Raw genomic sequence first — 267,265 nt, 5'->3', positions numbered from 1 at the left:
AAAGCCATCTTACTGTTCCTTTTCCACCCTGATTGCTCATCATGTCAAAATTTGTGCTGACTGGCCTCCTTTACTTGGTTAAAATGCTGCTTGCGTTGGGGAAGTTGGCTTTTGCAAGACTTGTGGATTATGTAGAAGAAATCTGACGTAGGCAAGTTTTGTTAATTATTTAGTCCATTCATAGTAGCACTAAATTCTTAATTGGTTAAAGATAAGAAAGGATTCAAGCAAATCTAAGAGTAAAGAAAATCAATATTGATCTAGTGCACGGCAATGAGATATCATGGGCTTGACTGACAGAAATCATTAATAGCAAAACTACAGGATCAACAGAACTACACTTGGGTGTTATTTGGGTAAAGCAAGTAATCAAACAAGGATATAATATCTGTACTCGAAAGTATCTAGCACATCTAAACCATTGTTGCAGTTCATCAGTAGTTAGAAAGCTAACATGATAAAGGTGCTCAGATATTTATAGCTCCAGCTTGCTGTTTTTAGTAATGTCACAGAGAATCTTGAACTACCATAAGATGTACAGTAAAAATACAGAGAGACACTCCTTTCCCTCACAGTCTAGGTAGATGAAGACTGGAAGAAAACATGGGCAGAGGGAGCAGAAGTGGTAAAGTCTGGTGAGAAAGCTGGAAATAGAGACCTAGAGCAGAGCTATATATTAGCCACACTGTAGAGCAGCTGCTAGGAAGGTAAGCTTTGGGAGCCTGGTAAAAAGAAAGGAGGCTCCCATGTCCTCTCTAAGAAAGCACATCTGGAGAGACAACAGTCATGACTGCCCCATGTTCTTACACCTTTAGGACAAGGCCTGGGACTGCAGACTAAGAAGCAGCACCAAGCTAAGCTGGGGCAGCAACCCAAGTTCCCCAGTGCAAGATTCTCCCATGCTCAGCCCACGCTCCTGGAACAGGACTCCCTCAAGTACTGTTTGCATTGCTATTTGCAAGTCAGGGATGGGCACTCCATCCTTCTGCTTCCCTTCTGAGGGCCTCAGCACCCTGAGGAGGTTAACAGGATTAAAGTCTGTTTTATCTGTCCCAACTCGGCACTCCAGAGGTCAGCTCCCTCCCTAGACATGAATGTTGACAAACATAGTATTACATAGACATTTCCCCTCCTTCCTCAGGAGCAAAGTCCAGGCTGTTCCACCAGCCATTCCTAAAAACTGTTTAACTTTTATCTACTCCCAAGGCCTGAGCTACTGCCCTTAGTATTTGTTGTGGCATCCCCAAAGAGATTCAGACTTTTTTTGCAGTAGATGCTGTACGCTCAGAGTCCCTTCCCCAAAGCGACACCGCACAACAGCAGAACGTGAGATAGTGTGACAGTAAACAGCTTGTATTCTGGAGCAGGAGACACAAGAAACTAGCTGTCTCACCCATAACTTCCTCCTTTCTTTGTGCCTTCCTAGATGCTTAACAGTGCTGTTTTGGAGATTTTTTGGTTTTTGGATTGATGGAGAAGTACCATGCCACATCCTTCCAACACAGGCCAACATCGTGTTGGGTGAAAGAAAAAGGCAAAGTGCTAAGACTCAGAAATCTCAGCTGTCCCCTACTCTGATGCAGACTGCAGGAAAATCATGTTTACCAGTAGGGAAACTGAGGCAGAAAGGCAGGGAATCACCAGGTAGCAAGTGTTATTGAAGAGACCCAAAGCAGCAGGCCAGACTAGATGCTTGGATATTGGTCTTGAAGATGAAGGCGGTAACACAGATGAAGGGGAGAACAGAAAGCAGGAAGCGCTTGGTGGCACAGCTCACCCAGTAATGCCACAGGAAAAAGCCCAATGCCCCTAAGCTACGTATGCCAGAGTTCTTTGTACTCACCTTCCAGCTGGCCCAACTGGTTATGTTTGACTAGGTCCCAGGTGCACCTCAATATTCAGCTATTTCTTTCAGCAGAGCCACTGCCTGGTGTTTGTCTTGGGCAGGGTGTCTCAGGGTTTTTCTGACAGTGCTGCTCTTCTCCTTTTCTGATGGAATTTTTCTTTCCTAGTTTGGAAACTGCTGTGTAAGTGGAGATGACTAGCACATGCAAAAGGGGCAGAGGGAGCCCAGAACTACACAGGAACCACCGAAGGGTGGCTAGGTGTCCTAGGGCAGGAGGCAGTTGGCAGAAATTCAGGAGAGGCAGAGGGAGTAGAGAATCGTAATAGAAAAGCTAAGATAGGTCTGAATGGAGAGTAAAGAGTCTGGGTTGTGTGTGTGTGTGCATCCATGTATATGGAGTTTTTCTGTGTCTGAGCTGGCCACTTGTTGTTATTTCTGATGCTTTTTGCAGAAAAGGACCCCGCAGGTGGCCACAGCCGACAGAAGTGATCACTTGGCATGGCTTCTCAGGCAGCACAAGCACAGCCAGCTTCAAGCTCCTGCCTTGCATGTTGCTCTGATGGGCTGTTTCTCAGGCTGCTGTGCCTTCTGGCACTGGAAGTGAGCAAGCCAGCAGAGAAATGACTGGTGTCTTCTGGGGACAGCACCGGTCAGGATACAGCATCAACTAGAGCTGGTTTGGAATATCCTGTGCCGTAGACGCCTGTCACCGCCAGGCACATGGGCTCTCTTGGGAGCTTGCCTGCGTGACCTCAGGATGGAGGCCCGTCACCTGAACACGCACATACCCACGGTGTTTTGTCAGCTGAGCGATTGCATTCCTCCTTTAGCACTCCTTGGCCAGGGTTGGGCCTTACCTCACCACACCCTGTGGGCCAGCACCCCTTCTGCCACCCACTTGGGCACCTGGCATGCATACAGCATGGCTGGCCGGCCATGAGCTGCACCCGGCATTTGCCACCTCTGAAACTGGGCCATGAGCAGGGCTTCTTACCTTAAGCGTCAAATTCTGCCACCTCTCTCCAAAACCTGACATGTTCATTTTGACATCACTTGGCCTCTGAGTTCAGGAGGCGGGCTGGAGACCTGGAACCCACTAAAATTCATCCCACTTCCAACACCCTCCTAGCACCAGGCTCCTTGCTTTCAGGTTTGGAGGCCATGAATTAGGGCTTTTGTGACCAGCAAACGGATGGCACGGCACTTCATCTGAGTTTGTAATCAGCTGCCTCATCAGATGGTGCTTGCTTCTCTGTTCCCTTTTCCCCTAGTTACTGATAAACTCTATGAATACCGACAGTTGTCCCCTGATGTTGCTCTTTTCTTTACAAGTGACTTCTGCTAGGATGTGTTTGTAAAAGAGGCAGGGGCAGGGCAGTCTCCAGCTACAACGTCCTGTGCTAAAGGCTGTCCAGGTAGCAGCAGCTGTAGCATAATAGTAGCACTTATTAAGGACTTCTCACAAGACTGCAAAAGATGAGCAAAAGCTTGTTTACAGGTCGGAGGGAGAACTGTAACCTGCCAGAGGTGGACAAAGTCTGCAACAGATACTCAAGTGGGAGGATCTAGTATCATGAAATGTGTTTTGGAAACCCTGGATTTTGCTTCTTTTTGCCACTGACAAACTAATTTTCCTGTGTCTCAGTTCCTCTCAGTAAAACAAATGGGAGATTTGCTACCGACCTCCTCTGAGAACTGAACAGAGGTTCTGCAGGCACGACGGGTTGTGAGTGGTGCTGACTGACATCTGCTGGTAAACTCAGCGTGGTTAAGGTAACTCCAGAGGCTTGGCTGTATTGGGGGTGGGGGGCGTGTCTGTCTGGGGATTTAAACACGAAAAATTAGGTTTGCTTATTGTTGAGACAAACGCATCGTATTCTTGAAGAGACACAGAGAAGTGCCACTGCCAGGAGCTTCCCATGCTCACAGCCATGGCAGGCTGGGGCTGCCCCCGGCCACATGCCTGAGCCTGCCTTCGGGCATCTCTGCGTGCCCCTCCCTGCGCACCGCAGCGAGTCTGTCCGTGCCTTACCTGTGCTTTGGCACCACGGTTGGGACACTGCTGCCTTCCGCCTTGGTGGGATCGGAGAGCACGTTAAGGCAGCCCCTGCTCTGGAGCGCACGCAGCGCCTACCAGAATGGGGCTCAGGCGCCAGCCACTGTGACTGCCAACTCAAATAACCGTGGTGGCGGTATCTCTTCAGAGCACCTCATACTTTTTCAGACCTCCTCCCGAAGATTTTAACCACCTCAAGGCTCTGCTGTGACACTGCACTTTAGAAGCCCCACCCCCCACCCCCCCGCAAATTGGAACAAAACAGAGTCGTGCACCTACTATTGAGGAAAAAGTACTTTACTTTCCCCATCAGACAACTATCACCTAAATAATACCAGCTCCTGATGTGAGGCCTGACAACGCACATCTGAAAAGACAAGCTGTATGAACTTAGCATTCGGTGTATTTATGTTATTTCTCAACCAGATTGAAGACACAATTGACAATTATACGCAACTGACAATTATACACAAGCGATTCCTGGGGGCAAGTCATTTCCTTGCCCTATTCTAGGACACATACATGATAATGTATTGACAAGGAACAGAGAAGACACAGCTGCACAGAGATGAACAAGTAAGAGAAGACATTAATGCCGGCACAGGCATATACTGGTGACAGAACTTGTTTTACACTGGGCAGCACTGGCACCTCCAAAATCACAGCACAGGGTGAAGGGAGTGGTGCTTCTGCCAGGAAGGGGGAAAGGAGTTTGCCGACCTGGCTGTTGATGCCCGATCCCAGCCAGAGCTGGTTCAGAGCTCCTCCACAGCGCCGGCTGTCTGCTGCCCTGCCAGCCCAAAGGGGAGGAGGCTGCCAGGCTGCTCCTCTCAGCGGGGAGCGGGGAGCCCTGGCAAGCTGGGCTTGCGGGTCCTGCAGTCGCCACAGGCAGGCAGAGTGAGGGGCAAACACTCCTCCCAGCAATGGCCCTGTGGAGGCCTCCACGCTCTCCCTCCGCAGGGGAAAGCTGCCTTCCCAGGTTTCAGGCATGAACAAAACCTGCAGCACAAACATGACCATTTTGCTCCTCCGGCTGCCCTAAAGAGCAGACCACAGTGCCTGTGATCTGGTTGCTGGAGGCTGGTGGGCACGGTCCCGTGAATCCAAGCCCAGCTGCCACACTGTTGTGCTCTTGCCTCACCTGTCTTCCCTGACGCTTATGGGGGTCCCTGTGCAGAAAGGAGCCGGGTGGTGGAGGTTGCACCCTGGTGTGCAGTGACGGCAGAGCTCTTGCACTGAGCTGCAGTGGCTGCAGCATCCCTGCCTCACTAGTGAGTTATCTGTGGGGCTGGCTTTGTGGGTGTTTGGCACAGCTCAGGAGGAGAACAGCAACACTGGGCATTGCAAAGAGGGAGGTCTTCTGCCTGCGAACAAACAAGCAACGCTCCCTATGTGGAATCTGAGGCTGTATAAAGCCAGGCCTTACAGATAATCACTTCTACCTTCATTTTCTTGGCAGGACCTGATTTCAGGATCCTGTTGTCCTCACAGTAGTTGTTGCTATGTTAAGGAGCTGAGGCTCAGCCAGCAACTTATCTTCCACTGACTCTATCAGCACAGAATCACCCCTCTGAAGCAGGCAGTTGCTACTTGGAGCTCTCCCATGGTGCCAGACTTTGTTCTTCACAGATCAGTATCCCACGTACTTGATAACTATGTGTAACACAGACTCTGGACCTCACCCAGTATTCTGAGTCTATGGCAAAGGCAGGCGCTCCTTCAGGGATTTCAAAAGAGCAGCCTATATTTCTGATTTTGCAATTAGGCCTCAGTAACCATAGTCTGCTATTGAGAAAAGATCTGAAACAAAGTCTTAAAATGAATTTGAGAACCTTCCTCTATGCCTTTCAACACAGAGAGCATGCAATTCATTAACTGCAGAGGTCTGTGTGCACTTTTCAAGCCCACTAAAGACCATGTCACTCCTGTCTTGAATTACAGTTTAGCATATGGATTTTCTGTTTACTTAAAATTTGGAGGAAAAAAATAAAAAGGCATATTTCAGGATGCTCTCCTGACATAGGCTGTTTCTTCTGAATAAGACAATAGCTTCAATGCTGAGAACAGGAGGTAAGCAATGTCATTGTTCTGAGTTCAGCTGGAAAAGCTGCAGGCAAGAAGCTCTTGCTCAATTCTGAATTCATTGGAACTGGGAGTCAAAAACCATGGCAATGTCTCACAGGTAAGTCTTGTGCACAACAGCAGGACCAGCTGATGGGAAGTGAGCTGGGAGACCCTGCAGTTCCTGCATCCACAGCTCCTGGCTGAAATCTAAGCTCCTTGTGGGATGGGTGATAAGGTCTCTCAGCACCTACTAGGTTCTGACAGCTGAGCGACCATCTGCTTCAGTTTATCAATGGTATCTTGTAGCTGTGATAGCCCCTGAGCCTGGGTCATCTGAGGACAGGGCTGTTCCAGAGGTCCTTCAGACATTCCCAGGGGGGCTTTCCCCCAGAACACAGCGACACATCCATCTTAAAAAGGTGGCAATACATAATGCCAATACACAAAGTCCCCACTAAGCTATCACTGCACTGCACAGCACACTGAAGTGTAGCACTAGTGAGAGTTGTTAGCAGTGGTTTGGTGCAACTCACGTTTCTATTTGCTTTAAGCCTACAAAGCCTATTTGAGGTTAACTATTGTGGAATACCAGTGACTAAGATACTTGAAATACATTTACGGTGGCCCCATAACAGCAGTGATAGTCTGTAACAACTACAAGGAAAGAGAAGTCAGCAAAGTAAAAAACGGCTGGAAAAGAAGTATTTTACATGTGGTGGAAAAATTCACATTCATCTGATTTTCACAATATTTTTCAACTCAAATGGTGTCAGCACCCACAACTGCAAACCAAATTGTTTCCTTGACAAAAAAGTGAAGCATCGCAACTTTGTAAATATGGTGCTAGCATTGTGAAGTACCTTGAAATGCAATTTAAAGAGCGTGAAAATAGACAACGTAAAGAGATTTCTTAATGTCAACAGCAGTGTTAGAAACCATATAACCAGAAGTCTGTTCCCTAATGCGCAGGCCTAGGACTCTGCCAGTCACAACTTCTCCATTTATGATATTTCAGATCTCCTCCCAATTACATTGGGAGTCAACTCTTATTTCAGTATCTTAACTCTTAACATTAGAATCTAAGGTACAGAGTGGGTTACCAAAGCATTCTGGAAACAAGCTACAACAGAACAAATCTGTTGGTAACCACATAGACAAAAAAACCTAAATTTGTCCTTTCCATTTCACGCTAATGATTATATTCTGCTTTGTTTACATGAAAACCACATCTTTGTCCTGAAGGCAATTGTTTGTGCTGGGAACGAGTCACAATGTGCCGCTCTGGACACAAGTGTTCACAGTGTTCCAGGGTCTCTACTTTTTGGGAAAGGATAGATAAAAGACTTTGCCTGTCCAGAGGCAGAAACCCAATACATCACCTGGTTCCAAATTTCCACCTACTCCAGAGATACATGGGCAGAAGTTCTAGCTCTGTGACATTATACGTCATTACACTGGAAAATAGCATCCCTGATTTTTCACATCACCAGTTCCTGGCAACAGTGGTGCCTGTGTCAAGCTGTCCGGATTATTCTAACAGTAGGGAAAATACTGACTGTGACTTAGTACTGTAGGAGTGAAACGGGGAACACTGGGCTGTTTGCTAGAAGCGCACATCAGACTGTTGCTGGGTATTCTTGGGGATCTGAGGCCCCGGCACACTTGACCTGGGCAGTATGGAATAGACCCTGCTTCGGGAAGAGTTGCCACTCAGGTTGTTCCCCTGTATGTGTTCCATCCCACAACCTTCTGCTGCTTCTTTTCCCAGCTGGTCTAGGCTCTGGGGGAGCAGCTCTTCCTGACTGGGTTCTTCCTGCTGTGAACCAGAAGAAAGAATGACCTGCAAGCCAACAAGAAGTCTAGCAACACTCCAGAAGAGAGATAAGATGTGCATGATACTTAATTATCTTCCCATATTCTTCCAGAAATTAGTACAAGCCTGCCCATCTATTAAAGGTCCAATATACTGTTTGCTGCAACACTGATGAATGCACATTCAAGCATCAGACAAATGAGGAGAAATCCATCCTTTTTCACCCTCTATGAGAATGTTCACAAAAATGCTGTGGCAAAGCAAATCTGCAAACACATACTTGAATAAGCTTTCAGGCATGTTCACATGAGAACTAGGACCCCTCAAAACACTATTTCAGATGGGAAGCGATCACAAGACTACCCTGCAAAAGACAGGCTTCTTTCTGACTCAGCTAGGTCACTTAGTGCTGTTTGGCTGTTCTCATTATCAAAGCCATAAAAACATGAAGTAATGCCATGGCTCCCATATGCCTTGATGTCTTTGACTTTAAAGCTGAAAACCCAACATATGCTGGTTGACTGGGTAAAGGAAGTCTTTGGCAAAGGTCACAATTGTTCAATGAGATGCTATGGGAACACTGCTAATAATCTTCCACCTCACGAGTGATAAATAATCCACAGGCAAGATGTTAAGATCCCAGTCCACAGCACTGTCATTAGCTACTCTTGCTGGGAAGGACAATATGATTTTTAATATTTTTTATATATTTGAGGATAAGTGGGTACAAAGCAACTGCCTCCACTGCCATGGGAATGAGCTTGGCCTCAAAGGAGCTGGAAGGTGTGTTTAAAGGAACCATGGTTAACTGAGGGGACATGAAAGCAAGAGGCTTTGTGTCATTTTGCTTGAACAGAACAGGCTTGATCACACAAAATGCTGACCCTGCCCAACCCTTTCTTATGTCAATGGGTACTGGAAAAGCCAAGATGACACCCTTTCACACAGCAGGGCTGGTCACCTGCCCTGAAGCTGGTTCAAATACATGGTGGAGGATTACCAACCTTGCTAATGTTATCCACTGGCTTGCCCAACAGTTCCTTCCTTTTCAGCTTGTTTCTTTCCAGCATGTCTAGCTTGCTCACCACTGCATCAATCTTGGAGCCAATGCTGTTTATGGACTGTTCCAGCTGCAGCACACGTTGCAGGAGTCTGGGGGAAACATGGAGAGCATTTGCAAGCTTTTTCTTGTAATAAACGGCAGGATTTGAAGCAAATATCTCATGGACAATGGGCCAGACCTCAAACAGGAGTGAATGTTCCACATCAGGTAACTAATTCATACCCACTAAAGACATAACTCCCTGCTACATTGCGTTTTCATCTATAATTAGTGGTTCTGCTTATGATGGGTCCCAACCAGTTTGGATCACAGTCCAGCCACAATATAATCCCATTATTAAATATTGCACCTGCCTCTCCTTTGATATGGCCCTATGTGGATTGCTTAGTGTTTCCCAGTAGCAGAATCAGGATCTCCTGATTCTCTGTGCTGTATTTATCCCATGCTCCTCCTGTGAAAGAAACAGCCGAGTGTTATTCTCAGACCTGGAGAATGAAGGCCAGCTAGGCTATAAATCAAGAACGTTTATTCCCACAGGACCTTCTGTAAAGGTATCAACCTCCCCTGGCCCAGTTATCTGAGCTACCTTCTGAACTGAAACATGACAGCATATTGCCAGTGGCCAGCTAACAGCTGCAGAAGTTATTCAAGAGGCAGAAAACAAAATTTCTTACCTCAACCTTTTACAGGAACAAGCAAATTACATTACAAGAACTGTCCCAGTTCTCTCTTGACCTGCTCATTTACACATGTGCAAGATAAAAAGGGGCAAGATCTTACTGAAACTGCTTAACACCAGTGTAAACAGTTAGATAAGGAAGCAGCAGGAAATCAGACCCCTCATTTGCAGAGGGATTAAACTACTGCCAGCACAAACATACACTTGGAACTCTTCTTTGGAAACCCAGTTGGCTTTATTTGCATGGTTATTTGTTGCTTCCATGTAGGTCAGATTCTCATCCAGGTTGTTGTCACCACAGGATTTACCCAAATTTTCGATCTCTGTATTCAGGGCAACCTAGAAGATAAAGAAACTGCTGCAAAGTCAAATATTAACACTGTGTCAGCTTCACTGTGAATCACACTGAGCTTCACAGGCAAAGATACAGTCAGCTGCTACCCAGGCAGGGATGGAGCTGTATTTGAGTTGCCTGCTTAGTTTATACCACAAGCCCAAAGACTGCTTAGACCACTTTGGAGTGATCTCTGCCAGACAAAGGGTTTCTTTCCTTGCCCTTTTTTTACCCTTTTTGCTTCCAGGTCATGCTTCAACTGCTGTTGCTCCTCTTCATCAAGAATGCGGTTGCCATCTTTGTCGAACCTGGAGAAGGCTGCTGTGATCTCATGGTCTGGATGGCCCAGTCTGAAAAAGAATAGAAAGAGAAAACTCAAAGCGCTGAAGTTCTGACAATGCGGGAGTACCCTTTTTGAAATCAGTGTTTTGTTTCCTCCTGCCAGTGACAAACCTAAAACATGCCAAATGGGAAAAGAGACAGTAACACAAACCTATTTAGAACAGGCGATTAAACATGTGAAGAAAGATGAGAACTCTTTGGGGATTTTTGTTTGGCTGGTTTGAGTTTTGCAATGCCCAGATCTGAACTAACTGCTCTTCTGATCCTGAAAACCTGAGAATTTAGATTACCTGTATTACCAAGAGAAAGGGCTAAGCAGGTATCCCTCAAGCTGACTCACTTACTCCTTCAAGCTGTTCTTGAAGTCTTCAAAGTCTAGCTCTTTTGTTCCATTCTGCAGTGCTTTCTGCACATCGGAAATCCGCTCCTTCTTCAGCTTCAGCCTCATGAGTGTCCGGTTGTAGCTCTGTTACCAAAGGTAAACACGGACACAGAATCATGCAGGAAGAACAGTGAAAAATAGGGCAAAATGAACAACACAATATGGGTCAGCAGTTACTAAGTAATATAGGGAGATTTTAAGCTAAGCAGAAGTACAATACTGCTGAATGAGCCCCACTTCTAAACCAGGATTGCACCTTTAAAGCAACACCAACATGGTAGCCAAGTGTAGAGGAATTATAGAGGAATGAAGGCAGGTTAATTAACATTAATAATACAGAGCTGTGGGTTTGTTTCAGGGGCAGTACGTTGTCTGACGTGGATAATGTACAGCTGTGACTAAGTGGTTAAATAGCTCTAAGGGGTATGGAAGAGGAGCACCTGTAGAGGAACGAAGCTGGGATAATTAACATTGATAACATACAGCTGTGGGCTGGCTTCAGGGGCAGTGGGTTGGCTGGTGTAGACAAGGTGCAGCTGTGGCTGGTTCTGTTAAGAGGTTGGGCACCCAAGGAAGAGAGAGGAGGAAGCAGCAGAGAGAAGGGAGAGCAAGTGAGCGCGTGTGTGCCAGGATGAGGAGAACCTAGGAGAAAGCAGCAGAGGGACTGGCATGAAGAGTATCTTGGTATGAGACAGTAAAAGACCTTGTTGCAGCTTGATAGTTTGGAGAGTGCTGCAACAAGCACCAGATGAAGAGAGACCTGGAAGAAGCAAGGGGAGGAGAGAGAGTGCACCCCAGATGTAGGAGAGACAAGGAGGCCCCACGAGAAGAAGGGGGCCTGGATGAGGAGAGGCTGGCTGGAAGAGGGCCCAGAGAAGGAAGAATCCAGATGCAGCAGAGGCAAGAAGCAGGGTGGACTGTCTTGAAGAGGATGAAGAAACAGCACGGACAGTAAATGAACTGTTGAAACCTTGTGGGGATTGGCGGCCATGCTGGGGCAAGGCGCAGGGAACTACCTATTGAAGTTAACCTGGGATGGGTTGGTAAAAGCCTTATTGCAGCCGGCTAGTTTTGGGAGTGCTGCAACAGCCAAGATCTCAGTGAAGTTTGCACTCTGGTTTTCTCCTCCTGACTCTCCCTTTATCTGATCTCCCAGTCATCAGCTGTTTAAGATACTGTCTCAAATACTATTCTATGCAGAATATTAGGCCCATAGTACAAAGAGTTGTGACCTTCCAGGACCTTTTCTGGGATATGCCCATGGGAATCCAAATGTAACCCACTAGATCTGCACCACTGTAACAAATTGCTAAGCTGTGCACCACTCCACAGCTTAAAAAAATACAGCATGCTGTTTTATTGACCAAAGTATGCTCTCTCAAGGACTGAAAGAGCTTTTGTCCAGAGACTATCCTGGGAAGAAGTCTCTCAGAAACACGATGAGCATGCTCAGGGAACAAGATTCCCCCAACCCTTGTTTTCTCCTCTTCCCATTTACAAAGGCTCTGCGAGCTTGATTTATCCCAGAAAGGAACTGTAATGTCTGTGTGCACCAAGAATGCAGATCTGAAGTGGGCAGCCATTGTTTCTCTCTAGTAAATTTCACATAGGTCAGGGACCTCCAGAAAATGCTTCAGGATTTAGCTAGGAAGTGGCACAGCTTTCACTATCCATCACCTGCTTCAAGATGTCTGAGAGCTGCAGCTCATCCTTCTGGCTTGAGAGCTCCTCCTTGACTTCTGAGTAGGTGTCATTGATGATGGCCAGAAACATGTTCTAGAAAAAGGGAAAAAGAGATCAATAAGCACAAGGCATCTTGCCTGTTCCAGCAGCTGAAGCAGCAAGAGACAGATACAGATGTGCAGGGCTTAGTTAAACAAAGAGCTGTTTCTACACGGGGTATCCCGTGGGTGGTGTGGAGACCCACTTTAGCCACACAGTGCTTTCTCACTGGGGAGGAGGTCCCTGCAGTTAAAGCAGTGGCTGAAGGTACATTTGTTCCCAGCTCAAATACCATCTTTGGTAGCCTCTCCTGCAAGATCTTAGGTTAAATTTGGATTCCTGGCACTGGGTGTTCAACCTGGTCATTAAGAGCATCCCCCTGCATCCATTGCCTAGGAAAGACAGACACTGTACCCCACACTTTGTTCACTGCTTGCTACAGAGCAGCTTAACTGATCTCATTGAATTCAGCTACCACATCAGTAGTATTACCAGTCAGTTTTAGTCTTTACCTTAAAGGATGTGAATATGGCCCTTAATAGCTCTGATCATCAAATCCCCCATTTCAATGACATCCTCTTTGTCTACCTTGGCCTATTTACACTGCAAAGCTATTGTAACAGAATCTTCCTTTCTCTCTAAGCTTTGCGCTGCATCTAACTTGGGGATTATCAGAAGTGGTCTCCCAAACACTGCTGTCAACACAGGGTCAAGGAGGGTGTTCTTGCTTACCAAGAGCACAAAGAAAACAAAGAACACATAGGTGACAAAGTAAATAGGCCCAAGGACTCTGTTGGCATTGTCAATGGAGTTGTAGTCAAAATCACCGAGAATGATCCGAAACTGGGTGAAGCTGGAGGAAAAAACACAAGGTCACACAAAAGCACATACATTTATCCTACATCCTCAGACAGTCCTGAGATGAACCCTGAACCTGTCTGCAGCCCAGATGGTCACAGGCACAAGCCAGAGCAGGGTCTAAGTTACTCAGTCCTACTGGTGAGTTAAATGTACCCATAGTATTTCAAGGGTGAAGTGAGCTGATCTGGTTAAAGCAAGAGCTGACTGGAAAGTAAAACATAGTTTCCACATAAATTTCTGGTTGTCCAAAGGGTGTTTTGGTCCAAACAGGAATTAAAAACAACAAAAAATTTCCCTTATAAACACATTTGACTCACTGAAGCCTTCTCTGGCACAAGAGTTCATGAGACTGTGAAGGTGATGTTAGCGCTCTTCAACCTTTTGTAATTCATAGCCTCTATAAAAAAGCAATTTTAAGTCTATTGATCAGAAATTTGCTTATATTTGTTATCCCTTGTAGACCCCTTAAAGGCAGGACCTGGATGCCAGAGGTCTGTAGAACACAGGCTGAAAACCATTGCTGTAGCAGATACTTCCCTTAACATCACGCGTTGCCTGAGTAGTTCCATGGACTGAAAGACTGTCTGAGATCGGGTATCTTAACTCACTTCCCCAACACCCCCTTCTGTGCATGCTCATTCACCCTAGTCATCCCCCATCTCAGGTATATTGATACGTTGCTTGTGGGACTTCTCTGGAAGCTGATCAGTGAAATGACCATTGTAAAAAATACCCTAAAATTAAAAACCAAACCAAAACCAACCCCCCCCCCCAAAAAAAAAAAAACCAAAAACCCAGACAGAAAGACACAGACTGTGAAGTCACATACAGTGAAAAGGACCTTGAGAGCCCAGAGCCTGAAAACCCTCTGAGAAATGCGAAGCTCCATTTCAGATTCCTTGCATTTGGACTGTTTAGGGGGTTGGGAATGTTTTCCAGGTCTAAGGAAGGGAATATTGCATTGCTTCCTCTTCTTTGGTTTAAATTGTCCCAATTCAGTGATGCTGATTCCAGTAAGAAATTATTTTTCTGTCTTCTGCTTTGAAAATGTCTACTTAATCATTTTTAGACTATTACATAGTGTATTTTAGAAAAGTTAATGCTGAATTTGTATTAACATTAGCATATTATATGATTACCAACTTCCAGAAATTAAGTGGAGCTGCTATCTTGTCAAAATCAGATATATTTATAAATAATATAAAAACGAATTTTCTGACTTTTTCAGTGATTAGAGCTGTCACCTTGACAAGATTCATTACTTCTGTGAAAACCCTGTAGCAATTATTAATTTATTATTCATATTAGTATTAATTCATACAAAGATTTGGAAAGAAAGTGCACTATCTGATGAAAACCAGAAATTTTTTCATGCAGCTGTTGTGCAGACACTGAAACAACGTGATCAGCAAGTGTGCTTGGAAGCCAGAGAATTTCAGAGCTTCTACCTGGGCTTCTTTCTCACTGAAAAAAACAACCACCCCTCACTCTGAGCCTACCTCAAAACACTTGTTTTGAGCTATTCAGTTCTTACTACCAGAATTACAGAGAACTTTAACCTAACTAGGCCTAAAGCCATCTGCTGGTGTATAAACTCACACATTTGCCAAGGTCTTAGTGACAGGCAGTGCCATTCTACTGCCTTTACAGACCCATGGCAGGTGAGAAGGTGACAGAAGGTCCTGCAGAACAGAAACTAAATTATCAGCTGAGCTATGATGCTTTTCTGCAGAGATGTTAAATCACTGCATATTGGGTACCCTTGGTGTACCTAACAACTCCACATCAAGGGAAAGCTGTCTAGGCTTCAGGAAACTGAAACTTTTCATTAGATGCTCCTGTGGAAAGGCTGGGATTTCCATTGAATTGTAGGGCTGCAAGGAGTCTCCAAGTCTGGTAGAATCAGCTACTCACATCACCCCTACTGATAAAACACCAGACAACCAGAACTCTGTCTGTAACCCTCAATTTTCTCACCAGGTCCCTTTGTCTGTGAAGACGTCACAGCTGGAGGACTGTGAGCAACTTATTAACCATTGTGGCTTTATTGCAATGAAATACAAGAGGTGTCTGACTGATGTCCAGATTTGCAACTGGAGGGAGGTTGGAAAGCAGTTAAAATTCTTTTGATGAAGTGATGGAAACATGGTTCTGCACTTACATGCATTTAACAAACGTACTGAAGTTTTCCACTTGTGTCCCAAATAGAAGGTAACCCAGCTGGGCATAGGCAAAGAAGACAATGAAGAACATAATGGCAAAGCCCAGGATGTCCTTGGCACACCGTGCCAGTGTGGAGGAGAGCTGTGTCATTGTTTTGTTAAAGCTAATATACTTGAATATCTGCAAGAAGAAAGAACAAGGACAAATTTCGGCCAAACCACCAGCTAGGTCAGTCTCTGTCATATATGTGCACGCTTACTAAGAAAAAAAGTTCACTATAGTACCAAAGCACTGAGAAGACACTGAGGCTAGAGGAATGGTGGCTAAGTGTGCAGGCTATTTGTCCCAGGTGTGCCACCACCTTCCCGTGGGATCAGAAACATACAACTTTGTTCCCTGTGTCAAAGGAAAACATAAAGAGGGACTGCTATAAGGACAAATGTCTTGTGGCTAATCAGGAGCCCCACGTACAGTGTGGCTTTCCAAAGTGTCAGGATGCTTTGGTTGAAATGCAAAGTCCATGCCAACAAACAAGTCATTTCCAGTTGTTGGGTGGCCATCATGAAAGGAAAACATAGTTTTCCATTTATCATCCAAAGTACTAAAATTTGGATGAACAAAGTTACATTTTTGTGGTGGTTTGACCCTGGCTGAATACCAGGTGCCCACCAAAGCCACTCTAACGCTTCCCTCCTCAACCACACAGGGGAAAGAAAATATAACAAAAGGCTTGTGGGTTGAGATAAGGACAGGGAGATCACTCAGTAATTACCGTCATGGGCAAAACAGACCGGACTTGGGGAAGATTAATTTATTATCATTCAAACCAGAAAAAACTTCCCCCCACCCCTCCCTTCTTCCTGGGCTTAACTTCACCCCCAAATTCTCTGCCTCCTGCCCCCAAGCAGCACAGGGGAACAGGGAATGGAGGTTACAGTCAGTTCATCACATGCTTCTGCCGCTCCTTCCTCCTCACACTGCCCCTGCTCCAGTGTGGGGTCCCTCCCATGGGAGACAGTCCCTCCATGAACTCCTCCAGCGTGAGTCCTTCCCACGGGCTGCAGGTTCTTCACACACTGCTCCAATGTGGGTCCCCCACAGGGGCACAAGCCCTGCCAGCAAACTGGCCCCAGCCTGGGCTCCTCTTCCCACGGGGGCACAGGTCCTGCCAGGAGCCTGCTCCAGGGTGGGCTGCCCCACACTGTGGGCTGTGAAGGGTCACAGCCTCCTTCAGGCATCCCCCTGCTCCGGCGTGGGGTCCTCCACCAGCTGCAGGCATATGTATCTCTGCTCCACCGTTAACCTCCACGGGCTGAGGGGACAGCCTGCCTCACCATGGTCTTCCCCATGAGCTGCAGGGGAATCTCTGCTCCGACACCTGGAGCACCTCCTGTCTTCCTGTCCCTCCTTCTGAACTGATCTGGGTGTCTGCAGGGCTGTTGCTCTCACACGTTCTCACTCCTCTCCTCCACTGCCATTTGTTTGCATAGATTTTTTTCCCCCCCTTCTTAAACATGCTATCCCAGAGGTGCTACCACCACTGCTGATTAGCTCGGATTTGACAGCTGGCATTGGCTCTGTTGGACTTGGGGGCAGCTTCTGGTATCTTCCCACAGAAGCCACCCCTGTAGCCCCCCTGCTACCAAAACCTTGCCACACAAACCCATTACAATTGCACACAGCATCCTGTAAAAGCACTTTTACACCTCAGCATCTGAGCTCATCACCCTGTCCATTATCTCTAAATAAAGTGGCCTCAAAATGCAGGGTGTAAAGTTGACGGAATTAATTGCAAGACAGAGCATATGACTTGGAGGAAAATCACCTGTGATACAGCTGTTACCCTCATTCACTCAGAGGGATGGAAAAGTCAACCCCCAAGCTGTCTATAGGAAGAGGTCTGAGACTGGAGGCCTAGCACCTCTTAGGCCCCCTAACAATACCTTAATCCAGGCAAAGAATAAGTTGACTGCATTCATATTGTTGTACTGTGTCTGCCAGAATGCCAGGAACTCAAAGTCCGCGTAGATGTCCGGGTGTTCCAGTAACTCTCCCAACAATCTGTTCACCTCAATGGTGCGGAAGATGTGAAACCCAATAGCAATGATGGAGAGCTGCAAAAAGGAAGAGAAAGAGTCTGCAGCGACTGCTGTACCGATGCTTTCCACAGAAATTGAAGTGTCCACTCACAGCTGCAGTCTACTGGTGGGGGATGGAAATGAGGTCTTAATGCACTGAATAATGCCCTGATTTCACAGCCTCTCAGGCATCTCAAAGGAGAGAATTTTCTCCTAACAGCTCATAGAAGAGCGTGTATCCATTTACTCTGCTAGTTCATTTTGCTATTAGAGTAAAACATGTGCCAGCTCTTGTCTTATCTAGACCAGTTTCCCCATTCCTTCATTTATTTTGGCTCTTATACCTCTCCGCTATTACTCCCCCTCCAAAAAAAAAAGTCTGCAGGGATCCTCACCAGAATGACCACCACATCCAGGATGTTCCAGATGCTGGTGAAGTACTGAAGCTTGTGGATACGCAGCTCCAAAATCTCCTCCACCACGTAGTAGAAGATGAAGACACAGAAGACAATTTCACAGGCAACAATGAAGAAGTCCCATGTGCTGACATATCGTATAAGCTTGACTGTCCGGATTTGCCAGGAGGGAATGGCACCACCAGTGGCTGGAAACTCAACCACTAACCTTGAAGGGGACAAGAAAACTCTGATAACTACAGCCAGGGGAATGAAGGCTCTTAGGTAATTTTAAGAGGCATCAAATATGAGCATGAGCTATCCACCAAACCATGAGTGGAAGAGTTGTGTATGTGTTTCTGCAACCTTCTCTGCTGCTTCACATCCATGATAGGAAAGGGTGAAAGGTGAAGAGAAGCGTAACTGGTTGTATCAGGAAGACCAAGCCTTCTTACTAATCCATACAATATCTACTGACACCACTCAGTCCTACCCCCCCATGGACCATATTAAAATATTTGCATTTTTAGAAACTGCAGCATTGAGGAAGAAGCAAGAGGCAGAATTTTCAGTGGAACTTGGCTTACCTCAGAACGCAGAACAGATTGATATTTGCATTATACACAGAGAAATCAATGAAGACAACTCGTGTACCCCGATCCAGCCACAACTTCTCCTTCAAGACTTCCAGGGCTTCAGCACTCTCTTCTCTGGTCAGCTTGAGGTCTATGTAGTATCCTCCCCCACTGTAACTAGTTAGTCTTCCCCAATGAGATGAGCCACCCAGCTCCTCCTCAGAATGATACCTCCACCTGCAACAGACAACCCATAAGCAAAGGCATCACCAGCCCACAGACTTGAATATGACCTTGTAGCCAGAGGAAATTAAGACCATATCTTCAAAGGACAGAGCAGTTTTTATTCCAGACCTGAGCCTACATCACTTCATCATCATCATTAGATTTCTGACCTAGTGCTTCCCAGCAGTGACACAACATGACTTGTGATACTATGGAGAGAAAATTCTGCAGGTTTGTTGGCTATGCCACAGTCTTGTTTGCATGAAGGTTACTCCCAGAATCTGTTTTATGACCTTCTACCACATTGTGCACAAGCCTCTACTTAGAAAACACTTGCACTCATATTTCCTTATGAGCAACAGCTTCTTGTTCACAGACCAAGACTCATGCAGCAAGCAAAGAGTTATTAAATGCAGCTACCTCACATCACTATAGAGAAATAAGTTTTCAAGATGAGAGATGCACTCCCCTCTCCCTGGGTCCTGAAATCCAGGAGGGAAGCAGATAGCAACATCCATTTGATAGAGCTGGTCCCAAAGGTCTCTATCCTCACCCTCTTAAAAAACAGGCAACAATTTCTACCTAAATCTCCACCGGATTTTTGATGTCTTTCCCAACAGGTCCCACTCTGCCACTCATTACGCTTTTCATTAAACAGACACTTGGCCTTACCGACAGACAAAAAGGACTTGCTGCCTCTGACTGCAAGGAGAATTCCAGTCTTATGTGAGAAACTCACCCCTGGCAGCCTGCAGCTCACCAAATCTTATTTTAACTAGAAGAGACCTATTTGGATTTTCTAATTCTGAACAGCAGAACATGTACTTACGCTGTTCCGTTGATGAGCCCAAAGGAGACCCTTTCTTCCTTGTCATCTGAGTATACGTCATAGCAGCCTGAGATTTCCTCCTTGAAATCATCATGGACCACGCAGGAATTATTCTTCACCTTCAGCTGTCGCATGCGCGGGACACCCAGCAGCAAGTTCTCATAATAGATGTATGACTGGGTGCTGTGTGCTGCTAGGGACTCGTTGTTGTACCACTTTGTCCAGTAAAGATTATCCAGAAGAGGCCCTTGTGCATACTGCAAGAGAGGGAGAGAACAAATTCATCATAGCCCACATATCAGAGGAATTTTCTTAGCTTGACATAGGAAGACCTGACCCACCCCTCTCTACTCCCCAAGACAAAGCAGTAGAAGCTTGTGTTGGATGTATGCAAAGGAGGGGAAAGACCTGGTGGTAGAAGAGGGGTGCTGGGCAGCAGGGTTGTTGTTGGCTCCTCACAGGCCTGTAACACAGTTGCTGCACCTTGCTGGGCTATGAAGGTACAAGAGCCCTACAAGTTTCTTTGTCCCTTCCTCTTCAGTGAACACAAGTCTCAAGGAATTGTTTTGGCACAAGGTGCGACTTATGAAAATGGAGTGTGCCAGTGCCCTGGAAACAGTGGGGGAAAAACAATAGTGCTATAGATTGCTGTGGGTTTTTTAATATGACAGAAAAAAGACAAAGCTGAAAATTTCTGGCTGACTGTCAGAGATAAGTGGTTGCAATATCTCAACAGCATTCTCTGTGGCTCATATTATTCCTTCACGAGTTCTTTGACAGAAATGTGTTAGAACCCAGACATCTTTTTACCTCTTTATTCTCTTTGATAAAAGTCAGTGCAAATTTTAATCCAGCTTCTTCATAAAGAATCTATAGATCAGACTAGCCCAGGCATTAATTACAGGCAGGTTAAGTATGCTGTTCCCACAATTGCCCCTGAAAATGGGCATAGGCCTATTACTAAGACATCAGCATTAAGACATTGGACTGCAGGATTCAAACTCATTTCTACCACAAGGAAACCTGCAGTAAATCGCTTGGCCTCTCCGAGCCAGTACTCCCTATCTGTGTAATGAGCATCATGCCACAGCAATTTCTTTTTGTTATGTCCTGCCTGCTTAGTTGGTACGTTACTGGGGAAGGAGCTCTTCTGGGCACACATAACACTTAGGCTAGCCAGTATTCTGGCTGCAGTGCTCAGAGGGATAAATTGTATTTTAAATCAGTGGAATTTTTGCATGCAAATGATATTGTAGCTAGTGCTAGTAGCTGGCAAAATGTTGTGGCAGCAAAATGCCTTACTGAAATCACTAGGTAGCGCATTCAGAGGGAACTGAATAAGCCAGTCAAACTGAGATTTCCAGGGCTCCCCATGCAAGGCCAGGTTTGTACTTACTGCCCAGAAGTCAGCCATGCTGCCGATGGACTGGAAGGAAACACGGCCATCTGAAGAGGTCTGCAGGAAGAGCTCAGACATCACTTTGGTGTAGTAATAGGCATTGGAACTTGTCATTCCATATGTCACTACGAAAAGACAAGAGGAAGGTCCTCCCTTATACCTGAATATTGGAGCTTGATATAAATACATTCAAATATTCACTTTCTGTGTAGCTTATATTATCACAGGTAAGATAAGTAAGATGAAGATAAGTAAGATAAGAGATGAAATCTTGGGAACTCTATAATCATATTACTTTCTGCTTTCTTAGGGATTTACAAACTTATCTGTTGCATGTTTCAGAATTTAAATTGTCAGACTGACAGACTGTAAGAGTTTAGAAGCCCGAGAAGACCACTGGATGATGCAACTGAGCATCCTGGGTATTAATTTTTGTCCTTGGACAATATTTCTGAGGGAAATTTTCTTTTTCAGAACAAAGTCCACAATCTGTATTTTGAAGTTCTGATGTGAAGCCATGAAGGTACAGAGACTGCCTCATTTTCCCAAGTGGAAAGCTCCATGTAAGTTCTCATTTGCCAAGAAATCTCTAACAGGATTAGGCTCCAACTTCCACAAACACGTTTCAACTCTGAATCAGAAAAACATCCATCATGGTGATGATTAAGAACATGTCCTACTCTTGAAAGGGCACCATGAAAATAAAGCAGCTGACATTCAAGACCTGCCCCCTGACAGGTCTGGATGAGTCAGTGCGCGACCACACATATCTGTGTGCGTGTCTTGGTTCTTTAGGAAGAGTGACTGAACCTCTGTCTCCCTGGGCCAGCATGATAATAACTCCAGTTGGTATTGTCTGTCTATCTCTCCTGCCACAGGGTCCATGAAATGTAATCTTCTCCACTGCCCCATGCCACAGGTGCTCATTTGTGATAATGAATTAGCCTTCCCAAAAAACAAACAGCCATTGTTCTACCCACACAAAATCAATTAGCATTCAGTACAGGGACACATTAAATTCATCCAAGAACAACAGCATGAGCTACCATCTGCTTTATTACCTCAGTCACCCCTCCAGTCTCAGAGAGGAAAATATTTCTGAACCCTGTGTCTTTGATCCCAGGAAGTTTCTAGAGATGCTCTCTGGGTCTTGAATATTTGCTGCAAAACTAAGAAAAGACCCTGAGTAGATTCTCCCAGGACTGTGGGATCAATGGCCAGTACCGATAATTTGGATCAGAAAATACTGCTTAAACCTAACCAGTATCAATTAGGTCTACAGCAATGGTCAGTTATTTTACTTCTGTGTGCAGCAGCTATTCTGTAGATTAACGACATACCTGCTTGCTGCAGTGAGTGCATGTAAAATAAACTTAATGCCTACAGCAGAGTAAGGAAGTATAATAAACACATTATTCCCCTCAAGCTGCGCACAAAAAAGCCACCTATAAGATATGACAGCTACTTACATAGACAGATGTCCACCAAAAACATAATATAGACTAGGAGCTCTCGCAGTGTGGTCTTCACGTAAAGCTCTCTGTTTTCAGCTGTGTTTTCAGTCAGTGTAGTGCCCCACAGACCTGTTGGGTGTAAAGTAGAAATTGAAGAGTTTGGATGGCCCTTCTTCAAAGGCCATGTGAGAATCTGAAGTCCCATTCACAAAGAACACTGCTGGGAGTTGGATTTTTGTAATTTTGTCAATAGGCAAAACCACTTTTCATTTAAAAACTTGACTAAAAGCTTTTAAAATATGTTAAATAACCCCTAAAAAGAACGATTCCAGCACAAACAAAAGATTTGGGGCTGACTAAAACTGAAATTTATTTGCTTTCTTACTTTACTAAATCACTCTCCAGTTTTCTGTTCATTATGGACTCTTTTATCTTTTCCTGCTTGTTTTTCAGCTTACTCTTTGCAGAAATTCAGTCTTTGTCACAAGGACTCTTGAAATCATAAAACTGAATCTCAGTCATCCAGATGCCAACAGCTGAGCTTCTGATTGGACTTTCCATAGCAGAACTGTATCTGATGTTAGCTTTACAACTGTTAGTCCTTTTAGTGTGTATTGAACCATCAGACCCCAAGTATTTGTCCCTTGCTTACCTAAAAACTCCTGCAGATTTCTTGTAGGTCATAAGACTCAATCAAATAACCCAACTCAATATTCTCAGCATAAAATTTAAAGCCAAATAATCTTCAGGATATCTATCAACGGAGCTCTGCTGAATTCAGCACAGTTGTGTCAATTGCACCAGCTGGTGATCCAATTTTTTCACTCAGTGAAAGCAACACATTAAGCAGCATCAGGGTTGATCAAAAAGAGAGAAAGGCTTCCTTTAAAAGAAGCCTTGATATTTTGGGTTTGATGAACTGCCCAATACCATTAGTGCATTTGTTTGTTCTTTTTGTAATGGTTTTCTGTTGCAATTTCTGAAATGCTCCTGAAGCTGAAAGGCATAAGAACTTCCACTTCAAAGCCCAATGATGGAAGCCATGTCAATAACACCCTTACCCTTGCTGCTTTCTGCAGCTCCTAGAGAGCTCAGCCCTGATGCCCATCTCCAGTAGTATGCAACAATTGTCTTCCTGCAAGCCAGGATCAAACCTGATCAAAGGCCATATGTTTGAAGTCATCTCCGGCAGAGGACAAAGTGTTTTTTTCTTTGAAGAAAATAAAAACGATATAGTGGTCTGTGTGCATTTACTCCTGTCCTTTTGACAGCTCTTTTGCATCTCAACAGATTAGAGAGCTTTTTACACCATCAGCTACCACAGTGACTGTTGCAGCATCCACCCTCACCCCAGATAGACAAACCAGTCGCTTGTTCTGGACGTGCCAGACCAGTAACAGAAATAAGAGCCTGGAAAAGATCTGGATTCACTCATGTGCAGGCAAGAGCATCATGTGGTCTACAGGAATCTCCACAATGGAGAAAAACAAGGGGAAATAACCCACCCATCAGGTGGGTTCAGGTAATTTTTAAATGACCCCCTTCAATTCTAGGTATGACTACATCACAATCTTTTAATAGGTTTGCTTGTTTTGCCTTGAGGCAGGGAACTCCTACTATCCACATATTGGGAATAGAGGCATAGACCTTCTTTGCTTTGGGAATAGAAGTGTACTCAGGAACACCTAAATTCAGGGACATTCAAATATCTTTGAAAACTTGGTTCAGAGATTTGCCCAAAATTATACCTGGAGGGCATGAGGCTGGCCCCGTACCCTTTCAGATCGCATCCAGTAATTGTAAAACTGTATCAGCTGAGTTTCAGCTCTTCAGGAAACATGCCATGGAAATATACCACCTCATACATGAAGTATGTCCCCACCTGTGTCTCCTTCAGCACCACCTAACCCCTTTGGGATGCAACTGTTTTGGACATGACATTTCGAATAGAAGGATACTCGAGACTAGAAGACATCCAGGCTTCCTTACGGCATCTTGCATGACCATCCAGCACTTACAAGGCAGAGCAAAGAAAAAAACTCAGAATCCAGAAAAAAAGGCAATCAATGCAATTTGCTTGTAATTCTTGCCTTCCTGTTAGTAGTAAGTTACTGGTAACAATTAACATTAACATCTACATTATTTTCAGAGGCTGCTTTTAAACCAGACTTGTGACCCAGGTGAGTGATTAGATTATGGTCTCGGGTGCAACCGGAGATCCTCTTCCAAAGGCAGTGGAAAACTAGGTGTCCCTCATTGGCCCTCATGCCACCCAGATACTCAGCAAAGTCTGTCTGTAGGCTGGCCGTGAAACAGTTGAGATGGCAGGAGGCAGACAGGAACCAGAGGACACAGAGTTGCTTGGACATAGTTTAGAGCAGTAGCACTAGGAGCAGCAGCTACTCATTGGTAGTCCAGCCCAGTAGCTGGTGAGGACAAGAACTCAGTAAGCCAACTATGACCAGTAGCCCCAAAGAGCCATGGACCTGTAACCCCAAGGAACGGTTTTGAAGCAAAATACCCACAAACTGTCCTTGGCTAAGTGACTTATCTTTACCACTTCCATTTTCCATGTGAGACACTAGGGCGATTAAATGGAATGGAAGAGGGAGAACCAGAAATATTTGGAAAGGCAATGAAAAATAACAAGGACCTAGTAAAGATGTGAAGGAAGGATGCAAATTCTTCATGGAAGAAGTCCCCACCTCTGCGAGGCTGATAGAGGCCTTTCTTCTGGCTACACTGGCTTTTGGATCTCATCTTTCCAGTTCTGGTCTGTCCTACAACCCTATTTACCACCCTTGCTGGCAGGACACTGCTGCAACAGTCACAGAAGAGAGAAACACTGTAGGTCCCGACAGGTATTTTTATTTGCATACTCCAGTTTCAACCTTGGCATCTCACAAATGGAACTTTGATGTTAAAGTATGGATTTGTTTTTCCTTTTTAAGTGTCAAACTGCCTAGAAGAAAAGGATATCAGAACAAAACAGTTAAGTGATACACTGCCTCTAAGCAATCTGTAATTACCCATCAAGCCCACCCAGCACTGTTCCTTGGCCAGGAGAAACCTCTCAAGCCTCAGCACTGGCTTAGAGTCTAACACTGTTATTTCGCATGGAACTGCAATGACAAGTAAGAAAGAATTGATTATAGAGTGGCTGTGTAATTCAGGACCAGGCTATATTGTTATCTACTCACATGTACTCTTAGAGAGTGCAGCTCTGAGAAATACTCTTGCCTTCCAAGTCAGGAAGGAAAGACACACTGGCAAGAAAATAATAATTTCCACAAGAAATACAGTTTCTTGCTTTGTCTTCCCTGTTTTTACAGAATTAGGACTTTATACCTTCTATAAGAAACTGTTCAGCAAATGCTCTTGCCCAGGGCTGTATCCTTACTGGACACCTAACTTTTTACCAGGTTTTTGATTGCCTCTGAATAAGCCTAGATAATATCTAATTGCCCTTTGTCTTTTAAACTGGAAACTGACACCCCTTTCCTTCAGCAGTCTTCAAGCAAAGTCTTGCCTGATACGTTCCTGTTACCCTTTGCATTTCAATCCTGACAGCGCTAGATTTTCTCTGGTGGATATTTACATCAGTTTTTAAGTTACTGTAACACAGGGGCCAGTACCACTTCATCTAGAAAATGCATACAAAGACAGAATAGTCTCATCACCAGAGTGATGGCTCCTGTGGATTCAGGACACCTAAACTCTGTCCAAAGCTCTGCCAAAAGTTTCACTGCTTGAACCTGAACACACCACTAAGTCTGTCTGCACCTCCTGCTCGGTAGTAAAGATAACAGGACAGACCCCACAGCCATGGCAAGACACACGGAATGAGTATGCTCCTTCCAGGTCAGCCAAAGATGATCTCTGGAGTAATGCTAGTCTATACGGCACAGGTTCCTGGGCTACACAGACACTATGAGGTTTTTACCTTCTGCATTGCAGTCACACACCCCACACACCCCCATACCATTGATTTTCCCCAAGGGCTAGTAAATCCTTTCTAGTGAGATGTCAGAGTTTTACCTCGGATGCCTCTGAAGATGTAGAAGCAGCACTTGAGGAAAGGACTTGTCTTCCCATTGACAGCTTTGCTCTGCTCTTCCTGGTAGGGCAGTGGATCCCCCACCTCTTCAAAGTTCTCATAGGGATTCTCCAGGATGGACTTGGGGTTGTAGATGGTTTGAATCTTCAAGGAGGTAGAGGGAGAACCACTGTAAATGGGATTGTCCCAAGCTTTCTTCCCCACTGCTTCCAGTTCATGCTCCTCTGAGGCTCTAAAGTGGCTGTCAGCTCTGTTGTTTAGATGAGATGAGCTCATAGCTAGTTGCTGCCAGCAGTACTTTTTAACAGGGATTGAGAAGATTGCCTGCCCAGGCTGGAGCTGTAAGGTAGCAAAGAGAGAATCAGTCAATGCCAGATAACTTGCCTGCCTCAGCAACCAGGGGAGGGCACATCGACAGTTTCCCACAGCTAGCACACATCCTCTGTCTCTTATAGCAGCTCAGCTAGTGACACCTGTCACAGGGGTGGCACTACCCATTGTTAGGAACCACCATCAGCCCTATTATCCCAGGGGTCCTGGGAACACTGGCACTTCCAGAAGGCTTTCTCTGCTTCCCAACAAAGATAACAGACCTAACTGCCATTGTGAGAAGAGGAGGCTGCTAGGAGACAGCCCACAAGTTACCCTGGCGGTGGAAGCGGCTGGGATTTAATTGGACCCCTCAGGCAGCCCGCGGGCCCACATCGGCTCCAGCTCTGGCAGGGCGCAGCGAGGGCTGGTGGCCGCAGTGGGAGACTGTGCAAGTGTCGTTGGGGAGCCCTTGCTCCGAGGGTCGGGAAAGCCCCAAGTTTCCTGGGAAGCCCCGAGAGCAGAAGCACTCTGCGCAAGCGGCAGCGCGAAGCTGGGCAGGCGGTGGCGCCAGCAGCCCGCGCTCGACTCCGGCAAACGTGATCCCGGTCAGCAGTTTCCACAGCATCCTCTTTGCTATCTCACTGTTAAAAGCAGGAGCAAAGAACAGGAGTAAACTCCTAGTGTTCGTTTCGGAAACCAGGGACTCGATTCTTCTGCTTTTGCAGAATTTCCGTAAGTCCGTCCTGCAGTGCCTGCTGGCCCCGAGGCAAGCCTGTGAAAAAAAAACAGGATTATAGGCAAAACTGGAAATAACAGCAGCTAGGGGCTGCCAGCATTCACCCACTGGCTAGCAGCAAGTAGTCCCAGGTCCCAGAGGTGCTGGAGGCCTGGGACTGTACCCCTGCAGGAAACGGTCAGGTGATGGCTTAACCCTGGGACAACAGGATTCTGTCTTGCTGATGAAACGATAAACGAATGTTTAGCCAGAGCCTGGTCCTTCCTCAGGTCTGAATATACCATTTGGAAGAGATGCCTCTCTGCGGGCACTGACGGTAATTTTTTCTGATGTTACCCAGGGAAGCAACACAACTCTTGCACCTGCAGGACCACAGGGCTCAAAGGTACAAGCAAGGGTGTTTTCCCTGGACTATAGTTTGTATAGGTGATGTTGCCAGGCCACTTGGGATGTGCAGCGATGTTCCCTAGATGTCACCTACCTGATGATGGCACTGAGCAATTGCTTGAACAACAATCAGGCAAGACCTAATTTGTCACAGGATGCTAAGAGGGCAGCAGCTAGTTGGAAGACCAGGCCAAGGATCCAACCCAGACTGCCTGTGAATTTAGTATTATTAGGGCCTGTTGTGGCTTACTGCTTCCTATCAAAATGAGAGCAGTGGAATGGAGTCAGTGGGATGAATGGATGGAAAGCATTTGCAGAGCTCTCCAGCAGATGGGACACTAAGGAATGAGACCACAGTGAAAGGCCGCATGTGAGGGCCAGGCACCCCATCGCGCCCTGGGGAGCATACAGCAGATATCCCTGCCCACGCACAAGAAACGTGGCTTACGGTGCACAGCTGCTGCTTTGGGGGAGCATGCAGGTTTTTTCACAGTGCATCTCTTGCTGCCTGTGGCACAGCACCGCTTCACATCAGATCACATCCCTCAGGGCCCAGCTACAATACAGGTCTGCCTTCTCACTGGCTAGGGCACAGAGCAGGTGGTGAAAGGGAGGACCTTGATCTGTGTTGAAAGACTGAGTCACCCACCCAGCTCGGAAGACAGGTCACGTCTATGTCACACGATTTTGAACAGCCTAACACAAGGCAGAACAAAAAGAACTCTATAATTAAGGAAACACATGCAGTGCTTTGCAGGCAAGCTCCGGTGACTCATGTGTTTATACAGGTCTGTAAAGGTCCTTTTCAGCCAGTAAACTTGAACTGTACTCTTAGTGCATGCTTCAGTCTTGGAGGGGAATCTAGGTGGGACTTGAGTCGTATAACTTTGAGCCTTGCAAAATGGTACAAGTACTTCCTCACTAGGAGGCAGGATATGCATTTGCATAGGAACCCGCATTGTTTTACACTAGATAGCACAGGGAGATGTCAGCTCATGGAGAACATGACCCAGACTTTAAGACCTCGTAAGTCACCATGCTATGCATTGTCCTCTGTGGTGTTTGATGTAAAACCCTGTGGAGCATGGACCAGCTGGCTAAGGATCAACATGTCTGGTAACACCTGTCAGCATTTACCTCATCTTTATTCCTTCCAGTGCCTTGGGACTTACTCACCATCGTTTCATTCTTGTGAAAACCAGCCAACAGAACTTCTCTTCTCCATTATTTTATTTTCTTTTTTTTCTGAGGTCCAATTTTCAGCAGAAATCTTTCAAAAGTACACAGGGAGGGCTGTTTCTAAAACCAGAAACCACCATCACAGTGGGATTCAGTATATTAGGATAAGAAAAAGGAGCACAGACCCAGAAGTCTTCCTGTCAATAAATTCCTTAGAATACAATGAGGGTCAGAGCAGTTCCTGGACTGACAACGCATTTACTGCACGCAGAGGTTCCCCAAGCAGAAGAACTGTCAGAAAAACTGCTCACACCCAACTACAAGCGAACAAACACACAAAAAAATCATTATGTATTCACTGCATTTATGGTAGAGGAACTCCAGGTTTGCTGCTCCTTTTTTCACGGGCTTGTTTCTAAGAGTCAATTCTGATACTGAGGGGAGCCTGGAAATCTGTCCTGGGGCAGAAGCAAGGACCAGGAAACAACACAGTAAGTGTTCTGTGGTATAAAAAGCCACTGTGAAGAGATAATTTGGTTTTTGCAGCTGCAGAGATGGAGGTTTAATTTAGACAGCAAGGGGAGCCATTGCAAAGGTGAGAGGAAGAAAGCCATGGAAGACTCCACCTCAAGAGGGGATACATTCTCTGCTGTGGGAGAATGTTGTTACGCATAGGTTAGGTGAGGGTCTCTTAGAGATGATAAAGAGAGAGAGAGAAGAGAGGTGGGCTAGATGATCTCTAACAGCCCTTTCCATAATGGAATTAGGTGATGCCAGGATTAGGCCTCCAATCCCTGTCAACTGGCCAGCAGCTTCATTAACTTGTGAGCTATTCATCCTGAGCATCTTGAGCTCTGCAATAGGCTACAGCAGCATGCTGCTGGAACAGCATCCTGTCGGCTGGCTTGCATTCACCCGTGAATGAAACAGTACTTCCATGCTGGAGGGAATAATGACTTTTTAAAATTAATTAAAAGATTTCATCTATTGGAAATCATGTGAGAAGAAGAGTTACATTTAAAAAAATCCAACAAATAAATTTAATCATGGTATATTGTTTGCATAATGTTGTCAGTGCTCTGATTTCATTCAAATTGCTGATTCAAATGGCTAATTGAAACAAAATGCTTTACATAAAAAAAGTTATCTTGAGGTACACACAAACACCCCCACTGCAATTTTCTGTTGCGAACCCCAGCAACCGAAGGCCTTAGAGCCACCTCTGCAGCACTAAATAGAACAAAACATAAAGATACTGTCTACTAAGTAACACTGCTATCACAAAAAAGTCAGTCTGTAAGAACAAGGAGTATCTTTCATTATACTGACATAGTCAGGAAACAATGGACTTGCTTCTGCGTGCATAAGCCCTCCTTCAGGTTCCTGCAATTCCTCTCACTAACACAAAATAAAAGGCTTCCATTTCTAGAAATATGTTTTCCCAATGATATCTTCTGGCCTAATAAAATACATTGCCTTCCCCATGCTCCTTGTCTTGTTTATAGCAGTAACTTAGCTCGCGAACAGCTCTAACAACTCTACTGCTGCAACAAAGTTAAATGCTACAGCTCAGCATCAGCTGGGCAGGCATTGCAACTGTGTGGAAGCTTTACAACCTTTAGAAACTGTTCTCAAATAATCCTGTGCAAAGATGTCCAGAAACAGGACAGAATGTGACAGTGGGAAAGGAACACACGTGCCAGCTATACGCCCAATGCTCATTACTGTTTAGCAATTGCACGCTTAGTATTCACAAATTTCATACATTACTGTGAGCCTGTAATCAGCCTGTAATCTCAAGAAAAGAGACCTGCCCTTTCTCGCCGGCTTGTCACAGGGTTGTGAGCTAATCTCACTGGAGTAACAGAATTTTTCTCTCAGTGGCATCATAGTTTGGCTTACTTGCGTTTGTAATTACAGGGATATCCTCTCAAAGGTTCTCAGGAAAACTGACATTACAGCACTTAAAGGGTGGGCATGCAGGAGCTTTTGCAGTTTTTGTGCAGTGGTGTTTGGTTTTTTATGTTTGTTTTTAACTGTTCCTCTATATGGCTAATCTATGATGCTTATACAGTACAAATAAATCTACCGTGCATCTCTGCAGGAGATGACAATTTGCTTTACAACAAGTGATTCAACCTGCTATAAAAAAGTTCAACCACCTTCTGTATAGCAAAGGATAAAAGGAAGTATGGATTTTTGTCACATCTAAAAAATCCAAATAACAATTAAAAAAATACATTAGCAGTAGGTTCCTTCAAACATTCACTGTGAAATTAGTGCCTGTGATAATCATTATATTGTTACATATGTAACTGTTCTACAGGGGAAATAGAAGGCACAGATAATTTTGCCATCAACTTGTAGTGTGATGATTACATGATACACAAGTGCGGTGAACACAGGACTGCCTATGCAGAGCCAAAATAAAATTCCTTTTCAAAAAATCCAAATTTAAAAAAACTTACAAATAACATAAAGCAGAGAAAAAGAGGAGTGAACATGTATAACGACACAATTAGAAGCTTCTTCAGTTTCATGATATGCTGTTTTCCTAAACAAACAACAAACCAAAAAAAAAAACAAAAAAAAATCCAAAGGAGTAGATAACCTAGATAGCAAACAAGTTATGCAGCAAGTACAGTTCCTGTTACTTGTCAACATGAGATTCATCCATTGTAGCGCTGGATGTCAGGCCTTAGGATACACAGTACATTGGGAGGGAATCAATCACAGTAAAACACTCAAAGATAGTGAGATGGCAGATGTAATTCTCATTAAAAAGTACATGATTGTTGCCTCTCTTCAAGTTTGTCCTAACTATACTGGAATATCTCTATTAATTCTAATTACAATAATGTCATAAGAATTAAGTGGGGACGGAGGGCAAAGCTTTGTTTTGACAAAGTGCAGTACAGCCTAAAACGTAATTTGGGAAACAGACCAAGTGGCACATTTAACCCAACCTGCCCGGAGAGAGGAAGAATTCACTGTCCCTGTATTAGACACTATCACTCAAGACCAGATTTCCCCACCTTGATATACTTTCTCTGGAAAGTGCAGATGTTCAAGCTTGCCATGTGCTGCTCCAGTGGGATCTCATAACACTGCAGGCATGGACAGCACTCCCTAACCCAGCCAGGCAGCAGGAAATTGTCTATATCTGCCATCTAGCTGGATATTGAGTTTTAGGGTCACCTGTAAAAGCCCACTTCTCATAGCTGTCCATACCAATCCAACTGCACCACACAGGCAAAGTCAACTTCACCCTCTACCCTACACCTAACTTGTACCTGTTCAAATCCACATGTTCTGCAACAGTACTCCAACATCATTAAATGCCTACATAAAGATTTCCACTGTAACACTCCAACATCAAGAAGCTCTAGCATGAAAAATGTCACTTTCTCCTTAAGATTCCATGCTACACTAGCTACTGATGAACACACTGTCCTCGCCAAAGCCAAACACTACACCGACCAGTGCCAAGTTCAAATCACACATGCAGTGCAATACTATAGGTGTCAGTTAATGCAGAGGTGGGCTTGGAAGCTGCAGAGTGTGCACCCTATGGTTTAAAACAGCATTTTATTTGGGAATCTGTGTTCTACCTGGGAGAAGCATATAAGCAGAGGCTGTTTAAAGGCAAGCCAGGAATGGCCCTCCATGCCTCTGAAGCTGAGAGTAATAAAAGGTACCTGTGTTGTGGCACAGGATCTCGTTCACTCGCTTTTCTATTCAGTCAGGCGCTGCAAGAGAGAAATATTTAGGTCAAGATTAGCAACCTCAACATCCCTGTCCTCAAGCCTGCAGGTTTCCTAGGAGGCTTGAGCAGAGTTCTGCCTTCTCCCACACTTTACTGGGATGTGCTACTGCAGAATTTTCTGTCCTAAACACAGTCTTGACCCGAGACGCTTCAAGGCTCCTGCCCCTGCGTCCCTTCTCTGAGGTACTTCAGCATTTCCTTCTAAAACGACGCCTCAGCGCCATCCCCTCCCTGAGGTTCCTCAGCACCTCCCACTGAGGCCGAACTTCCACCGATTGTGTCCCTGCCCTCAGGTTCTTCAGCCCTTCCCGCCGAGGCCCCTCCGGCACTGCCCCCTCCCCGAGGCGCCGAGGCCCTTCCCGCCGAGGCCCCCCCACTGCCGCGGCCCCTGCCCCTCGCGCGCTCCAAGGACCCGGCCCGGCGCCGTTCCCTCGCACTCACTGCGCTGCTTCCACCCCGGCGTCATCACGGGCCTCACCCGCAGCCGCGCCGCCCGAGCCCTGCCCAGCGGCCGCCTGGGGCCACCTTTCCCTAAAGCCGCTCCCGCGTTTCCCGCCTCGCCCCGTGCCGCGGCGGCTGGCGGAGCACCGCGGCAGCTTCCCGCGCCCGGGCTGCCCTTCGCGCCGCACGCGGCAGCAGGCGCGCGCGGGCCCGAGCGCGCCGGCCAATCCCGTCCGGGCCCGGGCCCGGGCCCCGCCTCCCCCCGCGGGCGGGCGCAGTCGGGAGGCTGCGCCACCGGCAGGCCTGCGGCTGGCGCGGCGGGGTTTGGGCCGCGTCCTTCCAGCTGCTTTAGCCCAAACCGCGACAAAAATCCCCGTTGCTGGCCGCTGTGCCAAGCAAACGCACCTCCGGACAGCGCTCCGCTCTTAAGTCCTTAGTGTAATGCGCAGAGAGCACTGAAGACTTCGTAAATTCCCCAGACCAGCAGTACTGAACACGGGATGGGAACTACCAAGCTTTTGGGTTTCATAGTCAGGCAAACATTCAAACAGTTTGCAGAGAGCAGGCGCTTGCTGGGACACCGAAGGTAAACGTGCTTGCCAGGCACCTCTCACGGTGGTCCGGGATGATCAGAGCTCATCAGCCACTGCCGAAACACCCCTGCGGGGAGCTTTGTCCCTTGGTTAGACATGATGCTGGGACACCCGTGACAGGCCAGCTCTGTGCTGAGCAAGGACTGGGAGCTCAGCTCTTCCTCAACCTGCCCCCTTGCTGGAGGACCAGGACTGAAGCTCTATATAGAGAGCTGCTATCTGGGTCCTGAACAGTCCTTTTAATTTTCTTCCAGGAGACAGTCATCACAGAGGTTTAAGGTTTCCCATATGTCTCATTCCTGAGAAACTTTGTGCAACAAAGTTATAGCACTACACAGCATACTATAGTCACTCTTTGCTGCAGCTAAAACAGGGATACAGCCATGGACAAATAATTCTACACCTAAGTTCCCATTTCCTTATTCATGGCACTGTGTTCATTCTCTTGGCAATAAACCATTTCCAGCAGCTTCCCATGCAACGCAAGCATTTAGTTCCCACTTCCAAGCAACATCAGCTGAACTAGAGCTGGTGGTTATCCCTGGGGATTGCATCAGGATGAGAGGATGGGAAAGTGGTGGTGGCAGTACTAGGCAGCTGTTAAACATCAGAAGTAAAAACAAGACTTCCAAGCAGAGTACCTTGGTGCTGAGTAAACTGTTTATGCTGCATTTTGAAAACTTTCCCAACACAGTGTACAAACATAGATGTGTTTTCATCACTTTTCATTTAAACCAAGCCTTCTCTGGCTACTTTGCATCAAATGAGTGGATTTTCTCTGCATTTGAATTACTTGATACCATTCTTATTCGGAGAATGTGCAGAGGCTAAGGTATCCAACCATCTCACGAGAAACTTGCTGAGGAGCCAACATGAAAGGTGAAAGCTGCTATCTGCAGATGTAGGAACTGCATCAGTAAACACTCCTACGTGTCTCAAATCCGTCAAGATAAAACTATCTGAGGAGGAGGAAGAAAAGGTGAAGAGGGAGAGGAGTGCATCTTAGCCAAGCACAGATTGAAACTGAGTTATGGAAACTTGTTAGTGTTGTACAACTTAGCAATAAGTTTTCATAAACAGTTGTATAAATATATATTTATTGACATTTATATATTTCAGAACACACTGGAGAGCTTTCTTGCATTCATGTAACTGTGCAGTGGCCCTCAGTGGGGATTTTACTGGTTGGTTGCAAGCTCACTGGGAACGGCATGTGAAAATCTAGCTGAGTAGAAAGAAGCAGGTGTAGGAGAATGTTACAAGGTCCTTTACAAGACAATGGTCATTTTTCCTCATTTCAGAACATAGTAAATAAATAGTCTTGATCTGTTAGTATGATTTTGATGATGAATAACCTTTACTGTTGCTGAGCCCCAGGGTATTGTTTTCTTAAACCTCCACTGCAACACATGCAGATGTGTATACGTGTGTGTGCATGTTACCACACACACCTACTACAGAATTTTATGTTGAGTTCCACATCAGCTAAAAACTTTAAAGCCTGCACTTCCACTCACCATGCCCTCTCTAAAATTGAGGCCTTGCAGGCACCTTCCCCCCGGTTTTACCCAGGATGTTCAGCTTGGCAGCCTCAGTTTGCTAAAGTGAATGGGGTCTGGGATGGGACCCTCCATGCCCCATGGCTCCCACTGGCTGTTCAGGGCCTTGAGCACTCCTGCACCAGTAACTCTCCAGCAGCCACCCAGCTCCAGTAGCCCCAATTCCAGTGGGGCTGGTCCAGCCTTAGTGAACCCTGATGTGACATGATGGCAATGAAAGAACAACCAGAAGGTGGCTAACCACTCTGATGCTACATCTCTGCAGCAAGCATGCTCTGTGCTCCTAGGAACTGTCTGGGCCAACCTTGTACTGGCATTACTGAGAGGAAACTCTGTCTCTGAAACGCTGTGGGCAGGGATGAACACCCAGGTGGGCACCACACCTAAAGAAGCACAAGAGGCCTGGCTTGAAAGCAGAAGGTACTTCATCCTGTGCAATGTAACTAACTGGCTCTGGGGTGGCAACCAACCAGCAGTTCACTCCCAGAGGTGACCCATGCTTAGAAAGTGAAGCGGCTTTCTTCAGGGTGCTCAAAGAGCTGCTGCCCACAGGCTGGGCTGCTGTCAGCGCCAGTGGCTGTTTAGTTACAGGCTGCTCCTCTGGCTGAAGTTCAACACAGCCAGCAAGAAGAGGGACACATGCAGCCTGTGTCCCATAGCATATCACAAGCAAACACCTTCCAGTGTCCCTGGAAAGGCAAAGCAAGACTCAGATCAAGAATTTTTCCCCCAACTCAGCTATCTGCCAGATGCAGGTGAATCCTGGCATAATACCCCTAAGAACAGAGCAAGATGCGAGCTTGTGCTGAACAAGTATGATGAGAGAAGGGGTTGCTGATCACTCTTCCTTGGTTTGCTCCTGGAAGGGCACTGGTTGGTTTTTAAACACCTGTTTGGAAGGCCTGTTCCTCTGAACTCTTCACCCTAGCCACTGGCTATTCAGTCAGACAGCTTGCTGCTTTCCCTCAGCATCCCTGTGCACAAAGTGAAGAACCAGCCCATAAGCGGCGTGTTAATACAACTAGAGGGAGTTGTTATACCATAAAGGCCTTTCCAGCAATCAGGAATCCTTAGGCCTTGCATAGCCCATTCCTTTAGAGGACTTACAGGTTACTTGAATAGGAAAGAAAATAAAAGCAGGGGTGAAGAAACTGGCTGGATCTTCAATGGCAGACAAAGACAGTAGAGAAAGGAAGACCTCTAGACTCCCTTCCCACCAGGTTCCTCGCAGATGCAGCCTGCCTTTCTATAGACCAGTCTCAGAAGGAAGAGGTCTATGTCCAAAAATGTAATCCCTTGTCTGTTTTGTCCCAAAGCGGCTTCCCCTAATAGCACTCAGTGTGCTTCTATAAGGTAGTGTAAGGAACAGTGTAAGTCTACAGAAGTAGGAAGAGCTAGCTGAAGAGAAGAAGCTTACAAGATGGTACAAGCCTAAACCGGTGAACATTGTGCTAATATATAGGCTAACACACAGGAAAAAATAACAGGAGGCATCAATAACAGGAGGCACCAGAAGCAAAAAGTGAGACGGGAGTTCCCATCGGCTATGTTAACAGAGGCGAGCATGGTGGAAAATGGCACCACTACACCCAGCTTCCTCATGGAATGCCATTATTCGTATCATGGGAGACTAGTAAAAGGAGGTCTCTGTTGTGACATTGTTCCTGCTGAGCTCGTGTTCCTGCTGGTGTTCCCACCTTTAGATGCACCAGCCCTTTTAAAAGCATTTAGTCTCTGAAGTATAGGTAAGGCCAATGCTCTTTTCAGTTTATTCACAGTAAATCTTGCACTGAAATATTGTACTATTACTTGTACTTCAGAGCTTTTCACCTACTCACCAATTACACGCTTGTTAGTTTAGTGAAGCTCTTAAACTCACTGTTGTGACTACCTAGGTTTGCTGGGCAGCTCCCAGGGATGTTGCAGCGTGTGGCTCCTGGCCACAAAACTGGCACAGGGCTGCCCTGTTTGGGAAAGCTCACTGGGAGCATCATGGAGTTTTTCTGACTTTCTAGACGCATCCCGTGGGGACGGCGTTCAAATCCCTTAGCAGTCCGGGCCCGGCTTGCCTCAGACACTCGTGCCCTCTGGCCGGGGTGCAGTTCAGCAGCTGAGGTCCGTGGGATGCTGCAAGGGCTGTGATCCTATCCTTCCGGTTTTGCTGCGCTTCGGCGACCCTGCGGGAGTCAACGGACCAGATCCGTTGCTCGGTTTCTCCCCTTTCGCCCGTAAACCGCCACCACGTGGAGCTACCGAGGGACGCGCGGGCCGCGGGCGCGTGGCCGCACAGGACCGCACCCCACACCGGGCGCCGCTCCCCTGCCTGTGGCTGCCCGAGGAGCCGGCGGCCCCGCTCCGACGGCCGGTGGGTCCCCCCGGCCCCGGCCACCGGGTGGCAGCAGCGCTCCGCGCTCCCGCCGCGCACGGCACCGGCGGCTGGCGAGCGGAGTTGGCGTGTGCCGCCCGCTCGCGGGCCGGGGGGCTGCCGCGGTGCTGGGCCGAGAGGGAGACGGTACCCCGGGGGGACAGCAGGCCTCCTCGCCCGCCGAGCTCCCCAGCTGCCTGCCCGCGTCAGCCCGGCTGGGGGGCGCCGGCCGGACCACACCCCGGCCGGCTGAGCGCGACTTGCCAGCCGGGGCTCCGATCGAAATCTCACCGCAACGTAACGAGCTGCCCCTCGGCCAGCGCAGGGAGGAAGCAGGTCATCGCCCCCCGTCAGTCTCGGCCTTGCCTCCCCTCACTTCTCCTGAGCCCGCCACCAACCGGCTCCTTCAGGCTGAGCACACCCCCTCCTGTTTTCCTCACTCTCCTCTGAACTGACCCCAGATTCGCTCCCTCTTCGAGGGCATCGTGCCCACAGCTGAGCATATTTCTTCAGCTGGTGCCTTCCCGGTGTCAGGATGGCTTCACATAGGTCTGACCTCTGCTGCTCCTGCTGCCACAGCCCAAGCTTTGTTAGCTTATTTAGCAACTCTCTGGCACAGCTGACTTGGGTTCAGCTGCAGCTCCACAAAGCCTCCTGGGTACTTGCTGCCTTGTCCCCTTTGTGCAGTTCGCCATTCCTGCCTGCGTGCCCCCCTCCTCGGTTGGCTCCAACTGCCTGGGATCACATCCCCCAGCAGCCACAAGCACTGGGAATCCCAGTCCCATCAGCACTCATCTTCCACACCAGATTGGTGGTGTCCTCTGCCAAACTCAGTCAGCTACTGCCTGCTCTGTCACTGAAGTAAAGAAAGACAAGATGGGCAGAGCCAGCAACAGCCCCAACAAGACCCTTTCTGTTACAGCCAGGACAGAGCAGCAGAGACACTTGCCAGCTAGGTAAGAAGCAGCCAGCATTCCTCAAGAGCTCAGCAGAGCACTCGGCTATCAGTCCTGCTTGCAAGTGCAGGTGTTTGGGATGAAGGCAGTGCAATTAATTCCACCTGGGAAAGCCTTTTCTGCCAGGTTGCTGCACCCAGCACATCATCCACAGACTGCAGCATGAGTAGCAGACGCGTGCCATGGAGGATATACCACAGACCCCACCAGCAACCACCACCCACCTGCTGAAAGTTGCTGGGTTCTTAGCAGTTTAATCATTGCATGTTGAGAGGGGCTGGTCAAGAGACTTTGGGAACACTTCCACCTCTCAGGGCCTTCTGGTAGGGGCTGACAATGCAGATATCCCATGCAGATAATTTAGGGAAAGTCCAAGGGATGGAGCTGAGGGGATAAAACTGGATTAGTCGTTCAAACTTACATCCTAAGCACTGGTTAAGTGTCATGTAACTCATTCCTGGCCAGGGGAGCTCACCCTGCCTGTTCCTGTCGTGCCTGGAGGAAACTTTATCAATGAGACAGGCTGAGATCAGGGACCTCCAGAGCAAAACCCTGAGCATCTCTGATGGTTGCTGCAGGAGTATCCCTCTCCCTCTGGGGTCAACTGCTGATATTTTGGTGCTGGTTTTCCCCTGGTCTGTGACTGAGACTCACATTAGTACCCACATGCTGAAGAGGAGAGACCTTGTCTCCAAGGGACAAAAGAAGTGTCTGTGACCGATCCAGCAGCACCAAGGGAAGAGCTGGGTCCCTGCACTTCAGGGCCTGGTACCTCCTGAGTTCCAGCTGTGAGCCCCCAGGGAGGAAATGCAGAACAAGGAGTTCTGACATCTTTGGTAACCAAGGCAGGGACCCTCTGGGCACCAAAGAGCAGCCCTGGTCCTACCCAAGCATGTCCCAAACTCACTCCACTGATTTTTGGGGGGATGGTGCTGGCAAAGTCCTGGCTAGAGTGCAGAGAGCCAGATTTCTCAGGAGCTGCAAATGACTCACCAACTTTCTACCTTTGCCCACCAGTTTTATCCAACCAAACCATTGTTTAGATGAGGATCATTTGTCCGCACTACAATTACATCAACTCAAACTGCACAGTCCTATGCTGCACAGTACTTGTTTTCCTCTATTATTCCTTACTGTGTCATTTCAAATAATCCATGAAGGCCCAGTTTTATAGGTAGGAAAACAAGATAAGAAAGGCTCAGGTGGTCATTTGAAAAGCCAGGGGCTGGCATCAGTTTTGGGATTAGATGCTACCTGTGCTTGATATTCAGGGATGAGCCAATCACCTGGCTGAGCCAGCTCTTTAAGAATAAACTTGACTGATTGAGAAAGAGGAGGTGAAGGAGAAGTCAGGGCCCTAACAACCACTGGCAACATTGTGTGTTTGCACACCAGCTAGCTGTTATGTGTGTTCCAGCATTTTCCAGACTCATTCTACCCCAGCATTCAGGCATGTTAACTGGGATCCTGAGGCCTCTGTGGGGTGCTTTCAGCATATTACAGAAGCTGTGATCTGGTGGGGACATCCTTGGGAGACGATATTGCAGTCTGTTGTTAGTGGTTTGAGAGGTGCCGTCCTGACAGGTATCTATTTCCCCAGAGCCGTACAGCCCAGTGCCACGTGTGCAACTGAAGCTTTGCTGGTGCAGGACAGGGTAAATTTGCCTAGATGCTCCCTGCATGATATTTTTTCTGTTTGGGGAGGCTCTTTAAATTTTAGGGTTGCTAATCTTTAAACGTAATCCCTTTTGCAGAGCAGTTATTCCCAAGGCACAACACAGAGCCAGCAGACTATTTAAAAAGCAGAATGGCACAATGGACAAACAAGCAAAACCTCATAGTTAAGGTGTCCCCAGTGTCAAGCAGAACCAGACGGTTACTCCATGTGTCTTTCCTATGCTACTATTTCTACATCTACAGTTTGCTCTGCTTTCCACTGTTGCCTCCAGACCCTTATCTGCAGAACTGCTATCTCACCAACTTATTCTCCCAGTGTAGGTTTGGACAGCTGACTTTTCCCCTCAAGCTAGAACTTTGTACTTGTCTAGTGAATTGCATCCTATTTGTTCCAGTCCGAGTATCCCATTTGCCAAGATCTTATTGGAAATCTAAGCAGGGTGACCTCCAACACGTTTTCCATTCTTCCTAATGTAGTACAGTCTGCAGAAATAGAAAGCTTGATCTGTCTTCCGTCACATACATCAGCAGGAAAATTCAGAGATGTGCTGCAGGCATGGATCCCAGAGCCATTCCAGCAACTCTCAGGCTGAAAGTAGGTAATCTTAGCCCAGTTTCCCAAAACCTCCACAACCATCATCACCTAGGCAAAATTAAGAGGATAAGCACAGTTGTGATGATGTCATGTAACTCTACACCAAAAGCCATACAATTCTGATACTTCGCCCTTACCTTACTTCCTTTCCTCAAAGTCTCAGGCAGTCTGGCATTATTGACTAAAGAAGGCTGAAGTAATTTCTGTGCCAGTGTGGTTGTTCTTGAAGTTTATACCTACACTCTCTGCACACATGACCCGCTCAAACACAGCTCAGATGAACCAAAATGCATACCTTCTAAAGCACACCAAATGCCTGTTGTGTGACTGCACGTGGTGGTGGATCACTCACCCACAGCAGTTCTCCAGTGCCATGGGGACCAGACTTTGTAAAAGGCCTCTGTAACTGAGTTTTGGAATGAGATTCTATGTTAGCACTGTCACAAATCTAACATGAACCCAGAGGTCTGCAGCACTTTTCTTTAAGTGAGGAAGTAGATGTGGAAAGGGAAGAGTGTGTTTCCAGCTCCATTCTTGAAAGGAGACAGGGTAGACAGGTTCTCTAAAGACCTGGAAAGGCAGCAAAACCAGGCAGGCAGGTAAGGGCTTCATTCCCTGCAAGGAGACCTAAAAATGTTTCTGGCCAGAAATGTAACAGCCTGTAGCACCTCTCTCCTCCATAACTAAGAAAGTCCTTTCTTTGGCCAGCCACACACACTGCTGCAGTCTGTCACACACCATGGTGGAGAGGCACTCTGCACAGGTGGGAATCCTGAAGGATTTTCAGTTGTAAATGGACTTGGAGAAAGGACACAAATACCACCCCTGTTTTGCAGACACAAAAAAATGCTGCTCACAAGATAAAACTCTTCACTGGGATAAGCAAAGAAGGAAAGGAGGAAAGCAAGGCTGGCTTCTGGAAGAATACAAACACAGCTCTGCTCTAGTCCCATTGCCCAAGAGGAAAGAAAGCATTCACTTTAAAGGAGGCTGAGGTATGGATGCAGGCAAAGTTGGGGGTGGCAGACAGGGAGAGGCACACCCCATCTTTGAGGTTTTCCTTTGTGTGCCACTGCTAAGCCTAGAGTAAGGAAAGATGGGACAAGGGTCCAGCAAGTTTCTCCTTTGTCCTCCCTGCTTCTCATACCAGCAGCATGTAAGTGTTCTCTGGGCAGCCCCACCAGTTTCTCCCTGCCAGGTTATGCCTGCTTCCCCTAACAGGAGTCTATCAGAAACGTCTCCAGAAGGAGAAGAAATATCTGGGATTCAACTGGAAGCTCAGGAGGGAGACGTCTCCCTGGTGTCTAGATCCCAGGTTATTTTTAACTTTGGGAAACTGTTTTTGTTCTCTTAAGTGTTGGGCAGCCCCCGAATGCCTAGGCTGCTATTGCAGCAAGGAAAGAGGGCCAAAAGCAATAATGCAGAGCGCACACGCGCAAAGATGATGCACAGTGGCATGGGACACTGCACTCTGCCCAACAGGACTGGCAGCAAACTGACCTTGGATGTGCCCCCAACCTTTCCCAGTGCTGCAATTTGCTCCTGCCTGTGCTGACTATGTGGCAATACATCCCCAGGGCTCATGCTTACAGCCCCGCAGCATCGTCTCTCTCCCCACACACAGACGGAGATCCACCCTTAGATGCAGCTGGCATCTTGGACGTGTTAGCTGTATCCAAACCTGGGTGACACCATGGAGCAGGGGACAGCGTGGCACTGCCCACGCCACCCAGGCTGGGTCAGGAGATCTGCCGCTAGGAGGTGGCATTTCCCCAGGTCCCTGCCTGGCGCCTCCACCGTGCCGGCAGCAGGGGATGCTTGAGAGGATGGCCTCAGCCTGAAGAGAGGGGGCAGGAGGTGTGGGAAGGCAGGCACAGGAGGCCTGGAGTAGGAGAAGGGACAGCTGAGGTGACCGGAGCAAACTGCAGCCCAAAGAAGGGAGGCTGCATAACCGCAGAGGCTGTTGCTGCCCAGTGAGCGCAGGCTGGGGCGGGTGGGGAAGGGCGCTCAGCATGCCGGCTCCTTGGCACCTGGCCTGCCGTATCTGATGTGGGTAGAAAGACACCAGAGAGCACCAGCACTGAAGAGAGGGTGGCAACACAAAGACTGCTGTGTTCCTCTGCTCCCCATCCCTTTCTCCCCCTCCTCTCCCAATTTATTTACCCGAGTTCAGAAGACAGCCTCACAGTCCCGAGGGGCTGGCTGAAGTGGCCAAGGGGTGGGCTGTGAGGTCATCTTTAATGAGGGCAAAAATCCAGTGTCAACAATGCTGCCCATTGTATGGCCCTGTTTAGACAATACCGGCTGGGTTCTTGCTTCTGGCAGCCTGAGGACTGGGAGCAAAGCCTGTTTGGGGTAACAAGAGGGGAGGAGGATGGGCAGGGGGTCTGGCATTCAGTCAGGCAGCAAGGGATGGGGCAAAGTGCAGAGATAAGCACCCCGTCCCAGTCATCAGTGTGTTATCAACCTAATTCTCAGGTGCTGATAAGATTACTGCATCAATGGCAGGGGATTTAGCCATCCTGGTCACAGCCTGGAGGCATGGCCCATCAGCCCAGTTACATCTGCTTTCCCTTCTGACCCTGGCAATGAGACATCAGTGATTACTGCCGCCTTACCACTTCCCTCCAACCCCACATTTCCCACACAGGAGCCAAAGTGATCACCAGCTTCTTTTTTCACCCCTGGCCCTTCCCCAGGCAGTTGTGGGAAGGCAGCTGGGGGTCTGGCCACAGCCACTCTCTTGGGAGCTCCCAACAGCAGCTGTTAGCTAAAGAGCCCAGGTCACCCATGTTGAATTTAGCCATGCCTTAAGGGTGAGGATGGAGCAGGGGATCTTCAGGAGTTTGTGGATCCTTTGAACTTATGGAGCAAGAGATGACGCTTTAAAGAGGCAGGGAAACATGCTAGAAAGCAAGCAAGTGATCAGCAAGATGATGCCAGTTCTCGTAAACATAAATCTCACTTTTGTTAAATGCCATGATATCAGACTCCTCGAGCCTCCGTTTCTAGAGCCAGGTGACTACACAAGAGTCTTAGCTTTCCACTTCAAAAAGAAAAGCCGTTTGCTGCCTCTCCTGGACAAGGAACAGTGTGTGAAAATATAACACAGGGTCACTAGATTCCAAAAGAAAGCACAGGGGAGAAAGCAACATTAAACAAGGGCAGCAACCCCGTGAGCTGGCATCTGAGGTCCTGTGACTGACAATCTTGAAAGACCTGCAGCTGCCATCACCTTTCAAGCAGGCATTAGCTCTGAACTCTGGTGGTCTGAGCCAGGTCTTGTCCCAGCTCATTCTGTAGCCACAGACCCCCATCTCAATTCTCTGCAACATACAACTGTGCCTGGAAGCCAACCTGTCAAAACCAGGGGGACCATTAACTTCTGAAAATGCTGGCAGAAGTGGTGGACCATGTTGGTGTTCATCTGCTCTGCAGAGAGAGCTCAACGCCTTTGAAGAGCAGGTTCTCTGCAAGGGGATGAGGAGAAAGAAAAGAGGACTGGTGAAATGACAGAAAATGACCCCTGCACTTCTTGGATGAAAGGCTCATTGGCATGGTTATCCTACCCCCAGAAAAAGGTCTAAAGCTGGAATTGCTTCATACCTCTTCAGGAAAACAATGCAAGAAATGCAGACAATAATCCTAGGATAATTTTTGCAAACCTTTATTTTTGGCAGAGGGTAAGGGATAGGGGGTCAGCTCTTTCCCCAGTTTTTAGCTTATTCCCTCTTTATTTGAGTCTCCTCCTTTTTTCAACTTCCAGTTGTGAAATAGAAGAAAAAGAAAAAGGAGAAGACAGGGAATGCTGTTAAAGAAGATAAGCAAACAACATGAAATAAACTGCAAAGCCTTTGCAGCAACCTTTTTTTTAGTGTTTGGCTTCTTCAACATTTTTGGAGGGAGTAACTGACGAGATTCACTACAATTTCCAAGAAGCTGAGACCAGATGAAATCTGCTTGCAAGACTTACTGTTAAATGGAGAACCAATAGTTTTTTCTTTTTCTTTTTCTTTCTTTTTGTTTTTTCTTTCTCTTTCTCTTTTTCTTTTTCTTTTTCTTTTACTTTCTTTTTGTTTTTTCTTTCTCTTTCTCTTTTTCTTTTTCTTTCTTTTTCTTTTTTTTCCTTTTTTCTTTTTTCTCTTTTTTTCTTTTTTTTTTTTCTCCTGAGGGGAGAGTAGGAAGGAAAATGTTTTGGTGAAACATCCTTAGCTTTGACGCTTTTCTTCTCCATCTTGGCATGGTGGTAGCAAACCCAGGCTGATTAGTACACCCCAGGAGAGGAATGCAACCCTTCTTTCTCATGTGGGCTCTGCTCACAGAGAGTGCCTTGTGATAAAGCCCACTGCTGGTTTGTGCCTCTCTTTTCCCCAACCTTGATAAAAAACCTGTGAGAGCCTCTGAAAAGAAGTACTCTGCAAGAGCTTTTCACTACCACATTGCCTCAGTTTGGTCATGAATCTGTGGGGAGGGCTTCTCAGCAAGGCGGAAACAGCCTTGCATGAGACCATGCATTTCTAAAGAAACCCTGTGCTGAAGTTCATGGCCTGTACTGCCCATGGCGTGGCTCTGCTCATCACTGCCACGGCCCTGGCATTGCATCAGCTCATTTATGAAAGACCATGACCTTAGGCAGCAGTCACCAGGTTCGGAAGAATTGATTTAGTTTCCTGAGGATGATGGCTGAAGCCGAATCTTTGCTAAACAGCATTGGTGAACTCCACCACGTATGTATTTCTGCTGAAGCCTCAGCTGGGCAGCTCTCCCTGGAAGGAGGAAAAAGTCTGCCTGGAGAGATAGAAGCTAGAGCAGGAAAAGCCCAGTTTAAGCTGTATTGCTGTGTCTGTACCAGACATTTCTGGTTTCCCACCTGGGCTGCCCAAGGACTCCCCCTTTTGTCTCCAGCCTTAGGCAGCAGAGCTTGAGCCAGGAGTCTGCAGCAGAGATGGAGATGGACGGGGTGCTGGGTGGGGGGGCCAGGGGTGCACAGGGTGCTGGCTATCACCCTGGCCAGCAGCCCTCCGCAGGAGGGAGCCTGGCTGGCACCCCGCAGCCAAGCCTCCAACCCACAAAGGGCCATAAAACCTTTTAACAGCCAAGGCTGGAGCTGCTGCAATCTAAAGACTGGGAAAGAAAACTCCCCTGCGCACCTTGTCAGGATGTCAGTGCCTGAACCTCGTGGCCGTGTTTGGGAGCGTTAACCTGTTTCAAAAGTGATCACACTGCCAGCTGGAGAAACGGGTCATGCTGTGAAGGGCCTTCCTCAGGGCTGTCCCAAGCACGTGAGACTTGAAACCTGGCAGGTGAACACAGCCCAGATGATGGTCAAGATCCATCTCTTCCTCTGTGCAAGAAAAGTGTGATGGTCACCTCCCATGATAACCTAGCAGGAGAATATTCATAAAACTAATTCCTATTGTGTGGGAGCAGCCAGACACGGTGTTAATGCTAGAGGATGACAAAGTCTAGCTGTCCTGTACGTTTCCTCTTACCTGCACACCGCATCAGAGGAAAGAAACTGGTGGGAAAGGGCAGGGCTCTGGTGGGTCTGACTAGCTGCAAAACTGCAGACACTGAATCCCCAAAAACCTCACTGTCACCCACTGGTATCATTGCCAGTTCTCCCCCTGGTTCATGGCATTTTGATTATTTTTCCCTATGTGGCATGAACTGCAGATTATTTTTTTAAACCCAAAAGTATCAGCACCTGCTTTATTTTATTATTATTGATAATAATTTAATAATAATATTAATATTATTAATAATATTTTCCTGTCTGTTTTTCTTTTGGAAATAGCAAGAGTAGGATTTCCTTAGGGTAGTTTATAGCACAGTTTATAGTTCTTCCAACACTCACATAGAAAGTAGGTAGATTTTTTATTTAAAACATCCTTTCTCCCCAGTGTTTGGTAACCCTATGTTGTTAACCAAACGTTTAATGGAGAGTCTTAAAAGGGACGGTTAGAAGTTTCTCTCTGACTCATAACAGCTTTCACCATCTAGGAACATCTTCTGACACGGGCTCCCTGTTTCAGTGCTGTGTCTCCAAAAGTAGGCAAGACACAAGTTCCTGATGTAAAACTTAAACACCGACTCCTCTCAGACCTCTTCATCCATCACAGTGCAATGAAAAAGGAGAGGCATATTCTTCCCCCTTTCTGAATACCTCTAAATCCAGAGAACAACTGGGCTACTGTTATTTTTCATTGTCGCTTTTCCCTCCCAGAGATTACAATGCAGCTCACTTTTGACAGCTGCCACTGAATCAGCCCTGCTACGTCCAAGCAGGATCAGCCCAGGGACAGACTCTGCAAGGTCTTGGTTGCCCACCTGCACCTCGCAGATCAGCTCCACAGCTGCAGGGTAGCCTCCCAGGCAGGACTCATGTGAGGGGATACAGGCACACTTTGAAATGGCTTTTGACATCCTTGTTACACTCCCAGAATGACTCATGTGTCGGCGGGGGACAGAGATTGAACACGGGACACAGCATGAGTGGGGGAAGCAGCTGAAACAGGTCCTGGCCAGGGTGGTGGCACTAGGGCACCCCAAGCCTTGGTGCCAAGGGGCTGAGGGTGCCTGGCACAGCGACCACATGGTGGGGTTAGGGGAGCCGTCTCCAGGCTCTGCCACGGGCAAGGTTGTACTTGTAATAGCCCTCTTGTTCACTTGTAATGGTGAAGGTCTCCTTGGGATAGAGCTTGGCTTTTCCTGTTGCTGGCATTACTGGCTAGTGAGCAGGTTTGTTACAGAAAACAGCCGACAGCAAACTGAGCGGCTCCTTTTTCCTTCCACCCTCTGCCAAAAGGGACTGTTTTCTGGGGGGAAACGGCCAGGATTCTACGTAAAACGTTACAGCCAACATTTTCCAGACTGTTGCTGCGTATCGAGATAAACACCTGAACAGACGTACGTGCTGACCCGGACACACAGCTGTGGGTGTGCTTTCCCTGGCAGAGATGGACCATTTTTACTTACTGCATGTGTGTGTAACACGCTTCTCACGCAGACCCCCTACACGGCGCGGAAGTTTTGCGCTGAAGCCCCTTCCCTCCCCGCCGCAGCAGCTGGCGAAGGGGCGCCCCGACACCCCCAACCGCCGCGCGGGGCCGGGGCCGCGCGGGGCGCGCGCCGCGGGGAGCGAACAGCAGATTGCGGACGGCCAATGGCGAGCGCGGGCCGAGGTGGCACCAAATTTCCCGCAGCCAATCGGCTCGCGAGGAGGAGGGGGAAAAAAAAGAGGAAAGAAAAAAAAAAAAAAGCGAGAAAAAAAAGCAGCCAGGCATCATGAGAGAGCCTGGCCCTCGCCATCCTACTCTTCCTCGGCATCCTTCCTCCCGCCCCCCGGCGCGCCCCGCCCCCCCTCCCCTCCCGGGCACGCCGAGAGTCGCGACTCGCCGCCCGCCGCGCTGACCCCTCGCATCCCCACCGTGGGCAGGGGGTCACCGGAAGGCCGGGGCGCGGAGAACCCAACCCCACCATCCCCCAGGCGAGCAGCCCCGCTTAAATACCCCCGCGCCCACCTTCCGGCCGCACAGCTCGCCGGGCGAGGGGCCGCCGCCAGCCTTCTGCCGCCGCCGGGGACCTGCGCGCCCGCCCGCCTTCCGCCGCCGAGGACCAGAGACGAGGCCGGCCATGCCTGCGCACTTGCTGCAGGAGGAGGTGAGTGGGGGGCTGCCGGCGGGCCGGGGGCTGCCGGGGCTTTGTCTTCCCCTCACCCCTTCCTCCCCGCGGCGCCGGCGGCGCTGCCCGGCGGCTGTCTTGTGGGAAAGGGGTCTGGGCATCCACGCGTGTCCGCGCTCGCGCACGCGTGTCCGCGCCGGTGCCCTCCCGGTGCCGCTTCTCGGTGGCGCGGCGATGCCGCTCGGTGCTGGCCTGGGCCATTGCCCGAGCCTCGCGGCGCAGCGTGCGCGGGGCCGGTACCGGCCTCGGGGTCCCTGCCCGCGGCGCGCGCCCCGGGCACGCCGGGCGTCAAATGCAGGTTTGTCTTGGAAACTGCCGTCGCGGCATGGTGGTAGAGGCTGTCCGGGAAAGGCTTTTGTGCCAGGAGGTTGTGGCGGTTTTGGTAACGCTCAGGCTGTGATTATTTTATTTTTTTTACTATTATTGTCTTAATTTTTTTAATCATTATTTTTTACCAAGAAGAGGCTTTCACTTGCAGTGTTTCTAAGTCAAATGTGGCAGCAGGGAGCGTCTCTAGGACAGACGCAAGGTGAAAGCAGCCCAGATGAAATGAATGACTGTTGTCTGCATTGCCTGAGCTGAGCAAACATGCAGTGGGGAGACTGCCCATTTTTGGCATAAGAAGGTCTGAGTAACAGCCCGGCACCAGGAAGATACACAGAGCTGCTGCATCTTTAGAGATTTTCATTTTATTTTTGCCCTTCCTGGCAGCCACCCTTTGCCTAAGGGGAGGCAGGGGCTGGATTTTGGTATTCCTGCTCCAGCCTTCTCATCCTTCCCCCTTCTGCTTGTGCTGAGGAGTGGAAGTAAATCACAGCCCTGCTGTCTTGCCTGTCACCAGCACACAGGGTCTCGCCCTGTCCTTTTGTGCACGTGCTGTGACCTTCCAGGGATGCTGTGATGTAAAGAACTTTACTCCTCTGCCCACCCAAAACGCATGCGAAAGGCAGTGAGCTCAGACCATGTTTCATGGCCTTGGCATGCATTTTAGGGCATATCCTGGAGGCTGGAAAGAATCCTGTCCCTGGGTCACGTTGGGCATATTCAAATATACTGGACCTGAGATTCAGTGCCCTGGGGCCCCAAGGCTGAACCCAGCGTGGGAGCCTTTGAGCTGCAGTTGGCTGGGTGCCAGGATCACCTATGGTGTGTTCAGCACTGGTAGGGTGAGGGGGGCAGGGGGGGAGATGGGGAACACATCTGTTCTGCAGATGAGAGCTGCAAAGTCATTCAGAAATGAGGGAGAGCTCAGGAAAATGGTTTAGCTGACCTCATCCCCCTCTCAGATGCAGACTCCGGATCAATCATATTCCCATTTTCCTTGGTGGAAGCCACAAGAGCTGCTATGGCCATAAGGGGGTAAAAATCCTCTTTCTTCTTCATTTCCCTGGTCTCTAGCTAAACGGTTGCCCACTTTCCCTCCCACTTCCCCCCCATGCTTCCCCCACCAAGTCTGTAATGATGGAGCTGTGTTTCACAGCTGCTTTTATAGCCCTTCTGATGTAAGGGTAGTTTACATGTGAGAAATGACCAGTTCAATTATATCAGTGTAATTCCAGCAGCATAGGTATGCTGGTAAAATTCCTCATGTTGTGGCTACTACAATTCTGGAAGAAGAGTTTGTTTTTTTTCCTCTGCTGTTTTCTTTGCACTCTCCTTCGTCCTCCTCTGCCCCATGTAACTTTGACAGTGACATAAGCTGTTGCAGAGGAGAAAAATGCAACACCAACCCCACATTCTTACTCTGGAAGCAGCATGTCCATATGGGGAGTTACCCATCTAATTATACCACCAGATCTCTCTTGGGATTTTTTCCTGCATAGACAAGTCTTAGGTCTTTTTGGTAGATTGTCTGCCAGCCAAGGAAGAAAATTGTGCCTTCCTGCCAAAATGCCAGATGAGAATATCTGACACTTTGGAATGGGCAGGACTTTTTCTTACCTAATCTCTGGATTAGAAGAAGTTTCTCACGGCCCTTTTGGTGGGGGGATTGCCTCGGAATTTGCCGGCAGCTCGGAGTATCATACCCTCAAAGCACTGACTAGGAAAGCTGGCAGAGATGGCCGGCAGTCAGGATGCAGAGGAGCTGGTCCCAAGCTCAGCAGCTGCCTGGGTTCAGTGACAGCAGCAGGATACTTTGTGTCCAGTTTTTTTCCCTTCTAACCTTTGATTCCAGAAGGAAAAACTTACGGGGCTCCTTCTGTAGGGATAGTTTTACTTCCCAAAGGTGGGGAATCTGTCAGCTTTGCCAGCTCCTCCTTGTAGGAAGGTGTGTCTGTAACCCTCTCGTTTCAGCCCTTGGGAAAGGGAGGAGTTGGGGTGGCCACGTAAGCTGCCTGGCCTGATTTTAATGCCTCCCTGAAGAAACCAGGCCACGGCAGGATGGTGGTCTTTTACAAATGCCGGGTGCCTGGGTGGAAATCTGCTGTTGATTCAGGAGAGACTTCTATTGGGAAAGGAGCTTTCCCAGTTTGGCCGTGCTCCCTGGAGCCACGGTCCCGGCTCCCACTGGCCTTTAGTGCCCCTTTGCATGTGGAAGTCGTGGTGCGGGTGTGGGGGGACCTGTCCCTGGGGCAGGTTCCCAGGAGGCCGGGGGTCACATGCGGTGTTCCCTCCCACCACTTGTGTCCGTGCACTTGGCACCCCATGGGTCAAGCCCCGCCAGGGCCGGAGCTCCGGCCTGACAAAGGGCTGCGAGCACCAGCAAGCACGCGGCTGTCATGATGGAGATGGAAATCAGTGATTCAGGGTTCAGTGACCTGTCTCATTAGGGCCAGTCCTGCCCGCTCCTTTCGTCACGCATGCCTGGTCGGGCAGGCTGTCACTCAGCCAGGGCAAACAAGCCTGTGCAGAGGGAATGTTGTGTCACGGTTACAGGAGGGAGCCAGGAGCCAGGCTGAGCCAACTTGCAGCTTAAAACTTCCTGTCAGCGTGCTCGTGGCCTCGGCTCAGAGGACAGCCTTCCCTGCCTCGCTTTGTCCAGCGTGGAAAGTGGGAGTGGGATAAGGGGCTTAGAAGCAGGCATGGGGTGGGAGTCATAGGTCTAGCTGGAAGCACATCACTCGGCTGCTTCTGCCCACTGATCTCCGAGCACATCAGCCTCACCATGTCCCAGCCTGGAAGGTGAGGCAGGGGGAGAGGAGGAGTCACCCCAGAGGAATCCCCCTATGGATGTTCCTGACGTTCCCCCAGTGATCCCTGGTGGGGTGACACAAAGAGGCAGGATATCAGGAGCGGCCCCATGATTTACAATAAAACTGTGTTTCAGACAGGTTTTATTTATCTCCCTCCTCTTTGTTCATTCACAAGATTTCCTTTATTGTTGTCTGCTTCTACACACGTCCAGACCACAAGCCCACCTAAAAACGCCCACTAATAAAACCGAAGGAAAATGAAAAACCTTGCAGCCTGCAAATGATCCCGCCAAAGCTACTGTGGAAAAAGGACTGGCTTTCAGGTCTTTTTCTGTGCCTTCTGCACCCTGTCTGCCATATACCTCCTCTCCCTATAACGATCAGGCCCCTTCCCTCTCGGGCCATGACTCCATGGGGCCAGAGCATGCTCTTCTCTGTGCCAAGGGCTCAGCTGAAAGAATGGAGCCTGCCAGGGAGATGGCAGGCTGTGAGTCTAGGTACTGCCAGCCTAGCTGCTCGTGTTTCTACTCCCTGCATTGGTAACCACCAACTTCTTGTTTTGTTTTCCTTTTTTCCTTTCTTTAAAATGTCCATTGCCACCTCTGCAAGGAGTTCTCCTCCGCTTCCAGCACCACCACTGTCAGCACCCTTACCTCCCGGGTGACCAGGAATGGGGATGCCATCGTGGGAAAGGACTTAATCAATCATGAGGACTTGGCAGGAGACCGGGGCATGATAGACGATCTCTTTGATGAGACCTACCAGGAGAAAGAGGGCCCCAAGCCCCCTGTGCGATACGTCTGGAGGAATATCATCCTTATGAGCCTGCTGCATCTAGGGGCCATATTCGGGTTGATGCTGATACCTTCTGCAAAGATCCAGACACTGGCATGGGGTAAGCATGTTCCTCTGTTTGTTTCTTGGCATCTGCAAACCCAAAATCTGTTGGGTGGTATTTTTTTTTCCTACAGGCCCACAGACTCAGGGAGAAGAAGGAAGTAAGTGGAGAGCTCCTGTTAGAAGAAGCTGCTTGGGCAGCTTCACAGCAAGTTGTGGGAGGGCTTGCTAGTGTCTCTTGGAAGGTCACGTGTGAGGGGGAAGGATCTGACAGGGGACTGCTTGGCTGCCAGAGGAAGAAACTGAATTCACAGGCATTAGGCTTGGAAGTAGCCCACACCTGAATGTGCAGCCACTTGTGGGGCGAAGCACAGAGAGTGTTTCATGGAGCACTGTGACAGTCCCAGAAAGCTGGGAAGAAAGATGCTAGCAAGAGCACCTTAAGGGCTGCCTGGGGAGGCAAGATATAGGGTGTGATTTGGCATGAGGCTGCTGCCCAAGGACAAGACCCATTCCTGTCCTTGCCAGGGGAGGGTAAATCCCCTCAGAGTCTCCACATGAGTCTGCGGGGAAAGAGACAAAATACAGTTGTGCTGAAGGTAAACGTCAAGAGTTAAGTCTGAATCTCAGGTCTCTCTATCTTAAAAAAGCATGGATTAGACCCCATCATCCCAGAACTAAGCCTGACAACTTTCATAAAATAAATAAGCGGCTCTCCAGGCAGCAAATTCCAGCGGAAAGGACAACCCAGCAGAAGGTAGCTAGGAAAAGCTCCCCTTTCTCAGAGACCTTGCCCTGGGTAGGAACCAGACTTCTCCTTTGACTACTTGAAAGGCAGCTGGGCCCAGGGCCCAAGCTGTGGGGGAGCCTTGCTTTCCATGAGCCTTTGTGTGGACCCCTGGAGGAGTCAAGAAGTCAAACGGCTGCCAGTGGGGAGGTCAAGAGCCTGCATCCAGCCCCTGCCTTCCTGTGAAACAGAGCATCCTGAATCAAAAAGCAACAGTCTCTAGTTTGAGACTTGCTGGCATAGCTTTCAGTGTCAGTGGTGCTCCCACAAAGTCACACCCTCAGGGTCACTTGGTCGGTCAATGGCTGTGAGCAACAAGCATCAGCATCGTGGCTGGACTGGCTGGCCACTGCCTCTTTTCCTCCTGGACCATCTCAGCCTCCTGCAGGCAGAGGCCTGGGGGACGAGCATCACTGGGAGCCACAGGACTTGCTCAGAGGCTGGCTGTAGCATCTGCCGAAGCAGAGACACCGGCATGTTCCCTGTGCAGCCCATGGGGCCTTTCAGGGGGTCATTGAGAGAAGACTTTGCTGGGCCTTTCCCTTGTGGAAACCTGACAGGCTGCCCTCCTCCGTGGGGTGGCAAGGCTGGACAGAACACGCAGCCTCAGTATGACCTTGGAGGAGTGTTTCAGGGCCCTTGGTCTTGCTCTACATGTTCTGTCCCCAGGCTCAGAGCTGACAGCCCAGGTCCTCCAACCCCACCCAGGTATCTTCAGGGCTTTGCGGGGAGGAGGAGGAGGGAAAAGGTGAGTTGGGTTTATTAGTTTCATTTCAAGCTGCTGAGGTGCACCGTGATTTCCAAATCCATCCAACCCTTCTCCCTTGAGCTCCCCTGAGATGCTTGAGTGTGCTCGAGCATCTTGATCCAGAAGGTTAATGCTGCTTTGCATTCTGCTAATCCCCAGTTTACCTCAAAATGGTCTCTGAGGCAGTGTCTTTGCCACCACGAGCCTGTTTGAGATGTCTGTATGGCGTCCCATGGTATTTCGTGGGCATCTGCCTTGCTTTTTACTTGATGCCAGTCTCTCCTGCTCTCCTTCCTCAGTAAACTCTGATGTGAAGTGCCAGTTGCTCTCCTGCCACTGTGAGGCACTGTGAGATTCCTTGGTGGCTTCTGGAGTGACAGATGTTCTGGAAATGGGAGAAGGACATGGAGTTTGGGGGAGCCGCACTGTTCTGGGCTGGCTGGAGGTCCATCCTGCTTTATTAAAGCTGGAGTAGCTTCACAGAGCTCCCTGTCCTGCATCCTTGGCACTTGTTCTGGGAAAGGGCCACCCTTCCCTGCACCCTGCCACCAAGTTGGAGCTTTCCCCTATAGTCCATCCTCTCGCAGTGCTGACCAGAGCTGGGATACTCTGATCCTCCACAGGTCTGACTTCTCAGCAAGGCTCCTTGCTCCTTTTTGCCTTGCCCTTTTCTTGGTTCATACCTTCCTTTAGCACATGCAAGGCACCTGTGGCTGTCATCTTGGTGACTTGCTGTTTTTTTCCCAGTGCCACCTGGTAGCGAGGAGAGGACTACAGTTCCCATTTTACACGTAGGGATAGAGCAGCAGAGAGTTATGTTGCTCCCAGTGATACACCATGAGCTCATGGCGGAGAACTCTCCTAGTGGTAGTTCCGGAGCTGCTGGGGGTTTTGCTTGTTTGTTTTTTTTTTTCAGATCATTCCTTCCTTAGGCTGTGTACATATGATATAAAATTAACATGGCCCCAGATGTTCTCTGCTGTGATGTTACAGGCAGCTGTGGTGCCTGGTAGCTGATCTACCTTCTATATTCTATTCTAAGGAGCAATCCCTTGCTTACACTCTCTTCATCCAGGCCACTGTCTCCTTGATGTTCCTGTCCCTCTGAAACCAGTTATATTGGTGACTGTGTCCTCTTTTGTTTTCATTTCTCTGTGTGCTAATTCCTCTTTGTCTCTCAAGCTCTCCAGCCCTGCCTTCATCATTGTTTGCTGTTCTGCGTTGCTGTGTGCATTGTATCCCCTGATCTCTTTTCTGGTACAGAGCTTCCCAGAATGAGCTGGGGTTGATCAGGTGAGAGCTCACCATAATGAGAGCTGTCCGAGCCCTGCCAGCGCTCGCTTTCTAGCCAGCTCCCCTTTTATTTACTGTCCTCTGTGCTGCACTTGACAAAGTCTTGTAGTCTTCTCAGGGCTCATGGGAAGATTTCCGTCATTTGCCAAAAGGCACAGAGACCAAGGCTGGAAGGGCAGGATGCAAAGGTGATTGGCAGTTTCTCCTCTAACTGCTCTGAGCCTCCTTGGAAAGGTGATTTGCAGGTTGTCTTCCTGGCCCTCAGGTGCAGCAGACTGACGATAATTTGTGTTAACCCCCTATTGGCCTGGCCAACAATGTCTGTAAAACAGTGATGGTTCCTCTTGACATGGTGCTCTGACACCTCAGTTTCCTGCAGTGCCAGAAACGTGGGGTGATACCGTTTGCTGTTGCTGCTGCGTCGTCTTTGCACCAAGGGGAGTCTTGCTGGGTAATTTAGTCAACGCTGACAGCCTGAAAATCTCAGCTAGTGCTACTCCCGGGGATGTTTACAGAAGTTAGTTGTTACTTTCCCATCAAGACTACCTCTGGCAGCACCTCCCCACTCTGGTGTCCTCTCCAGGCTTAACTAGCAGGTGGTGTGCTTCGCCTCCGAGTGTGGAGGGGAGGTTCTGTTTTTGTCAGATTTTACAGTCGAAAGATGTAGTTTTCCCTTGCACTGAGCAGAAGCCCAAGGACACCTGCTGGAGCAGGGACACCTCTTTGTGTAAACATCCTTGGTGTTGACTGCAGGTGACAATGCCTTTAGCACATTCCTGACTTCCCATCATAACTTGAGGTCTGAATCTGGGCCCTAAAGAGGTAAAGGCTGGTGAATCATATAGACATGACTGAATCTGGAATGTTTTGGGTTTAGTTTTTGGAGCACTGGGTGTATATTACTGCCAGAGGGCATAATTCTTTGTATTTCAGTCGAGTGGGTCATTGGGAGCATCACCTGTGAGCTGACAGTCTCTTGGATACTTCAAAGCCTGGTGTGGAAGATGACTGAAACCTCAGCTGATGGAGTCCTAAGTCCTTCAGTCTGGGGCAGCATCACAGGGCAGCTGTGAAAATCTGTGCTACTTTGTTTCACCTCTACTCTTTCCAGTTTCATTCCTAGTGGATGATCTTGGAGGAGCTTTTCTTCTTCCGTGTGAGATGCTGATTCCCTGGCTGTGCAGTGATCATTATTGTACTTGTTTGTGGGGATGAACCCTCTTGAGTCATTAGGGTGCTGGATTCTTCTGTTTTCCACCAGGCTTTTCAATCTTGCTGTCTATGTCCTGTCACTCACAACTCCTAGGTATGGCTGCTGAAGCTAATGGTCCCCAGGTAGGGCTTGGGTTTCCGTGGGGCTGGGTGCCTGGGACTGGGGATACGCCATGTATGTGTAGACTGAGAATCAGTTCCTTTCCCACAAAAAGTGTCTGCTCAGTAGATAAACTACAGCTGCTGTATATGAGCAAGAGGAAAGGCAGCACAGGATTATAATTAGAGAGGCCATCACATTGACCTGGGACGCAGCTCCAAGAGAAGTCAACGTGAGCTGTGGAGGTTCATGGGCTTTGGATGAAGGCTGTGGCTGTTCTGTGCTGGGGCACCTGAAAGCAGTGGATATTCCTCCAAATTTCTAACAAAAGCTTTCAGGCAAGGCTCCTTGAAAGCAAGTACTAGGTTGTCTGGTTTCTGGGTCTGATGGTATCCCCCACTACACATCTCTTGTGATTCCATGTGCTTGCTGATATTTCTTCATTGCTGGTGTCATCTTTTCCTGATGTTGATATCCACAGGCAAATTCTGAGAATTGCCTCTATAAAAGAGACACAGATGAGCTTCCTTCTTGCAAAGCTGACATACCACAGTCCTCCGCCAGGGTTGTCTTCCTGGAGGCCTCTGTTACCAAAAAAGTCCCAGTCAGCATGTGAGGATACACCAGAGAGGGAAGCCTGAACTCAGGACTATAAATAGGGCCTGTACTCACGTAACCTGGCATTTACTTTCTAGCACTATTGAAGATCATGAATGATTGCATAGTTAATTTCTGTCCCCAGTGCACCATTAACTCAAGCCTATTTGCCCCACAGTGGAGAGCTGGGCTCTTTCCCTAGCAAGTTGTCCCCCACATCCAGTGGAAGCTGCCGTTGTTTATCATGGACTCCCTGTCTGGTGTTTTTCATACTGTGTAGGCTGGAAGTTAAATCCAGCCTCCTGGATGCTGCTCTCAGCTCTGCCATAAACTTCTTATCACTGTTGGAAATCTACCTCAGCTACTGGGGTGTGCACTGTAGGCATGAAGTTGCCCAGAGGTTTTATGAAATGTGGTTTGCAGGGTACAGCTGCTTATGTTCGAGGGAGAATGGTGGTGAGTCACCCTTCTGCCGCAAGTAGGAAGTGTCTGAAACATCCAGGAGTGGGTTTCATTGTTATTGCAGTGTCTGAGGCCAGAGAGGCTCTGCAAATCGGAGTCGTATGTTAGGTACTTTTTCAAGGTTTGCTCTTCTGTATGAAGCTGTGGGGATAGTAACTGATTTAAAATGGGTCTCAAAATCTAAAACCAACAGGGAACTGGTCATGAGTCAGCATCGTGGGGCTGTGTGAGACCTTCAGGGTGTCCAGCCTAAGTGCTGTCCTGCCAGTAAGGCCAAAGGGAGACCTGAACTAAACGCCCTGCTCCAGCATCCCTCCCTTCTCCCTGTGTAGGCTTGGCCAGCTCTGTGAGCTTTGCTCAGCTCCATTGTCTCTTGCAGAGGCTGGATCCTGCTGTATTTGCATGCATTTTCATCCCTTCTTGCACCCTGTAAATCTGCTATGATCAGTGAGTGTTTGGCTCCTCCAAAGGACTGCAGGGGTGTGCTAGTCTGCGGCTTGCACCGTGTTCGGTAGTAGGTGGGGAAGCTGAGGGAGAGGATGAAGATGGGACGTCAGTCAGATCAGCAGACAGGGAACATCACTGTTACACAGCAGGATGGGAGTGAGGAGCACTTTGTGCAAGTTTAAGGGGCCAGAAGAGGATGTTAAATCAGACAAGACAGACTTTTAGCAGATAAGAGATTAGGTTTGGAATGTAGAAAAACAAAAAGGAGGTGACAGAAGGAAGACGGAACAGGAGATGATAGGAAATACAGCCTGGGTTATTTTGAATGAAAGAGCAGGGCTAGTGCCTTGTCCATGTCTCAGGGCTCTGATTCCAGACAAGTTTCTGGCAGAGTACCTATTTCCTAGGTGTGAGATAAGCTTGATTAGAGGCATTTGGCTGGACTGCATGGTATTGTCAAGCATACTAGCGATTCCTATCCATGGTTTTGTGAGTAAGAATAAGGTGCTGTTTTCATGACTGATCCAACTGGCTGAAATCTGCAAATTTATACCAAGGAAGGTGTTTCCCCAGGGGGACTGGTAAGAAGGCATCCCTTCCCCCAGGGGACTGAATGTGGATCAGTTGACCTGTGCACAGATGTGCACCCTTCCCTTTCCATGTCTGAGCTTGCAGGGCAAGCTGTTGAATGTCCTCCATCTTTCTGCCGAACTGCCTGACACTTCCTTCCTAGAGAAAGAGTTAATCTTCAGATCAAACTTTCTTCTTATCCCCAGCTTCCTAGTGTAATGCTGCTATGACTCTGTTTGGGTCTTTTCTCCATTTCAGTTCTAGGACCAGGTGCTGGAAACCAGGTGAAATTACAGAGGTTGCATGAACATACAGACCAGGGTGGACATAAACACATGATCCAGAGGGAGAGGGATGTGGGGTTTTTTCCTGGCTGCCAGAGGGGCAAGGATTTCCCTCTGACCTGTGTGGAGAGGGAATGCATGAAGCACATGGGCATGGCTTGCAGTGAGTGGTTGGCCTTGAAGTTTCCTTCCTTAAATGGTGCAGGAGCTGGGCAGAGGTGGGGATCAAAAAGACCCTGGGAACAGGAGCCTCTGGGAAAATTTTAAGTCAGTGGTGGAGCTGAAGGTGAAGCCCAGACTTCAGTGGGATGGTAGGTTAGATCTTTCTGGAGCCAGCTTCTGCTCAGAAAGGGAGCAGAAGAGAAGCCTGACCCTGGGCTTGAGCTGTCCCCCTGAAGAGCTGTAAGATGATCTACTACCTCCAGGTGAAAAGAATGCAAAAGAGGTTAGTGAGGAGTGGTGAAACAGGAAAGCAGGACTCTTGATTATTTGAGGTGGGAGGAAAGGGAGAAGTTGTTTCCTGGTGAACCACAGAGCAGTTACCAAAGGGCTACATGGAAGTGGTGGCTTTGTACAATTTTGGTGGTCCTGCATCATGACAGACGGCACTGTACTGAAGCACCAGCCCTTGAGATAAGTCTTGTAAAGGGGAGCTTCCTCCCTTGTCAGAGATGAAGAGCTGAAGTGATTTGCCCCACGTTGCTCGGGAAGCCTGTGGTAGGGTAGCTTGGGCACTCTCACTCTGATTTTTATTGCCTCAGTCTGTGCTCTCCATGGGTGCCTCTCTTGCTTATACAGCTTTGGGGGACGGCCTGCCTTTGAGTTGTTCTGCCTGAAATTTTGCTGCAGGCTGACTTGCTCTAACTGCTCCAACACTTACTTTTCCTCTTCAGCTGTTTTGTGCTTCCTGGTGAGCGCTCTGGGGATAACAGCTGGATCTCACCGCCTCTGGAGCCATCGGTCCTACAAAGCCACGCTGCCCCTGCGGATCTTCTTGACTATTGCAAACTCTATGGCCTTCCAGGTAAGCATCTCCTCACCTGTGCCGCTGGTCCTCAGAAGGAAGTGCCCCCCTGAACCCTTGTCTTAGATATGGGGCACAAGCTGATGGAGAGGTTACTCTCTCCTGCTGACTCTTGTTAGGAAACAACCTGCCGTTTCCATCTAACACTGCGATGCTGGAGTCCATCTTGTCTTCACATTTTCTAGTACAGAGGGTGACTCTGAGACGAACTGGGAGGGGAGAGACCTGTCAGCCAAGACCAGGGGTAGGATAGCTCTCCAAAGCAGGGATGTACCCTTCCCTCAAGGTGTAGGCTCCCTGTGCTTGGTGCAGGTCCTGTGAAAGAGGTGTGGAAGTGCTAAGTGCTTTCCTGGTGTTGCCTCACCCTCTTGCTGCACAGCTGATAAAGGGGGAGAATCTGCAGGGCCTGGGGAGCCAGGCTGTGGAATTTGCTGCTGCAGAAGGATCAAGAACTTGCTGAGATCATACCGTTAGGGGGATGCTTCTTTGGCTCAGAAGAGTGGTATTTAGGAATAACACTGTTATTCCGAAACAGTCACAGCAGTGGCTTTCATAGAGTCATCCCAGGTCAGTGGTGTTTCAAGGAGAGAAGGGCTGGGCCCACTGAGAGTGGCACAAGTGACTGCAGGCAGCTGATAAGCACCTCAGGATATTGCCTAATGCTAGGAGAGCACTTCACAGTCCCTAACAAAAACAAACCAGGAAGTCCTTAGGGACTGTAGAATGTAGCAGAAATGGCCCTTTAGAAGAAGCCAGAGTGAAAACCCGGATTGGCATGGCACAGAAAAATCCTGCTGGTCTGTCTGGTTTGCTGCTGTGAGGCAGCTCTAGTGGCACTCCATCCTCCAGCTGTACCTCAATGGGCTTCTCACAGGCTTGCTCACGCGCAGGAGTGTGCGCAGAGACACCCCACCCCCCATACATGTAATCAAAATAGGGTGGGAACGGTTTCTTTTAGCCTTGAAAAACTTTCTAAAACATCATTGACTTCCCTATCCTTCATTAGCACCAAACCACAGTCTTTCATGAGGAAGAGGAAGGACCAAGCTGCTAATTCCAGCTACTGGTCCAGCACTCAGAAAGGGAATGGGATGGGTTGCTGTGTATTGGCTAGTCCTGTACAAAGACCATCTTTCACAGGGTTATAGGGCAGAGGGGGAAAGAATTTGCTGAGCTATTGCTGTAGGGGATAGCAGCAGACAAAGATGAGAGACAGACAGATATTTCAGCTTCAATAGGAACTAATCCAAAGTTTTACTGAAAATTCAGTACCATTCCCCATGGATTTTTTGTTTTTTATAACAGTTACTTTCAATGACTTCAAGAGAAGGTTTATTTTCAATTTACCTCACTCCTGCTGGCAGTAGCAACTCTTAAGACAAGACTGGTAACTCTTAAGGCCAGAGAAGACTATAGTTCATCTTACCTGAGGTCCCGCAGAAAATGACTGTTGGCTACTCGGAGACCTGTGGCTTGTGTTCTCAGAGAATTTGGGAACTCTGCCCCTAGTCAGCTCCTCCACCTGTGCAAGACCAGGCAGCGGCAGCACAGAAGCTCTCCTGGTTATATAGCCTGTAGCTGGAAGCTCCCAGGGAAGAAGGCATTCTCCCAGGCTTTGCTTAATGGCCTCAGAAAGCCATGATATTCAGACAAGGTTGTAGTTAGAGATGGTCGCAAAATAAGATCTGTAGAAAAGATAACATGCTGAAGTTTGGGTCAAGATAGTGACTTTTCAGCTTTGACACCCCTGGTTGTGTTTGTAGACAGGGTGTGGAAGATGAGGTGGTACCACGCTCCAGCTGCGGTGCATGGTCTCTTTCCAAATCTGTGTGTCTTGCCATCAGCAGAAGGATTTCCAGAGACAGAGAAAGCCTCCCAAGATGTGCAAGCCCAAGCTGTCTGTCAGCTTTCAGGCTGCGCTTTCTGTGTATTGTCTGGAATGTGAGAGGCTTTGGGTCACAGGTGAAACATTCTAGCAGGAGTAATGGCCCTGTTTCTCTGCTTACATCATGGTTTAACCTCAGCCAGCAACTAAGCACTACACAGCTGCTTCCTCACTGCCTTCCACGCCCCCAGCGGGATGGGGAGGAGAATCAGGGAAAAGGTAAAACTTGTGGGTTGAAATAAGAACAATTTAAGAATAGAAATAACATAAAATACAGTAATAATAAGAATAACAACTGTAATGAAAAGGGGGGAGAGAGAGAGGAATCAAGCCCAAAAGGGAAAAAAACCCTAAAGCATCAAACCAAAACCCACCAAGTGATGCACAGTACAACTGCTCACCACCTGCTTACCAGTGCCCAGCCAGTCCCCCAGCAGTGATCAGCAGGCCTGGGCCAATCCTGCCCCCCCCCTCCAGTTTTTGTACAGAGCATGACATTCCATGGTATGGAATACCCCTCTGGCTAGTTCACTAGACTAGTTGGCTAGACAGGTCACCTGTCCTGGCTGTGTCCTGTCCCAGTTTCTTGTGCCCCTCCAGCCCTCTCGCTGGCATGGCCTGAGAAACGGGAAAGTCCTTGACTTGGTATCAACATAAACCATCAACAACTAAAAACATCAGTGCGTTATCAACACTGTTCTCACACCAAATCCAAAACACAGCACTGTGGCAGGTACTGAGAAGGAATTTCACTCTGTCCCAGCCGGACAGTGTACTAGTGGGGAATGCTGAGTGACCGAGCCCTGGCTAACATCAGTAAGGGCTGGTGACACTTGGAGGTGCTCAGGATTTGGCTGGAAGGAAGGCAGCAGTTCCCAGTGTTTGGAAATAAGTGAGACTTGAATCCTGGCCCGTGTCCATCCTTGCTGTATTGCGTGGCCTGCAGGTAAATCATTTTATCTCAGTTGAAGGAGGAGGGGTGGTTACAGCACTTGACAGGGATTTGAGCTGCATCTCTGCTACAGGTTCTCTGCCAGGCAAGAAATAGGGATGATTATGCAGCTTCCCTACCTTCAAAGTGTTTTCAGGAAAAGTCCTGTGTACTTAGGAGATTAAGGAGCAGCCAACAGATGTGTGCTTGGATCTGTGGTTCATGTTTTGTAGGATGGTGTAAGACATGGCTTTAAGCACATTGAAATCCTGTTATAAAGGAATGAGCACAGGCTCATTAAAATCTATTCTCAAAACTGGCCAAAATAATCATTTCGTAATACAAATGATGAAAGCTTTGACATTTTCCAAATTGTATTGATTTTGCAGCTTAGTGGAATGGATGTGGGGCTGAAGGGGGCATTTTTGATGACTCGTCAAAATGATATGTTTATTCTGTTTCTGAAGAGGGGCCTTAATTTTAAGACTATTCAATTTCCAATAGGGAAAAAAAAAAAACCCACCAAAAAGCTCACCCCCAAGTTAAACAGATCTGATTTGGCAATCCTGAGAAAAGCAAGGCAGGCTGACCATGGAAGATGTCAGGAGGAATGCAAGGGGCAGGTCGATCAGTCCCAGCTGGCCCGCGCAGGCATGGGGACAGGTGACCAACAGGAGCCAAACGTGTGAGGGAGGAGGCACTGACCAGCCAATGGGGGCTCGTGGTTGCAGGGGTTGGGGAACAGGCTGACCAGTCGGAGCCCGTGATGCTGCAGAGGGTGTGCAAAGCAGAGCCTGAGGTTAGCCTGTTGCACCGAGAGAGAAAACGCAGCTCACCAGAGCAGGGGGTTTCAAAGACAATTGAGCTGATGCAGCAAAGAAGACCCAACCTCTTGTTTTAAAAGCCAAAACCCCCAGACCCTAATGAAAGATAAAGTGACTGAGACAAGTTCAGGTCAACGGAGCTTAGGTGTCTGAATGTTTCAGGCCCTTTTGTTAATTTGAAGGGAACATCTCCAGCCCTGGCCCTAAGTCTCCACTCCTGTTGCCTTGCAGAATGACATCTACGAGTGGGTCCGGGACCATCGTGTCCATCACAAGTTCTCCGAGACAGATGCAGACCCACACAATGCCATGCGGGGCTTCTTCTTCTCCCACATTGGCTGGCTGTTGGTGCGCAAGCACCCGGATGTCATAGAGAAGGGCCAGAAGCTGGACCTGAGTGACATAAAGGCCGACAAGGTGGTGATGTTCCAGCGGAGGTGAGTGGTGGGGTCGGCCCCAGCGCAGAGCCATGAGGGATGGAGTGGGAACCCTGCGAATGGGCTGGGGACCCCAAGCACCTTTCATGGAGCATGAGGGGATTGAGGGCATCATGTGAGAAATGTGCAATTAGGTCTGCCCAAGGCTGTGCTGTGGGATAAACTGAGAAATGAGCTGTGCCTCTCCTATAGAAAGTATTTAGGAGCAGGTGCTACCTCCTGCCCTCACACACCCCTTTCTTGCCCGCCTACCCTTTAGCATCTTGCCAGCAGTGAGCTGAACTTCCCACTACAAAGCACCTCCATAGCCCAGCTGTTGCTTTGGCTGGACCAGAGCCTACCTGCAGTGCCTCTGGGCCATCCTTGAAGATGCTGTGGTTCACCTTCCGGGCCATGCCTCTGCCCCGCTCCCATCAGTCTTCTGGAAATAGTGTGGTGAAAGAGGACTTGAAAATGGAGACATGAGAGAGGTGGTAGCTGGGAAGGACAGTCTTGGTTCACAGGTGCCTCTTGGATGGGGTATCTCTCAGCTGTCTGGGGCTCTGCTGGGACTGATCCCCAGAGGAGGCAAGCCTGTTACCATGGCTGTGGGGATGAGGGACTGAACCCATGTAGTAAATACCCTCATTTGAGAGGTCCCTAGTCCAGTCCCAAACAAAACAAGCAAGATTTATGGCTTTCCTCCTTATTGTGCCTGGGATTTTTCTTGTGGGTCATCAGAGAGGCTCAGCTTCCTCTACTCCCATCTCTCTAGTGTGAGGGACCCTACATGTTCGTCTGTTTGGTGGCACAAGTGTTCGTTGCTTGCACTTGTTCTGGGTTATATTGGTAGGCAGGGCCAAGTCTGCAAGGAGGAGTTGCAGCACTGGGCTGCAGCGGGAGAAAGGACCTCTGCAAGCAAGGGGCTGCCTCTGTGGGGACCAGCATAGTTGAGAAGCAAATGGCAGATGAGGCCAAAAGCAGCAGCTGGTGTCTGGACTTACGGTGATTGGGACATTGCCTTGTGCACATGTGAGATTGAGACGGGGAGAACAGGACTTTAGTTTGAGCCTCCTGCCTGATGACAAGACTTGGGAGTCTCTAGGCATGGCTTCTGTGCATCCAGGACAGAAGATGCGGGCTCGGGGGTGAGGTATTTCTGCACTTGATTTTCCCTGTACAGCTGAGCACAAATCCTCCAAAGGGAGGACTGAAGCAATCCCTCCTGTCCTGCCTGTGCCACTGAGCGCTTTCCTCCTGGTCCCTTCCTTTCCAGATACTACAAGCCTTCGGTGGTGTTGCTGTGCTTCACGCTGCCCACTGTAGTGCCCTGGTACTTCTGGGATGAATCCATCATCATCAGCTTCTTCATTCCAACCATCCTGCGCTACACCATAGGGCTCAATGCCACTTGGCTAGTGAACAGTGCTGCCCACATGTTTGGCAACCGGCCGTATGATCAGCACATCAACCCCCGGGAGAACCCCCTGGTCAGCCTGGGGGCCCTAGGTATGTTGAACATTTATGTCTTTTGCTGCAAGTAGACTATAGAGCAGAGACTGCCCTTGGGGGCTGCAGCTGCTTCTAGGAATTTCTGTGAATCCAGGTGTCCCCATTTCCTCCTGCACCCTTCCCCTCCAGCCTTTGCATCTGGGGGTGTTTTCCAGGCTGGCCAGTGAGTGCATAAGGGCAGTGGGGTTATCAGTTCCCACCAGCCTCTCTCCAGGCTGGAAGGGACTCTGCTACACTTAGCACCTCCTTATCTCAACAGCAATATTTTATTTACCCTGCTCAAAGGTCTCTCTGCCCCATTCACGAGACTGAAAAACATGCTGCAGTCTCTACTTCTCTGTCTTAGATTTCATAGAATCATTTAGGTTGGAAAAGACCTTTGAGATCAACTTGAAATCCAGCAGATGCACATTTGGATGTGTTCTCAGGGAAGCTGGTTATTTTGGGGGTACTTGGGGATGAGACAAGCGAGATCATCTCATGTTTTTTCCCAAAATTTTGGGGACATAGGAATGTACATCCCACAGTCAGCGTTTGGCCTGAGTTGTTCTCCCAGTCCCAAACCCTCAACTGGCTTGCATCACTGTACATCACTGGGGCTGCACTGGTTTCCACCATCAAAGGACCTGCTTGTGGATTTTCAGTAGTGTGGGACTTGAACTGCAGAAACTCAGGGGGGTTAGGAGCAGAAGTCCAGGTGATGTCCCTGAAGGGGTGAGCATTGAAGCCAGCATTGACAGTGTCTGGAACAGAGGGTGGCTGACTGGGGTAGATAGACTTCTACAAAATTATCTGCATTAATCCCACCTGGAAATGCCCTTTGGATTTGGCATTAGGACTGCCAGCATTGTAGGAATATTGATTGGCTTGGCTTGTTGGGGACTTGCTGCAGGTCAGGCTGGTAGCTCAACCAATACCAGAAGGTGTCTCATGGTGGCAGAGGAAAAGCTCTTAAGATTTCCTTGGTGGTTTAGTGCAGCTGGTGAGCCTGAGCCTTTCTCAGTTCCTCACCACATGCTTGTTTTCCTCTAAGGCACCATAGGTCCTCTGTGACTGTCATTGCCTCCTTTGGGTCAGCCTGGGCATGCTGGACCATTCCCAAATGCTATGTGGTAGATTGTAGAGAGGTGAGATTGGGCTGAGAGGAGAAAGGAGCCTGGCCTCAATCCAGAGCCTGTTTTTGGAATGTGGTTCTTTGGGCCAAGATAAAGGGGCCATCACCTCGAGCTTCGCGACATCCTCTCCCTGGTCATGTTTTGCAGGAGAAGGCTTCCACAACTACCACCATACCTTCCCCTATGACTACTCCACCAGTGAGTTTGGATGGCGCTTCAACGTAACCACAGCCTTCATTGACCTCATGTGCTTCCTGGGGCTGGCCAGCGATCGCAAGAAGGTCTCCAAGGAAGTCATCCTGGCTCGGAAAATGCGGACTGGAGATGGGAGTCACAAGAGTGGCTGAGTTCCTGATCCCCTTCACACACACATCCACACCTCTTTCCTCCCTTTTTTCTCCCTTTCTCCCTTCCTGACTCCTCTGAACACGCTGGACAAAGGTTTAATGTTCTGTTTACTAACTACTGAATAATGCTACCAGTTTGCTTAAGATAATGATAATGAGTTTTAACCCCCCTCCCACACTGTATTTTACGTGATGTATTGAAGATCTAGGACTCTGCCTTTATAATGCAAGGCCACCCCTTCCCTCCTGTGATCTCCTTTTCCTTTTCCTTTCCATTCTTTCTCTCCAGCCCTGCTACCCTGTCTCCCACTTCACATTGCCCCGGTCTCTCCTGACAGAGGAGCTGGTAGGAAGCAGCCGTCGCAGCCAGCTACATACCATGGAGTTATGAAAGCCTGTACCAGCCAGTTGAAGAGTTGAGCCAAAGTCAGTGACCCTCTCCCCACCATTTTGCCCCCAGAATTCCTTCCTCTGTCCCTTCCGCTTTCTCAGGGGCAGCTGACAGATGTGGCATGGCTAAATTGCTCTCCCTGGGAAAAGCAGCCCTGTCTGCCCTTCCCTTGCCATCAGAAAAGAGAGTTGTCTCTTTCTGAGATGCCTCTTGGGAAGCATTCTCCCGCACTACATGGCCTCTCTGGCTGGGCAGAGGAGAGCCTCCAGACTTCTGGAGCTCCAGCCAGGTCCACCGTTGGCTCAGGGGAGTCTGGTGGCAGCAGCGGGCACTGAAGGGTGGTCTTGGTGACCTTATTACCTCCTCCCTCTGGCACTACAGCCTCTCTCCCTGCACTGCCCACTGTGTGCTGTGCCAGGAGGGACTGAAGGCAGAGCCTGGCCCTGGGCTCCATGGCCCCTTTAGAGAGCCACAGCGAGGAGGGGGACAGATGGAGGGGTGTACCACTGGCTTCTGTGGGGCAGCACCAGCCTGGGGTGCTTCTTTTCACCACCACCACTGAGATTTTTGCCAGCAAATGGGAGTTTGCCAAAACAGAGAGGGAGAGAAGGATGTAAACCAAAGCTCTACAGCTGAGTTAAGCTGCTTTATGAGCTAGAAGAACAGGGTCTCTGGTGGGTGGCAGGTGGATGTCCTGGTGTCCGTACCTGCCCTGCTGATCCGCATCCCGTGCTGAGCACAGGGCCAGGGAGTGCCTGCAGGCATAGGGAGGGGTGAGGGTGTCCGCACGAGCAGGTGGCTCCATCCTCTAGGACTCTGCTGGGTCAATTAACAAGTGCCTGAGAAACAGCGATGCAGAGCCAGGCGGTACAGGGTCTCCGGAGAGTCAAGACCTCCAAGGTGGGGCACTGCTGCTGGTGTGGGCCACCTCCAGGCTTCCCTACCCAGGGTCCACCGAGGTGGTTTGACATTCCCCCTTGCTCCTCTGAGGGAGTGGGAAGGGGAGGTGAAAGCAGCTCCTTGTTAGTCCCTTAGTTTGCCTCCCAGTCCCCTTGGCGAGCTATTTTGCCACCTCGCTCCTTTGCCGGTGAGGAAGGCAGCGAGGGTGGCTGAGCCTGCAAAAAGGTCAGTTATATCACCGAGCCAATGTGGGTACGCAGCTGGAGGGCATGCTGGGGAAAGAAGTCCTTGTGGGAGCTGTTTCCTGCAAGTTGCAGAGACTGCAGCTTGAGTTCAGGCTTGGGGTTAGGGTCTGTCTGGGTCTCATGGTGCCAAGTCCCTCACTGGGCTGAACGTGCTTTTTCCCCCCCCCAACTGTCCCCATTATTACTAATTTTTATTCTTATTAGTTGTACCAATAGTATTGTTTTTGCTTAAATGCATCAAATGGAGCTGGAGGAAAGCACAAGAGGTGGCCAGAATGAGGTGACACTGAAGTGGGGTTTGCAGCGTCTCCCTTACTGGGGCAGGCTAGGGAGGGCAGAAACGAGCAGAGATGGATGCCAGCATCTTCTCTGCAGCTTTGCTTTCTGCTGCTGTGCAACGAGTGAGGAGCCAGGACAGCTCTGTGATGTTCTCCTTAACAAAAGCACATTTGTTACTCAGAAAAGGCAGCCTTCTCCTCCCCTTTTCTCTCCCTGCCACCACCATGGCCTTGTTATTGCTCAGCAACGGGACCTTTCAAACTTTTGAGCCGTCAGGAGCAATGTGGTCTCCAGCCAAGAGGTACAACAGGAAGGAATGGAGCAGGGAGCCCTTTAGCAGCTGGTGTCAGGAGACACTGAGCATCATGACTGCCTGAAGGCTGGCTGGAGCTAAAGGGAGTTGTGCCTAGCATTGTATCCTACCACTTAATTAAAAAAACAACAAAAAAAAATAGAAAACCAAACCTCAAAAAGAAGATAAACTGTTAGCTCTGTAATTGCTGGGTGACTTCGGTCTACTCTAAACCCATATGAATTCATAGCGATATCCAGAGAGGATGAATTTGCTCCAGCTAGTCAATTTGAAAGGGGTGTGGGGAGGGGAGAAGGTGGGCAGAATGATTTACTTGCTGCTGGTGCCCCTAAGGTGTTGTGTGACATACCCTACAGTAGAGAAGCATGCTGTGACATGCTGCAATATTTCACATCCTGTCAGCAGAGAAGCAGGGTTTGACATCAAGGGTTCCTTTCAAATCTGAAGTGCTTCTTGGGGTCCAGAATCTGGAATTAGGGTGGAAGCTGAGGAGCAGCAACCAAACAGTCCTGGTGTTTGCCCAGTCACTTTAACAGTAGATTGGCAAATATCTCTGGGTGCCTTAAATCTTTCTTTAATATACATCGAAGTATTGACAGCTATTTGCCGTAACTTTTTTTTTCTTTCTGAATTACGAACATTTAAGGGGTTTCTTAATTATTTAATTGCCTACATTGAATTGTGGGTGCAGGTGATTTTGAATGTATTTGAGTTAGAATTTTTGTTAGATTAAGAAACAGATACAACACTTTAAGTAGAACTTTGTTTGAGATATATATATATATATCACATCTATAAATATATATATATTATTTTTTTTTTGGTGGCATGTTTGTATCCTGGACGCATTGTCTGTATGTTTAGCTTAAGTGAGTCTGTGAGAGGTGGAAGCGGAGAAGGCAGCAGCGGGACCTTGTGGCTAGAACAGCTGTCTGTCCTCCTGGGACCCGTGCCCAGCCTGGCTGCTTGCTCACTGCACGACATGAGACTAAGTCACTTAAAAGTGCTCCGTGCCTCAGTTTCCCTGCCTGTAACAGGGTTGTGCCAGCCTCCCGGCGTGTGGCGAGGCTGGGAGCCGCCTGGCCGAGTGCGGCAGAGGGGGATGTACGCACTGGCCCGTTTGTTTTCCAAAACTGTTCCCAGCCCCGCTGGTATTTTGAAGAGCAGATGTCCAAGTGTTGGGGTGTTCAGGGATGGATTGGAAAGTTGAATCTGCACATTGTCTGAGCTCTGTCACTGTTGAAATGTGAGTAGGATATGATTTTTCACAGCTTAGGGATTTCTGCATAGTAGTATCTCTGTTTTGTGTACTGGAAAAAAAACCACCCAACCTTTTTGAAATAATTTCTACTAATATGGAAACAGACATCTGGTTGTGCTGATCTGAAATTTTATTTGTTCATAATAAAAACGTTACTTTAAAACGTGTTGGACTGAGGGCATGGCGGGCCGGGCTCCGTAAAGCAGGCGACGCCCCAGGGGGACGGAGAACGCAGCGTTCCAGCTTCCGAACTCTCCTCGCTGCCAGAACCCGGGAAAAACACCCCTGGCTCTTTAAGCGCGGTGAATGAGCGGATTATCCCGGCCTCCCTACGGCCGGGCAGGCGGCCCGGCCCGGGCTGCCCCTGCGCCGCGGGGTTACTGCCGGTTACCCCGGCCGCGCTGGGCCAGCGCCCCGCGGCCGCACATGCGGCACGACACGTAACGCCGCCGCCGCCGGGCCGGGCCGGGCCGGGCTGGGCGCCACCGCCGGGCGGGTTCCTCAGCCCCGGCGAGCGGGAGCGCCCCTCCCGCCCGAGCGCTCCCCACCCCCCTGCGGCGGGGGGAAGGGGAAGGAGAAGGGGGAATCCCCGCAGCAGACCTCACTGGAGCTGCTGCCGGCTTCCCCGCTCCCCACCCAGCCGCCTCGGGCACAGCTCGCGGCAGCAGCAGGGAACAGGCCACCTCGGCGCGGCACCGGCTCGCCCCACGCAGCAGCCGGCGGAAGGCAGGGCCTTTGCAGCAGCCCCGCCGCCCCCTGCGCCCGGGGACCCCCGCCCCGGCCGTGCTCGCTGCGCTGCGGCACGCCGAGCTCTCCGCCGAGGCTGCCCACGCGTGCGGGGCACCGCCGGGGCCGCAGGGCGGCAGGCGGAGCGTTACTGGGGAGGAGGGCCCGGGCTCTTCCACCGGCCACCTTCTCCCACCTGGAGGTGGATGATCGGCCCAGGCAAGGTGATGTGCGGCTGCCCCGAGCTGTGGAAAAAAACCAACGAAACGTTCTGGCTCATCTGCTGGCCACAGAAGTAGGTCCCTGGAAGTGTCGGAGGGGAGCTGCGTCTGATAAGCCGATGCACACTCGATCCCAGTTACACCAGCACAGCCCCTCCTAAAACAAGGGAAACGGCAAAGGCAGACCTTCAAACCTGATTATTCAGCCAAGCCTAAAAATAAAGTTAATGATCCCTTCTGCTTGGATTTCATGAGAGTGGAACTCGGATCTCGGCCTCTCCCTCTTTGTGAAAGGCTGTTATTAAATCCCCTGCCTAAAATATATTTTCCTATATTACCAAGCCATCCAGCGCCAGCTCAGTGTTTTGAGCTCACTGCCTGGAAGTGTTCCACACATGGTTATTACTCCTGCTTTCCTATGTAATCCATGGATTTGAGCTGCAATTCCAATGCACCCTGACTGCTTCTCTGAAGATCCCCCACCCACCACGGACGGGGAGGGAAGGGAAGGGTTAACGGGCCAGCCTGCTCCGCTGGGTAGGAGAGGACAGGCAAACAAGTGCCTGCCTGTTCATGCCCAGGCAGAGAGCACAGGGAGGGCTGCGGGCTGGCCCAGAAGGCTGTCAGCAGCCAGGTGGAGAGTTAGCTGCATCTTGCTCTGGACTCAACATGCAGGAGATGCCAGCATGGTCTTTGCGGGGGGGAACCAGGTTCCAGCTGCTGCCCCTCCCCAGAGCCGGGATGCAATGACCACAGCTGTGAGAAGCCCTCTGTACTCAGCCCAGGTCCCCGGGAGCAGAACCAGGGAGGGCACGGGGTCCTGCCAGGAACCACCCAGCAGCCGGGGCTGGGTGCCAGCTGTGCAGCAAGCCATGGGTTCCCACCTCCGTGGGAAACCAGCAGCTGCCCTCCAGGAGGGGCCAGGACCCCAGGAAGGCTGTGCAGACCTCCTGGGGAGCAGGGGAGAGAGCAAACAAACTGCCAGGAGCGCATGTGGAGGAGAAGGCACTGCAGCAGCCCCACCTGCCAGACAGATGGAGCGGGTGGCATTTGCTTAATAACCCCCCGACCCCCCCTTTCAGACACACGGGTGTTAGTTGTGTCCCAATCCAGTCATTCTGTGACTGTACTCAGAGCTGGTATTGCATTAAAACAATCAAACCCTTGCTTGCTTGGAATTCTTAACTGAAAGAACAACCTGTAAAACTATTTCTTTTTAAACTGCGTGGAAAGATACAGTGCTTTGCAGAAGAAAGTAGTATTTCATAATGGAGGCCATAGTGATAACAGCTGTTACATGCCGGTTTGGTGTTGTAACAAACACAGCTGCTTGTTTGGCCTTTTTTCTTTTTTTTTTTTTTCCCTTTCAGTTCTCCTAAAATAGCTTTCTACAAGACCTTGGTTCTTCAGCACTCAAACAGAAGAAATGCCTATCCCCATTGAAAATGCCTGTGACCTTCAGTCACTTTATAACCTGACCAAATGAAATTGTCATTTTAACAAAATGACTATAAATATCCCTTCAACTACAGAAAGATTTCACATTCTGTCACATTTACACAGATACATAACATTAATGGCTTCTAAGTTAATCATCAGTTCTGGTGGCACATGACATGTGAATTTTAACATTCAGAAACAGGGAGAGACTTACATGACCATAACATTGCTCTTCTTCCTTGCCTTTTTGAGCTGCCTAATTAAATACTGGTGATCCAAATATCATGCATTTGACTGCCATTTTCTCACCTAAAATAAATTCGGCCTAACCCTGAATCCCAAAGAAACTATGCTTAAATATGTTGTTCCTGGGTGACCACTGGGAAGTCCATCATTAGAAAACCAAGATAATTAATTTAAAAGCCCTGAAAGACTACAGCTGTGGCTGAGGTCAGGATGTTTTCCAACCTGAAGCAGGTGATGGAGCATCAGGCTACCCTGCAGTCACCTGCCCACTATCCACCTTCAGCCAAAATTCTTCCAGGATGACTTAGAGTTCAGGTGTTTCTTTTCACAGAGCAAAGATAATGGGGGCAGGTTTCAACAGACTTCAGCAGTTTTAAAAGTAGGTATGAAATCCACTCTCGTTAAATAAGCATCCTCTAGAGTCAAGACAGACAGGGAGGCGGTTCCCACAGTGACTCACAGCGGCCATCTGAGATACCTGTTTAGAAAAGGGTGAATCATCTGCTGGTGCGGCATCTGTAACTTCTATATACGGATACCTGAATTGCTGGGTGCCTGTCTTTTAGATGATGAGTTTGGCGCAATGAGTTTCACATCTGGATTTTAATGAGGACAACACTCAACTCTCCAGCAGCAACCCACGAAAGCACGAGCTCTGAGGGCTCAGAGTGCAAAACGTCCTCTGAGGTACCCTGTGGCTTTGGTCTGTGAGTCGGCTTCCTTGTTTGGAGCTTCAGAATGTCCCAAGAATTACTGGAAACTTGTAACTGGGAAATTTTAGATGTACTTGACAGATAAGAGTACTTTTGGTTTTTAACAAAGGAGTTGATAAACTTCTGGAAATAGTTGCCACAGGATGTCATGACAGCAGACAGCATCAACAGGTTTACAAAGGGTTTAGAAAGACTCACAGTAAATGAGGTCCATAACCAGATGGTAAAAGCAGGGATGTGCCCTCTTACATACACAAACGCAAAAGGCTTGTGGACACAAGTCTGAGGGGAGCAGACCTCAAACAGTCCCCAGGCTTACAGCCCCCCCCTAAAACAGCCGCTCCAGTTGCCACTGAGGGAGAACACGACATGGTGCAGGATGGATCATTGGCATGAAGGCTTCACACCATTGTCAGGCAGGTACAGTGGGATGAGGAATAGTTGCCAGTAGTTACCCTGCTTTAAATTCTGCTCTCATGATGGCCCCTGTCACAGCATGGGGACACAGAGGGCTGGAATCACAGCCCCAGGATCCCACCTGACTTCGGAGGCAACACTCCTATTTCTCTATGTATTCCTTCCAGATCTTCCAGTTTGCTTCCCCCAGGCTTTGTTTTTAATACTTGGAGCTTCTGAGAAGTTCAGACATCAAGGTGGCTGATGGCACACAATAAATACAGAATCTTTGGGAATGAAGCTCGTAACTTAGTTTGCCACTCCTGACTAACGAACACATCTCAAACTCATAAATTAATATGTTCTTCGGACTAATGACCACATAACATGCTGGGATTGATGTTGTGGAAGATGTTGCAGACACATGGGAGTTTTCAGGAAATATCAAGGCTCTTTAGAACCGCTACTAACAATGCACTAGCTTTGTTTTAATATCCACGTGGGATTTATTTTCTGTGTTTACGAGATTTTTCTTTGTCTCTAGTCTCTCCAATTTCAATTAAGCTGAGTCATGTACAAGCAGAGCATAAGGGATTGTATTAGAGGAGCATAAAACCTGGAAAATTTTGTTTCACAGGAATCGTCTATATCACTGCTAGCTTTCATTTGGATTCAGAAAGGCGAAAAATTGAAAACTTCCCAGTCTTTTTGGGTTTATCTGAGGGCAGACAAAAAGCTGGGATCTCCTGGCTGTCTTGTCTGGTTGATTGCTCATGAGGCGGTTCTCTTTTTCAGCCTTAAAACAGTGTCTTCCTTCCTTCCTTTCTGGTTTGACTCCTTCGATTACAATACACATAATCAGCACCTTTGCACACAAATGCAGCTGAAAAGTCTTTTCCAAGCAAAAGCTAGAAGCGTTTATTTTTGAAAATACCCAAAGCACAACATTTTGAAACGGCCAGAACATTTTTTCTGCTGTAAGATACTTCTGGTTTCAGGCAGTGCTTCAGTTATGATGACCACATTTTCTGCTGGCGAGAATTCCCCTCAGTGGAATTTAGCTGGTCAGAAGAATGATGCAGTTTTATACTCCTTGGGCTTGGCCAGCCTGGAGTCTGACACATTGCTAATACATTTGTTTGGTTCTCACTCTGCTGTTGGCTTCTGACGTGATACTGCGCAGGTCTCCAAATCCTCCAGGAATTGGTGTGGATGCTGCTTTCCTCCTTTCCAGATTTTCTGCTGTGCCTTCTGGAGGAGAGGCTTCACATTCCACATCTAGCACAGGGAAGCCAGTGTGTGGTTAGGGATGTTATAACCCAAAAGGCTGTGGTAGAAACCTTCTGTCTTATCTGCTCTGTTTAGAGTTCTGCCGTTGCTGTTTCTGTAAGGTTCACAAGGCAGGTCCTTGGGCCATCCCTCGGCCTTTGGGGAAAACCAGAGCAGGATAGTATCCTGTCCTTTGTTACTGCAGAAACCCTTGCCAGGACCAAACTCCTGTGCGATGAGAGATGCTGGAACACTGAAGCTAAAGCACCCTCTCCCAGGAGGAGCACACGCAGGTTTTTCTCTCAAGAGACTCAAATCAGTTCTAACTGCACATTTAAATACTTGATGCTTTTGAATGATTGATGGGTCAAGGTATAGCTCTCCTAATACCTGGTTTGTTTTGTGCCTACATCCTCACCTGGGTGTCCTGAGCTAACAGAACAGCACAGACTGGTAATAAATGCTTCTGCTATGGGAACCAGACACATTTCATTCCTTAGCAGCACATTTACTGTCAGCTGCTTCTGCCTGAGCAGGTATAGGACATACTGCAAGGATCACTAATTGCCCGACACATCTTTGTCAGTAACGAGCTCAGCTGAATTTTCTCTGCCCTGCTGAGTTACTTTCATTCATCCCCAGTATCACGTTGTGCTCTAACAGATTCCATTTGGATGTAGAAATCCTTCTCTGCCTCCTGCCCAGCCATGCTCGGCTGCCCAGCAGCGCAGTCACTGAGCTGGGGCACAGGTGGGCTCTGAGCTCAAGGAATGCTAAGGACAGTCTCTTTGCCCTTTAGTTGCATAACAAAGATATACCTTCCTTGCATATGGCCAGCACATACAGATATTTCTAACCCAAATGTTTTCCTGGTGTAGTGTATGGTGTCAGTGCCAATGGGCTATGACCTCCTCTGGGGCCTATGACCTTCTCTGGTCTCCAAGAGGCAGGGCAGATAGCTTTCCTGGCCTCATGACATCGGCTCTAGCACAAAGGGTAGTACCACACACATACTTGTAAATGTGCTCGCTGTTCACTGCTATACATAAATGCATAGGACTGCTCAAGGCATATCAAATAGTAAATATTTATAAGGTCAGGCTGGGATCAGACATTGCATCTTTCATGCAAACCCCACTTTCAGAGCACATTAGCCTGTTAAATGCACTGGCTTCCCTTCTGTAAAAGGCTACTGCGGAGGAAAGAATCCATTTCTGGTCATGAGGGGGGCCCAGTGCCAGCAGCAAGACAGCAGTGACTTAGCTTAAAGAAAATAAACCCACTTAAAGATAATTCCCGCAGTCTTCTGTGAAAGGTACCAAGACACTCTCGATTGGCTGGCACAGATGAAGCACCTCCCAGTACAAGCTCAGATTTGTATCTACTGAAAAAGCGCCTCTTTCCTCCTGTACTTGGAAGTAGTTTTTCCATGGCTGAGAGGAAAGGATTAGGCATCTCTTCCTGTTGGGGGAGACAGGGACATTGACACAAAAATGTTCTTACTGCAAGATAGCGATTAGGAGGGTACCATCTCTGAGAAACACGCAGCAGAGGCTGGGAAACAACCTGGCTGCTGAAGAGCTGTTTGACGGAGCAAGCTGGGAAATGGGAGCGAATTCCAGTTAAAGGCATGACAGATAACAAATGGTGCAGTTGCCATGGCTGGCAGGGTGTCTCTCAGAGTGACATGAACAAATAAAAAAAGAGAGAAGGCACTTGGCACTACAAACCCTCAGCAAAGCCCGTGCAGAGCATGGTCTGTCAATAAGGGCTGCACGTGCCTCTGATTTCCCAAATGACAGCTCTGTACTAAGATGGGTAAGAAACTTGGCTTTGTGCAACAACCTGTAGCACTTAGCACCTAGGTTCACAGCCAGTGACTCTTCTTTACTGACATGTCGACATGGCCTTTTCATGCTTTCCTGCTGGTTTATGCTTTTTATCATACGAAGCACAACCAGCCAATTGTTTTACATTTATAGTTCTGCATGGGACTCTGCTGGCGTTTTCTGTTAGGTTTCAAAAGCATTCAATGTAAAGACATGCAACATATGGTAACCCACACTCCTGCCGACCTCACCTCCACCCTCACAAGGTAATAGCTGCACAGCTAGCTGTCAAGTAGAGCAGCACAACCTTCTCAATTTCCCCCACTGTGTTGTCTGAATGAAGTTATTCATTCAGAGTATTTCTGCATTCTGGTTCCTTCTAAAAAGCCAACTCCTCCTGTTTTCTCGGTTACCCTAGTCAGATCCCCGCTGTGCCTCCTGACTGCCCTGCAGCTGGCATGACATGGGGCAGAGCACTGGGCTGCTGGCAGACCAGACTGACTAGGTCCTCTCTCCCTGCTGGCTGCTGCAGCCACACGGAAAGCCAGTCCTCCGGGTAAGATGGGGAGCAAGACCTGAGGGATTCTGCAGTAGGGAAGGGCCCATATAATGGTGATCTGGAGCCCACAGACTTCGTTACAGTGTCCCTTTACCCAACCCCTATTCCCAGACACTTTGGCTGCTCAGGGCAGGAGCCTTTTTGGAGGGTCCAGACTCCATGGAGGAGAAAAGGTAGGGCTGGAATTAGGAAGTTTCAGAGCACTCACCCCTTTCCTCCACTGTGGACACCCAAGATGATCAACACTCCTTTCTCCAGGCTTGCTGGCTGGCTTTAAATTCAGGATTGCCAGCTACACAGCATCTACCACCCAGATTTCTCTGGAGACCCTTGCTGTGCAGCCGGGAGGGCTTCCTCTCTCAGCAGCAGGAGACCAAGGCTCGTCTGGGTGAAACCAGGGAAAGCCAACCAAGACCATTGGTGACGCTGCCAGACTGAGCCAGTGCTGTTCACAAAGGAGCCAGACTAATTGAGATCTGCTAAAGGAGTAGACTATCTCATTAACCACATGTATAGGAGAACCTCAAGCAAACCTATGCATGAGTAACCAGCGCAGCATGCCATATGGCTAAGATCCCAAAGATTTCTCTCCTGGTTTGAAAGCTTGGGCCATCCCACTCTGCTACATTCACACATATGGCAGAGACGTAATTTGCTACCTGCTGGGTGCCACACAGTTACAGTGCTCCTCTTAACCCTTCTAGAGACTGCAGGGAACTCTGTTCTTCACCAGCAGTCAGGCTGGGCATTACAACACAGCTATTGGAGAAGGCCATCGCTCCAAATATGAGACAGCTGGACCACCAGGAAAAACCTCTTAATGTTCAGATTCAATTCCATAAAGTGTTAGAAGGAGTGGCCTGAAGACAGAAAGGCTGAGACAGGACGAAAGTCCATGGACACCATTAAAAAACAGGAACCAGGCTCGGTCTACCTGAAATTGTTCTGTGTTTATATATCTCTAAAGGGTATAATTGAATAGTTTTGTTCAAAAGGGGAGCCAGGAACATTGGTCATATGGTTGGTCACACGCCCAAGCACACACTTTAAAATGGGAAGGGAATTACACCTCTGTGGATGTAGAGATCCAGGGAACAGCAAAGGAGAGGGTGACCCCGAACAGTCTGCAAAACGCAAAGGAGAGCTGTGGCAGAGACCCTTTCTTCATGTCACATATAGGCTCTTAGACCAGTTGGAGTAGAGAAATGTCAACTCTATCCATGTAAAGGTGATGGTGTCAATATATCCAAGTACTGATCCATCCAGCTTATTCCCTATGAATTGGAGCCCACCTCATGCCACAGTATCACATACTCTGCCAAGGGCATTTATCTTCTACCACCCCAATAAAGCACTACCTCCTAGTATCATAAATTCCCTCAAGTTTGTTTGTTTAAGTTCTATACCTTTCTACAGATTTGAATGGAGAAACAGTTACCAGAAAACATCACAGGCCAAAGACAAGAAAGATACGTGCTAGGAAGATATTACGTGAAACTTCCCCAAGGAGTGATAAGCTTTGGAGACTGATGAATTTGCAAGAACTCAGACCACCAGACTCCAATGCTGTACAAGGCTGCCAACACAAATTAGCATCTACAACAGGTTGTATAAGTTGGATCACACCCTGGAGGGCAGTGGCTGCTATACACAGCTAAAGAATACAGAGTTATGTATAGAGCTGGTGAAACAAAGTGCCCTCTAAAGGAATTTCTAAAGACGTACCTGGAAGCCAATGGTCTGTCAGGATGACCTTCTGCTTCTCCTGAGTGTGCACATTGGGGCTGGCCTCCCAACAGTTGCTCCAGCTAGTAAGTTAACAGGAATGAGTGGTGTGTTATGTGAATAGTCACCTGCTATTACTGATAACATCTTGATTCTACCAACAACAGCAGCTAATGAATAAAAGATATGTTAAGAAATAGCAGTTGTAATCTGTGTTTTCCCCTAACACTATCCCCTATGAAGGAAAAAGGAATTTACACCACCTGTTTGAGGGAAACATGCTAAAGACAGTGTGGCATTCATACGTCTTCATGGCGGGACCTGCAGACCCAGCTAGGACAGCCAGTGTTAGCACAGGACAGCAGCTTTGACCAAACAAGCCACTAGCCATGAAACGGTTTGTTGAAATCCCAGTGATTTCCCAAGCCACTGATTGCTGGAGGGAATTGGTGGCTGTGAGGAATATGTTCCTCCTCCTGAAATGTGCTATAGGAAATTCGGTCAAATCCAGCCCTGCAGAGGGACTTGACAGGAGCCACGTGCACGATTGTATGGGCAAGATCTATTCAAAGGAAGAATGTCCCACCTAAGAGGCAGCTAACCGCTGTCTGCTCCATCACCCAGGCATTGTTATCTCTGCATGCTTCAGTGCCTGGCTGGGGACCATGAACTGGCAGACCCAACTGTCACTTAGTTGCTCTACAGACATGGGTTGTCACTTGTATCTGCTATTTTTCTAAATCATTTTCATAGGTGACGCCTCGTGGCTGCCACTGATGTCCAGAGAAACTGTGCAGACTCAGCACTTCTGACGCAGAAAAAACAAGTGTTGCAAGCCACACTGCTGTGAAAAAATGAGATCCACAACATTTCATCTTTAAGCCTGCCTCTTCAATCTGCCTCCAGGTAACCTGCATTCCCATCTCTCTAGGGCTGTCCAGTCTGTACCTTCACTTCAGGAACAGATTTCTCCATCTATAAAAAGAATGTGAGGATGTTTGAGTAACTATTGCAACAAAACTAGTTTTATTATGTCAGACCAAAAGTATCATTTAATTAACCACAGCCGGCAGCAGATGCTTAGAGGCCTATAGAAGAAGAGTCAGATTATATCTGGACCTTTGTTTTTAATAACTACCAACAGCCTTATCCTCTGTGAAGCGCTTCTTCCATGTAAGTGCTGAAGGGCTTGAGCCTGATCACACGGTCTTGCAGGTCTTGCCCCAGAGAGAGTTTATAACCCAAGAGACAAACCCCCCAGTATGCAGATGCAGGCTCAGAGCTGCCTTGCAAAAGGCAGCCCACAGCATTCACGGCAAAGCTGAGAATCAAATACAGCCTCTTGACGCTGGGTTGTGTTTTCAAAACTATCTGTCCAAAACATGATGGAAATGATTAAACTAAAGAAACAAAGGCTTTGTCAGGTGAAACTTCCTTCCAGATTTTCTGGTGGTGTTCCAGCCTTGATCACTGAAATTTCACGCTCACACCTGAGCTCTGCGAGCACATGAGCGTGGTGTTAACACACGCCTAGCTGAAACGCCATTCAAGCAAAACTTTCTGCTTGGTGAGCGCATTTCCTGTTGTCTCCAGTAACTCCTTTAATCCCAGCACATCTATATCAGCAACATCATGATTTATTAAGACATGAAGCAGAGTTTTTCCAGTGATTCCCCCTCCCCAGCCCCCGCCATTGTCATCACTGATGAGGTCCTGGCTTTGAGAGCTTTCTGGGTTCAGGCAGCAGGAACTGGCACCCCTGGCAGGCTGTGGTCAGCAGAATTTGCAATCAGCAGCTGACTTCCTGCTGTCACCCACCCGCACAGGCAAAGAAACGCTTTGCTTTTTTGCCCAGCACCTTGCTTCAAGGGCAAAAGAAGGTCCCCCAGCCACTGGGACCTTCTGATCCCACGCATTGCCTACAGCCACTGGATTTGTTTAATGTCCAAGCTAAATTAATAAGCTAAATTGAGTGTGATCAAAGAACAGGGGAAAAGTGAGCTGGCTCAGCTCTGGTTAAGTGATATTAGTCATGAATTTTTATTCACTCAATGTTTTCAAAGCTTGCTTTCCTTTCCCCCCCCTCTTATCTCTTCAATCTGTGTGAAACACTGGTGATGTCGATCCTGCTGAGATCGTCCTGAAAACATTGCTTAGCTTTGACACTTCCACCTCTACCTCAGACTTCAAGGAAAGCCTGTGGGATGTCAGCAGCTGTAAAGCTAAAGGGACTTTTCCATCCTTTCTACCAGTGCCAAAACACTGTCAAATCCCCACACTTCAAGCAGAAGCCTTCCTACTTCAGAAAGCAACATGCCTTTCTCTCTACCTCACCCCGTGCATCAGCAAGCAGGGTAGCTGATGGCATGGCTCCAGCGCCCTCTGCACCGCTGCTGCCAGCAACCCAAGCAGGTGCCATCTCTGGTGGCATTTGGAAAGCCATAGGGTATCGGGTGAGAGTTCTCCCAGGCTGTATCACCAGACTTGCCAGGGAGGAGCTGGCAAGAACTTTAGGATTAAATCCCATCACTTTACAAGTTAAATTAATTACAGTTCATATGGAGTGGGTGAGGGAACCCGTACGAAGTAATTAAGCACTACACCTACTCAAGTTAAACCCCAGTGACATCCACGCCCTCCCCTCAGAGAAGTGTCTCCGATCTGAGCCTATACACAACAAGGTGAACATACTGGCTCCTCCACCAATGGGGTAGAAATTCCCAGCTCCCCTTTCCCTCTGTCAGTCTCATAAGGATAAAAGTATTTTTTTCTTTTTGACCTGATGCATGAAACGTGAACTGGAGTGAGGCTCAAGAAATGTGAATGCTCATTCCCACTCTGCCACTGACTGGCTGAGCTACCTCAGCCGTGTCCTCTTGTTCCTTCTCCACAAAAAGGACTAATCCCACCTCACTGAGCTTTATGCAACACCCCGCTGCTGCACAGCTTATGTGATACTGATGCACCCAGTAAAGGAGTAATTGGACCTGTCCTAGGTTGCTAGAGGCTTGGGAAATCAGTTTGTTTTGAACCATCCCAGGACCTATTTGATTCTACATTCTTGCCCAAGACCCTTTTGCAGATGGAAAAAAAAAAAAGTCTATTTCAGATCAAAATGCTTTTAAAGATTTGACATCATTAAGGAATATAAAGGTTTGCAATTGGTTTATTTGCTTAATGATGAAACTGCAGAGGATATAGCCACTGGAAGCCTTTCAGCTAGGATATCTGCTTTTCAATATCAGAGAAGATATGATACCTCTTCCAATCTAGTAAGATTTCCTATGGATACTGTTTGAAGATCTAACATCTGTAATTTTCCCTCAGACAGGGCATCCTGCCAACTGCCACAGTGACATGGTCATACTACCAAAAGTGCCAGATTTTCTGTTTGTCTGCAAGCACCAGAGTTGCCAAATCTTTGGCTGACCACAGAAACCCAAGAACAGTAAACTTCGTGGGTGATAAGATTGATGCCAGGCAACGAGGAAACCGCTGACTGATGCACACCCCATGGCCTCTGACACGGGAGGAGCAAGGGGTTACTTCAGTGAAATGACCTGGTCGGGCACTGCCAGCACACAAACACCCGCCAAGGCTGGAGTCACCCAGCCAAGATAGCAGCCCAGCAACAGGCTGCATCCGAGGGTGGCCTCAGCCTCCAGCTCCCTCACATGACAGTTCCTGAGCTCTGCCCCTCCACCCCAGTACCCATGAGGTCATATGCTAAGAAATATTCCTGGCTCAGCCAAAAAGACCCTGCAGCACACCTGCTGTGGCATAAGGCAGAGCCTACAGATTGACTATTACGTTGTTCAGAGACTTGGGGGGGAAAAGCTGCCCTATGCCCCTAGAAGAGGGCACAGAGGCACTTAAAATAGCAGCTATGTCCCTAGAACTAATTAATGATCTTGTAGATCCTAAATATGTCCCAGCAACAAACAGAGAAACACCACACCGGAGATCAGACTGCCACATCACCATCAGGAGATTGTCACAAGCCTTCACTGCAGGTAAGGCCAGGGACAAACGCATTGCTTTCCTCCAGGGCAGAGGACTCTTAAACACTCAGAAACACTTGCAGGCTCTGGAGCCTCAGGATTGCTTCAGGTTCCTGATACCAGAGCCTAAAAGCTTCTCTTTCACGCTACGCAGAGCATAGCTTATCTCAGAAGAGAGATGGAGACAAGGGAGAATTCCAGAAGATAACTCCCTACTCAAAGCATGCTTTCTCTCCTGAGAGCAGACCGTGCATTGCTGTGCTCCTCTTCCCCTACACTGTACCAGTTGCAATAGGTAGTTTCCAAATATATCTGCTTCCCCTTTTCTCGAACAGCTGCTTTACTAGCCTTCTTCAACTGCCTAAACCACAAACAGCATTTCTGAGGCTTAATCTCTAAACCTGCACTAGAGTTTTGGGGCAGCCCATCATTTTTCTTAGCACATAACATCAGGGACATCCAACATACTCTCATGCCCCCAAAAAAAACTTTCAGAGACCTCTGCCCCAGCAGGCTTCTTTTATAGGAAAGCCACACTATTCAGCTGCCTTCCATCCTCTCCCAATCCCCCACACCTGGAAGAGGGAGCAGGCGCAGCTGAGGTTTAGCCCCAGTCCCCATGAGGGGTCAGGCCACCTTTCCTCAGCAGAGAAGTTACAGCTTATGCTAATTTCAGTACAAACTCTCCAAAATGCACAGGCCAAGATCCCAACTATGCCTGAAAGAAATTATTAATGTATTTGAGTGAGCCTAAGAGAATGATCCACCGTCTTTGCATACAGGACATCCAACCCAAGGTTTATGCATGCAGAAGGTGATTTTGGAAATCCTGCCAAAGATACTGTTTTCAGAGGGCAGTAGCTATTAGAAAGGGTTTTATGACTGTGGGTTTTTTTCCTTAGATGTTTCTGAGTTCTGCTCCTGGAAACCCACCAGTAATCACTAGTTCCTTGGGAATTCTGGCTTTTGTCCTCTCAAGATAACTCAGCAAAGAGGGAGGGAGAACAGCTTCAGATAAGTTCATGCTACATACCACATATCTGTGGCCACTTTTGCCCTGTTTTTATAGGGCTTAGCACATTCTGAATGTGTGTGCTTTGACTCAGCTCAGGTGAAGTCCCAGCAGTGTCTGCTGGTGGTCCAGACCAGCAAAGCCACTCAGCTCTCCATGAGGGGTATCACACATAGGACATGCTGGAGCTGACATCATGAGAAGACATGGCAGTGGGCATGGTTCCCATTTGTTGGGACCTTGAGGGCAGAAATCTCAGAGGAGCGAGTGATTCTATTGGAGGTCCTGCAACCTTCCATGTGACATGTAGGACAGTTGTTCCTTTGATGCTGGACGTGGTAGGATGCTGCTGAATTCTCCCCTACTACATTATTAATGCAGTTGCTGTGGGAGAGAAGGCGGGGGGAAAGACCCACCAGTGTGGTGGAAATGCTGACAAAGTCCTGAAAGCAAGATCCTTCTTCTGAGAGGACACTTTGCTGTTGGGGTCAACTTAGCAAATAAGATGGCTTTGATTAGTCAGTTGTTTTCTGGGCTGGTATGGCCACAAATGATTGCTAACTGCTCTGGCTTTGGCCAGACGTTTTATAGAGTGACACATTATACATTTATTAAGGGAATGAAGAAATCATAACTGGATAAAAATAGCAAGGCTTGGATTAGAAACTGGCTAGCAGATGAGGAACAGAGGTTCACTGTTGCTTCAGGATGCCTAGTGTTGCCAGAAAGATCCTGCACAATGTTGATGTGGGTCTGCTAAGCTGGGGCAGAGGAGACACAGAAAACACAAGACTGGCCTGAGGAAGCACGGTGAAAAACACCACCAGGTCTTTCGGATGACTGACTGATGTCTTGATCAAGAGAGGCAGTAAGCTGATGGCATAGGTGCTGTCTGGTAGAGACTGCACACAGGTCTGCTGGCAGCCCAGCAAAGCTGGAAGACCAAGTGCTGGAGGTGAGGTGCGCAGTGGGGTCCACTCTGCTGCCATGCAAGATGGGAAGTTCACTCTTTTAATGACAACTGGAGCAGCATTATTGGTGCTCACATTGTTTATGGGAAAAGGACAAAACCTCCTGTTTAAAATGTCCTTTGTCAGGCTTCTTTTAGTCAAAAGGGAGTTTCACTTATGAACTGGTACTTCCCACCTCCCGTGGTGTTTCTAGTGGGTGGCTGAAAATGGAGAAGGGACTGGAGGGTCCAGTCTCCTCAAACCTTTGGCTTTTGCTCCCTCTTCAGACGGGTCAAGGGTATCCCTTTGTGAAGAAGGTACCGGTTCATTCTCTAGTGCCAGTGTGCTTGTAGCCCTGCTCTCTAAGGAGCTGCTCTTTGCAGAGAACTGCCACAATTACTGCAAAACCGCACTTGGAGATCCAAGTCCAGGAGCTGACCTCTTTTTCCTATGCAGCAGAAAGCTTCTGTAAGCAGCGGGGAGGGCGCACACGTCGTGCCTGAGGCGCAGTGCTGCCACCTGAAAGGCAATCAGCTCCTCTCACAGCCCCGATGTCACACCGTCCGTCACTCCAAATCCAGAAAGTTGTTTTATATACACACACTTCCCTCTGTCACTTCTTATCACACATGTGATCGGGAGTCAATGTGGCCAAAAGATTGTTCAGGTAAATTAATTCATATCAAGACTTTGATGCTTCTATTAAGATAATAAGTGAAGGCTGCCATCAAGATCAAGGTCTCCATTGTGCTGGGTGCTATAGAAACCGATGCTGGGAGATACCTGCTGTCTCCAGAAGCTTACAGTCAAAGTAGACACTTGCATGAGGAGAGAGACTGAGGCATGTGGAAGAGGAGTAATTTATCCACGGTCAAAGGCTGAGCTGGAATTAGAAGCCCCTGTGTTCTGAGCAGGATCTGCAATCTCCTTCTAGCATCACCAATGACTGATACAGTCTGTAAATGCTCATAATGAAAAGCCTCCCAGAAACAAGCCACACAATTCTTGAGGACATTTTGTTCTTTCTGTGGTACAAACCATGGGCGCGTCAGGGCTGTTCCAGCGGCTGCATGCAATGCTTTGGCCATAGCAACAGCAGGCAGATCGTGGCTGTAAGAATGACTCCTGTCATATGCAATCATCTAGCAGTACACCCTGTGGTACTCATAAAAAAAGCCCTATACAGAATGCACAGTGTGCATTATTAGCCAAAGTAAGAGCTGAGGCAGCATCGCCATCCCCGATTTGGAGAGGGAACTGCAGAGAAAAGGGGTCCAAAGTTGGTGCCTTTGGTGCCACTGTGTGTTACATATTTTTCTCTGCTCACCCGGATGGGATGAGGTCTGAATCACGTTGCTCTGTTTCTGAAAACTGAGGAGAGGAAGGGTGGGACTCTACCTCTGAACCCTGACTGCGATGAAATCTGACAGCAGAAAGTCTGGGTGTTAGCACAACTTTCACAGTGGCAACGGGTAAGGACAAAACTACCTGAAGTAAATCATCCCAGAAAATACTGCCCAGTGATGGATTAATAAGAACATTAGTTTCTACTAATGTGGTGGCAGTTGGGGTTTTGTGCCACCTTCTCTCTTTGTGTAGCAATGAATGCCTTGACCTCTAAACATAGGGCTCGTTCCTACTTTGAATGTGTTATGTAAAACCAGTGCAAACGTTGCTGTTGATTTTCGTGCTGAGGCCAGACACAGGTCCCCATATAAACTCTGATGTGTGGGAAGAGCTGACTACACGGGAGCCTCTGTTGCTCCTGAGGCAGTGCCATCCCCGCATACTGGGGTGTCAGCCCCTGGCAGCCTCTGGCCAGAAGCCAGGATGTTCCTGCATCTTCTTCGGTAGGGCATCCCCCTTCTCAGCACTGACATGTTGTGGGGGTACCCTCAGCCACCTCTTCCTCTCCCTAGTAGCAGGTGATGCTCTGGTCTGTTTTCAGTGCAGATGTATCACACAATACACCATCTTGCTGCCTGAGCCTGTGCAAGTCATGAGCTGTGCCATGCCTCAGCTACCCGTCTCTAGTCAATGCCGGACCTTTCGTAAGTGTACTGAGAGGTTGCAATAGATCGTGTCCTGGGATTCTGCAGTGACAGATGTCAGATAAGGCTGACTTTGTAAAGCATTCATACAAAGCAAGCTTGACTGCGGTCAGCTGTGGCAAATGAACATCACCGGCCAGCACAAGGTTTGCCATCATGCATTGACCACCAAGCAGCACCTGACCAGCGTGAAGCCCTCTTTCCTAGCTGTGCTTCAGCAGGGGCACTCAGACAAGAGTGATTATTTCTAGATACATTTCTCTTTCCTTCACTCTCTGGGTCTCTGTTTTTTAGGGCTCAGTGGAAAATCTTGATCAGGCCACAGACCATATTCTTAGCCTGTAACCAAAATGTCTGGTCCCTTTAGACACGAAAAGAAATACTTTCTTCAGAGTGTTAGTGCTTCAATAAAGCATCTCTTTGTGGTGGCCCTTGTCAGCAGTAAAACCTTGTCCAGGCTGACAGTATGAAAGCCAAGGAGCTTGTCCCCAGCAAAAGTGCTGCTGTATTATTTATGTAACAGCTTGTTTCTCAGGACACTTACAAAAGAGGTCAGGGTTGTCCAGCAACAGTGTATCCACAACATTTTTCGAACAATCAGCAATAAAAGTGCCTCACGCTTAAGACACTGACAAGAAGCTGGATCCTGGCTCTGTCAGCAATGGCATTTTGCAAAGGATTGGTGATGGATTTTGTGGTGCCAGTTTATCCTGACCACCTTGGGGCTGTTTCTTAATCTTGGCTGTCTGATTCAGCCTCCAGGTTGCTCGTCATCACCATTTATTGGGACTGACTATTTTGGCAGAAGAGATGGTGCCAGTCAGTGCAGATGACACTGGGAAATGCTGGAGCTGGAGCCAAATCCTGAGCCCTGGGTTTTATTGGGAAATGATTCAGCTTTCCTTACAGCTCATTGGGGGCCACAGCACCCCGTGGGCTGATCTGATGCTCACCAGTGAAATGCAGCCACTCCCAAGGTGAAGAGTAGCAGCAAGCAACACAATGAAGGCCAAGAGAAGTTCTTGGCCAAGGAGAGAGCAAAAAAAATCCAGTATGTTAACACAAGAATGCTGAAGGCTCGAGATCTCTCCGGCACCACAGCCAGGACCCACGCTCAGTTTTGGCCAATGCAGAGAGGACCTATGTGCCTTCGCAGCCTTGCTACCTCCTGAGATTTATGGCAAGCCTTTTGACATTCAGTCTTCATCAGCAAGCCTGATCACTTGCAGCCCAAGACTCAGTTTGCCTTGCATGTGAGAGAACAGCATGTTCCCAGCCCAGCCAATTCCAGAGGAAACAAGCCCCAGGAGTACCTTAAAGGCTTGGACACAAATAGCTCTCACTGTGTATTATTTTCAAGCCAGTCTCATGATTCTGCAGGCCTGGCTCATTCCGGGTAAATGCCAAGGGTTAGTTATATTAGTCATCCACAGGCAAAGAGGAAGGACCTCCCTGGACTTAAGCCAGTGCAGTTTTTACCACTGTTTTAGGGCAAAGAGCTAAGCCAGATTTGCAGGCCCCCAACCTTAGGGTTTGTCCTAGGACCCGTTGGGGGTGCATCAGCAAAAAAGTGTGGCTCCCAATGTTCTGTGCATGCTGTACATCCACCTCCCTGCCAAGGACTGCTGAGCACCAGGTCCATCCCCAGCTAAGGCTGAGTGTTGGTGAAAGACTCACTGTGGTGGTGGTGGCTGGCTGGCAGGGTGGTGAGCTGCGGTGAGGGGCAGCTGCACCATGGCACACTGCGGCACCGAACCACTCATCATCAGCTTTGGACCTAACCCATGCTGAGGCCTCAGGGTGCTTGGTCTGGAGAAGGGGGCAGGAGGAAAGGAGATTTCTTAAGCCCAGATTTGCTGCAGAGCCTGCTGGCTGCGCTGGATGCTGCAGTGCCCAGCACGGGCGCTTCCCCTGCACCCCTGCGACCCGAGGATGCTCTGCAGCGGCAGCACGGACCCAGAGATACTCTGCAGCGGCAGCACGGAGCCCCAGCCTGCCTCAGGACAAGCCAGGAGCACCATCTGCCGGCTCCGAAGCAGTGAGCTGGCTCACCGGAGGAATAAATTACAGGATGATTCAGAGCTATGCGTGCCACTGCATGGTCATTAGACCACGTAGCAAATTGGAGATGAAAAAGATCACAGGATTGCGTAAAACCCTCAGCTAAACCTCCTCCAGTCTGTGTTACTAAAGGGGCTCCAAATAAGTCAGTCTGTCTGCACTAGAGCTGAGCAAAATCACTTGGGTGAAGGATATCCAGTAGTAAGTCGTCTGGAGTTATTTACAACTCCTGCAGAGCTTGGGGATGGTTTCAGCTAAAACAAAGTCAAAGCATGTCACTGGGCAGTTTTCTTAATAAAAGGGCTTGATTTTGTTCGGTTTGAAATGTGGTTTTGTATTCAAATATTCCTGATAACAATAATATTGAGGGGAGCACAGGGAGCCTGAAAGAGAAACAGAACGTGTATCCCTGGTGCAACAGTAGACCCATTTAAGCAGCTCCTGTGCAGATTTTTCTTGGGTTTTTCAGGTCTGCCAAAGACACAAGCTAGCAATTACTTACACCATGCTGCTGAGCCATCTTCCTGCTTTACCCACCTCATCCTCTGGTCCACTGAGCTCCACATACCTCTCAAACCCATAGCCCTTTACACCTCCAGTGAGTAATCGTTCTGTCCAGTACAGCAGGGTATCTCTGCCTTTTATCTTTCTTTTCTTTTTTTGTCTTTTTTTTTTTCTTGCCATGCTCCAAATCTTCGTGTGCAGGGACTAAACATGTTTCCCCCTTGAGAGACAGAGCCCTTGTGGGTGCTGAAGAGAGGCTCCTCTTGTAGAGCCACCTGCGTTGATGGCTGTGACATTTACTGCCTGTGACCCTGAGCTTGTCCATGGTGGCCCAAGCAAGGCTCTCTGGATGATGGCAGCTGTGCCCAGGATGAGCAGTAGCACATGGCCTGGGCTTCTGGTCCCCAAAGGGCCGTGTTGGGGAGCACTGCAGCTGCCACTCTGCATAGGAGTGCACTTTTTCTTCGAGGTGCATGGGGACAGGGGCAAGGTGTGGCTGGCAAGTGGCCAGGGTATGTTGCTAGACCTGGGAACTCAGTATGGTCCTTCTCGCCTCCAGGGTTATCTCACCTCCTGCCAGCCAGCCAGGAATGTGCTTCAGCTTGCTCAGTCCTGCTTCTCCTAATTACACCTTCCTGGAGTACTGTACATAATTTCCCTCCTACCCTTGCTGTTCCTTTTATCCGAGGCAATCCTGTTTGTTTTTTAATGGCCCATCACCCCTTACTTTCTTTTGATTTTCACCCCCAGATACCCCACCTCTCAGCGCTTCTGTCTCTTTCCCTTCCACAGTCCTCAGCTGCCTGGTTTGGTGGGTGCTGGAACACGATGTTCTGGGCCCATACCTGTTTTCTGGGCTCTCAACAGAAATACTATCAGGCGCAGTGTGAGCCTGTGCAAGTCACTGGCATGACAAGTCAAGACCATTCAGAGGGAATATCCTCTAGCACTGTAACTGAGAACATGCGATAAAGGAATCATTGTAGCCCAGGCTAAAGATGAACCAGAGCTTTTGAAGTGCTTGCTCTAAGCTCCCTTGCTCCAGGGCACAGCCAACTTCTGTGTACCATGGCTAAAGAGGATGTTTCCCTAGGGACCTTTGCCTTGAAACTGCCTGCCTTGAACATCAGACCCATCAGATGGAGGCTGGGGCCAGGGCACAGGAGGCTGGATCTATCCCCAAACCGCTGCCCAGCTCTGGGCCTCAGTTTTGCATCCCGTAAAATGGGAAGAGTGTGGGAGCTGTTTCACTGAGGCACACAGAACTGCAGGATGCAGAAGCGCTGCGTAGGTGTCCATGCCTTGAACCAACCCTCTGGAGCCACGGCAGTATTTCTGACCCTTCTGATGTGACATAATTTTCTTGGTTTCATGTGCACACCTTAAGCTTTTCTCGAGCAGCTGAAGAACAGCCTGAACATCTGACCCTCCTGCCATTCCCCACAGTCTGGCAGAAATCACCTTCTCTGAGATGTGATGGATGTGTCCAGTCATGCAGTTCACTGCAGTGGGCTGTCCCTGCGCGATCCGTGAGGGAACCTGCAAAAATGAGGGTACGTTCAGTATTGGTAAAGCACAAGCAGACCTTATGGGAGGCTGCTCAGCATGTCACCCATGCAGGAACCATGCATTAGGGACCAGAAAGGCTATGAAGTAAAGCTTTATAGCAAAGAGGTCACGCGGCTGTTTGTGTGTCCTGGCGTGTCAACACCATCCTTAACGGCACAATCTCAGGTTGAGATATCTAAAAAAACCCAATTAAACAGACAAGTCTCTGGGCACATCAGCACCTTTCCTGCCTTTTCAGAGCCAAAACGCTCAAAAAACGTCTTTGCTTCTTCCATTGTATATCAGTCGATCTAATAAAAGCTGTTCATTTTCCCCAGCCTTTGTCTGGCTTTGTTTCTGGAACTACTTGACTGTAGGAGCAAAATAACACAGGGCGTGTCCAGTGCAGGATTGCAAGCAACACTGAACACTTTCTTGGGGTGCTGGGGCATTGCTTTGACAGGTGTTAGGCACTATCAAAGCCACATTTAGCTGGTGCAAAAGGCAAAGCTGCAGGCAATTCAGTTGAAATCTGCTTACCGCCCTGGGGAGCCGGACCTTCCTGAGACTTTTTCTGCTCTTTCAGGGTTGAATTCTGTGTTTCCTAGACAACGTTAATGTCTTTTTATTTTGATCTCACACTTTTTGCATATTTTATAAATGAAGAGACTTCATATTCCCTCTTGACCTTTAAAAAAAAATAAAAATCTGTCCTTTGGGCATTTTGCATTGACACCAAGAGACTTTTGGGATATCTGTGAACCAGACTTGGAATTTTTACCCCCACTTCTCAATCTCATTTTTCATATCCATCAATTGCATTGGCGCCAGGGCAGAAGGCAGCAAGAGCGTTAGAGGCTTTATTTTTTAGTTTTTCTATGGTTGCTTGTACAAGCTTTTTAACAACAGTTCAGATCTTTGCTGTACTCTGGAAATTAAGCCTAAACATATTAATGTTTTAGTTTATCTTTTTAACAAACTGAAAAAAAATTACCACAGATGGTGGTAGGTTCTCTATCCTCCGTTGTCCTCAAGCCCTGCCTGCCATTCTGGGAGATGAGCAAATCATCAAACACAAATTACAGCATTCAATACAAAGCTCAGTAGAGAACTGTATTGGCTAATGGGTCAGATGAGATATCATACCAGCCCTTCTGGCCATAAAATGTATTTTAATGCTCTCTGGGCCCATTTCAGAAAATTTACAGCACTTTTGTCTGTAACAATAACAAAATTTGAGGAACATTATGAAACAATTTTGCATCCCATTTCTTTGGGGAGTACCTCATAGAGTCTATTAAACAGCCTTTGAGAGCTGTAATTAAGTGCTTCGAAAAATGTTTGGGACCGTTTTGTTTCAGGCTTTGCCTCCAGCCTTTTTGGCTTGAAAAATATGCTTGTTTCTGGGAAAGTGACTGTTGCATTTAATTGAAGTTAGAAGTTGACTGGGGAGGCTGCTGGTTCTGAAGCACCCTGGTGCTGCTGGTGCTTCTCTGAGCTTGGAAGAAAGCCTAGCTGCCTCTTGTAACAGCTAATAAAAAAAAAAATCCTCCTCTTCCACCTACAATAATTTTTTTCCTTATTTTTGCAATCCTTACTTAATTTGTCCTGGAGTAAACAGAAATAGCTCACCCCAGAAAACCCAATGGCATCCTTCCTTTCCAGTTGGTCAAGACATGCTTGAAGTGTTGCATGATTTCAAAATGCTGTTGCTGCTAGACCTGAGGAATGAGAAAACTCTGGTTTCAGAGTCCTAAAACAGACACTTGGAGACTTACAAGAAATAACTGGAAAGTCTTCCGCTTCCTCCTGCTGTTGGAAACCAATGTCAATTGCAGGGTGGCAGCATCCCTCGGGCACTGTCCTGGTGGGGCTAAGCCCCCGCAGGGCACTCAGCCTCTGGGCAGCCTCTCGGCTCCCCAGAGCAACTTCAGCCTCTGCAGCTGGTCCCTGCAGCCTCCCTGCACCAGGTCTGGGACAGCCTCTGCTGGCAGGGAGAGCGCAGCTACTACTGGTGCTTGAATTAGGCCACGAAAACCATTAAACTGTGCTAAACATCACAGCACTGACATTCTATTTCAATGTAACAAATACATAAATAATTAAAGGACTTATTTCCCTCTTTCAGTCTCTTGGCGCTTATCTTCTGGATAAATATGCAAGCTTTTTCTCAGTAACACCTTGGGTTTTAAAATGCTCACAGCTCTAGGATCTGGGGCTTTAATTAGTGCAAATACCGTCAGCCTTGCTGTAATAGGATGCAGCTGGGAGGCACAGCTGGCCCTGGGATTAGTTGCTGGCAGCTGCTTTTTCTCCTCACCTAGGTGCTTGCACATTGCTTGGGGCAAGGGTCCCTGCTGCCTGGGTGGGCAGTGCCCTGGGCAAAGGCAGTGTTTATCCATGGTGCCCAGCTGGACTGGGCACGGGGTGGCCAAAGCCTGGCCAAGAACACATCTCCCCCAGACTGTGCCAGCTGGAGGGACCTTCTTTCACCCGCAGTGGCCCCGAGCAGAGCTCAGCCTCCAGCCAGCTGTGCCTGATGGCTCTGCTGTGGGGTCTCACTCCCCTTCAACTCCTGCCCTGGTCCAGTCCTCCTGCCTGGCAGCTGCACCCCACCTGAGCTGAGTTTGACAGGTCTTTTAGCTGATTACGGCCACAGCACAAAAGCCTACCATGTGCTGCGGAGAAGATGCTCCTGCGGCTGTGGGACAGGGTGGCAGAGCTGGTCCTGCTGAGCTGGAGCCAGCTGGAGCAGCTGCCGTGGATGGTGTGATGCTGACCTGGATGTCCCACGTGGCCAGGAGGCACGGACTGGATGCACTTGCAAGTAGCTCCAGCAGCTCTTGTCCTGGGAGAAGCCCTCACTGGGACACTGCTGACCCTCCCAAGCTGAAGGCCCCCCCCATGCACTGCATAGGAAACTCTGAAAGCAAAAACTTACGGGGGAATGGGAAGGTTTATTCTGAGGCCTTTCTCCCAGAGTGACTGCAGTGTGTTGCAAACAGGAGGTGGGAAGAAAGAGTGGATCTCTGTGATAGAGGAGGAGCAGATGGAGGTGGGAATTGGCCCCAGTTCCTCTTTGACTCTCAGGGGAGACTGAGGCAGAGACGATGACATTCAGGTGCCTGTTCCCTGGCTTTGTCCCTGTAGCACGCTGCATGCCTGCAGGCAGCGGGCACAGGTGACATGGACCCAAGCCCGCACCCCAGGGTGCTCCTGCCCCAGCAGTGGAGGAGGTGAGCGTGCGCCGCGAGCAACCCTTCCAGTTGCCTTTGCAGGGGATGGAGAGGCAAAGCAGTGCTGGTGGAGATTGAATCTAGTGATTACTTTAAGGGATTTGCTGTCTCTTTCTTTATCCCCCCCCCTCTCTCTTTTTTTTTTTTTCTTTTTTTTTTTTTTTTCCCCCCTTTTACCTCCCTCTTATCCCTTTCGTGGTGCATTTGTCTTCGAGGAACCCGGGGTGTTCTTTTCATCAGTTCAATCTCTCTCTGGCACTTGAGTCCTGATTGGCTGAAAGACTTAGGGGAAAAAAAAATCTTTAATTAAGTAGATAATCTCTTCTTAGGAAGTTCTGCAGCTCCATTTCACCAACCCCCTTTAGCTCTTACTTTAGGATTGGTTACCCTTTGCAGAAGTTGAGATTCAGGGGGCATATTCCTCTTCATCACACCAGGACTGCCAGGTGGAAATTAACTCCAACCCTCCCCTAATTTTGTTGTGTTTCTTTTTCTTTTTTTTTCTTTTTTTTTTTTTTTTTTTGTTCTTTTTCTCTGATGGTGGTGGTGGTACCCAAGGTTTTTTTTAGGATCTCCTTTCTCCCTCTTTATTTGGATTTTGTATTTCACATGGACCCTTATCTGGGCATCTTCTTCCTCACTCCCTTCTTCCAATCCTGCTGTGCTTGGTGAGTATTGAGAGCACCTTGGTCTGTGTCCCAGGCAGGTGCTCTTCCCGGACACCCTAAGGAAATTCCTCTTCACCTTCCTAAATGCCCCCTCTTTCCCACTTAGCTCAGTTCTGGTCTTTAATGGGACCAGGTATTTAACTAAGTCCCAACACACTCGTTGGCAGAGATGTTAGAGCTGAGAAAGTCCCCCTTCTGTCCCACACGTCCCAACAATAACTAAATGGGCCAAATGATGAGCTGGGGTAAAACAGAGGAAAGCAGACATGGAGGATCTAACCCCTCACTTCCAACTGGGAAGACAACCCAGTGGCAGAGCCAGGGATTTCTGTTTTTCCAAAGGCTCGCAGTCAGCTTGTGTCTTGTCTTAATCAAATCCAGTGGGGCTTCTCCCGCGCTCCCTGAAAAGGACAGTCCCCGATTAAGAGTTCAGAGCCGGCAGGAGGGAGTCACATCCACAGGAGCATCCCTCCGGATGAGCAGTCTGGGACCCGGGTGCCTTGGCAGGCACAGGGTCAGGATTACACATGTCTGAAATTCATGTATTAGGATTTCCTGGGGAGAAGCTTTTGATACAGAGATTGTTATAGCTTGGTTCCCAACCACCTGGGTCCCACCAGACCAGTTCCCCCCCAAAAAACCTGCAGTCATCTCCTGTGGGCCCCTTGCTCTCTCTTATGGGTGGTTTTGCATTTTTTTTCCAGAAACACTTTATAAGGGCAAACAGAAAGAGATTACACTTGCCTTAAGTCTTGTATCATTCCTTGCGGAGTGTGTCTGTCCCATGCCCAAATGGAGATGGACTCAAATGTATGGCTCTGTAGGTATTTTTTCCTATGCGATTTTTACTGAGCATCCAAACTTTATTCTCTGTTTCTGTGATGCCACAGAGAATCTGCTCAGTGGGTTACAGACTTATCTCTAACAGCAAAGAAAGTCTTTTCCTGTTCAGACGCTAAAATCCCCTGCCTCTCCCATAGCAGATCTCTAGGGTTATTACCATGGGTGAAGAAATCAAAATTACTGAAAAGAGAAACTCAAGAGTAAACGAGAACTCATTCCTGTTAGACTAGGAGTGAAATTTATTTTCTTTCAGAGATTTTTCTACTCCCTTCATTAAAACAATGTGCAACAATTTGCATATGGCTAAACATGACAGAGCAGCAAACTCGGGATAGATCTCCCTTCTGAAACAAGGGGAATACGTACGTTACGTAGAAAGGCTAGGCAGGAACTCATACTGATTTTATTGGGTTTTTTTTCCTCCTCTGTGTGTGCCTTGCTTATCTCAATACAAACAGGTTTAGAATACTTTAAAAGATAAAAAAAGAAACTGATGTTTTAAAGAAACCATTCCAAGTTGAGTAATTTCAGAGCACAAAGTAGAGTTAAATACAGAAATTCTAGGCATTTTCAATGGAAGTTGGATGTCTAAGTTCCCTGTCTGCCTTTCAGAAGTTTTTATCCAAGAGAAAAGTTTATGGATCAAGAGAGACCTGCTTCTCTCCACATGTTGCTCACAGGTCTTGATTTTCTGAAGGAAAGGAAAATTGAAAACTTTATTCAAAATGATCTTTTTACAGACCCTGTCCCTTAACTCTTGAAGAGAAAAAAGCAAGGTTTGTGGGAATCATAGAATAATCCTGCCTGAAATTTTTCCCGGTCTTTATCTGACTGAGCAGCTTAAAATGCAGTAAGATTCTTTCTTCCTGTGATTTAATCACAAGAATTGGGAGGGGGGGGGGCAATACAGATCAACCACAATTTTGTTATGTATATATGTGGCCATTTCCCTTCTCTGAGCGTAGATTAGATTCTGTCGTGTCAGCTAGGTTGAATGATCAGCGTGTTTCTAGATAAGCAAAATATCAGAGCCACATTTAGGAACTAAAACCCAAATAAATATAACAAATAAGAGAGAAATGAAGGAAGAAAAAAAAAAAAAGTAAAGCTTAAAATGTTAATTAATTGCTTCACAGTCTCCTATCTCGTGGGAATAATGTAACAATCTCTAGTGCAGCAGTTTGTTTTTACATGTTTTTTTACACTTTAGCTGTGGGATCACCTTTAGGTTTCAGTATCATTGATTTTCTAGTAACTTGGGGGAGTTTGTACTTGAGGACAAAACTCACATCCCGAGTGAAATTGTACCCATTTTCTGTATTTACAATAATGACAGTAAAGATCTAAATACGGGATGGGATTTTTTTTTTTTTTAATTTTCTAAAGAGCTGAACCAGCAGCACAGTAGCATGAGTGGGTGATAAGGTATCAAATACTTTAACAGAGATTTGATAAGGCTCTTGGGGCACATTAAACTGGGGATGGGGGCGGGGGGGGAGTGCTGATACAGGTTAAAGTTGTAACTGAGCAGAAATTATCAGAGGCTTGTTAGTATTTGGTATACGTAAAATATAATGGGGCAGCTGCTTGGCAGGTTTATTTGCTTTTGGGTTCAATAAAACTATGATGGAGACCTCCTGCTATAGATATTCATTAGCCTTGAGATAATTTCCTAATACCAGATGCAATGAAAATCACTTGCCCTAGATTTTCTTTTTACCTGGATGCACAGAGTAGCAGCAAGGGAAGCAGTGTGTCCTGCTCTGGGCCCTGCATGGGCTGGGAGGGGGCTGAGGAGTTCAGTGGGACTCATCTCTCAACCTGCTAAGGTCTGTCACTGCTCCATGTCCATGTAATGCTGTCCTGGAGTTCGAAGGTGGAGGGAAAGGCTTTAGATAGCTGGAAACCCTGTAAACTTTCTGGGAGGAGAGAAATATTTTCAAGCCTTTCCTTTCATGTGTGTGATTTCAAAAAGTTCTGGGTTAGTGTGGTGACACTGAAGTCATGGGAATGGGACTGGTTTGGTTCTGTTGTGGGTGCAGCTAGCTAGCTAGTTTAGGATTACATTCGACTTTCCTTTTTAGTGGTACGGAAAATCCGTAGAAATAAATAAATAAAAGTCACGCTACAGACACAAAAATGAAGAGAGATTCATTTTCAGAATGATTCCTATTTGCAGCCCAGAGGTGACTCTAGCGGTATTGTCAACATATGTGGAAAAAGTGGCTTAATTACTCTGCCTTTGCTGGAGACTATATCCAGAATAGACATGCATTTTTCTTAGCTAGATCATACAAGCAAAGGCAAAGCACACAGATTTTTGTCTCCATTATTATCTTTCCTTCCCTCTCAGCATAAGTAAGAAAAAATTTAGCTAGCCTTCAGCCATACAACAGTCCTGTTGCCACCTCTCCCAAATCTACTTGTAGCTGCAGGAGTTGAATGTGGGGGGGTTAAGTGTACCCGTCTAAATGAATCCTTTACTTGTCTAAGTCCCACAAACCTGCCCAGCAGCATGCCTGCCTGTTGATCAGATAGCTCAGGGAAAATGCCTTCTGTCTCTCCGACTTAATAAAAATGTTTAGAATATCCTGCTGGGAAATTGCTACTGTACCATTTGCTCAGCTGCAGATGGTGAATTGGCATATCCTGAACTTGGCCTTTTTGTGAACCTTGAGGTTTATCCTGGGAGAATCAGATGCTCTGCTTCAATGCAGTTATGTCAACTGACACCTGCCAACAGGCTGCTTTGCTGTAAACCTTGAACTTGTGGATAATCATCCTCCTCCAAAAGCCACCCTTGCAGTGGCTCAGATGTTCCTAATCCAAGATGAGGCTAGTGAGGGTTTGAAGCAAATCCTTCCTGCGCACTGTGAATTTGGCTTTTCCTACACAGGTGGGAAGCGATGCAGATGGGATATATCTCTTGTTTTGGCCACAAAAACAAGATAAGAGAGGACCTGCAATTCTCTAGATCTTGCCTGCACAGGGGCATTTTAGCAGAGTTTTGTCACAGCTGCTATCAGGGGCTCAGATTCACACTCACACCATCCTGAGTGTGGTCCCCGTAGCAAAGCACTTAAGGTCAAGGCAAAGGACAGGAGGGAAACCAGATGGAAAAATGACTTGTTCATGCTGCTACCCAGTTGCATTAGGATGGGGACCCATGGAGCTTACACAGTCTGAATAGCCCCAGGTTCATGGCCCTGTGTGATTCAGGTCACCCAATGCTCTAATCACCCTGCTACAGATGCTGTCTCTCCAAGTCCCAGGAAATATTTAATTAGCTGTACAATGCAGAAGCAGCTCCCAAAGGAAAATTCCTCTGCAAAACAGCCATCGACTTCATGCTAAAGTACCCACAGGGGCTGGAACGCAGCCGGGTCTGAATCCCAGGCCTGGAACAAAGGGATCTCCTGCTCTCACAGTGCCCTGGCAACAGCCCTCTCCCTCCGGTTTTGACCCAGAGGAATCTTTCCCAAAGTAAGCTTCATCAACATGGACACACTTACGCACACACAAAAAAAAAGAAGAAAAAAAAAAAGAGGTCAGACTTGCCAGAGTGAAACTTTGCAGACTAATTCTCTCAAGTCTTTCTAAATTGCGAGGTAAGAGCAAAAATCAGGGTTTTTTTTTCATTTTGACCAAGCTAAAATAATGAGACCTGCTTTTTGTGATATATCTCAGAGAGGATCTCCATGAGGGCAATTCTAGCAGAGGTAAAACAGGCTTGCTGACCACAGGGGCAGTTTTCCAGGGCAAGGAAATAACCTGTCGAAATCTCTCATGCATCTGGTGTCTCCCTGTGTCCATGGCAGGGCTGCAGCATGGCAGCATGTTGTCCCTCAGCTTGGCACAGCAGTGCCTGCCTCTGCCTGCACTCAAGCCCACCCTGAGATGCCCCATACTCTCTGATGGATTTGTAGCACAACAGGACAGTGCCTTTCTCTCCCTTATCAAGGGTACCTGTGGCTCCAGACAGCATCGCCTGAAAACACACAGGGAGGAAAAACCTTGTCCTAACCCACACCTTTCTCCCCCACATCCAGCTACAGTCCACCCAGGTACTGGTACTTTTAGGGAATGGAGTGGAGCTAGAAAAGCAGCAAGCATCATTGCATGGCGGGGAGCCCAACTGCAAAGCAGAGCATGCTGCTGTGCTGCAGGGACAGTGTGGGTGGATGCTCTGCGAGGGCTAGCTGAAAAGGAGAGGCACCCTTCACTGGGGGACATCCAGCATTTGGAGCAGAACATCATCTTGAAAAGCAGCTGAATAGTCTGGTTTCTCTCAGCGTGTGCTCTAGCTTTTTTCCCAGTTGCTCAGTCACTGCAAGGTCTCCATCCACTCATGCCACCTCTCTGCCCTCAGCATCCTCCCCTGGGGATAACAGCACTCACCCATCTTTCTGGAGTGCCGGCAGGGAAGGTGCTCCAGTCACCCATGAGAAATAGCGATGAGGGTTATTTTGCAAGCCTGGAGAGACTGGAGTGAAGTGTTTGCAGGAGAAACCTCCCTTTTTTTGTTTCATTTCTGGCTAGGGATATTTGGGGTTGGCTCTTGGGCCTTTTGAAAGCCTTGGTCCTTTCTGCCGTGACATAGTTAAGCTGGATTCACCCAGCCATTCTCCAGATCCCTGATGGTGGTCACTGCACCACATGGAGCCCTCACACTGACCGACCCGTTGGCACCAAAACAGTCTTTCTTGCTGGAGAAGAGACTCAGACTGACCAGCATTGGCTCTGCTCTGCAAGCCCTGGGGAAAGGGACAGAGACCAGCCACACTACCTTGTGGCCCCTGGAGATGATCCCTCCACACCTCCACTGGGAACAGCAAAAAGTTTAATTTTGGCTAGGACCGCTCCCCTTCCCACACCCCCAGTCCCCCCCCCCATGCAGTGCCCAGCAGGATGGGGAGGACAAGTGTGTTTGTGCTCAGCCATTACCAGGACATGACCAAGAGGAGAGCATGGGCAGCCAGAGCTGGCACCACAGGAAAGCAAGGGACAATGACCTGGGGGGCTGGTGCCAGAATGCACGCTGTGAAGGAGTGTGGCATGACCTCCTCCTTCGCTCCGTGTGGTCCAGCAGGGAGAGCAGTGCTGGCACATGGTCCAGCTCCTGGGGCAGGGGGCAATGCTACCCTGAGTTAAGTGAGCGGCAGTTTGGTAAGGTAAAAGGCAAGGCTGGGAGAAGAGGAAAGCACTAAAAAAAATGGGGAGATCGGTACAAAGGGCAGCTGTGCAGAGGAAAGCACCAGGAGGGAGCAGCAAGGGGGCCACAGCCCAGCACAGCCTGGTTCGGGGAGTGGGGTAGCAGGAAGGAGAGGGCACCATCCTGAGCAGTGAGAGGAGATGGGGGGAGACCAAAAGTGCCTGCAGCCAGGAGACAAGCAGGCTGCGGGGGGGCGGGGGGGCGCGCAGGGTGAGAGGAGAGCCCTGGGATGCCAGGCATTCCCCAGGCCTTTCTGCCATCACCCCTTCCCTGCTGACACTGTCTCTGTCTTCCAGGTCAGTGAATAATTTCCTGATGACGGGCCCCAAGGTAAGAGAAATCCCTTTGATCTCTGTCCCTGATTCTGCTAAAGCCAGGGACAGGGGGCTCCTCCTTCCCACTCCCCTCCACCCAGCCCGGCCCGGTGCTCCCCTCACCCCCTGCTTTCCAGCAACAAGGCAGAGGAGGACCAGAAATGAGCTGCAACTCCCCAGACTGTGTCAGCCCTGAAAAAAAATTGGCCCTCGGGTCCTTTCAAGCTGGTTGTGGCCAGATATTGGAGATTTGTCTATTGGCAGCAGCTGAGGCTCTCAGCTGTCATATATTGCTTCCTGATGATCAGGTTAGCATCAGGACCCACATTCATAGAGCTGGAAAGGTTCTTTCTGTAGGGCCTGCAAAATGCACTTCCCAGGGAGCACAACAGGAATTGCCAAGACCTTGTTCAGTATTTTTGACCTCCTGCCTTGTTGCACCTCTCTTTCAGAGGCTTTTTTTTTTTTCCTAGACGGGACCAGTTGTAAAATTTGTCTGATTTCTGTCCTGCCCGTTCCACAGGAACACCTCCGTGCCCACCTAGCTCTTTTTACAGCCTCAGTGCTATGGTGGAGCGACCTTGCCCTAAAGCTCTGGCTGTCCCCCTGGGGCCACAGTGAAGGAGGAGGCAGGCTGAGGTGCCTGCCAGCCCGGAGCCCCTGGGCTCTGAGGAGAAGGCTCTGCCTTTGCTCTTGCTGGAGAGATCAGGGGTTCCCCACTGCAGGGGCTGGCTGGCACATCTCCTAACATGGCTAACAGCCGATGGCTCAGCCTTCTCCCCCCAGGAGGCTCTGGCTCTGACCTGGCACAGCAGAAAATGCATTTGCTGCTGCTGGTGGCAAGCTCTGCTCCCCAGGGGAGCCAAACCTGAGAGACCTCCTCAGCTCTGCACATCTTGTCTTTGTAAGATGGCATGAAAGTTGTTTTCAGTTGAAGGCCAGCCTCCTGGGGAGCCCGGGGCCATGTTCTTCCAAGTGTTTTGCACTGTGCTTCACCTCCTGTCTAGAGCTGAGGGCAGCAGGACCCGCGGTGCAGAGCAGGGAGGCTGTGCCTGCACCGGCCCCACGCTGCGCGGGAAGCGGCTGGGGCCTCGCCAGCTTCGTGTTGCCTGCGATAGAAACTAGGGCTGCTGGGTGACTCTCCTGGGCCCTGAGAGCAGCCTGGTGACATTCCCAACCTGTCACCCTTGGGGCTGTCCCTGCATGCTGGCCTACGCGTCCTGACTCGGTTTTGCAATTTAACGCTGTGGGGGGAGTGGAGGCAGAAGCGGGGCTCGCACCATGCCCCCTCCTGACCTGCTGCTCTCTGCTCCTAGGCCTATCTCATCTACTCCAGCAGCGTGGCGGCTGGGGCGCAGAGCGGCATCGAGGAATGCAAGTTCCAGTTTGCCTGGGACCGCTGGAACTGCCCTGAGAGGGCACTGCAGCTCTCCAGCCATGGTGGGCTGCGCAGCGGTAAGGAAAGCATTGGATACCACTACCGGGACCCCCTCGCTGCAGGTTAGAGCCCATGGGCCCCTCCTTTCTTCCAAAGTGCCTCCTTTTCTTCCCCATCCCCACTTGGATACGCCTCTCCTGGGACTGCCCCAGAGGGATCTTTCCCGGAGACCCTTCACATGGCAGCTCCCAAGCACGCGCTGGGATCTAGCTTCCAGGCAAGGCGGCCACATGGTGCCCGTGTCACCTCCGGACCTGCCCAGCCCCGGCTGGCATGGGACAGGAGTGTCCCCCCAGCCCTGACACAGCTGGCTCCTGCCGAGGCACCACGCCGACCTGTGGCACAGGCTGTGGCACGTGCTGTGCCTCGATGGTGTCTCTCACCAGGGTGTCCCAGGGAGGCTGAGAACCACCGTGGCGTGGCAGGGTGGCAGTCAGAGGGATGTGGCTAAAGCGAGCAGTGAAGAGTTCATCTCTGGCTGTGCTCTGGTCAACAGGCAGGAGAAAAGTCTTCCCACAGCTTCCAGATGTCAGAGTCACCTTGGGCAGAAGTCCAGCATCCATGACCGGTGCCACTGCAGGGCATGGGGCTGTGGTCGTTGTCACTGTACCCCATTCCTTACCTGTTTGCAGGCGCCAGGAAATGTTTCAGTGCATGCCTGCTCCCCACGTGTGATGCCAGGCTGAGCTCACGCCTGCCCTGTGCAGGCAGGACCTGGCTATGCAGGAGAGCCTGGGGCCTCTGGTGGGGCTGGCAGCAGATGAGGGACCAGGGCCCCAGGAAGAGGTGGGCAGAGTTTTCAGAGTGGGGCCTTGAGGAGGCCATTGCAGCACACTCTGGGGCTGGGAGCAGGTCCCTGAACCGTTCCCCTCAAGGTTACCTGCTCAGATCTGGACCTTGCTGCTATTAAACAAAAGCCAAAGGCTCAGTGAAGCCAGCTGGTGATCATCACACGGATCCTGGCGGGTAGGTATTGTCACAGCTCTGAGCCCTGGGCAGCGTCCAGCAGCAGGTAAGGCTCGAGGGGGCTCTGGGGAAGGCCTCTGATCCTTGGAGGGGGCCTCTTCTCCTCTGGGGTGTGTTAGTGGGGCATGAGGGACACCTGGCTGGCTGTGCTGCATCCCCACTGCTGAGCTCCCACAAGGACAGCCAAGTGCTAAACTTGTCCACAGCCTTGGAAAAGGCAGAAGCCAGCCCGGATCAAATTTGGGAGCTTCTGTCTTCATGCAGTTCAAGCGAAAACAAAGCTAATCTGACACACAGGGCCCCCTCTCCACCCCACAGAGCCCAGCCCATTGCAAATCTCTTCCTGCACAGTCTTCGGCATGGCAGGAGTAATTTCTAACACTGGTCTTGCTGTGAAATCTTTAGCACATCTCCTCTCCTTGTATTTCCACTTGACAGCAAACCGAGAAACTGCGTTTGTCCATGCCATCAGCTCCGCGGGCGTCATGTACACCCTCACCCGGAACTGCAGCCTGGGGGACTTTGACAACTGCGGCTGCGACGACTCCCGCAATGGGCAGCTGGGTAAGGAGAGCTGAGCCATGTCCCCCTCTCATGTCCCAGGCAGAAGAAGACAGCTCCCCGCCTCTCCTCCACCAGGGCCTGCAGAAACAGCTCCTCTTCCCAGTCCCTGTGCATGGAAATAATGCCCAGAGCAGAGTTTTGCCTGGCTCAAACAACGGCAGCTCAGTGGAAGCTAACAGCGCCACGTGCAATTTACACCAGCTGATGCCGAGCCCTTGATGTTTTTCATTGCTTTCTAAATGAGCAGGAAAGTTGAAGGGGGTTGCAGCTTCCCTGGTTCAAATCTAGGGCAACTATTTTAAGCTGCTGGAGGGAATGACTGTTGTACAGGCAGAGGGGAGGATCTGACGCCATGCATCTAAACAGCAGGTCTGGTTAGAGCAGTGCTGGTCAGGGACCATGGGACTCCCAAGGCCTGCAGGGCCAGGGTGGCCCCAGAGCAGAATTACCAGAAGGGAAAGCAGGGCAGCATTCATAAGCCCCTCCAGCATCTGTCAGCGTGGCAGGCATATGGGCACATAGCCTGCACCCTGCTCCTCTCACGGTGGTACCCAGGCTCGCAGCCACTAAATACTCCTGGGGGGTGTGTGTGTGTGTGTGAGCCCTAGGCTGTGCTGCTTCAGCTCTCCACTCAGCTTCCACAGAAAACACTGACGTTTGGTCTTTTGTTTTAAATGGGAAAGGGTCAAATTTCTAATCTTCAAAATCTTTTAAAAGCCATTCCCCACACAGACACACTGGGCAGTCAGTATGTGTCAGTTTATGACAAACTTCTCTAGAGTGTCCGGTATGTAGTAATAATAGTTTTTAAAACAGCCACTGCTGCTTAGGTGTCCTAGGCATGGGGTAGCCCATCTCTAGCAGAGCAAGACTTTTGGCCAATGACACACCAAATTTTATCTTCTCTGGAAAACTAATTTAGTCATGCTGCATGCACTTCTTTTCCCCAAAACATATCTGTTTTTCATGAAAATTTTCCATTGTGAACTTAAGACCTTGGAAGGCAAAGGAAACTTTTGGGCTTGTCCAAAACAGTGTGATTCAATCCTAAATGCTGTTGCACTAAATGGAAGTTGGTGGAAGGTTTCCATTCTCCCTTTGGTTCCAGCTCTTGATTTGACCTTTGTCATCTGCAGCAATTACCAGCCTCCCGTGAGGCACCCCTGCCTTTCCCTGGGAGAGGGCAGAGCAATGCTCTGGGGAAGTCCAGGCAAGAGCCTTCCAAGACAGGCACAAGGCCATTAAACAAGTCCCAAGATGTACCGCCAAGGCATGTAAGGTTCAGAATGTTCCAGATTTCAAACCTTCACACAGAATTTGGCATTTCTCTCTAGAAGGAGAAGCAGCAAACCATATGACACATCTCCAGTTAGCCGAGCTAAGTTACTGAGCTCCCATGTGCTAGGAGAAGTACCTTCCACATCTTGCCATGCAGTTTCCCAGTTCAGTGCTGACTCCTTTGTTTCTTTATGATAACTGGAAAATCAGACCCTTCTGAGATACCAAACATTGTCCCAGGATTCCAGGTGTACCAGAAAGAGGGCCTCCCTGATACGTGTGTGCCAGGCTTTCGTTGTTTCCCGGCAGAGGAAAATCTGTTCCCTCTGATCAGAGTGCCTCCACCAGGCTGCTAATCCACGGTAGCAAGATGCTGTCCCTGTGAGTCAGGCTGAACCAGCTCAGGTCGGGGTTTGAGGGAAGGTCATTAAAGACCCAAAGCCTTATCTATATGGCTACTAATGCACGATAAATACTAATGCATGCATCTCCTTCTCTGGAGACATTCAAAACCTGCCTGGACATGATCCTGTGCAACCTGCTCTAGGAGAACCTGCTTTAGGAGGGGGTCGGACTAGATCTTCAGAGGTCTTTTCCAACCCTGACCAGTCTGTGATTCTGTGATAATTCTGAATCCTGCTCTATAGAAAGCCTGGAAATCCCTGTTTGTCACTTCAGACACGCTCTTCCCCACCTGCCTGAGCCACTCACTGCCCAGACCTCAACAGAAATGGCACAAGCCCAAGCCGGGGGCAGCAGGGGATACTGCCAGGCAAAAGGCTGGGTTTGCCCCACACGTTCCGAGACCCTTTCTTGTCCCCAGAGCCACAAGCCAGGCAGGCATGGGGCTGATTCTCTGACAGCACACATCTCATCTCCTTTCCTAGGAGGGCAAGGCTGGCTGTGGGGAGGCTGCAGCGACAACGTGGGCTTTGGGGAAGCCATTTCCAAGCAGTTTGTGGATGCCCTGGAGACTGGACAAGATGCCAGAGCTGCTATGAACCTGCATAACAACGAGGCGGGTAGAAAGGTGAGCCCCTCTCTCCCTCCAGACCTGGCAGCGCATGCCATGTTGGCTCTGGCTGTTCGCTGTGGAGAGTCACAACTTGCTGTGGCTAAAAGCACGTGGCCAGAGGAAACGAGAAACGACTGCCTCACTGAGGAGGGGGCGGCAGCAGTGCTGACACGATCGGTGGTGGTTGTTCCAAAGTAACAAACCTCCCGCGACTGCACTGTTAGTGGCTTCCCGCTGTTCCCTGTCTCCCAGTCAAGGGGCAGTACCCTGGATAAGCAGATTTGCGACCTTTAAGCCCACAGCCCGCGGCAGGAGCGCTGCACAGGCAGGGCTGATGGCAGACCCTTCTGCAGGCCTGGAGCAGTGTTTCTCCGTGCACTGCAGCACAGAGGTGACTCCTCTGGGCTTTCTCCTGTACCCCCCTCCTTCTCTCTCCTCACCCTGTAGGCTGTGAAAGGGACCATGAAGCGAACCTGCAAATGCCACGGCGTATCAGGGAGCTGCACCACCCAGACCTGCTGGCTGCAGCTGCCCGAGTTCCGGGAGGTGGGTGCTTACCTCAAGGAGAGGTACCACAAAGCCCTGAAGGTGGACTTGCTGCAGGGGGCAGGCAACAGTGCTGCCAGCCGGGGAGCCATTGCCGAGACCTTCAGCTCCATCTCCAAGAAGGAGCTGGTCCATTTAGAAGACTCTCCTGACTACTGCCTGGAGAACAAGACGCTGGGGCTGCTGGGCACGGAGGGCAGGGAGTGTCTGAAGAGGGGCAAGGCACTCAGCAAGTGGGAGAAGCGGAGCTGCCGGCGGCTGTGTGGGGACTGCGGGCTGGCAGTGGAGGAGAGGCGAGCCGAGATGGTGTCCAGCTGCAACTGCAAGTTCCACTGGTGCTGTGCCGTGCGGTGTGAGCAGTGCCGCAAAAGGGTCACCAAGTATTTCTGTGTCCGCAAGGAGAAGCGGGAGCGGAGCAGGGGTGCTGGGGCCAGCCGCAAGCTCAAGAGAAAGCTCTAACTTGATTCTACTCTTCCGTGGTTCTATCTGCCCCTCTCCTCCCCTGCCCTCCACACCAGCCCCCAGCACCACTTCCCTTTGGCTTAGTTTTAATCTCATTCCCAACGCCACCTTGCTGGGGCTCAGGCAAGGTGAAAGAGCTGGTGCGAGCCCCTGGGCCTTGGCATACAGGGCACTTCCCATCAGTGCATGGGTGATAACTTCTGGGAAGAGCCTCAGGTGTTGGCAAAGCAAGACAAGATTTGGTCTCTTCAATTCAGAGTCACTCTGTCCAGCAACTATGGTTTTACCACTGCAAACACCGGCGGTCTCAGTGGTTCCTGCTCTTTGGAGCTCGTCTGTTCCCCAAACGAGCACCTGCTCTGGGCTTTTGAGTAAGTGAGATCAACACTTAGGAAAACACAGGGAAGTTGAGATAGCACCACCAGAGCTTGGCAACTCAGCAACTTCAGAAAGAGAAGAAGCTTCTTAAAGAAAAGAGAGGCACTAGAATAAAGTTGTTACTGCATTTATTAAGCCCTGTGCTGTGAGGGAATAGAAAAGGCACACAACTCCTTCCCACAGCCAGCCAGCCTCCGGGAGGCCCGCAGCATTACCGCCCATCCTTTGGCAGCTTTACTAAACTCTCCAGGCCTTTACTTTCCCCGCATTTGAGATGGCAGCAGCAAAATTGACACTGCTACTTGACCGGTTCATTAAACAGCTGTCCAAAAGAGGAGTCCCATCACTTGCTTTTTACATGCTTTCTCTGTAACGCCCAAGCCTCCAGGTCTGGTCTCCCCAGCATCCCTGCCAAAGCCCTTGCCTGATGCCACAAAGATGCTTTCACACTCCTCCAGTCCCTCTTCCCTCCCAGAGAGGAGCTGCCAGCTGAGCCCATTCCCCACCTCCTGCTGTACTTGCCAAGCACTCGTACCCTGTCAGCTAACTAACTAAATACTTCCCCCTAGTCTGAGAAAATAATGTCAGTTACTATTTAATGGTGTTGTAAATAGGAAAGTGAAGCACTTTGAAGTTTAATTTATTGCACAGTTACTGTGATGTATACGTAACAGTTTTTCCTCTACCGCTTGTTGTATATATTCTATAAGCTAAACAAGCAGCAGGAAGGTTTTGTTGATACATCTCCATTCCCTCACCATGGCTGGGGTAGGGAGGGAAGAAGCTGTCAGCTGCAGGACCTGGGGAAGGTCACCGCACATCACAGTGCCATCCCCAGGCTGTGAGGTTATCGTCTGCTTTGCTGTTTGAAGTGTCCTTTGGCCAGATGAGAAGCCAGCAGAGCTAACTTACTGGCTGTTAGACCTATCTTGTAGCCAATATTTGTAAACCAATAGCCAATGCAATAAACCAGTAGCCAAGTGCTTGCAAAATGCTGTTGTGTCTGAGTAGTTGGGTGTTTTTTTTCATCCAGCCACATGTGTGGATGTGTGTAGTTAGTTCTGGAGACTAAAACCCAGCTGCTTACCTGCCTGTTTAGCCTAACAAGAGGTGACCAGTTCCCTCCACACAGCACCACCGCAGTTCCTACCAGGAGGGGAAAGGGCTGGCTCTCTCTTTGAGCTTGCTTGAGGCTGCATCCAACTGCAATGCAGCTGCCAGGAGGAAAGCGGGCGGGAGGGGGCAGACGGGGCCCAGTTGCCCACTTCAGAGATGGTACATTAAAGCTGCTCCACAGTCTGTATGTTTCTCTTGGTTATCAGGTACCACCTCAGTCTCAGGACTACTTCGTTGGGGGTGGGAAGTTGGACCCAGGGCAAGCTGGGGTCTCAGCAGAGCAAGAGCATTCATGTCAAGCAAGAATCTGGCCCTTCAAAAATGGCAAGAAAATATCTTGGCCCATTCTCAGGGAAACCTGAAACACTTCCACTTCACACACAAACCACCAGCTGATTGCACAAAGGTCCGTATTACTACAGTGACCCTTCCCTCGGTCTCCCTTGCGTCTCCATCAGCCGTTCCTCCATCTCCCTGCAGTGAGAACACATCCCTGCACAGGAATTGACAAGATAGTAAGAACCTCTTGCCCAGCAGCAGGAGCTCCAGCACGGGCTCCTTGAGGGCCACTGCGAGGCGGAGAGGACAGCTTCTACCTCCTCATCCCTCTGTGCCCCCCGAGTCCACAGCCAGCTGGAAGCATAAGAGAAGACGTGGAGGCTGCTTCCCATTTCGGCCCACTGCCCAGCACACAGCAAGCTGCATTCCCCTGTCCTGGCCCTGTGGCTGAAATTGTGGCCCCATGGCACAGCCCGGGACGTGCCCACCGGGGCACAGTGATGCCTGTTGGTGATGGGCACATGTGGGGAGCACTGCGGGTGCAAGCCCGTCACCGCGTGCTTCTTTCCTCTGGAGAAAATGGCGACCAGGCAGCTGCAAAATGTGCTGACCTCAGCAGCGGGTCGGGGCTGGAGGGTCCCCCCTCCCTGGTGCACTGAGCTCTCAGCCGCAAGGGCCCTGCTGCCATTGTGCGGCAGGATTGGATGCTTCCATGTATTCATTTCTATTTAATGAAGGCGCATTCCTCAGAGGAGAAATATTTACATTCAGCTTCCCAGGTGGTCACCTTCGCCCAGATGACACACAAACAGGCAGCCCCCCGCTCCCTTTTCCAATCCAAACCTCTTTAGAGGGCTCAGCGAGGAGGGGAGCGAGGGGAGGGGGGCTGCTGGGGAAGCAGAATAGAGAAGGGAACAAAATGCTAATAAATCAGCCAGCCAGCCCTTATCCCCTCCCCTCTGTGGAGTCAATGGAAAGTGTCATTTCACATGCTAATCCCCCTCCACTCTCTTCACAACACCTTTTCCGAAAAGTGTTTGGGAAAAGTCCTTGTGGCCCGTTTACAGCTCCCTGCCGCTTCGGATTCCTTCTTGTCTAAGGCCGCGGCCCCGTGTGGGTCTCTCCCTCCAGCAGGGCTCCTTACAAAAAAAATCTCAACAAAGACTTTGGAGTTCATCAGCCTCCCACTGAAATTCACAGCTGCTGAACAAACTAATCCCCTCTCTTGGTCTTTCTTCCTTTCAATGGGTTCTTGGCTTCAAAGACACTTTGGGAAAGGACTTTGTGGGGACTCACACTGCTCCCTCAATAGAAGTTAGTGCAAGCATTATCTTCAGAGCAAGTGGCTTTACAAACAAATACTGCCTAACAATCTCTGCCCCTCCAGCTCCCCCAAACACACAGAAGCCTAGCCTGCAGACATGATGTTATCTGCAACAGGATTAAAGCTCTGTTCTCTGTGCCCGGGGACCCTTTCCTATCACACCCCAATTCTTTGTCAACCCAAAGGCCTTCTCACCCAGCAGAAAACGCTTTCTCTGCCGAGTGCTGCAGGGATGCTGTAGTAGCATGTGCCCACGCAGGAAGCAGCAACACTGAGGAGCCGCTGTCCATAAACCAGCGGCTGTTACTGGCCAGCAGAGACAGTGCTGTAAGTGCAGGAGCACGGGGCTTGAGAGGACATGTACTGCACCAGGGCCACAGACACAGGGCTTCCACCACAAGCCTCTCAGAGTCCCTCGCACGGGTCACCCCACTTCCCCCTGCCTGGTCTCCCTACCAAGAGTTTTAGGGACAGCGCTCTCGCTGGGGAAAACCTGAAGAAAACTGAGCAACAGTGGGACAAAGGGGCAAGCAGGAAGGACTGGCAGCACAGGCTGGATAAATAGCTGGTCTCTGCCTGAGTCCATAGGCAGCGGAAGCTGTGTGTGCTGGTGGGAACTAAAGTCAAATGCACCCGAGAAGTACATGGAAAAATCCGTACTTACTTCAGTGGTACAAGCAGCCCGAGGTAAAGAAAGAGAAGGGCTGGACTACACAGGGTACTCCAACTGGACCCGGAAAGGCAGAATCTAAGAAATACCGGGCTTGTTAAATGATCTCAGAAAGCTAGGACTTTCCTTATATGCTCATTAAGCAGCAAATGTATGCCTCCAGGGCTACCTGCTCACCTGTATAGCATCAGAAGGGTTTGAAAATCAGCTTGCACCTTCCTGATGGGGGACAGCTGGGAGGCCAGACTGGTTGCTAACTGCTCCCAGATTGGGCTGCAAAAGCTCTGCAAGACTCCTTTGCACTTGGCATTTGCCTCTGCCAGCAGCAGATGTGACAAAGGCTGGTTTTCCCTGAATGCGTGTGCTGTGTCCTTAACACCCCAGAACTCTCATAAACCCTGGTCCCTTCTCAGCAATGGCCCCTTCAGATCTTCCCCATCCAAACAATTTTTCTCAACCTTTACTTCCTCCCAAGTCCTCCACCCACAAGCCAGGTAATAGTCCTGCGTATTTCAGAGTCTCCCACACACTGACTGGCTGGCCTATACGGACATACTAGCTAACTGCCAGCAACAAGAAAACCAAAAACTTTTTGAGATTACATCAGTCGTTTTGCAGAAGCTAGTTTGATTCCCTCCCAATTTTATCTCTTTTTTTTTTTTATATTTCACTTTAGCCTCTTCACCTCCTTAAAAGCTTGAATGAAATCAGCCAACAGATTCAGAAGCTGTTAGCTAATGGTAAGAGCTGGCAATTCAGTGGTACAAATCTGATTTCCACACAGGTCAGACCCTCAGCCTGTCTGAAGTGGCATGGCTTCAGTGGTGTAACATCTCATCAAAGGCTCTCTCTTTACTTACTGACATACTGGCAACTCCAGATGTCAAGTGTAAAAAAACCCAGCACTGCTGAGACTCCCCAAGAGAACCTCAGCCATCCTGGGCACCTTCTTGTGTCTGACGCAGAGGAACAGTCACAACTGAGGTGGGTGATCTGAAGAAGATCGGTTCTCTTGACCCTGCAAGCCTTAGGGCGCAGGTACAGCTTGGGGTCACACCACACCAGGAAGGCTGCTGCCCACGGCAGCAGAGCCCAGAACTTGGTTTGCTCCATGCTGTTCTCAACTGACCCTTCACCAAAGCTGAGAACTCAGCTCGCAGTGGGTGGCCCTGCAGACTGAGGGAAGTCCCCTGTAGCCAGAGGTGACAAGCCTATGAAAAAAAGCTAGCAGCATCACAAACCACAGCTTTTATTTCACGGTTCTGTGATCTCTCAGTGCATCAAACCACAGCAATAGAAACAACACAGCAGCAACAAGGAGGCACTTTGACCTGGAAAGGACAGAATGAGACATGTCCACTCCCTTCCTTCCCTGATTCTCCTCCCTCCTAAGTTTCATGGTAGAGCAGGCTGACTCGTGTGAGTTGCTGAACCACAGGCCCACAATGGCATCATCAGTCAAGCAGCAAGCAGAGGCAGCAGGGGCTGGCTGCAGCCAAATGTTGGGAAGAAGCCTTGCTCCCCGCTAGGGCCAAACGATTACGCTGCCAGGTTAGCATGAAAAAGGGTGAAAGACAGGAAGGCAAGGAGGGTGGAAGAGAAGGGAAGACACACACACACACAGATACGCCCTAAAATCCCATCTGCCCTTCCAGAATTCTTTCCCAGGACAGATATACTTCATTCGTCTATTTTACCCCAGAGGAAATGCCAGTGATGAAAAGCCTCCACACAGCCATATCCTCGAGACCTAAAAGCATCACCTCCTGCAGCATATCTCTACCACCGTAGTGCCAAGGGGCCTTTCAGAACCACCTTGGCATGTATTATTACTGCAGGCAGAACGAATGCACTACACTTGGAACAATGAGCTGTCTCCCCCTGCTCAAGTCTGGGCTGGTCAGAGCAGCCAGAGGGGATTCTTTATGAGACCTGAACAATCCCTGCTGCTTTTGAAGCCCCTAGACAGTCTGGAAAGCCCGATGTAGGAAGCCTTTAGATAACACCAGTGGGTAAAAACCCAACTGTGCTAACAAAAAGGAAGTGAAAAAGGCCAGGAGCCAGAGAGGGCAGCTTTTAGCCCAAAACCAGGATGCAACTGGCTTTGAGGAGGAGCACACTGAGCAACCCAACCTGCTAGCACTCCTGAAAGGGAGAGTCCCAGGAGCTGGAAGGGGGAATCAGCCCTGGGCCTGAAACATAAAGGGCTGAAGCCTGCAGCTTATGAGGGAAAAGATACGACGGGACAGAGGGTAAACAGGAGACTTGACTATGAAGAGAGGGCTGGGTGAAGAAAGAGAGAAAACCAAAACTAGCCCAGAGCAGGCTGGTAGTTAGCCCTAGTTGTAGCAGGATATGGGTGCAGGTGGGTGAGAGGGTGAGTTAAAGATGAGAATGAAGAGAAAGGAGGAACAAGAAGAGAGATCTTCACTGCAGCCCAGCAGAGCAGGGACACCCCAGCTTGGCTCCCTGCTGTCCTCAGACAGTTTACACTGCAGCAGGGAATAGAGCCCGAGGCTCTTCTGTCTAGGGGCACTGCAGGTGCCAGCCCTGCTTGTCTCCTAGAAAAAGCAATGTCAGCCTGGGAGGGAAGGAGTCTCCCCTTTGTGCCAGGGATATAGGGAAGAGACAGGATCTCTGTGCAACCTGGATAGCCTGAAATTGAGATCCCTTGGGCTGGGAAGCAGCCTCAGACTAGTAAGAAAGGAGAGAGAGAAAGAACAGTCTCCAGGAGTCCTGGGCACCAGTGGGCTGTCTGAGGAGCGGATGGGGCCAGGCACACTGGCCCAGCACAGTCCCAGGCACTGGCACAGACTTATTTCTCCAGTCAGAGGGAGAGTCCACAACCTGCAGCACATCAACAGCTGAGGGAGTCCACCAGCTCTCAGTGCGCCCTGTTCCAGCTACTCCACACTTCACACATTTAGCTTGCCAGCAATGGTCATGAGGACTTTCAGGATGGGCATGAAACCAGACACCTCACTGAAACTGCTGCTGCTCACCACTTGGGTGTGAACCAGGAGACCCTGTTGGTAGTTTCTAGCCTCAACGCAGCGGGCAATTTCATGGAGACCCATGAGGATGGCTGGAGAGAGCTGTGGGGAGGGAGCAGAAATGAGTCAGCATGCTCAGCAATGTAACATAGGCCCCCCTCCTTTCCTCCACTCCCTTCCCTCCCATTCTCTACCTCATCCTCACCAAACAGCACCTACACAGTCAAGCCCTGGCAGGAAGGATAGCTTGCCTCTTCCTTTGGTTTCCCAGCCTACAACAAATGTTAATTTAATACCCAGGCTGGGTTACAGTGAACGCAAGTCCTAAGTAACAACATTTCAGCACTACTTGAATATCTGATGTGTTTGATGCCATAGGTCCATCTAGCACAGATTCCTGTCTCTGTTCAGGCCTAATATGGACACAGAGAAAGCATGTATGTTAAAAGGATTCTTCCTTTGAAAGCTATCCCTCCAGCAACTGGAATCAGCAGCTTCAGAGTTTTCTAACCCAGAGGCTACACCAGGTTCACACTTCACTACCCCCAGTTGCCCCTTCCCATCTGGAACCTGTCTATATGTCAGTATACCTCCTGCGGGTAAAAGCACCCTGCAAATACCTCCCTAGCTTCTCCTTACACTACGTCTGTGCCAAGTGTAAGGAAGAAGAGATAAGGCTTGGATTCAAGATGCGTTATCAGGTTTTGGCACTCCCCTAGCTTTCTCAAGAGGATATGCGCTGGTAACACTGGGATGGACACCAAGGCCCACAACCCAGTGCAAAGATGGGATCAGGAACCCAGCTGGACCACAGGGAATGGTGGCATCTACTTACCGCCTGCTCTCGGAGCTTCTCATACAAGCACTCCAGATGCTGCAATGCATCCTCCAGCTTCCTTCGGGTTTTCTGAAGTAAAACAGGTATTGCTAGCTCTGCCAGAGCTTCAAAGCCACCTCTCCCAGAACTAAGCTGTTCTTGCTCAGTCCGTCCCCATCTCTGTTCTTCCCACAGCACCTTACAATTCAGCTGCATCTCAGCCCCTGCCAACCAGGGACTGTGAGACAAGCCAGCCATGCCCTCACCGTGCACATATACATGCAGGCACTCTCTCCCCAACACAGGAAGCTGGATTTGCCCCTCTTCCCATCTCCCAGCCTAGGCGTTCCTCCCTTCTGCCAGTGCTTGCAGACCACAGGACAGAGTGACTACTTCCAAAGCTCGACAAACACCCACTAGTTGAAGGCAGCCTCACCCTGACTGCCCTAAGTAACAACTTCCTTCTGGTCTCCTTGAAGAAAAGAGGAAATATCCTTCCCACTCTAGGTAAGCACCAAGGGCCCAAGTACTGAAGCTCTGGTGGGGCTGACTCCATTAACACTACCTTAGGTAACCCACTCACAGGTAAATCATACCATGGACAGGAATGCCTCGCTCTGGGAAACACTGAGACACACGTGGCAGCCTTAGGAGCTCAGATGCACTGCATTGCTGTACCAACCCAGCTATTCAAACTCCACGTAAGCTGAGTGCTTAAGCCCAACCCAACAATCCTTTCTCTGTCCAAAGAGGTAACCTTTAGGTCATTCTCGCAGCAATTGCTACACTGCACTCTCAGAAAGCACACAGCCAACATGCCGAAGCTGCTGCTACACACAAATTGTCTGACTCTGGGACAGCAGTTTGGGCTCAGTGTTCATCCCAACACCCAGTAAGCAGAGGTATTCCAAAAAGCTTCATCGTGCCCCCAAGCTCTGGGAAGACTTAGCAACTTCACACAATGCTGCAAGCACTGCTTTTCTGCTTCCAGACAGCCTGGCCTGATACATTCGTGCAACGTGACATGTATACAAACAGCCTTCCAGGAACCAGCGTGGAGAAATTACAGTGACTTGGACACAAAGACTGTCTGGCCTTCTTTCTAGCCAGGTTATCTCAGCTCTTCCCCCCAAGTTCTGAGGATAGCTGGTAATACTAGCTCTGTAGAAACTACCTACAGATCAAGCTGGTGAAAAATGAAGTTGAATTAGTTGGGTCATTCCTTCTACTTTCCTCAGAGAAAAGAGCCAGGACAGAACCATTGCTCCAGAAAAGCAACAAGAAGCAGCAGATAAATGCTAGAGAATGCATCTCAGCTCCCAAGAGATGAACAAGCTTATGGCCTAAAGGAAGGAGGCAGAGAGATATTAACTTGATTATAGGGACAAGACTCTTCCTCTCTTTTCCCAGCCAAAAGAAGGAAGCACCAGTCAAACATCTATGAGGGCAAAGAAGCCAAAGATCAGAGAAGGGAGGACTTACTGGATCAGTGGCAACAGCAGAGCAGCGTCGCACCAACCCTTCAAATGTGGCCTTCAGAGCCTGGTGCTCAGGGGGCACCTCTTTCCTCTCAACCCTCTCCACGGGTAGCTGGTGATACTGAGAAGAGAGAGAAGCAGCTGAATGAAACAGGAGCATGAAAGGATGGAGCAGGTAGATACCCCTCCTGCACTATGAACAGAAAGCATTTTACCCCTTTGCAAATCCAGAGAATACCTGGAAGCACAGAGTTAGATTATCATCTTCAGACTGTGGTATAGCTTCAGGCCTCTGCGGATTCCCAACTCCAAAAACAGGCTGACAGCCTGCCTGGCCTCCCTCCCTCGCTCCCAGCTGTACCCAGGTGTCATTTCCACCCTGGCAATTCCTCTAACACTCAGGCAGGGATGTCTTATAAGGGCTAGGGAGCAACACAAGCCCTTCAGCTGCCAACTAATAAGAATCTCAAAAGCTGAGTTGTTTTTCTACTTGACAGGGACTTGGTGGCTGGGGAACACCCCACTTTCCATGGGTACCTGCACGCTGCCTTCCTTTGGTGCTCCAGGGGGTGACTGGCCAGACTCTTGCAACCTGGACAGTTGAGGATGGATCCCTTGGGGCTCAGCGGGCAGGCTCATTACTGGAGCTGTGATGGGGGCTGGAGGAGTAAATTTCTCAGGCAACTGTCAGCAAAAAGAAAAGAAAAGAAAAAGAAGTATCAAGAAAACTAAGTCCAAGGAAGGAGGGTTCATTACACTCTCTGCAGTCAAATTCAACTTCCTTTCTAATTTGTAGAGTGCCCAGTTCTCAAGATGATGTGCAACACATCCCTGTTCTTTCAGCTCCCTGACTCAGAGGGGGGCCTTTCCTCTTGCATCCTAGATGAACAGTCAAAGCGACAGCAAGAAAAGTCCTCTGGAATTGCTCAATCAAACAGATCCGATGCCCCTGAAAGCACTAGTCCTCAGAAAGCTGCCTTGGCTCTGCGACGGCACGAGTCCTGAATGTAGAGATTAGCAGCAGTAAAGTGTCCAACAGAGCAAGTGTTGGGGAAAATCCCACAACATGGGGGGAGAATCCTCTTGCAAACACTTCATCATGCCCCTGCTAAGCCAGAGAGTCAGGACAGATTCACTCCGACGGGGCGAGATCAAAAGGAGATGGCTTTAACAAGAGGCTAATCCTGTTGTAGTGAGCACAGCCTGAAGCAGGTTCCCAGCTATGCTGCCAGAAAAAGGGCGAGAAGTCTGTTCCAAGATAAAGAAGAGGAGTGGGGGGTGGGAATGGTGCCAAAGAAGCTTCTTGTCACACCTGCCAGCAGGCAGTAGTGGCAGAAATGGGGTACTGAGAGCGTTTGCTGCAAAAAAGCTCAGTTCACGGGTCCTCCAGTACAATCGCTACAAGGCAGAGAGCAGCAGGGCAGGGCCAACACGGCAGGCAGCTCACAGCTACACCAGTCCCAACCTATTTCAGCAGAAGCGGCGCCTTATCAGTTGGTATCAGCATCTGAGGAAAATGACCGTGGAGCTCACTGTGCTGAGGGGAAATGCTGCCCCCAGCTGTCACGTGCGAAGTGAGCACCATCTCCCCAGTCACTATAAAAAAAGTTGTGGGCAAGGGGGTAAGAGTCATTCCATATTTCCAGCAACAAGTGACTGTACTCAGCCTGCAAGTACTGACAGAGGATTCAGCATCAGGGATTATAAACATGTTAAAACACAGCTACACCACCCGCCCCCCCCCCCTCGAACAGCACATGGGTTTGGAAGGGAGAGGGTCAAGACGGCTTAGACTCCAGCCCAGGCTATGCACGTAATGCAGAAGTAGACAGAACAACACAGAATGAGACCTGCTGAGTGTGACAGGGAGCATTTATAGGAAAGTATTTGTTGCGTGGAGCTCCCTGGCTGATTGCAGCTGACAGCTTACCTTTTTCTTTTGAAGGCCACCTCTTATAGCAGAAGGATCAGTCCAAGATTCCTGAGCTGCTAGAAGAGACAAGACCCAAATGTCAGACTTTGAGAAGGTGGCCATAGCAACAATTCATAGTCACTTGCATGGTTTGGAACTCCCCTCAACAAAAGGGCCCATGGCTCCAATTCCCCCATCATCCAGTTCCCACGTTCAGACCATTTCAACCAAGGAATTTCAGGCCCAGCTCACATGCGCAAGAACTGGTCTTACTTCCCTTTCCCTTTCTTAATTACATTCATGCACAGGTTTCATGAAGCGATATCCAATCAGATTGAACTGGCACACACCCACTTCCCCTTCCCCAAAAGCTTTTTTGCAAGTACCTGAAGCTTTCCGCATTCTGCACAGGCTGCAGAATTCAACCTCAGGGTCAGGCCTGAACCTTGGCGGGGACCTGCATGAGTGTGCACATCGGGGTTCAGAGAATTCCTGGGGTTCCCCAAACATAAGGGCTATGTTATGGGTGAGAGAGGACTTCTCACCAGCACTCACATGAGTGCCTCATGGTGGCAGTCCACAGCAGTGCAGAGTACTGTGATAAAGGGGGGGAAAGTTTGACGTGCGTTGACATTTTCCCTTTCCAAAATAATGTTCAGAAACAATGCTTAGCAAAATTTGCCGGCTTCTCAACTAAAAGGGAATAGACAACCAGTAAATGCCTTGGGAGCAAAGGGGCGTCTCATCAGATGCTTTTGAGGTATCTAGCCTCTAACCTCACTCCAGGTAATTAAAAAAATCCATCAGACAACATGATATCAAAAGACTTGTGACCACACTTCATTCTGTGAAGGTCAAATTCCAACTACTTTGTCTGCCGTTGTTCTGTAAGGGTACCTGCATCTCTAGACAAACCCCCAGTATTAATAACCTCAGGCCCATGAGACAGGAATAATCTGTGAGAAAGCGGCACAATTCTACGCGGCAATATCAGAGTTGCTGGAGCTCAGTGCCACACTTAATGAGCAACTGATCCTGAACTGAGCTTTAAAAATCACAGGGGAAAGATGCAAAAGGTGCTTCATTACTTTAATTACCTTTATTATTAAAATTCTGGCAGCTTCTTTTTGCCCTCCCTTTTCCCATGATTTCAAGACTCACTCTCTGATGAGTTTGGATCAGTAGTTTAATTAAGTTGGCACTTACTTCTAGCTTGGGGATTCTGTGCCCTAGAACTCTGCTGGCCCCCACTGAGCCTGTGGCCTAGCAGTCCCTGGCACCATTCCAACCCAGTGGCACTTTGAATCCTCACAGGAAACTGCTATTTAAATTATAGCCTTTAAGCCAGGCACTTAATCATCAGACCTGAGACAGCAGGACCCTGCTCCATTTTGCTGGGATGAAACTCTATCTTGCCTATGCTACTTGTGAAACAGGATTTCTCGCCAGCCCTGAAAGGAGTACGCCACAGCAGCAGTCTCTAGCAATGCCTGTGCTAGAAAAAAACAGATCATCACAGGCCGGAGTCAGGAATTATCCCAGCCAGAAAGGAGATCAGCCAACACGTTGCTGTCCTTCATCCTGTCCCTGACGCTTCCCACAAGTGGAGATCTCTCTCCATTGCACTAATGAGAATGTGTTCCTGAGCTGTTCCAATCACGTTCAGGAATTTCCAAAGCAAATTTGGCCAGTGAGATTGAATGGTCATACAGTCCCTTTCCAGGCTAAAGAAAAGTACCCATCAAAACAAAAACAACAGTAGTAGGCAAGAACTTAATGAAGCCTGTTTGCACTTCTGATCTGGGCGTGCCTTATGCTGCCATGAAAACTGCAGGTAAATGCTGCCAGGAGAAGTGAACTTCCCAGCAGCAAATCCCACAGGGCATCTTCAGCCTGACAGAGCGCTTGAAATCCTTGCTATGGAATCATATGAAAACACTGGGGTCTTTTGTTTCTCTGCTGAAAGGATAACTCCCTTTCTAGAGTCCCACTCCACACAGCAAAGCTTGCTTGGGTACTGAGTACTCCGATTTCCTGAATAAAGCTGAGACTCCCTAGATAATCTTTTGTGCCTGGCAGATGGTCTTTGGCGCAGCAGCCACTGTGCAGAGACAGTCCACTAAGACACTGAGCCTTAGCCCACTGACAACAGACTGGAAGATACCTACTCTCCATCATCAATAAATCCCAAGGACAGAAACCAGCACAAAGCATCAGTCAGAAAACCTCCAAGTTCCAAATTCTCCCCAGCAGATGGACTGAGATTCACAGCCAAACCTTGCCCTGTAACTAAAAGCAAAAGGGCTTTCCAGTTCCCCTTGAAACAGAGCCCCCACATACTGCTCGGGAAGCTCTACACCACTGCTCATTCTGGGATCCACCTCTTCCAAATCACCTGGGAAAAGCATAAGCACAAATAAAGCCACGCATAAGGCTGGGAGTGTAACAGGGAGAAAACAAGGGATGAGTTACAACCACTGGCCTGTTCCTTGCCTAGAGAACCAAGAAAGGAAAAGGGGCTCCTTCCCTGTCCTGCTGGCCCAGCAACTGCCTGAAGAACACAGAGACTGAGAATGCTCTAATTCCTCCACAACTGGATGAAAGTATAGAAGGAAGAAGCTGGAGTCCCTGCTTTCTGTATCCAAACTCATCAGTAAGTAAGAGTGCAGCACTTCCATTTCACTTCCAATATCCCCAGCTGTCTCTCAGTAGTTCTCAGGACAAGTATGTCCACTACCCCAGCTGTATAGCTCCCCAGGCATGCAAGGAAACAACAAATAGCAATAAGCATGCACACACAGTAAAACATGCGCACATCCCCCACATCTCACTGCAAGCAGCAACACTGTCTCCCCCACAGATCTGGGGGCTTCTCCGGATACTACCTGCATGATTCCCGTGGGGATCTAGCCAGGGGAAGAAACCTGAAAATCAAGGCAGGGTGGAAGTGTCACCATCACCAACAGCTTTTACTCAGTGAGTAATTCCCTGGACTACTATCCCTGACAGCTTTTGAGAAGGAATTTCTCCAGCTGTAGTTTAAAGCCTTTGTGTGGTCCCCACAAGCTTCACACAGGGGGATTTGCTAACCTTGGTTAAACACAGCTTAGCAAAGGATTCCAGCTGAAGGCAAACCTCAAATCCCCAGCTCCTTCACTCTCTGAATACATGTGTCTTGAAGAGTCACCTGCTCAAAAAATCTAAGGATCATCAGCCTTGTTGTTAGGGATCTCCACAGCCTGGCTAAGCCTGTCCTCCAAGACAGGAAACAAGGAATTTACAAGCACCAGATGTGTTGATGTTTTGGGAAACAGAATGAGGGAATGCCCATCTGCTGGGAACTAGTTCCAACAACACTCTCCTTTTCTTCATCATGCTAGCAAATGACTTCACAGTACTTGCAGGCTGGGTTGGATTCAAACTACAGACCCAAAAGGGAAAGGCTCCAGGTCTACACCACTGCACAGGGGAATCCAGATGTGATTCCTATGCAAGCACTTTATGACAACAGGAGAAAACAGGAAGAACTAGAGACCAGCCAACAGAGAAATTTCATCCTGGAGCTAAGCAAGGGGTATGCCACGGACAAAGAAACAGCACCCTGCTCTCCCAGGATTTCACATGCACTTCTTGTGCAAGTGACATAAGCAGAGGCAAGATCAGTAAGCCTTCCAGCAGGCATTCCCTGGGAACTACCACCCTTTCACTCAGAGCATATGCCTCTGGAGTGGATGACTCAGGGTGCGCTGGGGACGTGAAGACCCAGCATCTTGTAACCACAGCCTGGGGGACAGAGCAGATGAACAGGCTGAATGAAACCATCATCACTGCTGCGCTTCACCACCACAGCAAGACTCAGCACAACGTGCCTGTGAGGTTAGCTTTGGCACCACATCCAGCCTTCATGGTGACACCCCCAGACCTCAGAAAAGTCCCTGCCCATTATATACTGCAAATCCCAGCCAGGAGTGTCCTGGACACACAAATGGTACTTACCTGTGGGAGGAGGAGGAATGCTGGCTGCTGGCAGGGGCTTAGTAGATGGAGCTCCAGGACCTCCCTGAGGATAACCCATGTTCATGGGGCAATTGAAAGGTGCTGAAGAGAAACCTAGAGGAGACTGGCTTGCCACAGGGAGAGGACAAGCTGCAGGAAGCTGAGATGATGGGACTGAGGCTGGAGTGAAGACGGTGGGTCCAGGTGGTGGAACACCAGAAGATGTCATGGGCATGGACTGTCCTGGCAGAGAAGGCTGGCTAGGGAAGGGAGCAGGACCAACAGGTCTGACTCCTGATGGTCCAAATGGTTGAGACTGTGAGACAGCTACAAATGAGAAAGAGAGTGTATCAGCTTCACTTGTTTCATGTGCAAACTACTCCTGACGCTCTCCTTTAGGCTAGTAAGTCTCCTCTTCTCCAAGCCATACCTAGAATATCCATGCTGGGTGTATCTCCCATAACCTAGGCTAGATCAGTCAAACTCTGCGACACAGTTAACTGTGGCTTCTTCACCCTTATATATGCTTAATATCAGTGGACATGCAGCAACAGTTGCTAGAGCTAGATGTTTCAGAAGAACCAAGCCTCTCAGACAGCTGACTTGTTCTTTGCAAGTACAACAGGCCTGTGAGAAAGAAAGTAGAGGCGCCATCTATGCTGAAGGCTTTAGTCTAAGAAAACCTGGAGAATGGACATGACTATGAGACAATGCTTACCTTGCCCTGAAATGGCTGCTGGAACCAAGCCTAAGTTGTACTGTGGGTATGGGGACCCCCTGGAATAGACACCTGTTTGTGGACCCGTGCTGGCCTGGGGAGGGGTGACATGGTGAGGTGTCATAGACATCGCTGGCACTGGCTGAGGCGTGAAGAGGGAAGGCACTGAAGGCTGAGAAGGTGCTGAAGGGGCAAATGATGACTGATAGTTGGGCTGCAATTAAAAAACAAAGAACTCGCGAATAGCCCACAGTCATGTGCAAGCAGATGCAGTTTCTATCCCTGTTGCTTCTTGGGCAAGAGAAGATGCTGCTGCTGTCAGTGCCCTGGATGGATTGGATCAAAGGCCCCCTCCCACCACATAACTTGCTCAACAAGCTGGGCACCACACTTCAGAATATTCTGTGGCTCTCAAAAGGATTAGTCCTCAGGAGCCAGTTCCCATACAGTGACTTCCTGGAAGCACAACCAGAAGAAACAATGAACGAACAATAACGAAGCAGTAGAGGCTGAAAGCAAAACTTCCTGAACAATCTTCTGGTGCAAGAACTGAGATGAAGCCACACTATGCTAACGTTACTGAGATACGAGGGCGAGATGGGCATAGGAGAGTGAACTACAGCCCCCATTTCCCCCAGTATGTGAGATCTCAGTGGATCACTACACTTGTAACAGACTCCTCTGGTGACTACATGTGGGACAGGGCCTTGTGAAAAGTTGCCAGACAGCCTACTTTTGGATTACCACAGAGCTTGTGTTTGCTCCAGTGAAGGGCATCACTGATGAGTTCTCAATGATGCCTGCAGTGTGCATCATCTCATATGACTTCATACGCCTTCCACAACCCAGTAGCCTTCCTCCCCCTTCCCAGGCCATGAATACCTGAGTTCAAGGCCTACCTTCTCTGGATGTCTGGGACCTGTTTTGGAAGCTGCTCCTTCAGGGGCGGAACCACCTTTGGCTGCTGGAGACATGTGTTTAATGACACCCACATTGACACGAGTGTAGGGAAAAGGGGGTGGCTGCTGATCACCCACATTTGCTCCTTGAGCATGGAAGAGCCGGTCTCGGAGCTGTTCAATCAGGAGCTAAAACAAACTATGCTTTAGGAGAAGTGCCTTGAGAGTTTTGGATGGAAGGTGCTGGGGATGTATTCAAAGCAGACTCTAACGTAAATGACTGAGCATCAATCTGCAAAACTACCCATTTCTGCAACAGCTACCAGGAAAAAATAACCCACAAACTGTAAGCAACAATCTGGGACATCACCTGCCATACTCCGAGGCAGATGAAGTCTCACTGATCCTTCCACCAGTCTTTAGAGTATTTCCTCCCCAACCCCTATCCATGTTCGGGCACCAGACAGATTTGTTTCAAACAACAAGGTGACCTCCCCATTCCCTTCCTCTACCAGCCAGTTTCAGAAATAAATGCAGCTTCACTGGAGAGCTGCTTCCCAGTGTTGTTCTCCGGGAACCATTTTACAGTTCTGTAGCTCCCTTCCTTTTCCATGAATGAAAGGCACTACACAGAAAAGGCAAATGAAGACAAAAGCTGTGTCCTAGAAAAAAACCCACCAAAACAAACTAAAAAACCCAAATCACACCTCTATTCTCAAGTTACCATAATTAAGGTGAAACCTTAAGTCCTGATGCTGATGTCAAAACCCAATCTCTCATACACAGTATCATTTTTCCCTGTAGACTGCCCTTTTCCAACCCATTTCTCACTCACCTCTTTAGAGCTTCTGGGTAGGTAATCCATTGCAGCTGCCAAGCATCCTTGTGATGCCAGGAGACTGGCATATTGGGTGATTCTTTCTGCCAAGACAGGGCCTGGTGCTGGTCCTGCTGTGCCTTGGAGCATCTCAATGGACCTGTTCAGCACCATCACCTTCTCTATGAGATCCTGAATAATCCAGGGGAAGGAAGAAATAGACCACTCAGAATCTGACTCGCTTTACTGGTCCGTCTCATGCTGAGACAGTATCAGACGGCTCTCCCCACTTTCAACTGACACCAGGTCCAATGTGAACAGAAGTTACTCTACTCTGCACCAGATACTATCACTAATGACCATTTCTTCACGTGCACTTCTCAGAGAAAAACAGGAACCAGGAAGCAAACCCTGTCACTGCTACCTTTACAGTAAGGGAAAAAAAATCAGAAGCCACAAGGGACATTCCAATCAACTGTGATATTTTCACTAGGAAGTTACTACTGTAACTCTAGGAGTTACAAGCTATCACTTTGGAAGAGGAAGGATTAAAACCATACCTGGAGAAATTCACTAGGAAAAACTGCTACTGCTGACAAACAGACCAGAAGGTTTTTAGTTACTTAAAGCTCCTTCAACTCCTAGAAATCAAGGTAATGAGTGTATCTGTAGAATGACACGTGCATCACCGGCTGATAACTGAAAAGTGGGAGGAGGTCAGTTTCAAACACAACCAGGAACACTGAAGATCCCTTTCTGTTGCTGTTGTTCACTACTGGGGTTGCAAAACCAGGGAACTCTGTAGCAGAGGGCATTACCTGCAGATACCAGAGTGGGAGACTTGTCTAGTTCAGTCTAGTGACTGGTGGACACAACAGGGGTTAGTGACTTAGCCAGGACTGGTTTACAGGTAGGTAACCACACTGGCTTAGAAGCCTTGATTCACCTGCAAGCTGATTTCCCATACACGATCATTCTACTTGCAGTGGGAATAACGCAGCCTAGACTTTGGATTTATGTGCAGTGTAACCAGCACTCTCTAAACACACAAGGCCTTAACGCTTAAGAGTACAAGCTTTCTTTAGACGTGAGCCTGTACTCGAGGCTAGAAGAGGATACCTTGCAAACTATGAACAGGTCTTCACTGTGCTGGAAGCCAGATACTCTGATGGGATAACGCAATCAGGTCTACCAGACAGGTCTAAAGAGGAGTCAAACCAAAGTTATAGCACCTGTACCTGCAGGGCAAGGGGTGAAGAAGTCTCATGGTTTTTTACCCAGCATTCCACCAACCTCTCCACATTGCCTGATGAGATATAGCAGAGGCAGGCATCATTGGAGAGGCCTGCATCTCCCTCCGACTCTAGGCGGGCACCCAGCATGTCTAGAGAGGAAGAAATAACAGCCAACATTTAACACATTCTTTTTCAAGAGCTCATTAATCCTCAATGATCACCTTTTAGGAGTCATACTCTGGCTTGGCATGAAAAGTTATTGACAGCTTTGGATCTGCACCTAACTAGAATAACAGAATCATAGAATCATTTAGGTTAGAAAAGACCTTTAAGATCACTGCATCTAACCACAAACCTAACATTGCCAAGTCCCACTAAACCATGTCCCTAAGTGCCACATCTACATGTCTTAAATACCTCCAGGGATGGTGACTCGACCACTTCCCTGGGCAGCCTGTTCCAATGTCTGACAACCCTTTCAGTGAAGATATTTTCCCCAATACTCAATTCAATCCTCCCCTGGTGCAGCTTGAGACCGTTTTCTTTCATCCTATGACTTCCTACTTGGGAAAAAGAAACTGACACCCACCCTGCTACAATCTCCTTTCAGGTAGTCAGAGAGCAGTAAGATCTCCCCTCAGCCTCCTTTCCTTCAGGCTAAACAACTCCAGTTACCTCAGCTGCTCCTCCTAAGACTTGCTCTCTAGACCCTTCACCAGCTTCATTGTTTAATTCTTGGATAACACAGAGAAATGGGCATAACTAAGGAATCCCAAAGCCAACCTGGTTGAAAAAATAATTTTTTCATCTATCTGCCAATTTTTATTTGTCTACTGAGACATATAAAGCAAAGAAAACCCCTAAACATGACAGATGAATTCAGTGAAAAAATCTAACTTTTTTTCTCTCTCTAAAGAGGTGTGATAATCTCCAGGCAACAGTAGTGTCCAGTGTCCAGGGACAGCTAGTAATCTGGCAGCTGTCAATGTTTATCTAATGACATAAAAAAGAAGATAAAGATAAGCTGGAACCATTTCACTATCACCACCGCCACTTTCTACACTTACAATCTGGTCTGTAAAAGTTGTCATGTTTTCTTGCATTTCAAGTTGTGTCATCTTACTTATAGAAAGTGCTAGCATTTCTCCAACAGCACTTAGCTGTTCCTGTAAGCCAGGAGCTAGTTCCCAGCCAAGCAACATAAGTAACTCTTATCACATTCAGTCTCTAGATTGCGTCCCAATTCTGACTCTCAGCACAACCAGTTGCTGAGCATCCTGGACTATTAACAGAACTGAGGAAACTACTGAAGCCATCAAACTTTCATCAGTCCCTGTTTCTGAGCTTAAAAGGGAGGGAAATGTGCTGAAAGCATAAAACTCTTTCAGATGGAGTGAAGTCACCTGACCTTTTACTGTCAAGGAAATCCCCTTTTCTCCCCAGAATAAAATATAAATATCACTCTCTTAGTGTCTCAGCCTATCCTGTTTTTTCCATGCTACTGGTAGAGGTGACAGGAAATATCAGCATATATAACTTTACACCATGACTCTCAGCTACACATCTACCATTCCCTAACTCAACAGTCCATAGTTATTAAGTTCCAGCTCGCTGTAATGAGTAAGGAGTGCTTTCCTTCCTCCACTGCATCCACTTTTTTCTGTAATCAATCCAGGAGTGCCCTCTCCTAAGGGAAATCGCATCAAAACATAGTACACTGCATACCACAGAGCTGGGTATAGTCCTCATGCTTTGAGTATGTTAACAAGATGGCCAGGGCCTCCTTCCAGCTCTGTAGATTGCATGTGCAAACAATATCTTGCCACTTCTGCTGCACAATGGAGGAAAGCAGCTGTAAGAGAAGCAGAAGGCCTGTTAATCACGGAAGACAAAAATAAGCTGACTGCTGTGGGTGCACTTGCTTAAGCAATAGCTCAGTTTCCAGCACACTTCCCACTATGCAGCAACTACATCACTGTACATTAAGGTCCAGCAATTCCAGCATCCCAGTGCTAACAGTAATTGGAACCGGATGCCTCTAAAGAAAGTAAAAGACCCTGACAAAGCACTTAAGAGAATATGAAAACAGTTGCGCTAGGCAAGACTAAAGATCTATCTAACATATCCTGTTTCAGAGCAGCTAGTATCAATGACTGCAAATATAGTGTTAGGATATCCCAAACCCTGTTACACTTCCTCATTTGTAAATTAATAAGCTAGGACCTTCTCAGCTGAGCTGTAAAGGGGCAGTATGCTCCACAGGTTACAAGCTTGGGGAGCTGAAGCAGAAACCATTAGAATAAAAAAAAAAAGGGGGGGGGGAACAAAGAACACAGACATTCTAGGTGGGCAACATGAAGTTGTCATAAAACTACAAAGGTATGAGAGTAAATGTTGAGTCAAGAGAAGACATACAGATTCTGCTGACACTCCAGTTCCTGCCAAAGCATTTCCACATATATTCAGACAAACATTTGCAAAGATATCACACACTTTCCCCTGCTCAGTGGGTATGGGTACACAAAACTATCACTTACCACAGAGAGTTTTGTCTTCTGCTTGGCAAAGTAGTGTTTCTGGGTCTCCCTTAGGAGATTCTCCCCACCAGCTATAGCCAAGATGATGGCATCAGCAAAGCGCTCTGCTTGCATGCACAGCTCCACCGCACTCTCAAAATTCCCCAGCAGAAGGGCTTGGCTGATGAGTCCATCTGTATCTATGGAGGTGAGAAGCAGAGTCAACCCACAGGAGCATCATCCATATGCATTGATGATGCTGATTTACAAGAGCAGGCAGTAAATACCAACAATACATGGAAGACCAGCTAAATGAAAATTTGGAAACCCAAATCAGGTTTTGCACTTTTAAAACCCCACTGACTTGACTGTAAGTCTTTCATCATCTAGAAGATTTTTCTATATTTTTAATGGGTCTCATATCTGGGAAGAGTTATTTCTCTGCACAGTGCTGAGATACGCTGCATGACACTGGGAGGGATCATGTGTTTTAAAAGTACCCATCTGCTGGAGTGGACCAGATTCTTTCTGGTCTCTCCAATTTTCTGGTTTTCCCTCCTCTACCCTTTTCCTAAGTGAGCAGAAACACACATCATGTAACATACCTTCTGTGACAGGAATCTCCAATGTACTTATATTCTGTGGGATGAGGTTGTCAAAAAAGGCTGAAGAGGAAACAGCAGCTACAGCATCACTGGAATTTATCAGAAGCTGTGCAAAGAGTGCAAGAGGCTAATTAATTCACTGAACATGCAGATTGTACCCCAAAGTTTAGTGGATTACAGAGTGGGATGGGGCTGCTCCCATTTGCTTGAGCATGCTCGTATAAATCTGATTTCAACTTTGAAAGCCATCATGCCTCCTGTCACTGCTCTATAAACCTGCACAGTTTCACCAGGGCAGCAACAAGAGCAGTGCTGCCATTGACAACACTTAGGAGATGGATGGTATAAGGCAGGCAAAGCCAACAGTATTGCTGGTCAGCATTCATCAACTCAACTGCCAGCCCTTGAGCAAGCTGAACAATTTTGGATGGAATAGGGACAAGGCCAACAGGTGATATCTGTAACTAACAGGTAGGATCACAGCCATGCTTGGTGCTCTACTGAAATGCAGGACACAACTGCTGCCCCTAGAATATCTCAGCCAGTATCTCAGGTTTGTGAAGAAGATTACTAATTTGAGGACAGCAGTTTTAGATACCTTAGAGGAGCAAAATTTACAGTGCATGGTGAACCAGGCCTTGGAAGGCATGTGAAGATGTACCCATCCCAAAATTATGTGAGAATACATTTCAAAGGATAGAGGTGAAAAGGAAAGAAATGCAAAATAAATACCACAACAGAAGCTTCACAGAGGAAATCCAGAACTGTAGCATGAAGTTAAGCTGGGGTGAGGCTAATTCTATCACTGAAGAAATCAGCACTGGTGAAGCAAGCCTTCTCGCAGTGTTAACAGCCAGGAGTCCATCTTCATCATTTGCCGATTTGTTTTAAAGCCAGAAGAGACTGCTATGATTGTTTAGTCTGACCCTGAGAGGGTCTGACAGGCCTGTGAACTGCCCTCTGCAATGGCTGCATTTAGCCCAACAACTTGCAGTTGGAATTAAACCTTCCTGTTCATTCTGCCCTCCACTGCTCTCCCAGGCTGGCAAGATGTACAAAACATACCTGATCTGGCTGTGCAGCATTTGTCTCATTTGCCTCAGGAAGGGGCTGTTTATCTGGGATCCCATTACTCAAACATGAGGTAATCTAGAAAAGTAACACACATATACAGTGAGACCCTTATAACACCTGGGCAACAAAGCTACCACATGACTGGCAAGCCCCAGACACAATTCCCCCAGCTCTTTCACCTGTTCAAAAAAATTCCACCTCTCCCTATTCCTGGCTGGCTGCCTATCAGAGATTAGTTATCCTTTTCAGAGCATTGTCCATGCTGCTGCAAGAGTTTCCTCCCCTGCAGCTCCATCAGTGCTATGCCAGACTGTCTTCATCTGTCACCTTCTTCCAGGCTGAGGAATCCCCTGAGATGCAGAGAGCTGGATGCTAGAAGCAGCTCTTACAACTGCACTGTTGTTATACACTTCCCAGAGCGTCAACAACTGGAAGCAAGGTAACGGGGGTCAAGACCCCTTTGGTTTGATCCAGCACAGATAGTTATACCCTTACAAGGGTTCACATTTGCTTTGTAATGGGGGATACTTGAGGTACCTCCCAGCTAAAATTTCATACAGTTTGGTCTTTTGTGTGCTATGAGATCACTCACTCATCTCAGTAGGGACCCTAGAACTTTCCTGCAGCAGCTTTAGTCCTGTAAATGTTTCCCGCTATTGGAAAGATCCCTTACCTTCTTTTGCAGGTCCTCTTTACTGTAGCCCAGCAGCTTGAGGAGTTTAGACCTGGACTCCTGCTCCAGATTCACCTGAGTCCCAAAGGATATTAAAAAGACAAGAAAATATGTAAAATCCTAGAGCATCTACACACTGCCAACAGTTGGCTGTTTCTGGCAGCAGCAAAGTTTAGAGCTCAGTTTATAGAGAAGAAACTCAACTATGACAAGCCCACCTAATGACTACTTTGGGGAAAATCTATGCGAAGTTATAATCATGATAAAAAGGTGAAATTCAACTTTGTCACATAGTCTCAATTGAGGTACGACTGTGTATCAGGGCTATGACTGTATGAACACCGAGTGTATTTGATCATTAATTCCCTGGACAGTCTAGCAATTGCCAAGCTAATCTCTGTAGAGAGACAATGGACTGATTTCAGTCTAGATGAAAGTGAGACAAGGTGGTTGCCTGAAGTCCTAGCTGGCTTCACAAAAATTAGTTAACTGTCACAGAAGATCCCTGAGTGGGGATTTCAGACAGGCCAGAGATTCCCACAGGCTGCATGCAGCCTAATTGACAGGTGCTATTTATAAGCTTTAATGCAAGATTGACATTCTGCAAGGAGAATCTGTTTGTCTCAGTTAAGTCCTATGCTGTTCCTATTACAGAACTGATCAAACTGTACACAGATAAGATACTTGTAAACAGTCATTAGAAACTGCTCTTGAAGATGCAGAAATGGTCATGCAGAACAGTCTTTTGCACAGAAGCTTGGTCTGTAGTTTAAGACAATCAATAGTAATAGATCTTGAATGTACCAGAGTGGTCTCACAGGACCATAGGCCAGCTGGATTATAAAAAAAATAAATCACTAGAATGATAGTTCAATGTAACTCATCTGATTCAGCTGAAAACATTGTTGGAATGACTCTTGCAATGGAGACTACCGTCACCACCTAGACATCACTCAGCCGTCCTATTCAAGAGATAAGATTCCCCATGCAAATGTAATACTATGGAAAAGATCCCAGTATTTTGCCACACACACAGTCTACCTATGAGTGTGTGTAAGCCACTACGAAGACTAAGCCCTCCCTGTCCAGAAGGGCAGCCACTCCTCATTACCAAACTTTTTCATATTACTGAATTGTCAATGAAACCATCGTCCTATGTAGGGCTACAGTCAGTCCTCATACCCCCACAGTTCACTCCCTTATTCTGGGGAATCTCATTGCTCATTTGGACTTTGCCTTGAGAAATAGTAACAGTACAGACAGCAGGCAGATACAGCTTGGCAGTGGGCTGAGATGAGAAAATCCTGTTTAGCACCTTGACAGGAAGCCCAAATGAGCCCACTGAAAAGACCATTCCTACTGAAAAATAAGACAACCTCCAAAACCTCAACTGCAAAAATTTTTCTTTAGACAACTAACTAACTAGACTATTCAGTTCCATTTTAGTTCCATCTTAAAGAACACGAACATAAAGGGCTAGAGAGGACCACAATGAGCACATTTCACCCAGCACTGTATAAGTACTGACCTCTGTGTCTCACTAGAGCCATCCTACCTTCAAGAAATTCCAAAGGTTCTCATCAAATGGCAACTTGGCTGTCTGGATCTTGCCCTGGCAGTAATCAAGGAGGTTCCCTGACTGCAAAGCCATCTGCAGTTCTCTGGATCGGAGCAGGAATTCAGTTTCAGTAGTGACTTGACTGATGAATACTTGATGTGGGTAAGTCTGCTGCATTTGCTGTCCCGGAGCTTTGGTAAGACCAAAGGTAATCAATTTCCCTCCAAACTGAGAAAGACAGAGGGAGACACAGTCAGCATTCTTACAAACAAAGGTAAAAGCAACTCGCATAGCTCTTCATTTAGCAAGGCTATGATCACAAGGAATCCAAACAGTTTAATGTGTACGGATAGTAGGAACATTGAGGGAGTTCACATCACAAGCCCTTCAGCTAAAAGTCAATAACCATGACACTCCTGTATGTGCTATCAGGCCTAGACAATTACAAATGCCAGAGAGGCACAGAGGAAAAAAGTACCATTTGGAACTGTTTGTTCTTTTCTGACACAGAGAGGCAGGCTGCAATGATAAAAACTATCATGCGAATGGCAAGCACTAGAGAGACAGAGAACAAGTCAAGCCACAGGCTAAAAGAACCATTCAAGCCTTTTGATTTAGGAGCAAAGAGGTGAAGAAAATTAAGTAACTGGTTAGGAAGAAAACAGAGAAGAATGAGAATGCATGTCCTTCAAGGACAGCTTTTATAAGTCTTCCTTAGCTTTGTTAACTCCTACTTAAAAGCTCTCATTCTCTGCTACAGGACTCTTTCTTGTTGGAAATAAAACTGAATGCTGAGCAAAAGACCTTTGTTCCACAGGACACCACACTGCAACTTGAACAGACATTAAAACACCCAGGAATCGGAAGATAAAAGATTTCTCTAGTGTAAGAAAAGGATCGTGTCAACAAATGACACATCTATTGCAGTTTAAGCTAAGGATGCCCCATTCACTTACTGCAAATGAAACCCCCACAGGTCTGCGAATCCACTTGGGTGGCTTTTTTAATGGTGGAATCAAGGTGGTCTGAGCTACTTGCTCTGGCACTTGCAGAGGAGGAAGGATCTGTCCTGTGCCAAAGGGATCCAGGTTGTTGAAGGAGGAAGAGATCTAGAATCAGAGAAGAAATTAATAAGATATAACTCAATCCCTCTCCACACAGAATAAGCACAAAAAAAGAAATATTACTTAGTAATTAGTTACTTTCCTTGCTGATGAAGAAAGAGGCTATTACAGCACCTCTTCCTGGAATATCACCAAGTCCCTATGTGAAAGAAATGCTATTTCCAAACAGTCCCAAAAACTATTTCTCAAGAAAGCTTCACCTTGACAGGCTTTCAAGTAATTTTTCCTTTGCAACGTGCAAATTCCCTATGAAACGCTTCTTGGCCTAGCACCCAGCTCATAAATACAGGAGTTACAAAATTACTTGCCTTATGCAAGACAGTGACAACATATGGTCAAAAGTTGTCCGACTTATTTCTTATTTTGCTCACAAAAGAACGCTGACTCCCCTTCTGTTGCTGGAGTCTTTCATATGTGTTAGTTTTTTAGGACTGTTTCATGCTTTTATAGTTTAGATGAGGCTGGTGAAATACTCTCTCCAGACCTTCTTGCCTAGACAAGAGAATGTCAAAAGTGGCCCCTGATCTGGATTTCTGACATTTAGGAAGTCAGTGAGCATACATACAGTGCTATTCACAAGCATTCTTAATTTTTAACATTGTTGGCATGGACTCTTTTTGTTTGCTAAAGATAACTTTGTTCAAGTTTGACTAGGTCATAGGGCATAGCTCCAATTTACAGCTGACCAGCATACCTGAAAGGAACCAACATAAGGCTGATCAAGGTAAGGTTGCCAAACAAAGAATCACAAGCAATACCTACATGTTTTGTCTTTCAAGACCTTCTTATGGAGAAACCAATTTCAAAGAAAGACCACTTCCTGGAGGACCAGCCTATACCTAACAGATCGATCACGCTAAACCTTCAAAAAGTAAATACATACTACTAGGGTACCAGTAACATCAACCATCAGGGACAGAGTTTCTGTCCTGATACCATGGAATCCAGAGGAAAGAGACATCCTGGTCATGAACTCACCACCACCATAATTGTCATTATCTCCTCCTATTTGTGCTCTTACTTGTTATTCTCTTTATCTAGAAGTTATTCTGCCCTACTGTTCTCCAATTTTGAACAGTGGAAGTGTGGCACATGCAGATGAAGAATGCACAGAAAGAAAATTCTCCATGGGTTAAATAAACCCTTGATCTCCCACAGCTGTAGCTTGATACAGTATTTTCTGTCTCTTGCAAATCCTAGGAAACTGAACTCAGTCAGCTGTAAACGACTATATAAATAACAAAAGCCAGCTCATACTTCTATTCTGTTAAAATCTGTATTGTAAGGCATTTGTTGGCTGGAAGAGAGGGAGGGAATTAAAAAGACTAGACAACAGATTAAAACTAAAATTTTAGACAGTACTGACATTTAATCTGTTCAGAGTTCGTCCATCTATTTATTTGCTAAGCAATGAGTTTCAGTATCCATGTATTAACATGCTCCAAGCTATAGTCAATTGACTTGAGGAAAATTGCCAATAGTGGCTTATAAGCTACTATTAAAAATTCTCTTCTCAACTAATAAAGATTAACATACTGCATTAATTAGTACCAACGTATTTAATTTTAGCCTAATGACAAGACAAACTTGTTTGTTACTCTAATAAGTGTGCTGCTTTATTTTTAGTCTAGTAGTAATAACCATAAAACATATATAACATCAAAACTACACTTGATCTTGGTTGTCTTTACACACTTCCATGAATTTTGCAAGAAATACTGAAACATCTTTGTCAAGAGGCAATGTAGTCCTTTTGGGACTTGGTGGATATTATTAAGTCCCCACACAGGTAGCTTCTGGTTCCTGTACCATACAGCTACGTCCCGGTGGGTGGGACAGACTGCATCACTTAAAAATCATATTGTTATACATGCATACTTCTAACAACTCTCAGATGTCAGGTAACTGCCAATCTGCCAATCCATAACAAATTCACAGGACTTTACCTTGTCAGCCTGCGTCTTCTGCTGAGCTTCTAAGTTCCCACCCATAACAGAATAAATGTTGATCCACCCATCAAAAGTGGCAGCAGAGAAGACTGAAGGATTCCTAGGACACCACTGGACATCAAAGCACCACTGACTTCGAATGGGCAACTCGTAAACCACCTACCACAGAACGAGAGAAGGCAGAAGCACAACACGCATAGTCCCCTGCTTTCCCCAAATTACTTTCCCACAGCAAGTGTGTCACACTTTATTTACATATCACCATTGTATACAAATGTGTTATTATTGCTTCTTGCAGGACACATTTGTAACCAAGTTATAGCACACTGAGCCCAAACAGCAGAAAGCTGCCATACAACAGGATTCTGATTGTAGAACAAAATTCAAAAGCAAGAAGCCAGCTTTGCCATGCCATGCTTTCCAAGTACTACTGTATCAAAGTACTACAGCATTGTCGCACCTGCTGTTGACCAAGGCAGATACATCAGAAAACAACACTAGAAATACAGAAGCCAAAAGGCAAGAAAGTGTCATGGGCAAGAACACGTAAACAGAACATGTAAACAGAACAGAGTAACAAGTCTGACACAGGAAAATAGAAGCCTATAGAAAAAAGTAGAACAACAAAAGAGGGCTATGATAGCTTCAGTTGAACTATGAAGGATATTGCAGCCAACAGGTTTCTGGTCCAGCACTCAAAAATTCAAAGTTCAATTCATGGTCCAGTCACAGACTTCCTGCCTGATGTTGGGCAACTTGCTAACAAAACCTTGACTTTGAACCTCCAGTTGGCAACATGAAGAGCTTTCCTTTATGCCTCACAGACACAAAGCAGAGAGAATGACAGCTTCCTTCTCTGTGAGAACATGATCTGCATTTTCTGATCCCAAGTGTAAAACATTGCATTTGCTTATATTAAAATCTAGACTGCTAAATTAAAAAAAAACAAACACAAACCCCCCAAAACCCCCAAATAAAGAAACCAACTCTTCCCCCAAACTTACGAGATCAGCCACTCTATATAACTGTATTGTCCCTGCTACTGAAAACCTTCCCAATTTTTGTACCACCTGAAACTTTTCTGTTCATTGGTACTAAGTCAAGAAGAGCCCTCTAACAATAGTTTACACATAAACGTCTAACTTGAATTTGGAATCTGCAAATGTACAGCAGCATGCGTAAGGATGAGGCAGCTGCACTAAAATTGTTTTTTAAAAATTTTCTGCTAAAACACAGCAAAAAAACTGTTGTAAAAATCAGGCATCACAAACATTTCAGAGTCAAATTCCCTTCTAATCACTAGACATCTGAACAGAGTAAGCATCAAATCCCATGAAAAAAAAAGCATAATTTCATACTTTTTATGAAATGGATTGATTTTTTTCCATGCCTCCAAGGCAAAGGTGTTCAGCTAAGTGTAATTGTCCTATGAAATAAATCCAACCTGGGGCTGCCAGTGGGACTTTGTTCAGTATTGTTACTTTCCCCATGTTATCATCAAGATCAACTGTATGAATTTTCTTCAAAGTTCCAATTTCATTTTGATCCAGAAATTCAGTACTGAGTAGATGTGCAGAAAAATTTTTTACAAAGTCCTATTTTAATTCAGGTGATACCTAAATATTTCAGAGTTGGTAATTTTGAGATACATGACTAGATAAGTGTATACATGTGAAACCACTGTACTACGAATAAAGTTTACGCACATTTAATTAATTGTTCCCCTCTCAATGACTGTAACAAATGCTCCTCATTCTCCTTCAAGTTTCCCCCCAAAAACTAACTACCCTAGGAAAAGGAAGAAGAAACAAATGGACACAGAGAACACTAACGTGTGAACATAGCAAGAGCAATCAATTAGCTGAAACTCAGTTTTATTTAAAGCTTTCTTCCCTCCATGATCTCTGGACACAGATATAGTGGAAAAAATCCCTGCCTGTCTCTGTTGGTTTTAGTCCGGACATGGACATCACTCTTCATACACTCCAGACAGGAAGAGTGCAGAAGACATACTGGAGGAAATGACGTTGGCCCTCCACAGGGATACAGAGAAGGGACACACACAAAGCACACAACTCTATAAAGCAGACCCCATGTACTTATAGCTGTGGTTATGTACCTCCCCCATGTTTGGGTTCCAGCACAAGATCCGGTTGTCTTTGGCGCTACTCAACAGCAGTTCAGGGTCAGCCTGGCACCAAGAGACAGAGAGAACTCCCCTAAAATAGATGAGAAAGAAATCAGTCATATTTCATAGCCCGCCCACTCTCCCCCCCGTCGACAAGAAAGCAGCATGCACCATCACTTAAGCTTGGAAATTCTAGTTCTCATGCTTACCCTCAACCCAATTCACCTGCGAAACAAAGCAGGCCTAGCAAAAAATCATAGTTCTCCTAAGCTGATGTCTGCCTTTCAAAGATGGAGATCCTTGAAAAGGCAATACAACAAGCAGGCCCTCACCTTGTGTGCCCTTCCAGCTGGCTCAGCGGAGAGGTAGCAAAACGCAAGTCCCATATTTGGATCACTGGCAAGCGGTCATCCTCAGAGGAAAGGACTAGCTGGGTTGCAACTTCTGGATGCCAGGCCATTCCTGAGCAATGCATCTAGGGACAAAAATAGCATAAGCTGAAAACTCAGCAAAGCGAGCTGGCAATAGCACAAACGGCCCAGAGCCACATCATACACCACCAAGCTGTCTGGTGCAGTTGGCATACTGGAATGAAACGATGCCATCCAGAGGGACCTTGACAGGTTTGAGAGGTGGTCCCATGCAAACCTCATGAAGTTCAACACGGCCAAGTGCAAGGCCCTGCTCATGGGTTAGGGCAATCCCAAGCACAAATACAGGCTGGGTGGAGAATGGATTGAGAGCAGCCCTCAGGAGAAGGACTTGGGGGTGCTGGATGACGAGAAGCTTAACATGACCTGGCAGTGTGCATATGCAACCCAGAAAGCCAACTGTACCCTGAGCTGCATCAAAAGAGTGACCAGCAGGTCAAGGGAGGTGATTCTCCCCCTCTGCTCTGCTCTCGTGAGACCCCACCTGGAGTACTGTGTTCAGCTTTGGGGCCCCAACATAAGGAGCACAGAGACTTGCTGGAGCGAGTCCAGAGGAGGCCACAGAGATGAACAGAGGGCCGGAGCACCTCTCCTATGAAGACAGGCTGAGAGAGTTGGGGTTGTGCAGCCGGGAAAAGAGAAGGCTCTGGGGAGACCTTCTAGTAGTCATCCAGTACCTAAAGGGGACGTACAAGAAAGCTGGAGAGAGACTTTTACAAGGGCAGGTAGTGATAGGACAAGGGGCAATGGCTTTAAACTGAAAGAGGGCAGATTTACATTAGATATTAGGAAGAAATTCTTTATTGTGAGGGTGGTGAGACACTAGAACAGGCTGCCCAGCAAAGCTGTGGATGCCCCATCCCTGGAAGTGTTCAAAGGCCAGGCTGGATGGGGCTTTGAGCAACCTGGTCTAGTGGAAGATGTCCACCCAATCGGCAGGGGGTTTAAAACTAGTTATCTTTGAGGTCCCTTCCAACCCATGCCATACTATGAGTCTGCACTTAATTCGCCTAGAATGCTTGACATAAAGCAAGTCTAGCAATGTCTTGCTGTGGGAAGCAACTGCTTCTACCTTCTCTACACATCAAAAAACCCACTAACCATACAGAAGTTAAGGACTAGTTCAAAGCTGACCTAGGAAGACAGCTGGGATTAAAACACAGGAGGCTTCTCATAAATGAGCTGCAAACATAAAAATTGAATGCAAGATTGCCCCCCCTTTTTTTTTTTTTTTTTTTTTTAAGAACAGCTAGGGGTCTCATTTCTCCATTTCATTAGGGGAAGAAAAAAATGAGAGGTGCTTTGATGCTACAGCTCCAAGAGAACCAGTCCCAACAGCTCCCACAATAAAACCACTTGATCCCAAGAGCCTGTGCCGCTGCTTTGCAGTCACATGTGGCATGTTGTAAGCCAGTTAGAAACACAGCCCTTCTGTCACTCACTCTGTTGCTGTGGTCACTGACTTTGATGATAGGCTCATTCTTCCTGAGGTCCCAAACCACAGCCTTGCCGCTGGGGTGAGCGGAGGACAGGATATGCTGCACCTGCCGATTCCAGGACACCACACTGATGTCTTCATGAGGCTGCCGAGACAGGATAGGCCACACATCCATTATCCCCATGCTGAGGGAACACTAACCACAGGATTCTGCCACTAGGTTAACAACAGGGTTTGATGATATATAGATTCCTCTCTTCAGTTACTGGTCAACTAACTGGAAATAGCAGCAGAACTGACCGAAAAAATTAGGAAGCATGGAAAGCCCTTTACTCAGAGAGTACAGTGGACAGTCAAATTCTAAGGGGGAATGTCACCTGAAAAAGCACCTTTGCATTTTGGGAGCAGGTACTGGACTCTGCATTGGCCAAATGTGTTATAAATCAGTCCAGAGAGAACTGCAGCTGAGAGAACACAGACGCTGACCACCACTCTTGTGATGAACTTCAATGGAAAGATGACCTGGTGCAACATTTCAGAAGTACAGTGAGATGGAAAATGATGAAGCATTCAAGGCAATTGTCATTACTGTATCTACCACAATGCAGAAGACAGGCAAGGAAATAAATGGGAGGCTTACTGAAGGAAAAACTTGGCCTGGCCTGCTTTTAAGCAAGTTTACTATAATTTTTCCTCTTTCAGGACTTGATCACCCTGAATAACATAGTCAGCACCAGATGACCAGAAGCTTCTTCCTCTTCAAACTCAGGAAACATTATCTGGGAGTAATAGCCAAGATGTATTAAATGGCTCACTGGTTCTGCTAGGGATATTACTTTCATGAGATATGAAAAGCTTCAGCTGAAGCCTGAAATATATTCATTCCTCAGAGAAGGTCCACTAAACCTTCTTAATCCATCACACATGCCCCAGCTGGATCACAAGATAAACTGGTCAGTTACTTGATTCAAATCCACAAAAAGCTTATCCATCCATGCAAAGTGCATCCTTCCAGAGCTTGTCAGTCTACCTCCCCTCCCTTTACAACACTCTTTCCATCTCCCCAGAATGAAGGCGATCAGTCACTTCTGATTCATCTTTCCCCTGACAGACATCAAGGTCATTCTCCCTTCACAGACTGACTAAACCAGGATGACTCTACACGCTCACATATAAAACTGCAGGGGTACTGCCCAGAGGAAAACTCATTTACCTGTGATTTAGCCCCTGGAGTCATAGGCACACTAAAGTTATTCAAGTCCCAGATGAAAATTTCAGAATCATTGGCTCCAGAAGCCAAGAGGTTACTCTGCAGAAAAAAAGAAAAGCTCAGCTGAGTTTCCTGCTTGCAGGGAAAGAGGATGGATTGCCTAAAAATAAATGCAAGCAAAAAAACCCAGAGTCTTCCAAAGTCGGATGACAGTTGCCTTTCACAGCCACTGGTAAGCAGAAAGATACTAATCGGATTATAAACCAAGCACATCTACGGCCTCCATACCTTCAGCTGTACCATGGTACAGACCTGTTTAAAATACGTCTAGCAAGCTACATGTGCAGGTGGCTGCTGTTACTCATCATGGAACTCTGCCACATGCCTAGAAGCCACTGTCTCTGGCCATTTAAGCCTTTGCCCTGCATTCTGGCACCAAGGGCATTTTTTCTGAGAAGACGCAGGCTTCCCAAAAGGGTCTGTGGATTGTTTTCTATTTGCCTTTGTACTACCACAGGAACCTGTGTCCTGTTCACTACTTGCTTATGTTGCAGTCCTTTCAAATGTGACTAGAGCCCCACTGAATTAAACACCAACTGGACAAATTAAAAAAAAAAAAGTTCTGATTTCAAATTGGTAATGATCTAACATGTAACACTATTACAAGCCACAGTTTTACAAAGAGGTAAAAAGCTTGATCAAGGTCATGGGGGAATTCAGTGGCAAAGCTGTGAAGAGAGCCCAAATCTGAGTTCCAAACCAGCTATCACAACTACCATGCCTCCTGCAAGTTAAAAACTGTTCCTTCAGTTTAGAAATCTCTATACATAAGGGAAAAAAAGTGCATTTTTTAACATGAAGGTTAACTTTCTTTTGGTTCTAAGTATCTTAGCGTTGCATACCTGGAAAGGGTTGAAGTCAAGAGCTCGAACAGGACCTGAATGCTTCTCTGTTTGCCCAATCACAGGCTCGCTCTTTGAAGCCAAGATGCGGTGCACGCTGTACATCGTCAGTACACCATTATCCCCTCCACCAATGATCACTCCAGAGGATTCTGGAGACCCATTTCCAAAGTTACCCCAGATCAGCTTATGAAACCTAAAAAAGAAGAAAATAAGGCTGGCATAGGCCACAATATCTGGTGGAAGTCAGAAACCCTCTGCATTACCAAAAACCACATCCATGTTCTGACCTATCAAATATATCCATCAGTGGGCACCTTAAATAACTGTTTCCCTTTTAGGAGGACTGTGGCTCTTGCATGCAAAAAAAGACAGATGCTTTCTGTCAAAGATGCTTAAAGGGAACTCACAAAGGAAGAGCTTATCTCTGTTTTGTTTAAAACATTTAGGTCATAATATGGGATTTGGTGGGTGAAATCCTCTAACCTACACTATACAGAAAATCAGATTAGAGGACTATGTGCCTTCCTTTCTAGAGCTGTTACCTGAAAAATGTTACCCCCTTTAAAATTTGCTAGTTAGAGATGAAGGCTGTGTTTTACACTGGGTGTAAATGTCACCCACTCTGGTGACCCTAAGCAATCACTTTGTATAAAAAGCTGGAAGGTGATTTTCACTGTGCCTCTAGTCTATTGAAAATCATTAGCCCCAGCAACTTCATATGACACAGAACGACTCTACTGACTGACTACCACAGAAGTCCTTTCAGATATCTCCAATGGTCCAACTGCTCTACTTTTACACCCAACATGATCTGTGTAAACAAAAACATTCTGTTCTTGAAAACCCGAGGTTAATTGATGCAAAAGATCTCTTTATACCCCAAACCCATGATTTCCTCCTCTCCTTTCTTGTATCGGAAAAGCCCTTTACTGTTCCACTGATTGATACATTAGTATGAGTCCCTAGTACCTGTTTGAGGCAGGAAGCGTTCCTTTCTGCTTCAAGTCCAGAGAGGGATCCCTGAAGTCAACCTCAAATATTTCCAAGGTGGCATTTGTACTGAAGGATGCATCCAGTTGCTGGGCAGATGTTCCTAGCAGAAGCACAAGGGCAACACAAGTGGGCACTTTTTTCAGGAACATAAGACACAAAAAGAGCAAGGCACTGGAAACCTATTCTTCAGAGTCAACACAACCTTGGTACCGTGCCTGTTCGAAGGAGGACATGTCTGATATATATATATATAGATATAATTCAAATACCCTCTTCCAAGCAAGCACAGCTTCTGATATTAAGTCCTTATCTAAATTACAAATGCAGTTACATCATGAAATCCAGCTACAATTATGATCCCAAATACTCCTGTATACTGCTCCTCAACCATGATCAGGTGTCTTAATAAGACCTTCTAAACTTAGCCTACAGCTAAAGTTCTTCAACCTTAGACAAACTAAACACGCCCCAACGACCCACAGAGCGCTAGCAGTCACACAGTAGTGGCTTCCTTCCCTCTCCCTAGCCTACAGAATAAAAGCTAAAAATTGATTTAACATTGCCTAATGGGACACTGCCAGGCAAATAGTCACCCAGTTACAACAGGAATGCTTTATAATTGCCTATGGCATGGAAAGTGCCCAGGAGGCTATTAAAAAGCAGTTCCAAGTTATAAAATTGTGCAGTTTCTGATCTAAAGCAGACTGAAGCCAAGACCTTTGGTCCAACCAAAACTCTGGTCTTTTTAGAGGAACTTGAAATAGACTATCTGCCCCAAAAAGGGTAATGTTGTTTTTAAGGCAACAGTTGACATTTTGTCACTTTTTTTTGACAGTCAACCCTGAAAAAAAAGAATCAAAACAATATGGGTGCTGCACAACCCAGGCAGAAGACAAAGCTGACTAGTTCTCATGTTGGGCAGACAACTGTGGTGGTTTGACCCTGCCTAGATGCCAGGTTCCCAAAGCTGCTCTATCACTGCCTCTCCCCAGCTGGACAGGGGAGAGAAAAAAATAACAAAAGGCTTGTGGGTTGAGATAAGGACAGGGATGACAGGAACATCACTCAGCCACTACCATCATGGGCAAAACAGACCGGACTCGGGGAAAATAGTTTAATTTATTACCAATCAAAATCAGAGTAGAATAATGAGAAAATGAAAAGTCTTAAAACATCTTCCCCACACCCCTCCCTTCTTCCTGGGCTTAACTTCACCCCCAAATTCTCTATCTCCTCCTCCCCCCCCCGAGTGGTGCAAGGGAACAGGGAATGGGTGCTTCGGTCAGACCATCACAAGCCGTCTCTGCCACTCCTTCCTCTGGGGGAGGGCTCCTCACGCTGCCCCTGCTCCAGTGTGGGGTCCCTCCCATGGGAGACAGTCCCTCCATGAACTCCTCCAGCGTGAGTCCTTCCCACGCACGGGCTGCAGGTTCTTCACACACTGCTCCAGCGTGGGTCCCCCCACAGGGTGCAGCCCCTCAGGCACAGACAGCTCCAATGTGGGTCCCCCACGGGGGCACAAGCCCTGCCAGCAAACCGGCCCCAGCCTGGGCTCCTCTTCCCACGGGGGCACAGGTCCTGCCAGGAGCCTGCTCCAGGGTGGGCTGCCCCACACTGTGGGCTGTGAAGGGTCACAGCCTCCTTCAGGCATCCCCCTGCTCCGGCGTGGGGTCCTCCACCAGCTGCAGGCATATGTATCTCTGCTCCACCGTTAACCTCCACGGGCTGAGGGGACAGCCTGCCTCACCATGGTCTTCCCCATGAGCTGCAGGGGAATCTCTGCTCCGACACCTGGAGCACCTCCTGTCTTCCTGTCCCTCCTTCTGAACTGATCTGGGTGTCTGCAGGGCTGTTGCTCTCACACGTTCTCACTCCTCTCTCCCTGCTAGTGCAGGGTGTGTGTGTGTGTGTTTCCCCTTCTTTATATGCTATCCTAGAAGCACTACCACTGTGGCTGATCAGCTCACCCTTGGCCAGTAGCAGGTCTGTCTTGAAGCCAGCTGCCACTGGCTCCATCTGACACAGGGGCAGCTTCTGGTATCTTCCCACAGAAGCCACCCCTGTAGCCCCCCTGCTACCAAAACCTTGCCACACAAACCCACTACAACCCAACCCATCAGTTCCACACAGTTCCACAGTCATTTCCACACTAAACTCATCTACTGCTAACTCAGTGAACAGGCCAGCTTTGTGCTTCAGGAAATAAAATCACTGTAACCATTAGCAAATAGTATCAATAAAATGCAAATGTAAGGTTTTGCAGAAGTATTGAAAATCGAATGTGAACTGTAACAGGCAACTTTAGGGAGAAAAGGTGTCTATTATTTGATTGTCAAACCATGTGATAATGGCTGAAGACCAACAAAAGTAAAAGTGAGCTTAAATGACATGACTAGAATGAACTCCCCCCTGCCCCCACCCCCTGCCATACCAAGTATGTAGCCTTATTTTGTTTTCTTTTTCATAGCACACAGGTGTTGGGAGTTCATACAGACCTAATTAGATCCAAAAAGCCACATATTCACTGTTTAAAAAATCATTGGCCTTAAAGGTGTCAAAGTTGGGTATAAAAGTAATCCTCTACCAGTCACTTATTAAAAAAAAAAAAAAAAAAAGGCTGTAATGTTTTTGGTATATCACTTATAAGTTGAGATATTCCCAGCCTTAGTATTAAGGTGGGGATTGTTGAAAGTTAAAACCAATGTAACTGTACATAAAACCTCTCTGTGGCTCATACTTGAATATTCACAAATTGTAAAGAACTGTACCTGTTGCTAGATAAATGGGGTGGTTGTTTGCTGGACTCCATGCCTGGGCAGCTGTTCGCTCAATTTCCTTTAGCTTCATTTTCTAGACTCTAGAAGAAATTTGACACAGTGGTTAGAACAGCCAGATAAAATCAATACGAAAATAATCACACCAGTAACAAAATAGCCCCCTTACCAAGATATCACAAGAAAAAATTGCTCTTAATACAGAGAAGTTACTTGCTACTTCCTGAGGTAGTGAATACAGTTTTACTGAAATTAATTAGGGTATTTTAGAATTCATTAAAAGAACAAAACAAAACACAATTCCAACAGTCTGACCCTAGATCTCCTTCCACATACAGCTCTCTTTTTCGTATACCCCAATTACAGGAGAGTTTTAGAAAAAGGAAGGGGATCTAAATTAAATGACATACTCAAGTTTTCAGGCTGGTTTAAATCAGCTGCAGAAATTAATTTAAACAAATTATTTGCAAAACACTAGTTGCTCTCTCTGAACAAACCAATGTCAGTATCTACATAGGCAAAAAGAGAGCAGAAGGAATCTCAGGGCAGGCTAAATTCCAGGCAGAAAAGTGACGTGGCAAGAAAAAACAAAGTGCAATGCTATCATGTGCCAATTCAGTTACTGTACTTTGTTCTCACTCCTCTGAGAAGCAAAAGGAAAAAAAAATCATTTGACTTTCTGGTTGAGTTTGTAAATGGTAGGTGAGAAGAAGTGATCCAGAAGTAACTGCTGGGTTTCAATCTCAGCTCTAAACCCGATTATTTTTATTTACTCTGGATAGATCCACTGACACCTGTAAAATGGGAATACAATTTCCCCTTGAGAGAGATTAGTTGGGTAATAACATAGCAGTATAATTGAAAGTCAAACATCAACAGCAGGCAGCCAGGATGCTACAAAATTGAATATAAATACAAATTATTGTTCCACGTAGGATCCCATTCTTGCTGAGGAGAAAGCACACAGTTCCTCTCCATCTCAGACCATGCCCAGGCCTTCTAGGTATGTCAGCAACATAAATGATGTGTGCACATAGCATTCACAGGCTAGTGGGGTCATTCTTATCAGCAGTACCTAAACCTTTTGAGCTTGGCCGCAGTGCAGTCTTTTAACTTCAGCTAAACAGCGCTCCTAAGGAGGCACTCAGATGATACCATGCTGAATAAAGCAAAATTGTCAGCAGGCAGCACAGCAAAACACTCTGCATCTTGCCAGCAAACTGTGATTAACCTCTCCTGATTACTTGACACTGCCTGCATTAGCCAGGCTGACGATTAAACCACAGTCTGCATCACATGGCCTTCTGTTCAGATGCAGGGCTACAAGTGTCAGTGCTTCGCAGTTTGGCTGTACTCAGGCCACGGTATGGATGTTTATTTGTAACTAAGTTCATAAAGGTAGCTTGCTGTGGCCAGCCTGCTGTCTGGCCAAACCATCGAAAAACCCAACAGAAAAACCCAACAAACCAACTCAATTTTGAAAAAGCCTTCTGTCATCTTGTGGCTTACATGAAATTATGGCCTCCTGAGGCCCACACAAGGGGAAATCTGGTCAGCATTACCTCCTAGCTAATAGCTCCACATCCTTTTTAGGGTTTCTTCACCACCACCAGTCAGAAGACAAGGACATCCTCCCTCTCCTGCATGCACCATCAGCATATGCTGTTTGATTAGAATTTATTTAATGCTTTTCAGCATTCGCCTGCAGCAGTATCTCCCAAAGCTCAAACTGCCAACTTAGCTGAGGTCCAGAGGAATCTGAACAGAACTTTTGTACAATAAAACAAGTGCAACTATTTCCTCACTCAGCCTAGGAACAGAGGTAAACAGGTCATATCATCATCACTATAACAGACCTCTAAAAAGCTTACTTGCCAATCTTCCAGCACATATTTTGCAGGGTACTCATTAGAGCTACGCCACATTCTCTCTGCCAAGAAGCTTCAGCACCTACTCATCTGTCTCGCATACTAGTGCAAGAACACTGTCCAGGTCTCTTCCCTTCATTGGCAGAGGAGAATGAAAATATCCCCAGGAGGAAAGTCAGGCAAGCCTGCTAGCAACAGCCTACTGCACAAGGTACTACCTGGCTTCACTGATGTGGGGAAGCAGGACAGCTGGGATGTTCCTTACCAGTCCCTTTCCTGCCTCTTCTGCCTCCAGTTACAATCCATCAGCTGTAGAAGCTGGCTGTACATACAGGCCTCACTGCTTCTTGGCTTTTGAGAGGGCAACTCCCCTGCAAACATTATTAGACAACAGCTGAGTCCTCTTCCCTCTAGTAAATTAACCATCACAAACTGAGCCAGGTGAATGGTACAAGCTCCCACTCCTCACCCTCTGTGTTGGGCTGACTGCACAGCTAGCAATATTTGCATTTAACCTCACAAAAAATGTGCAGAAAAGTACTAATCAATTGTCCAGCTTTTCTTGTAAATAGGGCATTTTGCAAGAAAGTCAACATTACTGTTCTCTTTTCACAAACTTAAGTCAGGACAGAACATGAAGGTAAAGTGCTGTCCTGGTTTCAGCTGGGATAGTTAATTTTTTTTTTTTAGTGGCTGGTGCAGTGCTGTGTTTCGGATTTGGTCTGAGAACAGTGTTGATAACGCACTGATGTTTTCAGTTGTTGCTGGTTTATGTTGATACTAAGTCAAGAACTTTTCAGTTTCTCAGGCCCTGCCAGTGAGAGGGCTGGAGGGGCACAAGAAATTGGGAGGGGACACACCCAGGACAGGTGACCCAAACTAGCCAGAGGGGTATTCTATACCATGGGATGTCATGCTCTGTGCATAAACTGGGGGGGGAAATTTGCTGGGGCCTGCCAATCATTGCTCAGGGACTGGCTGGGCACTGGTCAGCGGGTGGTGAGCAACTGCACTGTGCATCACTTGTTTTCTTTTCTCCCTTCCCTATGGATTTCATTCCTCTCCCCTTCTGCCTCCATTTCATTATAACTGTTATTTTTATTACTTTTATTTTATTTCAGTTATTAAATTGTTCTTATCTCAACCCTTGAGTTTTACATTCCTTTCCAATTCTTCTCCTCATACCTCTGGCTGAGGGGGAAGTGAGTGAGTGAGCAAGTGAGCAACTGTGTAGTACTTAGTTACCAGCTGGGGTTAAATCACAACAAGTGTCTTGATTGCTTTCCTATGTCTAGATGAGTCACAACAAGCAAGGCGCTATTTAGAGTGGCTCAACATCAAAAGAACTGCAAAAGTGCTGGATTATAGGTAACAAGTACACAGTGTCCCTGGTCCTCAAGGTAAAGCAGTAGTAGTGCCAACAGACTTGAGGAGGCCCACAGGAGATACACAAGAAGCCAAAAGGTCACAGTATCACTCCATCTCTTAAGCACCTCCTCCTATCAGTCCAGCTCCATTGCAGATGAGGTTCTGCAGGGATGCAGCAGCACCTTCTTCTTAAGTCAGGTGGGCTCCGAGTTTGGAAGGGAAAAAAAAAAAAAGCCTGATTTGCATCATACTCTTAGAGAAGTGATCCTTATATACACTGTGCATGTCTGTACCCAGGACAGGACTCACGATCCTCAAAGCAGGAAAAAGCCCTTCCTTAGCAACCTCTTGTGGCTGCCCGAGAAAAATTCACAAGTATTGAACTCTTCTTCCACAGGAGAATTTTTAGGGAGACGTTGCCACCTGCTGTCATCTCCCAAAATAGCACCTAAGACTTCTGAGAAGGCTCACGCTTTTCTCAGGACCTCTGATTAATCACGACAATTCCTCCTCCTTCTACAGACACCCGATTACAGCTCTAACGTATTAACGAATCCCAGCCCCAAAGGGCGTCGCAGGACAGCAGTGGCGTTTCCCCGCAGCCTCCCCAGCCACGGTACCTTAGGAGGTACCAGTGCCTGCACAGCCAAACCTAGCAGGTCAGAGCACCCCGCACCAGTGGGAAGTACACAACTGAGCAGTGACAAGTAAAAGCACACGTTCTCAAATCATGGTGGACCATGCAAATAGGGCTGACAGAGGCAAAAATTCCTCACCTACATTAATGTGAAATACTTGTGCCTTTAGAGTACTCTGTAAAAGATCATGGTGGTTGTTGTATCAGTTGACTAACCCTCACAGCTGCTGCAATAATCATCCCTGGTATCACTCTAGGGAGGCCTTTTTGCACCACTCGAACACTGCCAATCAGAAATCCCCTCCTACTGACTTTCCCAATTCCCCTCCTGCCACTGGGCACCCAACCGTTTCTCTTCAACCAGCTCCTGCCGATACTGGGCTTCCAGCACAACATGGCACATACAGAGCCCACAGCCTGACCCCCACCCTAGCTAAAGGTGAAACTCGGGCAGAAGAGACAACACTTGTCCAAGGTCACCCAGCAGCCACTCTTGAGAGCTGAAAAAGTCCTCTCAGCCACGACACCGCAGTTAAGACACAAGCCATCCCACCAGCCTCCACCTCACGACATCGATCTAAAAATCGCTGTCCTGCCCCTCGTGCTGCTCCGACGCTCCTCTCGCAGCTCCCCAGCGCGCTGCAGCCAGGCTGCTCTCGTAAGTGCTTATTATAAACCCCGATTACAGGAGGCAGAGACGCTAATCCCAGCTAATCGTCAGTGCTTGCAAGGCGGGGCGGTCGCAGGGCAGGGCTCTGCGCGCTCCTCCATGACAGCTCCCACGGAGCACAGAACTCCCCGAGGTCTCCGAGCGCTTTCGGAAGCACCGCCCGGTGCCACGGCCGGCACCGGCGGGAGCGCACACAGGCGGGAGGGCGAGCCTAGAGACCACCGGCCGCGGGCAGGCGCTCAGCTACGCTGGAGGCCTCGCCGCGGCCCAGCTCAAACTGCGTCGCTCCCTCCAGGTGCCCCGCTGCCCAGAGGCCGGCCCGCGGCAGAGGGAAGCGGCTCCGGGGGCAGGGACGGAGCCATGGCACCGGGGGACGGGCAGGATAACAAAGGACACCGGGCCAGGGGGGATATGGGGGTGAAAGGGCCCAGCCCTGGGTCGCAGCAGGGCCGGGCTGGCCCCGGCCGGCCCCCTGCCCTCCGTGGCGGGGCCGGAGCGGGAGCGGCCGCTCGCATCAGACCGAGCGCAGCGGGCGAGGGGATGCGGGCGGCCCTTACCGGCTCGCTTGCCGTCCCAGCCGCTCCGCGACCCGCGCCCGGACGGTTCCCGCAGCGCAGCCCTCACGACGGTGGCCGCCGGGAGCCGAAAAGCCGCCGCCGGCGGAGCGCCGCCCCCAGCCCCGCCTCGCCCCCTCCGCGCAGGCGCCAGCTGGTCCGTTGCGGGGGGGCTCCAGCGCCGCCGCTGCGCTCCGGGGGCGTGCGGGGCCGCGCTCGGTGGCTCCCGACGGGGTTCGGGGCGTCCCTCCCTCAGCCGCCGGCCGCCCTTTCTGGCCTTCAAGTACCTGAATTCGCTCCGTGGCTGGTCCGACAGGCCCGCGCGGTAGGAGCCCCGCAGGCAGGGCCGGGCCGGGCCGGGCCGGCGCCCCTCTCGCAGCCTGCCTTGGCTGCCGGTTTAGGCTTTCCTGAGAGGGCATGCAGCAGGGAAAGGTGCACAGCTTAGGGGTACGCTTTCCTAAAAGCATTTTAGTTGCCAGGGAAAAAAAATAACGCAGAAGGACCCAGACCTCCTTCCTTCAACTCTTTCTGTTTTGAAAAAATTTGCCTGCGCCACGAACCCCATTTTTAAGGATTACTGTGCCATATTGCCAGCCCAGCCCTTTATGCCTTCCACATGAAGAAAAACATCAAGTTACAGTTAGGGAGGGATTTCGTGCTGAACTCCCCAAAGGAGGCGGCAGCCACACGGGGTGGGCCTCAACCCCCCTCTGCGCAACTGCTGCACTGTTGTCTTACATGGCAACATAACGCATCTATTACTGCTTCGATCGTTTTCATTTTACTGGAGGACTCTCACAACATCGCATATGGTGCTGTCACGTAACTGCTGTGGAATGGGAATTCTTACTCGAAGTAGTAACTAAGGAGTGTTCTCTCCTGCATAATGCTTTGTAACAGAACTCAGTTTCAAGGCCCCTGCAGCTCAAAAAATACTTGAATGACCCTTCTGGGGTAAAAATCATCATCCGTAACTTACAAGAAAGCATTTCCGTAACTAGAAGGTGACAGCTTACAAAAGCCAGGAGGAATGGTGACTGTTCAGCACCTCCAGAGAGGTTAGTTTTAGTTACACAAATACTTCTATCTCCTAGCATGCAGTCACATAATTCCCTTGAACATACACCCTTGCAGAGAACCCTGCACAGAGCTGAAGCTAACTGCCCTTTAGAATCTGGGGTTAAAAATCTTCATAGATTGAAAATTCATTAATCAGTCTTCAAATATATGCTTCTCATAAAGCACGAAACTCTGAGTCGTGACAGAGTGTTGAGAACAGAGTACAACATCCAGTTTATAGGAAGCACCCAGAAGAGCCAAGCCCTTAGCCTCCTGTGATCACCCACTCCTGCAGCCAAACAGCAAGGCCTAAGACATAGCACAGGGGAGCTTAAAGAACTTTCACTGTAGATCAGTACTGAAGGCACCGTCTCCTCCAGTAACAAGGGGAAAAAACTTATGTTAAAGGAAGAGTGGAGCTGGACAAATCTAGTAGCTTAATTTTATGTCCAACTTTCCCAAGCAAACTGCTGATGAAGGCACAGGAGGCCCTAAACCAGTGGTTTGCAGCAAGACAGGCAGACTTCATGGGTCAGACATAACTCCAACCCTGGAGGACAAGCTCAGGCCATACAGGAGCAACTTGGGCATCTGTGCTCTTGGACCAGAGCCCATGCACAGTAGAACAGGACCGACAGTTATTCATGTGGTACATGACTCCCGAGCACCGTACTTGCCAGTCTGGTTCTGCCCATCATTTCAGATTAAATAATGGCACTCCAGTTCACCTCCAAGCAGGACCTGCAACAAGCCACTTGGTAACAGGCAACACCTCCTACACAAACAGGCTTAGCTAAGGAATGTTTGTGCACAACGTGCATAAACTAGAAGCAGTTTTAGGACTACACTCAGAACTTTGCCCCACTGATACTAGCCCATTTAGAAAAATAGCCGAAGGTCATTCGATTTCATTGGCCATTGTTCAGTCTTCTCAAACCAACAGCAGACAACTAGCACAGTAGGTATCATCGATATATTTCACTGAAGTTAGTGGTTGAATGTTGAAGAACAAGCATTAACATATGCCACAGTGAACAGTTAAGATGCCATCCCCAGCAGAATTGACACAGGAGAAACATAGCGCTTCAACAACTTTCAGATTTCATAGTGTGTCACCACTGGTGGCTCTTTACTGGGGTCTCCTCCTTTCTCCAGATACAGGTCATTGAAGGGATATTGCTTCGGTCCCTACAAGGAGCAAGAAAGAATGACAAATTCACCATATTTATCCAAGCAAATAAAGGGGCAAGGGGAGAATGTCTCATCCCATCCCACCCAAGTCAAGGCTTGTCATTTAAGACTTAAATTTGTATTTCTTAAGTGCTTCAGCAGGAGTATTACAGTACAAGGAAAGTAAATTCAGAGATAGAGTTCCTTGTATAAACTCATGTCCTTCAAAAAAAACATCAGGGTGGTCTGGCATTTAATGTCAACCAACAGTTCATCTCGTTCATCTCACAGCACAGGGATAATGTATTGCAAAAACTGTCTGTGTATTCAGATGCATTTTTTAGGAGTACATTTCAAATGATATAGACCATGAGGTATAACTAAAAACACAGGGCAAGAAACAAGATAAAGCATCTCTCTTGAACAGATGCACACAGTGAAGGAGAATTACTAGATCAAAGAAGGGATACTGTAAGCAGCACAGCTTAAAATTAGTTGCCTGTGAACAGGAACTCCTCACTATGAAACAGAACCTGTCAGCTGAGCCAAATCAGTTAAGAGAACAACTCAGGCTAGATGAGGCTGCGTTGGTCCATCCCCTGCCAGCAGTAGGGGTTTGCATTCATGCTGATCATGCAGCTTCAGCAGCAAGAAACACAGCTACTTCTCCCCCCTTTATACAAGGGTGTCACTCACCACAGGCCTGTAAGATGGGTAGATCTCTCCAAGACCAAACATAATCAGCATGGTACTCAAAAAGACAAGGAAGTGTTTGCGCATGATGTGCCAGGCAACTGGAGTGGGGGATGTATCAACACGGTTCCGAATGTACATGTCAAAGTCCCAGTGCATCTAAAGAACAAAGAAAAAACACTGCATGTTTACCAACTGTGCTCAATCTGCTTTTATCAAGGAAGAAGTGCTTTACAGCATGCATGAAACTCCCAGAAGCTGTTTCATCTCTACCCCACAAGTGGAGATCAAGCCTCAGAGGAGGCAAGTAATTTACCTACAGTCACAGCAAGTTGTCACTTACACATTGGTGTAACTCAGGACTTCAAATTCCATCCTATGCTTACACCAGACAATATGCTTAATTTTAGGATACCAGCAGCTTTTATTTATATACATAATCACCCCACCTTAGATTTGTTCCAAGCACTGTTGAAAAGGCATGGTATAAACTGACACCCTCATTTATGGAAGTTCAGTCACATATCCAAAGAGAAGTAGCAGTGTTATTTCAGAGCAGCAGTTACCTTGCCACTTAGAGGCTGGTTCCTCAGAACACTAAGAGCACCTGCTACTGTTGCTCTGTGGCAACAGCCAGGCTGGTAGCAAGCCTGACTGACACACAGAGGTGTTCAACCTTCTGCCTTTAAGTATACATAGCAAAGTCCCAAGCACGTTCTACCTATAGCCTCCCTTCCCATTAATGAAAGCAGAGAACTCATTTACAGCTCAAGCACTGCCTCTAGCTCCCCAGCTTTCCCCTCTGCACAGAGCCATTTGCTGTCAAACCCAGAGCACTAGACTGAGCAGAACCCAGCTGCCTGAACAGAGGCATCAGCTGACCCCTGGAATGCACCAGCATACTCCACCTGGCCCCTCACTGCCAACCCCCTGCAAGGGCACCTGTACAAGCCTTACTGTACTGTACCAAGCACCACAACAACACCAAATCACCATGGGTTTTTTCTTGTGCTTTTACAGTTGTTACATGCCCTTTGCTGTGGTACGCATGCTATGATGCTCTGGCATGTTTATACTATATATCACATACACATGCTTACATAATCTCTGCTTTTAGTCATGAGAGCTCAGGTCAATTACTAAGTTCAGTAGTCACAGTTAGACTGCAGTCATTCACAGACAGACTCCACACTAACTGAAAAGTTACTCCTGACATGGAGTATGAGGAACTTAGATTTTGAAAGTTAACATACATGCTCTATTCACCCATTTCTCTTACGGATATCTTGCAAACTTTCTTCAGAGAAAACCTCCCTATTTTTATTCTATCCCAAAACAACCCTGGAGTAATAAAGCAGCAATAGGCTACTTCCATTGTACTGAAAGGACTTTACTAAAAAACAGCTTCTTTGCTAAATCATTCTGAACTAAGCTCTCTTACTGAGTTCAGATCAGGTAAAGAAAATGGAGGAGACTTTCTATTCCTACAGAGAAACTTAAGTTTGTAAAGTCTCCCTCCTCATATGTAAAAAGGCGTCAACAGTCCTCAGCACTTTCAAAATATTTACACTGATGGCCACAGCCTAACTTTCCCTCCGACTGACTGTCCCTGCTCACATAGGCAACACACACCTGCACTTGGCGATGCAGTTACACAAAGAATTAAACAGAAATCACTAACAAGATGTGCATGTTATTGTTTAGTAACAGTAGCATTGATCGGCAGCTTGAAAAGTGCTACTAGCATTCCTACCGGCTCTCCCCAGTTATGCCTCACGTCTGGCTGGTCCCACTGGTACCAGGGGTCTCGCTCATGAAAAGACTTATTAGCAAGCTTAGGATAGTCACCATACCTGTAAGAAACAGATAAAAAAACCCAAACATACAAGAAATCTATATTAATGTAGATATGTTTTATAGGAGACACTATAGGACAGGGCTATGGAAATCAAAGACTTAAACATTACCTTGGTTTTATAGCTCCTATATATACAACATTTTTAAAATACATACATGCAACGAGCACAACGATCATCACTGTGATACCAGTTACTGTAACAAACAGCATCCCTCAAAGGGGGCTTTTTGGGCTACACTAGCTGGAAGAAAACACAGGCTTAACTGAAGTACAGAACCCTAGCTCTCTTGCACTTTGCACATGTCAAAGTATTTTCCAACATTTAAACATCTCCTGAAATCTTTATTCCAGAGATTACTTCAGTTCATCCCTCTCAGCCTTGCATTACAACAGCCTTGCATTACTATAAAGTCTCTCGTACAGTATTTTATTCACGCAGGCCTCCAGCTCATTCCATTTGTTCCTGTTATAAAACTCCGATGTGTGCCTTCAAAGCTCGAAGCTCACGGCACAGCACCTCTGGGCATCGGACCGAGCCTGCCAGCGCCAGCCCGCAACGCGGAGCTGCGGGCCTCGGCCGGCCCCGCCCGCGGGCACCGACACCCCGGCCGCTCACCCAAAGCCATCGTCGGGGTAGGGCTCGTAGTCCTCCACCCGCATGTTGTACTTCCTTGCAGCGGCTGCCCGCTCCTCCGGTGTTCGTGGGTACGGCCCAGGCATCAGGTTCTTGGTCGCCTCCGAGGCTGGGGGGAGAGCCACGGGGCAGCCTGGCTGTGGGCCCGCCGGCAGCCACGGCCAGGCCGGGGAGGTCGCGCCACCCCAAGGGCCCCGGAGCCACCGGCACGCCGCCCCCCAGCCGCCGCCGGCCCGTCGCCACCAGCCGCCTCGGCCCCGCCGCCCTCCAGCCGCCTCGGCCCCGCTGCCGGCCCGCCGGCCCCAGCAGCCCCCAGCCGCCCCGGCCCCGCCGGCGTCCCGCCGCCTCAAGGACACCCGGCCCCGCCACCTCAAGGCCTCCGGAGCCACCATCGTCCGTGCCCCCCGCTCCGTCCCCCCGCTCCCTCACCCGCCCGCGCCCCCATGGGCGCCGCCGCCCCGGCCCAGCCCGGCCGCAGCCCGGCGGCCGCCCGCCGCCAGAGGACACCGCGCAGCCCGGCCGCCGCCATCGCCCCGCCGCGCAGGCGCGGCCGCCGACACACAGAACCCCGCCCGAGGCGCCCCTCCGTCCGCCGGGCCCCAGCCACCCCGCCGCCGGGGCGGGGCTGGGGGGCCGGGGCGGCGCTCCAGGGCTGCGCGGCCGCCCTCGGCGCGTACCGGTGTTACCGACGCTGGTACCCACGTGTGACCGCCCGGTCCCCGCGGAGCCGGGGAAACGCAGGCGGCTGCAACGGCTTGTTAGTTTAGCGGTGCTAAGCAATGCGTTACTGTAGAGAAAATCGATACGAGCGCTAAAGGACTTTGCAGTTTACTTGTTTAGTTCATTATGTAAACTCTGCGGTACTTGAGCTCGTTCTCCTTCAGGTAGTCAAACGTCTGGCTTTGAGGCACGAACATCTGCGCGTGTGCTGTGGGGCAGGCGGGCGGCTGGCCCCGAGCCCCGCACCGCAGAAGGGCGCCGCAGAACCGGCGGGGCGGGCGAGCGCCGAGGGGCCCGGAGGCCCCGCCCTGACTCCACAGCCGGCCCGCAGGGGCCATTTCCCGCCCCCGGCTCCCACTGCAGCCCGCAGCCCTTGGGACCGGCGAAAAGGCGGAGGGGAGCGGAGGCCACGCCCAACCTCCCGCCGCGCGGGGGCGCTGCTCTCCGCCGCCGCCGCTCCCTCCTGCCCTTTCTTCTGCCTCCCGCCGTCTCCCTTCACTTCCGGCGTGACCATGGGCGGGCAGCTTCCGCTTCCAGCTTTTTAGTTCCGGGTTCTCCGGTAGAGGCAGCGATGGCAGCGGCGGCCTCCTCTTCGGCGGCGGCCGCGGGCTGCCAGGAGGGCCCGGCGGTAGGGGCAGGGAGCGGCTGGAGCGAATCCCAGTTCCGGCGTTACTCCTTCGAGACGCGGCCTATCCCGCGGCTCAGCCACAGCGACCCCCGCGCCGAGGAGCTCATCGAGAACGAGGTGCGGTGGGCAGCGGCGACCCGGCCCGGCGCCGGGGCTGCGGCGGGGCCGGTTTGCGGCGCGGGGGCTGCCCGCCTTGCCCGCCAGGCCGGGCGGGGCGGAGCGGAGCAGGGCCCGCAGAGCGGCTCGCAGGCAGCGGGGCGCTCCGGGCCCTGGTGCCGTCCCGGGGGCGCGTCCCGGCCCTGCCCCTGAGGCTACCGCGCTGCCCGCCGTGGAGTGCCTGCCGCGCCCCCCCGCCCCGGCGCGGGCTCGGCTGTCGCCGTTGTCGCGTTCCTCTGAGCTGTGGTGGGCGCTTATTTTCGGTGCCACAGCGCTGAGAGAGGAAACGTTTCCTGCAAACTTCAACAAAGTGCTTTGTTGTCCGGGCGAAAGTCGTGGAAGTGTTGTGTAAAACCATGGGCATATGCTTGTTATTTTCTAAGTGAGAATGACTCCAGGTGTGAATGCTGCCTTGCAGAGCGGCTCTTGTATTTGTTCTGGATAAGCTCGATTTCGTTTTGGTAAGATTGCTAGCTTGTTGGTTTTTTTTTAAAGAAATCCTGTAAGGAGGAAAGTTGTGCATGCACAGCTTGTAAACACAGCAGCTATCAAGAGTTCTTGTTTAGGTTGCATCTATTTATAGGTGAGGAGATAGGTGATGCCCTTTGTCTTCTTCTTGTAGTTGTTGCTTTTTTGCTATAGAAGAGATAAGGTAGTATTATTTTTTTGATGGCTGAAGATTATCTGCGATCCTCTGAGAAAAGACATGAGTACTGTCTCTGTTTCTGGATTCAGAAATACCTTTCTGCCAGTATTTAGCCCTTCGTAGCTAGGCTAGAAGGGACCAGGCAGAATCTACTGTGTTTCCTTGCTACATGGCAGGACCAAGTAGGCCTAAAACTGTTTCCAGCTAGTGTTTGTCTAACCTCACATGTTATAGAGATTAGCTAAGTAGATAGTGGAATCTGTCCCGTTACTACCAGGAACTTGCTGAGGACACTTTCTCAAAACTTCCTATCACATTTTTCTTGGTTTTTTTTTTCCTCAGACCAAGGTATCTGATTACTCTTAATGCCTTTTCCAATTCCCTGTTTCCAAAGTGAGCTTAAGTGATTGCAGTAATGAATGTGATCATTCTCAAGTTCAAGAGGTTCTTGAATCAATGGATTTCTTGTTCCTCTCCAGGAGCCAGTGGTGCTGACAGATACGAATCTGGTTTATCCAGCTCTGAAATGGGACCTGGACTACCTTCAGGAAAACATTGGCAATGGGGACTTCTCAGTGTATAGTGCCAGCACACACAAGTTTTTGTACTATGATGAGAAGAAAATGGCCAATTTTAAGAACTTCAAACCCAAGTCGAGCAGGGAAGAGATGAAGTTTGCTGAGTTTGTGGACAGACTCAGTGAAATACAACAAAAAGGGAGTGCTGAGAGGTAAGTAATACTTGAAGGTTTCTCCATTTCTGCAGGTTTAAGTAGGGGACAAGATTCTCTTCAGTGAGTGTTGATGTTTAAAACCTCTCAAGCTTTTCTTTTTTTCTTTATAGCCTTGCTTTTCCTGCAGGGCTGCTAGTTGACAGCAGCCTTGTTACCTGATTAAAATAGTCATGGCATTAGTTAATTGAACTGTTTACATTGTCTGCAGAGTTTTGTTTAATTTTTTTCTCTGTCTGAGGCAAGGTTTGCATAGAGAAAACATTAAGCTTCACTTTCTTTTGGCAGACTATAGTATTGATAGAGGAGCTTAGGTATCTGATGAAAAGGTATGGGCTATAGCACTCAGCCTTTTTTACAGAATACCAAGGCAGCTGGTGCTAACACTCTTTCAGAAAAATGAGAAGAGGTTGCATACGTGCTGTGTATTTGCTGGTGTTGATGGCCTGCACCACTAATGGAGCTGTAAGTTACTGAGAGGAGCTTCACGTTTATATGGAATATAATAACTATTAGCAATGTAAACCCTGTGTTAATTTTGTCAGTCACCAGCCCTCTAACTTATGGATGCTTACTTGTGTCTTAATTCGAAGCAACTCTGTGTCCCTGTCCACTTGTCGTCTGTACCTTTCTATTCTTTCTCAGCTTTGAGTGTGCTTTTTCCAAGAGAGAAGGTAGTCCTTGAGCTTAAAAATGCATTTTTCTTCCAGCATTGCAGACAGTAGTCTGTAATACTGTGATTGTTAATACAGATGTTTGATTCCTCTGGTCCTCTATGTCTAAAGGTAGGCATGGCTTTAAAGTAATTTGATGCTGAAACGTGCAGGGTTTCCTGAGCCCTTTTTTTCCCTCATGCACTTCTAGCAGAAGAGGTAATTCTTACTGCAGATGAGTTGGAGTGGTGTCATTTATCTGGGGATTATTCATGAATGTGTTTGATATTTGATAGTGGCCAGCCAGTGTACAGTTTCCTCCTTCTGCATTACAAGGGGGATGTTCTTGCTGTAAAATTCTCCTTTTCCCTTACGATTATTCAAACAGAATTGAGTTCTGTTCCCTTCTGTACCAGAAAACCTTTCAGCAAAGTTTCAGGACTTTTTGAAATGCTTTCTTTCTACAGGTGTTTATGATGTGTGGTGGTAGAACAGAATCTGTAGGAGTTATGTCTCTTTGTTTTGAAATCTTTCTGAAGAGATGCAGAAGTATGTCTTTATCTTCATGGCAAAGCTTGATTTCTCTTTATCTCTGGGAAAATACAGGCTGTATCTGCAGCAAACACTGAATGACACAGTTGGAAGGAAGATTGTGGTGGATTTCCTTGGTTTCAACTGGAACTGGATTAACAAGCAACAAGGGAAACGTGGCTGGGGTCAGCTGACTTCTAACTTGCTTCTTATTGGCATGGAAGGTAAGCAGCTACCTCTGATGGGAGAAGATTTGGTCAGCAGTTCTGTATTTCAATTTCAGAAGGTCTTTCAAATGGATTTTCCACCAAGTGTTTCTTCAGAGCAGGCAGTTTAAATCTTTGGTTTGTGTGGGGATTGTTGTCACCACTTAACTTGGGTTACAAAGAGGAAACAACCAAAGGAATAGCCTATATTTCCCCAGGGATGCATTGTGAATGCCTGGATGTAATCTGCTCGTGGAAAGGCTCTGTGTGATGGTGGTAGGGCTGTGTTTTCGGTAATTGCTAATCATATTCTGAGAGCTGTTTATTATTTGAATGCTTCAGATGCTGTAGATGTAAAATGCTCAGAGCCTGCAGGTTTGAATTGCAAAAGGATTTACAAGTTGAGCAAAGTTAGTCTTCTGGGCTTTTCTTAGCGTGTCCAGTGTCTACCCAGGAGGAAACGTTGATTATTCTGTCAGACATTTGTTCTTATTTGAGCTGGTACACTGTTGGGGAGAAATTCTCTTAAGAGCTGAATTTCTTCTTGAAAGTTAGAGGGAACTGAGGAACTTGGAAGATGGATAAATCCCAGAAATATCTGGATAGAGGGTAATTCCAAATCCATGTGGAGACTTACTCATAGGCAAATGCTTTAGAAGACAGAGGTACCGCTACCCTGTTGACAAGGAGAGCGTTCCAGTAGAAAGTAATATCAATAACTGGGCACAAAACTGTGTATGTTTCTTGAAGTAGGATGGCCTATAATCAATGTGGTCATCACATCCAATTATAATTATTTGTTAATTCTTGGCTAGTCAGTTCTGACAGCAGATGTTTTTCCCCTTTGCAACAGGTCATACTCAACTTATAGTGGTTTGTCTTTGCCACTTGTTTTACTAGCTGAGAGAAGAGAACTTCACATAAAAGCAGTGCACCAACAGTTTCCTACAGGTCATACATAATGTGATCACTAAAATCCTGTTATCAACAGGTTATGTGCAAGAACCAAGGGATTGTCTTGAACCAGTGTGTACTAGGAAAAGGAGTGTCTTTACAGGAGCATTTGATGTTATGATATATTTAATGAAGTTGCGGGGTTAACTGTCATCTTAATTCTACTTAGTGAAAATACATACAAAGAGCGAGCTAAAAGAGTAATATCTGAATTGCAAGCAGCTTAAAAAACATAGTTGTAACGGGTACAGAATGCCCCATTGTATTTAAAGGTTTGATTAAATTTAAGATCTAGTGGTAGCAGTCAAGCTTCAGAACTGTTAATCAGACTGAGAAGGTGCTGTTGGGAGTCCCAATGACAAAAAAATATTTACTTGTTTTCTTGCAAAACTACTAGGACTTTTTTCAAGATCAGGCTGTTAGACTCCTTTTCTCTAGACTGATAATTTCCTAAAGTCCGTTCTACAACTTGTCATCTAAACAGTGTGTTTTATGAAGAAGCTTCCCATCAATGTTTGCCATCTGCTGTTCATGGGAACAAGCTGGAAATTCTAATCCTGTAAAGCATGAGTTGCTGAATATGGATTTAGAATGGAAATTAAGTGGAGTAGCAACTGCTCAATAAAGGCTGACTGATACAGTGATCAGTTTGTAACGTTTCTGTGGTAATTTTCCATGTTTAGTTTTCTGAATATTTGGAAGTGTATTTACTGTCTTCATCAAAGAATATAACTTGCTTCCATCTTTCCTACCTGTATGTGAGTGTGTCTTGATTATCATCTTTTCTCTCTTTGTAGGGAATGTGACACCAGCTCATTATGATGAGCAGCAGAACTTCTTTGCTCAGATTAAGGGTTACAAGAGATGTATCCTGTTCCCTCCTGATCAGTTTGAATGCCTCTACCCTTATCCTGTGCACCATCCGTGTGACAGACAGAGCCAGGTGAGAGTAGCAGATCTGTTCTCTGTTCCATGCCAAAACAGGACATTTGTGAAGGTGCTAGGTGGGAGGAAGCTGTACTGGAATTAAAGCTGCTTTTGCAAAACCTGTGTTCAGATCTGTTAACTGGTAAATATGTTGAGAATAGATGGAAGGCCTGGTAGTGTTTCTGTTTGTGTCTGGTCCTGACTTGCAAGAACTAGGGCTATAAACACGCTCTTACTGATAGCACAACTGGGCTGCAGTTGGTACCTTTTCTGTGTCATTGATCACTTGTCAAACAGATTTGCTCAGAAACAAATTGCAGGACTCCTACCCAAGTAGATGGTACTTTGAGGGTACCGCAGGACATTGCAATGGAGTTAAGACACAAATGCAAATGTGAAAGCCATATAGGGAAGATCAGGATGATTTGATACTGAGAGCCAATAATGAGGATTGTCATTGCAGGAAGTTCTTCTGAGTTTATTAATGTTTTCCTCTGTTAGGTGGACTTTGACAATCCTGACTATGAGAAGTTTCCAAACTTCCGGAGCGTGGTTGGCTATGAGGCGGTGGTGGGGCCAGGGGATGTGCTATACATACCTATGTACTGGTAAGAGGAATGGTGGGACTGCACAGTGACCAGCCAACAGAGGTTTAAAAGGTCTTCTGCTTGAAGTGTTGGGTTGGCTCTTAAGATAATTCTGTTTCAACTTCATCAGTGAGTATGGTATTTTCTGTGATACCCTGGGCCGATCTGCTTCTACTTCCTGTCTGTTGGATGGGAATGGTAACTCTCCCTGACACCATGTTAATGGTGCAAGTACTCCATTAATATGTGTGAGAAGAGGATCTGTATTTAAATACAAAGACCTTTCCAGAAGTTCTGAGGTCTTGATGATGGTGGTGTAGGGCAAGGCTTGTCTAGTGCTGTCTGAACTCATCCATCTAAGGTATTTCACTATAAACTACAGCAATAGTGTCGTCTTCTTTGTGTGGTTTCCATGCAGGTGGCACCACATTGAGTCTCTCCTGAATGGGGGGATTACCATCACTGTGAACTTCTGGTACAAGGTGAGTACAAGCACTTTCCTGCACAGCTTGGATAGCTCTATCCCAGAGGATTTTTTCAGTAGAGATGTATTGGCATGTGTTGTCAATATGAGAACTTTGTTGCACCAAATCCTTTGCTTTAAAGCTGAAAGTTGCTTTCTCCCTTGAGTCGTGTGTGAGAGACTGGGTGGCTGGTAGAAGGTAGAATTATCTGCCAATTTAGGAAGCATGCCATGAGCTATTTCTGATGTTTCAGGGTGCCCCAACCCCAAAGAGAATCGAGTATCCATTAAAGGCTCATCAGAAAGTGGCGATAATGAGGAACATTGAGAAGATGTTGGGAGAAGCCTTAGGAAATCCACAAGAGGTACAAAATGGAACCATATAGTCACTGTTGTTGAATTTGTTATGGCTTAATGCAAAACTCGAGATGCCAACTATTTGGCTCTGCAGGTGTCACAGTGAGGGTAGGAGAAAGCAGGGTTGCTCTGTTGCTGTGAATGGTTCTTCCTGCTGTCTTCAGAAGGTCCTTTGGCTACAAAAAGGCAAGCTCTTTACATTTTAATTCTGGAGAGGACCACTACAAACAAGGGATTAATTGTTCTTGTATGTGGGGGAAGGTGTTTGGCTTTGGGCACTGCCAGGGAAGTGTTGCTCCCAAACTCTCCTTAGCCTTCTGTGCAGCAACGATACCCAGTGTTTGCCAAAAAAAATGACACTGTTTTACCTGTTGAATCCAGATCTCTTAAGATAAATCTCTTCTAAGTCATGTGTTTCCTGCTTAACACATGTCTCTGTCTCTGAATTCTTTGTGGTTTTAATCAACTGGTATTTCAAAAAGCCAGGTGGAATTGCTAAGAGTATGCTTTTGAAGATCTCCTACTGATCTGAAAGTGAAAATACTGGCTGTGAATAGAAATGTTTTCATGGTCTGTAACCCTTACCACTGTGCACAAACTTCTTTTTAGTGCCCCAATGTAAGATGAGCCTCTCCCATGAGATTATCTTGCTTCTGTAGTGTTTTGAACTTCCCTCAGTGATCAGGCAGTGCTGAGAAATGGGAGTGGTCTTGACTGAAAGCAAAACCTTAGCAAAATTATCAGCCCTAGTCTTCCTTCCAAGTGACCCCAAGGACCAGAGAGGATTCAATGAGTAAGAATGTTCCTTCTGTGCCCTGCAAAAAGCAACCCCTGATGACTGTTGACTCCTTTTAATAGTATCTACTGAGAAATCACAAACCTAGGGTGGGAAGTGAAAAAGTTTCAAATACCATGGATGCAGTGTTTTGCTGACAGCTACAGTTGGGTGTTGGTAGAGAATGCTGCAATTTTGGTAGGGTATCTGAGGATGTGCTCAAGGGTGCCCCAGTATTTATCTGGAAAATACTTTGAAACTGATTCAGTGTACCTTAGACTCAGTTTGTGTGCTTAGATCCTCTGCCCTGGGCTGCTCAGCTCATAAGGTGTTGTGATGCAGAGGGAACAGGCTCTGCAGTTGCCATTTCTGAGTAACTGTCCCAGCTAACAGTCTGGCTTTGTTTTGAACAGGTGGGTCCCTTGTTGAATATGATGATTAAGGGACGGTATGACTAATGCCTGCCTGCCCGGAGTGACTGATGTTGGAGCTGCTTTGTTCACAAGCAATGGAAGATACTGAGCGCTAGTATTGCACGCAGCACTTAACAGACTGATGGGTTTCCTGGCCTATCCTTGCCCCACTACAATAAAGGGGGCTACTGGAACTGCAAAACCGTTAGTACCCCATTCATCTTCCACTCTCATCTAACCGAACCTCCCAAGAAAGAGTCTGCACTTATTGGAAGCTGGATTCATGCTCACTAACTTGTTTTTTTTCTCCCTCTACCCTGTTTGCCACAACAAGGAGCATGGCTTCTGGCACTGGATGTGTTGCTTCAAGAATTTCAGGCATTTGAAGAAAAGCTTGGAGGAGAACCAGGAGTGATCTTGTTTCCTCAGCCTCATGGGGTTTGGACTTCCTGGCTGGGTTTATGTTTTGGTGCCTGCAGTGGATATAAGGTGGAAAGTGATAGGTTTCACAGTCCTCTGTTGTTAGAGGACCTGTCCATGCTCAACTGTGGCACCTTTTTGTATAATGGAACACGTGAGATGGCCTGTGTGTGGTGAGCAACAGGATAAATGATTCTGTTTCTTCAGCTTAAGACATCTATGCTTTGGACTTAGCACAGGGTAGAGATCACAGTGAATTCATCTAGTGTGTGAGCGCCAAATCCTATCCTCTCCAAATAATGTGTTGTAGGAGTCTAGATAAACCTCTTTTCTGACAGCTTTCTCTGGGAAGTGAAGGCTGCTCTCCTGCTCTTCTGAAGCTGCAGTATGGTTAAAAGGGGATGTAGCATTATGAAGGGAGGTGCATAAATGCCAGGGCATTCTCTGAGTCTTGAACAATTAAGCCCCATTTTTAAATAAAATTCCCCAGGGGTGCTGAGCCAGACTGTCAAAATGCAGTGTCAGATAGGTACAGAGCTTCCCGTCTCCCCACCAGGGGTGCTGGCTCCTTGGACTAACATGGGAAAGTGCCCTTTTTACTGAAACTGCAAGAACTCAAGCGTGTGTGGCTGCGCACAGGTGCGCATGTTTGTGTGATGTTGTGTGGCTCCTGTCCATCAGTTAAATCCATGCCAGTGTGTGGTTCCCTTCCTTGTACAGTCATGTGAAAGAGGTCAGGGCTTTCTGTTTAAATGCGGTTAAGGTTATCTTGATCCTTTTTGTGTGCTGGGACTTGACATGGCAGGCTGGGAAGTGACAAGACTGGAGCACAGGAACCAGACAAGCCTCTTAAAGAGTCCTCAGCAATCACCCTGAAAAATAATTTTGCTTTCCACTTCCATGCAAAAGCCTTGAGCTCGTATGGAGGCTGGCTTTTGCTTCCCTGAAGTGTGCTGCACTGTTCTCCCTGGTTTCGGGGGTGGTGCAAGGTCTTGTGTATTTGATGCAAGTTGTAAGGATCCCAAGAGCTTAGATGTAGGAGATGTTTCATAGCCCGTTAATCTCATCCCAGAGAAGTGGGGAATTTGCTCTGTTGAGACTTCCCAATGTTTTTCTCTGTTCTTCAGGACTTGTTCTGACATGGGATTCTCATAAGAGTGTTGAGAACATGTGCTCTGTCTTTTGTTGGGATGGCTCATGCACCACCTGCAGTGAGCTTGCCTTGCACTAAGCTGAGAGGCCTCTCAAACAGGAGGTCCCAGGGGCTAGTTGGCTGCTTTACAGGTCAGAACAACAAGTGTAATTGGCAGCTGTGGGGTCCTTGTTTAAGAAATACATCTGTGTTACTGAGTAGTGTGACTGCCATGTTACTTGTTACAGACTCTCCAGAGCTGTGGTTACATCCAGGTGAAGGTTGCTCAGCTGGATGCTTATCAATGCTCAGCCTTTGGGCAAGTGGGGAAGAACGCTAAGCCGCTCACTCTGGCCAAAAGCAAGACCTTCCCAGGAGTACTGGGCACATGCCTGTGGTTGAAAAATGCTCAAATGAAATCCCACCTCTGTGCTATTTATTCAGCACATGGTAGTCTCCAGTACTATTTGTTGGGACACTGTCAACTCTTGAAGCTCAGGGTGGGAGTTCATATCCTATGTGGAGAGAGAATGGTACTTACAGAACTTCAGAATCCTTTTGTTTTTTCTTTATTTGCCAAAGGTCTAACTTTTAAAGTGTCTGAACAGGTTTTGCTGCACTTGATTTCGTGAAAGCTTATTCACAATGCACTGATGGACTGACTCCCCCCCTTCCCTATTCACCTTGTGCTTTCAATGCCCCTTGCCATGGTATTGGGAAGCTGTGTGTGTTCTCTGCTAGGGGTGTGTGTGCGGGGGGGGTGGGGCGTGACACACACGGTACCTTCTGAAGTGTAGTTCTTAAATACAACCAATGTTGAACAACAGAACTGTGTGGCTTTTATTTTGTGAGTGGCTGTACAGGAGAGCTGTATAAGGAGATACATATATAAGGCTACCTTTCAGTCTTTCTAGTAACTCCATGTGCATTCTTCACTGATGAAAGCTGCTGGTCTCCAGAACTGCCTTCAAAGCACCAATACCAACTGCATTATTGTGTCTTCACAAACTTTCCTCATGCTACTTCCTTAAACCTGAAACGAAAGCTAGGAGTAAGATGGTATCCTTGAACCCTGTCAACAAGTGTTGGTGGGGAGGGAACAAATTATCCTCCCTACTGACTCGAATGGTGTCACCATGAGCTGGTCACTGATGGGATGACAGAGTAAACTACACTATTAGGTCTAATGAGTTCTATCAGTTGCTTGTCCTTTGGGATATCTTGTCCTTCATTTGGTCCTTTATCTGATTCATACTTTGGTCAAGGAGATCTTGGGTGGAGGCTTCCTCTGTGTACCTCTGCTGTAGCAGCCTTGGGTGGTGGAGTTCTCTCTACCTAATAAAGACACAAATTATTTTATGGTAATATTAACTACAGCAATCTTGGTACCTAACTGTCAGTGAAATATTGGCTAAATCTGAACAAATTTCTAATGTGTAGTAAAATGGGAAAGAGCTGAATATATATTAGAGATGGTGGGGCTGGTGAGAGGAGAGAGAGGCAGCTGTCTAAGCCTTTGGTACCACAATTGGCATTGTCTCCTCATGCCCTTGGGGAACAGGGTGAATGTGGAGGGAGTGGAAAAGACAAGTGGGTAAAGTTTCCTGTGACCGTGGGTGTTCACCCTTCCCTCCTGTGCCTGCTGGGATCATCAGCGCTGAACACTCATTTGCTTCTGTTCCACTGAACTTAGTGGTCTGTTATGGCTGATCCTGTAGTCTTTCTGTTGTGCACATGCCTGTGGGTAACATGCGTGGCTGGCACCACAAAGCTTACAAATGTTGGGTTGTGCAGAGAAGTGGAGGAAACCGAGGGATGAGGTCTGTGTCATTTGAAAAACAAGTCTCCAGGATTTTTCCCTTCCAGTTGTTTTCTTGTTTGCTTTTACTACCTTAGGTCCTTCTGTTTTGCCCACTTCCCTGTTCCTTGAAAAGTGAGATTTTTCTGGGGAGAAGTGACCTTTCTCTTAATCCCTATAGATCATGGCTGCAGGATCTTTCCCATGGAAAGAGAAGAGTGTGGGTTTTCAGACTGATGCACTGTCTTACCTGCTTTGTGATCAGGCTCAGCTCGGCGATCACCCAGGAAATTTGGAGTGATAAAGCAGGTGCAGAGTGAAGCCGGCTGGTCAGGATCAAAGCCATGGTGGAGGAGGTATGGGACATAGCTGCAGTGCAGGGGCCAATCTAACACAGGTGGGGGTGAAGGGGGAGAGACCCTGAGCATCAAAGCAGCTCTTGAGGGAAGGGAGGGGCAGGCCTCCGCCAAGACTGCTGTTTCTTTTCTTTGCAACACTTCTTACCAATGAGCGAGCCAACAGTGAATGCTGTCACTGCTCTAGTCCTAGAATGGGGATGGTGCGCCCGGAGTTTTGACAATCTCTTGGCAGGCCTCTGTTGTTGGTGCACGGTTGATCCATGCTGCCACCATCCCAGCCCAGGAAGCAGAGCAGCAACTGCAGCAGCGGGTCCTGCCTCTGCACGTGTGTGGTTTTTTTTCAAAGTGCTTTTCTCTAAGCCTCCCTTTTACCCCGTGTGTGTGAGGAGCTTCCTTGCGCTCTGGTTTATGGTCTTCATGTTCCGTTCCTGTTCTGGAGATGACACCTCTCACCAATGTCCTGGGAAGTTCTGAAGTCACAGTCTTCCCTGGGCATTTTTCTGCATTGGTGCTGTTGCCTGGAAGGAAAGGGAAAGAGATGCTGTTACTGTGACAAACAAATGCAAAGTAAGTTCTAATTACTGCCTCGCAAAGTCAAATATTTGTTGCAAGCAGAGGACTAATTGTGGGGGGAGGGAGCGGAAGTGGAGGCTCTTGGAGTGTAAGTGGAACAGATGCCCGGACGCCTTGGGGAAACGCAGCTTTCCTCTACAAATCAGAGCTTTAAATTACAAGGCTTTTACCAACGAGAACAGTTGTGGGAAGTCGTCTGCTCTCATTTGCGTAATGGCTTCTGTCACTGGTGATTAGACACAGGATGAAGGAAAAGAAATTTGACAATTAGGAATGAGTGATCATTAATCAGAATCTTTGTTAGAAGGAGGGAAGGGGGGGAGAATATTTCTCAAACAGTGGAGGCAGCCACTGGAGCCACAGCAAAGTCCGTGAGATGCATAACTCTCAGTGCTACTCTTGCTCTGCAGAGCTCCCTCTGCCTAGGTATGAAGCAGCAGCCAGGGTCTTGGCTGGGTTGGAAAGCTTGCGGAGGAAGGCAGCTAGACAAAATCCTTCCTGTGCTGTTCAGTGGTTCTTGGCTATCTGCTTAGTAAGGGAAAGCGCATTTTGGAGCACTCTCCTTGCCCCAACGCCTTGCACTTCCTTCTCAGTGCTTGGCCACAAACTGCCAGCAAAACCCACAGAAACAACTTCTTAAATTTTTGCAGTTTCCTTTCCCAAACCTTACATGCAGCCTTGAAGTTTCTGGTGCAGAGGAGACCAGGCACAGGCCTTGACTGGCATGCAGAAAGATTAGTACAAGCAATATGAAAGAAGTTCCAGGCTCTTTTCCTATTAATGTCATTTCTTACAAGAGCAAGGAGGAACCTGATGGGCTGCATGACAGGTAAAGAAGGCAGTGGTGACTTCTCTGTGTCTGCTGTTTGCTGGCTTAGCTCATCACCCCACCATGCACAACCCAGTATATGCATTTGTTTGGGTTTTGAGGGTCTTGATCAAGATACCGGTATACATGAAATCTGTTACCTGTTTTTCCTGCGGCTGTCATTTTGAAGTCTTGTCAGGTTAAACGTTTTGGCATAGTTTACTTGAAGAGGCACTGCCTCTGATTAGATCAACAACTATAACTTGCGAGGGGGGATGACAGACCGCTTGTGGGGCATATGATGTTGGTTAATTCATCTCAAGACTTCAGCTTACTGTATTAATTGATTTCAGTGACAATTCCTGTCTTTGCAAGGCTGGGTCTTTCTCTTGAGGCAGGGGTCTCCACCGCAGTGATTATTCTTTCTGTGACTGGAAATCAAAGCAGATACCTGCAAAGGGAAGATCTGAAGCCATGTTGCCTCGTTCCCAGCTGGCTCTAAGCTCGGATAAATGACAGTAGCTTGGATTTTCAGCCTCTTCCCATGGCTGGCGTTGTTCACCACAGCAACTGAAAATGAAGGAGAAAACAGCACATCTCAGGACAGCATCTAACAATGCTTATCATGAGAGAAGGTAGGAGAATCACTGGTCGCATCGTTCAGGGTGGGGAGATGCGTCAGGTAGTGACTTTTATTCCCTTTTAACTGCCTGAGAGAAGGGCTGCTTCTCATTCACGGCGACATTTAAAATGCATGTTTACATTCGGAGGAGTGCACCTCATGCTTTTTGTGGACAGTAAGGCAGCTTCTGATGTTGGGGCATTGCTGTCGGAATTCACCTCACAAACTTGCTGTAAGCCCGGAGAAAGCCCAGGCTTTGACACTGCGGGGTACTGCCCTGGCTGCAGGAAATGTCGCTGTGCTGGGTGGCAGGAGCCACAGGTGTGACTGTCATCTCAGAGTTTCAGCGGTGTGTTTTTTCATGAATAGTCAGGTTTCAGCATTGAATGCCTTGACAGGGAGGACCTTCGGGTGTGACTTGAAACCCCTCGGGAAGCCAGGAAGAAAGGACAGTGTACGCTGTCCTGTGTGTAGGTGATCTGTGTTACGAGATCTGGTGTGCGCGCTGTGGTCCCTGAGCTGCTTAAGCACCGCTGGCCCCATGCAGTGAGCTGTGCGAGGGCTCCCGCTGAGCTGAGGGCAGCTAAAGGGCTGAGGTCAAATCACTTCCTTCTCTGAAAGGACAGTCCCCATGCCCACAGAGAGAGCACGCGGGGTTATAACAGCATCCAAGGGGGTAGTTTCTGCAGGAGAGCTTAGTATCACAGGTGGTGGACTGACTCTGCCCCAAGTTCCTCCGACAGTCTCTCAGAAGCTGCTCCTGTCCGTCTGTGTTTCACTGGAGCAGAATGCTTCTCGCAGCAAGGAATGGTGCTGATGGGTATTCAGGTTGAATGCCTGCCACTACAGGCTGTGGAGCTGGAGGGCATGGGGCGATAGGGCCTTGCTTGGCATTTGAGGTAATAAGCTTCTGGTTTCTCAGCTCACGTGAGCTGCGGAGATTTACAGAGCTGGGGAGTCACAGGGCTGTGGTACTTGGGCTGTCAGGTCTGATGCTGCTCTGGCAGGGCAGACCTCCGTGCTCTAAGCCTGTGTTCAGGGCTGGCTGGTGCAAACCTGGGGCGTGAGCAGGGGTGGGAATCTGCAAGTGGGGCTTGGGGCTTTGAGGGACCTGTTCACCCCAAGCACAGCCTGGCGCCCCTTGCTTCGACCTCCTCCCCAGCATGGAGGCAATCCTATGTCTCCTGCTTTTGCTGTTTGTTTATAGCTCTCCCCATCCCATCTGTCTTTCTCTTCTCCTTCCTCCTCTTCTTTCTCCCTCCCTCTCCCTCCTCCCCCTCATTCCCTGTAAGCGATTAATCATTTTGACAGGCTCGGCGATGGCCTTTATTTCCTTGAGGCGGCCAAGAAATGTCTTTGAGCACCTTCTCTGACACCCCTCGTGTTCTCTCGCCAATCAGATCAGCCACTTCGCTCAGAGTGACACCACCAGAGATGCGGGGAGGGGAGGGGGGGGGAAACTTCAGCAGAGCCAGCTGGGCAATGGGCAGTGGGGCAGCATCTAGTTGGGGTGCCATGTGGGCCCCCGTTAGCTGTGATGAATAAGTCATTTCACTACAGCTTGAATGTGTCATACTTCTCTCCCTCCCTCTCCTTAGGCTCTCCTTCAAATCTTGGTTTCAGTGCAAAGGCAGTTGGGAAGAAATCCGGGTGCTCAGAAAAATACCAGCCTCCAATAGAGTGTCAGAGAAGAAAGAAGAGCAGGCTGGGATCATCGAGGGAGAAAGAATGGGGATGATTTTGCAGATGGGTGTGGAAGCCTTCCTAGGAAAATCCCCTTTGTCTTGTGTGGGAAGGAAGTTGTCTCTGAGTCTCTGTTATGGTTCACTTGGACTTGTCACATTGTCATGAGGATGCCTTCCGTTCACCTGCAGCTAAGGGAGCTCTCGGGCCACAGTACATGCTATTGCAAATGCTCTGCCACCTAACCAGAAAGAAAATGGGGTGGATTAGGGTGCATGATGTTCCCAAAAGGATTTTTTTTCTTGAATCTGTTTTAATCAAACTTTACGGCATCCTCTGTCCCCTTGACGTGGAACCTGGGAATACTGTGCCTCCTAGAGTTACTCTTTCCTTTTAGCATGAAAACAGGTATTCTCTGCAGGGGGAAGGAGAAGTCCAGGAATAACCATTCTGCCCAGGGCCCCTGGGGATGTCTAGAGACCCTTTGTGCAGAGCAATGGATTGTAACTAACATTTACAGAAATAGAAGAGATAGTGAAGGGGAGAAAGAAGTTGAAGATGATGCACCAGGAGTCAGAATGTGATGTAAAGAACTTGCTTAAGGTTGTCAGGTATCCTAAGGCAGGAGACTCGATGCAGTGGCCCAAGGGATACTCTCTAGTCTCGCGTTCCTATTAAGCAAGTAAATAAGCCTTGAGCTGAGCTTAGAAGACAGTGAATGGGCTCATCCTGAATGAAAGGCCCTAGAATAAGACTGCCCCAACTCTTCAAGTAGGCCAAAGAGATGGAATTGAGGTGTCTGGGCTTTGAAGTCTCTACCTCCTGAGATGGGGCAAGGCAGCAACACAAAGCCAGACCCCCTAGCTCGATGCAGATACCTCTCTGGGAGGTGCAGCCAGCCAGGTTATAGCTCCCAATTAACTCTGGGAAGCTCACATCCTCTTGGGAAACATCACTGCTCGCTGTTGACCACGTGGGCTTTGGTTCTTGTCCTGCATGAAAGGCGTGAGAGTGTTGTCGCAGCAGTTTGGATGGGTTCAAGTCAAGATGCTGAGGAACAAGCACAACCTTGCTCCTACACCTCCCTGTTGTTTGTTTTCTCCTTGTGAAAAGGTTGCCTTTCAGGTGCAGACCTAAAAGCTGATACAGCCCGAGTCCAAAGGCAGGGCAATGAACACACCTAGAATGAGCATCCTTGGCCCTTGTGGGTGGGCTGCACCAGATCTCTGGAAGGTAGGAAGGCTCAAGCTAAAGGGGAGTTAACTGGGACTTCCCAGCAGATGAAAAAGCAGCATGTGCCGCCTCTGACAGACATGCTGCCCCACGTCTTGGGAGTGACCTCTGCCAAGGTCACTGCTGAGTTTCTCTAAACTAGCATTTCTCTCAAGGAAATATTGATTTTGTGTTGGTGGTGCTAAGCAGTGTTGTTGAACAAGAGGCTGTTAATGCTTGGCAGAACAGTGGTGGCCCTTCTTGGCAGCTGGGCTCACTGATCTGGCTTGCTTTCTGCAGGCTTGTGCTTATGTGTCCAGGGTGAGGAACGCTGGCTTCTGGCTTCCAGGGTAGTTATGACTAATGGCTTCTGTGCCTCTTCTCCAGTGTGGGCTAGTTAGGTTTGCTCCTTTGCATTCAGTTCAAGGACGGGAGTTTTTTGGCAACAGCCGAAAGCAGCCTGTCACTGGGCAGTTTACATTTAGTAATAGGTAGTAAATTTCTTCCTTGAGTCTAACATGAGGGCACACGCAAAGGTCTTGAATAGCTTACCTCAGCACTGGGAGTTTTCAGAGAGAATGTATGAGAATTTCAGAAATTTAAGTCCAACCAATGCAGTTAAGACTGGCTGTCCTAGAAAGCCTGTTTTAAATCATCAACAGCCCCAGTGTGATCTAGATCTTAAGGGTTCCTGCCTGTTGGGTGCAGTCAAGGCTTTGAATCACATAGGGCTGCAGTGACAAAGTTTGTGTCTCAACACTCCCAAGCCGTGAGCAGCAAGCAGAACACAATGCTGGCTCTTTCCTTCTCTCTTTATGAGGCCAAACAATGCAAAGAAGAGCCCGAGAGGGTGCAGCAGTAGGTTCTCACTGTTGCTTTTATCTGTTAAATTAAACTTTGCTTGCCCAGAGGGGTTCTGGTGTCTCATCCTTAGAAATACAAACTTGACTGGCTGAGGCCCTGAGCAACCTATTCTAACTGTACCTGCTTTAAGCAGGAGGTTGAACTAGATGATCTGAGGCCTTCTCCAACCCAGATTATTCTCTGATCCTATGGGTTTGCCTGAGAGAACTCATCACCTGATGTGCTGTATTTCGTCCCACTGCATAAAATGATTATGGGGCGCCAGAACCCCAGGGAAGCATCAGATTGTTCTGCCGCTGTGCAGAAGCCTTTGTGGCAGGATGTTGTAGGCTACTTTCTTTGGTCTCCAGGGCTATGAGAGCTTCCCGATGGAACCTGCACTGTGCCGGTCAGCAGAGCAGGTCAGTAAGGCAGGCTGGGGTAGGTGGTGAGGGGCTGGGAGCTCTTGATCATCACGTGGCAGATGCTTGTCGCCTCGCCCATGCAGAGGGAGGATGGGACCTGGCAGGGAGAGGGCAGAGCTGTTTGCAGAACCAAAGCAGCGTTGCCACATCAGCACAGAGCTGAGGCTTGGGTCGCTCCCGCAGGGGTCTTACTGCTGCAGCTGAGCTGGTGCCCTCTGCTCGGTGCTGTGCTGAACTGGTGCAATAAATGAGCTTACATGGGGCTTTCAGCATTGCTGTGTAGATGTATCTGTTACCTGCTGCGCCCTGGAAGGCTGTGGCCTGGTTGCACAAGCACCGTTGTGGCCCTGAGCCAGCTGGAATAGAGGGAACCCCTGTCCTTAGGCAGGGGCTGACCTGGCCAGGCTGCTGTGTCCTGTGATGAAGTGACTTGCCTAGCTGCAAACGGGAAGGTATTGCAATCGGGAGCTGCGATCCCCACTATGGACAAGCTGGACTGTGCCCAGTTAGTTGGAGGCTGGACAAAAACTTGCCACCGCTTTCAGGGACACAGGATCTAATTTCAGAACTGGTCTGTGCTGTGTGCTGCATTGTTGCTGTCTCTATGGATTTCTGCAGGTTCAGGTGCTAAGTGTCCTTGCAGTGGCCTGGGCCATCCCTGTTCTCTTGGAATATCTGAGCTATCCTTGGTTATTGGCAAGCATCTCCATGTTGTGCAGCTGTTCCAGACTTATGAGCAGCACCAGGTGCTTAACAGGAAAGCTGGAGTGTGAAGCTAACTTTGCACGTTCCTTTAGGTGACAGAGGTGCTTGTACCCTTGGGGACTTCAGAACTGGAGGTTGGGTTTAGGAATCTCACGTTTTGAGGTGCCCTGGCCAGTGGAGACATTTGTATCTGGGCTCTGTCTGTCTGGGCTGCTCTGAACGTTATGGATGTGTTGCTGCTGTCTTTGTGGAGTGGATGAAAGTGTTTGTGGTAAAATGTAATCAAGTGGAAAATTGCAGTGCATATAAACACATATGGCACTCAATGACTGGGCATTAGGCACAGTGACTGCAGGCAAAAAAAAATTATCTGTAAACGTTTCGCAGCAAGTTTTGAAATCTTAAAGAACAATAAGATATTAGCAATTTAATGGGGTGATTCAGCGAGGCAGCGATCCTTGGGTTGGGAGAACGAGGATGCATGCAGCTGCAGTGATGGGAGCGGCTGGGATTACTCAGCCAAGCTCAACAAGCCCTGTCTCCCAGCACAAGACAGCTGCCAAAGGTTTTCTTCACATGGCAAGGTGGCTGTGCTGGAGAGGAGAGCCAGGAGGTGGCCCGTGAACCTTACCAGTGCCACCTTCCAGCCTCCTCCAAGAGCCTGCTGTTTACAGCAGCATTTGGAAGAGGTTGTGTGCGGTCGATGAGGCAGAACTGATGGGCTAGGTGGATCAGGCTTGGCGCGGGCTGGGAGCCACAGAGGCGCTGCAGGTTAACAGCTGTCCTGGCCTCCAGGAAGGGTGAGCTGGGTCCTGGTCACCTCCTGTGCCTCCAGGCTCCCTCTGCTTATGTTGACAGGGGTAGCACCTTCCCAGCTATTGCAGAGCCTATGGCAGTCCAAACCCTTCCTGGGGACAACCAGTTTGCACCCTGCCAAGTTGCTTTGTCACCTGCTGGAGCTGCACTTGCATCTTTCATGTCTAACACCATGGGCTGTGGCTGCCTGTGCAAGCTGTCTGTCCCCAGACCTCTTGCTTTGATCCTGCTGCTTACGGGGGACAAAGACATGTCAGGCCAGTGAAGGAGAGCAGTTCTGCTGAGTGACAGACATCCTGGTGTTTTTCTTCTCTTGCTGCATGCTGGCTTCCCTTTTTCTGACATGAAGGAGGTTACCTGTGGGTGGTGGGAGGAGGGACACACACCTTGCCAGTGCCACCTGTCTGTACCTCTCCCCAGGGACGCAGGAAAGCAGTCTGAATACTGGGAGGAACAGCTTTGGTGTCTCTGCTGACAGCCCTGAGGTCTTGGGTCCCCGGGGACGAGGCGGGCTCAGCGCTTGGTGAGGGAGCATCTTCTGAAGGAGCGGTGAACAGGGCACCGAATGGGAAACCCCAAGGGTACGGGCAGCTTGGTGCAGCAAAGCAAAGCCTGACTGATTCCAGTCCTGTCCAGGGAGAAATCCTCCCAGACTAACCAGTGACAGCAAGAACTGCCCAAATGAAATAAAAATAAACGAAATCAATGTTTCTGACTGCTTTCCAGGAATGTAAGGAACTCAGTGGGGCCCTGAGCCGGTGTGAGTAGAGCAGTAGGTTCTCTTCATCTGCACAGGACCTTTCATTTTCATGCTAGTTTGTACACAACCATGAGAACATGCCTTTTCTCAGATCTGATCCTTGAAACTGTGGCCCGAGTTGGATCATTAGCAAAGTATAACTTCAGTGATATTACAGGCAGGCCTGTATTGCTGTCTTTGGCTCCACCTGGCAAACTGCCTAAGGCTGCACTTTGTAAGACAAGGTACCTGCCACCCTTGTGTATTCAGCTCTGGATGGAATCGGTGAGAATAATGGTGGGAGATGCTTTTACTGAATTAATATTAAAGAATGTTTATTTTCATTATATTTTTCTATCAACTTAAGAAATTCCTGCTTTTAATCTTATCTCCTTAAACATGGTATATTAGAAAGAAAGATGATATTTCTTGTCTTGTGTCATCTGCTGGTTTAGGCACTCACAGTGTTTACAGCTATAAGCATTGTTGCTCTTGCTGATACGTAAGTACCACAGGGAAGTCATTGTCCTACTAGCAAAGCCAGCGGATGAGGCATGCCCACTTCTGTTGGGTACAGATACATTTACCTACAGAATTCCCCTGTCTTTGTAACATTCAGATAAGGCCAAGCCCTCACAGGACTGTTGAGAACTCACAAAATATTCTGCGGTGATCAAATCCATATATGTTGTTCTTCTCAAGACTCACCTCTTTTACAGGGCTCTGCATTTGCTTGGACTAGCTCCCTGCCTTTTCTACTCTCTGCTTTGCTACCTATTAACTGTAGCTTGTTGCCATCTTCATCTTCCCTCTGGGTGTTTCCATGCTGCTTGCAGCACTAAACCCATGGGTTTGAGCCAACTTTCCTTAGAGGAAGAAAGGGGTTAATAATGCCTGTCCTTTGCCTCTTTGATCTTATCAGTCTGCACATGAATCTGGGTGCAGAGCTCCTGGACCATGTACATAGGGTGCCCAGAGTAACAGAGTCTTTACCTACCCACCTTGGCTCTCTGCTGAGAACATCGGCACTTACCTCCTGCCAGCTGAAAGGGAGGATCATGTCTGCTGCGATTTGGGTGGAGAGGTAACGCCCGATTTCCACAGGGAAGGGCAGGGCTGTACAACTGTAAGGGTTTCTATTTCTGGGTATGTTGCTATAATCAGTCCCAGCTAATATCTGCCCTTTTATCTGTCCATCACCTTAAGTCCTCTTGTGCAACTTGCATGCATGGTGCCAAATGAAAATTCATCCTCAGGACCTATGCACCCACTCAAGGCTCTCCACAGTGATGTGATCTGTTTGCTTCGAGCTCCCTGGATTTCAAATACATCAGAGGTAACTTCATTATCCTGCCTTAGAGCTGAAGTCAGATCCCTGGTGGGCAGGAAGCCTCTGGGTGAAGAAAGCAGAGCTGTAGCACAGGGTTGATGGGATCCAAGTGCAAATGGAGTGTGATGTGATGGCTGGATTTTCTTGGAGGCATTTATTCTGGTGCGTTTGCGTGAGGCATGCATTAGCCTAGCTACAGTTCTGTGGTGTCTGGTGTCGTAGGGGGCTTCTATGTGAGCTCTCATTCATGGCATTGCCCTTCAGCATGAGCAACCGAACAACAGGCTGAAGCCGGGCACTGCACTCATGAGCTTGTGTGTACCGGTTTCCTGGGAAGTTGCTGGGAAAGTGTGGGCTTAGTTAGGAAAGCCTCTGCTGGGCTGCTTGCAGTGGTGAGGTACTTCCCAGGAGGGCTGATAAGAGGGGGGACTTTATGGTTCCCTGTGGACAACTGTTACCTGCTCTGAGGCCTGAAGTGCGATTAGGTCCTACCTGCTTTGGCATCTGCTTCTGTGCCCAGGGGTTACGGTACAGTTGCTGTCACCCTGGTGAAGGTCCTGTGGAGGATGACATGTGGGTCTTCCTTCTGGCTTATGCCCAGAGGAAGGGAGAAAGTCTGTTAGCAATTGTGTGAGACTTTTCTAGGTAGCTGGTGAACCACAAGACTGCTCTCTTTGAGTAGGCACAGTCACCTCTACTGCTCCTGTGGCTCAAGTGCTCTTCTGAGACAGGCGACTGGTGGTGCTCTTTCTGCAGGTTAAGAACAGAAAAACACTCCTCTTGCTTGCTGTAGCAGGTGGTTTGATGCTTGGATAGGCAAACTAGAAATGGTAGGGTTGATAGAGTGCATGGGCTGGCTGTTTCTGTGGCAGATTATGAAGCCACCTGAGTCACTGCCCCATTGTCCCCACCCACATGGAGGCTACGGTACTGGAGTCAGGTCTGCCTGTCACACCTGAAAGAGCTGTACAGCTGAAGCACAGCAATGGAGAGATTTTAAGTTGAGAAGCAGCTGTTCAGTCACTCGGTGTAAGCTTGTGGGTAACTGCGGGAATTCTGGTTTCTTTTGTCTAAACCCCTCCTTCCCAAAGGGCTTCCTGTCATGGTTTGAAGGCACTGGGACAGAAAATCTACTGCTGCTCTGAGGAATTTTCTCCAGAGGTGAAAGGCCTCCATCACTTCATATAAAACCCATCACTGGATCTCATTTTTGACTGGAATTTGTCTGGGTTTACTGTAGGTCCTTCTCTTTCTCTGTCAGCATCAGGAACCTGTGTGGAAACGTGCACGCTCCCCTGGTCCCCAATACCCAAGCTGCCTTTGACCTGTGGGTGCTGCTCCCCCTGCTGTGCTGATTTTTGGTTTATTTGGCCTGCAGCTGCCCTTGCTGAACAGCAGCCAGACCTTGCTGGTTCACCTGGCCTGGCATGCGAGAGTGTTTGCCATCAGGCCAGCTGCTGCCTTTATCCCTGCGTGCAGCCTCTGGTGCTGTGATGACAACCTGCCTTTCCCAAAGGCTCCCCTCCAGCTCTGTGAGGGTCACTCTGCTCCTCAGGAGCAGCTGTGATGAGCTGTCTCCCCTGGTGCAGCTGGCCCAAGGTGTTTCTATCACTTCTGGCAGTTGCTTGCAGCTGTCAGGCCCTCTCACTCCTTCCTGAGCAGGGCAGGGCTGCTGCTAGTGCCTGCTGGTGCCGCTATTGCCTCCTGCATCCAAGAGGCTGGACTGTTGCTGATGTTTCATTAGATACAGCCTTGGGAAGGCACCATCAAATACTGGTCTTGTGCCCTGACCAGACGGTCACTGCCCGGCAACCTCCAGGCACGGGGACAAATGTATCTACCTTGTGCTGGATGTGCCTGCAAATGCCTACGCACACCAGAGCAGCAAAAGGGCAGGGGTGAGTGGGCAAATTCCCACAGTGTGGCTCTGCATGAGGGTTGCAGTGAAGGGTGGTGGCTGTGGTGCCCAAGCCCCAGGACCTGACAGCTCAGGGTGCAGCATTGCTTTGCAAGTACTTAAAGGCAGGCAAATAATCGGAGAGCGAGTGAGGATGCCCTGTGGGTCCATGAGAGGAGAACTCAGACCCAAAGGAACTGAGTTTTGAGGTGTCTGGGCTGTGATCAGGTTTGGGGACCCAGTGCTGATGAAGATGGAGGTGTCGGAGCTGAGCAGAGGGGGAGAGCAATGAGAAAACCCTCCTAAGAGGAAGGCACAGACAGGTGAAGCCACCAGCTGCCCTTGTCAGAAAGACAGTGAGGGAAAGGCTGGGGCCCTGCAGCCGCAGGTGTGCATGGCAGTGTGGGCACAGCCGCAGGTGGCCAGCCGGGGGCTGGCGGTCCCGTCCCGCCACTGCCCTGCGTGTGCTGTGGCATGGAGCCTCCAGCATGGAGCCCGCTGTCCGTGTGGGGCTTGGCGGGCTGCCCACGGCGGACAGGGCTGCCCACGGTGTGGCCGGAGCCCTGGAGTGGGTATGCCTGCAGGGTTGCCAAGCTGAGCTCTTCGGGAGGGTTAGAAAACTCATTCTGGACTGGGATCTCACAGGAGTAGCTTTGCCATGAAAATCCTCTTCCTGGCAGAGTCACGATGCGTTACAGGTACCAGGCATGAACCCGAATCCCATTTCAGCCTCAGCTTTGGGAGCCAGATGCTAGACCTGGGTCTAGCATGGTCTTCTAGACCATATGTACAGGTGCTGGGGATGTACTTGAGAACAGGTACTTACACCTAACGTTAGTGTTGCAGGATGGATGCTGACTGTTTGGATGCTGACTGCTGTGCTTGGTGCTGTGCAGTTACAAGCATATGATGCAGGTTGTATTTGTATTGTGCCATGTATATTGTCCTACACTTACATGATCCTGCTGAGGTCTGCGTGTACTCTAGTCATACTGCTGAGAGGGAGTCTTTGTGTGAGAGCTAATGTTGGCTGCTCACATTTCCCTGAGTGGTTTTATTTTCCTACTACCGTAAAAAAACCCCAAGCATTCCCCTCTTTAATCTGCTTCTCTAGCAGGTAAATCCAGTCCAGGCCTGTTTTCCATGGCTCACATTGCTTTGTTTCTTTGCACCACTGGCTGCTTATCTATCTTTCCCAGCACTAGAAATAACACTGGGGTGTACTTCAGGCTTGGAAGATGCTTTCAGGACCTCCCTGTACTTACAGCCACTCATTGAATGGCCCCAGCAGCCCGCGGACATGTTGGGCTCAGCTGTGATGTCTGCCTGTCCGGAGGAAAGGAGGAAGGAGAGATGACCTGTGATGCTCCTTCCACAGCGGAGGTGATGCCCTAGCTCCTGTGAGCACTCTGGTGTGGGGGGTTCTTGTTCTTGGCCCTCTTCTCCCACCAGCAGGGCTTGGACCGGGACCTGCCCGATGCCTTCTCCAGGGCCCCTCTGAGTGCTCCCTGCCCTCTTCCCCTGCTCCAGACCCAGCCCACCAGCTGCCTGCCCCCTGCCCCTTGCTCTGCCCCCGGCCCAGAAGGCTCTCCGCAGGGGAGGGTGCGGGCGAGGGTGCTGCGGGGCGGCTGCGGGGGCTGCAATGTGCGCGCCGGGCCCAGGAGGGCAGCAGAACACTGCGGGAGAAGCGGGCTCTGCGCCGAGGTGGCCGCGGGCTTGTGACAAAAGGGCCCCCGACCCCGGGCTCTGAAGAGTCCAGGGCTGCTGCCCGGGGGCGCGGCAGATGCTGCGGGAGATGCTGCCCGCCTCGGGAAGGACCCACCTCTGTCCCCAGTTGAGAGTGGGACTCGCCCGGGGCTCACTCCGCACGTCCGAGGCTCAGGGCATCGGGATGCGGCTGTGCCGTAGGTCCGGGTGCCCGAGGGGGTGGAGGTGACAAACTGGCATGGTGCTGGTGTGCCCTTGCCCGGGCACCTGCCAGAGCACGTCTGGGTCTGCTTTGCGCCTGGCCATCAGCCCCCTCGCAGGGCAGGTCTGTCCTGGAAAACACATCAGAAGGGGGCGGGGGGTGTCTGTTTTGGTGGTTTTCTCTGCATCTGCATGCTAGCGCTCTGTACATGGCTCTCAGCCCTCACCGAGCACCCTCTTTTTTTTTTTCATGGCTTAGAGAAGCTTTTCAGTGCACCTCAGGTGGAGAGCATCCTGCCTCTGGCCAGGTGCTGTGGCTGGTGGCCAAGCTCGTGCCTTCCTCCTCTCTTAGCAGAGGCAAAGCCCTCTGGGGAGAAATAAGAGGGAGTCAAGGATCTGTTGAACTCCCCAGTGGAGCCACACAGCTCTGGTTCTCCAGAGCTCCCGAGGCTTGGGGGTGCCAGAGGCTAAGGCAAGCTCTGACCCAGGCTGCCAATACAAAGCCCCAAATAAAGCAAGGCAGTGCTGTGAAAGAGCTCATTCCCTTCTCACCTGTCACAGCATCCAGATCCTGGGCCTGGGACCAGCTCCTCAGCACCCACTGGGGTGAGCAAGGCAGGGGGGACTGCTGGCCCTTCCTCTGTGGGGGACATGTGGAGGGAAGGCGCTGTGACACAGCGTGCAGAGGAGGAGGCCTTCACTTCCACAAAGCAGGGTATGGCGGCTGCGGTGAGCACCTTGGAGAGCAAGACAGCACAGCCAGCCACTGCTATCCCAGATTTCCGCTTAGCAGGGCTGTGCTCCCAGCCTGTCTCTGCAGCCCCCCCACCCCTTCCCCTCCTTTCCAATCCTCTTGTACTGTTTTCTTGGCAAGGGTGCTGGCTTTCAGCCCCCGCACCTCATGTGCCCTATTGATAGCTGGTAATTTATGTAAATCTCCTAATATACGGATTCTGGGATCAGGACGGAGGGTTTGTGTGTGAGATGAGATTAATATGTTTGCAGATTCTCTCTGCAAAGAGAGGGAGAGAGGCAGGCAGGGCTGGGACGTTCACCCTAGGTCTCTATTAGCCCCTCTGCGTGCACCAGCCGTGCCCAGTCTCTGCCTCCCTGTGGCCAGCGGTGTGGGCGACTGTCCCTGCTTTGGCCACCCTGGTCACCCACCGCCAGCCTGGCTGGCCAGCCGCCCTAGAGAGAGCCCGTTTCTGGGAGGCCATGCAGCGCCCGGCAGCAGCTGCCATCTCTGTCTGCTCCCCCGAAGTTTCAGCATCTCCGGAAGGTGGCCGGACTGAGCTGTGGCAGAGGCTGACGCCGGATCAGGTGGCCCCTGGAAGCGCTGGAAAACTACGACTCGGCTTTATTCTCCCTGTGACAGCGCAGGACAGCAGAGGCTGCCTGTAGCTGCCGACCTTTTGGTGCAGCTGGGGCCCGGGCTTTCCTGGTCTGGGTTGAAATCAGGGATGGGGTGGTGCAAGGGGCAGGGCGGGGGCTGGGGGGACCAGGGTACCAGCCGGGTGGCACTGCACAGAGTCCCGGGCAGGGGGAAGATGGTGAGCCCAGCTCCCGGTGGCTGCTCACCAGCCTGATGTGGCTGGCTGAGTTTGAAGGACAGGGAGGGGGATGCCATATGCTCCTTTCCTGTCCCTCCTGGGGACTGTGATCCCTGAAGCAAGAGGTGCTGCATGCACACCCAGCCCTGTCCCAGGGCTGCATGCCTCGTTCGTCCACATCTCCTGGCTTGGCACCTGTGTTCGGCTGCCAGGGCTGGGCATGGTGCCGTGTCAGCAGGTTGGATGGGGAGGCAAAGCCCATGGAGGTGTGCGGGGGACCAAGTGGAGCTGGGGAGCAGGAGGTGGGGAAGGGAGCACCCCTCTGATTCAGATGTTCCTGAGAAGTTCCTGTTCCACACCTGACATTTAGAAACCAGGAATCCTGCTGATGTATAGGATTTGATGTGGTGGAGTATATTTCACACTGTGTTATTTATCCTGGTGCTGCCTCATGTGAAACGTCAGCTGTCCAGGAGCTTTTCTGATCACTCTTCAAAGTACTGGTTTCTCATAAACCCAGGAGAAGGATGCTTTCCCCCCGCCCAGCTCAGGTAGCAGGAACGGCAACAACTTTTCTCTGTGTAGGGTCCCTCGATAGGACCTGCCAGCTCAAGCCTAAGTACAGAGGGTCGTGGTGGGGGTCCTGCTGCCTTCCCTTCCCCTGGTGCACCCCTGCTCTTTTCTGGGACCACACAAACCCCTTTCTGCCACCCCACCTCTCTCTGACAGCACCCTGTCTCATGCTCCCTCTCCCTGCTTGCATCTGGATTTGCTCCCAATGCTCTTTTTAGCATTTGGAGGAATATTTTTAACTCTCCTGGGGTTGCTGCTGTTGACAATGGAAATCTATTGTGTTTTATGTGCCTGGAAAATGAATTTCCATGTCAGAAGAGGAGAGCAATTACCACAAGCAAGACAGATCAAATTGGGTCTTTAAAAAGAAAATAAAGTTCAGATCTTATCTGATTAATGAGATTTCTTCCAAACCTTAACAAATCTTAATTACAGTGACTCTGCTGGAAGGGATGAGGTAAAGCTAGGATTGGGGGCTATCTAAACAGAACCGCTCTCTTCTGAGCTAGAGTACATCCCTGCATGAAAGCAGCAGGGACGGCCATTGAGTGCGGAAAGCTGCTCAGCTGGAAATCGGCAAGGCAGGATTCTCCATGGAGCCTGAGCAGCTCCTTCCCCAAAGGCTTGCGGCACTGGGGGAGAGCCCCGCCGGTGCCGCCTGGCAGCGAGCCCACTGCCTCGCTCTGTCCCGCATCCTGGCATTGTTTTTGCTTCAGACCCCTCCTTGCTGCTATGAATTTTTCACCTCCCCCCCCCTCAAGAATAATTGTTTAGATGTCAAGGATTTTTATTCTCACTTTCCTGATTTTTTAAAAATAAGCCTCCTGTTTGAAATAAGATGAGAGATGAGAAGTCATTTATTTCGTTTAATCTCACAAAACATTTTCTGATGATTTTATTAGATTGCCTGCCTGACACGGGCCAGAGACTGTCCCCCCGTTACCCCTTTATTGAACACAACAACTTTCTTCCCAAAAGAATACGAGTCTTGAGACGAAGATGTTGAGAAAGGGAGACTCCAGCACTTCCCGTAACAGCCTGCTCTAATGGTTAATCACCCTGACTTCCTCTGACAAAGTAAAACAAAATAGAAAAGGTCCAGGACTTTATTTTTAATTGGGACTCGTCTGGCTTCAGCATTTATCCATTGGCTCTTGTTACAGCTTTCTCTGGCAGATTAAAGAGGTTTTTAGTACCTGGAATTTCTTCGCTAGGAAGAAATTTATATGCGGGAAGCAAGTCACCTCTTGATCTTTTTAATAAACTAAATAAATGTCCCCCTTCAAATCCTTGGTGTGGTATGTTTCCCCCCCCAGCTTTTGGTAATGTTTGGGGCTCTTCAATCCTGTCACCAGAAAACAAGCTGAGACAGAAAGACGAGGAAACAGAAATAAATCCAAAACCCTGGAAAATCAGACAGCCAAACCCTCCCTCCCCTTTGTCTGTATGAATACATTGTTTCCCTTCCCCATTGTCTGTGGAACAAATTTGGGGAAATATTGTTCATCTAAAACATGTTTTCCCAATCTCTGTATCATTTCAGATTAATTATGAACAGCTATTACCAGAGATGGAACAGCCTGTCAGCATTTGAGTGAGGGGTAAGAATGACAAGAGATCCGTTTGTTTCAGATTTTCAGGGTGTTGGTGGGATTACAGGACAGGTTGCAGAGTGCCTGAGCATCCCTCTCGGCACACTGCCACGGAGCCGGGCTGCAGCGGCGAGCCAGCGGGCCTGGGCAGCAATCCTTCAATCCTTCCCCGGCCGCCGGGAACAAGGCAGCCCAAGCAGCCCAAGTCGTGCAAGAGAGCCGGTCACAGCAGGATCTGAAGAGGAGGAAAACAAAGCAGGTACCAATGATGCACGAGTCCTCTAACAACTTTCTGCTGTTGGACTCCCAGGATCTGTACCTAACGTTTCCAGCTTTAAACTGTGAGGCACAAATTTTGCTTGTGTCCCTGATACATTCACCAAGATCTCACCCTCTCTTCTCAGTCCTGCAAAATTTCAAAATGTGTGAATAATTTAAATTATTTTTGCCTCATTTCCACTCTCTGGTATGATTCTCATCTGCCTGTCTTGTTTGCCTGATTTATGAAGGTTTGGATTTTTTTAGGCGTCACCTCCATTTTTACTAAGGGAAAAGAATTTTTTTGTGTGTGTTAAATTTTGTTATTTTACTGCCCACTTTCTCCTCAAGGCCCCCAGTCTGGTGAATCCCTTCAGCAGTTACTCCACTTCAGGCATGCAGTTAAATCTTCTTAGAAGAAATGGTCTTGGGTACAGAACTAAAATTAAATATTTTCCTAAATTGAGTCAAATCTTGGGCAAATACTCCAGCTTGCCCTGCCCCTAGTTGTGACTGTATTTGCAACCTTTAATTTTTTGGGGGACGTTGGGAGAGGGGACAACCAAAAACACATTGAGAGAGAACTGTCCTTTTCCTTCTATTTCTTTACACTTTGCAACAAAAGCTGCTTGTCACATAAAAGAAAAAAAAAGGACACCCCTTCCCTAGCATTGACAATGTTAACTGTTCAAAAATCAAGGAGCAAGCTTCCAAACCAGCAAGATTTTTTAAAAAATATAGTTGCGATTCTTGTACTGGCTTTCTGTTTTAAGGGAATGGATGCGTTGTATTTTCAAGCCATTCTCTGCATTGTCTAAGGTAAGAAAGTTACTTTTTAATTGAAGGCTGAATTCCTGATCCTAACACGTGCCTTTTTTCTTCCTGTGCCTTCTTCCTCCCCAGGCTTCACGTATAATTTTAGCTGGAGAGATCCTATTTCTGCCTGTGATACTGCTCTCCCAGGGCGATGCCACTGGGTTAGCAGCAGGCAGCTGGGTACTGCAGCTCACCAGGCTGGCGTGAGGCTACGAGCAGAGCCCAGCTCGACCGGGCCGACTTTTCAGAACTCATGGGCTTGATCCCCATTCACCTTTCACAGTTGCAAAACTGGCTTGAAAATCACCATGTAAAAAAAAAAATTTAAAAAAAGGAATTAGCAAGTGGCTTCTTTTTTGATGCCATTGTGCTGTGGAACAGCAGGCCAGCTTTCAAGCTTTTTGCTGCATCCGCAACAAACAGTTATTTCTTAAGAAAAAGGATTATAAAAGTCTGCTCAGAGCTTTGCATATAATCCTATGACTCCGGGACCCAAGGCTTTGAGTAATATCAAAATCGAAATAAATTCTCCCTGTGAGAATCATAAGAATCTGCCAAATTAGTTCACAGGGGTAAACAAACAGCAGAATATTAGTATTCCACACTAAGAGCTAAATCCTATAAGTGGGGCCAGGGTTGCACATGGATTATCCTTTTATAGTTCAGGCATGGATTTACCAAGGGGATTATAGGCCTTCCCTCCCCACCCTCCCGTCCTCTCCTCCACCCCCAGCGCTGCCCAGCGCAGCACGCTCCCACCGCACCGCACCGCCCGGCCATCCCGCTGCCAGCGCGGGGCGCAGGCTGCAGCTGCCCCTTGCTCCTCCACCTCAAGCACACCGGGAGCAGGGGCAGAGTGTTACCCCTGAGTCCAAGATGACAATGGCAGGACCGGGAGCGGTGCTGAGGTCAGTCGGTCCCAGGGCCTGAGTGGGTGCAGCATCCCTGGGGGGTGGGGGATTAGCCCCCCAGATGTCCAGACCTCCTCTCTCCCTACCACTACCCTGCACTGCCTGACACTGTTTCCCAAACTGGGATAACGACAATTCGAACTGACACTCTGCTTCAGTTTTCCTTCCCTGCTTCTCTGATGCTGCAGTCCTGATGGCTTGTCACTCTTAATACTCTGCACCCTTCCACTGAGTCCCTCGAAGCGTCGGAAGGCTTTGATTGTGCCCAGGGTAGTTTGCATGATGCCGAGGTGCCACGTACTTAGAGATTTGATGTACTTACTCCCTTCTTGACTCTCTTTCCCTACTGAATGCATACGTATTTTTTTTTCTTTCATGTGCATGCACAATCAGACACACGCATATTTTTATTGAAGTAAACTGCTATTTTTAGCTGGGATTTTGCTGCTCTTTTCAGGCAGAAACAATTCTGCAACATCACTTGCTTGCTCTGATCCTTTTATTTGTGTATTTTATAGACTATTACGATTATATAAAAGTGTCCAGTGCTTTACAAGACACAAAATACAGATAATCTCTGTCATGAAGAGTGCGCAACCTAAACAAAACAGACAACGTAGACAGGGCTCTCTGAGAAGCACAGAGGAGTGAGCACTGGTCTTGTTTCGTTTTCATAAATATATTGCTAACATTATTGGACAAGAAATAGACACGTTTTCTTCTTCTTCTTCTCTTTCCATCCTCCCATTTAATAATACTTCCCTCTCATTCGTGCGAGATAGTTATGATGCAGCATGAAATAAAGCCTGGTTTATGTTGCTGGCCCTGATTCAACAGCCCTGAATCCCATGCTTGCTCCCGAGTGCTCACATGCTTAAGATTTCTCTGGATTGGTGCCTAAGATCACGCAGTCTATTGACATCTGCCCTTTTGCTTACAAATGAAACCATCCCTAAGTCAATAAGAAAAAACCCTTATTCTCCTCACCTGTTTAATGCCACGGCTGTGGACTGCCATAAGGTTTGTTAAAAAGCTGATGTCTACAGAGAAAGTGGTCAGACAAAGAACATCTTCCCTACCAAAGGGAGACGGTGCTCTGTGTTTACATACAAATCAGTTTCTGGGGCTTTTGTTGGTTGGCTCTAGAAATTTGCTGGGTGGATTGACAAGCAGGGGCTATTTGGTGTACTTCTGCCCAATGCAGAGCCTCATCACTTTAAATGGACACTCACATTTTGGAACGAATCTGCATCTGGGTAATGAAATGAGCACTTCTCAAATAATTTTTATGATTTTTTTTTTTTTTTAACAAAAGGTCATTTCTTGCCTGCGTTCTCCATACCCATACTTACCTCCCATCCTAATGGTTTTAAGTATTTGGGGGTTGTAAGGGCAATAGAATTCTGCGATGCAGAGGAAACCATGTACGTGGTCCTGTACAAAGGCAGTGGAATAGGGGAGTAAAGTCGGTGCCCAACCGAATCAAGCACAGGTCCCCTGGAGTGGAAGAACTGTCTGGCTGCAGGGGGCTCACCTGGCATTTGGCTGACAGATTCAATGGCATTTTCTTGCTATGCGACCCAGGTCCAAGTCACTGGATGAGCCCTATGGCTCAGACTCCTAGCTGGAAGATAGAGATGCCTTGCAAAGTTAGGGAAGTTCATGCATGCAGAGGAAAAGCAACTAGCGGTTGAGATGCTTTGCACATGTTTCTCATCTCAGCATACTGAACTGCTCAGTTGTCACTGCCTTCACCTTTCCAGATACAGCATGTGGAGTGATCTGTCCCCTGGGCATCAGCCTCAGAGACCCGGAGAAGAGGGCTGGCTGCAGAAAGTGCCAGGGGATCATCCACAGGGATCCTCAGGTGGGAGGAGGACACTTCAGGAAGGTACACTGGAAAATGCAGAGATGAAGCTGGGATATTCCCATTTGATCTTCCCTTCCCGTTTTCCCTGGAGGTGGTACAGCCTGGAAGGAGGCAAGTGTGGCAACATGGGGGGTCTCAGCCAGAGCAGGACATAGGAAAGGTGAGTCCTTATTCATAGGTGGCCACCCATCAATTCATCTATGTAGGCATCCTCAAGACAGGGGTGCCTCAAACACTCTTTGACTTGACTTGTGATACCCAACAAGAGCCGTAATGCCTGTGCCCCAGCTGTGCCGGGCCACTGCCTGCCCCATGCCTTGTGTAGCCACCCGTCTCGTGGCAGGCCTGGAATGAACTGCTTCTGCTGACGGCCTCCTGGGCAGAGTGGGATAACGTGTGGGATTCCCTTCCAAGTTTGCTCTCACAACCCTCCCGCAGCATGAGGCAAGGAGGCTCCTGGTGCTGGCGGGGGGAGGTGTGAGCGCTGGCCGTGACTGTGGCTCTGCAGCTGGCTGGCGGGGTGGCCTTGGACCAGCCACTTGCCCCGCTCTGGGCCCTCTGCTCTTGCCCATTTGTTGTCTGCCCTGTTGGTTGCTGTTCTGGGGCAGGCGAGCCCTCCTCTTTGGCCATCCACAGTGTTTGGTTGCTACCGAAACAAGGAACAGCACATCTGTGGCAGGAGGTTCCCTCCCTCGGCCTCCAGCCGCAGCGGGACACATTGCTGGCATGCCACGGCCGTGATTCAGACCCTACCGATGACCCACATTTGCTTCTGCACCCAAGTTGTGTGTCCCGCATCAGAACAGCTGCTTTGACAGGAGGTTTTGGCTACTGCCTCTGTGAATCAGGTCTCGGACCCTGCTTGGTCTGATGCTGAAATCGGGTCGCTCTCCCTGGGAGGGTGCCTGAGCTGCTGTGGCCCACCCGTCTGCCTGCTGTTGTCACCCATGCGCAGTTTCATTACCAGTGCATTCTTCTTCTGAAACTGATACAACAGTTGTAATTAGTTAAGGTTTTCTCTTTCTATCTCGAGGAGCCTCCTGTCTTCAAAGACCAACTTTTAAACATTAACTCTCCTAAACTTTTCCCCCCACATGAGGCCCTCCCCACCCTGCCTTGTAAATTATGTTCAGTCCTTTACTTCGAGCAGGCAGGTACGTCGTGTGATAAATTCAGGTTAGTGTCTCCTGAAGTGCGTTATGTATGTGTGTGTGTATCTGTGTGTGTGTGTGTGTGTGTGTGTAAAGACGGAGTGAAATAAAGTTGTATCAAGCCATAAATTACTGCTCTAGCACCATAAATTGCCAAAGGAAAGCTCAGTTTTTGGACTTTCCTTTCAACTAAATGAGATAATTAATGTAAGAGGGGAAAAAAGTGGGGGAGACCTTCCCCCTCCCTGGAGCCCTTTGCCTTGATGTTTGGCTATGAAACTTCAAGGCTGTGGTGGGGTGGAGATCTCAGTGCTGGAGCGGGGGAAGCAGCAAAGGAGCCAGAGATCCAGGAGGGTGGGGGTCATGGCGATGGGTGAGTGTTTTCATTTTGCCAGGGCTGTGGGAGGGACTCTAATGCGGGCTGTGACCCTATTTAATAAAATGCCTAGGAAAGCAAGGGGCCAGGGCAGGGGCGGGGGGGCAGAGGGAGACACGGTGGCTGGGGCTGGCAGGAGACTGTCATGAGATGAAAGTGGCCCTTCGTCCATTCCTTTCCTCCCTCTCTGCTGTCAGCACTTTTTAATGTCAAACAGTGTGAGTGGTCAGTGGGGCTAGTTTCTGTCTCCACATACAATTTTTTTTTTCCCACTTTCCCCAGAACTTCAGCCAGATGAATTCACTGCTTGGGAGCGACTAGCAGCGCGGTGCGGGTGGCCCTGCAGGCATCCTTTTCACCAGGACCTTCAGCTGAACTTTTTTTCAAGTCTTTCTCTGAGGCAAAATCTTGTTAGGGAATGTCTCCTTCCTGCCCTACCACCCTCAAGTCCTAGACCACCCTGGGTCTAAAGCTGGTCTTACACAAGCCACCACCGAGACCAGCGTGGGCATCACACCATGAATATTGTCCACATGATAATCTGGTCCCTGTGCACTGCACTGAAATTCAGGGAACTTACGGGTGTCCCTGTGGGCCCTGCCACCAGTCTGTTGGGAGACACTGGGTCAGCCATCACACAGTGCCTTGGTTTCCCTCCGTTTAAAATGGGGGCAATCACGATTACTTCATTTGCGATAAACTTTGAGATGTGCAAAAAATGCAAGGTAAGAAACTGTTGCTTCTATCAGCTGTGGTAATCTGCAGGTGAGATGGTACCATACAGCCCAAAGTTGCCTCGCAGTGAGGTGGCTGCCTGTGCTGGGACTATGGTCACAGGGGTAGGTGACCCTGGAGCAGCAAGTGCTGCCAAGTGTTGACTGTATGTGCGGTGTCAAGTTCTGCACACCTCCGCTGTGCCTGCGGGCCTCGCTGGGCCAGGGCATGCTGCGCCAGCATGTGGGTTGAACATGCACTGGTGGGTAGCACCAGGCCCTGCGGCGGGGCGTCTTGTGTGCAGCACCCGGTACCCCTCGTCCTCTGTGTAAGCGACCTTAGGGGGGTGCTGGCTGCGTGTGGCTGTGGCTGAATGTGGCAGCCTCTCTCAGCTGAAGAAGGGCTGCAGTTCTGATATCACCATCCCCTGCAGAAGCACCGTCAGACATCTAGATTTCCTATGGTCTGGGTGAGCACAGCCATGTACCCCCCTAGTGCCAGAGCCAGCACCACTGTGGCATGTCACATGTGTACTCTGGTGTGTGTGGGCAGTCCAAGGATTGCTTCAGAAGGTAAGGAGATCCATGTTTGGGCTTCAGTCCTCTTTTTTGATACAGACTCCTTACGTGGCCTCAGGACCTAGCTCAGCCCAGGTCCCTCTCCTTTTTCTAATCTTGGTCCAGAGGGCACAGCACCAGGCTGTCACAGCAGTGTTAGGAAAGTAAATATTTCCTACACTGGGAGACAGGTGGGCATCTACATGGTGCCAGACATGGTGACACTGGCTCCATGTGTTTGCAGTGTTTGGGATGGGCTGGCTGAGCGTGGAAACTGGCAGGAGGTATGCTGACACTGCCATTTTCCACATAGCCTGTGTTGCATCACCTGATAGACCTGTGCGCTGAGCCACGGTGAGTGACTCTGGTGTGGGTTCATTTTTAATCACCCCGTGGTTATTTTAGAAGGCCCAGAGGGGCTCAGCCCTCATGGGTGAAGACAATTCACCTGCGCAGTGGAGCCGGGCCACAAGACTCCCTGGGAAAAGTGATTTCTTGCAGCTTTGTTGATGGGAGCTACCTGATGAAACTGTGGCAAGCTGATTGCTTACAGTCATGAGCCTGAACTGTGCTGTGTTCTGCAGATGAAGATGAGGACACATTTTGGTACTGATGAAACTGAAATTGTCACCTTTTTGTAAGTTTAAGCTCAGGTAACCCAGCCTAGGCAATGGCACAGTTTGTCCCCTCCCTCTCCACAATGTTTAACCTACCTGTCAATGTCAACCATGCTTGACACATGGACAGAGCCCACCAAAGTATTCTGTGCCTACAAAATGTGCCAGAATTAATGACGGGTTAAAGAAGAGAGGTTCACATTGGTGCCAATGACAGACTACTCAGCTAGTCTTCTCTGCTGACCAACCAACACCTCCATGCCCAGTGGCCCAACAGCACGTGGCTTGGAGCCAGTGACAGCAGGCAAGCTGAGGGTTCTTCTGGGGCTGTGGAAGGCACCAGAGGAGAGGTCATCCACTGAGGTTATTGCAGTGGTGACAGAGGGAGGGCAAAGGAATCAGGACCCAATGCCATCAGAAACCAGGTTTCACTGGTCCTGCTCATCCCAAGACTTGCTTTGTCTTCCCCCTTTTTTTTAGGTCTGTGGAAAATCCTGCATCTCCTCTCTGGCCTGGCCATGCAGTCTGCTTGGATGAGGCAACGTAAAGCTGCAAATCGTTTTCTACCTGGAAAGGTGCAGCTGGGAGGGGAGGAGATGGGAGGGAGGGGAAGGGTCTGACTTGGGCACCTCTTTGTCCCTGGTGCGGGGTGCCTCTGTGGGGGCTTACCTGTGCACCCCAGGGAAGGTTTGGGGTGGCAGGAGGTCCAGGGGCACCTGGGTGGGAGCATTGCCGCCTTGCCCGTGCCACACTGGCATGGGGCGCAGGCCGAGGGGACACTGCTTGTCCCTCGGGGGTGTGATGTGCGTGGGGCGGGGGGAGCGGGGTGGCCTCCCTGCAGCTGGCAGGCACATGCTGTGCTGTTTCGCAGCGGTGTGTGTGTGTTTGGTGAGGAGCTTTGGCTGTCTTAAGCACCTTTCGAATATATTGGGCACAGCTCATTGAATCCTCTAACAATCCGGCTCCTGTCTTCTCTCCCCCCTCTCCCCCACAGCCAGCGCCTTTTTTCAAGAAGCAGCAACAATGCCTGTGCCCCACGGTCCTGTAGGCTCCTTCCCCATCCCTCCTGCCCAAGGACCGTGCCCCCTCACTGCCCCATTTCACAGAGCCCCTCTGAAAAACAGATTTTGTTGCTGGCAAAAGGTTCCTTGCTGGTGAGGATTTTCCAGAACTCAGCAATTCCCAGGCCCTACCCTTGCATGGGGAGAGCTAGTTAATGGACCATTAACCAGAGGAAGGGGAACTCTCTAGTGGCTGCAAGCAACAATAACAACAAAACAACTCAAAAACAACAAAGCATACCCAAGAAAAACGCACCAAACATCAGGAGGAGTTTCAGGGAGAGGAGGAAAGAAAAAAAAGCAAATCTAGAGAGATGTGATTGTAAAACCTTGGTTAAAAACCAAAGCCTTGGTAAAGTAGTTGCCTTCTCTGGTAAAAAGGAGAGGAGTTTAGACTTGACTCACACAGCCCCAACAGCTCCCTTTCCCCCTGCCTGCTCCAGCCCTGTCGCAAAATGCTCATGCCCGCACTGAGGATGCTGCAGGAAGGCAGTGGAGGATGGTGCCTTGGGACCCCATCATCTGCCCCCATGGTAGTGGCCCGGCTCTGGGGAAGGGCAGAGGGCATGTAGGAAGGCGAGGGATGGAGTGAATATAGGCTCAGGAATGTGGGTTGTCAGGGAGAGGATCCTCTTTGGGGAGTGCAGGGATACATTAGGGCTTGGGGAGTGAGAAGCTGGGGAGCAGCAGTGCTGAGTGTATGCAGACAGCAGCTATCCAGGGAGGTGATGAAGCACAGAGTTTGAAAATGAAGCAATGCAGGAGCAGACTTGGTACTTGCAGTACCCACAGTGTCCCCGAGCTAGCTAGTGTCAACGGCTTATAAGCCCTTAATGGCCTACCCATCTAGTTGAGCTGTGCACCCAACATAACAAAGCTCTCTGGGCAGGGAATGAGCACCCACTCGGGAATTAGAGCCGTGTTGCTGTGCTGAGGCACTTCTCTCACTGGTGCACGCCTGGGAAGAAGCTCTCTTGCAACCCGATTGTGGACTGCCTTGCACGGGAGAGCCCTGCGGTCTCTGCAGCCTCCCAGCATCCTGCTGCAACACAAACAATGCAAATCATTCTTTCCAGAACTGCACCCAGAGTTTCACTGTTATCATTGCAAATTCACTTGCTTTGCTCTCCAGCTAAATACTTTGCACCTGGAAACATGCACTTGAATGCCATTTTCGTGGTGCTTGCTGGTTGGAAATCAATATTGATTTACTTGTGCGTGTAAATACAGGAAGGTATTTATAAGTTTCAGATCAGTTGCAAACACATGCAAATTCTGTACATAAATTCTCACTCATTTATGTAATCTGTTCAGTAATATATCATTAAAGAGAGCACATCTACTGCCTGACTAGAGTTGCATTTGCAATGCGCTGAGATCAGCTGTGACTATTCACTTACCACACTCCCATGCCCTTGCAGCTCCCAGCAGTGGGTGATGCTCTGGCTCCAGGTACCTTCTGCTCTTTTCTTGTGATGTGCTATTACTGTTTTCTTTTTTTTGTGTGCATCTTTTGAGCACAAGTAGGTTTGGTTCAGGATTTTGGGAAATCTTCTGTGGTTTGTGGCATAGGGAGTGGTTTCTTTTAGACTAAACACCTGCTGCAAAGCGATTGCGAACGCTCTGGACTTGATCGCATAGTTGCTCTTCTCTACTCTCGTGTCCCTCCAGTGACAGATCACAAGTAGAGTAGGAATTATTTACAATTCTACAAAAAAGAAACATGGTCAAGCAAGACATCATTAAAATACACTCTTAACAAGACATGGTGTGTGTATTTCTCAGAGTTGTCATTTGAGAACTGCCCACTAAATTACTGCTCAGAGAAGTAACTCTGAGTGAAAGGAAAAATCGTCTGGTTAAACATATTGTATGTAAGTGCTGAGAAAATCATTAACATATATATGCTGTAGAGAAGAGAATTCACCAGCTAAAGTCTATCAATAAAGATATACCACATTTTTATGATGCTGGAATTAAAGAGACCTGATAGAAAAATACCACACTCATTTTATCAAAAAATATGGTCTTGTCAAAGCTGTTTCCTTTCCAGGATAAATGAAACTCAGCCATATCAATATTACTGATTTTAAATTGTCATTTTTAAGCTCAGTGCTTTATTATTTGTAATTATTTAATAATTCCAGCAGATGTGAATTGGTCAAACCCCTGATTTCTTCTTAAGCCATTTTGACTATTGGAAATACTACAAAAGCAACCCTGAAAAAAAGGCACTGAATTTTATAGGCACAACAAAATATTCCTTAGTGTTGCCACTTTGCACACCAAAATGTTTCTGAAGAAGGCTTTCAGTTCAATGAATAGACCTGCATTAGAAGTTGTAAAATGAAGCACACAGGAATGAAGATTCTTCCCTGTGTATACCTAACCTGGAAGAAAGTGTCTGCTGTGTTGCGTTATTTGATGGGTAATTTATGGTTATAGCAGCTGACAGAGTTTTAGCCCAGGGCAGAATTAAGGCTAAATATTAGCTTTTGGCATTTCTATTTCTTGTTGCATAGTGGTGTGCATTGCATAAATGTGAATTTTTGCATTTGTTTCCTGAACAGTTTTAAAGAAAGAAAAATGAGACAAAGAGGAACAAATCAAACTCAAGAGAAGGTGCATGCTGATGGCAAGAAAAGGGGCTAAGAGCTTCAACCAGCCTGTAATAGGTCCAGGTACTCCAGCATGTACGTACATTAAAATGTTCTGGGTGTGATTACTTAGTTCACGGACAGGTACCAACCCATGCTCACAGAAAGCTGGAGCTCTCTCCAATTCCCATGGTAGCTTCAAGAATGAGTTCACAATAATGTGTCTCTATATAGGGCATATTGGTATTAAAATAACCGTCTCACATATACCTTTTATGTGTGGTGGGTGCAGGAGATCTTTGTTGCATATATGCTGGCTCAGTTTTTCTTAGCTGAGGATGTGAATTGTCCTCCAAACTGCCATTAGTTTTGATGAGGACTGGGTGGCTATTTGACTTGGATGTCTCAGCTGACGGGAGCAAATCACGCTGGAAAGCACTGCTGCAGAAGCTTGCGCGTGCGACGCAGGCAGGTTTTGCACGCTGTGGTCCTGTGGTCCCATGGCTTTGGTCTTGAGCGGGAGGGAAACTGGCCCCGGGCAGGATGGTGGAGAGGGGTGGGGTAATCTTTGTTTGCCTGCATGCCACGTTGGGGCTGCAGAGCTCCTGCACCTGAAGGGATGTGTGTCGGTTACACTCCGTACACACGTGCTTGTTAGCAGGTAATCTGATGGTGCCATTCGCTGTGGCTTGTGCAACTGAATGACTGCACACAGGGGGCTGGGTATTAATTACACGCTTGAGAGATGCGTGTCTGCATGTGTAGCTGTGGTCCTGGGGAAGACCCTGAGTTTGTGGCATTGTCCCTGTGCTTGTGCAGCTGTGGCACGCGGTGCGGAGCTGTGACCCGCCACCTTGCACCCTTGACAGGTTTCGCAGACCTCGCCAGGCAGCTTCTGCATGGGGTGCTGCTACAGCTGGCGCATGTAGGGTGGGTTTGCTGCCCACTGGGTGGGTTTTATAGACTGTGCATGTGCCTCCCTGAGCACAGCTCTGAGACCACAGCCAGCCGCTGAACTCCAGTGGTAACAAACAGCCCCATTAATGCAGTGTCACAGATTTCATTAGGGCGTCAGTCCCAACCAACATGGCTATAAATCAGGAAGATGGTACAAGGGCTCGCGGGCCCTGGTTTCAAGGGCCACATAGCCAGAGACTCATAACGCTCAAGAGGAAATGATCATGAATATTATTTAAAAAAATCAGAAATGTATATTAGAAAATCTCTGAGCTTATCAGATGGAGTGAGGTTGGGTAATAGCTGTTATTTATACTGCTTGTGCAGAGTGATAAAGTGGTGCTTTATGACCTGTGGTTTATCACTTAGAATAAGAGTCATGTGACTCCATTAAGGTTCCTTCTGTAGAAATGAAAAAGGGTAAATTAATGTGGTTTTTTTATTGTTAAATATTTGCACTCTCCTAAACCCGGTTTTTATTTTCTCTACTTAAGAAGTAGCGTATAAGCACAAATAAGTTTAAGTTTTGATTGATGGACAGGTGGGGTGAAAACTCCCTTTATGTGAAAGGCTCTCTGGAGTGAGCCAGCCTCGCACCCACTAATCTCTATCAGCGGGGCTGGGTTCGGAGAGGAGGGAAAGGCAACATGGTTGGCACGGTGACACCCAAAAAGCCATTCCCCTCGGCCTCTCTGACCCATCATCTGCTGGAGAAACGTACCATAGTCCTGCTGCTGCCCCAGATCCTGTTGCTGCTCTGTGGAGGGAGAGGGGGCTCTGCGAAGGCCAGGGGTGGAAGCAACCTAGGGCAGCCCGAGCAATGGGAAGGAAGAGCTGCTGGCCAAGACGAGACACTCCCAGGAGAGCACAGGCTCTGCCTGAGAGAAGAGAAACTGGATTCCTCAATGATTTCTTGAACTGAGTGCTAGAAACTGTCCTTAGAGGCATCCATGTGGGCACTGCCAAGGCCATGAGCTCTGTGGAGAGCCACGGGCAATCTGCTGGGATAACGCTGTCACTGGAACCTGAGTGGGAGAGCAAATCACAGTGGTATTAGTCAAGAGGCTATACCATTGCTGTGGGCATATGCCCCGTGGTAGCGGTGAGCTGCAGCTGCTGGGAAGGCAGCTGGCACACACAGAGCTGGTGGGCTGTGACCAGGTGCCCTGGGGCACAGGAAAGCACCAGGAGACCAGCAAACCCCAAGGAGTTGCTGGGCTGCCTCAGGAGTCACACCCAGACTTTCCATAGAGCTTCTGGTATAGTCCGAGGTGCTCACAGATGGGGTGTCGGGAGAGAAGCAAGACCAGGCTGGTCAGCAGGAGAGCATGACAGCAAGCAGATGTGGCAAGGTCGTCACTGAATGGCAGTGGTGAACACTCTCCTCTCTGGTGATGCTGGTATTCACAGCTCTGCGCTGCCTACATGGTGCTTTGGGGCAACCGAAGGGTCTCTCAGCTCCCTGTGGGCCTCCTTCAGCAAGGTGATGGGTATGGGTCAGCAGAGTGGAAGCAGTCAGGTTATTAGGAGCCCCTTTACAACCAGATCAGAGCACACTGTGTAGCTGATTACGGGACTCTGCAGTAAAAAAGAAGATGCCCCAGAGTGGCAGGAGCCCGGTGCTTGGATTCATCTGTCTGTGACTCAGTTTTCTTGCTCATAAGGTGGGGTTTACCATGTTCACCTTCATCAGAACATATCTGGCAAGGATAATTTTTAAAATGCCTGTGGAGATACAAAGGACCCCAAGTTTGCTAAAATTTTTTACAAAGTTTTCTCAAAAACTGAATCTTCTTCCATCTAAAGAACAAAAGTATTTTTGACTTTTGAGAACTGGAGGGGGAAAAGGTTTCAGTAAACTAAAAAAACCCCACAAAAACAAACAGGGAAACGTGAGAGAATTATCAGCACATTTTTGCCGTCTCTCTTCCCTTAGATTTTGAAAGAATGAGTTTGAATACTTGGTGCTTGTTTTAAAATCCAAATCTTCAAGAGCACTTGCAGGGAGGGAGCTGCCTGGAAGTGCAAGAGGGGTAGTGCACCAAGTGTCACGGGCACACAGCACAATCTCTGCCATTCCTGGTAAGTGCGCTGGAGCGGGGTTTTGATTTGGTGGCCTTCAGAAAGGCCCTTCCACCCCTCCTCTTCCCTGCAGGCACCTGCATCTGCAGGGATTTACCACGCCATGCTGAGTGCTTGGTTCACCCATGCGCAGTGTCTGCCCGCCGGCAGGACCTCCAGCCCCCGTGGTGGCACGGTGCCCCCAGCACTGCACGAGCCCTGGGCAAAGAGGCAGCTCCTTCCCAGGCAGAGCCCAGGGCTCAGCTCACACCGGCATGGGCTGGTACTGCAGAAGCCGCTGCCACAGAACCAGCAAAAGGAAGGGGAAAACAGTGGTGGCTTGGGAAAAGAAAAACAGACAAACCCAAAATAAATAGAGGAAGATATAACCAGATTTATTTCTTTTTCACCCCAAAGTCTTGTTGGTTATATTTAGTCTCTAATGATAAAGCCTTCTGAAGCTGGCAGGCAAGTCCTTTGCCTTAGGGACAGTTTCTACAGCTCTTCCTGGGACTGAGTTACAACCGGGGTCCTGTTGCACTAAGAGCAGAGTGCCTCACAGTCACAGAAAAGTTCAGGTTGTAAGAGACCCTGGGAGGTGTCTAGACTAGCCTCCACCTAAAGCAGGGTCAGCCCCAAAATTTGACACAGTAAGAAGCTGCTCTTCCTTTCAAGGGCAGGAGCAATCTAAGCAGGCAGAAGGGGCTTCGCGGGCGCACACAAGATCAATGGCATAACAGGCAGGAGGCCGGGGTGTCTCTCTCTGGCGGGCAGATGCCAGCTCCCCAGAGGAATCGGCATTCAGACTGCACGCTGCAGCCAGATGTGCCCCTTGGGCTGGTCAGTGCATTTTGCTGTGCATTCCGCCCTGTGGTGAGGCTGGGTTTTCTCTCCAGGTGAGGTTTTGAGCATGGGTGGTAGCTTTCCAGTGACCTTGTCTGTAGGCAGAATTCAGCCTGATGTCTAGCTCTCTCAGCATATTGCCTGTGTGTTCCTCACAGTCATTTCCCATCATGGCTACGTGCTAATTGTCTCTAGGGGAAGTGAGGAGAAGGCTTATTAATCTGTGCACTCAGGAAAGGTTGTAAATCACCGTGTGTTTCCAGTGATAAAATTGGCTAAATAAATTAAAACAAGCACTAATGACCCAAACAGAGCTCTGATGTAGTGGGAGTGGGCTGGGGCATACAGCTATGTTTGGGTATAGGGTACACCTCAGTCATACACTTCCTGACAGCATCCTTGGATATCTCCAGCTATACACAGTCCCTCTACCCAGGCTGGTCTGCTCCAGTGCAACACCAGTATCGCACGCTGTTCTTTCCCTTACTCTGCAGTGATGGCCTTAGCTTTTTAGCTCAGTTTTTCTGTTTCCTTTGCTTTTCAGTCCAGCAGAGCTTGGAGTTAATTCATCTTTGTTCTCTGGCACTTCTCAACAAACCCAGTGAACTTCTCTTCAATGCAGATAAGCTAAACAGCATCGAAATCAACAGAGATGTATATCCATTAGCAACACCACAGCTGTCTTTTTAGGTGTTAATGTAGAAAGTCCATTCAGAAAGATTTCACACAGTAAATAAAAAGGCAGGTTTGCAAACAGTCTGTCTGGTGATGAACAGCCAGGGTGGAAAAGTCACCCCATAGTCCTGTTTTCCAACAACCTCTCTCATCTGGCAGGCCTGCAAAATCCTTCACCAACTATTCATCAAGTGCCACTGAAATGTCTGATCTAGCTCTCTAGAGAAGGTGTTGGTACCAGACAGTTCCATGTTTTCTGTGCAGTAATTGTCCCTACAAGAAACCTTCTGAGAATATCCTCCAATGTTTTCTGGGATGATTAAATACTACTCTGTTGTGTTGCACCATCCAGCTTCAGCCTCTTGATATCAAGCAGAAATGACTCATTTTATACCCACCAATCCAAGAGCTGCTTCTCAAACTGGCAGTGCTCTGCTGCTGCTTGGGATAGCTCACCTGCTTGTGGACGTACCTTGCTGCCTTCCTTGGAGACCATGTCTTTCAGAAAAGAACAGAAGGAAAGAGATTTCCTTGGTACCACCTTCACAGAGGATGCACTGAACCATTGTATCCCTCTGTCCCTGTAAGCTCACCAGCTTTCTGCTTTTTTCCCCAGAGGATGTGGGTCTCTGCATTTTCCCGTGCTAGCAGAGGCTGAAGGAATGTTTCTGCTGCAGATGGCCACCACTGCTGGGATGCATGCAAACGCCAACAGCAGAACTGTGCAAAGGTGAGGAAGATGAGGTGCTGCCATGGGAGGTCAGGGTTGTGAACAGAGGCTCCTGGTCCACAGTGCAGTCTCCAGGGTTGCCTGTTCCCAGACTGAGCTCAGGCAAAATCCTTCTCTTGTGTCCTCCTTGATGAATGTGGGGCTTCTAGATGTCACAAACGGAGAGCCAAGACACTGGATCCAAGGGTGGCAGTGCCTCCACTCTCTCACCTGCCCAGACAAGACCACAGGTTTCTCTGGGAGCTGAGTCCAGCAGCATAACTAAGCATCTGTTCAAGCTGCCTACAAGGAGCTCACCAAACCGTGGGTGCCTCTATTTGCCATGCCAGAGAAGAAGAGCACCAACTGTCCACCAGCCTTGAGCTGGGCTCAGGCAGCACCTCAAAAATAACATGATTTATCTTCTATCAGTCGCCTCGGTCCTGTGGGCCCAAATTCTCTGGTTTGTCTTTGTATCTTATAAACATAAGAACTTCTAAGAAAAGTGTTGTCAGAGCAGTAAAAATTATCAGTTATGTCTTTCTATCATTTGTGCTTTATGTGAACAGCATACAGATGGATGCCACCAGCCCAACTGAGCTCTGAAGTCCAAAGAGCTTTTATTCCACTTGGTACCACCACTGCGCAAGTCCACAGCAGACACTAGCTCAGTCTCTTGGGCCTTATTACAGCTCTTTTCTGCGTTTCTGTACAGCAAGTTAGCTCACAATTTGTTCTCGAAAACACAAAACGTTTTGTAAACAGTTGTCCCCTTTGGAATTTTTTCCACGTCCTTTACTCAAAATATCTCCTCTTTCCATTCACTGTATTTAATTTTTTAATTTTCATCTGTTTGTCATTTTTGCCCCTTCTCCTAATTCCAATAATTTTCAAAATCAGTAGTGCTGAAGGACAGTAAAGAGAAACAGAAGAGATTATGCCCCGAAAAGAAAAAAAAAAAATCCATTCAGAAAGCCAGGAAGCAAAATCAACAAGGAGAGCTTTGAGCTTTCTGTTTTGCTAGGAAAACTCTTGGTTCCTTTTGCACCAAGTGCTGGGCCTGATTCTTCTCCGGCAGAGTGCAGCCAAGAATTACAAAGCGAGTCAACAGACAGTGGAACTGAGTTCATCTGAAAAGTGGCCAGAAAAAACCTCGGGCTATGTTCGAGGTGTCCATTTTTAGAAGGAAATTTGCTTAGGCAGAGGAATACTGGAATATTCAGGGTGAATGACTCTCTGTGTGTGCGTGTGTGTTTTGGATCTCAGCACAAGGAAGGGGTGTCTTGCCACCCCCAGGGGTCGGGAATAGTGCATGCATGGGGAGGACCTATTATATTATTTTTCTTCCACCTTAATGAACTCCTCTCATGTCCACCTCTGATCAGTGGAGTATGACAGAGGGTGATTGAAGGCCAGTCTCCCAGGAAATGAAGTTTGTTCACACAGCCCAAGTATGCTGGCCCTACTGCTGCCTGCCTCTGATTTATAGGACCGAAAATTCCTTCCTCCGGTAACAATAACGCTCTTAAACTTCAGATCCCTCTCCCTCACAGAACCTCCAGACAGGGCAGCCTGAGCCCAGGGGAGACAGGAGGCACCCAGCAAATATATCCATCAACACAACTCGGGTTTCAAAGGCACAGAGGACCCCACAGGGTTAGGCTCACAAAGGCAGAGGAGAGCAGCTACCACCCCCAGCACCTCCTCCTGGCAAGGGGCAGCGGCTGTGCCCCATGGAGGGGCCGCAGCATCTCCCCTGGGCCAGGCAGCAGAGCCCAGCATGGTGTGTTCTGGGGAGATCTGAGCCCCCCAGCCAACGCTTGGTTCTGGGGCTGGGAACGAGTCTGCTCGGAGGTGTCCTAATGTCAGGGGGCTCTGCCTGCGCCATCTCCTCTGGGATGGGGCTGCTGGCTGGGGAGCAGCCCAAACGCTTTGTCTGCCCGGCTTTGGCGGGGGTTTCTCGAGTGTGCTTTGCAGCGCTGCCAGGCAGGAGCGGAGGGCTGTGGCTGCTGGCTGCTGGCACCGCGGCACTGGGCTGGTGCTGAGAGGGGCTCTCACAGCCAGGTGCTGCAACATCCCAGGAAACACCCCCTCCAGAGCACGGCAGGGCCCTCAGCTGTGGCCGTGGCCTGCAACAGGTGCAGGGCATGCCGGCATGGCGCCAGGGGCTGTGCCCACAGTGTCCAGCGGAGCTGCCTGCCGGTATGTGCTGTAGCCAGGTGCTGCCTGAGAGACCGAACCATTGCCCAGCCAGGGAGCCTGCAGGTAATTAAACAGGACGAATGATCCTGGGGCACACTGTTTCCAGGTTTTGTTCTATTTAGTAGCAGAGACAGGGACATGCAGTGTGGCTACCAAGGCAGCCTCTGAGCTGGCAAGGCCTGCACGCATGCAGGCACACACGCACGATTTTTGGAGCTGGGGTTTCATACTCGAGATTCAGCGTTAACTGTCAGTGTTCTGGGGCAAGGAGAGAAAAAGAGCTTGAGCTCTTTTGCAAGAGGGCAGTGGTGGTTGCCAAATTGCAAGGCAAGTTTTGGCAAGAAACAAGTTCATTCTGTAACTTTCTTTTTTTTATCATTTACTTATTAACAGTTCGCTCTGGCTTTCACCTGAAGCTCCTAGACAGAGCAATTAGCAGGGAGACAATGATCTGCAGAGGGCAAGGAGCAGCCTCTGCTGGCTGCGGGGCGGGGGGGGGGGGGGGGGGCAGAGGTGGGGAAGGGCTGCAGGAGGCCGAGGGTCACCGGGGACAGAGCTATTTATGGCCCCAAGGGGGAGGATTCAGAAAACGGCCATCTAGCTTGACTTGATTTCCTTGACCTATTACTGCTGGAGATAACCGGCATACCTCCCTGCCCCCATGGGCTTCCAGTGCCCCCAGTGGCTGGGTGCAGGGATGGACTGGTGAAGGTGGTAGTGGGCAGAGGAGAATGTGGCGGGCCACATGCCAGCTCCATTAAACCTGTGAAGTGGTATTTTTAAGTGGGAAGGAAGAGATCTTGCCACTGGCATGTAGTCTTCCCCCCAGCTAGCCCCAGTAATGGCTTCTGGACAGAGACAGGAACGCTCTCCACTCTGCCTGCCAGCACAGCTGTCTCCCCTCCCAGTCTTTGCTGTGGTTATTTGGACAGAAGGTGTGTGGGACAGTTACCCCGCGCCCATGCTGGCAGCCAGCACAAGGGTTCCGATCTCTGCCTCACAGCCTCCCGCGCTGACCGCAGCGCAAGGAGCTGCCCGGCAAAGAGAGCGTGTCTGGCTTACACACGTGTATCTGACCTCCGCGTCTGGGCCAGCCCCTCAGCGCCCTGCTACAAACACCGTTTTGGAACGCACCCCTTGTAAATCATGAGCCTTTGCTTATTTGTGTCCTTCGGACCACCTTCCTTTTGCTGGAACCTGCGGAGACCAGTCGCGACCGCTGGGGGCTTCCCAGGCCGACAGGCAGTAAGAAATGTGCTCTGTGGCATAAGAGAGCGACCCTTCCCCTGAATGACTGCCTGCAGAGGGAAGGGTTAAAGGCATGACATTAAGTTAGATAACCATGTTAAACTGCATCTAAAAAGGAAGTTGGTAATTACTAATATATTTTTGATGAAAACATGACCTTTTCTAAAATGAAAAGCATTTTTATGGAGCGATCCTATGAGATGCCAAATGTTTTGGCCCTGATCTAGTTCAATATTTAAACTCACACTTCATTTCTTAAGCTGCTCATGTGCTTAAATATTTTGCTGGAGCAAGTCCAGAGCTCTCGGCATTCTGTGTGGTGTCAAAGGACCGGGTCTGCGTTTGCAGCAGCGTTGCTGAACTCAGCCTGTAATAATTTCAGTCATCACACAGAAATCATTTTCTGTTAATGTACTACCCAACAAAAAACTTAAACAAATTTCCCTGGGATTTGTCTCTTAGGCGTGCGTTTTCTGAGGGTGCTCCAGCAGACAGGCTTACAAGCCAGTGTATCTGTGAAACAAGGCACCTGTAAGTAAAATCTAGTGGGAGCTAATGGGAAATTATTTTTTTCTAAAAGTTCCGGGATTGTCGCCCAAGACCTCACTTTAAAAGTGACTGAAGACCCACAGGGAAAAAAATGGAGTGTGTGACCACCCCATCCAGTCAAAGCTGACCAAGCTAGTTTGAATCATTCACAGAAATTATTTAGAAAATAATTTCAGGCAACAGATGGGGAAGAATTATCACCTGATGGCAGACAACCAGTGAATAGAGAAAGAGACCAAGTTCTTGATCAAAGTAGTTCTCTGCAGATGGCTGAGTTCAATAAGAAAGGATAAAAAAATTAACCTGACCATTGACAAAAAGTACACTAGCTGAATTTCACTGGTCCCGCTGAAGGGAGTACAAAGAACAAGAAACAAACAGCACTAGGCGGGAAAAGGTGAGTCTGATTTCTAATCTTGTGTGTTGTAATTATAGTGTTAAATGTGCAAGTGCAAAGTGAACCGATGAGATGGCATAACTAGAAAGAATTTGTGGAAGAGATCTGAGCAGAAACAGGCTCTGTCAAAGCCAAAAAGGATGCATGCCAACGTTGTTTCTCTTGGCATAGGTCAAAAAGCAGACTGTGTGACAAGAGAGAAATTGGAGAAGACTGAGATAATGCCCAATTAGATCATGCAGTTCACCTCCCTGGGGCCCGTGACAGAGTGGTAAGGAATTTTTCTGCTGGGGAGGGAAAAAAGAAGTTCCCAGAAAGTCAAAAAACTTTTTTCTTCCCCTGCTACCCCCCCCCCCCCCCCCCCAAACTTTAACTCAAAACAAAACCCCACAGAAAAATGCTGTTTCAAGCTTAATATGTTCACTCCCTGCTGACTGTCTTACAGGAAAAAAAATTCAGATACCAACTGTGAAAATGCTCAGTAAGTCAATGTTCCAGTTTCCAGCTATAACAAAATTTTGGGAAGACCTAATCGTGCTTCTTGTTATCTTGTTGAAATCCTTCTCAGTCCTGTTTAAACCTGAGCTCCATTGCATCAGAGCATCACAGGTGTGTTGTTAGAGATGTCCCCAGTAGTGCATGGCCAGAGCAGAGCCCAACTCGCCTGTGCCTGGCTTCGCCCAAGCTGGGATGGGCCATTTGCCCCACAAAAATGAGCTGCTTCATTCTTGTGGCTCCTTTTTGTACGTGTTGTTACAACTGCCAGGAACTCTTGCGGCTCCGGAGGGAGGCTGGTCACTTCTGTAGTTGCTTTCAAGTGAACTGTGAGCCTGCTTCAATTCTGAGAAGACTTTGGGGAATTACTATCCTTCCCCTAGGCCCAGAAGTCATGATGCTTACACTACCTCTGACCGAGAGCCTGACTGGCTGGGCTAAATTTGGCAGGAGCCTTCTGTACACAGGCAGCAGGAGGGTTGTGAGCGGCACCTGAGCGTGTGCTGAATTTAGCTTGCATTGAGGCTGTGCTGTGAACTGGTATCAGGGCCAAGAGCAAAACTGTGATTCCCTGAGCACTGTGCTACCTACTGTACCACAGCATCTGCTCAGGCTCTTCTGGCACCAAAACATTCCCTGTAGCCTTTTTCCTCAGGGCAATCTTCAAAAGCTTTAAATGGTGAAGATTCCTAGTGGGTTTCACTGCCAGGAAGTTTCTCCCTTAATTTTATTCTGCTTCATTTCTACCTCCTTATATTTAGAGAGAAGTCCCTGCTGTTATCCTGCCATCCTACCTCACCCTGGTTTTATTATCTTCCACCTAAACTTCCTGGGTTTGCCTTCACCTCTAGCAATGCTTTTAACACTCCTGGGACCGAAACTCTGCTCTGTGATGTGCTGGTGGGGATGTAAATCCAGCTTACCAGACAGCGACAATCAGAACCATGGTTTGTTTTGGAAACATACTGACCATTAAGTGCCATATTTCCTTACTGCCCTGTGTGATAGGGCGAGTTGAAGACACTGGCCATGGGGAGGGACTGGCTTGTGCATAGCTGGTTCTTCACTCAGAAGAGGAGCAGTAACTCGTTACCCCTCTACCTGTGGGTGCTAGGAGTACCAGCACCCGTAGCAGCAGCCACACTAAGACTGGTGGATTTGAACCTGAGCTGGCCAGACGCTAGGTAGCACCTGCAGCTGCACTGCACGGAAACTGCTGGCACTTGTGCCTGCATGTCCAGAACAGAAGGAAGCAGAGGGGAGAGGAGGTAGCACTGCTCCTAGGAGGGGGCTGTGGATGGCTGGCTCATCCCCCAGCCGGGAATGGCCACCCTCCAGGCTGGATGGGGATCGTGGTCCCTCCTGCACATGTGGCACCAGAGGGGCGGATGGCAGAGGGGGCTGCTCTGACATGTCCTCTCCCAGCGAGGGGGGACCCTGTCCTTGTGGGGCTGTCGAAGGCCAGCTCAGCCCTGCGTGACCAACTACAACTGCTGCTCCTGTGTCCTTTCCCCCCGGGTGCTGCGTTCATTAGCTGTGAGGCCTCAGTTTTATGGGAACCCTCCCACCCAGCTTCCTCCTGGCTTAATGACAGGCCCATTAAAGAGAAGCCAATAAAGCCACAGTGCAAAAGCAGCGCAAGAGCCGGCTCCCTGCCCAGCGTTTTCACGTGTGAGCCAGGTCTGGGGGCAGGAGGACGCAGAGCACCCCCGCAGAGGTGACCCCTGAGCTCGTGGAGAGCCCACAGCTTGCGGGCCAGCTTTCCTGCTCCACTTCGGGGCTCTCTTGCACAAACCTTTCCCACTGTGGGGTTGGGGGTTTTGGTGTGTCTTTTTTTTTTTTCTTTTTTTTTTTTTTTTTCTTCTTTTTTTTTTTTTTTTTTTTTCTTTCTCTGAAGAGGGAGGTACAAGGTTTTTTAATGAGGGGAGGATTAACAGGCCATAAGACTCAGCCCTGAAAGAGCCATCGGTCTGTGGGGCCGCCCAGCGGGGCGCAGGGTAATTGGATTGGATCCCGAGGAGCACCTTGAATCGGTTCTGAGGCAGCCGCAGTGGGTTGCTCCGGAGGGGGCTGGGGGCCGAGGAGGAGGGGAGCGTGTGGCTCTTTAGAGAAGCCAGAGCCAAGATGGGGGATCAGCCGGCTCATTAAGGGATTAGAGTGTTTGTTCTTCTCAAGACTTTTGTTGCTAAAACACTTTGCGCAGCATTTTCTGGAGCCTGGGGAGCTTAAAGAGCTTGTCAGAGCCCTGCTCTTGTCCCCACGCAGGAGCAGAGATGCTCTCTCCTCTGGCTGTGTTGCCAATGCCAGCTGCAGCTATTGCTAGTGACAGCCCCGCTCTCTCAACCCTTCCTGTCTCTGGTCTCAGTGCTTCTGTCTCCCATGGGTTTTGAGGTAAAAGAAGGGGTTGACATACAGGATGAAGCAAATCAGCGCATCAGGAGGGAGTCCTCTCACAGTGAGGGATACTCTGACTTGGGCTTTTTCCTTAGTATTTGTTGCATGGACAGTGATGGACTTTGCGTGTTCTGCGGTGCTCTCTGCAACCTTTTACCTCCCCATAGGCTCTGTGCCTGGTCTCCAGCACTTGTGATAGCAAGTCTAGGGCACAAGCTACTCTAATTTGTGTATCTGTCCTCCATATGAATGTTGTGGCTAGAAATTACTGCATAGGCTAATTTGCCTGCCAGCACCATCTGAAAAGAGCTGGCTGTTGAGATGCAATGCCAGAGGAGGCTGGGCAGAGAAGGAATAGTGCATCGAGATCTCACCTGAGAGCTGGCCAAGGAGTTTGGTGGTCCTCTGGACCGTGGGGAGAAGCTAAAAGCTCTAAAGTCCAAATCAAGAAGCGCTCAGATAGCAGGGTGGGCTATTAGGAGAAAACATCAATGGCATCCATGGATAAAGCTGTGTTGTCATCTGTTCATCCATCCTCATGGCCCACACAGAGACTAATTCTCACCTTCTAGCTGAGCATCCCTGAAGCATGTGGCTCTGGGCATGGACAGACGCTGGTGGCAATCTGGAGCCGCTGAGCACAAAGGCCAGGGGAGGTGTCAGAGGGGCTATGCAGTACTGGGGATCATCCCATTTTAGAGGCCCTCTTTACCTCCCACCACCGTTGAATCGGTGAGTGAGCACCGACTATTTATCACATGGGCAGCAGCAGTCGTGGCGCAGGGACAACGCCGTAAGAGCTCTCTCCCTCTGTGGGGTGGGCACATTGGCACGACCTGAGAGGAAGGGAGTTCTCCTGTGACTTCCCCACAGGGACACTGTGGGGCCGAGCCCACCGGGTTTGCAGGTTCACCCCTGTGTCCAGCTCACACCTGCAGCCACCTCCAGCCCGGCAGCGGCGTGCCAGCACACTGCCAATCCCCGCAGGGGGCCACAGCCCCTTCCCCACAGGGTGGCTGGCTGCCAGCACAGCATGTCAGCTTCAGGGTGAATTTGGCCCCCACCTTTAGAGAAGTCAGGGGCTATGGGGTGTGTGTGTGTGTTAATGGGTTGTGTGGAGCAGCAAATGGAAGCAAGTTCAGCAGGACCTCTCCAGCTCCCATCCCCTGCCTCTGCTGAGCGGGAGCTTCAGCTGGGAAGTGTGTAGAGGCAGGGGGTGGGAGAAGAGGGGACAGATGGGCAAGCAGGGGAAGAAGGTTACAGGGAAAATAAATGAGAGTCCCCTGAAATTAATTGTTTGAAGGGAATGCCCCACTCGGCTGTGAATTCTGAAATGATTATTGGATTTGCAGGCAGATGGGGAACAGAACGGGTCGGGTGCACGATTAATATCTTATTGATAGCGGATTAAGAGAGCAAGATCAAATCTTTAACTGAGTGGAGATGCAGTTTATCAATTTGTCACAAAAAATGTAGCAATCAGAAGTGGAGAACATCAGGGGTGGCTTGTGGATCGATCCGTGTCAGTGCCTCACAGCGCATCATCACGAGGAGCCCGGCTTCCCTCCAGGTGTCAAAGAGCTGGAGGAGACCAGCTTGGTGCTGGCTGTGCTCAGAAGGGTGGGCTCAGGGACAGTCGGACCACTGAGTGAGGGGGTACCACCAGGAGAGCTGCAGGCAGGTGATGCCATGCTCCCACAGATGCTGCAGAGCAGTGCTCCAGTGTGGGATGCAAGCAAAGTAGTGGTACTTGGGGAGCACTGGCTTTCCCAGATAGTGGGAGATGTGAAGGCTCAGCCCTTAGAATAGCAGCAGATGGGCTGGCAACCAGCCAGAGCTTCCTAGGCTCCAGGGCAGGGTGGGGAACTTGCTCAAAATTACTTCAGGTACAGCTGAGTGATACTCAGTGAGGAAAAAGCTCATGTGCTATTGGGCCATACCATATAAAGCTGTGGTGCTACTGGGCTTGCTGGTTGTGGGTTTCCTACTCCTGTTGGAGATCTGATGCATTGTTAAGTTCTGGATGTTGGTACTTCTGAATTCTGTTCACAGCTCTGTTGTCTTGGTCCTGCTGATGAGAACTTTCCTCTGAGCAGCCTGGTGTTGCTATGTGTTCCATGTTTTGGGCGTCCAGCTTGATAACCAGCCCTTTAACCTTGGCCTGTCAGTGATGGTTCACTCAAGGAAGGTATTTGCAGCTATTAATAGCAGGGCAGAAAGGCAGGAGCTCCACCAAAAATATCCAGCTTAGAAAGTAGTCCTTTCTGCATCCTGAGGTAGTGCTGTGGTATGAAAGCCCTTTTATTGGCTCTAAAGGGCATCTTGGCTACTTGAGACCTTCTCAAAAAGCCTGATTTCTTAGCTGAAGATCTCAGATTTCTCAATTAGAAAATAAAAATAACTTCTAGCTCATGTGGCTGTAAGCTTTCAAAGTAACCCCTAAAGGCTAAAAACAGAGGGCAAGGGAAGATGAGCCCAGAGTCAGATGGCTGGTAGTATTTGTTTTTACGAAATCAAACTTCTGATTTGCAGCCCTCCTCTACAGACTTTTGTTTTGAGTGTTTGCTTTTAGCAAACAGGGAAAATAAACCCAAGGCAAACATTTAATGAGCACCTCTCTCAGAGCAGGCACTGTAAGCAGCTGTGGTGTCTCTGCAGCAGAGCCTGGCACCAGAATTCAGTCACCAGTTGGACTCCAGCATTTTTTATTGCTAACGTAAAACTTCCTGCTATTCCAACAGATGGGGGACGGCCTGTAGAAGCCAGCAGCCTCCTTGGTGGGCTGTGGAGTCGACAGGAATCTCTGGTAGCAATTTCCCTTCTCTTAAGGCTTTGCAGAGCTGTTTTGGTCCCTTGGGCTTTTGCAAAAGATGTGTACCTGGGTGAGGTGGGTGATGGTGGAAAGGCTGTTCATACTGGTGGCAGTCTCTTATGCTGGTGCTGCTAGCTTTGAAGGCAATTATATTCTTGCTGGGGTTGTTGGGTTTCTGTGTGAGGCCTCCTGGCTGTTTGCAGTTGTTCTCAGGGTCCCAGAGTATGATGGGGGGCTTGGGGGTGTACAGGTGAGAAAGAAGCCTCAGCTAGAAGCTGGAGAGAGAAGACGGGGCAGGGGGAAATCAAAGATGAACTGCTTAATCCGTGGCCTTGGTTTGCTGCCTGCTGTTCAGTCCTCTATACCATGCTGCTTTTTCCCCCACCAGCACACCAGAATTGTGAGGGTCTCAGAGCACTCCAAAGAGCTGGAGGGAGTCAGAGAGCCATGAGGGGCACCGTGCTGCCATGAGGGCTGCAAGCACTGTGACAAGGGCTTTGGGAGCTGATGAATACAGCCCACTAAATCAGGTGATCTGGTTTGTCCCGCACTGGCACCAGAATGAAAGGTTGTATGTCAGCCTGGTTTAACTGGTATGTGTTAGCTGAGACCAGTGCATGCTGGCTGCAAGAATGTGGAGTCTTCGAGCCTGCTAGGGTGCAGACCCCAAAGAGAGGGGAAAGAGAAGGTATTACACAGAGGTGCAGGTGTGCAGTGAGATGCCCTCTGCCCAGGCTGGCTCATGACAGAGACCATGAGGTGGAGAAAGCTGTCAGCCACCACCTTTGTGTTTGCAGGGGGAGCCCAGTGGGACAGGGCTGGGGAGGAATTAACAACCCAACCACCCACCCTGCTCTTCATGTGTGACTTTTCTCCCCCATGGGTTTTTTCACTGATCCTACTGCTGTTCTTGAGGTCTCATATAGCTTTCTGTCCCATTGCTAGGCAAGTGACACCTGGCACATCTCTGACTTGCCTTACTCTTTAGATGGGGAAGACCATGTGGCCCTCGTGCAGCCACTCATTTAACCTGAGGATTCCTATTTGACCTGAAGCATATGCTGGTCTTCTCCCCTCTTTTCACAGAACCCACCTGGGGACTTGTAGTCGTCCTAGTGCTATTACAGTGCCCTCTGTTAAAGCTTGAGCCTGACGTTCAAGTCCAGGGAAGGAGGCCAGCAGCTAAGGCAGATCTTTTCCTTTGCCAGCAGTAGTTTCCCACACGGCCGCTGTGCTGAGGCTCCCATGGCTGTCACTGTCCCCAGCCAGGAGCACGGGGCACTGCAGCTGTGGGTGCCACACGGCGAGGCTCGCTGGTCCCCAGCAAGCCCAGCACGGGTGGCACGGGGGGAAGTGGGTTCGCAGCCAGGCAGGGGACAGGGAAGGGCCCTGGCGTGACATGGGCGGCTCTTGTCTGCTGCTGTGTGAACACGTGGAGAGGCACGGCGCGCCTTTGTTCTGGGGGGCCGGGCCGGGCAGCTCCCCCCGGCTGCGGGCAGCGCTCCCCGGGATGGGTCCCACCCGAGCTCGTGGGCAGGGCCGGCTCGGCCACTCGTGGCTGCCGTATGACCGGCGCGGCCTTTCCGAGCAGCGAGTGCGGGGCTAATTAGCGCATTCAGGGGCACTGCTGGAGTGGAAAGGCGCTGGGCTGGCGGCCCGCTCCCCGCTCCGTCCGGGGCGAAGCGCTGCGGGGCGGGCGGGGAGCGGGCCGGGCAGCCCGGGGCCGGTGGGGCGGGCGCTGCCCTCGCCGCCTCCCGGTTCAGCTCCACAGACCCTCCCTTTGTCAGCGCCCTGAATGGCGGCCCTGCCCGCCCGCGGCCCCGCTTTTAATTAGGGCTTCCGCCTAATTGTGCCCCTCCGCTGCCACCCGCCCCCCCCCCCCCCCCCCCCCCCGCTTCTCAGGCCTCTCCCGCCACGTAGCGCCGGCCTCAGCTGCGGGGCGGGCGCGGTGCCGGGGAAGGCCCAGCCGCCTCGGGGTGCCGCGGTCCCGGGGCGCGGGGGGGGGGGGCCCAGCCGGGCAGGTGCACACAGCTTAACCCCCCCCAGCCACCCCGTGGGCTCTGGGCTGGCTGGGGCTGGGTCTAGCCCATGAAACGTGGCTGAGATGTGACTTTCTTTTCTTTGTAAAAAATCTGAGTTGTACTTTGCTCATGGCATGTTGATGTCTCTTGGCAGATGTTCTTGGGAAGACCTTGCTGGAAGACATGGTTTCACGTTTGGGAGGCAAGTGAAAGGAACCCCCATGTTCTGTTACAATTTTTGTCTTTGCTTTGGGCTGCATGGTGGTACCTGATGGGCATCTGGGAGTTTCACTGTTAAATCCTCCAGGCTTTTCCAGACCTCTGGTGTGTCTGTACCTGAGTCAAAGGTTTGCATTTTTTTCTACACAAAACACGATTTGATGTCTCACACAGACGCATCTCTGAGACACTTGAATGTGTGCGACTAGTCGCTTATGGAGAAGTGCAATGCTATGTTTATGCAGATAGACGCAAGGAAGGAAAGCAGCTCCAGCCAGGATTTACAGATCCTTCCATGACTAGACCACTTCTTGTTGGCTCTTTCTTGGGTTGCTTTATCCAGAAGCCTCCCCTTGGCTTTTGCTTATCACTTTGATATTCAGGCTCTTATTTCTTTCTGGGGGAACCTTTCATTCAGGTGAAATGCAGTTGTGCCCCCAGAAGCAACAGCTTGTGCCTCAGCAGCTTGCTGCTTCTCCCTGTGCTGTCCCTGTGCAAGGGGCCACTGAGCCTTGGGGCTCTGAGGCGTGATGCCCTGTGTGGACACTTGGTTCTGCATCCCCTGCCGCGGCTGGGCAGAGAGGAGGTTGGATGTGATGGGGTCCTCACACCAACGGCTGTCTCAGCTGCTGCTGGGCAGGTTTCAGGGTGACTGTGGAGGAGAGCCAGCAGGGAAGAAACCTCTCCAGAGTGGGAGAGGGTTTAGGGGATGGAGAGAAGTTCCTCATTGTGTTCTGATTCCTCCTTTTCATTCCTCTATGAGCAGCTGTTGGTAAGTGGGAGTCACGGCTCAGCTGTCTACCACAAGCAGAGGGTCCGTGCCTCCAGCTGCAGGAGCCCCCCAGCCATCACCCCAGCACAAGACAGCCCCCAGCAGCCAGCAGCACTTTATCAGAAAAGCGTGGCTGCTTCCCGGGCTGCTAATACCTGCGCAGCCCATCCCTGCTGCAGCCACCAGCGCCAGCTGGGTTTGTGCCATGGCAGTAAGGCCCGGCTGGCGCGAGCGGAGCAGATGCTGAGGTGCAGGCTGGGGTGGGTGGTACGGTTTGGATGTTTCTACCTCATCTGATACAATCAGCGTTGCTGTGCACATGTGAGGAAAGTTGTTCGATAGGAATGACCCATGATGCTGGGTTAATTCTGTTTACAAAAGAATAAATATTATAGCAGTGTCTTATAAAAGAGAATCAATAGCTTCCCTTTGCTGGGTGATCCCTTCATGTCTTCGAAAATCGATTCCCCCCCCATTCCCCTCCTCCTCGCTGCACAGCTATCTGTTTTTCGGGGTGACGGGGGGGTCAGGCGATTATTGAAGTATATGTGAATTTACAATATTAACGACTCACGACGGTGTGTCCGCAGGTTCACGGTGAATTAATTATCTGTTTAAGAAGCCATGAAGAAATCAATCAATGAAAATTTCTCACTCTTTTGAGAGTGAGAGAGCTTGTCAATTTTTTTGTAGCCTGCACCACATTTAAAGGAGCAGTACAGCTTTTTTTCAGCAGAGGAAGGGTGGGAGGAAGGTGGTGTGGGGCTGAGGGGGACCTGTTCAGTTTGGTGCAGCACTGGCAGGAGCAGCAGACCTGTTTGTTGGCTGTCTTAGAGGGCAGGAGGCACTAAGGATACATCCTGAGGTGGTTTTGTCCGGGAGTTAAGCCAATGGTGGCCTTCTCTAGAGGGAGAGGGAAAGGCTGGGTGTTAGGTGGCACATGCTAGCATGCTGATGCTGGTTTGATGGGCAGTGATGTCTGTCACAGGTGTGATCTCCTCCCAGCTCACCAGCCCTGCTGCCCTGCTCCTGGAGAGCTCCTGCCATTTCTGAGCTGGCAGAAGGCAACATGTGGCTGCACCTCAGCTGCCTCAGCCTGGGGCAAGTGGGACATGCTCCTGTGATGGAGACGGGAGGCAGGGAGTAGCAAACAAAAGAGAGCAGCTGAAAGCAGTAATATCTTAAATAGCCTCAAGATGTGCTGGAAGAAGTCTGGCAGAATGCTTTGTGACAGCCTTCAGCATTGACTGCCGCATCTAAATTCGGGACAGGTACTGGTGAGAGTGCAGCCATGAGGCACAGGCTTGGCACGCCTGGACACAGTCCCTCTGGACCTCCCCCTCAGAGGCAAGGTCGGGCAGCGCTGGACAGCAAATGGGCTGAGACTGCTTGTCTCTCCACCTGGTGCTAGAGCTGCACCCAGGGGAAGGACCCTTGTGCTCATGCACACCATATCAATAGTTGTGCCACATCTCCAGGGGTTTTGGAGTCACCTGAGGTATTCAGGAGGATAATAGTGTGTGGTGTGTGGTGGCAGTGTGTGCTGTGAACAGCATCTGGCTGAGGTCTGTATATCAACTTGGTGATGTTTCTCTGTTTGCATGGGGTTTTGTGACATTTGAATACTGGGTGCGAGCATTTTCCCTACATTTCAGGCTGCAGCAGCCAAAAAACATACAGACTGTGATGCCGGTTGAAAAACTGGCAGGGGAAGATGGATCCCAGAGCTTCTCAGAGGGTGAAGGGGTTTGTAATTCCTTATGCCTGTCTTGACCCTCCTAAAAACTGCTCCATCTCACCTCTCCTGTGTCTGTGAAGGATATAATGTATTGGCACTTGTGCAATGACTGATATCCCAGCTAAACGGGGAGCAGCTGGGGTGAGGGGAAGAGGAGAGGAAACTGAAAGGAGGAGGGAGCATGAGGGACACAGAGCCTTTGGCAGGAGAAGGGAGTTGGACATGGCCCTTGTCCCACATCCCTAACCACCAAACAGGCAGCAAGGCAGGGATGCTGCAGAGACAAAGCCACAGTATTTGGGTAGGGGGAGGACACAGGGATGGGGGGTGGCAGGCAGCTGGAGACCCTGACAAACGGGCTGGTGGAGGGGAGGGAGAAGGGACAATCTCTGAGGCTGCTTCTGCCCTCACGAGCCCAGGCAGACATGGCCCCTTCCCAACCCCATAATCCTACTGGCCTGTGCTGAGAGGAGTTCCCGCCAGGCACACCCATTGCTGTAACCGGAACGGAGAAAAGAGCCCATATTGACACAGGAGCATCTGTGTCAGTAATTGTCACACAGCCTGGCAAATTGCTTCAATGTGCCATCCCCTCCAGCCGCACAGCTCGGTGGTGGCAGCGGGCCTGGGGGGAGCTGCACTGCTGCCAGAGAGATGGGAACATCCCTGGACTCTGTGGAAGGGGTCAGGAGCCCATGGGGACCTGCTGGGTCCTAGCCCAGGTCCCTGTGTCTTGGTAAAGTCTCGCCCGATGGCTGCTTGGCAGCTGCTCTGGCTGGAGTGCTCTGTTTTACTCAGCTCCATCATCCTCAGTGCAATATTCCCAATTCAGACCACTGTGAGAGGTGGGATAAATTCCTGTCAGCCTTTAGGTTTGAGGGAGGGTCATGCTGTCCCTCCCTCCCAACCTTTACTTGGCTGATGGGAACAGGGGATCCTCACTGGTTTGTTCCAGATAATTGCCCAGCATTTATCCCATCCATGTTCAAAGCTGCTTTCTAAGTCTAGACAAAGCTAGAACAGAAACAAAAGGTGAGGCTTCCCCAAAAAATTAGGTACCAAGTTTGAGGCTGCATAAACCGCAGCTTTTGAGATGTCACAGACTGGAGCCATTCAGTGCCCTTTGAAGTCACTGGCTGGACCAGAGGAGACTCTTCATTTCCATCTGTTCTTTTCCAATAATCTCTAGTTCTGTATTTCCTGTGCTTTTTAACAGCAGTGCAGTTCCAGCAGAGATTATTAAATCTGCCTCCCCAGATCCAGGCGTACAACTTTTGACAAAAGACTCCAGGCTTAATCATGACATTCAGAGATAAGCAAGGCCCCTAGAGTTTGGCTTAGTGTAGGAAGCTCTTTAAAAGTTGCAGTTATTTGTGAAAGGACATGGTTAAGGCCATCCTCCCAATAGGCTGCCACTGGATGTGCCCTCCATTACCTGAAAGGTGTCCTGCCCCCTCATGCCCTAGCTGCCTCTGTGGTGAGAGAACCAGCCACCAATATAAAAACCAAAACCAATGACAAAACCCAAGCTATGCCTCAAGCCCAGGCATAGCAGTTCGGTTTAATACTAAGACTTCACGAGCGCTCCTTTAGTGGCTATGGATTTTGCCTGTCGGTTGGAACATGTCTCTGAGATGAAGAGCCCATAGTCTGTCTTCCTGAGGAGAAGATGCCGTTGCTCAGAGTTGTTCCCAAAGCATGACATAATGTAGGACAGGCAGGTCTCCTGGGTTTTCCCAGTGCAGTCTGGGGTTGTGGTGGATGGGGAGGCAGGTACAGCCATCTGTTGCGAAGCCTGTGGAGAATTAAGAAGGTGAGTGCTGATGCCATGCTTTCCCCTTTGGGTCAGCACTGGTCCAGCGCTTTGCTGCAAGTGCATCTCTAGCCCCAGCACAATCGGCGTGGTGATTGTGTGTCTGGGTCTCTCCCCTGCTCACAGTTAGATATTATGTCCTAGATGCCAAATGGATGCAAGTGAAGGAATCCATGGATTTCAACTCAGTTGACTGCTGAGACCAATATACTTCATTTCTCTGGAGACCTCTCGAGGAACCATATGACATATAGCCTGTTAATGGGGTGGTTGTGTCCCACATTAGAGGTGGCTGCGTTAGAGAGGCAGATGAAATGACTTCTTCATTACAGGGAATTCCAGGTGTTTGCCAGCATCTATGTGTAAGATAGCCCTGTCACACTCTAGGGGAATGCTGGTTCTGGCAGAGCTGTGCTGTGAAAGCCAAATAGCTATCACATGCACCAGGGGTGGCATCCCCGTGAGTGGTAGGCAATGTTTCAGATGAACCACACTTTGCCCTAGGTTCACGAGGAAGGAAAGCCCCAGCTGCCCTTTAGCCACATTCCTGGCGGGTCAGAGATGCCACAGGAGCAGTCAATGGAAAAGCCAAGCACCATGGCTAGAGCATTGATTCAGAAGACCTGACCCAAAGGAGGAACAATCATCATTCAAAACAAACCCTCTGTGTTTCATATTACTGGACAATGACATTCTGCAAAAGGGAAGAAGCAGCTAAGAGGATTAGATGCTAATACACTGCTAGGAAATATAAGCAGCGAGTATATTTATGGCCCTCCCGTTGCAACTACTGCCAGAGGAAGGACCTACCAGGATAGCTTGGGAATTTGTAAACTTGTCCAGTGCATGAGTACCCAAGACACAGCAGACAGGCATTCTGAGGCCTGCAACAGCTCGTGTTACAAGAAAGAGGTGTTTCTACAAATGCTTCAGAGACCAAAGGCTTCCCAAATGAAGTGTCTCTGTTCTTCAGATCAGATTTCTGCTTCTTCTTTTCCTGCTAAGAGCAAAGACAAACTCCCACATGATCGACCCCCGGAGCACAGGTGGTAGCTGGGAGGCTCCAATCGAATTAACATCCACCACTCAGTTCATTCAGATGCAAGCCCATACAGGGGCATGCCTGCCCTGCAGAGGAGCCCAACCAGGGGTCTGTGAGTGGAGAAGTTCACCCAGTGCAGCTTTCTATGCCTAGGCACATTCCTCCACGGCTATGCATGGATGAGTAGGCCATGCCTCTTGCATTCAGCCAAGACTGGCCTCTCCTGCGTACTGCCATGCTTCAGAGCTCAGCTCTGACTGTACCTGCCAGCACGGGCGCACCCTGTCAGAGACAGTGCCTGCTGTCAACTGTTGATACGAAGTGAAGAGATTTGGTTGAGGACACCGAGTTAAGGAGTAGAAGAGCAAGGGCTTGAACCTGGACCCCAACCAAGTACAATCTCCACTTGTGACTGAACGTTTGAACAACCACCACAACAAAAAGGTTATTTTTTTCCCAGGAAAGCTCTGTCACTGTAGTCTTGCCGTGTCCTTTCTGACCTGTTGGAAGAGGATATTCTGCCAGGGAGCCAGCCTGACTCTTTCAGGTCTGTGCAAAGCAGAGAAGGAAAGTCCCCCTTGGCCTTTGAGCTGGTGCTCCAGCTACATGAGCTGGTTCTTTCCTGGGAGACATTCCAGACCCACACCTAGAGGAGGAGTTCTCAGAACAGCACTTCCAGCTGTTCAGCTGGTGGTAACAACTTTGCCTGTGCTATGAACCAGGCATCAGGGAGGGGGATGCATACTCCCCAGTGGATTACATGTACTCTGTATGTTTTGACCTCCAATTTCTTACATGCCACCTGCCATTCCTACCACCAAGCATCCATATTTTTGTCTTTTCTGTGTTAATGCTCAAATCCTAAGGGCCAGGTTCTTCTGTGGACTATGCCAGTCAAAGTGAAAATCATCTGCAAGGAAGATCTTCCAGAATCACATCAGAGTGATGAAGGTCAAGATCTTTAAGCAAGGGGAGGTTAATTTACAGCTTCAAGTTAGTTAACATGGCTTAAGGAAACCCACTGAAACCCCAAGCTTCATCCTTGATAATTTGCATGTTGAATCCAGTATGTCCATCACCAAATGTCACCTGGTTCTGTGTCCCTTTCCCCACAAATCACTGTGGGAATACTAGAGGAAATCTTAAAAGGTGTCTACCACACAGTCTTTACCACTGCTCAGCTTCTCAAATAGTTTTTTTCTAGGTGCACAAGGCAATGGTGATGGGAGAGGCATCACCCACTGGGTCTTGTGATGAGAAAGGGCTGTGGTGCTGGAAAAGATGGGTTCTGGACATCTGTGTGGGGCATGGACACCCCTGCATTCCTTCTTCCCTGCCTCAGAGAGCCCCTGCCGCCCCCTCTTCACTGCTTGTGAATCTGTCAGGCAGCCCGGCAGCTTGGAGCCCTGTCTGACCATCCACATGAGGGACAAGCAGAGGGGTAAGGGGTATGCATAATTCAGGCCCAGATGCTGTGAAATGCAGGGAGGTAAGCAACCGCAGGGGTGGCCTGCTCAGCACCAGAGATGCCATAATCTGTGGTGCCTTTGCAAAGAGAGGCTGCACCTCTGCGTTAAACCAAGTGCTGTCACTGATCGCTGGGGAAAAACTGAACCGGTTTGGCTTCCTCGGGGTGGCTGCAGGAGCAGTCTCAATGGGAGAGCTGGTGTGGCCATGACCAGGGAAAGGGTTGACCTTCTCCCGTCCGCCTCAGGCTGCCCACCATCTCGTCCCCTCAGTCCACCAGTGGTGCTTGGCAGAGAAGGGTTTGCAACGTCCCGCCGCCCGGGCATCCAGAGCTGGAGAACCTGGGGATGACAACCCCACACTGTCACTCCCTGTGGGGCTTTGGGAAACCTGTGGGAGTGTGTAAGTGAGGCACTCGTGTCCCAGGGATGGGTGTTGTGTACACACTTCTCCATTCGCAGTGACTTAGTTCAAGTGCCTCCCTCCCTCTCCAAAGCATCCCTGACACTCTAGGTGAATATTTGAAAGACAGGATCGGGGCTTTGGTTCGAGAGCCTCTTTGTACAGTGCTAACTGGTTTCAGGGCTGTAATTATCTCTCCAAGAGAAGCTGTAAATTGGATTAAGGCACTGAGTTGCAGCTGAGTGAGCTCCCTCCATTGCCCCACCTGGTGGGCTGCTGAGCGATAACAAAAAATGCCGAGAAATCGGATTTGGATTCTGCTTCACACTCATGGCTTCCTTCTGGAAAAAATGAAATTTTTCCGGCAGAAAGGGCTGGCATGGGTTTGCTGGCAGTATCAGTCCTGGGCTCGTATCATCTGCTGGCACTCTTCCGGAAACGCGATCCCCTCCGTTATCAGAGAGAAATAAATAAATAAACAGCAGGAGATGTTTTGGCAAGGAAGGAGCAATTGCACCAAGAGGCGTGTGCATACGCGCGCGCGCACACACACACCCACCCACCCCTCGGCACCACGTCCTCATAGCCTGAGCTGTCTGTCGCAAGCAGAGGAGAAAGAGGGAGGTGGCAGCACAAGCACAGGGAGATGTTTTTTCTTTTTTTAATTCCTGTCCTCCGGGCTGAAAGACGAGCCCATTTTTAGCAGCTTATGTAGAAGGCATGGAGGGCCTGGCCCTTGTATTGCTTGCGATGGAAGTCACAGTCCTTCTCACGTGGGGGCTCCTACACCATCTCTCCCCATGCTCTTGAATAAGGGTGCTTTTCTGATGGGTGCTTTCAGCCCAGTATAAGAGGATCCAAAACTTATATTAAGAGACAATACAAGTTCCCTGGCTGATTGCAGCATCTTGACCAGGGCAGATTAACAGCAGGCTCGTGGGACTTGATCCTCCCGTTCTGAGATAGGAGAGGCTTCATATCTGGGCTCCTTTTTATACACAGAGGTGTGTTTCCCTGGAGGGGGGGTGCAGGACCACTGCAGGGCAGGTACCTTTGGGACAGGGGTCCATAGGCAGCCCAGCAGGGATGGGCAGCACCAGTCAAGGCCCCTGAGTGAATCCATATAGTTACACTCTGGACCTGTGGGACCTGTGCAGAATAACACAGCTGATGGCTTCATTGCCAAAGCTTATGAAGGAGCATTTCTGCCCACGGAAGAACCAGATTACCCTGTATTTGGAGGCCGTCGAAAGCACTATGTTCTCTTCACAAGTAGAGATCCCAAGACCAGCTTTTCAGGTGAGGCCAATCAGTAATTAATCCATAATCTGATTTATTATGGCTCTTGGAGCTATCAAATGGAGCTTGCATCTGCCTGCAGTCCTCTGTGTTCTGCCATCTGCAGGGTTTCTGGCCACCAGGACAGCAGCTTTCCACCCCTCTGGGACACAGGGGACATGGGGGAAGGCGTTGCTTGGTGTCCGCAGCAGTGACACCTGTCACCCATTGCATCCCAGGAGCCAGGCGGCCGCCTCTGCCCATCAGCTGCCCCTGCCAGCTGGCAAGGAAGCGCCGCTGGCAGGGACTGCGAGGTCTGCCCTGGTCTGCGTGGCTGCTGCAGCAGGAGGGGTGCCTCCAAGGGGAGACACCTGAAGGAGAGCGACCAGCCTGGGGAAGTGAACCCCCCATCAGCTGGCACCCTGCATGCACTGTGAGGCCAGTGACCCCTGTACAGCTCTGCTGTGTCAGCCAAATTGTTGCAATGCTGTGGAGACGTTCTCCAAACTGCCTCCTGCTGTAGCGTCTTCCCACCTTATGTCCCCAGCCAGCCAGGTCTTGGTTAAATCCTTGCAATTGCTCTTGTCCTGCTGCCTGAGAGCAGCCCTGCAGTGTGCCTGCCTGACTGAGCACAGCCCCGATGCCAAAGGATGCTCCGCCAGGCGAAGCCCTGCTGGACCTGCAGAGGAGGCCTTGCTGCTCCTTACGGTTGGTTCCTGCCTCGCGCTCCTTTCCTCTGGTCCTGCACTCATGCTGTGGTGCAGCAGCATGGCACAGCGCCCGGAGCAGCCTGTCAGTCTCTCTTCTCTCTCCTGCTCTCCTCCAGCCACCTAGAAACCCATTTTCTTCCCTGCTGAGTTCTTAGAAAGCAAAAGAAATGTCCAAGGGCTCAGCACGCACAACCTGAGTCCAGCTAGGATGTATGTCCTGAAAAAAAAAAAGCTGTATCCCCCATCAGGACCCAGGTTCCCCCCAGGATATACGTAGCCACACTTTTAAAATGTCCCAGCAATTCCCATGTATCCTACAAATTTCCCCCAAAATACAGTGGGGTAAGTGAGCAATTTCCTGCTGTAAATGCTGCCTTCCTTTGGGTGCCATCTAATGCTGATCTTTATGTTTCTGTCATATAATAATTAATAAAGCAAATATATTTAATAATAAAAATACAATAATAACTTATTATTTGGTGTTCAATTTGCCAATAAAAATTTTATATACCAGGTTCTGTGTATTACAGATGCACAGATAGATACCTGTTTATGTGTGTGTTCCTGTAAATTATAATAAGAATTTTGTTATTTTGTTCATCAGGTTCAACTCCATTTTTCACACCTATGAAGCCTTTTTGCAAATCCTAACATGGGGAGAACAGGTATACCAATTCTTACCACTGTTAAAACTTCTTCAGTAATAATGTTTTGGTTTCTTTTGCATTTAAATATTAGAACACAGTAGTAGGAGAGCTGCATATTTAACTCCAAAGAAGGACTGCACATTCATAAATTGTCTTTTTTTTTCATTAGTCATGGACTGAACTCCTGGACAGAGAAGGATTTAAGCACATGCTAGGAGTTCAGCAGACTCTTGAGTGCTGGGGACTTGAAGAGGAACTTTAACTGCTGCACGCCAGTAGTAAGAAAGATGCTGAATTCCTCCAGGAGCAGCTGTATTTCAGTGGTGATTTAGGTGGTCCTTTACTGAATTTTGCCAGCCTCTACTACAGTCCCTGAGCTCATGAAGTTTGCATGGCTGTACGTGATCCCTTCTTGATGACTCTCCCTAGGAAACTGTTACATGCCCTCTATATGGTTTCAGAAAATATCTTTATTTTATACCTAGAACGTTGTCTTTGCAAACATTTTCCCTCTGTATCTTTCATACCTTTTACTGTGTGTTTTATTGTCCTTGCTGTTTTAAAAGCAGGAATGTGAATTATAGATTAAATTAATGAGAAAATCACCTGATGTTGAGCTGATACCGGGTGTCACAGTACTTTAGACCTGATGCTGGTGCAAACAGAACAGAGACCTCTGGGCTGCTCCAGGTTCCCGTTCCTCTAAACAAGTTGGCCTTGGGATCAGTCCAGCTAAGGCTCTGCTCCTGCACATTTTCCCTTCCTGCAGGACAGAGGAGAGCATGGTTCTGATAACATCTTATTTTCTGCTCATCAGGCTGCAGTTGGGTTTCTGACTACAATTAAAAGCAGCAGGCCAAATCCTTCTGCCGTTTAACAGCCCTGAAGTCAATGGAGTTGCTCCAGTGATGAATTTGGCCTGAAAGCTTCTGGTCTGGTCTTAGTCGGCTGCCCCCAAGCCCAGATCTAAGGCATGTCTTGGGTGGATTTATATTTATGTTTGAGAATGAGGAGACGGTCAGATGCCTTTCCCATCCAGTGCAAGTCGTTAAAGGCTGCAGTCTTCTGCGTGGAAGCAAGTTCCTTTACTTCTGTTGTTCTAGCAGGTTAAATCTTGTTTCTTCATGACTGTCTTATTTTGCATGCAGGGCACAGGACATGGCTGGTAGGGTGTCTCAATTGGGCCAGTGCCTAATGGGATGACTTTGGCAGAGCCTTTTGATCTCTTTTTCCTTGAGTCCAGCTGCTGTGTCTCTGACCTGTGTTGTGTGTTGTTAAAGCAGTTTCCTTTTTACCCCCCAGACAGCTGTAAAGAGCCAAGTGAAAATCTCCCAGGATTTGTGTTAGAGCTGTACAGATAGTCTCCGCCCCAAAAGGCTTTTAAGTTAAATAGCCAGGAGGGACAAGTATGGGAAGGGAATGATCCAGACATCCAGCCTCTAGATGGAGGATTACACGTTCCCCAGAGTGGATTCTGTCTTCCTGCAGTTTCAGCCTCCCTGTCCTTCTTACCCACATAGTAAATATCTCACAAATACCCATTCTGCTTGTTGCTAGACTTTAATATCTTTTCTTCCTCCCCCACAAAATCCAGGCTTATTCCTGCTCATCAAGCAAGCAAGCAGGAGAAGCCGAGTTTTTGAGCTGGCAGGAAAGCAGCCCTGTCGCCGGTCACGGGTGTGTGCTGTCCTGCCCTCGCCCCTGCCTGGCGCTGAGCTGGAGGTGGGCTGGGGGCTCGTCCACCCTTACCACGCTCTGCAGGGAGATGGTACCATGGTGAGATGTGTGAATGTGGACTCCAGGATGAGGTCATCCCACAGATGTGAGTGCGGGGGGTTCTGGAAAGGTGGAAAGTGTATCACAGAAGGGATGTGGAAGGGAAGGGAGAGAAGTGCTGGATGGGCAGGATTCCCATTTCAGCTTTATCTGTACACGAAATTTTAACTGTAGCAGCAGGGTAAACACAGCAAATTTCCCTCCAGCATTTATGCTGATATAAATAGGCTTTTTACCAGTTTAACTTTATTCTCTTGTAGGCATGAAATTAAGCTACACAGGTATTAGGTACACATATACCAGTATAACTGTGCTCACAGTCTGAGGGAGGTTATACTGATTTAGCCACAGGGGTTTTAAAGCAGATTAAAGAAGTTAAAAGATGGTATTTAAACCACCACTACAGCAATTCCTAAGTGCAGTCTTTCTTTTATCCATGGATGCATTTTCTATACTGACATACATACATGCACACGAGTTTTTGCATCCAAAGCATACTAATTTTCCTCTTTCTTTTCCCCATATTTCTCTCTTAACCACCAAGTGAAAAGTGTGTGCAGAGTGGAGTTTAATTCTCTTCTTCCCTTCTCTATAGTTTGAAGATGCTTCTCTAGCTTCAGAGAAGTATAGGAATGACAGGAGGAAGGAAAATAAAGAGCTCCTGTTGCTCTGCTTTTTCAAACTCCCTCGAGTTCAAGCTATTTGCAGAGTAACTAAAAGAAATAAGAAAAGTTGAAAAGTAAGCAACCAGTTGAGAAGAGACAGCATTTACTGCAACACAGCCAGCACTGAGAGCGAGTCAGGGAAAATGCCATCTCCTGCCTTCTCATCAGCCCCACTTTGGGATTAAATGTTTTTTTCAATATTTCTAATTCCATATTTTTTTTTTAATGTATGTAAAAAAAGAAGGGAAAATTGAGGAGAACAAGGAAAGGAGGATGGGTGCAGAAAAGCACAGCTGGAGAGCAAGAGGGAAAAAGAAGACAAGAACAAACTGACTGCAGAGCAAGGGAGTCAGGAATGGGAAAGTGAGGTTCCATGTGAAAATACAGCAGAGGTGGAAGGCAGAACCCTGTGTAGCAGTGTTTTAAAACAGATCCAGTGCAGCTCATGATAATTTGTGCTTCTGTGCATGCAGAAGGCAGTAGCTCAGACCAGCTGCCAACTTAAAGCCTCTCCTTCAGCCGATGGTTTAGTTCTGACTGAGGCTGGAGCATCGAGTAGACACCACTGGTTGTAGCCAGTAAATTCCTAGCAGCTATATTGACTAGCAAACACTAGATGTAGCTACAAGAAATATGGTAAAAGCCATACTTTGTTGTGACAGTGCTGCTTATCTCCCTGTAAAAATCCCACTGCCATCACCAGCCACTCCCACAGGAAAAAAAAAAAAAAAAAAAAGGTAAAACAATAGCATTTTGAGGAATTACTAATTCACAGGAGAAACCTCGACTTTTATGAAAGACCCCAACAGTTTAAAGAAACTTATTGGGTTTCCTCTGCAAATGTCATTAAATGCAGAATGGTGGGGCCACGTGGGAAGGCAGGGGCTGGATGCCTGAGGGCTGTGGGAAGCGGGTGAGCAGGCTTGGGTAGTGCACTGGTGGGTAGGGGTGCGATACCCGTGTGGAGCGGTGGTGGAATGCAGAGGTGACAGAAGTATATACACTTGTGTGACTGGGATGGCAGGCGGGCAGGATGCTTTAGAAGTTCAGAAAACTTCTGATACAGCTCTTTGTTCTGCCATTACCTTTCAGGTTGCCCCAGGTGAATCACACTTTCATACATGGGAGAGAGTCTCACTGCAAACCATGGAGAGTTAATCCTTCAGAGACTAAGAGATGCTCATATTCCGCAGTAATAGGGCTCAGACAAGCACCGCAGAGAGGATACAGATGTGATCAGTGGCCAGGACACTTGTGGCCAGGCTGTTGAAAATCATTGCAGTAATGTGAGTTCCCCTTCTAGTCTGCCAGCTCACACCTCATCCTGGTGATTAACAGAGCCAAGTTTCAAACCAGCTCTCCCAGTGCGCTGGCGTGTTGTCCTGCTTTGCAAGCTTTGGACCTGCTACTGCCCTTACTGCTTCAGTAAAGACGGTTTAAAATTCTGTCTAGGGCAGCTGGTCAAATGCTGGTTGTTCAGATTGAGCAAGAAGAGTCCAAAGAGAGAGCATCTCTGAACTGCTCTGTCTGGATGGAGTCTCTAGACAAGCTCCCCACACCCATGTCAGAGTGAATGTGTCTCTGCAGAGAACCAGTGGGACGAATAGCAAACCATCTGCACCTTCACTCACTAATGGTCGAAATGACGCTAGGAGAATTCAGCACGTCTTTTAGTCTACAGAGATTGATAAACGTTTTCAATTTCATTCTACTGACAAAGTGCAGGTTTAGCTGTATCTCTCAGTGGCATCTGGACTATGAGCAGAGCCATAAAAACGGGGCATTTGAATGATCTTGCAAGAACATCTTGCTGGATCAGCAAAGCTCCAAGGAATTTTCTCAAGCGACACCCCTCCCAGTTAGAGTATATTTACGTTAATGTGGAAAAGACTTCTGCTCTTGATAATTGCCATGGTTGATTCTGAGACAAGGTTGCACAGATTCTTTTAGATAATGCTGCAGTGAGTGTATCACAAGCACTGAAAGCGGAGCGGAGTCAATCAAAACCTGCTGGTGATGGTCATGGCCCAGGACCCTCTGCATTTGGTGTAACTGCTCTCAGTGAGGTATTTTTTGTCTGGTGAATCTGTTTGGCACCACTTGTCTTGGATCTTTGGTGGCTAAATGAGAAATGGGGAACCTCTTATTGCCAGGGACTTCCATTTGAGATGTTCAACATGTCCAGTGGTCATCTGTGGGGCTTAAGGGACAGGGGGTCCCAGGCAGGAGGGATGTTCATCAATAGTCCTGTTCACATGTACCCGGGCTGGCTCTTTCTGGCTCCGTCAGCTGGGCCTGAACGCCTGTGTCCCCATTCGGATCCAGTTGCCTTCCCCCTTCTTTTCTCTGTGGGTCCTACCGAACTCCCTCCCCAGTCCTGGATCCAAAAGCATAATGGCTTTATGTAGCTTGTAAAATTCTATTATCTCTGTATTCAAAACTCAACAACTGGGAAATGGCTGTAATAAGCGTGTTATTAAGCGTGTAAATACACTTTAACTTCAGACCTCCAATGGAAGTCTCTTGCTGTCTTCCTTGCTGTTTCCCCTCCATGTTTTCGCCATGCAGTTGGATTTCATGGATATATATACTTTGCCCCCTCTCCCTGGCTGGCGTGCTGTCCCATTTGGCTGTGCTGAGGACGATGCTCCCCTCTGCTGAGCGTGCCACCGAGTCTCCTGGAGAACTCAGAGTCTTTGAGGGAAGATGGGTACCTGGTGAGGATGGGGGGCTTGGGGAAGGGGGGAAGAGGGCTGTGGTGGGGAGGGGAGGAAAACATTAAAAAAAAAAGGAAGAAGCCAAGTGCATTCTTTCTGCAACACTCAGGAAAAAGAATGTTTCACAGGGGATTGGAAAGGCGAAATTTTTTCACATCCAAATGGATTGCAATTTCCCTCCATTTAGCACCTGAAGGTAATTAGCTCGAAGAGACTGTCGGCTGAGAAACACGTTCATGGAACATTAACTCTCATACATTCTCCAGTTGCAGGGAATTAATAGGAAAGATTAAAGTTTAAAGAGAGCAAAATGCCATTACCTCGCAAGCCACCTCTCTCAGCGGCAGTAACTAGCCCTCACTAACCTAAAAGCACCATTGGAGTCCCTGGCTCCTGCTTCAGGCAACGACAGATGAGACGGGCCCGTGCTGCCCCGTGCTGCCCGCCCGTGGGCTTGGGTGACCCGCCTGCAGGCAGCTGCAGCAGCGGGCTCGTGGCTCGGCCGGGGATGCGCCTGCCCACTGCCATGTCGCCTCGGGGTCGACACGCGTGTGCAAGCCTGTCCCCATGCGTGCCACTCTGTTGGCGCCAGGTAGCATCTCCTCGGCAAGACGCGAGTGGTGGGTGCCCTGCCGCAGCAGGGCCAAGGAGGGTGGCTGGCAGCACTGCCCTGTGCCTCCCACCCGGGCACGCGGGCAGGGAGCGATCCCATGGGCAGCCCCCCACTGCCTCGCCCTGCTGCCGGCACCGCCAGCACCGCACCGGCGCTGGCAGCCTGCCGGGCTCCAGCAAGGTCCAAACCGTGGTGTGCCGTGCAAAACGGCCGGGCAGCTGAGCTGGCTCCACGCTTGACACCAGCCCTCTCTGACGGAGGGATTATGCCGCCTTCTCGGATGGAAAACAAAAAAAAAAAGGAAGCGTTCAAGGGTGGGGGCCCTATTTTGGGGGTTGGGGGGTAAAGTTTATATAAGCTTCTGCACTTTAAAGATCTCCATGTTGCTTTAGCATTTCAGGGAGAGAGCACGACAGAGAGAGAGAGAGGGAGAGAGGGAGCGAGAGCGAGAGCGAGATGAAATTGAGACATGGAAGAATTTATTGCCCAGAAAATTCCATTCTGCTATCTGATTCGAAAAGTCCAGTCCCCCCAGCTTCGGAAAATCTATTTTCCACATTTTAATACCCTGCAGAACAGTCCTCATAACTCATCCGAGTGTGTTAAGCACAGTTTTATTAGATCTGAAACAAATTTTGGTGGGGAGATACTATAGGTCATTAACCATGGAGTAATTTTATCCTTGTTTCCCTAATGATGCCATAATGGCGAGCGAATTTCTTAACTAAAGACCAAAGAACATTTTGAAGGTCAGTTTCATCTGTGAGCTCCTTCAAGCGCTTCTCGGAGAAGATTGGAAAACTCGCCGATTTTTTGAAGAGTCATTAATAATGTGAAAGCTGAAAGAGCTCTCTCCCATTTGCGTTCCTGCTTTTTACCTTTTAATTTTATATCGCTTTAGTCCCTTTCTTTTTCTCCCACACTCTCTCTCTCTTTTTAACTCTCTTCTGGAGTGGCCCCTCGTGCAGCTGAAAAATGAAACAGGCCATTCATGAGGGCATCCTGAGCAGAGGCAGGGCAAGGGTCCAGGGGGGCGAAAGGGCAGCCCCGGCACTGGCACCCACCGCCGCAGCTGGGTGCCCGCTGCCATAAACATCCCTGCGGCCGCCCTGGATGCCAGCCTGGCTGAGGGGCAGGGCAGCCTGCCCTCCCACACCGGTGTAAATCAGGAACGGGCTTGTTGGAGCCTACCATGCTTCATCCATGCGAAAGGAGAGAGCGGGGCCGGGCAGCCCCCTCTCTGCCCGACGGGGCCCGGTGTTTATAGCCGGGCTGAAGGAGTGCGCCGTGGTCACGGAGGGCTGTGCCGGTGGTCACTGCTGCGCTCAGCCTCTGTGTGTGGTGCGGGCGCGTGCAGGGTCTGTGTGTTGGTGACCATGATGAGGCCATTACAGGGAGGATGTGAAATACTGAGAGGGAGAGAGAGATTTGATGTGTACATAGACATACCTATGTGTGAATGATATATATAGGTATGTTGCAAATGGATGACATTGTGGCAAAAAAAAAGCAAGAAGCTGCACAAGGATTATATGTAGCCTGTCTACATGCATGTGCTGGGGCTACGGGTGCATAGGGGGGCACATGGAGTAGGAATTAGCGTGTGCTATATCCAGTTTGCATGGATTGCTGTGCTCAAGTTTAGAGTGTATATGTATGTTTTATACATGATTGGGGGAACACTTGGGGGCCTCTCCGACTGGATACAGATTTATAATGCTCTGTGTCTGTGTGTGCAGTGAATAGATAACAGGCTCACACATGTTTTGCATGGACTCTGTCTGCATTTGTGTGTGGTGTGGTTTTTCTGGCTGTACCACACGCGTCAGCAGGCAGGAGGAATCTTCTGGGATGTGTGTGGTGCACCAGAGGCTCGGCTGTGTGTGCAGGGGGTGTATGCCCCAGAGAAGGGTTTGTCTGTGCGCTCATTAGAGAGCGCCTGGCAGCAAGCGGGCCTCTGTGCTTATATGTTTTCCTCTCCCTGGGTGTGTATGCTTCAGGCATCTGCATGTGTTGCACTTGCAGATGCCGTAGGCCAGATGCTCAGCTGGTGTAAAACAGGACCAGAGTCCGTGGGGCAATTTACACCCACTGCAAATCCTGCCTAGCCCGGGGCTGGAGGCCGTGGGGCCAGAGGGTGTGGGCTGCGATGTCATCCCAGACCATGGGAATGGATAACTTCCAACCTGGAATAAGACCTTCTCCTGTCCCCTCTGGCCCCTCTCCCCCAGCCCAGCACTCACGTTCGAGGCGAGAACTGTGGGGGGACGCGTGTGCGTGTCTATTTGGGGAGGGAGCGCTCCGAGGGAAGGGGGGCAGTGTGGTGACACACTCTGCTCCCAGATGTGATACCAGCGATAATTTCAATTTTATGCCTTTGTTATGGCTTTAATCACTTTCTTTATGCGTTTTGTTCCAGCGATCAGGGAGAGACACCTGATAGGCAAAAAGGATATCAGGGGAACAATTTTTATTTGGAATGTGGTGAGAAGTCTAATTAGAATTTGAATTCTGCTGAGCCTTGAAATGGTCGGTACTTTATCCTGATCGCCTTAGATATTGTTTCGAGTCAATCATCTGTCATAGTGCGGCACGCTGGAGAGAGGCTCTCCATCCAGCCTGGTCTCTCTGTCGGGCTGGGGGCTGCTGATGGGGAAAGGGAGGGTGATGGGAGGGAGGGCAGTGGACTTTTCTCTGCCAGAGCGGCTCCCCAGGAGCAAGCACAAAGGAGGAAAACCCTGGGCACAGAGGTTTCCCTTGCTGTGTACACCGAGCCCTGCCACAGGGTACTGCTGGGTGGCCCCTTTCTCGTTGTTGCAGAGATGTCCCCTCCAAATGGGGGATGAGGGAGAGGACTGTGGTTCAACACAAATGCTTCCCAACTGCTGCCTGGGAGAGGATCATCCTCTCAGAGACAGTCCACGTGGCTCAAGAGGATTTTGCTGCTACCCTTGCTGTACTGATTAAATGCTCTGGAGAGTCAGTTCTCACAGGCAGACAGACAGCTGGGAAAGGATGGATGGATGCATGGATGGACAGGCGGGCGGATAGGTGTGGATGGGAATGATCCTGCATATGGATTTATATGGGACGGAGGTGAGATGGCTGAACCCAGTGAGACACAGGGATGTATGGGGCACTTAAGAAAGGTGAGAGTGAAGGTGGACATACCTCATCAGGCTGAGGGCAGTAATCACACTATGACGGGGATTTTTTCAGGCTGCCTGCAGACTCAGGTTGATCTTATTTCATTTGTGTTACCAGAACACAAGGGAAAGTGGGAACCTGGGAACACGACAACAAGGCACTCGGCAACTTTCACAGTCCTTTAACACAGCTTTAAACTCTGTAATAGTTTCTAAAAAAACCGAAACCCATTATGAACCTTTGTGTTTCAAAGTTAAGAGCCCCTTGGAAGCCCACCAGGACATCTCCAGCAACATGCCCTGTCCTGCCTGCTGCGTGCAGTGCCTCCCCCCGGTGACCCTGCAGCCTTCAGCCCTGCCGACCCGCTGCTCGCGGTGGGTGGGCTGCGCAGCACCTGAGCCCTGCTGCTGAGCAGAAGGAGGCACACAGGCAGGACTGCAGCGTGATCTGTATACCAGGAAAGATGAACTGAGGAGAATCATGAACAATAGAATAATTCCAAGACTCCTAAACTTATTGAAATTGCTGGTAAAGTCTTTGTCCTGTGCTGTCCCTATGCTCTGAGATGGCACCTCACTCTGAATGCAACATAAATGTCCATGGCATGAAAGGTACAGGGTTGGTTTGGCTGTTGAAGAAAAGGCAGTTGAATGTTTTGCTTCCTTGCGAGGAGCAGAAAATGACCTGGGACTGGGGGCTAATTAAGGGGAATTGCAGGCATCTGCAAACATTTGCAGCTAGGAAAGCCGTCTGAGTAGTTCTTTGTGAAGTGTCAGCACTGACGTACTGAGGTGGGTGTGGGCAGCTCGTGCCTTTTTCAGCTGCAGTCCAGGCTGCCTGCAGACTCCGGCAGACATCGCCTTCATGCATCTGTGTTCAGTTCCCCTCTTTAACAACTCAGCAGGATGATACCATTTTTTTTTCTTTTCTTTTTTCCTTTTTGCTTTTTCTCTCTCTCTTTTTAAAATGCTGTGAAAGTTGACGATATCAAAGCTCAGTTCTAAGGACTCCTCTACAAACCCCTTGATAGTCATGTTGACAACCACGGAAGATCCGAGGCAAAACCAAATTTTCATTTACACTCCAAAAGTGCACCTAGGGTTGCAAACAGGGAATAGCAGACATTAAATACGCTGAGCATATTTGTGATTAGGGACATGGTTTAGTGGTGAACTTGGCAGTGTTTAGGTTTACAGTTGGACTCCATGATCTTAAATGTCTTCTCCAACCTAAATGATGCTATCATTCTATGATGTGTTGTCATTGCAAGTATATTCTGATTTTGGCCCTAAAGCTGCAGTTCTGGTGAAACAGGAACGTGTTAAGTAAAAACCCCATGCTACCTCACAAGTTGTACAGCCCAGACATTAAACCAACATATTCCTGTTAGGGAGAGAATTACTGAGCCCCCAAGTCTCTGCTCCAAGTGTGCCCAGTCCCAGGTGCTGGGTCATACAGGCCATTGCATGGCAGGAGAAGTGCCGCTGTTGCAGATGGCAGTGGGAGGCTGTGCCTTGCAGCGGGGTGGGTTTGACTGCGGAGCCTCGCTGATGTAGCAGACTCCCACCTTGGCTTGTCCTCTGCCATGGGTGGGCAAGACACTACTGCAAGGAGTCCCTCCTTTTGGCCCACTTTATGGCTCATGTCAGGAGGATCTGAACGTAGGGTGCTGATGCCCGCTTTCACTGCCCTGTTCCTGGCTCTACAAATATGATACCCATTTGCTTCCCTCCTAGAGATGTACATGTTTGCGTGTATGTGTGAAATAACAGGTGAGGTGTGTTCCTTGCCTAGCTTAAGCTTAAGGGGAATCAAGAAGAAAATAATAACAATGTCTTGAATTCCGATAGCCCTACCTAAAGCGAAAGAAGCTCCCCAAATCCTTGTGAATGCTGGGGTCCAGGTCTGGGCTGGATCCTCCAGATCTGGGCTGGAGCCAAGATCCTTACGGCCATGTAAAGCTCTGCTGACTCGGGGGAGGTCTGGATGGGGGGACAGCTTGCAAGGACCAGGGTCTTTGCTGCCATACCAGAAGGCAGAGCACTAATTTTGAGCCCTGGTTATCACGGAACTCTGGCCTCATGGAGTATTGTTCACTGTGCCAAAGGGTTCTTTATACACCTTGTTCATGCCCAGGTGTCACCTGATGGACATTCATAGTTCTTGCTGGCTGTGTGGTTTCTGTAGCCCACTTTACAGCCCACACAGCAACAGGGAAGGGCCAGGAACCAAAACAAATGAAGTCTGGGTGGGGAGGGCTGCTGTAAGCACTGCCAGCACAGCCTGGGAAGGGGCTCAGATGTGCAGGAGGATAGGGAAAAAAATCTGATAAGCAGGTGTCACTAATTAAAATCTCAGTTGACCCTACCCGTCCTTCCATTGTGTGAGACTCTGAATGACCACTTTCTTTTTCTTCCTAGGCACTGGTTGTAGAAGTGTTTAGAAGAAGAATCCCAAACAGCTCCGCCCATACTATCACTGCTGTTGTGCTGAGCCCCCAAGTCTCTGCTCCAAGTAACTGTACAAATGCAGTGTGAGAAAGTGAACAAAGGCATGTTGGCTGGCTTGAGTTTCCACACCATGACAGTGTCAGAGCCAGGAAGAGAAACCAACCCTCCAAGTTCCTCTTGCTAAGCCAGGGATGGCCACTGTGTGCCTTCAAGCATTTTGAGCAGGACTTTTGAGTCATGCCTCTACCATGCGACTGGCGATGAGCCCGTGCATGCAAAGGACTGCTAGCTAATGCCACCCCACCAGCAATGGTAATGAAGAAACCTGTGGGAACCCATTTAACTGGATCTTCTTGGGCTCCTGCTGCAATTTCAGCCCAGGTCCAGTTGGGGTATCCCTGTGACATGCTCCCAGAGCTCCCATCCTTTCACGTCTCCTGTGGCTCTTGGCCAAGCAGATTTTAGTGTGCTGCTTGCTGGCTTGGGAAGGTTGGATAACCCTGCAAAGTCTGCCCATGCTAACTGGAGCCAGGAGGCTGGCTTTAGGCTGCAGTTCTGTGATGTTCTCACTCTTTCCTTCCCTGTTCTCTCATGTTTTTAGCCTTGTTCAAGTGAAATGTTGACTTTTTTTCCTCAGTCACAGCCTCTACCACAATTTTCTCCTGTCCTGAGTTTTTCCACAGGTATTTCCCCCCATTGCTGTCCTTGAACACTCAAGTCCATGCACATTCCCACCTAGCTTGCCAGCTCTAGCTGGGGTAAATTCTGGCAAAATGACCTTAGCCTTCCCAGAAGGCAAAGCCGAGATGGAGTGCTGCATCCAGCTGCCTGCAAAGGCAGAGCATGAAGCCTGCTATTCCCCAGCACCACCCCCAGCCTGACCAACCCAGCCAAAGGGACCTAGTTTCTGAGTTCAATCAACAGCAAGAATGCTTCTTGGAAGAGATTGTTGGAGAAGCATCTTCTGAGAGAGAAGCGAAGACAAGAGCATCTGGACTGTATCCTTTGTGGGTTCTCGGGGGGCTGTCGCGTGAACCCACACTCCAGTGCGGTGCCTGCTGTGGGGGCAATGGGACTTGGAGGAAGGTTCAGGGGACCAAGTGCTGCATGCTCCCCTTCCCTGCCAGCTGCAGCCCCGTGTCTGTGGCTCAGCCCCGTCCTCTCTTCCATCAAGCGCACATTCCTGGGGCCCCAGGGTCTTTCCCCTAATCAGCCCATTTCCCCTGGCATGGTCCTGGGAGGATGCAGTGCTCGCGTGTCTCTATCAGGTGTCTCTATCGTTGGCTGTCAGGTGAAGCCCTCCCTAAGCACTCCAGCAGGCTTTTCTTTATTTATTTTTAAAATTCCCCTGGGCCCATGAAGGTCGTTGGAACAAATTGGAGCTGACAGACATTAACTTGGAAAAAAGCCCATTGCACCATGATAAACTCCATTTAAAGAGAAGCAAAAGTGCCAAGCAAGGAAGGAACAAACGATGAGAGATTTGTCACTGTTACTGTAAGCTTACAAGATGAGACTGTCAGCTCTGGCCTCACCTTCTCCCATTATGCGTTATCACACCTTCCAGCATTGCTGTTTCCACTGCAGCAGCTCCTGTCAGTGCGAATGGGGTGGACTGGGGCATTGTGCAAGACTGAGGGGAAGAGCTATTCCCAGTGCCAAAAAGACACGCGGGCAAATTAAATCAGTGGGCCATACACCTGGTGAAGAGGGGACGGATCCAAAGCTCAGAGGTGAGGTGCTTCACCCCAGATCACACAGGGAATGGCCATCTGAGCTGCAAACCAACCTCGGATTGTGAGTGTTCCCCTTCCAGCCCCCAGACCTTAAGCTTATTTTGCATGCATCTGTGACCTCAGGTATCCATGCACCAGTGGGGAGATGAGCCTGTTTTTACCCCTCGGTGTGCGCCTGGCCGGGGAACACGGCACTGCCACGGCTCCAAGCCTGCCCTCCTTGATGGCACAGGGCAAGACGCCTCAGCCTGGGCACTGAGGTTCATCCTTCGGGGAACTATGTCGCAGAGGTAATCTCAGCAAGCCATGGCATCTGCTACTCTTCTGTGAGGGACAGGGGACAGTGCCTTCCCTTCAGCTGTCAGCCAGGAGGGCTGCCTGAGGGGCAGAGGAGGTGGAAGAGGGACAAATCAGATGTATCAATATTAGTCCGTACAACTGCTGATGAAACCTGTGCTCTGTCCAAAGATATATCCTAATGTCTTCCATTCAATTTGCACAGAGTTTCTTTATGCTTTGCTTAGTGTCCTTGAAACAAAGGCAATTGGTTTCTCCTCTCCTCTGGGCATCGTGTGGGACCAAAGTGCCTCCAGCCCCCTGCAGAGCCGCAGCAGCCGCAAGTTGTTCTGGCAAGCCAGGATCATACCTCAGAGAGGAGCAGGCAAGTTCGGGGCAGGGCTCCCCCTACCCCACAGCCAGATGAGAAATGAACTTGTCCAGCTGCAGGAGGTGACTGATGTGCCTTGCAGGTAGGGACCGAGCCGTGCTCTTCCTCACGCTTCTCTGTCTTGGGAGTCCTGCAAAAATGAACAACAGTCTCTGTGCTCGCAGGGCATTGTGGCAGGTCAGTCCTGGCCACTTACTAGGGATCCAGTGCAGACTCAGCGCCGAAGGCCTTCTGCAGTCAGCTGGGTTATAAATAGTGCCTGGCTAACCAGGCTGAGAAATTAGAAGTGTATGGACATGGTCACTACAGCAACTGTCACCATCTAGGCAGAACTGTCAGCTGCAAGATACCTGTTCCTAACAGATACCCCTCGAGATCGGGAGTGGTCCCAGGTCCTGGGAGGACCGCGGTAGTGGCTGGAAGGAAAGCCCTGTCCGTGTGCCCCTCCATGAAGAGCACCAGGAAGGTCTGTGCCACCCACAGCCGGCCGTGTGCCCAGCACAGACCCATGCCAGGAGGAGGGAAGGCATGGCTCTCCACCAGCCTCTCATGCAGCACACAGCCATGGTGTAGCAGACTCCCCAAATCGCCACGGGCTCTGGGCGCACCGTCCCTCTGCAGCACTGGCTGAAGTGGGACGGCTGATTCACTACGCGTTGGAGATTTCCAGTTTTGGCTGGATGTTCCCGATCCACAACAACCTTTGATCCAAGAGTGAATGGCGTAGACCTCAACTTTCTGTGTTTGGGCTCTGTGCCCAGCTTTATGGTTAAGCGTTATAGCAATGTCTTTCCTGCTGCCCAGTTTCGCTCTTGGAAGCAAAGACTGCATTTCTGCAATGCTGCAGTTAGACCAGTTTGACCTTTCCCTGTCATGTGGATGCCTGGACAAGTCAGAGGGGGCTCAGCAGAGATGGGCAGCGTCCTCACACCGCAGAGACAGCCAATCTAGCTGCTTTCCTGCACCGTTCCACCTCCTACCTCCTCAAGGCTTGCCCTCCAGCTGTGCCTGCACCCACAGTCAAGGTCAGTTTTATGTTTTCCTTCCAACTGATATCTGCTGACCATCCACACTGCAAAACCTACTGCTCAACCCGGAATGACCCATTCAGCCAGCCCCTGGTGACCTCTTGCTGTGAGACCTGGCTCACCCATGCTGACCTTCAGAGCCGCCTCTCCCTGCTTGGCTGTGGCTATAGAGATCACTTGACCATGGAAGCCCTGAGCACAGGGAGTCCACCGGGGCAATCCCACCCCAAATCCCACGTTCCTCATCTCCTACCCCTACTGCGGCCCCTTTCTTCTGAACCATCCTCTTAGGGTTATGCACCTCAGTCCCGTACAAAGCGAAATATTTAACTGTCTGTGTGCGCCCGCGCCCTGCCCCTTGGGTAGGGTGATGTGCCTGGCCCTGTTTGCTTTCGGTTGGCTTGACAGCTGTCCTTCTCTATGTGCATGGGACATGGTGTTCTGGTCTTGCTTAGGGCTGGTATTTCTGATCTGTGGGTAAAAGCAGCAGTAAACGGGGGCTCTGTTACTGCTCCTAAACCTTAGCTGCAAAACAGTCACAGTGGCAAGCAGAACTAGCCAAAGCTTTAAGCAAATGCTGTAGAAGTGCTTCAATTTCAATATCATTTCGATGTAGTAGGATTGCAATGGGGTTTCCTGCAGGACGTGAGTAGGAATTAAAAGCTCTTTTTCTAGCAGATTCCTTCAGTTTTCTAAAGCACGTTTTCATTGGCATTATTTTGGAAGTATTTTTCTCCCCCAGTATGAAGCCTTCTCAGTCAACTTTGGTTACAAATACGAGTTTTAAAACTGGGGTGAAATATGATGGAAAACAGAGTATGTTTCTATTGATGGCAATTCTTCATGCAGATTTGACCTTTGGGGGAAGAGGAAGGTTGTTTTGTAACCAAAAAATTCTCTTGCCAAAAATGTTGCCCTGGTAACTGAGGCTGTAGAGAGAAGCCTGGATCCTTATGCTACCCATTAAAGGGAATCTGACTCTGGAGAGCAAGAGATGGACCTTGGAGAGCTGGCTGGTGGGGGCTGAGGGGGGCTGGGGATGTCGGAGATGCCTGCGTGGGGATGGGGGAGGAAGGGTGTGAGAGGAAAAGGCCAAGGGCAGTGAGCGCAGGGTGAGACCCACAGGGGCACAGGGGGTTTGGAAGACTAGTAGGGGCAGAGAGGGTGTGGGAGGCAGCAAAACTGGCTGGTGGAGCTTGGCGGCATCAGTGATGCACGGAGGGTCTCATGCAATGCCTTTCCTGAGTTGCAATGATGTTTTGAGATCCCCCCCCCCCAACTCTCTTCTGCACCTTGCTGAAGCAAAGATAATTTTCTCAGCACCCCCTTTCCTTACCCCTAACCGTAGTCATCCCACAGCAGCCCTCAGCCCCACCTTCCCAGCCCCATCAGCCCTCCCTCACCAGTAATGAGGGGGGCTGTGTGGTCTGCCTTTCCTGCACTCCTGCGCTTCCCTCCAGATCCCAGCAATAAGTTTAATTGGAAAAAACCAAGGCTGACTTGGAGGCAAGGCAAGGAGGCAGGGAGAGCCTGTGCCAGCTGACACCATGATCGATTACCTGGAACTCCACCTGACACTGAAATTAGGGTTTTTTAATGATAGGCCGACTCTCCCTGGATGTGAAATTCAAATGATCTCCAAAGCTTCCCTGCGACCATCACTCGCTGCACGCAGTGGTACACGCCACATGCAGGTACTTTGTCTCTGTCACTGCTGAAAGGACATTGTTATTACCAACAACTCTTTGTATTAACCAGTCTCCTACCTAATAGACAACACTTTACGTTCTGCACCGTTACCCAGTCAGGGCTGCTGTGTGCCTGAGAGACACATGCTTCCCCCTGTCTCCCCTGGGGCAATGGAAAGCCAGTGCTTAAAAAGAGACACCAAAATGGAGGATACACACACACCTTGCTTCCCCTGGACCCCCTGGCTCTCACGCTGGGGAGTGATGGTCCTCGGTGCCACAGCACCGGTGGGACGGGGTGGGGGTGGGGGGGGGCCATGCTGGAATGCACCAAGGTGCCTGGCAAGCAGGAGCTGCCCAAGTTTCCTTCAAAAGAGAGAGGGGAGTTTTTCCTCCCGCCGACATCTTTCCCATCCCAGGGCAAAACTGGAAGAGGCAACACACCGGGCAGTTTTCCCCGTCTCTGTCTGGCTTGGTGAGCTGCTAAGGAAGTGCCTGCTGGGCTGGTACCTGCCGTGCCTGGGGGGGACAGGGTGGAAGAGGAGCCATCCCCTCCCCGCTGAGCCCTGGGGTACCTCTGGGCATCTGCACCTGGAGCGGGGGATTATCACTGGCAGTGGAAGCTGTCTCCCGAGATATTGTCCCCACCTTTCTTCCATCATTTCTTGACTGCTTTTGCCAGCCCTTGGCAAGGCAAAGCGAAGGTGACCAATGTGACTGGGAGAGGAGACCAGGGGCTATTCTGTGGCCATTACCTGGCCATATTGACTGTCTTTTCTCGTGGGAGATGCCAAGCAGAAGGATCAGGTTTTTTCCATCCTGCTGGGCAAGGAGGGAAAGGAAGAGACAAAAAAAAGAAATAGTGTAAATGCAGCAGAGGCAGCAGGAGCCTGTAAGCCACACTGCATTAAGCGGGACTTCCTACATCTCGTTGCTATACTGAATGAAGATTTGGAAAACTGAATGGAGGGAAGATTTTCTGTCACAGGTAGTAATTCCACTCCAGTTTAAAGTCCTCTAACGACACTGGAGAAGGCATTATCACCAAAGGGAGCCTTTGGCTGTATCATACAGTGCCAACAGGAGGGAACACAGGTTCTGGGTGGTGACAGTGCTGGAAGGAAAAGTAAAAGGTCTTGCCTCCAAAAACCTTCACTGCAAATTCAGATTTCCCCGCCACGAGAAGCATTGTGAGGAGGTTAGATAGGGACACCAACTGTTTCCAGCTCCAGCAAGAATTGCTTTGGGCTGTGTTGAATGAGAAAAGCTGGGCACACATGGATCTGGACAGGACTGCAGGAAGCTGTAATTCAGACCTTCTGTTTTGCCCCACCAGGTGAAACCCTGGGTGATGACAGTGATGTTTTTCACGGTCTGATAGATGCAGTGCTCATTTCTTCCTTCAGTTAGGTACCGGTGCTGGCACGTTTAACGATATAACCTGTGCAGCCTCAGTTTCCTCCTGGCTAAGAGATGCTTCTCATATTTAATAACATGTGGACATCTTTGGTAAGGGAACACTACATGAGCTGCCACAGGAAAACCACTAATTCTCTCTGTGTTGCAGGTTGCCTTTCCCTGGGTGAGCGCTCAGCACCAAGCACCCCACAGCTGCAGTCTCAGTTGCCCTCTCTGGCCATCCGTTGGAGCATGTATTCAAGCAGCTCAGGCACCTTTGGTCTGGGAGGAGGGCCAGTGTCAGAGCTGGTGTTCGTTATTCAAGGTTGTGTGGTGGTATGAGAGGTGTCAGGAGGGCAGAGCCTTGCTTTGCTGGGGCAGGGGATGCCTTTGCCCTGGACCAGTACCAGCCAGTTCAGCACAGCCACTGGTGCCCTCGGTAGCCCATGCCAGTTGTTCTCTGAACGAGGTCCCTGTGGGAGCCGAGCAGAAAGGGGACGCATGCGGACAATGTTCCCTGCTTTCCTCCATCGCCCGGTGAGCAGCCCCTAATCTGAGGGGCGTGCCAGTATTAATGCCTTTAATAACGACGGATCAGATTGTATGAAGAGTTTTAATTGATGTCTATATCCCTGGAAACATAAAAACAGCCATGCAAACGTCTTACCACTATTATTTTATCAAAGGTTTTGACGTGGCTGCTGCATAGGAGATGTCAGGGAAAAAATTCATGTCTGCAAGGCACAAACAGGCGAAGTAATGGGATATAAATCAAAAACAGTGAAAGGGGAAAGTGGTTAGTCACAAGATCATAGAGTTTTCACTACAAGGGAGAGCAGTGAATTCTCAATACAAGCAGCAGAATTCATTTATTCTGGTGCCATCAGCCCTTTCTCCCCTCCCGGTCCGTGATGCACACACAGCCCTCTGCTCATGGGACATACAGCCCTGGGCAAGGGCTGACCCTCCCTGAGGTGCCTCTGGTCGGGTCTGTACAAGCCCTTTCTCTTCTGTGTTCCCTCCTACTTGTACAGAAGGCATGGAAACTTAGCCCAAAAGCAGTGCTACAAATAGCACCCCCTTCCCTATGACTAGACAAGAGTATAATTAACCCTTTGGCAGGTCTGCTTGGCTGGCATCACTCAATTGTCTACAAACTCAAGTATAGTTTCCGTTACAGAGAGGACAAACTGAGGTGTGGACGACAAAAAGGACTGACAGGTTTACTCCAGGCTAGTGGCAGAGAGGAGGAAGGAAAGCATTAATTCAGTTCTCCTTGTTTGCCCCGCAGTAACTTTGGGATACCGCCATGCAATGCCAGCAGGAGACTGGTTGCAGACCTGCTGCTTCTCTGTGACTAGCTCTGACCTTCAGGGCACATGGATGGCTGGGACCCAGCTGATGGCTTATGATACTGTTTGACCACATTGTCCCCTGTCCACAGCCAGAGCCCCACAGAGCTCAGTGGTGGGCCAAGGCAACCAAGAACCAAGAGATCCTCACAAGTCGATCCCATGCTGATGCCTTGCAAATGCTTTGTATCTTCTAGTCACAGTGTTCCATGGGGTGTTGTTCTACGGTGGGAAGATGTTCCAACTGGCCAACAACCGGGAAGGCGTAAGTACAGTGTGAGAATTGGCTGCCCTTCCTAGGGCACTGCTGAGAGGAAGCTTGCAGCATGGCTTCCTTGTCCAGTTGCTTGGGTTGCAAATATGAAAACCTGGAGAGGGGGGCAAGGTGGAAGAAAGAGAGGATGAAAAGGAGGAAAAACTGGTGGATAAAAAGAAATCTGAAAAAAGTAAGTGAAATATTCAAACTGGAAAGTGATATTATAGAAAACTGCAGGGAACACGCTTGAGTGCATTCAAATTTATTCAAACTCTGCGTCTGACATTGATGAATGCAACAGCTTTTTCCACAATATGTAGAGCGCACAGGGCATTTAGGATTGCAGCATCCCTTTCACTGCAGCTGTCTGGGGACCTGTTCTGAGCGCTGTGGAGACCCCTACTCTGGGCCCTGGTGTGCCCCCTTAAAGAAGAGGCCAGGGAGCCATTTGGGAGGAGAAAGAAAAACAAAAAAAGCACAGGATTTCAGCAAAAGATCAGGGAGGAGAGATTTCAAGGCTGATACAACCTTACCGTGTGCGAGGTCTTTATCATTGTGGCAGGACCCAGTTTCTCCTCTAGCAGTTGTAAAAAGTCCTTACCCACACACACGCATCTGTAGGAGAGGTGTTGTATCGGGATGCACAGACAGGTCATTGCTTTTCTGTAGGTCCTACAAAAAATGTTATCTTCCTTCCTGCAAACAAGACTCAGCAAATCTGCTTTGCAAGCAGGGACTTCAAGATCCTGTTCTCTCTGGCACCAGTGGCAAAAGGATCTTGCAGCTCTGGCCCAACACAAAACCATGAAGTAGGCATCTTCCTGCAGAGAGCACTCTTGTACCCTCTTCTCGTGCTGTGTGGCAGGCTGGCACCCCAAGTGATGACTTCCACATTTTCGTCCAGTTTCTCCTCCCCTTGCCTGGGAAGTGTAGCAGTTTTTAGGAATAACAGGGTACAGAAGAGTTTGAGCCAGCAAACACCTGTGACTGTTTATCTATAGATGTTATGCTTGCAGGGTTTTTTGGGAAGAGGATGGACAGAGCTGTCTTTCCGATGAATGCTCATGGGAAGAGGTGCAAACCCACCAGCGTGCCAAGCAGACACTGAACTCCAGCTTTCTCTTCTACTGCTGTATTTGGACAGGGCACATCCTTGCAGACTGACAGCACAGCAAGAACATCCCTGTGAATGTCCTGTGGTACTGAGGCTGGCAGAAAGCTGGGAGGCAGCCTGGGGGGTCCTAGCACCCTCAGCTGTGTGCAGCCACTCATAGAGGGGGTTGGTTCCCTTCCTTCCTAGTCTTTCTGCCCATGGATACTTGAGACAACCTCTGATAATTATTTTTTATTCTGTGTCCAAGGCTTTTAGACCTTCATGTTTTAAAGTGTCTGATGTCTGGAACACGGGAGACCTGAGTTCAACTCCCATATCCACAGAGAGCTCCCTGTGTGGTTCGGGTCAGCATTCCAGGCTGAATTCCCCATGTGATGTAAGTACAGCAATCTGGTGTTCTTTAAAACAAGAGATGCTTTTATAGTGCTGTCACTGCAGGCATTTTCCACAGTGTCTTTCTGCTACTGTACTATATATAGCACTTATAATTTCTGATTTAGACTGTTTTGCCTTTCCTTTCCTTCTCAAATCTCATCTCACCTATGCTACCATGGCTCCGTCTTTTGCTTGGATGGAGACCACTGTGTTTGATGGAAGAAATTTGGCTGCTGGTCTTCCATGATCCCAGTGGGAAGCTGCGAAACAGTTTTCTTGCCACTTTGCTCCCCATGTCTCTGTACAGCTCCTGTGTGAAGGGGCAGCACACAAACCTGGCTGGGCCCCAGCAGTCTGCCTGCCCGGGCAGCCATGTGGGGGGCACGTCAGTGGGTCACTTTGTGGGGCAGCACCAAGTGGCGGGCCCTGTCCTGGTGTGGGCTGAGATGCCGTTGTCCCCCAGAGCCACAGCTGGACCTATCTGGAGGCAGTGGGAGCAAGACCAGAGCCTTTCCAGAGGTTAGCATGTGGGATCCACACGTGAGAGCCCTATTGTAGAGATGGGCTGGGTAGAAAGGAGGGTGGCAGTGGAGCTGTGCTTCAGGAGTGTGGCCATGACATGCTTCAAAGAGGGACCTTGGTTCATGTAAGGTAACAGAGGAGTCCAAATTTTGACTTATATCCTCCAGGTTCAGGTTTTCCTTGGGCCCATTGCTTCTAGCAAGGACCATTTCTAAGTCTTTAGGAGGACGACTCAGAAAGCCACTCAGGCCAAGGCTGAGCAGGTAAAAAGAAACTCAGTTTGACCCACAAGAAAGAAGCAAGAAAGTCCACAGTGTCCCAGCGGTGGGAGATGCTCATAGCGTCTGTCCCGGGGGCAGGGGGGGGCTTGGAAAACACACAAGCCGCTTTGCCCTGTGGCCTGGAAAGGACAGCATCAGCGCATCAGCACGGACACCTCTGCGCCCCCCCACCCCCCGCCCGAGCCAAGCTGCCCACAGATGGGCCAGGAGGGGGCTGCCAGCCTGCCAGCCTGCTCATGGAGCCCAGCAAATGGCGCGGGGAGGGGATGTGTGCCATGGCCTGACAGGGGAACCGAGAGCTTCTCCCTCTCGCTCTCTCTCTTTTTCTCTTTAGATCGTCGTCATGGTGTAAACAAACAAGCTAAACTCTATGAGATTTACAGTGCCCAGCTTCGGTGGCTTCCAGTGCGGCGCAGTGAGATATTTCTGTACAGGCAGGCTAAGCACTTTCCATTTTATACCTCAGCGGCTTTATAGCATCTTAAGGATTTCTGTGCATGCCTGGCTTCACTCAGAGGGAAAAAAATCAAGCTTGTAAATAAATACTAAATATATATGAACAAAAAAGACAGAAGGGAAGAGAGAGGGACACACACACACACGCACGCACACAGACTTGCCCACACTGGCAGAGGGAAGCAAAGAGAGGATGCAGAGATAGAGGGGGCTGAATGGGAGATAGAGAGACAAGAGATAAAAAAGAAAGAGCCAGCTGAGCAGCAAGCTGAGGATAGGCTCTCCTCCACCACAGCCAGATGGAAAGAAAATAAGCCAGAGCGAACAGCTCTCTGGCAATTTGGGGAATATTAATTTCCCATCGAGTCAGGTTAATGGCTGTGCCTGAGGTTAAGCCGAACCAGCAGGGGAAGGGGCTTGGTTCTGCTACTGGCCCCTCAGCCCAAACTCAGGCACCCCCGCCGGGCGGCTGCCCGTGTGCTCTGCCCCCTCCCCACCCTGCCCCCTCCCCACCCTGCCCCTGCCGTTTGGCAGGTTCTGCCCCCAGCCAGTGCTGAGCTGGGGCAGCAGGAGCTGCCCGCTCCGCAGGGCTCCCGCGCCGGGTTTGGCCAGAGCCGGAGCAACACTGGTCTTTCCTCCTGTTTTTGTGAGTAACCAGGTTTTCTCTCTCCAGCCCCATCACTTCTCTCGTTGGTGACAGGAGGACAGAAATACAGCCTGTGGCCTGAAGCAGCACCCCAGTGTCTGGAGATGCCAGACCCCCACTATATATCTTTGCTGTCTCTGGTACCATCAGCCTTTTCGCTGGACCCTTGCTGCCCAGCAAGCTCTCCGAAATGAGCTGCAAGGAAAGCTTTTTGTGCTCCATGTTTTGTTTTGATGTTAACAAAATGTTTAGCCCCCAGTCAGGATCCCTCACCTGCACCTGTAGTACAGAGGACAAGCCCGATGGCCAGCTACATGTCGCAGCTCACAGGACAGGCTTCCCATAAGATCCCTTCCTGCTCCCAGCACTTACCACCAGCTCCACAGCCCTGATAAATGAAGGTAGATCTTCTCAGTGCTTTCCAGTGCTAGATCTTGCTGCACCATACTGTCCCACTGCTAGGGACGGGGCAAGGAAAGGAAGAAGTGACCTGACAGCAGCAACACAAGAAATCAGTACTAGAGGTGGGAGCCAAAGACTGATTTCTGCAGACCTGCTAATCTATCATCCAGGGGGACCATGCCACACGGCCTGTGAAACGCAAGCTGACAGCTCGCGGGTTTAATAGAGCTGTTGCCGTTCTATGTGGCAAACGGCAGCTTGCATCCAAGGCTGAACATGGTCTCCCCCGAAGCCTGGCTGTGCTGAGCTGGGAAAGTCCTGGGAATAAGGTTTTTTTCATACAAACAAATCCAACCTGGGATAGTAAGTCTTCACCATGGCTTCCCCTTCACCCGTTGTGTATGGTTTCCCTCCCTTTACCCGTGGCACACGACGGGGCTGAGCTAGCTTACTGCAGCAGGTCTGCTGCCCTAAATTTTCACCAGGCTGCTGCTAACAGGAGCATCCAGTACAGACCGCACACGTATGTTTGGGTAGCAAAAACCTCTGCCCACAGTACACAGTGGAGCATACAGCCCCACTGGCATGACGTGGAGGTGGCACCGATGCCGAGGAGCTGTCAAGCCGTGCTTCCCCTGGGAAAAGGCTGCACGCTGTGCAGCAAATGCGGGCAAACCCCTGCAGGTCCCCAGCTTTCCCCGCAGCCATCCACACCATGAAATGTGGCCCATGTGGCTACCTGAAGTAGCTGGGCATGGTTTTGGTCTTCGCATGGAGTGCAAATGCCCACGCGAGGCTCTGCTGGGGGAGCAGCCGCAGGCTTGAGCGTGGCTGGCTCTATCCGCAGGTGAGAGCCCACCCTGCCTGCTCCCACAACAGGTCCGTGCCGCCGGCCACCCCCCGGAGCAGCAGGGCTCCCGGCCCGGAGAGGGGATCGTCTACCCGTGGGTCGCTGACGATTTCTCACCATTCTCTCTGTGCCCAGGACTCTCTTCCCCTTCTCAGATATTAAGTATTCAAACCTCATTTACATCCTTATTTTTCAATTTGCTGCCACAGTAGTTTAATTTATTCTATATAATTTCTTTTTCTGAGGGGACATTAATCATTGCCCTGTGCTTTTTGGCGCCTGTGGGATATGTGTGTGGGTTTTTTTAAATCAATAAAATAAAGCAACCTTCCTTTCCTCTACCCACCCCCCCCCACTCCTTTCCACCCCCAGCGTGCCCCTTTGCTGGAGGAGAGAAATATCATTTCTCTCACTGTTTTTTTACCCCCATTGTTTTCTTCATTTTCAGCCCAAACAGATTAACTTGTCTTTTTTATTTCTGATGAAATGCTGTGTGAATAGGGTGGCTGGGAGGGGAGCGCTCCTGTCTGGGGCTGCCTGCTGTGTCACTCGAAGGGCGGGTTTAGGATGACGTCCCTGCTGAACTGCTGAAGCCCAGAGCCACTGGAAGGGAAAACTTGGTGTTTCCAAAGCCATACCTTGGAAAGAACGAGTCCACTCATGGTGCAGAGGTGACTGGTGGGCTGGGAATGAGGCAAACACAGCTGGCACAATGAACTGCGCACATGCAGCCATGAAGACAGGGCAATGCCTACCACAAGGCTCAAAAAGGAAAGAAAGGAGAAAATCATGGGGAAGAAAGAAGGAGAGGGTTTGCAGGAAGGAGAGAGAGAAAAAGAAAGCAAAAAGCAAGAAAAAGGAAAGAGAAAATAATTCTGGAAAAAAGAGAAGGACCAGAGCGCCTAGGGCTTAATGGCTTTTCCATTTGACTTTAGCTGATTCAAACACCAGAAAGAGTAGCTTTGCTCCAGGTTTAGCCCAGTGGGTCACTACTGGGGTGCAGGCTGCTCCCCTATGGGGTGCATGACACAGTGGTGCTGCAGCATCACAGGGGGCACGGGCTGGGACCCCTGGGCTGGGACCCCTGGGCTGGGACCCCCGGGCTGCCCGGCACAGGGCATGGCATCACAGGCTCCCCTGCCACATGCTCCAGGTTTTTTGGCCATTACAGCTGCTTTCTTTTTGTGATATGTAATCACTGATAATGAAAGTCCAGTTCTGAGAGGATGCTTAATGCGGTATTAGTCAGTTGAAATATAAGTGTAAATTACATGCCTGCAGCTAGAAAAAAATGGTTACAGCAGAAAACATCCCTCTTTAGTAGCATACTATAATTGAGAGAGCTGATAAAAAAAAAAGAATTTTGATGGACCAGTTTTCCATTGGAAAATGCAGAATCCTCCAAATTGAACCATTTTCTGGAAATGTTAAATGTTGACTGGGATTTTTGGCAGAGATTTGAACTGACCCAAAATGTGATGAATTATTTGGTTTTGCCTTTCTCATCATATTTATAAACCATTTTGTGTTTTGAATGCTACTGAAACATAAACTTTAACATGATTTTCACGCTTCTGCATTGAATTTGCTTCCGAATTAACATTCTGTTCTACCCCACCCTGTCCACTCCATTTTTCATTTCACTTCATGATGAAAATAAAAGTAGAAATAACAGAATTTCCTGTAGGCTGGAATTTCTATTTTCTAGCCATCTCTAGAGATCAGCAATGCTAGTAGGCAGTGGAACATTTTCCCCAGTGTTATGATGAGATCGAAGATGTTACCTCTATTGAGAAGTTTTTGGTTGTTGTACAAAAGACAAAGTTTCAGCCATCTTCAATGAAATAGGGTTGGACACTGGAGGTTTTGTCTACATTGATGCCCAGAGCCACCCATGCAGTGAAGGGAACTGCGATGAAAGCCTATGGCCTCAGCCACGTCATCTGGCAAACTGCAGCCAATGATGCTGATGGCAGGAGGGCAGAGGCTGCACCTCTCATTCTCCACCAGAGTGGGCTTTGCTGGCTAAAATGCACACATTTCCGGGAGTTGTGGTAGTATTATTGGTTTGTTGCTAGTGTTGCTCTGCTAATGTCTGTCTTTTGTATTTGAAGGCTTCTTACGGGAGTACATAGGAGTGGTTTAGATGTGTTGTAACAGAGAAAAAGTGAATTCATCCTTGGCTTGAAAAAAGAATGAGCTCCATCACCCAGCCATGAGCAACCCTGCACTGAAGAGTGTCACAGCAAGTCCAGAACTACCATGTGATTCACTGAGGTCTGTTCAGGTTGGGAGTGCAGGACTCTGACGTATGATATCAGAGATGTGCATCTTCCAACTAAGGGGTGCACCAGGCACCCTGAAGCCCTCCAGCCCCGTGGCTGGCACAGACAGCCCGTGTGAGCCAGCTTCTGCCATGTCTGCAATGGCTCACCATGGCTCCTGTCTGGAGGTGACGCTGGAAGAGCAGCATGTAAATCACAGCGAGCTTGGCCTCAGGTCTCCTGTTCCCTTGCACCCTGGGAGTATAAGTGCTTACAGTCGTGGACTGTGAACTTGCAGAGGCTCTTGTAGCCCTGTTCCTGCAGTTTGCATTGGGCTCAGCTCTCTGTCACCCAGACTCGAAGCAGACCTTCTGCAGGACACCCATGCCGAGCTCTGCAGCATGCCTCAGCCAGGGTGGACACAGCATCTGGCCGCTTGTTCCTCTGAGGAAGGAACTCTCGGAGTTCAGCACTTGCATCTGTGTTGCAAGCATTTTCTGTGCCTTTGTAGCTGTGCTTATGTTTCTCGCCAATGCCTCAGGGAGCACTCTGTGGAGCTGAAATAATGTAAGATCTGTTCTGCTCAGGGTGTTTCACTCCCTGGCTGGTAGGAATACTACAAGAAGACCAGATCTTGCAGTATTTCAGCCCCATAAGTGGCTCCTTGAGGCAAAAAAAGACCCGTGAAGAAGAAACACAAACACAAATACCAAGATATTTGGTTTCCCAGTGTGATCTTTCCTCCTCTTCTGCCGTTTGCGTACTCTCTGGTACCCATCCAAAAATAAAATAAAATAAAGAACCACTCTACTCACAAACCAGCTATTTGTGAAGTGGATACTACAGAGCATGGCTGATGGTTTCCTAAAATATTTCCACGTACATAGAGAGGCACAGATGGGACAAAAAAAAATATCTGCATTTTAAACAACATTTGTCCGAGATTCTGCCATAAGATGTGTGCAGTCTGGGTCCTAAAGACATGGTCTCACAGACAAAATGCAACTCCGTGTGTGTTCATACACAGAACTGCCATGGGGCATCCCCACATGTGCATCCTGAACTGCAGCCACAAGCACGACAAAGTCAGACTGAAGTAATCCCAACACCAAGGGGATTTGGACAGATACGTGCCGGAGTGTGCCTTACAAAACATGCACAGGGGCATAATGAAATGTGTGATAATCATGATATACAGGACACATGTGTGTCAGAATTAATATGTCCACATGTGTGCTGCTGAACGAAGGAGGGAGCAGCCAGCAGGGGTGCTGGAGGCCAAGATTTGCAAAGTTAGTTAATGCTAAGTTCAGAATTTGCAACTTTTATAAGAAAAAAAATCCAACTTGTTGCCTCCTGTTCTGCTCTGGAGCTGCCTGTGACAGCTCAGCTGCATTTGGCATGGTAGAAGCCATCGGTACAGGTGGATGCGCAGGACTGTCAACAGGCCAGTTGGTGGGTACAGGGTAAACCCAAACCACTCTGTTCTTGGTATCCTGGGGGGAGTTATCTTCTGGAACTTGCTTCCATGTGCTGGACTGGACAGAGCAAAGCACAACAGGGACTTTGGGGTAGGAAAGGGACACCAGTGGAGAGTCAAGGTTCCAGCCAGTGTCTGGGAAATGGTTTTTCCATGGACATCTCTGAGAAAATGAGTGCTTGTTCAGGGATGGGGAGGGACTGGACCTTCAATGAAAAGACAAAGCATGGTGGAAAGTGCTGGGAAAATGGACATGTTTCTTTGGGAAACCCACATTTCTCAGCCAAAACTTCTGTTCTGAGGGATTTTTGTCTGCCAGTTTGGCATACAGAAGAGCTGTGATGAGGTGTGTGTAAGGGATCGTTTTCCAGCCAGGTCCATTCCTGGCTGTGCTTCACCTTCATTGTTTTTTTGTCATTTGTTCTTCTCCTCTTTGAAACATTTCAATTGCCTAATCAGTTTGCGGAGTCAGCAGCATGTGACGTAGCAGTCTCTTTTGCACCTAAAGTGATGGAGGTGAGCAGCGAGCATCTTGTCAGAGGTGAGGTGGCAATGAGCAGTCCACACAGCTGGAGTGTGGAGCTGATTCATGTGGAGGCAGTGGGGCACAGCTGTCCTTGGCTGTGGGGAGCAGCACACCCTGGAAGGGGAGTCAGGCTTCAACTGAACAGTTGAATAATGTGTTCTGGCATCCTGGTGCCTCCTTACAGCTGGGATAGGCAACTTGGATGCATAAGTGTCCTTCTGGAGGGAGAAAGGGGCTGTGATGGAGAAGCCTTATCCCAGTCTGTGATGGGGATCTCAGCCTCACGGGATGGCAACACTGGTGGGGCATGGCCCTGTTTGCACAGAGCTGGGTGTGCTGCTGCTGTCCAGAGACAACCCTGGAAATTTCCTGGAATTCCAGGTCCGGAGCCAGCCCCTGCTCTGGGGAAGGAGGATACTGCGTCTCAGTCCATAAAGTCCCCAGAATGGGAGGAAGGGGCGAGAGACACACAAAGTCAGTAGTAAAAAGAAATGAAAGTCGGCAGCTTGCCACAGCGGAGTGCAGACTCTGCAGAGCTGCCTCCTTTATTGGCGCCCAGACTGGAGGGAGGTTTATGCTCTCAAACCAGCCAAATTGGAAATGGAGCGCTGGTCGGAGCCCTGCAGGCAGGCTGCTGCCCCCAGCGCGGGGGAAGGTGCGCGGTCGCCCCGAAACCTGCTCCTTTCCCTCGCTTTCCTCTCCCCATCCTTCCTCCTTTCCACCCCTCCCTCACTGCCCCCTTTCGCCTCTCGTGCCCTCCCCTCCCCATGGCCCCGTGGTGCCGGCTCCCCCGGCAGCTCCTGATACCGAGACCCCCTGCTGGTGGGGGGCACGCCCGGCTTGCTCAAGGGCAGCCAGCCTGGGTGGCCCAAGGATGAATGAGGGTGGGAGAAGGCGTCCGTGGCCCTCTGTTTCTGCTGCTTTCCTGCTAAGCGCAGAGGGGTAATTTGCATTACAGTGACAATGTGCTGTGGGTCTGTCCTCAGGTTTGTGTCCTGCTGTTAGGAGGAGGAGAGGAAGGGTGAGGCATGGAAGACATGGAAGAAACAGAGCAAACGGCAAACATGGAGGTGGTGGCAAGGACCTGGCACATAGTCCAGCATGGCCGGTGCTAGTTAGCAGCTGAGTGCCAGGTATGCCACCATAATAATAATAATTTGCTCATTAATGAGAAGCTTACAGTATTAAAGGCATGGGGTGGGGAGAAATGGGTGTTCATTCCCTAGCAAGCTCCCCAAGCCCATGCTGAGTAGGGCATGGAGACCACCATGATGCTTCAGGATCCAGTTCAGACGTGCTGAGTCTGTTCTGTGACACTCAGGTATGTCGGTGAAAGAGCACTAGAGGCTGAAGGTGAGAGATCAGTCACCAGCTACTCTGGGGACCGAGCTCTCTTCTGCTCTCCAGCTGATTTTTTTCCATGTCATTTCATTTATCCAATGCCTCAGTTTGCTGCCTGCAAAAAGCCCAAAGGGATTATGACATCTGTTGTCACATTAAAACGCGGTCTTGACTATGAGGAGGTCAGGTACCATGGTGGGAGCTTTTACAGTCTGAAACACCAGTGTCATCCCACGTGGTGCTCTGCAGCACTGCTTCTTCTGATGGGAAAAGGTCCTGCTAGAGTCAGCTCGGTGCTCACAAAGTGTCTTACAGCCAGCACGCACAAAAATCGTTTGCTCTCTTTCTTTCCTCTAGTTTTGGCTGTTGAAGCAAAAACACATAATAAAGTAAAGAGGGTTTTAATGACAATCTGCCGGCACGTTTAATATTCCAGCTTGAGGAATGATCCAGTTATGTACTGGAGCCAAGGGAAAGGATCTCGTTACTTCCAGTGGACGCTGAATTGATGTCTTTGCAGAGAAGCAAACCTCAGAGAGGACAGGGCTGGCTGCTCACCACCGACCCACACAAAAAAAGCTGTTGCTCCAACAGCTGAATACTGGGCTTTAGATTCGGGGTTGCTCTCCTGCAGTCACTGTGTCATGCAGGTGTCCGTGATGAAGGGAGCACCTGGGAGCTCTGCACAGCTTTAATGAGGATTTTTTCCCCCCTCTGCAATGCTTGGTAAGTTCCTCTTCTGCTCAGGGAACAGTACAGGAAGTTTTTCATACAGAACTTTGATGTTCCCCTCTGTACACATCCAGGTCTGAGAGAGGGTTCAGAAGTGTGCTTTTGCTGCCTTTCTTTGTAGCTGAGACTCTCACCACATCTGCTGGATTTACAGCCCCATATTGGCTCCGTCATCCAGCAATCCGTGTGCACACAATTATTTGGACAACTCTCATTGTTTCAGAAGCAGACTGGCCTGTGTGGCTCCACTGACATTACCTACTCTGCCAGGCAGGTGGCTGCAGAGAAAAAGGCTTATTTGTACAATGCATTGTAATGCCAGAAGGAGATTCTTGATAGCAAAGATGAGAGACCTCTGGATGCGAGGATCAGTTGCCCTTTTCAGCCTGGGTTGGCAGTGGAACCTAGACTGCCCCTGCTGTCAAATCAACATAGTGTCTGCCTGTGGCAGAGCTGGATTTTGGGGAATGAATCCGGGGGACTTGTAGGGGTTTCACTGCTTCCAAATACAGGGGATGCAGTAGCAAATTCACATGAAGGAGAAAGGGTTGTGCTAACATCACCAAGTGCAAACAGAGCTTCCCAAGTGCTGAAGCTGCTGATGGGGCCGACCTGGACACCTCTGACAAATGAGAACTTACTGGCTGCTGGTTGTTTCCGCCATTTGGAGAAGCAGGGTTTGGGAGACAGATGAGCAGAATCACATCAGGAATGCAGCTGATTCATAACACTGAATCCTTGTCCCAATGGAAAGAGGAATGCAAGGCCGGATGCTCAGGCTCACAGTGGCAGCAGGGTTTATAGCTATGTAAAAGCCAGGCTGGGGAAAGGAAAAGTCAGCTGTGGGGGGCAATATCAGATGAAGGTCTGCTGTCTTAGTATGTGTGGGTCAGAGCCAATAATGGCTGAGAAGGGTGGAAAGCAAGGGTCGAGCTTGCGATGCCCATGGAGGGGTAATACGAGTTTCAAGGACCCCTCTCCTCTCCTGTAAGTTGAAGCTCAGCACCTGCTTTCCCCCATGTGTTTGCACCAGCCTCTGCCCTCTGCTCTGCAGAGGCCTGGGGGTCTGATGTGAAATCAGCACAGCCTCGGTCCCTGCGGTAGGGGTGATGTCCTGTGCTAAGATGCCGTCTGGCAGCTCTCGCTGAGAAGCAAAGCTCCTTCCTCCCCTCATCGAGCAGGTGGTAGCAACCTGGTATTTCAGGCACGCTACCTCTGCTCCCAACCACAGCTGAGCTCCTGATGCAGGGAGACTTTACAAGACCCATGAGAGATGCCAAAGGCCGACCCTTTCCGTCATTGGGAGAGAGAAACTTTCTGGCTCCCTCCGAGCAAAAAGGACAAAGCATTATATGATAAATTTAATAAAACAAAACACACACACACGCACCAAAAAAAAAAAAAAAAAAAAGGAAAAGAGGCCAATGCACAGGAAGGTAATGTGTTCATTTGAATAATGGGCAAAATCAAATTAATTCTACATTAAATAGTTCTGAATAAAGGGTTTAAGTCAGCAGTTTCAAACTTGTTTTCCTTAATTACTTTCCGTGTTTAATGTCATTAAGAAGATTAAAAATTCATTAACAAGAGTAGTAAAGTGGCAAATCAGTAAAGCTATCACTCCAGGTTAAAAACTACGCTGAGGTTGACACTTTGTACACTTCCACAGGCACTGTGTGGAACGCTCCTGGGGAGCTGGGGGGAGCCTGCCAGCCCGTCCTGCCGGGCCAGCCGGGGAGGTGGCCGAAGGACCAACCTCAGCTGGATGTGGCAACCACCTTAACCGTTAACTGAGCAAGACAGAAGGCAGCAGTTAGCAGAAGGGCAGCGTGGACTATGGAGAGCACAGCAGTATAACCCTCGAATATGGCAAGCATCAGAAACAGACTCAACCATGGAGAATGGCAGGTATTATAAAGCACTAAGGCGTGTTAAGGCAATCCAATTGCTTGATTGGCCTCGTGTCCCGAGCCCTTTTCACGTGGGGACTCGGAGGGCACCGAGCACAGGGGAGCCACCGAACTGCACCAGGCTGGCCTGCGGGGATTGGGCAGGGTGGGGAGACAGATGCGGGGTACTCCTTCTCCTTCAGCTTTAAAGTGTACACCATCCCTGGTCCCTAGGAGTGGGTGCACAGCCTGAGAGCTGGGCTGCTCATTCAGGCAGTGCAACCAAAGCACACAACTGTGCCAGCCTTTGGAAGCCTGCCTCTTGCTGCACTCCCTGAGAGCCTGGAGGCCCTGTGGGACACACGGATCCCACTGCAGCCCATCCCAGGCGAGAGAGGGGTCATCTCCCAAACAGCTCTGATTTAGACGGGCCAAGCAGGCAAGAGGAAGCCCTCGAAGGTGTAAGTGGTGAGCCCCTGATCACCCAGCAGGGCTGTGGCAGGGGCAGAAAGCATGCTCCAGCCTCTTGGAGGTCCAATGCAACAGTCGGCTGGTGTCACCCCACAGCAGAACCGCACAGCTGGCAATGCTGGCCTGGCAAAACCAGCTTCCAGGAGCCATGACATAGCTGTTTTAAAATGGTCTCCTTGTACTACTTTCATTTTCTGTTTCTTGAGCTCTTAAGGGAGTCTTATTTATCTTTATCTTAACAGCGCTCCATGCCAGCAGGCAGGAGGGCAGAGCAATGCTTGCTCCACCTGCAGCCCACACTTGGATCATGGTGGCTCCCCACGACACACATTTGTCTGTGTGCCCTGTCTCTGCAGCGCACAGTGGGAAGGCCCCGGTCCCTTGGGGTTTGAGGTGCAAAAGGTGGGATCGCAGAGCTGTGGCCAGGAATTGAGTGGGAATCAAAAAGCTGCAGAGATGCAGTGGCATACGGCAGAGAGCAGCACCCATTCTGCCCTGACATCTGGTAAAGCACACAACTGACAAGAGTGCTGTGTGCATTGTTAGTGCCTGTCAGCAAGGAGCTGGTAGCTTCCCTCAGGTTCTTCCATGAGACTTCTCAGACCCAGAGAGCATATTATCCCCAGTTATTGGGTGAAGAAACTGAGGCACAGGAGGGTGCAAGCATGCATGCATGTATGCATGCAATGATGGGCATTGCTTGATGCCACGGGGAAATCTGCAAGTGAAACCTTCCTGCCCCAGCTTCCACATGCTCATTGCCAGACCAGGCTTCGGCAGCAGCATCTTCAGCTGGAAAAGCAGGAGCCACTTGCGGAAAAACAGAATTTGGGGTCTGAAACTGTAAGAAGTAGTAGAGGCAGTGGACAGAGAAAAAAAAGAACAAATCCTTAAACACATAAAGAGCTGGGGAAAGGGAAGTTTTCCTGAGAGTCCTGTTAGAAGTGGTTGCTTGTCATCGGCATCACTAAACCCAGAGACACACATGAGGTCCTGAGACACGCAGCAGGCAGGTGCAGAAGAAAGGAGTAGTCTTGGCTGAAGGCAATGGTAAGCCCTTTGCACGTCATGCACCACTCCCTTTTGCCTGCCCTCACAGAGACCCTGGGAGGCAGCCCCCAACCCACCCACCCCACCCCCCAACCCCTGCTGTGATGCAAAATCAAATCCCAAATTGTGCAGGTCTTACAAGTGTGTTTTTTCAAGAGGCTCTGATCAGCCAAAGCATGGCAGAAAGGGTCTGTGGGTTGCCCACTGGATGGTTTTCCCTCTTTAATTTTGCTTAGCAGAAAACACAGGGGTTTGACTTCTTTCTGCACAGTTTTGGAACAGAAATGTTTTTGTCTTCAGTTGCCAAATTTTCCTCAATTGGCAGGTTGGAGTCCTGCTCTGGTGAGCAGCAAAACAGAAAGACACGTTTCCCCCCCCATTTTTCCCTTGCTTTGATGAGGGACTCCCATCTGCAGGGCCACACGCCTGTCCCACTGCTCCCTCTCAGCCACTGTGGGATCAAGAAAAGCCCATTCTCACCATGTCCCTTTGTTCCAGGGGAAGCCACAGCAGCCCTGTTTTGGGAGCAGGTGGGCGGAGGGAAAGCCCTTTTTATTTTATTTTTTGCCCCCTTTTATTCTTTTGCAAGCTTTAATTATCGAAGGACTGAATTTGAGCTGTTCCTGTCTTCTTCCTTCCTTCCCGGACAGCATTTCTAACAAAGGCCTATGGTTCGGGATTGGGGTTTGGTTTTTGCGTTGTTTTTTTTTTTTTCTTTTTTTTCCCCCTTCCTTTTCCCCTCCAGAGATCTAAGGCCTGTAATGAGATACAACACCCTCTCCTTCCTACAGCCCCCAACCCCAACCCTGCTCCTCGCCTGCCTCTCCCTCTTCCAGGGCTCCCCCATGCCCTGCCCCTGCTCCCGGGGGAGCCCGGGCACCCGATACCTGCACAGGGGCGACTGCCGCCCTCCTGCTCCGGCCGGGAGGTGAACGCGATAGAGTTACAAGGGAGAGCAGCTTGCAAACTGCCTCCGCTTTGATGAAGCAACGTTTAATTATCTCCCTCTCCCCCAAGTCCTCCCCCAGTGAAAAAGATCTCCTATTGTCTAGGCTAATTTGTCCCTTTTGCTTAATTCCCTAACCTGCGTGCGAAACCCTGGGCTCACGTTGCTTCATCGCCCATCTCTCCCGCCCCTCTCCCAGTTCCATGAAAGGCAAGGGCTGGAGACTCTGCGTGTCCTCCTGCTCCCTGTGCCCCAGGGGCAAATCCTGAGGGAACTGAAGCGTGCAGCACCCACAGCCCTCACTGGCCGGTCACTGGCAAAGACGCAAGGTCCCTGAAAACCCCCAGACATTTGTCTGCTGTGGCCCCACATCTGCCCGTGGGCTGCCAGGGGCAGCTTGTGTCACCCGGCCTGTGTCAGCTGCGGACGAGGACAGAGAGCAGCACGCATCCCTGGGCATCTCCCCACCCTTCCCGCAAAGCCACCTGCCCGCAGCTCTCTACCTGGAGGGACTTGGTGGTTGCTGGAATCCTGTTTCAGTTTTGGATTGGGAAGGAGCAGAAACCTGTGAACTGTTTAATTTGGATATTTTCCACATAGCAGAGGAGCAGTGCCTGGTGCCAGCTGGCTGCACACCCCAGGGCGCTGGGCGAGAGCTGCACCCCTTGCCTGGGGGCGGGCTGATGCCTGAGCTGGCGGGTCTCCCACCCACCCAGCAGAGGCAGGGGCTCAGCGCAGGCATGGAGGGATGCTGGTGATGGGGGGAGCGAGAGAGGGAGCACCCCGGCTCCAGCTCCGCAGCTGGCGGATCGGCGCGTAGGGGTGCAGCCACAGTGTGCTGCCCAGCAGTGGGGACGGCAGCCCCCTGCCCACTGCCTGCTGCCCTGCCACGAGCCCAGCTCAGCACAGAGCGCAGGCCAGTGCGCCGTGGGGGCACAGCTAGCGAGGTGAGGTGGGATTCTGGCGATCTGCAGGGGCTCTGGCTATGGACCGGGGGATGGAACCCCATGGGGAAGACAGGCCTTTCCCCCTCACCTTCCTCCAGGAGGGCACCATAAAAAGGCATTGAGCAAGGGGCTGTCACACAGCAAGGAAGGGCTGGGGAAAGGGAGCCGAAGGGGGGAGGAGAGCAGAGCAGTTGCCAGGTTGACTTGAGCCAGAGCCTTTTGGGGGGGGGCGGGGGGGGCAAGGGGCAGGGAACATGGAGGATCAACATTGTCTTCTCCAAAGAGGAAAAGAAAAGAGAGAGAGAATGCAGGAGGAAGACAAAGGGAAACAGGACTTGTTGGGGGGAAGAGGGGGACGCTCAGGGATTGAAGCAGGCTGGGGTCCAACTTAATAAGAAGCGAACCAAAACAAAACCCAAACAAAAAGTGACTGGAGTTGGCGGTGGGCACCCCCTCCCCCAGGCAGCCATCCCCAGAAGGCAGTGAAGCTGCCTTTTCAAACAGCCGCCTCACAATAAATTCATGGCAGCCAGGGCCGGGAAACAGGCTGCTGCAATTTAAAGGAAGCGTGGATTTGCATATTGAATTAAAATTAAGAGCTAATTATGCAAATAAATTATGACATTTGGCAGGAGAATTTGCTTCAAGATCATTTATTACGTTCTTTTTATAACAGTGCGAGCGTTTAACGGTCAAAGACAATATTTTAAAGGAAAATTAACGCAAGATTATTAACCTAAAAACAATTCCACATTAATGAGATGTATTTCTCTTCAACTTCTCACACCTGGCTGCCTATTGATGCCCAGCCAGGACTGTCTCTCAATAATTGGCATTTTTTTTGCAGGCAAATATTGAATGAGGTGTTGAACGTTGCTTTGGACAAACTCACTCAGGAAAATTCCTTCAGGGTTTTAGCTTGCTGGTCTGTAAAGGAAAGTTGTGAAGGTCAAACATGTTTCACGTTGTACTGTGCGCTTGGGCTGACCAGGTCCGGATGCGCTTGGGAGAGGACACTGCAACGGCTACCCCATCCGCATGAGAATAAAAGCTCCCCTGCTAAAATGTGCATGATTGCTTTTTGGAAGAGATATAAAACAAAGGTCTTAGCCATTTGTGGTCATTAAAGATCCCACGACATTATTTTTTTTTTCCCTGTGAGATGAGGGTTGTTAACCCTCATGTCTTGGCTTGGCTGCCCTCCGGCTCAGGGAATTGTTGCCCACCTGCCCCACACTGGGAGTCCCAGGGGGGTGGGCACTGCCCTTCCGTCCCAGCACCATGCCACACTGGCCCTGCAGCCTTCCCAGTCAAGGGCCAGGATCCTCCAGCAAGGAGGATGGCTTCAAGAAGGCCCTGGCACTGGGGCTTGGATCAGGACCCTGAGGGATGCAGATGGCTCCAGGACCCAAAAGCTGTCCATCCCCAGCCATCGCCTGTGAAGAGCCTCTGGCCTCGGCTCATCCCACACAACTGCAGTGGTTGCCCACGGTTAGGTGAGCAGTTGCGTTACTAGAGGATTGGCTCTTGTTCAGATAGGAAGGAGGCCCAACCTTTTGTTTTTTGATAGGAAAGTATCTAAAAAACAAACCCCAATGAGTTCTCACACAGAAGAGAGAAGGAGCTTGCTCCAGCACTCCTGTTTCACCTCACTCCATCCTGCAGCCAGGTGGGATGCTGGGCAGCGGGGAGGCTGCATTTGCAGCCAGGTTGTAGGAGCTTTGTTGGGAGTTACAAGGGAGCTGTGGCCAGGAATGACTGGAGGGGAACAAACTATACCCAAATGGTTTAGGAAGCGAGAAAGAGCCTTCCTCGAAGACGGTAGTTTGCAGCCTTGCCAAGGAAGACTAGGGTAATGTGGCACTTGTCCTTCAACCATTCTCATTCCTCCTGCTTTGCCTCCAGCCCTGGCTATTGTCCACTGTGATCTGCACACCTCCAGGGCAGGATGGGATGTCAGGACCCACGTTGGTTCTGGGGTGTCCTTTTGTTCCATTTCTTTACTTCTGCATCCAAAACGAGCCCTCACAGAGCCATCTGCCTTTCTTATAACCAGAGTTTCCTGAACTCTGCAACCTACCAAAGCTTGAGGGACTTCACCCAGAGCTTGAGGGGCATTTCCCTCCTGAGGCAGCTGGAAGTCTGTCCTTCATGACTCTTCCGTCTCCTCTCTCAAGGGATTTTTCCTTTCTCAGGTTCAAGGTGGAGAGGACATTCACTGCTAAATCAGTCCTGGCACATGGCACACAATGGTGCGCAGAGCCAACCACAGGTAACAAATTGTGTTGCAATAAATGAAGGGTTTGGAGCCAGACAAAATGTGTGACATTCAAAGTTCTCAGTTCTCCTCCCTCAGAAAGGCAATCTGTGACTTCTGGACCCTCCTTAATGACCCAGAGCTGGATGGAAAATAATATTAATAATAATAAAAGAAACAAAGAAGGGGCTGGTGCATTTTTTAAATAAAGAAATTTCCCTCATCTTGCGGTTAATTTAAAAGGTTTATTTCTTGAAATGAATCCTCTTCATCAAATCTCCGATCCTTGAAAATCAGTGCAACCTGCCTCTGTGGATAATGAATTGATTTGTAATGTAAATTATATAAAACACCCTCCCCGCCAGCATTTGTGTGTGAGTGTGTTTAATCTAAAGCGTTTAAGTCTGAAAATGAGCTTCTCCATCAAAAGTCTCGATTCCATTTACATTTCTTGCATACGAGTCAATTTGTGCCTGACCCAGTCTATAAATCACTGCCAAGGAGTGCTGTGTCTGTACCTCTCCTCTTCCCCCACCCCCCTCCCCTCATCCTCCCATCCTTGCACATGCTACATTCAAAAAGGCATCTTTGGATACCGCCTACAAACAGCTCCCAGTTCTCCAGCCAAGCGAAGGATGGGGAGACCTGCTCGGCTTCTGCCAGCCGCTCGGGAAGGTTCTCCCAGGTAAAGGTGCTCTCTTGGTGGCTCCTTTCCAACACACGATCGCTTCTCCATGAAAGTAGCCCATGGTTGAATGGTGTTAGAGGCTGAGATCTACTGGTGTACATCAACACAGTCCTGTAAAATCCTGGGAGTGGGAATGAGTGAAACCACCAGCCTGCCTTTAGCCCTGTCTTTTTCTCCCCAGCTGTCCGATCATGCCAACTTTTGTCCTTCATCTCATCCCAATGGCAGTGAGATGACTTGGGTCACACCTCCGTAGCTTGCCTCCAGGGTGCTGAAGCCAGTGGGAGGTGTCCCTGGGGATTAGGGGCTCCCCTTGCTGGTCAGACCTCCATACAAGAAGTGCCTGAGGTCCACTGGGAGAGCAGGGAGGTGAGAACGGTGCTGTCCTTACCCAGAAAGTCTGCTGGCCCATCTGGGCACTAGCATTAGAAGGCACTTAGTCGCAATGCACCTGAGGACCAGCAGGTCAGGAGGCTAATCACTGGCACTGGTCTCCTCCATGAAATGTCAGCAGTGCCTGTGAAACATGCAGCTTTTCACAGAGTAGTATTTTATAGCTACACACAGAATGTGAACAGGATCGTCAGTCCATTATTGGTACTGGAATTTTGTGACATGCTTTTTCTTCTGCTCAATTTTTCCTTCTGAAAAGGCACAATTTAAACTGATTTCTAATGTCAGGAAAAAAATGGTATCAAGTTCCAATATACTGGTGGTGAAGCAACTTACTGCTCTGTTCAAGGTATGGATGCAGTAACAAGAAATTAGCAGTTACGTCAGCCAAAAAAAGAATGTGACAAATGCTAGAAGAGCTGTTGGAGATACATCTGCATTTCTCCATCTATTAATGCACAAAGATTTACAAAACCACCTTAACCAGTCCTTCTTGGGTTGTCTTGATCTCTCTCTTCCCATATCAGAAAGATACCTGAAAGTGTTAAGAAATCAGAACACAGAATGCATCCAGGTCTCCAAAAGAGCATGAGATGAAAAACAGGACTGGTGGTCACCAACCCTGCCCAAAGCCACTCCATGCCCTCTCTCTGTGGACCCCGACTTGCCCTAACATTGCTGTCCTTGAGTGTCCCATGAGAAGTGAGCTCCATCCGCTGCTGGCTGGCTGGCCTGTCTCACCAAAATAGGAAAGATCGACCTCCAGCCAAGAGAGGCGAGAATTCAGCTTGAGTCAGGAAGTCAATATGAGGCGAGAGTCTTCTGGAAAGACTTATACTGGTACATAGACTTACCACCAGCAAGATGCTTCCTCTCTGTGCCTTGGTTGTTTACCTTTGAAACAGGATTAATGCTTCCTCTCTCCAGCTTCCCTCAGTTCAAATACAAGGCCTCCAGAGCTTGGGGTGCACGTTACTGTATGGACATGCAGCCCTGAGCGCGATGGGGAGTTTGCTCTTGGAGGGGCTCTTATGAGCTACTCTAACACAAATAATATGAAGAGTTTTTCCCCAAGATTACCCCAGGGGATTGAGGTCAGAACTTCAGTGAAGGAAGACACAAACCTATTACCAGTTTCTGTGGGGACTAATACAATTTGCACTTTGTTAGAGGAATTCAAAGTGATTTGTACACATTAATTACTCCTTGCAGCATCCCAGCTGGATAAATATTACCTTCATTTTTACAGAGAGGGTAACTAAGATGTTGAGAAGTTCATTTGTTTGACTACAACTGTACAGCATGCCAATGACAGAGGCCAGGAATAAAACATAACGCCTGCCTGCTCCAAACCTGTGGGTCCCAAATATTGTTTTGCCCGTGAGAACACCACAAGCAAAGGAAGCAGCAGCAGCTCCTACCTGGGCTGGGTACCACTGCGATGGGGTTTGGGTACAGAGGACGGCGCCTGCAGCACAGCCTGGCAAGCGCTGCTCCAAACCCTAGCCTGCACAGCCTTGAGACGATAGGAGGAGGAAATGAAAGTGCAATTAGCTGGAAACAAATGAATTTGTGTTGCATATATTTCCCAAGCTGATGGGTTGGTGAATGAACCACTCGTTATTTCACAGAGCAGCATCTTTAGAGATCTGTAGAACAACTTTAAAAAACCACAGCTTTTCTGTTTTGACATTTTTTGCACTATTTCTGAATGTTGTCTGCCCTAGTTTCAGGCATAGGTGCTGCTATATTTCCTTTTTTTTCATGAAAAGAAGTTTTGTGGTTGTTTAAACTTCTCACCTTGAATTTTTCATCATCTCATTGACAGTGTCAGCATACGGCCTAAGAAATAAAATATTTTGTACCTTAAATACCAAACCTTCTTTATTCTTGTTTTCCTACTGTCCTTGTACTAGGCCAGTCAAAACCAGGGGATGCTCCCCTCTCCAGCAGAAATGTTTAACTGAAGTCAGAGATGCAAAATGAAGCAGAGAACACAAAGCAGAAACAAAAATAGGAAATGAGAATTAAAAGTTTGTTTTGAATTTGATCAACAGTTTCTTCTTACAGTTGTTGGGGGGGGGGCGGGGAATAAAAGTACCTTTACAGCAAAAATCCTTTTTTTCTGCAAAAGCAAAACATGTTCCCAGAAATTTTCCAGCCATCTGCAATCTGTTGCATTCCTCCTCTGTGGTGAACAGAGGAACCTGGCATTCCTTTGCTGCAGCAGAGAGGCACGCAAGAAGGCACCAGGGCGATGAAGCTCCTGTGTGTGCTTCCCAGAGGTGGCAAAATGGATCCTGTGGGTAAGATGGACCTGAGAGCATTACAATAACAATGGTAAACTCCCTATTTAATTACTCTTAGTTACATTTGAACTGGCATCCTGTAGGATGGTATTTTTCAACCTGTGGTCTGCAGATTCCTTGGAGAACGTGGACTCTGTACAGAGGGTGGGAAAAGCAATTTCACCAACTATTTGCAGCGGTTGGGGCTTGGGAATTTTCTGGGGGTGCTGAGCCTTCATGAGGGATTTTCTAGGGATCCACAAATCAAAGCAAGTTGAAAGCCACTGCGGCAGGATAATGTTATATTGATTGCTTTGTTTTTGCAGGGGATAGATTTTGTTTAATCTTCCCCTTCCTTACATTGCTTGACACCATTAGTTTTATCTTCACTGACATCAAATACAAAAAAAACCACTAGAGAGGAGACTTTCTAATGTGTTTTGTACTACTTTTGGGTGGATGATAAAACAGGAAGCATATTCCGGGGCACAGTAGTTCTTTCAAACAAGTTTTGCTTAAAGAAGAAATCAGGTAGCACAGAAGAGCTTGAGCTTGAAAGGGATGAGAAGGTTTTAGACAAAAACCTGGGATCCAAAACAGATGGGAAACCCAGAAACTATGGGGCCCGCCTCGAGCTGGATGGAGGGAGGAGACAGGGAGCTTGGCCTGCCAGCCCACCCGCACTGACCCGACGGGGCGACCGCTGCGGTGAGGCGCGTGCTACAGGGGACGTGGCTGCTTGGCCCGGGTCTGGCTCGGCGGTGGGGTACGGCAGGCAGAGCCCCTCACCCCCAGGGCCAGGGCTGCGACGGGGCGCCACGGGTTTGGGATGGGGTGACCAGGGTGAGGCAGGCTTCCCTGGGAAACTGCCCTCCCCAGGCTGCACCACCCGCTGCCACCCGCGGCCCCGCTGCTGATGTGGCTGTCCCC

At 49.0% G+C, this 267,265-nt stretch overlaps 6 protein-coding genes and 1 long non-coding RNA gene across 18 annotated transcripts in view; 3 read left to right on the top strand and 4 right to left on the bottom strand.

The window, feature by feature from the left end:
• Nucleotides 1–4,631: 4,631 nt before the first annotated feature.
• On the bottom strand, nucleotides 4,632–33,485 carry PKD2L1 (polycystin 2 like 1, transient receptor potential cation channel). Its single transcript, XM_080400956.1, has 18 exons — nucleotides 33,159–33,485; nucleotides 28,949–32,700; nucleotides 27,292–27,421; nucleotides 26,319–26,676; nucleotides 22,296–22,409; nucleotides 20,824–20,951; nucleotides 19,428–19,684; nucleotides 18,386–18,610; nucleotides 17,799–18,027; nucleotides 17,269–17,439; nucleotides 15,324–15,505; nucleotides 13,034–13,154; nucleotides 12,257–12,355; nucleotides 10,542–10,663; nucleotides 10,088–10,205; nucleotides 9,724–9,860; nucleotides 8,784–8,931; nucleotides 4,632–7,806 (listed from the first exon to the last, which is right to left on the bottom strand). Exons 2-18 carry the CDS (start codon nucleotides 28,957–28,959, stop codon nucleotides 7,570–7,572), a joined length of 2,787 nt encoding a protein of 928 aa, XP_080257082.1. The 5' UTR covers nucleotides 28,960–32,700; nucleotides 33,159–33,485; the 3' UTR covers nucleotides 4,632–7,569.
• Nucleotides 33,486–48,133: 14,648 nt separating this feature from the next.
• Nucleotides 48,134–70,663, top strand: SCD (stearoyl-CoA desaturase). The gene is made up of 6 exons (XM_080400959.1): nucleotides 48,134–48,565; nucleotides 52,330–52,615; nucleotides 59,951–60,081; nucleotides 63,953–64,158; nucleotides 65,414–65,646; nucleotides 66,912–70,663. The coding sequence occupies exons 1-6, from the start codon at nucleotides 48,539–48,541 to the stop codon at nucleotides 67,109–67,111; spliced, it is 1,083 nt and encodes a 360-aa protein (XP_080257085.1). The 5' UTR covers nucleotides 48,134–48,538; the 3' UTR covers nucleotides 67,112–70,663.
• A 103-nt stretch (nucleotides 70,664–70,766) lies between these two features.
• WNT8B (Wnt family member 8B) lies at nucleotides 70,767–113,157 on the top strand. The gene is given in 7 exon segments (XM_080400964.1): nucleotides 70,767–87,033; nucleotides 87,037–87,059; nucleotides 102,007–102,040; nucleotides 103,341–103,479; nucleotides 104,867–104,992; nucleotides 107,158–107,300; nucleotides 107,733–113,157. Coding segments are annotated over 7 exon segments (1,053 nt in total). The 5' UTR covers nucleotides 70,767–87,003; the 3' UTR covers nucleotides 108,291–113,157.
• A 136-nt stretch (nucleotides 113,158–113,293) lies between these two features.
• SEC31B (SEC31 homolog B, COPII coat complex component) lies at nucleotides 113,294–153,280 on the bottom strand. Of its 11 annotated transcripts, none has more exons than XM_080400949.1 (28): nucleotides 151,404–153,280; nucleotides 148,437–148,542; nucleotides 146,298–146,386; nucleotides 143,506–143,629; nucleotides 142,534–142,729; nucleotides 141,635–141,730; nucleotides 140,426–140,566; nucleotides 138,885–139,027; nucleotides 138,544–138,643; nucleotides 136,422–136,583; nucleotides 134,308–134,460; nucleotides 133,349–133,579; nucleotides 131,794–131,868; nucleotides 131,112–131,195; nucleotides 130,047–130,152; nucleotides 129,463–129,641; nucleotides 128,651–128,777; nucleotides 126,929–127,074; nucleotides 125,709–125,882; nucleotides 124,874–125,062; nucleotides 123,975–124,188; nucleotides 123,257–123,583; nucleotides 122,146–122,184; nucleotides 119,279–119,337; nucleotides 117,886–118,032; nucleotides 117,353–117,469; nucleotides 115,889–115,960; nucleotides 113,294–115,155 (listed from the first exon to the last, which is right to left on the bottom strand). In XM_080400949.1, the coding sequence occupies exons 3-28, from the start codon at nucleotides 146,374–146,376 to the stop codon at nucleotides 114,976–114,978; spliced, it is 3,660 nt and encodes a 1,219-aa protein (XP_080257075.1). In that variant the 5' UTR covers nucleotides 146,377–146,386; nucleotides 148,437–148,542; nucleotides 151,404–153,280; the 3' UTR covers nucleotides 113,294–114,975. The 11 variants fall into 11 exon arrangements, with proteins under 11 accessions (XP_080257075.1, XP_080257074.1, XP_080257071.1 ...); XM_080400948.1 differs by lacking the exon at nucleotides 151,404–153,280 and adding an exon at nucleotides 149,665–151,343; XM_080400945.1 differs by lacking the exon at nucleotides 148,437–148,542.
• A 137-nt stretch (nucleotides 153,281–153,417) lies between these two features.
• On the bottom strand, nucleotides 153,418–157,404 carry NDUFB8 (NADH:ubiquinone oxidoreductase subunit B8). The gene is made up of 5 exons (XM_080400962.1): nucleotides 157,244–157,404; nucleotides 156,797–156,923; nucleotides 156,076–156,175; nucleotides 154,326–154,481; nucleotides 153,418–153,647 (listed from the first exon to the last, which is right to left on the bottom strand). The coding sequence occupies exons 1-5, from the start codon at nucleotides 157,341–157,343 to the stop codon at nucleotides 153,555–153,557; spliced, it is 576 nt and encodes a 191-aa protein (XP_080257088.1). The 5' UTR covers nucleotides 157,344–157,404; the 3' UTR covers nucleotides 153,418–153,554.
• Nucleotides 157,405–157,540: 136 nt separating this feature from the next.
• Nucleotides 157,541–166,494, top strand: HIF1AN (hypoxia inducible factor 1 subunit alpha inhibitor). Of its 2 annotated transcripts, none has more exons than XM_080400960.1 (8): nucleotides 157,541–158,279; nucleotides 159,444–159,694; nucleotides 160,954–161,102; nucleotides 162,836–162,981; nucleotides 163,467–163,573; nucleotides 163,971–164,034; nucleotides 164,270–164,380; nucleotides 165,561–166,494. In XM_080400960.1, exons 1-8 carry the CDS (start codon nucleotides 158,106–158,108, stop codon nucleotides 165,603–165,605), a joined length of 1,047 nt encoding a protein of 348 aa, XP_080257086.1. In that variant the 5' UTR covers nucleotides 157,541–158,105; the 3' UTR covers nucleotides 165,606–166,494. The 2 variants fall into 2 exon arrangements, with proteins under 2 accessions (XP_080257086.1, XP_080257087.1); XM_080400961.1 differs by lacking the exon at nucleotides 157,541–158,279 and adding an exon at nucleotides 158,318–158,779.
• An 82,158-nt stretch (nucleotides 166,495–248,652) lies between these two features.
• LOC308069151 overlaps nucleotides 248,653–267,265 on the bottom strand; it is a 132,767-nt gene continuing 114,154 nt past the window's right edge. The window contains exon 3 of the long non-coding RNA XR_013930298.1: nucleotides 248,653–267,265. This exon is cut by the window's right edge and continues 41,462 nt beyond it. This is a non-coding gene — a long non-coding RNA (uncharacterized lncRNA).

Source organism: Falco punctatus (assembly GCF_963210335.1).
Source record: "Falco punctatus genome assembly, chromosome: 9".
NCBI lineage: Eukaryota > Metazoa > Chordata > Aves > Falconiformes > Falconidae > Falco > Falco punctatus.
This window is presented reverse-complemented; position numbering and strand designations above follow the sequence as displayed.

Coding starts and splice junctions, on each gene's coding strand:
- PKD2L1 (XM_080400956.1), bottom strand. Junction 13,155..15,323: donor AGTACGTTTGTTAAATGCAT/GTAAGTGCAGAA, acceptor TTTTTCCTCCAG/CTTCACCCAGTTTCGGATCA. Junction 8,932..9,723: donor TCCAAAGAAGAGTTCCAAGT/GTATGTTTGTGC, acceptor TGTTTCCCCCAG/ACTCCTGCAACGTGTGCTGC.
- SCD (XM_080400959.1), top strand. CDS start 48,539: ATGCCTGCGCACTTGCTGCAGGAGGAG. Junction 48,566..52,329: donor CGCACTTGCTGCAGGAGGAG/GTGAGTGGGGGG, acceptor CACCTCTGCAAG/GAGTTCTCCTCCGCTTCCAG. Junction 60,082..63,952: donor CAAACTCTATGGCCTTCCAG/GTAAGCATCTCC, acceptor GTTGCCTTGCAG/AATGACATCTACGAGTGGGT.
- SEC31B (XM_080400949.1), bottom strand. CDS start 146,376: ATGAAGCTAAAGGAAATTGAGCGAACAGCTGCCCAGGCATGGAGTCCA. Junction 130,153..131,111: donor ATGCTGCACAGCCAGATCAG/GTATGTTTTGTA, acceptor CTCTTTGCACAG/CTTCTGATAAATTCCAGTGA. Junction 122,185..123,256: donor CATTCCTCCTCCTCCCACAG/GTAAGTACCATT, acceptor CTTGATTTTCAG/GTTTCTTCCCCTGGCTAGAT.
- NDUFB8 (XM_080400962.1), bottom strand. CDS start 157,343: ATGGCGGCGGCCGGGCTGCGCGGTGTCCTCTGGCGGCGGGCGGCCGCC. Junction 156,924..157,243: donor GCCCATGGGGGCGCGGGCGG/GTGAGGGAGCGG, acceptor CTCTCCCCCCAG/CCTCGGAGGCGACCAAGAAC. Junction 156,176..156,796: donor TACCCCGACGATGGCTTTGG/GTGAGCGGCCGG, acceptor TGTTTCTTACAG/GTATGGTGACTATCCTAAGC.
- HIF1AN (XM_080400960.1), top strand. CDS start 158,106: ATGGCAGCGGCGGCCTCCTCTTCGGCGGCGGCCGCGGGCTGCCAGGAG. Junction 162,982..163,466: donor CGTGTGACAGACAGAGCCAG/GTGAGAGTAGCA, acceptor TTCCTCTGTTAG/GTGGACTTTGACAATCCTGA. Junction 163,574..163,970: donor CTATACATACCTATGTACTG/GTAAGAGGAATG, acceptor GTTTCCATGCAG/GTGGCACCACATTGAGTCTC.